This window comes from Myotis nattereri (assembly GCF_964212035.1).
Source record: "Myotis nattereri genome assembly, chromosome: 16".
NCBI lineage: Eukaryota > Metazoa > Chordata > Mammalia > Chiroptera > Vespertilionidae > Myotis > Myotis nattereri.
The window spans coordinates 54580078-54818597 of record NC_138091.1 but is presented as its reverse complement, the minus strand read 5'-3'; the positions used below and the strand labels follow the sequence as shown (position 1 = coordinate 54818597).

Here is a 238520-nt window from a genome sequence, read left to right as displayed (position 1 = left end):
CGGGCAGCCCCTGGCTCACTGCAGAGCAGGCCAGGCAGCTGTGTGGGGTGCAGAGGGGAGGGGGTTTCTTCCAACGCTATGCACCCCACCAGCCCCGGCTCTCCAAAGGCATCCGGGCCCAGGGCTGGGCTCCCAGGAGCCAGCCACACTGCCACCCCCCTGGGCTCTCCAGCTCTGGGCACTGCCACTTCAGCCCCGGGCACCGGGCCAGGCCTCCTCTGCATGGCAGCCCAGATGGTTTACCACAGCCTCGCTTCCCAGAACTGCCCGCTGCCTGTGTCTGTTCTGGGCGCAGGCAGAGGCGCCGGCGGGCACAGCACCACTGCGGGCCAATGGAGACTCCTACCCCAGCCCCGGGCAGAGCAGCGCTGGCTGGTTCAGGGTCAGGGGAGATAACGGACTGGAAGCAACTCCCTCTTTCTCTACCCCTCCACCCCCACCCCCACCCCCGGCCCAACTCACAACTTGGACCAGATGTGAATTCCTCAGAGAGCCCTAGCAATGGTGGGAAGAAACCCCCTCCCCTCTGCACCCCACACGCTTCACACCCTGCATCCTCCTGAAGTCCCCCCCCCCACCCCCAGACCTCTGTGAGTGGAAGAATGGGTCCCCCAGGACCGGCCGGGAGCTCGGGCCCAGCCCAACCCCAGCGGCCCGGGAAGCTGAGGCGGCAGTGGGTGGGCGGGGGGCGGGGGGCGCGGTGTTTTCTCTCCCCTCCCTCGGCACTTTTTCTGGGAAATGCCAGAGGCCGGGCCTGGAATGTCAAGGTTGGAAAGAACTCCCGGCTCAGCCTTCCAGCCACAAACCTTTTCATTCGCTCTGGGGCCCTCGGACAGGAACGAAGCCACCCACTTCCCTTCCCGCAGGGGCCATTGTCCCGGCCTTGCCCAACGCCCGCCCACCCGATTAGCAGGAAAGAGAGAGAATAGGGCCGCCCCGCTATGTGACCTCTACCCACAAGCCCAAAGGTCACCTCTGTCCCAGCTGCTGCGACCAGGGGCCCCCACCATCCGGCCCGGTGGGTGCAGGGGGCGGGGGGCAGGGGGCTCAGAGCAGAGGCTGAGATGCCACAGGGCCCAGCTGCCCAGGGAGCCGCCCGTGGCAGCGGGGGGCAGGGCTTCCTGGAGGTCCCCCAGCATCACCTCCTCGTGGGTCTGGAGAAAGGGGAGCTGGAGGAGGCTTCCTTGCTTCCAGTACCCCCACCCCCCAAGCACCATCCCTACACGAAAGCAGCTCCAGGCCTCACCCATGAACAGGCACAGAGTGAAGGGTGTGACATCAGGCCACCGGTGTCAGACCCAGGCTCCCTCCTGGTGCCAAAGAAAGCCCGCCTGGGGCCATGGCCTTGGCCTTGAGCAACTCTGTGTCTGAGGCCAGTGTCCCAACCCCCGTGGCCGCAAAGGCAGCCACCAAACAATGGCCACCTTAGGGCGCGCCCCGGGACTGGCTGGAGGACGGGAGAGGGTCCATGCAAATAGGGACCTTGAGTTCGCCAGGCTGTGCCCTGGCTTCCCGGGACCAGCCCGGCCCCAGGGTTCCCATCTCTGAGGTTTGGGGAAGAGCATGTCACACGCCCATGAGTAAGTGGTGCCCCACAGGCAGCTGAAACCGCTGTGGACTTCCCCTCAGCGAGAATGAATATTATCTTTATGACCAAGCACCTTTGACTGGAAATGGGATTCTGATTTCATAGAAGTCCTGCAAAGGGAGAGATTAGGAAAAGGCGGGGGCCTCCTAAATCCCTTCACCGGGAGAACACAGGGCAGGGCCAGGGCCAGCCCTGGATCGCGCTCCTCCCGCCGGGCCCCCAGCAGGCAGGGAGGGTGCGAGGCCAGGCGACCTGCTCTGGTCTGGGCACCTCTCTGCCTGGAAGCGGGTCCCTGGGAAGGTGTCTGTGTTGGAAGGCGGCTCCTCCCCCACTCTCGCGGCCACGTCGGAGGCCTCGCTGCCTTGGTCTGGGATTAGTGGGCCTACTAATCCCACCAATCCACACACCCACGTCCACCCTCGCCCACCTCCCGGCCCTCAGGGAGAAGGCTCTGGAGGAAGGGCTGGTGGCATCCGACAGCTGGAGACAAGGGAAGGCCACCACCCCTGCCTCAGAGACTCCTGGGCTCCGGGGACCACGCTCTGGGCTCACAAAGGAAACATCAGATACAGTCTGTGCGCTGGAGTTCCTGCTGGACACGGCCCCAGAGCCATTGGTCAAAGTGGAAAGAGCCCCCTGGACGGTTAGGGTCTCCGGTGCCAAGTGTTAGAGGGAACCTAGAAACCAGTTTCATTCCACCAGGAGGGAGACAAACACGCAGACCCAGGTCCAGGGGACACTCTGGAGTCAGCGGGAGCTCCCTGTAGCTGCAGCGTGAGGGGTCGGCGGGGCAGAGGCCGCTGACGGGTGGAGACGAGCACACAGCTGTGGACACACTCACTGAGCGGCCGGGGTCATCCCAAAGGCGGCGGGAACCCTGGAGCGATCAGGCAGCCGGAGGGACGCTCGGTGGCTGCTGGACACAAGAGGACAGCTGGTGGGCAAGCATGTCCCGCAGGAGACGCGTAGCTCCCCAAGCAGAGCGCCGCTCACGGCCAACCATCCCCTGGCAGCCCACCGGCTGTCTCCACGGACGCCCGGGGCTTTCGAAATAAGCATGGCCGCCGGGCACCGAGCACTTCCTATGCACAAGGCTCTCTTCTAAGCGTTTCTTTTCTCCCTTCCCTTCCCTTCCCTTCCCTTCCCTTCCCTTCCCTTCCCTTCCCTTCCCAGCATTTTGCATGCAATCGTTTATTCAGTCCTCACATCTACTGGGTGCGGTAGGTACTGCTATCAGCTCATTTTACCAGCAAGGAGAGCGAGGCACAGCTGGGGGAGTAAGTCGCCCAATGTCACCAGCTACTGGGTGGCAGAGCGGGGCCAGCAGTCCAGTCTCCTGAGTCGGCACACAGGGGGCCCAGCCCCCTTCCCCCTGCTTGTCCTGACTTCCTCCAGCCAGGACAGCCCCGTCTGGGTCCTGGCGTGCCTGCTGCCCTCCTCGCTGCTCTCCCATCAGCCCTGGCCCCTGGCCCCCGCTGAGCTCCCCGCCAGCCATGCAGCCCTTGCTGCTGGTCCTGCCTAGAGCCTGGGCTCGCCTGGGCACCGCACTGCTGTCCCAGGATCCACCGGTCCCAGAGGTCGCTCCAACTAGACGGGAATTCCCAGAGCTCTGGCTGTTGCTTTCTCTCGCTCCCCGCTTCGATCTCCTCCTCCCTCCTCTCCCCAAATGAACTACCACCTTCACATAGCATCATAATCACACCCGCAGCCCTTGGGGGGCGCGGGAGGGGGCCGGGAATCCCATGTCTCTCACCTCGCCTCTCTCTGTACAGGATTCACCCGCACGCCCGCCGCCTGTCTTCCCAGCACTCTGCCCGGGCCTGGCAGAAGCAGGCACTCCGCCGGGTCTGTGGAGGGAGAATGACCCTGACTGTGTCAGAGCAGCATAATTTACAAAGCACTCTCTCCCCCATTAACTCCAGGGCTATTCCTTGCGAGTCTCCTCGTCCCCCATGAGGTTCGCACAGAAGCGTATGCTCACGGCGCAGCCTCCTGCGGATCAATGGCTGAGAAGAAGAATGGACTCCTGGTTCCAGGGAGAAGGAGAGTCCACCCCAGCACCCACACTGCTGTCCCCCGCATCTCGAGGGCAAAGACGGGGTCTTGTTTGTCTCCACAGTTCAGGGCCCAGCACAATGCCTGCTACACCGAACCCCCTTTTTGTGAAACGTGTTGACTAAATCGGTTCCCCCCCACAGAAGGAACAAGAGGACGCCTTGCTGCTGCGCTCCGCTAGGACCGGAGGGCGAGTGGGCGGAATCGTTACCATGTCCAGCACATTCTGACCTCGTGGGGTCATCCCATCGCAGATGTCTGATGGGAAAAGGGTCACTATTCCTATTTCGCAGAAAGGAAAACAGTCCCAGAGAGCCTGCGTGCGTGTTGTCCTGCCCATATCTCAGCCAGAGGTGATGGCACAGTGGCAAAGGCTGTGAGGTCCTACTGGCTCCCCCAGAAGCAAAAGGGCCAGGTCCCGGGTTCTAGACTCCCAGGCTGCCCTGGTGCTGTCAGACGGAGGGGGGAGGGGGGGGGGAAGGTGGTGCTGTCAGTGCCGCTTAGCTGGTGCTCGGGTGGGTGTCTGCAGCGCCCACTGCCTGCTTGGGGACAGATTGCACAACCTTCCATCCTCAGACAGCGGGTGCGATGCCTGGTGAGCCCAAGCCACCCACACCCATGCCAGTGGGACCAAGCGCATGCTCACATCCATCACACCAGGCCTCCCCGCCCCCCTCGCCCCCCAGAGATCAGAGCCCCCACTCAGAGGTGTGGGGGGCGGCAATGTGCAGGCTGTGCTGGGCCATCTGCAAGTGGCCCGACTCCTGAAAACTGCTCCCCTGCCGGCCTTTTATTCCCAGGTCCGATTCCGGACGGTGATGTGAATTGTCCTGCGGGGCGTGGGGGAGGCCTGAGGTCCCCCGCCCCAGCTCTTGAGCCAGCCTTGGGGCGGCCCCTGCGGTTCCCATTCCAGGGCTTTGGGGGAGCAGCACCAAACTCCACTCTACCTCCGAGACCCCCGGGCGCCCTCTAGCGGACACGGGGTGCAGCCCTCGCTCGCCCTCGGGCCAGTCCCGCCGGGAAAGCGCACCTCGCCGACCCGCGCCGCACCACGCAGGTTTGGAGACCCGACGCTAGTAAAGCGGTCGTTCATTTGTCTGGGTCGGGGGACGCGGCACCCTGTCAGCATCCGCAGAGAAACTAGCCAAGGGCCCTGGGCCGAGGCCGGACAGCAGCGACGCAGGCTGAGTCCCCTCCAGCCCCGGGACTCGCGCTTTGCCTCGGGGACATGCCCACAGGTGGCCATTGCGCGCCCCCTCCAACTCCCAGCTCCGGCCTCCGTTTCGCGGCCGGACTTTAGGGTGTCCCCAGTTCCCTTTCGGCAGGCCGGGGCCTCACGGGGCCTCGATAGGGACCTCGGGTGGGCCCGGGTGGGGGCGAGGGGGCGTCCCCGCGAGGTCCGAGAAGGGACGGGGAGCCGGGGCCTCCCAGCCTCCTGGAACTGCCCGCGCTCCCGGCGCGGCGCCCCCGCCTCTGCCAGAAACCAGCCTTCTTAGAAGGGAAGGAGGGAGGGAGGGAAGGAGGAGGAGAGGAGGAGGGAGGGAGGGGAAAGTGTGAATGAGAAGTGGGGGGCGGAGCGCGCGGGGGGAGGGGCCGCTGCCAGGAACGCGCCGGCGAGGCTGGCGCCCAGGCCGCGAGCGTCGCGCTTTGTCTCCGCGCGCGTCTCAGCCGGCCCCGCGGCCCGGCCCGCCCTCGGCCGCGGCCCCTCCCTCCCGCGCGGCCTTTCATGGCTGCGAGTAGTGACTAAACATTACAAGAAGGCCGGCAGCGCAGTTCCAGGAACCGCGGGGGGCGGGGCCGGCGCCGAGTATATACTCACCAACGCGGCCTCCGCGGCGGCTTCGACTCGGACTCTCCGCGCCGCCGCCGCCGCCGCCACCGCGCGACTCCGCACGCCGCCCGCCCGCAGCCCGCAGCCCGCGCCACGGCCCCCACCTCTCCCCGGCCGGACCGAGCCGGCGCTGCGCGGGGAGCCAGGCGGACGCCCGGGCAGAACCCGAGGGACGCACGCACGAGGGAGGGTTCCGTTGTGGACTTCACCGCCTCCAACATCTGGGCGCAGCGCGGGCCACCGCTGGCCGCCGCCTCACCTCGGGGACCGTAGGAGGCTCAGCCCCGAGGCCGGAGACTTCAGTTTGGGATCAGGTAGGAAGGAGGGGCGCGGAGTGGAGGGGTGGCCCTGGCTGGTCCCGGGAGCCTTCCCGGTGTCCCCTCCCTTTCCCGGGTCTTTTCCCGGCAGGGAGGGGACGAGGTAGGAGGCAGAGCGGATGGGAGTCGGAGATCCCAGGTTCCCGGAATGCCCCGGCTGGGGCTCTCGGGCTTCTCGCGTCCTCCCCCCGCGCACCCTCTCCCTCCAGTGCCTCGGGTTTCTTTCTCGGTCCCGACCGCCCTGAGCCACCGGACTGAGCGGCGCCCAGAGCGTCCCGGGCCCTTTCCTGCTTCCCACCCAGCCACGCTCCCGGAGACCCAACTTCCGCGCCCGAGTGCAACTCGGGGACTCCCTGGGTGCCGCCACCCGCCGGCGGGACGAGGGCTGGGCGGGCTCCGCGGGGTACCTGGGTCGAAGCGGGGGGGACCCGGCGAGGACCTCCAGGGCAGCGGGTGCCCGGCCGCTCGGGGAGGCGCAGGCACTGGGGCGGGCCGCGCGCGCTGGAGGGTTCCGGGCACTCACGCGGCGCCCTCCTTCCTCCCCGCAGCCCCCCGGGATGCAGTAGCGGCCGCTGTTCGGAGGCCGCCGAGCAGCTGCAGCCGCCACCGCGCAGACCCACGCTGGCTCCGTGCGCCATGGTCACCCACAGCAAGTTTCCCGCCGCCGGGATGAGCCGCCCCCTGGACACCAGCCTGCGCCTCAAGACCTTCAGCTCCAAGAGCGAGTACCAGCTGGTGGTGAACGCCGTGCGCAAGCTGCAGGAGAGCGGCTTCTACTGGAGCGCCGTGACGGGCGGCGAGGCGAACGTGCTGCTCAGCGCCGAGCCCGCCGGCACCTTCCTCATCCGCGACAGCTCGGACCAGCGCCACTTCTTCACGCTCAGCGTCAAGACGCAGTCGGGGACCAAGAACCTGCGCATCCAGTGCGAGGGGGGCAGCTTCTCGCTGCAGAGCGACCCGCGCAGCACGCAGCCCGTGCCCCGCTTCGACTGCGTGCTCAAACTGGTGCATCACTACATGCCGCCGCCGCCGGGCGCCCCCGCCTTCCCCGCGCCCCCGACGGAACCCGCCTCCGAGGTGCCCGCCCAGCCGCTCCCCGGGAACCCCCCCAGGAGAGCCTATTACATCTACTCGGGAGGCGAGAAGATCCCTCTGGTCCTGAGCAGGCCGCTCTCCTCCAACGTGGCCACCCTCCAACATCTCTGTCGGAAGACCGTCAACGGCCACTTGGACACCTATGAGAAAGTCACCCAGCTGCCTGGCCCCATTCGGGAGTTCCTGGACCAGTACGATGCGCCGCTCTAAGGGGCCAAGGGCAGGGGTCGGGCGAGGGGCCTGGGTCCCCTCTCCTCCGTGGCACATGGCACAAGCACAAGAATCCAGTGGAGAGAGTCCTGCCGCCCTGGGTGAGCCCAGGGGTGGGCCGGCCCCTCCCGCGGGCCCTCCCCCTGCAGAATGGGGCAGGCGGGGCCTGGAATGTGTTGGAGGGCAGGGGAGTGCCACCTGGGCGCCCCTCCCCCGCTCCGGCCCGCTGGCCCGAAGGGACCACTTCAGCGACAGCATTGGATTGATTCTCCTCTCCTCTCCGCTTCCTTGAACTAGTGAGAACTGCCGAGGAATCTGTAAACTTTCCGAAGGAACTTGTTTGCTCTTTGATTTGGTTTTAAACATGGCTTTCATCCTGAGCGCGTCTCAGGCCTGGGAAAGGGTGGACCGGAGAGGGCGCCCCGGCCCCAGGGCTACAGGCTGGCCAAAGAAACGCCCACTCCCACCGCCAGCCCAGGTGAGGAGGGTGGCTGCGCGCTCCTCCCCCGGCTCTGGAGAGAAGGCCAAGGGGTGACCTGAAGGGTACCACGCTGCTCCCTCCCCCTTGGGACAGCCACCAGGAAACACAGATCCTAGAGTCCACGGAGGGCTCAGCAGCCCAGGGCCCTTCCCCCGTTTTAAGGGGGAAGTGGCATTTGGAGGGGGAGGGGTGGACGGGCTGGTCAGGTCTTCCCCCCACCCCCCTCACACTATACCTCCCAGCACCTGGGGGCTGGGGGGATGGAGGAGATGAGCCATCTTTGACCCCTGATCCCGGCCAGAGAAGATGGAGGATTCTGCTTTGTGCCTCCTCCTATGTCTGGCTCGGAGATTTGCCTTAAACGCTCCCTGTCCCGTGGATGGGGACTGGCACACAAGAACCACACACTCGGCCGATCCAGGCGAGGCCAAGGGATTCTCAGAGGGCAGGCTGCTGGCCACAGTGCGGGACGGGGGCGGCGCAGAGGTGGATGGCCACCCCTTCCAGCTGAGCCTGTCACAGGTGCCTCCTGGTGCCTGGGCTCTGGCCCGAGCACAGCCACCAGGCCCCCCCACAGCCCCAGGCCCTGCACAGCGCTCCCTCCTCACCTGGGGACGGGATCCTGCGTGGAGCCATCCATCGGAGGCCGGGGCACCTGCCACCCAGCGGCTGCTCCACAACAGCACTGATCGGTGAAAACTTACAGGAATGTAGCAGCGATGGAATGACCTGGAATTGTTTTTCTGGGGGGTGGGGGAGAACTAAACACAGTTTCCTGTGTTGGGTATTGGTCTGGATGGGGCAGCTGTGTGTTGGGGTGTTTTTTTTGTGTTCTGTTTTGTTTTTCCTCGTTATTTTGGTTTTGTTTTGGGTTTTTTTGATGTTTACAACCTGCCTCACTCTGTCTTTTATAAAGATTCCACCTCCAGTCCTCTCCCCTCCCCCACCCAGGCCTTCAAGGCTGTTAGGAGATGCTTGAACTCAACAAAATACCAATCCAAGTCAAACTTTGCACATATTTATATTTATATTCGAAAAGAAACATTTCAGTAATTTATAATAAAGAGCACTATTTTTTAATGAAAAACATGACTTGATCTTTTCTCCCTGCCACCCCCCCCGCCCTCCCCCTTCTCTGCCTTGCTTTCTCTTTCACACACACCCACACTCCGTGCCCAGGGGGAGGAGGGCAGGCGGGAGCGCCACCCTCCCCAGCCCTGCCCCCTTGCAGCCCTGGCGTCCTCGGCTCCTCTTCACGTCACTTACAAGCTCCGGCAGCCCCGAGACTGTACCGAGAGGGTAATTCCTGCTCGTCTGATTCAGATCTGACCAGAATATGCAAAGCAAGTTCGAAGGAAGCGCTTCAAAGCGCTTGCAGGGAGCGAGCTGAGCTGTGGTCAAAGCTTTTAGAGGCTCCAAGCTATTAGAGGCGCTTGGCTCCTTGGCAGGGAGGTTTTCCGAGAAAGCCAGACTACAGGGTCCTGGTGATGACCCCTGACCTCGGCGCAGCTGGGTTCACGGGAGGTGGGGCTCTCCCCAGGGGCTCTGCTCCCCACACCACCTCCAGCTCCCCACCTAGTTCCTTGGAGCCCGAGCCGGAGCCGTGGGTGGGGTCCCCGACCATCTCTTCCTCTAGTTCTTTGGTCACTCCCACCCCCGGGGCCCTTGGAGGCCACCCGGATTAACCTTACCGGCCACGCCCCCAGGCTGATGTTCTCACCCCACATTCCCAGGCACAGCTGTGTGTCCACGGGAGCAGGGACTTGGACCGGCCACTTCTGATGCCTAGGACGGTGCTCAGTAAATATTTGTGGACTCGTTGGGGGCAGCCACTCGGGTTCACAGAGGTGAAGCGACCTGCCAAGGACACGCCATTTGGGAAGGTGGGAAAGACACAGGGGTGACCCGAGGAGCATTCTGCCCGAAGCCCCGAGTGCACGCCCCGGGCTGCTCTTGGGGGGAGCACCAGGAGGTAGTGCCACCACCGCCAGGATGCGGGTCTCAGGACCAAGGCTCTGCAAAAAGCACACAGAAAAGACCTTCCCTGCGGCATCGCCTCCCCTGCGTCCTCCTCCCCCAAGCCCCCTAGACCCAGACCCGACAGGTGGAGGGATGACTGGCAGCCCCAAGTCAGGGGCCGAGTCCCCAGCCCGGAGCCGCAAATGCCTGAAACATGCCGGCCCCCGACAAGCTGCTCCGGGACCCAGCGTCCAAAAGGCACCCGAGAGCAAATAAACAACGTTGTGTTTCTTTCCCATTTCCTGACCTTTTGGGGAAGATAACCTACAGTGACCAGGCCCGCGTCACTCCGTCCGCTGAGTGGACAGAGTACGTAGGAACCACACGAGAGAGACCCCCGCCTGCCTCTGCGGCTGGGAACACAGGCAGGTAACGTCACCTTCCCAGAGCACCGGTCAGGGGAGCGGACCCCGTGGGCCTGGCTCCGCAGGGCCTCCCGGGAGGATGAGCGCCTGGCAGGCTCTTCCTTGCCCTGGGCCTGCCAGTCGGCCGCCATCCGCCTGCCAGGGTACCTTGAACCTGGAGCACACGAAGGCCCCCTCCCGGCTCAGGAGGCAGCTGTTAGCCGGGGAGCCCAGTGGCCACAGGACCCTAACACAACGGAGTGGCCTGGACCCCTGGCTGAAGGAAGACGCCCTGACCCCTTTCCCTTGACGACTACTCCAGCCTCTCCCCATCTCTTCTGTCTCCTCCATTTCCAGCCCACAGACTGGGCTACCCTCTGGTTTTGCACTCTGAGGCCCAGAGAAGGAAAGCAACTTGCTTCAGGTCACACAGCAAGCGAGTGGCCAAGGTAGAGCAAGAATCCCTCCCAGAGTCCCTCCTCCTCCTCCTTCTCTCCTGCGGCAAAGATCTCCCAGTTGTTTCAGGGGCAGGCACCCCCTCCTCCAAAGGACTTAAGTGGGGGGGGGCTCTCTGCCCTGGCGCTAGAGGAGGGGTGCCGCCTGGTTCCGGGATTTGCTGAGAAGCATCCTGCAGGGCGTGGGCACAGCTCCCGCTGGCTTCAGCAGGTACCAAAGCCTCCGTGGCTTTAAGAAGAGGACAGCTGGGGTGCCCTGGCCCCTGGACGGGGAGGGGGGGCGGGGGGGGGGCTCGCCACTCCCCGCCCTGTGCCCTCGCTGCCGTGGACTCTGTAAGAACCCACCCCCAAGAGGCCCCAGCCCCTGTCCCGCGGCGCAGCTAGGGGGGGGGGGGCGGGCTTGCCGCGGAGGGAGAGCCAGGAATGGGAGATGGGAGGCTGCTCTGGGGGCTGGAGGAGGGGGCCCAGCCGGGAGCGGGTGGCACGTGAGCCGCTGTGGTCCGAGCAGCGGGGTGCTTGGGAGGGGGCGCCGCGGCGGACAGGCCGAGGGACGGAGGGAGAGCCCAGAGCCCCGCGGGGACTCTAAGCGGAGACAAGCCTGCAGGGTGCGGGCCGGCGTGCACGCGAGTGGACCGGGAGCACCGGGAGCACCGGAAAGACCGAGGCCGCCGGCGGGGAGAGCCGGGTCCGGGGCGCACCTTCCCGGGCCGCGTCCCGCTCACGCCGGTGCGGGCGGCCGCCGGCGTCGCTCCCAGGCCGCCCTGTGCCGGGAAGAGGCACTTCCCGGACCCGCGGGAGCCCGGCGGAGCTATGCGAGGAATGTCCACGCCGAGCGCGCGCGGCCGCACCTCCGGGGCCCGCACGGCCGCCGCCGCCGCCGCCCAGCGCGTCTGCGCGCGGAGAGGCCCCGCCCCCCGCCCGCCCGCGGAGCGCGGTCGCCATGGCGACGGGATTGCAGGCGCGGAGTGTGTTTATTCTCAGCGCAGTGCCAGGAAATTCGGCCGGGAGGCTGCCAGGCGCACCTCCCAGGGGCGGGGGGCGGAGAGAGGAGGGGCCGGCGCGCGCGGGCTCCGCGGGGAGGGCGCCCGTCACGGGGGTCGCTGACCCCGCCGAGGGGGCGCCGCTCAGAAAGCACCGACTCTTTCCCGGAGGGGATCGGGTTCTCTGGTCCCGGGGGGCCCAGTCCCCCTCCAGGCAGCAGAGGCCTCCCGCCCCCACCCCCACTCTCTGCAGAGATCCTGTTCCGACAGCCCCCCCCCGCCCCCCCGGCCCCCAGCCCCTCCCTCCCTCATTGATTCACTCAGCAAATACTTAGTGGACACATCCTGTGCGTAAGGGAATTGCGCGTGGAACCAGACAAATCCTTGCTCGCCCCGCTCGCCTGAGTTAGTGGGAGGTAGTGGGGGCGACAGACCCTAAACTACCAGTAAACACATCAGCAGGGGCTGCAGCTGGTGCCGAAAGGGGCCCCTGAGCCGCATTTCCCGTGCGTCGCTCCTCCGCAGTTTGGTCTCACCCTCGGGTGGGATGACCGGCTTGTCCCGGTCCGCCCAGCACCGTCCCAGTTCAGACCTGCAAGTCCTGCCAGTCAGCACCGCCCATCACCCTGCCCTCAGCCAGAACCATCCGTGCCAGAGACGGAGAAACTGAGGCCTGAGACACAGGCAGGTCTCCCAGGGTTGGGGGGCTGGGGGGCGGGGGCTGGGGGGCAGTTAGAGAGCTGGAGGTCCCAGCTGAGAATCCAGGGCTCTTTCAGGCTACGGGCCCCCCTCGCGGCCAGGTCCTGGGACGCACGGACACACACACCTGCAGGCCCGGGAGGGGTGCATCGCTGCTGCCGGGTGGCGGCCCCCGCCCTTTGGAAGCAGAGACCCCAGGACCCTCCGGGAAGCTCAGCCCCCACCGGCTCCCAGGTGACTCCGAGACCCCCGCTGGCCGCCTTCCGGGAAGAGAAGCCTGGTCCTCCTCGCTTCCTCCTCGAACCTTGACTAAGCCCAGCTAGGAAGTCAGCAGGGCGGGGAGGCCCGGCTTCACCGCCCTCGCCGTGGCAAACAGGGACAAGTGCCGCCCTTCCCGCTGCCAGACAAGGGCCTGGGGAGCGGGGTGCTCCTCTCCACCCCAGAGCTGAGCGCTCCCAGCTGTGCAGTGCTGGGAACAGGCCAGGCCTTTGTGAAATCCTGGGTGAGCCTGACCCACTGTCAGGAGGCCTGCGTGTTGCCTGTGGACGCCGCGGAGGGGGGGCTGTTCCCAGAAGCAGGGAGGACTCTGGACTTCCCACTCCTGAGCCTGGGCGGCCTTAGGCAACAGCGGCCCGGAGCCGTGTGTGCGGCAGAGAGGCTGGGAGCCCCCCACCCCACCCCCCTCTTCTGAAAGGAAGCCGCTCTGAGCGCTAACATGTCCTGCAGTCCTGAATGCCATCGCGGCCTCTGCTCGCAGCGCACAGGCCCGGCTTTAGAAAGAGGCTGCGCCCTGGCCCCGGGGCTCGGGGGGTGGGAGCCGGGTTCTGTGCGCCCAAAGGTGGCGGGTTTGATTCCGGATCAGGCACATTCCCAGGTTGCAGGTTCAGTCCCCGGTCTGGGTGTGTGCGGGAGGCATATTTCTTTCTGACATTGGCTTCTCTCTCTCTCTCTCACACACACACACACACTTTGGTCTCTCTCTCTCTCTCTCTCTCTCTCTCTCTCTAAAAATCAATAAAAAGAGGCCGAACAAACACCTAGACATGAAACACACACACCCACCAGGATGCAAGGTCGTTATTTACGTTACACAAGAAAACGCATTTCCTCTCTTGGGCCTCCCTTCCCCCAAATCTCAAACCTTCTTTTCATACAGAAAAACATTGCTTAGGGCCTATGATGTACAGCAAGCGTCAAACTTGCGGCCCGCGGCCCACATGCGGCCCCACGACGAATATTTTTGCAGCCCGGCCAATATAACGGTATGTAAGAAACGTTTCAATAAAAATTTTGTGACTTAATTTTTACAATATCTGTGATACATAATTATTAAAAATGAACTACAAGGTTTGCTAATGGCTGATGGCTATAATCGTGTTGCATTCATTTCCCTTACGCACAGGCGCACCATTTCTCTCCACTGATACCAGCAGCCGATGGCCATGTCATCAGTCTTGGACTGACTTGTTTGGTGTGCGCAACGGGAAATATTTCGCTTTCGGAGAACAAGAAAAATAGGTTTAGTTGCGTTACGCTTATTAATTTGTGCAGTTATTCAGTGTCTGATAAGTTGATGTTCAAGAACAAATATTAATTTTTATTAAAATGTTCTGTTATTTTATGTTAGCGATGACTCATTTATTTCAGCCCTTTGTATTCAGCATGTCTCTACCGAAATAAACCTACGTTTCTATGAAAATTGAAGCTTTTGTTTGCAGCCACATCCACTTACACCTTGTTTATTTGGCCCGTGTCGGCCTGTGAGTCTGACACGCTTGCTGTACAGGAGAGCGAAAGTATGGACGTGAACATGAGGACCTGCCGCATGGCACAACTCCAGGGGCGCTGTTTGCAATGTGATCTCTGTGGGTGGTGCCTGTGAAGGCGTGTGGTGAGGGCTGCAGGGTCTCTGAACTTTGGGTGCAGGAGCAGCCCCTGCTGCTGGCCTGAACAGCGCCCCAGTGATGCCAAGGCAGGGAGCCCCGTGCCTGGAGATCCGTGCCCATCAGGAGACACTGAGACTTCAAGAGGCTTCCAGTCTGAAAGGGGAACCAGGCAAGAAAACCAAGAAGTATCCTAAAAAGGAGTGGGTATAAAAATAAAATGGCACGGGGCCCGGCGGGGGAGGGGGAGGAAGTGGCCCAAGGTGGCTTCCCAGAAGCTAAGACGAAACAGCAGGTGTTCCCTCCAGGCGAGGGACAGGCCCAGAAACAGGGAAATGGCCCGGAAAGGGGAAAACACTTTGGGGAACTTCGAGATGTTGGGTCCGTCCCCATAGGGCGCATCCATGCCAGACTCGTGGGCTAAAAACACTGCCTTCCTCGCACCACACACACAGCTCGCCCTGCAGGACCCGCACGGTCCCCTGGGCGCTCCCCCCCAAGTGGTTCCTCTAATGACCTGCAGGGCCTCACCCAAGCACAGAGCTGAGCTCCCTCAACGCCCCGCCCCACACCCCACGGGGGGGGGGGGCACACTTCCTCCCAGCGGGTGGTCTCACCTGCCCATCGGGCGTCACCCTGTGCTCACCTGTGAGTCCTGTGGAGCAGTGACCCTGCCTACCCAGCCAGCCCCTCCCCCTCTTTGAATTCCGCCTCTCCTTTGAGGCGTCCTCCTTTCCTTCCTGCCTCCTCCCAGAGGCTCCCCTGGACTCCCTCTTCCCTCCGCTGGCACCCCACATGCTAGTCCCTGCCACTTGGTCACATGGCGTCACTGCCGCCGGTTTCTTGCAAACGGGGCTGGGAGCTCTTGGAAGGGAGAGCTCACGCTATTCATCCCTCAGCCATGGTGCAGGGAACGCCTGCTCGGTGCCAGGCGCGGGGTCTTCTGCTTTTGTATGTTTTTCACAAAACCCAGCAGAGTGGGGGTGCCCGGCAGAAGCCCCTCACCCCCAACCACTTGGCCTGTGGCCGCACCGAAGGAGTCACTTACATACGATTTAAATCGTTCATAACTTTTTACTTTGGGAAGCGAACAGGCATCTTTTCAGCACCTTGTGTTTGCATAAATAGTGCTTCTGTTTTTCAAAAAAACGCGTCCTAAAGCATTAGCTCATCGCCTCTTCCCCATGGGCCTGGATTCCAGGGCTCCCCCCAGGGTCCAAGCGGTGGCTGAGTGCACACTTGCCTCCCCGAGAAGCCGCTCAGCCCTGGGGGGTCAGTGTCAGCAGGGCTGTCCGTCCCTCCACCCACACCTTGCAGAGGTCACGGGGCTGCCCCCTCCCAGCAGCGGGGAGCCTCAGGGCTTGGCCGGTGGTGCCAATAGACGTGGAATTCCCAGGGCTGTTCCAGCAAGACCTCTGGCCAAGCCAATGAGCAGGGTTTTGCCTGGAGCCTCTGGGAGCCCAACATGGCTCCCAAGAGCCTTTCTGGGAGCCGGGGGCGGATGCAGTGCCTCTCTGTCCCTCTCTGTTACAGGATTCTGGAAACCGAGGCTAGAGGGAGAGGAGCCACGGGTGCCAGAGGGAGGCCGGCTGGCTCTCTCCAGCTTCTCAGTCCCTTGGCACCTGGTGGACGAAGGCAAGGGGGTCTGGCAGGAAGGCCACCCAGGAAGGGACCTCAGCCACATTGCCCAGTCGGCATTGCCCAGTCGGGGTGGGGACAGTCATTGGCTATGGAATCCTGCTCTACACATTGGGGCTTCCTCATGGGGTTCCTCAGGCCCTCACTTGGGGGTTTGGCTGAGAACTCAGCAAGGACCCTGAGCAGCTGGGGCCTGAGCTCTGGAGCGAAGGGGAGGAGCCCAGAGAGCCCCGGCCGGCCCTCCCTCCCACAGGCGCCGGGCCAGGCCTGTCCCGGCTACGAGGAGCTGAGGTCAGCCAAGGGGCCGCGCTGAGGAAAGAGGCACGTGCCCACACCGGGATGAGGACCGCGCTGGTCGGTCCAGTGGGGGGACGGGGAGGACCCTCAACCTCGGCAGAGCATACAGGGCCATGGGGCCACCGGGCCACACTCTGTGGCTATTGGGAGGGACATCTGGAGAGGAACCAATTAAAAGGGCCAGATGGCCCTAGCCGGTTTGGCTCAGTGGACAGAGCGTCAGCCTGAGGGCTGAAGTCCTGGGTTCAATTCCAGTCAAGGGCACATGCCCGGGTTGCCGGCTCGATTCCCAGTAGCGGGTGTGCAGGAGGCGGCCGATCCTCTCATCATTGATGTTTCTATCTCTCCCTCCCTCTGGCTTCCTCTCTGAAATCAATAAAAATATATATTTTTAAAAAAGGGCCAGATGCCTGGTAGAGGTTTAGGTCCCCGACACAAAGATGGGGAAAGGGCCAGAGAAGGCTGGGGGACTTCCTGCGTGCAAGGGGTGGGCGCGCGCTGCACGCACGTGCCGTCCAGCACATGCTGAGCTCCTGCAGATCTGAGACAGTGCCGTCGGGATGTGCACGGGACCGTCTCTCCTGGGTGATGCGTGATGGTGAGTTACCCGGGAGGCGGCTGCCCAGGACGCAGGATGGAGGCCATGGCAGGGGTCCGAGCTTGCCTCTGGGAGAGGAAGGCCGGCCTGGACTAGGACCAAAGGTGCCCTTGGCCTCGGAGGCAAGGTTCAAGCGACTGAACCAGCCGGCCAGGGTGCAGGTGAACGCTGGCCCCGTCTCTGCAAAGTTCTATGGGAAACAGACAGAGGTGGCTCTGCCCTGGGCCTTGGTCCCCCCGAGCCTGTGGAGTGGGGGTAAGACAGGTCCGCAGCCCACAGCCCTCTCCTGGAGCAAGACCTCAGCCAGTGTGTCTTATTTATTCCAGACTTTTAGGTTATGTTTCTGATGCACCAAGGACCAGAAACATACACACCCATTTCCTTCGCCAGCAGCCCCTCAGTTAGGTCTTGTCATCCCCATTTTTTTAGTGGGGGGAACTGGGAAACGGAGATGCAGGGTGACTTGCCCGAGCTCACACAGCTAGCCAGGAACGGGCCAAGCTTCCAGGCCCAGGCAGCCAGGCCTCAGCATCCTTGCCGTGGCCAGCACCCGCGGACCCCCATCCCCCCGCCCACCGGGGCCTCAGGCTGGTAGAGGGCAGGGCGCTGGCCTGGGCTGAGTCCAAGATCAGTGCTGCTAATGAATGAGCCTGGGCGGGTATCGAACGGCCTGGCCTTGGTCCCTAACCGATACATGAGGGTCTCAACCAAACCTGCTTCTGGGTCAGAGGTGGGCAAACTTTTTGAATGGAGGGCCACAATGGGTTCTTAAACTGGACCGGAGGGCCAGAACAAAAGCATGGATGGAGTGTTTGTGTGAACTAATATAAATTCAAAGTAAACAACATTACATAAAAGGGTACGGTCTTTTTTTTTTTTTTTTTTTTTTAGTTTTATTCATTTCAAACGGGCCGAATCCGGCCCGCGGGCCGTAGTTTGCCCACGGCTGTTCTGGGTGGTTGTGAGGTTGAGACAAGAGCATGTCCGAGGTCAGTGCTCCTGGAAGAGTCTCCCTGGGACCAGCGCGATGGGAACACCTCCCGCTCACCTGCCACCAACCCCACGCGCTCCTGCGGGGACGAAGGTGGCAGCAGGCGAGACGCAGCCACGAGGTCCCCGGCTTCCTGTGCGAGGCGAGAGGAAGAGGCTGCCCCGTAGTTCGGCCAAGTCCCGGCTTTCCGCGCCTGCTGGCCTCCCTCCTTGTTCTCCTCTGCTGCCCTCTGTGTGACCTTGGGGGCAGGGGGGCGTGTAAGAGTGTCCTGGGGCTGCCATCACAAGGGACCACCAACTGGGTGGTTGAGAACAACAGACAGCGATCTCCTCACAGTCTGGGGGCCGGAAGTCCAAGGTCCAGGTGTCCGCAGAGCCGGCCCCCTCTGCAGCCTCCAGGGGAGTCCCCCGGCCTCCTCCCAGCGTGTGTGGTTGCGGCAATCCTCGGTGTCCGGGCTTCTCCGCACAGCACTCCAGCTCTGCTCCGCGCCGTGGCCGTCGTCCTGGTGTCTGTGGCCAAATCGCCCTCTTCTTGCAAAGACACCAGTCCTTGGACCAGCGCCCAAACCAACCCGGGGTGACCTCACCTTAGCTGACCACATCTGCAAAGACCTGGTTTCCAAATAAGGCCCCGTGCACGGGTTTGCACGTGGGCATGAACTCCGAGGGGCACGATTCGCCCCAGCACGGCCGGTCGGGCCTGCGGGATGTCCAGCCAGAACTTTCCCCTTTCTTGGCATCTTCCGGGAAGAGCCTGAGAACTGTGCCTCTGCCCTCAGGCGAGGGCCACACGGAAGGCCCCTGTGTGTCCTGTTAAAGGCACCCCGAGCGGAGGACGGGCTGGAAAGGCGCCCGGGGACGGAGCCCAGCGGATGGCCGAGCCCAGAGCAGGGCTAAGGGCAACGGCTCCCGGGAGGGGACGTGTGTCTGAAGCCTGCGACAGGCCCGGCCGGTCCTCCACAGACGCGGCCTCATTCGGGCGGCTTCCGGCATGACGCTGGCGGGGCGCTGCCGTCGCAGCCACCTCAGATGACCCCTCACAGGAGCAAGCCCTCGGGAAAGCTTATTCCGAGCATCCGTGGGCGAGAGAGGGAGGTGGAGCCGTGGGCTGGGCGGGGGAAACCTGGCCAGTGTCGCAGGCCCTTGGCCATGTCACCAGGGAAAAGCCCACGGGACGCCCCACAGCCCGCAGAGCCCTCGGTGTCTGATGGGGAGACGGACACGGCCTGTGGCATCGCTCACACGCACCAGGCCGGGGAGAGCTGGGGGTGAAGCCGCGGGCTTTGCCATCGCCCCCCTCAGCCCCGCGTCCTCATCCCCTCAGAGAGGCGGAGTGGTGAGGAAGGCTGCAGGTGGTCGCTGCGAGCGAGCCAGGGGGACGTCCTTAGGGCCTCCCCTCGGAGCAGGGCCTGCAGCCCTCGCTCTGCACACGCTGACCCGCACCTGCACCGGGGACTCTGGGGTGCCCAGGTCTGACTGCTAGAGCCCAGGGAAAGGCAGAGGGAGGGTGCCAAGAAGGCACGGGGCTATGCTCTTACCTGAACCACAGGAAGGGGACCGCCCTGCCCCATCCAACCCGCAGCGGCGCTTCCAGGGGCAGGAAGTCAGCTGAGTACCAGCAAGCGGCTGCCTGGGGGAGGGGCTCAGGCCCGGGGTCAGCGGGGCTGTCTGCGGCCTCTCTCCTGGGGCCACACTCGGAAGCCTGGGTGTCCACCCTGTTCCTTCCCTGGCTCACAGCTGGAGCCCGGCCGGCCTCAGCCTGCTGCCCTGTGTACCTGGGGGTGTCATGTCCCCACTTCCTAGAGCTGTTGTGATAGTTCAGTGAGCAAACACCACCCCCTCCCCCCGTGCCTAGTGCCTAGTGAGCACCCAGCCCGCGCTGACGGCTCAGATGCCCCTGGAGAGGCCTGGACCCGGGACCGACTTTATTCTCGCCAGCAGCCTGGCATTTGCCTAGTGGTGCGACCTGCTTAGGGGAGAGCGCTGAAGGCTTAGCCAGCTCCGGGCGGCCCCTGGGAATGCAGGGAGGCCCCGCTCCATGCCTCACACACGGAGCGCGAGCTCTGGCTGCAGCTCCTCGGGGGGGCCCCTCGCTGGCGGGCCTGCCCAACCACAGGACCAGCGGGCTCCGGGCCAGGCAGTTACAGTAAGCCCGGCCCGCCCTTCCTCACACGGGTACCACAGTTCCCGCTCGGGTCCGAGCCCTGGTTCCCACTGAGGAGGACAAGGGGGATCAGGGCCTCTTACCCACCCCCCCAGGATGCCCATCTCCCCAGCCACGTCCAGGGGCTGCCTCGTCCTGGCGGCCGCTGGCAGGGGAGGGCAGCTGGAGCGGCATGAGTGCAGGGGGCTGACTCACAGCAGTCGGCTGGGCCTCCAGTAATATTCTTGGGCCTCAGCCCGGGATTCCTGCAGGTTCCGACCATCCCTGTGTGAGGCGGGCGCCAAGGTAACCCGGGAGGGGGGGGGAGGGGGGGGCGGGCGCGAGGAGGGTGTTGACCACAGCAGCCCAGCCCTGGGGCACCAGCTGGGGCAGAGGCAGGCCTAGCTGCCCCCAGGCCTGGTGGAGGAGGAAGGGGGGGAGGAAGAGGGAACCCCATTTAGAGAGGGCAGGCCCCCTGACATCATTACTCTATTTTAATCGCACCAACCCTGCATGGCAGATATGACAGGTCGCTGGTTAACAGACGGGGAAACTGAGGCTGGGAGAGGCGAGAGAGGTGAGCATGTGGGGGGAAGGCCGGTGAGGGGTGGGGGCGCACAGGCAGAATGGGGGGTTAGGCGCCTCAGCCTCCGTGTCCCCCGAGGTACAGCGGGACCGCGTGGCCCAGGTCTGCCTCGAGGGCGACACTGCGGGAGCGGAGCGGGTGCGGGGCCCCGGGGCCGCTGGCCTCTCCCCACGCCTCCCCGGGGCGGGCGCCTGGCCGGGACTGGCCCGTGGACCAGGAGGCTGGAGTACCCCCCCCCCGGTGCCATGGCAACCGCTCTGTGTACAGGAGAAGGGAACACGCCGCCCGCCAGCTGCGCATTCCGCAGCCCTTCCATCAGCGCCGCCCCGCGGCCTCCTCGCCGGCGGTGAGGTCAGCGCCGCGCCCGCCGCCTGGGCTGGCCCCGCGCCCGGGATCCCGCCCCCGCCCCGCGCCGTCCTCCGCGCCGTCCGGCCCCCTCCCCGGCCCGCGCCCGCCCCGCTCCCCGCCCCGCCCCGCCCCCTCCGCCGCTCCTGGATCTCGGCCTGCGCCCCGCCCTGGTCCCGGTCCCGATGCGGGTCTCCGCCCCGTCCCTGCCGCGCGCCCAGGTCCGGCCCCCCGCGCGCCTCGCGCTGGCCGCCCGCGGGCCCCCGGGCCGAGCCCTATTTCGGGCGCTGGCGCTGCGGCCGGGGCAGCCCTGCCCGGAAGGGAGGCTATTCTGGGCCGGGCCGCGCTAGCAGCTGAGCCCGGGCTTCCCGGCAGGGTGCGCGGCCGGGCCAGAGGGCACCCTAGGGCAGGGCTCCCCTCCTCCCCTTCCTCCGAGGCCGCGCCCAGCTCCCACCCCTTTTGGGCCAGACCCAGGTCCTTCCTAGGCCTCGAACTTTCTCTGGTGCCAGGTGCCTGGCTGTCCAGAGCCAGGTAACCCCCTCCCCTCTCCCCTCCCCCGTCCCCCCTCCCCCGCTGGCTCAGCCTCCTCTCTGCTCCCACCTCTCTGTCTGGGGTCTTCCCAGCACCCCGTGCTGGTCTGGGCACAGCCTCTGTCCCCACGTGTCCCACTCACCTGCCCTCCCCGACTAACCCCTCACCCACGTGTCCAGATGGCTCCGTGTTGAACCTCCATTATCCAGCCCAGGTGGGTGCCCCCTAAATGGCCTTAAATAAAAGTTTGTCACGTTTTGTGACCCAAAACTCCAGGCTGTGTGTGTGTCTTTTTTCTTCCCCACGTCCTGCCCAGCAAACCCTTCTGATGGTCAGAGTCCAGCTGCCCCGGGCCCTCCCCCACCAGAGGGAGGACTGCCCCCCTGGGGGCCTTGGCTTGTACCTGCGCACCGACCCTGGGCCCCTGGGGTTTACTCTGTGACCTCAGGACCCACTGCTGGGCTCCTCGGGCCACATGCGTGAGCCAGGATAAGAGCATCTGCCATCGCTCCCTTGTCCACTTGTGAAAGGAGACAGAACAGCCTGGCCGGTGTGGCTCAGTGGTTGACCGTCGACCTATGAACCAGAAGATGACGGTGTGATTCCGGTCAGGGGTCAGGGGTCAGGGCACATGTCCCGGTTGCGGGCTCCCTCCCCAGTGGGGGGCGTGCAGGAGGCAGCCCATCAATGATTCTCTCTCATCATTGATGTTTCTCTCTTCCCCCCTCCCTTCCTCTCTGAAATCAATAAAAATATATTTCAATTTAAAATAAAAGGAGACAAAACAGATGCAACACCACAGGAACGCAAGGCACTACCATTATCTAACCCAACCCTCCCTCCTGGGCAAAAGGCTCCCAGGGAGAGAGTCTGAGAGGCTCTGGGAAGGCGCATCATGCACCCAGCACCTCGCCCACTTAGTCCCTGGGAAACACTTGGTTCCTGTTGAAGGCAGGCTCTCACTCCCCAGCCCGGCCCGCCCGGCCAGCACCCGCCCTGTGGGCTGGGGGAGGGAGGGAGTCCAGGGCAGCCCACCTGTGATCAGGTGAGGCTGAGAGGGCTGGGCTTGCTGAAGGAGGAGCCTCGGCTGCTGGGTCCCCCAGGGGCTCTGCCCAGACCCCAGACGCTCTCCACCCCCAGTTTACAACCTCCAGTTTCCTTTCTTTTTCTTTCAGATTATGACACGATGTCTGCACCTGGTACAACATGCGTACTAAATATATACGTGTTCTCAATTAAGATCATTAAAAATTCAGTCAGCCCCAGCCGGTTCGGCTCAGTGGATAGAGCATCAGCCTTCAGACAGAAGGGTTCCAGGTTCGATTCTGCTAGGGGCCCGTACCCCTGTTGCAGGCTCTTCCTGGCCCAGGCCCTGGTCGGGGCGTGTGCAGGAGGCAACCAATCGATGTGATGTGTTTCTCTCACATCGATGTTTCTCTCTGTCTTTCACTCTCTAAAAATCAATGGAAAAATGTCCTGGGATGAGGATAAAAAAACAACAATAATAAAAATAAACAAAAATGAAGATTGAGTTACATGTGAATAAGAAGTGAGGCAGCCCCCAGCCCCCTCCTCTCTCACTCCCCAGCAACAGCAGTGCACTCTGGGCTCACTGCCCATCTTGGTGGGCGCCCTGTTTCCTTACACCTTGGGCTGCCGGGCAGAGAGGGGAAGGTCGGGCAGAAAGCCGCCATCTGGGGTGGGAACTGGCGAGCAGGCCAGCGAGAGGAGGTGTGCTTCACATTCACCCAGACATGGGAGGAACCCACTTTCTCCCCAGGGCCCTCTCCTCCCGTCCCTGGGGCAGGGGACCAGGTGAGGGGAAGCCTGGTGCTCCAGCACCAGCTCAGCTCCTGAAGAAGTGGGCGCCCCGAGGCCTTGTCAATAGGTGGCTCACTTCCTGCCGAAGCAGCGAGCGCCTTCACACGCCCCACCCCCACCCGGTGAGTGGAAGGTGATCAATGGAGATTCATTAAAAGTGGAAGCTGCTGGGAATGCAGAGTGCTCCGTCCAAAGTCCGCTGCGAGGCAGAGCTGTGGCTGAAATACACAGAGGGGATCCTCGTTTCCGGAAGGACGGTGCCTGCCACTCGGGGGGGGGGGGGGGCTCACAGTCGGGGGGCGGGGTGGCACCCGGGCCAGATGCACAGGCACTTGGCATCCTGGTCAGATCGCACCCTCCCGGCTCTGCTCTGGTCTATTCATTGCAGGTGGAAACAGCCTGCTGGGTTCTGGGGACAGCCTTGGGCCTGGGCCTGGGACATGGCAGGCTCATAGGGTCATCCATTTCCTCCTCCTTTCCCCTGCTCCCGGGGCCACCCCAAGTGCCCCAAATCTCCTCAATCCTGGGGCGGAGAGGAGCCGTACCAGGCGAGTTTCCTTTAAGGACGGATACTTTCTCAGACTTGGGTAATGGGGGAAAGTCACAGGCCTCATTCCGGAGAGGGAAGGAGCAGGGCCCCGGGTGGGGGTGGGCGGGTGGGGGGAGGGGGCGAGGATGGGAAATCTCACCATCCTCACTTCTGCTTTGTGGGTGCTGAACCCTGGGCTGCCCACAGCCCTCTCTTCCCATAACTTCCTCTAAGCAGCCCGCGGGCCATTTGCATGTGTCTCGTTGAAATTCCGCCCGAGCATCATCCTCTCCCCACCCAGGGCCCCCTCGCTGAGGCTGGCTGGAGCATCCCCGGGGAGCCCAGGGGTGGGGCCGAGGGGCCCCAGGACGCACTGGCTGCCCCGGACCTTCCCCCACTGATTCACCCTTTATCACAGGCGGGCGGTTTTCCTAGAATGTTGCATCAGAGGGTTGTGGGTTTTTCCAGAGATTTCCACCCGCAATGACCCATCGGGAGCCCCTCAGGGAGAAGTGGAGGTGACTCCCACTGGCAAGGGCTGGGTGTTTGCCCCTGACCTTGGGGTCCCTGCATTTTATGCTTCTCGGGGCAGAGCTCGGCCTCCTGAGAACGCACTCGCGGTCCGCCCCGCTGTGCGCCCGCAGGCTCTCGGCCCGAGTTTTTCTCTGTGAACACATGTGTGTTCAACGGATGCGATGGCTGGGAATCATTTACCCCCGACGAAGAAACAGGAAGACAGCACAGTTTTAAAATTCTTCTAAAGAAAAGTCTATCCTGAGAGTTGCCCCTTCCTTCTTCTTTTTTTTTTAAATATATTTTATTGATTTTTTACAGAGAGGAAGGGAGAGAGATAGAGAGTCAGAAACATCGATGAGAGAGAAACATCGATCAGCCGCCTCCTGCACATCTCCCACTGGGGATGTGCCCGCAACCCAGGTACATGCCCTTGACCGGAATCGAACCCGGGACCTTTCAGTCCGCAGGCCGACGCTCTATCCACTGAGCCAAACCGGTTTCGGCTGCCCCTTCCTTCTTAATGTTCCTTCGCTTGGGGTTGTCAACTCTCCGATTCTCGGTTTTAAACTCTCAGCATCTGATTCTCGATTCTAAGCTCCTGGGGGCTCATCCAGCCCCTCATCCCGGTTCTGAGTCACAGAGCAGGTTTGTTATGTTCGACTGCGCTGCCTGTCTTGGCCGTTATTTATTTTTTCATAAAAATGTTATTATTAATGCTTCCAGAGAGAGGAAGGGGGAGGGAGGGAAAGACAGAAACATCATGATGAGAGTCATGGATCAGCTGCCTCCTGCACGCTCCACACCAGGGATCGAGCCCGCAACCCCGGCCTGTGCCCCAACCGGGAATGGAACCGTGACCTCCTGGTTCATAGGTCCACGCTCAGCCCCTGAGCCACGCCGGCCGGGCTCTGAGCCCCGCCCAGAGGCAGGCACAGCCCCGCCGACTGACCTTGGGCCGGCTCAGGGGTCACAGGGTGATGGGATGATGGCGCTGGTCTTTCCCGGTGAAGAGTCTGGTGTTTGAGCTCCGGGGAAGGACTTTCACTGTGGGCTCGCTTTCCACGCAGGGTAATTCCCTGTGGGTGCCTCACTGCCCAGGGAAGAGAGATTGGGAATTGTCAGCTGGGCGGCCTAGACGTTAGGGGATATTTCTTCAGAAAGTTCAGGGAACTCTGGCCAAAACAAGCTCTAGGCTCTAGGAGTGAAAAGGGTCAAAGAAAATGATAAGCTGATAAGATGGCGGGGGGAAGGGGGGCGCGTTGGGTGGTGGCGGGGAGCAGTTCAGACAACGTGATCACAAAAGATCTCTATGGGAAAGAAACATGGTGGGTGGGGGGTGCTAAATAAAGCACTGGGAGCCTTCCAGGGAGCCGAGGTCATAGTTCAAAAAGGTGAGAGAGAAGAGAGAGGAAGGCAGGCAGGAAAGGAGGCGGGCGGGAGGGCTCTCCACCACAGGCGTCAGCGCAGAGGGAAGAGAATGAACCCGCAGGAGCACGCCTGACGGAGCCTGCACGGAGCCTGCACGGAGCGCCTCCTGTGTAACAGTGCGCCCCAAAGGCTGTGCACCTCACCAGGGCCCCACGGAGACGAGACCGCTGGACCCTCCTGCCCAGGGAACCAGTGGAGGCGGCCACACCCTCGCACTGCACATGCCCCTGCAGCCCGGCCCCGAGTCCTCCCGCTCGTCTGTGGACTCAGAAAGAAAGTAGGGCGGGGGAGGATCAGGGAACCGAGGTCTGAGAGCAGGAGTGGGCCGGAGGCTCTGAGTCGATGGCGTGTCAGCACCGGTCACCGCCGCCCGGGACGGCAGGGAGCGTGCCCGCTGGCGCAGTGTCATCTTCCGTCATCCCTGAGCTGGGAGGGGGGCGGGAAGATGGGCACACCAGGCCTGTGGGGCAGAAACGGGCTGGAGAGGCTGAAACTGAGGAGTTCAGCCACCCGCAGGGCTCTGGGGTGAGTCACCAAGCAAGTTCATTTATTCATGTCCTTAGTCAACAGGCCTTGACGGCAGCGTCTCTAAGAGCAGGCTGCTGTGCGCGGATAAGGGGTGAGGTCTTCAGTGGGGCGGGGGGGGGGCAAAAGGGGGGCTGCTCCCTGCAGGATCTTAGCAGGACTGGCAGGGAGAGACGGCATATAATGATTGTCCTGGAAAATAAGTCTATCAGAGAAGTACAGAGTCCTAGGGGGAGTCAAAGGGCACTGAGAAAAGGCAGACTGTAATATGGGGACATACTTCAGGGGAGAAGCTAGGAACGTCGTCGTAGGTGTATCCTATCCTATATAATAAAAGGCTAATATGCAAATGGCCGGACGCCTTCACACCATAACGACCCATCAGCAGGAGGCTGCGTGTGCGGCAGGCACAGGTGGGCGGGGTTGTGTGTACAGCGAGGCTGGGGGACGTGAGGCTGCGTCCCCTGCCTAGTGGGGCTTGATGGGGGTGGGGCCGGCCGGGTCTGGGTCTTGCGCGACATATTATTTTCATACATGTTTTACTAATTTTCTTCCATCTCTGACACTTCTATTATAGAGAAAGGGCAAATAGCAATATTAAAATATTTCCTCTAATTAATTCCCTTTTAATGTGCACAAACTTCGTGCACTGGGCCAGTAGTGTAACAATAAAAGGCAAATAATCCCAACCCAGTCACATGGGCTGTGTGGACTAGGACGGGTCCGTACTCTGGAAGACTCCACAGCGAGTAAAACGAGTTTATGTGGCCGTCCGTTTGCTCCTATGGGAAGGCGGTCACAAAACAGTCGTCAGTGAAAACGGCAGAGACAACAACACTCTGTCGGTCCAACTGCGTTTTTCTTTAAATATATTTCCACTGATGTCAGAGCGGAAGGGAGAGGGAGAGAGAGAGAAACATCCATGGTGAGAATCATTGGCCGGCTGCCTCCGGCACACCCCCCTCTGGGGATCAAGCCCAAAACGGGGCATGTGCCCTTGACCGGAATCGAACCCAGGACCCTTCAGTCCTCAGGCCGACGCTCTATCCACCGAGCCAAGCCGAGCAGGGCTGCTCTGTCTTCTGTGAGAGGGTTATCAGGTCATAAAAATGCCTGGGATGAGGAACGCCTCGCTCGTGCTGACAGCCTAAAGGGAGGCATGGAGACGGCAGCCCAGACACCCGGCCCATCAGGTTGGGGCAGGCGGGAGTCACCGAGAAGGAAACGGAAAGCTACGGATTCGCAAGCAGCGCCCCTTCAGGCCACGCCCTCTCCCACATGCTCATCAATGACGTGAATGACAACCATGACCGCACGCGATCAGATCTTCAGATAAAACAAAACTGTGTGGGGGATCCCACTCATCTGGACTCAAAAATGACGACCGGCTAGAACAACAGGATGAAAGACATGGGTGGCCCTGCCGGCGTGGCTCAGTGGTTGATCGTCGACCTATGAACCAGGAGGTCACGGTTCGATTCCTGGTCGGGGCACAGGCCGGGGTGGCGGGCTCCATCCCCAGTGTGGGGTGTGCAGGAGGCAGCCGATCCATGACTCTCTCTAATCATGGATGTTTCTCTCTCTCTCTCTCTTCCTCTCGCTAAAATCAATAAGGATACGAGTATATTTTAAATTTTAAAAAGGAAAGACACGGATGGAGTGGAGAAGGCTCACGTCAGAGCCCCCGGGGCCCTGATGGGTTCTCGCTTGGATGCCCCGGAAGCCACGAAGCCACCACGTGCCTGGTCTGTTCAGGCGGGAGAGTGTCCGGTCCTTCATGGCCGGCAGCGGGCACAGTCCTGGCGACACATTTGAAGAGCAGTGCCAGTCGACACGGGGCATCCGCGGGAAGAGGACAGGAAGGCGGCAGACTTGCCAAGCTGGAGCGGGTGGTGAGCTTCCCCAGTCGCTGGACAGTCCCGGCGAGGGGTTCCCCAGGTCACAGAACCAGGGGCGTTTCCAGGAGGCTGATTTCAACTCAACACGATGGACGGGGCAAATGTCACTCATCTGAGTGCCAGACTCAGCCCACCCCGCTGTCCACGCAGGACCTGGGTCTGTGGGAGCTCCAGCCACGGTCAGCTGACCACAGGGGCTGCAGCCGGGGGCCCCAGGGGCCCCTCCCCACTCCCTGGCAGCACCTGCACGGGGCTGTGTTTGTGCTCAGGAAGTGGCCCAGCAAAGCCCTGACGGTGAAGGCCGGCGTGGGGGTGGCCCTGGCCACTGGCCGGGAGGAATGACCTCAGGCTGAGGGATAGCCCAGAGGAGAGGGACCCAGGCAAGGAGCGGGAGGGAGCGGAAAGGAAATCAAAAGAGAACGAGCAACAAGAGAAATGTGGGAGAGAGAACGTGGGGAGCAGCGGGGAGTCAGAGGCTGGGAGGGCACAGCGGGCCCCCAGTACGGGGCTCGGCGGTGGGTGCCAGCCTGGGCGTCCTGCGTGCGGAGGGAACAGGCCCGCTTCCCCCGACGAGGAGCGTGGGCATGAGAGGCGGCGGAGGCTGTGCGGGGCGTGGGTGGGAGCGGCGGGGTTTCTGCAGAAGTCTGCGCTCAGAGTCACCCTCGAGTCATGCCCAAGCGCCCCATTATGTCAGGGCTGCGGGTGCGGGGAGGATTCGGAAAATGAGGAAGCCGCCCTCCGCCAGCCCTCCCAGGTCTCCCTCTAGCTGGGAGACGAAGCAGAGACTCATGGGAAGTGGAGGACAAGGGGGAAAGGGAGGTGGGCTCTCTGGTCAGGAAGATCTGAGTTCACATCCAGACGGGATGCTGTGTGGCTTCAGGCAAGTTCCTTGACCTCTCTGAGCCCGGTTTCCTGTCATGGGGAGAAGTGAGACAACAGGTGTACGAGCCGTGGGTCGCCCCCCATAAATGTGAGCAGGTCTTCGCTCTGAAGGAGAGCTGGGAGGTCAGGGCCTCCTGGGCGGAGGACACGGTCTGGGCCCCCCAATGCTCCTCCACTAACGAGGTGTTGGCTCTGGACCCTCCTCTGAGAGAGCGAAGTCCCCGCACTGATCTTCAAAGCCAGCGGATCAGTGGCGCGTGAGCACACACAGGCTGGACGCGGCCTGGGCCCCAGGGACCCGGGCCGGCCATCTGCCTGCCGCTGAGTGCCGACAAGGTCCCCTGAGAAGGAAGGCGTGCAGCTGGGGGCAGCCGGCAGGGTCAGGGCTCTTGGCAGCCGCTACCCACTTTGCAGACGGTGGGGAATTCTTAAGGAGTGTCCAGTGCATGTGCCCACAGATGGCCGGAAAGCTGCAGGCTGTGGGCAGAGCAGGCAGAGCTGGCGGACGGCCGGTCAGCTGGCCCCGAGGGCAAGGCCAGGCCCCCCTAGCTGTGACCCCCAGGACCTCCCAGCTGTGCCCCCCCAGGCTCCCCTGTGGCCCCCAGGCCCTCCCAGCTGTGCCCCCAAGGCCCCCCTGTGTCCCCCAGGCCCCCCTAGCTGTGCCCCCCAGGCCCTCCCAGCTGTGCCCCCCAGGCCCTCCCAGCTGTGCCCCCCAGGCCCTCCCAGCTGTGCCCCCCCAGTCTCCCCTATGTCCTCCAGGCCCCACTTGCTCTGTCCCCCAGGCCCTCCCCACTGTGCCCCCCAGGCCCTACTAGCTGTGCCCCAGCCCCGGCCCCTGGAGCAGCACTCCCTGGCTTATCACTGTGGGTGCAGAGTCCCCTCTTTGGAGGCCGCCTCTGGCTGGGCCTCCGCCGCTATCCCAGCTCCAGGCGGAGAGCGCAGAGCCACCCGTGAGTCACTGTGCCCACTTCCTGCCACATGGAACCGGGGCTGAGTCACTGGCCCCCCAACGGGAACGACTGGCCACAAGGCCAGCGCTGGAGCCGCTGGTGGCAGGGTGGGGCTGGCACTACAGGACCTCGGCTGCCCCCTCCTCGGCCATGGGGCATCAGCGGGACCGAGCCCTTGGCGTAGCACCCAGCCCCTCAGCAGGACCCGGAGCCCCCCACAGCACCCAGCCCCCCTCAGCAGGGTCCGGAGCCCCCCCACAGCACCCAGCCCCCCTCAGCAGGACCCGGAGCCCCCCCACAGCACCCAGCCCCCCTCAGCAGGACCCGGAGCCCCCCCACAGCACCCAGCCCCCCTCAGCAGGACCCGGAGCCCCCCCACAGCACCCAGCCCCCCTCAGCAGGACCCGGAGCCCCCCCACAGCACCCAGCCCCCCTCAGCAGGACCCGGAGCCCCCCACAGCACCCAGCCCCCCTCAGCAGGGTCCGGAGCCCCCCACAGCACCCAGCCCCCCTCAGCAGGACTGGCTGGTATTCCCCTCCCGCAATAATGACCATATCATCACCTTTGAAACAAAACAAAACACAAAACCCAAACTTTTTATTCTGCAATAATTTCCGGCTTACAGAAATTTGCAAAAATGCTGTGAAGAATTCCCGTATACCCTTCACCCAGACGCCCCGAATGGTCCACTCTACCACGTCGGTTCTCGTTTTCTCTTTCTCCCCCTCTCCCCACTTTTTCCTGGGCCGTTGGGGAGTCAGTCACAGACACATGGCTTCCGCCCAGACACTCCGTGTGAGCCCAGCACCCGAGGCCCTTTCTTCCCAGCAGGGCGCAGCGGGCACAGGAAGGCCTGGCATCAGGCGCTTTCGCTGCACCATCTCCGACACCCCTGGCCTGTCCGTGGGCCGGGCCTGGGGGCTCCACCGTGCCTGGCCAGGGGCCAGCACCCACCTCTCCCCTCCCGCCCGGCCTGGTGCAGAAGGACCGCTCAGCACCCAGGAAGTCTGGGAGTTCGACTCTTGGGGGTGAACCTTCGACTGACGGACTTGGGAACCTTCGTCCCGCTCTGTCCCCAGCCCTCGTGTTCGACCTCTTGGGGGGCCCAGGAGACAGGGTCAGCCCCATCGCGCTCGGGGCTGCGCTTGGGAGGGAGCCGTGCGCTGCAGTCACCTTGAAATTCTTTTTTAAAAAAATTTATTTTTATTGATCTCAGAGTGGAAGGGAGAGGGAGAGAGAGAGAAACATCGACGATGAGCCCTAGCCAGTTCAGCTCAGTGCATAGCGCGTCAGCCTGTGGCCTAAAGGGTCCCAGGTTCGATTCCAGTCAAGAGCACGGACCCCTCGCCCAACCCAGCACCCCCCGCCCAGCCTGCCTGCTCCCCGCTGCCCCTGAGGCCACTCTCGTTGTGTGGCGCTCATGCTGCCTTGAGACCCAGGCCCTAGTGTCCGGTCTGAGGGGCCGGGGGCCAGCCTGCTGCCCTCCTGAGCCAACTGAGGGTGACGGCGGGAGTGTCCTCTTGGCTGTCCTGCAGCCCATTCCCCAGACGCGACAGCTGAGCCTCGGGCTAACGCCATCCACGCGGTCGTTTCTGAGGCCGCTCCTTCAATCGTGCGGGGACGGGGGACCGGTCTCGGCGCTGCGCTGGGGCCTGGGCCAACCTCAGAGCTGGGAGTTCGGCTGGCAAGGCCCACGGGAGGAGGCCCACGGGGAGAGACGCAGGTGCTGACGCCACGTGGGCCCGGGACGGGCTCTCAGAGGCGGCCCCGCGCCCTTCCAGCAGCCGGGGAGAGCGGGCCTGAGTCACGGCGGCCGGTCGCTGCCTCCTCACCCCACAGCACGCGGTCCGGTCCCGACTCTCTCTCGGCAAAGCCCCCCTGACTCCTTAGCTGGCCGCACCCTCGTCCCTGAAACAATTCCGTGTCCAGCTGGGGAGGACGCCATGCGATCCCAGCTCTGCAGTCCGCACGCCGAGCCCTGGGGTGCGGAGGGGGCCCGGCGGATCTGGGCTCGCATCTGGGGTGGGATCCCTGCTCCTGCTGCCCATCCCTGCCTGGCCAGGTCTATGGCGAGTCCCCTGAGGGGCTGGTCCATCGTAACTTAGGATAACAGGTCAGGAGCGCGAGATACAGAAACCTCCAACTACACGTTACTCGTGTGACCCGCATCTCATCGCCCCTCGACGCGCTGTCAGGACGGCGCTGTGAGCATCCCCACTGTCCCCAGGAGGAAGGAGAGGCTCAGAGAGGTGCAGTGACCTGTCTAAGGCAACACAGCAGCCAGCAGAGCGGAGCCGCCGCCCTCCCGCCAGGCACTGGCCCTGGAGGAGCCGCCCGCACTGGCTGCCCGCCCGGGGCCTGGGGCTCGGCTGGCGGAGCCCAAGGCTGCAGCCACCCGCTCGCTGGGCCCAGAGGAGCAAGGAAACAGGCCTCCAGATAAACAAAGCACTTCCTCCCCAGCCCTGAGCCCTTGCCCAGGCCCCGGCCCAGGAGGAGGCGCCGCCACAACTGTTTATAGAGACAGATGTTTGGGACGGAAAAGACGGACAGCCCTCCCCGGTCCCCATGGAGACGGAGGAAGTTTGCGACTTGGGCAGAGGCAGCTGAGCTGAAAAAGGAGAAGGGAAAGGAGGGCGGGGACCGGGTCTCACCCGCTGGAAACGGTTTGACATTTTCGGATGCTGGTGCCTAACAAAGGGGTGTTGCCAGGGCAACTGCGGTCAATCCCAGCTGGACCGGCCGGAGCCCCGAGGGGAAGAAGTGCCCCGGAGGGCGGGCAGTAAACCCCGAGGAAGAGCAAATAAACAGCGCACGCACCTAGGGGCCTCTGAGCCCGCGGTCCCCAGGGCCCTGCACAGCTGGGAAGCCACTCAGGCCCCCATCCCTCCCCTTTCTCTCCTTCCCTCCCTCTTTATTCTCTCCGGCCCCTCTCTCTCCCTCTCCTGTTCATCCTGCCTCCCTCTTCCCTCCGTCCCTCCTTCCCTTGCTGCCCAGGTGCTCAGCCTGGCTCCTGCCTGGCCCGGGAGCAGCGTCCCCACCTTCCTGGTGGCAGGTGCAGATGGCTCCAGGCATGGCTGGCACCAGAGGGCTGTTTGGGCACAGGGGCCCTACCCGTCGTGGGCCAGGGCAGGATGGCCACACGCTCACTCCCTTTGCCTGGAAACCCTGCACATTTGGAGCTGCAGTTACAGGAAGGAGGGACGGCATATAATGATTGTCATGGACAGCCCCAGCCTCAGGGTGGGGGCGTCACGGGCAGTGCCAGTCTGCCCGCCACGGGCTGCAGGGGACACGCTCCTCCGCGGGACACGCTCCTCCGTGGGACATGGACAGCTGGCTGCAGGCTGGTGCAGAGGCTGCGCTGCCACCAGGTCTCACTTAAAGCTGCCTCCTCCCCTTCCTGCTCCTCCACAGCTGCAGGAGCCAACCTGCACCCCAGTTCCTGGCCCCTCCCCCCCTCCGCCCCCTGGCCTGGGCTGCCTCCTTCGCAGGGCCAGGCTGCAGGCCTGGGCTCCAGCCCCTCTCCTCGGGGCACACCTGCCAGCTCCCGCCCTCCTGGGCTCCGGAGCCCGTGCTCAAGCCCCTGGATTTGCCTCACTCCACAGTCTCTTCCAGACCAGGTCCCCACCCGGGCCCTTCCCCACTTCTCCCTGCCTCCCTCCTCCCTAAAGCCCCTCCCCTGCCTGCCTGCAAGTCACCTGACTGGGCTGCAGGGAGCCCAGCCCCACCCCGATCCTTCACCCAACTCTCCCAGCTCCAAGGCCTCCTGCTCTGAACACCCCCAGACGGTCCCAGGCACACACCCAGCCTTGCCACCCTGCACCGGAGCTCCTATAACATGCACACTCCCATCCACACGCATGCACACACATGTGCACACATGCACGTGCACGCACACGTGCAAACCCGTCCACCATGCACACTCGTGTGTGTAACATGCACACAGAGATACACTCAGGCATTTGCAAGCATTCCCACCTGTGCCTGCACACACACGCACACACACACGTGCACACACACACGCACACGCGCACACACGCACACACGCACGCACACACACGTGCACTCTTGCACCGTCCAGTGGGTGTCACACCCCATGCTGCCTCCTCTCGCCTCCTGCGCTGCTCCTTCCTGTCTCTGGAACTTGGGGTCCACACGAACTCCCCCAGTCTCTTTCCTGAGTAGCACCTCACCTCATCTCTCAGGACAGAGTACTTTCCTGCTCCCAAGAACTGGCATTTAATCCTCCAATCCACTGTTTTACGGCCAAGATTTTTAAAAAGGAATCTGCTGTTGCTGCCCAATATTGGGGAATGACTGGGAGGGAGGGGGACTTTCCTCAGAAGGAACCAAGGCCTCTTGTACGATTTGGGAAGGGAAGCTCAGTCGCTCTTTACAGTAATCCGAACAACTCAATTATTCATGGAGAGTGGCAGACAGGGACAGTGGCCGGAGAGTCCGGGGACCCCGGCACAGGCCCGTGACCCGGCCTGGGGCCGCCGCCCCCTGCAGTGAGAGGGGCCTGGGAAGGAGAGGCCCTGGGGTCTCAAGGAGGGAACAGTGTGGGTTCCAGCTGGGGTGGGGTGGGGTGGGGTGGGTGGGGGCGGGGGAGACTGCATCGAGGGCCCTGGCCATGTGGGGAGCAGCCTGCAGAGGTGCCCTGGCCCCTCAGGGCCTGTCCCGGTGGAGGGGCTCAGTGCCTGGCAGGGGGTCTGAGGCCACTGCACTGTCCCAAGAGGCCGGGTCCCAGGTGTCTGGCTCCCTCTGCTCCCCTCTGCGTCTTCCTCCTGCAGCCCCAGGGCCTACCCTGGGGTTCTTGGTGGGTGGACGGGTGGCAGGGGGCGTGGCCAGAGGCCTCCCAGAGCTCACGCCAGGCCTTCTCCCACAGGAGGCTCAGGAGGGGAGGCAGGGAGCAGGTGGACCGCAGACCTGGCCCCCCACATTCCAAACACAGCCCCCCCGACCGCCCGCGGGTGGTGAGCCAGGCCCCCCAGCTCTCCCGCCCTGCCTGGTCAGCTACCCACACACCTCTCTGCCCACCAGCCCTGAGCTCTGACCAGGAGGCAGGCAGGATGGGACGTGGGATGAAGTCCCAGGCACTGTCCCTTCGCCTTTGGGTTGTGGGCCCAGCTCTGCCTGTCCCGGCCGAAGGAGTGACCAGGAAAGCAGAGGGCGGGCAGGACGGGCCCAGGGCACTGGCTGGGCTGGAGATACCCTCTCAGGCCCCCGCCCCAGAGTCTCCTTCCCCTGGAGGGTGCTCCGTGATGCCAACGGAACGGATGATGGAGGTGAACGTGGAGGAGGAAGGGCGAGCCCTGAGCGAGGGGCCTGCGTGAGGACTGGGGTGGGAGCAGAGGCCCTGGGGTGGGAGGGAAGAGGCCGGAGCGGAGGGGAAGCAGGGGTAAGAGGAGAGGAGGGAGCATTGCGGTGGAGAAGGGGCCTGGGGGGGGAGGGGGGTCAGGCCCAGGAGGGGGTGGGCGGGACGGGGAGCGGGAGGGGGGACGGGCACAGCCTTTTGGAAAGTGGCCGCCCGGGGCAGCACGTGCTGACTCACCCGCATGCCTGCGATTTTCCCTGCTTCCTGGGGATTCTCATTTTATTTTCGGGAAAGCTGCCTGTTCCGTGACTAATTTGTTCTTAAACAAACCAAACCCAGCGATGGGGAGGCATGGTGGCCTGAGTCACTCTCCGCCCAGGGGGACCACACCTCAGCTCCGGGGCCTGGCCCCAGGTGCCTCTGCAGCTCCGCAGAGAAAGCTGCGCCCTGACGGACGCCCCGGGGATCCCCGCGGCGAGGGAGCTCCCGCGCCCACTGCCCGGAACGGGCCTGGCACCCAGCCCACGGCAGCTGGTGTTTGTTGACTGACTGACTGGCCGGCTCTGCCGTCCCTCTCTCTTCTCTCCGGCCAACTCCTCCATGAACCCCTTCTCTCCGCGGCCACTCAGCTTTGTGACACGGATTTCACCAACAGTGACCCTTCCCGGAACCATAGGCTCACCAGACACAGCGGTAAAGTCGTGCCGTCTGGATCCCTGTGCCCCTCACAGAACCCTGCCTGGCCCTGGGGGTCGGCTCCCAACTGCTCTGCCCTCTGGGGTTGCTCAGGGGTGTCTATCCCACAGCCCACCTGGGCCCCCCTGGCACAGAGCCGGGCGTGAGGGGCAGCCCACAAGCCACCGGGCACCCTCAATTTGACAGAAAGGAAACTGAGGTCGCTGAGGTCAAAGAGGCCGGAGGTCACTGAGCCAGTAAGTAGCAAATGCACCCCCAGCCCCCAGCCCCCAGCCCCGCTGAGGCCGCTGAAGTAGGAGCGGGGTCGCAGGCAGGGTGGGGTGTTTCCTCCCGCTCCAGGCCCCCCCGGAGGAACCCAGGTCTCCACGTTGGGCCGTGAGCAGGACAAGCCATGGGCGTAGAGCAAGAAACACAACCCTGCTTTTTTAAAAATCTCATCCTTCAAAAATGTCAGCTCTTATACTATATAAAAATAGCAATGTGTCCATGGCGTTTAAATAAAAAATCCACAGGGCCTGGAACATTCTCCTGAGAGAAGACTACCCCGACCAGCCCGCCCTGGGATCCCACGTGGTAGGCAGACACCTGCGGCTGCACACGCCCAGCCCCCAGCCCGAGGGGGGAGGGGGAGGGAGGGGGAGGGGGGAGGAGTCCCGCAGCAGGGAAGGGGCTCGGGACCCCAGGCCCACCTGCCCACCTCCGGCCCGCCTGGCCCCGGGCCACCCTCCTGGCGAGGCCACGAGGCTGCGGGAGGGGAGCAGCTGCTCGTGTAGCTGCTGACGCCCCGCCTGCCCCGCGGCTTCCCCGGTGGGTCCGCCCCGCCCGCCAGCTCAGCTCCCTCCGTGCGGGCTCAGCAGCGGGGCACCTGGTGCCGGGCGGCGCGGGGACCAGGCAGCCGGGCTCCGTGGCGCTCGCTCGGGAGCACGTTTCCAGGAAGCGCGCGGGGAGCCACGGATTCCCGACAGCCGCCCCGGCGCGGAGCTGCCGCCCCGCGTCTCCCGTCTCCCGCAGCGGCAATCGATGCGCCCGGCGCTGCGCCCGCCTAATGGAGCGAGGGACAGGCGGCTGCGCCCCGCGGCGGCTCCCCGAGGCCCCCCTCGTGGACAGGCCGCGCCCCGCCTGCCTGGAGCAGCGCAGGGAGCAGCCACCCACCCAGAGCCCCGTCGGTGGGCGCAGTGGCGGGTGCGGGGCGCCCAGGGTCGGCCTGTGACCCCCAGAAGTCGTGGCGCTTATTGTTACACAGCAAATCCTAGCGGAGGCCCGCTGGCCTGGACTTGAACCAGCCAGCGACCCCGCTCCTGCCTAACCAGAACCGTCCTCTCCGACCCCCAGGCCCCTCCCCGCTTTCTATTATTTATTTATTTTTAAAATAGATTTTTACTGATTTCAGAGAGGAAGGGAGAGGGAGAGAGATAGAAACATCCATGATGAGAGTCATGGATCAGCTGCCTCCTGCACCCCCACACTGGGGATCGAGACTGCAACCAGGCACGTGCCCTTGGCCAGAATCGAACCCAGGACCCCTCAGTCCGCAGGCCGGTGCTCTATCCACTGAGCACACTGGCCAGGGCCTCACCTGCTTTTTAAATGGGTCCGAGAGAGCAGCAAAGAGTCCCTGGCAGAACTCCCGGGGTGCAGGGACTTGCTCTGGTCCTGGTTGGGGTGGCTGCTTGTCCCCTAAAGGGCAGGTGTTTGCTATGGGGGCGGGAGTGAGGGGCTGGGAGGGGAGGCCAGAAGGTAGATTTGAGTGGGGGGGGGGGGATAGGAGGCCTGTGTGAGGCCTCCGCCCACCGTCCCCTCGAGGACTGGGGCTGCCTCTCAGGCTCCCCCGTCCAGGCTTGGCCACCACCTGGCCTGCAGCACGTGTGCTGGAGGAGGGGACCGTCCATTCATCTGTGACCTGGGGGACAGACTTGCCCAGAATAGCGTGCATAGTAAGCTGTGGTTCGTGGGGAAAGTGGGTGTGCTTATGCGTGTGTGCGTGCGTGTGCACATCTGCCTATGCATGACGCATACCTGGAGGGGACACTCAAAACCACCTGCAAGCTTGGCTGCTCTGGATGGGGAAGCAGGCCGGGCAATGTGGGTGTATTTGTTTCCTGTAACAAATTAGTGGCTTAAAACGACACTTATCTTCCAGTCTGGAGGTCAGGAGTCTGCAGGAGCCGGGGGGGGGGGGGGGGGGGGGCGTCTCCCCTGGGGGCTCCGGAGGAATCTGCTGCCTCACTTTCCCAGCTTTTAGAGCAGCGGTTCTCAACCTTCCTCATGCCGCGGCCCTTTAATACAGCTCCTCGTGTTGTGGGGACCCCCAATTTCATTGTTACAAATTGAACATCATTAAAGCATAGTGATTCATCACAAAAACAATGTATAATTATATATGTGTTTTCCGATGGTCTTAGGCGACCCCTGTGAAAGGGTCGTTCGACCCCCAAAGGGGTCGCGACCCGCAGGTTGAGAACTGCTGTTTTAGAGGCTGCTTATAACCTGGCTCATGGCCCCTTCATCATAAACTGCATGTTTGCTCCCCAGATCAGTAAGTTGAAGCCCTAACCCCCAGTGTGTGTGGGGGGGACCTGGAGGTGGGGCCCTCATGATGGAATTGGTGTCCTTATAAGACATTATTATTATTGTTGTTATTATTATTATTATTATTATTATTGCCTTTATGAGGCAGAGCGCTCCCTCCCCCTCGCTCTCCCCCACCCCCACCATGTGGAGACACAGTGCCAGAGGCTGGCCAGCGAGAGGCCTTGGACCAGCAACGTAACTGGCTGGACGCTGGTCCGGACTTCCAGCCCCGACTGGGAGAAATCCATGTTGTTCAGGCCCCGCCCCCGGGCGATGGTGCTTTATGGCGGCACCTGACACCCTTCCTGCACCTGCAGAGCCCTCTGACCCTGCCTCCCGCTGATAAGAAGCCTTGTGATTCCATTTAGGCCTCACCCCGATGGCCCAGGATAACCTCCGCGTCAGGCCCTTAACTAGTCACACCTGCAGCGTCCCTCTGGCCAAATAAGGCAGTACAGTGCCCGGCTCTGGGGCTTGGGTGGAGGATGCGGCTGGGGTCCCCTTAGGCAGCCAGCCACAGGGAGGTGACATTTCTCAACCAGCCCTCTTCACCCCTGAGTTTCCAGCGATGGGATACACGACCTATTCAAACATGCAATGCCGGTTAAACCAGCAAGCGGGGGAGGTGAAGCCAGGGGTGCCGGGATGGGAGGAAGCTGCTCCAAGGGAGGGAAGCAGGTGTGAACCCTGGGACTGGGGCTGTGGGCAGCCCCCCAGCCTCCAGGGCCTCAGCCCTTCCTTGTTTGATGGCTACAGTGACATTTCCTTCCCTCCCAGGGCACCAAACAGAAGCCATCCTAACCCCACCCCAAACAGTAACCCAGGGACACGGAAAGGACGGTGATGGGAGCACCCCTGTCCTCTCCCAGCACGAGGGTCAGCAGTCCCTCCACCCGGACGCACTTGCCGCGGCACCTGGCCTGCCCCCTCTGGGGGAGGAGGGCTGGGAGCCAGAGCCCCCAGGGGGGACGCACCCCGGACGCACTCGCCTCTGCTCCAGTCACGCAGGAGGCAGGGAGGCAGCAGGGCCCTGAGCCAGGTGGCCCTGTCCCCACAGGGCCAGCACTGCCCTGGCCTGCCCAGCATCTGGCCTCGGAGGCTCACTGATGACCTGACCTCCCTCAACCCCTGGAGCGCGGCACGACCCAGTCAGAGCCTGCACGCCCTTGTTGGGCCGGCCATTCGGACCCGACACACGCTGGAGCTGCCGAAGCCAGGTGGGCCTGGGGCCTGGCTCCCGCTGTGAGTTCCTATCATGTGAGCCAATCACATAACCCCCGCCTGGCCAGTGTGGCTCAGGGATTGAGTGTCGATCTATGACCCAGGAGGTCACGATTCGTTTCCGGTCAGGGCACATGCCCGGGTTGTGGGCTCAATCCCCCGAAGGGGGCGTGCAGGAGGCAGCCAATGGATGTTTCTATCTCTCTATCCCTCCCCCTCCCTCTCTCTAAAATCAACAGAAATAAAGAGAAGTGGAATGCTATATTTATTTTTTCAGAAGGAAGGGATTCTGACACCTGCTGCAAGGTGGATGATGAACGTGAGGACATATGCCCAGTGGAATCAGCCGGACACAGAAACCCAAATACCGTGCGACTCCCCTTCTGGGAGGGACCCAGAAGTTCGAAGAGCCGAGAAGTGGAGAGGGGGGTGGGGTGGGAGTGTGCAAGGGGGACAGATCACGGACGATGAAGAAGTGGAGGTGGTGACCGCTGCACAACAGTGACTGCGCTTAATGCCACTGAGCTGTGCGCTTAACGCCATTGAGCTGTGCGCTTAAAATCCCCGTTATTGAACTCAAGTTTATGGGTCATGGGTCTGCCTTGAAACCGGGCTGGCTGCTCAGCCCAAACCTTGGCTTTTCACTGTCCCACAGTTGCGGGCGGGGGTGAGGATGCCAGCGCCCGGGGCCTCCCAGGCCGGCTGGACAAACTCACGGGCAGCTGCCCCGCGGGGATGACAGGGTCTAGGGTGGCAGCCAGACCCCATGGCCCCTGCCACAGTCCCGTACGGCACACTCGCCCCTCTGTCCCCCCAGGGAAGGCGGGGCACGCCCACACCTGCTGGGGTACTGAGGCCACGGCAGACCCGTGACCTCCGACCTCAATGCACCTCCACCAGCGTGCACACACACACAACACACAGGTCCTGTCACCAGGTCGCCCGCGCGCCCGGACTGCACAGGGAGAGGGGACCCTTGCCCCCGCCAGCGGCCTAACCCCTACCCGCCCATCTCGACTGCTGCCCAAACAAAGCTCAAGTTCCCCTAAACACGGGCACCCTGGCGCCCGGGCCCTGGCTCAGCCGGCCCAGCGGGGGCCCCGGCAGAGGCTGCCTGGAAATCGGAGGCTGAGGAATGCAGTGGGCAGCTTGGCAGAGAGACAGGCGTCCTCCGGGCTTCCAGGAAGGCCGCGGCCCGGCCCTCGCCCACCAGCGGGACCAGCCAATGGACGGCGGCGCCGGGCTCCGGCCCCAGCAGCGCCCAGCGCCCAGCTGCTGAGGGTCCTCCTGGCACCACCCCTGCCCCAGGGCAGCGGGCGGAACCGAATCCCTGTGCTCCGGCCCCAGCCCTGCCGGGAAGGGGTATCTTTAGCTTCCCTTCCGGGAAGCCCACTGGCGCCCAGCCCGCCATGCCCAGCAGCGCTGCCTGTGAGCCCAGCCACCTCCCCTCCTGCACCGAGTCCCCGGGAGAGGAGAGGTCACCCCAGAAAGGCCGGCTTGCCCAGCTCAAGGCCCACCTGACTCAGGCCCCGGGGCCCAGCCTGGACGTGAGACCACGGGCCTCCCTCTCCTTCCTGCCCTCCCCCGCCCCCAGGGGCTCCTCTTGCAGCCTGCTGCTTGGGGCTCTGGCCAGAATACTCCCACCCTTACTCACTGAGGCCTGAGAGAGTGTCTGTGGGCGAGGCCCCCCTGCGGGAGCAGGAGATGGAGGAGGCTCAGAGAAGGGGTGGGAGTGGGACGGGTCACAGAGCGAGTTACAAACAGGAGGCAGCCCCGGGCTGCTCCCCACAGTGTGTCCCCTGGCGCCAGGTTGAATCCTGACCTGAACAGCTGTCAGTGAAACCCGTGGGGGGGGCTGCTAGCTGAGTGACCTGCTGGGGCCAGGTAGGGGACATGAGGAGACAGACGGACCGCGTCTGACGAGGCAGAGGGGCTGCTGGGAGCAACCAGGGGAGGGCCTGTGTCCCCGGATGGGAGGACAGCTGGGGTGAGGAGGGGCAGCCACCCGTGGGACTCCTCGGGGAAGAGGGCCTGGGCCAGGACAGGTGAGAGTCAGCCCAGGGTGGGAGAGGACAGGCCCGGTGGCCCCGGGGCCTCCGAAGGGGGTGTGGGTGCAGGGAGCCCCGGACCAGGAATGAAACTGGTCGAGCCAGGTCTGACCTCAGTTCCCGCCCCGCGACGGGGCTGGGCACAGATGGTGAAGCCCGGGAGAGCCGCTGTCTGCCCCCAGGGGCTTGTAGTTTGTGGGGGCTGGGAAGGGACAAGAAGAAACCGAGCCCCCAGCTAGCTGCGCGCAGGGCAGGGCGTGGGAAAGGTGCAGAGGGAGGCGGCGCAGCTCTCGGAAGAGGCGCCTGGTAGGATGGACGCAGTGTCCGCAGCGACAGGGCGGGGGCGTCAGGGGGCCAGGGCGTCGGGGGCGGGGGTGGGGAGGTGTCAGGGGGCCGGGGTGTGGGTGCGGGGCGGGCTTGGAACAGCACAGAAACAAGGCGTGGAAAGGATGGGAATCGTGCAACTGTCAGGCCTGTGACCTCAGCAGCAGGTAACAAACAGACTGAAACCAGGAAGACACTCACGTTTATAACAAAACACCCAGAGGCGAGGGGCTCCGAGCTGGGTGGCAGCTCAGGGTGCTGGCCGCCCGAGTCCTCTCTGTCTGTCCATGCGACTGAGGTGGGTGAGCAGCCAGCCGGCTGCCCAGGACTCTCCCCGGTTTAGGGCGCCACGTCCTGGCCCGGGAAGTCAGACCCAGGCTCTTATTCGCCCTCGCACTGAGGATGTGGCTCTTCATGGGCACAAAGGAGCTGCCACAGCTCCAAGCATCACGCCTCACGTGACCGTGTACTGGGCAAGGGGACATGGGAGGCCAGCAGGACACAGTCCTCCAACCTTCAGGGACCCTCAGAGCCCTTCCCCTTCAACTTCACTGGCAGCCCTGGGCGGAGGGCCACGGCCAAACTGAAGTTGTCCCTCCTTCAGGAGCTGGGTACCAGGACCTCCCAGAGAGACCACAGAGAGGGTGCTCAGGACCCCTGTGTGCACTGGCCCAGGTCACCCTGTGTGCACTGGCCCAGGTCACCCTGTGTGCACTGGCCAGGTCACCCCTGTGTGCAGTGGCCCAGGTCACCCCTGTGTGCAGTGGCCAGGTCACCCCTGTGTGCAATGGCCCAGGTTACCCCTGTGTGCAATGGCCCAGGTCACCCCTGTGTGAAATGGCCCAGGTCACCCCTGTGTGCAATGGCCCAGGTCACCCCTGTGTGAAATGGCCCAGGTCACCCCTGTGTGCAATGGCCCAGGTCACCCCTGTGTGAAATGGCCCAGGTCACCCCTGTGTGCAATGGCCCAGGTCACCCCTGTGTGCAATGGCCCAGGTCACCCCTGTGTGCAGTGCCCAGGTCACCCCTGTGTGCAATGGCCCAGGTCACCCCTGTGTGCAATGGCCCAGGTCACCCCTGTGTGCAATGGCCCAGGTCACCCCTGTGTGCAGTGCCCAGGTCACCCCTGTGTGCAATGGCCCAGGTCACCCTGTGTGCAGTGCCCAGGTCACCCCTGAGTGCAGTGCCCAGGTCACCCCTGTGTGCAATGGCCAGGTCACCCCTGTGTGCAATGGCCCAGGTCACCCCTGTGTGCAATGGCCCAGGTCACCCCTGTGTGCAATGGCCCAGGTCACCCTGTGTGCAGTGCCCAGGTCACCCCTGAGTGCAGTGCCCAGGTCACCCCTGTGTGCAATGGCCAGGTCACCCCTGTGTGCAGTGCCCAGGTCACCCCTGTGTGCAGTGCCCAGGTCACCCCTGTGTGCAGTGCCCAGGTCACCCTGTGTGCGTGGCCCAGGTCACCCCTGTGTGCAGTGCCCAGGTCACCCTGTGTGCGTGGCCCAGGTCACCCTGTGTGCAATGGCCCAGGTCACCCCTGTGTGCAATGGCCCAGGTCACCCCTGTGTGCGTGGCCCAGGTCACCCTGTGTGCGTGGCCCAGGTCACCCTGTGTGCAATGGCCCAGGTCACCCCTGTGTGCGTGGCCCAGGTCACCCCTGTGTGCAATGGCCCAGGTCACCCCTGTGTGCGTGGCCCAGGTCACCCTGTATGCGTGGCCCAGGTCACCCTGTGTGCGTGGCCCAGGTCACCCTGTGTGCGTGGCCCAGGTCACCCCTGTGTGCAATGGCCCAGGTCACCCTGTGTGCAATGGCCCAGGTCACCCTGTGTGCGTGGCCCAGGTCACCCTGTGTGCAATGGCCCAGGTCACCCTGTGTGCAATGGCCAGGTCACCCTGTGTGCGTGGCCCAGGTCACCCTGTGTGCAATGGCCCAGGTCACCCTGTGTGCAATGGCCAGGTCACCCTGTGTGCGTGGCCCAGGTCCGTGCACGGTGAGCCCCGTGCCCCGCAGACTCCCAGCCGCCGGCGGCAGGGCAGGCATCACTGGAAACCTCGCCTAAGGCGACCCGCACCTTCTGTGGCCGAGCGTGATGTTCTTCGCACCACGTCCAGCACCGTGAGCGCGAAGACGGACGCCGCACGGGCCTCCCCTCTGTCAGTGGTTGCAAAGTGCAGTGGGAGAGGCCCACGCCACTCGTGTCTGAGAACCACCCACTCAGCTGGGACAAGCGTCGCCGCACAGGACAGCAGCACCGGCGGTTGGGGTGCAGCACCGGCAGTCGGGGTGCTGCTGGGAGCCCGCCAGGACCCACGGCTGCACTTATCCTGGGATGTCCTCCCCTTTAGCGCACCAAGCCCATTCCTGTGGCCGGACGCGGTGGCCAGGCTGCGGCCGGAGTCACGCACGTTTCACAACCGGTGCCCACAGGCCCCAGTGACGGTGACGCCCCAGAGGTCGGGCTTTTGGCTGTGTCTCGGGCGTCCCCACGTTCCCAGCGGTGTCTCACTCCGGACTGAGCTCCCCACTCCCCAGGCTTCCAGGGGAATCTGCCTCCTGTACTACTATTAACGGTCGCTCGCCCACCCCTCGGAGGCCTCCAGCCCTCGGGCACCTCCCCGGGGACCCCACCGCCATCCAGAGACACCTCAGGTTGCGTGTTGGTCTGGGTGAGGGCCGGGGGAGGGTCACGCAGCACCAGCTGGAGTGGGTGTGAGACGCTTGGGAAGAGAGATGCAGGAGGTACAAAGGGGCAGAGAATTCTGGGGTTCAGGACTGGGTATGTCAAGCTAGAGACAAAGGTAGAACGGTCAGGAAAGCAAGATGGCAGATCGGAGCTAATATTAGTCATACTCTCTGAGACAGAATGTTCCAGAAGTCAAGTGGGCTACCTCACCCAGTGGTGGGTCCCGGGGGCACGCAGGCAGGGACTGAACTGGGAGCGGAGAGCTGTCTGCTGGGACGCTCTGGATGGCGAGTGAACGACAACCAAGGTCAGCCCGGGGCATCGATGGGCGTGGGTCCCGGGCTGGGCGGGGGCCGGACAGGTGCCCGCGCCCAGGGGAGCAGCCGGCGGAGGGGCTGGCTCTCCCACGTGCTCACACATACTGCTAGGCCCACGGAACCGAGAAAGAACGTGTCTCCCAGTGACGGCAAGCCCAGGGTGACCTCTCCCGGGCCCCTGTGGCCCGAGTGGGGGATATAGGACCAGGGGCTGAGATGCTCAGACGGGCTCAAACCAGCCCCGGCTCATGCCCATCGCTGGAGTTGGGTCAGTGGGGAAAGTGAATTGTGGGGTGGGGGGTGGGGAAGAACAGATGCCTCGGGCGGGGGGGGGGGCGGTCCCCGGTCCCCGGTCCCCGGAGGACAGCAGCCGCGTGGTGTGTCCACATAAGAGGTGCTGGATGATCGACGGGTGTCCTGGCTGGTGGCCCACACACTGAATGGTCTCGGGTTCAGTTCCCTGTCAAAGGCACGTACCTGGGTTAAGGGTTCGCGCCTCAGCTTGGGACGCAACCAGTCCATGTGTCTCTCTCACATCGATGTTTCTCTCTCTCTCTCTCTCCTCCTCCCTTCCACTCCCTCTGAAAAGCAATGGGGGAAAATCCTCAGTTGAGGATTAACAATAATAATAATAATTTGATTGCTGAGTGGATGCATGAAAGAGAGGGAGGAGGGAGGGAGGAAGAGGGAGGAGGGAGGAAGGGAGGACAGGGCATGAAGGCAGGAGACGGCTGAGACACCTGAGACGGGGGGGGGGGGCGGGGGGGGGGGCCGGGGGGGGGGCTGGTATGCAGCAGCCGCCCCGCTGGCCGGGACTCCGCCTCTTCCCAGAACACCACCTGCCCCTCAGGACATTCACCCGGGCCGGGGAGGCTGGCCAGAGGGCAGACTGGCACCCGCGAGCCGGGGTGAAGGCTGCGAGATGCCAGCTGACAGGCCCGTGTCCCCGCTGGACCCGCTGGACCTGCCGAGGCCGTGGCGGGGGCGCGGAGGGAGCTCTGCGAAGCCGGGGTGAGGGTGGGCACGTCTGAGGGGCTGGGACAGGGGCTCCCTAAATGGTGGGACGTAGGCTGAGCACTGCATGCTGACCGTGGAGCTCCGCCTCCCAGGGGAACTGGGCGCAGAGAGAACCGATCCCCTATTGCACCCCCTCCTCTACAGCACAGGATCCGAGGGGCGGGCCTGCTCTGCATCTGGCCCAGGAATGTGTCCTGTGACTCGGGAGGCCTGTGGCGAGGGGAGAAGGGCGCTACGGGCTCCTAGCGCACTCGCCACATGCAGAGGCCCGTGGCCCCGGGCAAGGCCCCGCCAAGAGCCCAGAAGCCTGACTCCCTTACAACCGGCGACCCAGATAAACCTCTGAAGGTGCCAGCGGTCCCAGTTCGCAGAGGAAGTGAGGCTGCGAGCGAAGGGACTGGCCCGAGGACGCTCAGCTGGCAGCGGCGGAGCTGGGCTCAAAAGCCAGGCCCACAGGACCCCAAAGGGCTGTCAGAGCCACCGGGCTGTGCCTCCTCCGGCTGCGGGGGCCAAGCGCTGGCTCCCCTCCGTGCCTTCCACTCCCAGGCCTGGCAAGTGACTCAGCCTCTCTGGGCCCCAGTTTCTTTATCTGTAAAATGGGTATTGCTTGAATAGCCCCCCCACCCCCCGTAGGGTTCTCTCTCATCACACACACAGGATGTGTAGGACGGCACCGGGCACCGTGCTCCATGGTGCCCCGCGGTTCTATTTGCTGTCCTCCCTGCCAGCGGCCAAGCCTCCACCCAGCTTCTGTCTCCCACCTTCGGCCAGCGGAGCTTCCCCGCCTGCAGGGCAGTGTGTAGGCTCGGGCCGCTGCCCACCGAGCCACTGCCCAGGTGAGGGTGCGCGCGCGCGCGCGCACACACACACACACACACACACACACACACACACACACACACTTCCTCTCTCACCCAGACTGTGCCATGCGCTGCACCCGGCGGCCCTGGCTAAGTGTGAGGCTGGGCTGAAGGTCTCCCTCTAGCGGCCCCACAAGCAGCGTTCATCTGAGCGGCGGGAACCGAGCCCTTGCCAGCAGCAGCCCAAGTCAGAGGCTGGAATCCCAGAGCAGAAGACAGGGTTGGGGTCCTGGCGGGGTGGGGGCGGGGGCTTGGCGGGGCGGGGGCGGGGCCAGGCGGGGTGGGGGCGGGGCCTGGCGGGGTGGGGGCTGGGGGCCTGGCGGGGTGGAGGCGGGGGCCTGGCGGGGTGGGGGCGGGGCCAGGTGGGGTGGGGGCGGGGCCAGGTGGGGTGGGGGCGGGGCCAGGTGGGGTGGGGGCTGGGGGCCTGGCGGGGTGGGGGCGGGGCCTGGCGGGGTGGGGCGGGGGCAGGCGGGGTGGGGGCGGGGCCTGGCGGGGTGGGGGCGGGGCCAGGCTGGGGAAGTAGAATGGTCACCAGCGAGAGCCGCCTCGCCGCTGAGACCCGTGTCTGCACAGCCCCGGGGCCCGGAGAGGCCTGGGTTCCCTGTGAGTTCTCTTTCCTTTCTTTAAAAAAATGTGGTAAAATACACGTGACATAAAACTTGCCATTTTAACCATTTTTAGGTGTTTTAGTTCCGTGGCTTCAGGCACACTCACGTTGTTGTGCAGGCATCACCCATCCTCTCCAGAGCTTTCGCATCTCCCTAAACGAAATCTCCGTCCCCCTGACCAACCCCTGTCCCCGCCCGTCCTGGGCAACCTCCCTTCCACTTTCTGTCCGGGACTCCACGGCTCCAGGTGCCGGATCTAAGTGGGACCACACATCTGTCCTTCCCCAGTCACGGAGCACATGGCCTCAAGGGCCGGCCACGTGCAGCGGGTGCCCGGAGCCCTTCCTTCTGAGGCTGAGCAACAGTCCGGTGTCCGATGGACCACGGGTCCCCCAGGGCCATTTCCTACTTGACCCCATCCCTGGGGCTGGCGCTTCTCAACTTTTCTTTCCTTTTTAAAAAAAATAGATTGTGTATTGATTTCAGAGAGGAAGGGAGAGGGAGAGAGAGAGAGAGTAGCATCAATGATGAGAGAGAATCACTGATCGGCTGCCTCCTGCCCGCCCCCTGCACGCCGGGGATCAAGCCCGCAACCCAGGCCTGTACCCTGAGTGGGAACAGAACCGTGACCTCCTGGTTCATAGGCCACTCAACCACTGAGCCACACCGGCCGGGCTCAACTTTTCCATCTTACCCCCCAGCTGGCAATAACAATAATGATGTTATTACCATAATGGGTTGAATTGACTCTCCCCCAGACATATGTCCACCCCGTTCCTCTGAATGTGGCCTCATTTGGAAAAGGGTCTTTGAGTGACTTCTAGCCGGTTTGGCTCAGTGGGTAGAGCGTCAGCCTGCGGACTGAAGGGTCCTGTGTTCGATTCTGGTCAAGGGCACGTACCTCGGTTACAGGCTTCTTCCCGCCCCAGGGCCTGGTCGGGGCTCGTGCAGGGGGCAACCACTCGATGTGTTTCTCTCACATGGATATTTCTCTGTCTTTCCTTCTCTCTCTCTCACTCTCTCTAACATCAATGGAAAGTTACCCTCGGGTGAGGATTTAAAAAATAAAATAAACCTTGAGTGAGATCCTCTTGGATTAGGGTGCATGCTAAATCCAGTGCCGTGTCCTCAGCAGAGACAGAAGCGAGGACAGGCTCAGAGAAACCAGACCCAAGACCAGGGGGCAGAGCCTGGGGTGCAGCCGCCAGGAGCCAGCAGCGCGCTGGTCCCCAGAGCTGGCAGAGGCCAGGGAGCGGGCCCTGCCACCCCGACGTAAGACTTCTGGCCTCCAAACCCGTGAGAAAACCAATTTCTGTTGCTGTCAGCCCCCCACGGCGGCAGCCTCGGGAGACCAACGCAGGGACAGGGACGGGACCGGGTGGGAGCGTCCGTGCCTCATAGCCAACCCTGCGAAGTGGGTCTTTTGTTCCCATTTCACTGGCTATTGAGGCTCTAAAATGTTAAGTAACTCGCTCCCCAGGCGGCTGCGAAATCCTTGCTTCGTCCTTTTGAAGTCCGCCCAGGAACCCTAACGGCTGAGCGGGCCCCTCACCCCGACACTCCCATCTGGATGGACATGGGACAGCCCCTGGCATTCTGCTATTATCTTTATTATTTATGGTCGGTTTTAGGGACATCAAACTGTGGCAGTAAAGTTTATTTCCCTGGCCTTAACACGCAAACAAACAAGACCAGTCACAATCCTGCAGAAGAGAAATTTTACGGCAGCAATCACCACAGAGCACAAGGACCGGCTGCAGAAGGTGGTTGGGAATCGCCGTGACTTCCGGCCCCGAGGGACTGATCCCACCCCGGCTGCCATGGGGCCTCCTCTCGGGAGCATCACTGTGCTGGGCGCCCACTGCACACGCCACACGCGCCAGGTCCCGGCCCGCGGCAGCGGTGCTCCGGGCTCCCGTCCATGCCCCGCCGCTGACCGGACACAAATGAAACGAATGATTCCCTTTGAAGTTAAGTTTCAGTCATCCTGCTGACAAGAACTTTTACTGCTGCAAATGTACAGCCATAAAATGGAAAAAGAAGAAGAAAAAGGAGGAGGAGGGGGAGGAGGAGGGGGAGGAGGGGGAGGGGGAGGGGGAGGGGGAAGAGGAGGGGTCTCAGCCGGTTTAAGGGTGTCCCCGAGCTTGAGTGAGGAGGGTGAGGGTGCCCTGAGGGACCCCGGGGGGGCGTTTCTAGATTAGCCGGCAGAGCTTGGCAGGAGGTCTCCGCGCCGCCCTGAGAAATCCCCGCGGGACCCTGAGAGCGAGGGCGGGTTTTGGACCAAGAGCTGCAGGATCCAGTATTGATCAGCCACTCCTTGGCCAAACCTCGCAGCCCATGATGCGGCTGCTGCCCAAATCCACCGCAGAGGCGGGCGGCGTGGCCCCTTCCTTCCAACAGGAGGAAGTTAGGAGGGGTGCACCCCAGGGATCCCCGAACAGACTCCACACCAAGGGGGCTCCACGGATGAGTCCGTCCTGGTCCCACTTGGGTTTTGCTTGGTTCAGGTGGTGGTCAGGGGTGGACATGGATAGTGGGTCTCCCCCCTCCCGTTTCAGGAGCACCCCGAGATGCTCACCTAATACACCTGTAAACACCCTGCTTCCAAACAAGGTGTGGAGGCGTCTTTTGGGGGGCTGTCATTCACAGGGGTTTTAAGTGGACAGAGGAGCCCTTCCCCCGACTGGGAGCACCCACCTGGGCGGCCATGAGGAGAAGTAAGTGTGTGCACAGCCACAGTCACCACGCGGGCCTCCTGGTACAGCTGCTAAGCCCAGCCCAACTAGCACCGGTTACAAGAAACAGAAACCTATCGCAAACCAGGCGAAGTCATAAGGAGATTGAAATGCAAATCAAAACCGATGGGAGGTACTGCTCCGCACTCATTGAGATAGCTACTATACAATAGCACCCCCAAACCAGAAAGCAACACGTGTTGGTGAGGACGTGGATTGCTGGTGCATCGCTGGTGGGAATGCAAAGCCACAGAGATGGGAGCAAAAAAAAATGAATGCTTACTGTTGAATGCCAATAGTGAGAGACTATTTGTTACACAGCCTATTAGGGTGATAGCTGACTGATACAGGGACAAATGTCCGCCACCCACAGGAATGCAGGGAAAGGCTAAAGGCAGGCCTGGATTCTCAGCCCTGCCTCTGCCGGAGCTAGCACAGCCCTCCCCGACTGTGGTCCCAGCCCAGGCCCTGGCCTGGCTCATTTGGACCAGATTTCCACCCAGCTCCCCAGCCCACATGCCAGGGCTGGGCTGTCTAAGCCAGGTCTCCAGTGCCCACACCAGTGCCTGCTGCCACACTCACGGATGCCCAGAGCCAGGGGTGGGGATGGCCCTGGCATGGTGCTCACAGCCCCTGCTTTGTTCCCGGAGCTGGCAACACATGGAGCAGGGTCCTCAGTCAGACAAGGAGGGGTGTGAGCCTGGCTGTGACCTTCAGTTTCCGCACATCCATCCCTCCAGCCGGCCAGCCGGCCCTTGCCTGTGTGAAGCTTTGCACTGAGGCTCTGCAGACACCTGGGGAGCAAGCCCCTGCCCCCCCCCCACCTTTGTGGGGTCTACACGGGGCTGTCAGGGATTAAATGAGCCCATGTCATGTGCTCGGAACAGGGCCTGGCCTGGAGGAAAAGCCACAGAACTGCTTGCCATCATGATGAACTCCTGGTCCCCGTATAGCAGGCCAGCCTGTCCCAGCGCACAGGGTGCGCCTCCTGGGCCCCCGCACCCTGGGGTGTGTACATGGCTGAGCTCTGTCCGGCCGGGAGCACAGCCAGGCCGCCTTTTTCCCTGGTGTGCACTGGGGCTGGGGGATAAGGTGTCGGACCCAACAGAGACCCACGGAGCCCAGAGCAGCCCCACTGACCCGGTGGGGTGCCCCGAGGGTCCAGCATGCAGTGGGACATGCCCTGTCCCCACTCCTTGTTGGGGGAGGGGGGCCTCCCTCTTGGAAGAGAAAAGGGCAGAGCTGTGGTTGAGGGGCAGGATCCTGCCGCGAGGAGCCAGGAGGTTGGGGCTCAAGGAGAAGGGGGACCCAGGCTAAGGCTGAGCCCCGGCCACGCAGAGGGAACCCTGGTGCAAAGGGAAGTCCGGCTGCCACCCTGGCAGGCAGGCGCCGCACGGGCAGCGCGCCCTCCCTTTATCATCTGCGCGGAGCATTTACAGTCAATAAACGGGCTAATTAATTCTCTTCAAAGACCTCTCAATTATTCATCCGGCTGGAAGGAGCGATTAGAGCGCCTCGCTCCCAGCCTGGAAGTGGGAGCGGGGCTGGGGCCGGCCTGCACAGCCTCGGGGTCCCCAGGGCCCTCCCCACAGGAGACCCGGCAGAACCCCTCTTCTTCCTCCCACTGCAGGCAGCCCAGGTCACCCCCACAGCCAGGGCAGGCCGTCCAGACCCCGAGCGGTCAGTGACTTTTGTCCAACAGCCCACGGGGGCCTGAGCCACAAAGCCAGACCCTGGGCGGGCAGCCTGGCTCGGGGCTTGGGGGACAGGGTCGCTGATCCGGGGCTGAGCGAGGGGGCCTCTAGGAGTGAGGCTGAGCTGGGAGGAGGGCGGGGGCTGCAGGCCGCTAAGTCCATGTGACCCCAACAACTGCAGCCGGGACCCCTTGGAGAGCTGGGCCCTAGCGAGGGCTCTGGGGCCACACCAGGGGCAGCCGGTGTCCCGAGCTAGCTCCCCGGGTCCCCTCCGACTTCCTCCAGCTGCTCAAGTCCTCGCCCAGGGTCTGGGGGACAGGGCGGCAGGCCGATCCCCGCCCACCTTCTCTCCGGCCCACGCCCCCACTGTCCACTCTCGCTCCCCGACTCCCCCAAACAGCATGTGCCGGGGATCGGGGAGCGGAGGGTTAACTCCCAGCTGCTCCCAGACCGCGGGAGTGGGGGGCGGGGGGCCGGGGGCGTGCCTGTCGGGAAGTATGGATTTCTGCAGTGGTTTTACTGGAAAAGCCGTCGCTGAAGGTGGGAGGGGGTCACCATGGCAACTTCTGGCTATGGGCGCAGGTTGGCGGTGGGAACCAATTCTCCCAGGGGCCCAAGGGGACGGGCTGGCGCTTGGAACCCAGGGCCCCGCAGCTGCCTCCGGGAGTCCTCGCCCGCTGCGGGGAGCACAGAGACCCGCCCCCAGCAACTGCTCCCCCGGGGGCCCCTGCCTCCCCGCCCCCCCCCCCCACTCCGCCCCTGGTAATCGATGCGCCCCTGGCCCGGCGGGCTCTCCCTCCTGCGGGAGCCCGGGCTGCAATGTGGGGGCCCGTCTGGGATTCCAGGGGCTCAGAGCTCACCCCACGCGGCCCACCGGGAGGGGTCCGCCCCCCCCCACCCCCCCACCCCCGCGCCAGTTCAGGGAAGTCCTGCCCATCCCCAGCGCGGACACCACCCCCCGGGCGAGGGGCCTCCAGAAGCCCCGAGATGGGGAGACACAGCTCCCAGGCACGGGAGGCCCGGGTGCACCTCCCAATCCCGATGCTCCCAGCCAACTCGCCACCCCGAGGAATTCCGGGAGTTGGGGGGCTCCCGCCCAGCGCCCACCCCGTCGGGACCCGCCGCTTGGCCCAGCCTGGGCGCGAATGCAGCCCAACGCCGCCGAGGGACGGGCTGGCCGGGCGTCCCGGGCTCTGCGGGTGGGAGGGAGCGGGGCTCAGGGTCCTGGGGCGCCGCTGGGGGGAGGTCGGAGCCCCGGCAAGTCCTGCAGCGCAGGGCGGGGTGGGCGTGGGGCGGGGAGGGGAGGGGGGCGGGCGAGCGCGGGGTGGGGCGGGCGGGGTGTGCGCCCCGGGAGGCGCTTCCAGGAACCTGCAGGGCGCTCGGGCGCCAGGAAGAGAGGGCACACGGAGGGCAGTGCCGCTGGGGGACGGGCGGGCGGGCGGGGTTGTGGGGGGAGACGTCCCCTGCCCTCCACCTGCCGGGGAAACACCCCCACTTTGCCCGCTCCAGTCCTCCGCACCCCCACTTCTGTCCTGTAAGGGGCGAGTAAGACCACTGGCTGGGGGGGCGGGGAGGGCGGAGCTGAGCGTTAATAGCTGGTGCGGGAGGCGGGTCCCCCTCTTCTCGCTGCTCCCGCTCCGCTCCCACCCCGGGCCCTGGTCAGGCCTCGGGTTGCTGCTGAGAGATGCGCCCCCCCCCCATCTCCTCTCCCCTCCCCACTCCCGAGCGGCGTTCCCCAGGGCGGGGCGCACCCAGCCGCGGGGTCCCAAAGCCCATCAGCACCTGAAAGAGTTACCCCGACCCTGGGTGGGGACCCTAGATCAGCCCCCGCTCCCACTGCTCCCCCAAAGTCCCCTGCCCGCCCTCGCGCCGCCTGGGGCATCCATTTAGCGCCCTGGACCTGCCGAATCCCGATAAAACATTTGGGGGCCATAAGTGCTGCACATAAATAATTAAGGCCAATTGCATATTCGCCAGCAAAAAACAGTCCAAAACCCCCATTCCCGGAACCGAGGCCGGTCGGGCGGGCGGGGCCACTGAGCCCGCCCCTCGCCCCGCCCCCAGGGCCAGGGGCTGCTTCCTCCACCAGATGCGCGGGAAGAAGGCAGCGGAGGGGCTCTGAGCCCAGGTGGGGAGGGGACACTAGCCCCACCATGGGGGGGGGCCCTCAGGCACCCCTAGAGGCCCAGCCCCTAGGCGGGGTCTCCCAGCCCCAATGCCTGGCGGGTCTCTGGGCCCAGTTGGTGCCCAACAAACATTTACTGAAAAAAATGCATGAAGGAGCCAACCACCTGACTGACTGCAGGTTCCAGGGGGGGCAGTCCTGAGCTCTGGCAGGCACCCCGCCCTCCCCCGCGGCTGACAGACACCTTCTCCAGGGGCAGCTTGCGGCCTCGGGTGAGAAGGCGGGAAGGGTTTCTGCAGGAGGGTCGCTGGGCTTGCCCTGCCCTGCCCCTGATCAAGGACCTGCCAGGGCTCCCTACTGACAATGGCGTCTAGTCCCCACCCGCGGGGGGCCTTCAAGGTCCTCTGTCCCACTGGGCCCTCCGCATGACCAGGCAGGCTCTGGCACGCGCCCTGCTCCGGGCCCCAGGTGGCCTGCCCCTCCCTGCCTGTTGTATAAATGCTGCTCCTCTCTGGCCCATTCCCCATCTTGGGAGGGACGCCCCTCACACCCCTCTCCTCTCCCCATTCTCATCCACGCCTATTCAGGTCTTTTATATCTATACTAGGGGCCTGGTGCACGAACTCGTGCACGAGTAGGGTCCCTGGGCCTGACGGCGATCAGGGCTGATCAGGGCCTTGTGGCTGCCTGCCAGGGCCTTCCTTCATTCCGCGCCGCCCCCTGGTGGTCAGGGCACATCATAGCCAGCGATCGAACTCCCAAGGGGCCACTTTACATGTTAGCCTTTTACATATACATACACACATATATATATACATATATATACATACACACACATATATACATATATATATACATACATATATAATTGATTTCAGAGAGGAAGGGAGAGGGAGAGAGAGAGAAACATCAATGATGAGAATCATTGATCAGCTGCCTCCTGCACGCCCCACACTGGGGATCAAGCCTGCAACCTCAGCATCTGCCTGACTGGGAATCAAACCCAGGACCTCCTGATTCATAGGTCGATGTTCAACCACTGAGCCACACTGGCAGGGCTATTCAGGTTTCTTAATGCCCATCAGGTTCCAAGCTTGTGCAAGGACCCTGAGAACAAAAGACGCAGGGCCTGCCCCCTAGGAGCCCTCAGCCCAGTGAGGGGCACTGGCAAGTGACGGGGGAAGGCAAGGTGGCGACACAGGGAGGAGAGGGTGTGTCTCTTGGCGGAGGGTTATGGGCTCCCAGGGACCACCCCCGGCAGAGGGGACGCCTGAGAGTGCAGGCAGCACCTCAGGCCCTCCCAGCGCGGCCCTGCCGGCCCCGCACACACCTGTGGTCCTCACGGCCGGACCTGGTTCCGATCCCGCCTCTGCTCAGCACCAAGTTACTCTAACTCCCAGGCCTCGGTGCCCTCATCTGCAAAATGGGCATCCTGGCGCCGGCCATGCAGAGCTCCTGGCTGTGCCCCCTCAGGCCCCTGCCAGCTACCCCCACGCAGGCTGGCAGACCTCACCGGTGCCCAGGAGCGATTGCCCGGTGGGTGGACTGAGACCTGGGCGTTTCCTTCCTGAGCCCCCTTCCTCGGTGACCACAGGCCCAGCTGCTGCACCAGCCTCTGCTCGCCCGGGACTCTGGGGATGTGCCTGGCACTCGGGGTCCCTGGCATCGTGTGCAGCTACCCACCCGCCCGCCCAGGAACACGTGACGCCAGAGCTGAGCCCTGCCCTGCCCGGGCCCTGCAGGAGCGTGGCAGATATTTGTGTGTGGACGGAATCTCTCCAGGGACGAGCTCCTCCCAGGGACCAGGCTGGGGAGACACATGGGGCGCCCTGCAGTGCAGACCTGAGCTGCCCCTCCCGAGGAGGGGCTCCCTGATTCCAGAGGGGTCCAGACATGGCTGCCTCTCCCACACCCAGGGGTACCAAGCTCAGCCTTGTCTCTGCTCCTGATGGGAGAGGCCCAAGTCCCAAACCTGCCCACAGCACCCCTGCTCCTCAGACCCCCGGTGCCCCCTCCAGCCAGCTCGAGGCAGTTCCTGGCAGCCAGGCCTCCTAGTCCTTGACCGTGGACCTGCCCCCATCCTGCCCCCGGACTTGGGCTCGGCGCGCGGGCAGGTGCACAGGAAGAGAAGTGATAAGACTTGAGCGACAGTGACCTTCAAACTCGCCCGCTGCAGGCCAGGTGCTCTGCAGCGAGGAATGTGTGCGCTCCTTCCTCTGCTTGTGCAGGTCTGTATAGGCCACAGGTTTCCACCACTAGAACCCGCTGCCCGCGTTACAAAACATGCACCACAGACAGGCGTTTCGAAAGGATGAAATCAGACACGAAGCATAAACTCCTCTCCCCACCCCGTGGCCATGCTGGGAGGCTCCCTTTGGAGACCTAAGTCAGGGGGTGACCCCTGGGACTCCCCAGCAGGACGGGGTCCCCAACCTCAAGCTCCAACCTTCCTTCTTCCCATCCTGCCACACCCGGGGTAGCCCAACAAGGCCACCCCCCCCCCCCAGAGCTGCCCCGGGAGAGATGGGATTTGTCTGTGGCGCAGGGGACAGACGCCGGCCAGGCAGGGCCAAGGTAACAGGAGAATTGGGGGTCCAGACAAGACAAGCTTCCCACAGTGCGGGAACAGAGGAGGAGCTCTTTGGCGCTGGGTAACGGGTTTGGGGCCTGTCTCCGGAGCACACAGAAGGTGCGCAACACACGACGACGACGTCTTCGGAAATGTTTGCGAGCGTAGGGCCTGCGCCAGGGCCCCCCGACATCGGCCCTGACCTCAGGGCAGGCTGAGGAGGCTGGGCAGCCATCCCCCCCGCCCCCCCGCAGCAGGAGCCTCTGGGCACCTGGGGAGACCACCGAGCATGGGCACGGCGGGCAAGCCTGGCATTGCGCGCACGAGCCTTTCTCGCCTCTGCCCCTGGGATGAGGGCTCAGGGGTCTCTAGGGCAGCGGACCCCAAAGCCCTGACTCCTTCTGTTCACATGACTTCCATCCAGGTCTGCTTTCCAGAACCTTCTTTGACCTTCCTTTCCACAGAGGCTCTGGCCCTGGTGGCTGCAGGCGTGGGAGGCAGGGGGGCACAGGAGGGCCTGAGGGAAGGCCACCCTCTGGGGGTGCTCTGCCCAGTGGGCAACGGGAAGAGCCCATCTCCCACTTTGCAGGACGGGGAGCCCCAGGCTCAGAGCCGTGGCCCCTCGCCCTGGGGCCCTCAGTGCCCAGCGTCTGTGGAAGTGACAGGCCCTGTGCCCAGCCTCCTGCCTGGCCCTCCGTCCTCCCACCTGGTGGGCCGAGGGGCCAGCGCGCAGCTGACCGGGCGCTTCGGCCGGCGGCCGGCGAGTAACAGGAAGCAGGCGGGGCCTGTGCGCAGCAGATTCGGGGGTTAGTCTGGGGCGATCGGGAGGCGCCTGCAGCCGAGCAAGAGTTACCGGCAGGAGGAGGAAGCTGCCGCAGTGAATACTGCCAGGCCCCAGCATGGTCTCCTGCGTGCTCGGTGGCCCAGTTGGGACGGGCTGGGCCCCTGGGAGGGGCGTGGGGGGAGGGGCGTGGGGAAGGGGGAGGTGGTGAGGCTGTGCTCTGCTTGAAGCCAGAGGGGAGGGGGGCTGGGAAATGGGGGTCCAGCCGGCCGGGCCTGACACGCCGAGGGTCCCCAAACCTCTGCAGAGGGTCCCTGGGCCCGCTCCCCATGCCTCTATGCACCCCTCAACCCCCAGCCCCCAAGGGGGCCCCTGAGGTGGGGACCCAGCCTGGGCTCGCTGGGCTCCCCCACATTCCTCCCTGCCCCCACCTCGGAGCGGATTCCTGGAAGGCTGGCTGCTTCCCAGCAGAGCGAGGGAGCCCTGGGCGGCTGTTCCCAGGATCCCGGCTGCTCTGGCCCTGGGCGGCCAGGCCCTGGCACTGGGATGTCTGCCCCGCAGGCCCCCTGAGGCCTGAGAAGCCCTGGAGCTCCCTGCAGCCCCTCCCCACTGGGCCCTAAGTGTGGGTGCCTCCGGGAAAGGGTCAGACCCCCAGCACCTCCCATCCCCAAAGGCTGGGCCTCCAGCCTCGGGCTCCAGGCCCGCCCACGGCCACCTGTATTCCCTCCGGCAGCCACCGTGGCACTGGCCTCCCGTCCTCCCCTCCTTCTGCTTCTGACCAAGACCCAGTTCCCTCAACTGCTCCTGCCCCGAGGCAGGACTCTGAATGCCACCCTGACCCCGCTGCCAGCCCGCCAGGGCACAATGGCCACGTGGGAGCAGCCCTGGCAGAGAGCAGAGAGAAGTCGGCGGGTGGAGGGGACGCAGCCCAGGTCCACGCACCGCCCCCCCAGCTCTGGGGTGAGCCCCTGGCTGCAGGGAAATCGCCCTCAACAGCGTGAGCTTCCCGGACAGAGAGGCCTTCCGAGCTCAGAGGTCACCAGGGGGACACGGTGACCTTGAGGAGAGGAAGGCACTCTTGGACGGGGGGGGGGGGGGGTGGGGGGGGGCGGGGGGGGGGAATTAAACTCCATAAAGGGAAGACCTGGTCATCTGTCAGGAATCCCGTAAAAGTGGACGACGGCCATGGGAAGGGGCCCGTTCCGCCACGCCGGTCACCACAGGGAGCCGAGCGCAGCAGCGCAGGAACCCGCGACAGTTCCCAAAAAGGCTCCGGGCCACACGGAGGAGACGTCACCATGACGGACCGTGCAAGGTGCTCACTTCCCCAGCTGTGCGAAGGCAGATGGAACCCAGAGATAACGGCCACAGGCCCAGACGCTCAGCCCTGAGTCTGATGGGGCTCAGCCCTGAGTCTGATGACGCTCAGCCCTGGAGTCTGATGGGGCTCAGCCCTGAGTCTGATGGGGCTCAGCCCTGGAGTCTGATGGGGCTCAGCCCTGAGTCTGATGGGGCTCAGCCCTGAGTCTGATGACGCTCAGCCCTGAGTCTGATGAGGCTCAGCCCTGGAGTCTGATGACGCTCAGCCCTGAGTCTGATGGGGCTCAGCCCTGGAGTCTGATGGGGCTCAGCCCTGAGTCTGATAAGGCCCAGCCCTGAGTTTGATGGGGCTCAGCCCTGAGTCTGATGACGCTCAGCCCTGGAGTCTGACAAGGCTCAGTCCTGAGTCTGATAAGGCTCAGTCTGATGAGGCTGTGACGGGACACAGGGACAGGCAGGGGGCAGGAGGGGTCCTGGCAGCCCCAGCCGGGCGGGTCCAGGAACGAGATGGTATCTGGGCCTCGCGGTTCCGCCCCGGGCGCCTGCCCGCCAGCGCGCACAGGTGCCGGCAGCAGCGTGTTCCTGGCGCGATGGGGAAGCACCCCGTGCCCAGCAGGTGGAACGGAGACACCCACGTGGCCCGGCGCACGGGGAGACGCGCGCAGCCGCAGAGACGGAGCTCGATGGGCACGCAGGAACCTCACGGGCGCGAGGCCCACCCCCAGGAGCCAGGCATCCGAGGCTGCACCCCAGGTCCCTTCACACCAGTTCAAAGCCTAGCGGCTGTTACTCAGGCATCCAGCCTTGGTGGCCAAACCGTTAACGAAAAGCAAGTCATCATCATCACAGTCAGGCAGCAGCAGTAACTGGGCGGGGGCGGGGGCGGGGTGTGTGAATGGCAGAGAACCTTCTAGAATCCTGGCCGGGGTCCTTTTCTGGATCCCAGTGGCAACGACAAGGGAGTTCATTTTATTTTTATTTTCTTAAATATATTTTTATTGATTTCAGAGAGGAAGGGAGAGGGAGACAGAGATAGAAGCGTCAATGATGAGGGAGTCATCCATCGGCCGCCTCCTGCACGCCCCACGCTGGGGATCGAGTTCACAGCCTGGGCCTGTGCCCCGACCGGGAATCGAGCTGTGCCTTGGTTCGTAGGTCAATGCTCAACCCCTGAGCCTCACCGGGGGCTGGGAGGTCGTGTTATATTTCTTTCTAACACTAAAACCATGCTTCTGTGCTCTTCTGTATGTGTGTGCTACCTCAAAACCTACACACCCCCCAGTGCACCTGACTGCGCACCCCGCGCCAGCCCTTTGCCTCCCGCCACCTGCCAGGCGCCGCCCGGAGCTCGGAGCTCACGGAGGGAGCAGGAAGCCCCGGCTCTCCCTCTGCTGAAACAGCACAGGGTCTCCGGCGACATGACCTCACGGCCGCCCGCTGTCCGAGAGCAGAGCCAGCTGCAGAGCCAGCTGCTGAGCCAGCTGCTGAGCAGGGTACAGCCCCTCGTGCCCTCACTGCCCCTTCTCGGGGTCTCCCACTGCTTGGCTTTGCCTAGACGGCTGCGAAGGTGACCCTCTGATGCGCTGTCATGCTCGTCACCACTGAGGGGGCACAGGGCTCCAGGAAGCCTCCCTCCTCCCAACAGCACACGTGGCCTTGACATGGGGCAGCCCCCCCGCCCCAGGGGCCAAGTGCGTGCCCACCGCTGTGCCCAGCCAGGCCCCGGACCAGCTCTCTCTCCCCGCCACCCCCAGTCTGGGGAGATGATGGTGCAAACAGCTCGCTGGACTCCCGGGCTGTGGGGCCTGGCCCCGGGCCAGCGCCCTATAGATCTGCGGGCTCCGGGCCAGGAGCCGGTTGGGAAAGACATTAACCCCCACCCTGTTTACCAGGCCCCGGGCGCTATCTGCAGCTCCAATCTGCTGCCTCGCTTTATCTCCTCGGCCGCACAGGTTCCCAGCAGCGGCCTCCCGCCGCTCACTTCCTGCCAGAGGCCGGCGTTACAGGAATACGCGCTGAACTCCGCTCGCTGTGCGTGCGAGCCCACGCCCAGAGCCTGCGCCTGGAGGGGTGCCAGCGAGGCTGGGTGGGGGACCGTGCGAGGCGGCCCCGGGAGTCATGGGTCGCTCCCCCACAAGCCTGCCCAGGGAGCGGCAAGGAGATGTCTCAGAAAGGCCAGGAAGGGGCCATGGTGGGGACCCCAGACCTCCTCCCGGAAAAGCTGAGGCAGGCCCAGCATCTGTTCCTCATCTACTCCTGGCCGCCCGCTCAGGGACACGACCCCCCACATAGTCCCTTCCTCCTGCAGTGGCGTCCATGCTGCCCGGGTCCCTGAGTCCCCACCTCGCCAGTCACTCGCTGGCATCACCCGGTCCTGTGGGCTGGGCACACATCACCCCCAAGGCCCAGAGCCTCGGCGCCGCCCGGACCCCGCGGGCAGTGAGCGGCTCAGTGTCCAGAGGAGGCCACCTCCGTCCCCTGCTGGGCTGCGTTCCGGGGCCTCCGGAAAAGGGGCGTCTCGGCTGAGAGCAGGGACACCTGCCGTGGGTGGGAGCTCTGCGGGCAGGAGGCGGCAGGTGCACAGATCTGGGGGTGCGAGAGGCCAGAGCTGGGGAAGCTGCCTCGCTGGGCCCCAGTGTGGTGTGAGCATGGGGATGCGGGCGGGATGGGAGGTAGAAGGAGCCGCACCCTGGCCTGGGGGCAGGAGCCCACGGCGGCCTGGCCCAGGGTGGTGGCCGTGGGTGAGGAGGGGGCAGCTGATGCGTGGGCTGGAGGTGACCCCATGACCTGCGGGGTGGGGTCTAGCGAGGGAGCTGGACTCTGCTTTTTGAGAAGAGGAGGGAAGGGGTCAGCTCAGTGACCTGTGCAAACAAGGGACTTCCGGCTTCTCATCCCCGCCTGGGAGCTGTGGACCGTCCCCAGCTACCACAGGACGACTCACACGCGGGGACACACACACACACACACCCCCAGCCCATATACCCACCCTACAGCACATGTACTAGTACACAGCAACCCTCGCACATGCTTGTATAGACAGCTGCACATGTGTGCGCACAGGTAAACAAGTTATATGCATATGTGCACACAAATGCGCTGACCTGCATGCACGCACACACACACACAATACACGTGTACACACATACACATATTCACATACATACAAATACACACATATACACACGCACAAGCCTTGGTCAGAGGGTCTCGCTCATGACAAGGTCTTGGAAACACGGCTCATAGCTGCGGGGAGCACCCCGCCTTTCTCCACCCTCCTGCTCCCTCCTCACCGACACTGGCCTGGCCCAGTGTCCTGGGACTGGGTAGAAGGTGACCAGTGGTCACGGACAGAAGGGATCTCTGTGGGCCCCCTTCGCCACCCCCGCCCCCCGCTCCCCCCAGGAGGGCTCAGCTCTCTGGGGAGACAGCTTGGTTGTGGGAGGAGAAAGGCCTGGTTTGGGGACTGGCTGTGTCACCTTGGTGGCATTCTCAGATGCCCTAAACGCCCTGCCCAGCCCCCTCCCCCAGGCTGCCGTGAGGAGTAACAGGGAGGCTGTGCAAACTGGGACGGGCCTGGTTCTGCCGCGGCTGAGAGGTGCCAGTGGGCCCAGCTGTCATCCCCGTCTCCCCACGCCCCTGAGAGCCCCCACCCCTCCCTTCCTTCCCACAAAGGCTCTGCTCCCCGCCCCCCACTTCCCAGCAGAAGGGCTGGAGCCAGACTGAGATAAGGGGCTTGTTTTCTACGGGCCTGGACTCTGTGGAGGGTTCCGGTCAGGGCAGAGGGCACAGAGAGCCCCTGGTTTAGACGGGGGTCCTCGGGGTCACAGGTCCTGCCGGGCCTGGGATTTCCGCCCTTTCAGAATGACCCTGCCAGGAATGGGCGAGAGGCTGGGAGCTCCGGGAGGCCGCCAGGCCCTGCTCGCTCCTCCAGCCCGGCTGGCCTTTTGGGCCTCCTACCCCAAGCCTTTGCCCATGCTGTTCCCTCCGCCTGTAGCTGTTCCCTATGCCTTCGTGCGATTAACCGGCTCTGCCTGCCACACTCAGCCCAGGGAGCCTGCCCGGAGGCCTCGGCCCTGGCGGTCAGCTTCCCCAGGGACACCCTCCGTCCTGATCCCACCCCAGGGCTGCGCTCCGAGGGCAGGTGCTGGCTCTCCTGTCCCCAGGCTGACCCGGAGCTCTGATGAAGGTCAGGGCCCAATGAGGGATGGGGGTCTGCCTTGTTGAGGGGTGCCCTGCCCGGGACTGCACCCTCTGGGACTGACTTCCTCCCGTGGGGACATCTATGGCTCAAACTCCAGGAAAAGGAGCCGGCGGGTGGGCCTGGGCTTTCAGAGGAGGCCTGTCCCCCCCGCGTGGGTCGGTGCCCTTCACCCACCTGACTCTACCCCCCTTATGCCCGTGAGGCCAGACGCGCAGCCTGGCTGCACCATCGCTGTGTCCCTCCGCCTGGCACCTGGACAGAGGCAGGCGCGCAACAAGTCTGTACCGAAAACATAACGGTGCGAAGCTGCTTTTCAGACAACGTGACACGGTGGCTCAGAGCTGGACTCTGAAGACGGCCAGATGGGCCGCTTCCGCAGCAAGTGGCCTCAGGCTCGGTCCTCGGCTCCCGCGTGTCCCAGCGTCCCCACCTGCAAGGCCAGGACGGCGGTCCTTGTCTCCCAGGGCTGGGGGGGCCTCACTGCGCTCCGGGAGCGGCAGGAGCCGCAGGGCGTCCGCATTAGGAAAGTCCGCCTTGCCTTGGGCTCCCGGAGCAAACCTTCCCTCCGCCGCATCCCAGGGTCCCCCACCCCCACCCCGCAGCGACCAATCCCAAACTACAACTCCCAGCACGCCGCGCGGCCCTCCACTCAGGCTCGCGCGATGCCTGCAGCGAGGGAGTCCGAACTACAACTCCCGGCGTGCCGTGGTGTCCGCCTTTGGCCCAGGTCAGCGGCATCGGAAATCTGTGAAGTCCTCGGCGCTGCCCCGAAGTTCCCGGTCGCCCTGGCCCAGGAAGGTCGGGGAGGGGTCGGGCGCTGCCCCCGCCAGGCTTCGTGGACTGACTCGGGCCACGGCCCATTGACGAGGGGCCTGCGGGTTGCGGGGATCCGGGAGCCGGGCAGGGGTCCGCGCACGTGGTGGACCTGCAGAGCCACACGGTGACCACACCCAGGCCGGGTGGGAGGCGCAATGAGGTCGAGGCGCTCGTATGGGGCGACGACTATGGCAAGGCCCCCACCGTCCCTGGTGAGCCTGGCCCGAGGCCAGGACCGGTGGGGTCGTCAGAGCGACCCCCATGCGCTATCCGTGGTGCTGGCGGGAGAGGCGGCCTGGGCGCACAGGGTGGCGACCCAGCTGCAGGCCAGGCTTTGCGCTCTCGTCCCTGCTGCTCAGCCGGGCCCTTCACCGGCAGGTGTGGTAGAAACTCGGCTTCTCGGGCCCACACCGGACCTGCTGAGCCAGAATCTGCACTTTAGCAGCGTCCCCAGGTGATCTGTGTGCACACGGTGTCCCCACGCACCCAATGAGGTGGGCATTACCCCGTTTTGCTGAGGGGCTCTGAGACGCTAAGTGAGGGCCTCAAGGTCCCATCCCTCGTAAGTGGCAAAGTAGGATTTGAACCCAGGTCTTCTCACTCTAAAGCCTATAGCTCTTGTCCTGTACCCACCGCCTTCCCCATGAAGACAAACAGAAAACTAAGAGCAAAGAGGGTTCTGCAGGCTGCACCCCGAGGAAAAGGTTCTAATCACCTCAGCTGCTGCCACAGGGAACCACTGCTGCGGCCAGGTGTGTGCCACCCTCAGCTGTGCCTGCAACAAGCCACAGAGCTGCCACTTGAGCCCCGGGGACCTGCCTGTGGGGTCAGGTGGTGACTGGGCTGATCATGCACCCAGCCGACACCACTGCTGCCTGGAACTTCAAAGATGCTGAGCCCACTGCTCAGCAGGCAGCCTCATGCGTAAACAGTCGCTGCCAGCCATCCGCGGGGGAGGTGCTGGGCTCGCCGGCGTCCACAGGCGCCTTGGGACCTGGGGGGGGGGGGGGGCGGCTGGGACAGCGGGAAGGAAATGCTGGCTCACCGGGCGGGAAACTGCAGAAGCATAAGCATGGTGGTGAGAAAGGAGTTCAGGATACGGTGGGGAATGTGGCTGGATGGGGGGGGGGGCACCCTAGCACAGAGGACAAAGCAGAGGCCAGGTCCCACCAGCTTTGAATGCTATGCTCACGGCTTCAGACTCAATGCCACAGGAGAGAGGAGCCAGGAGCTCCGTCCCCAGCCCCCCAGTCTCCCCTTCTGTGCCTCCAGCCCTTCTGTTCTGGGAGAGGAAGTCAGCAGAGAAACCGCAGGGCCCCACCTGCAGGGGCTGATGGGAAAGGAAGTGAGACAGGTGTGAGGTCTGGGTGGGTCAGGGGGGTTCAAACCACAGAGTTTCAATGGGGGGGGCATGGCCCAGGAGGTGGGAAGCAGAGGGTAGATGGGGGCCTGGACCTGGGAGCCTGGTCACTAAGACCACAGGCTGTGTAGCTGGCAGACTGGGCCCAGCCCAGCTCCGCCACTCGGCACGGCCCAGGGCATGGCGTTCTGCTCTGGGCACCGGGGCTCAGGGTTGTACCCCAAGAGGAGCACTTAGCAGAGTGGCTCTGTGCGAGAGCCATTGTTGGTGGCGCCTCCTTGCCCGCCCCACCCCCTCCCCGCCCCCCGCCATTCCTTCCCTCCGAGCTGCAGAAAAAGGCTGCCAGCTGCTGGGGTGAGCAGACCTCCATGGAGCCCACCCAACCAAGGCCAGCCGCAGACTGTCCCCTTTTAAACTCTCCGGTTCTCCAGTGCCCCCGTGCCCTCTGTTTCCTGCTGGGGCCCAGCTGATGCCTGTGCCCCAGCTGCTGGTCCCCCTGGGTGCAGGAGATGCCCTGCAGGCAGGTCTCAGGCAAAGGGGTGCAAGCTATGCAAGGCCCGGCGATTCGCGGGATGGCTGTCCTGGGCATGCCTCCCGGCACAGGACAGTGCGGTATCTTGAGGGACGCTGTGCCCTAATTGGCAGAAGGCACTTGGGAGTCAGCTGTGGCCTGGGGCTCAGCCTGGCCCAGCTGGGCGGGGCAGAGGGTCCCCTTGGACGCTAGGCCAACACTGTCCCCACCTGCGTCTCTCAGGGATGTGTCCCTGGGACAGGAGTGTCACCTCCACACCTGTGAGCGGCCGGGCCCGCGCAGGGCGCTCAGCGCTCCGGTGGGAACCGGCCTCCCAGGCACGGGGCTGGGACCTGCGCCGGGCTCTCCGGCAGCGAGGAGAGCCGTTCCCAGGTTGACCACACGGGGGCAGCCGAGGCTCAGGCCAGCCGCTCAGACACGCGGAGCTCGGCGCCCTGCTGCACCCTAGTGGGCGCTCGGAGCACTGGGTGCGCAGCAAGCACTGTCTCAGAAGGGGGGCGGGGGGCGGGGCAGAGGGAGTCCTTTCCTCCGCCTCCTTAGCTGGGATGTCTGTGCCCATGTCCACAGCACGGGAAAGGCTCCACAGCTGGAGCAGGGGAGGAGCATTCAGGGCCAAGTAAGGAGGTCCCGGACCTGCCTGTCCATGCCCCGCCCACACCCCTGCAGATGGCGGGCACACGCTTCCACCCCCTCCCGGACCTACCCCTGGACCTGCCTGTCCATGCCCCACACACACCCCTGCAGATGGCGGGCACACGCTTCCACCCCCTCCCTGACCTGCCCCTGGACCTGCCTGTCCATGCCCCACACACACCCCTGCAGATGGCGGGCACACACTTGCACCCCCTCCCGGACCTACCCCTGGACCTGCCTGTCCATGCCCCACACACACCCCTGCAGATGGCGGGCACACACTTGCACCCCTCCCGGACCTGCCCCTGGACCTGGCCGAGCTGGAGAGGGTGGTCAGTCACACGGGGCCTCGGGAGCCCCTGCCACTGGAGTGGGAGCTCATTGGCCTGGAGAACACCCACAGCAGCGGGGCCGAGGGGAGGCAGAAGTGAGGCCTCAGAAGCGAGAGACCTGCCCCAAAGCCAGGCCCTGGATCTGACAGGGGGACACTCCCCTGGGTCCGTCCCCCCCTCTCCCCACCCGTAGCCCGCCTGTGCCCACCTGGAATAAGGAGCTTGTGTCTGCAGAAGACGTCTCTGGATGGATGGACACGCACGCACACACGCACGCACACGGCTGTGACGGTGCGGCCCTTGTGCTGCTTGTGAGCCACAGGTGCTCATTATCGATTCTGAAAACTTTTTTGTTTTTAGGTGAATCCTCACCTGAGGATATTTTTCCATTGATTTTTAGAGAGTGGAAGGGAGGGGGAGAGACAGAGAAACATGACCAGGACCGGGAATCAAGCCTGCAATGAGGTACGTGCCCTTGACCGGAATCAAACCCAGGACCCTGTAGTCTGAAGGCCAGCGCTCTAACCACTGAGCACACCACTAGGGCCTGGGAACTTGAGAGAGAAAAGGCAATTTGCGCCCGCGCAAGCTGACTCATCCAGGACGACGGCAGGGCTGCTACAGGGAGGGTAATGCTAACTCAGCGACAGGACGGAGCCCCTCAGCCCCCCATTTGGCCCAGCCCCGTGCCCCGGAACTTCCTGTAACCTCTAAAGCAACAGGGGAGACGGGGAGGGGAGACCAAAGCAAGAGAGGCCGCCGTCGCTCCAGCACACACCCGGCTCAGGTAGCCCTGGAACGGGGCGGCTGGGGGCTTCTCCTACCGCAGTCCCTGGGACCCTTCTCCTCGGTCACCCCGACTTCTCCACCTCCAGGAAAGTGAGCGTCTCAGTCCTCTGACCGTCCAGCCCTCCGAGCGGCCTCTTCTGCGCCTGCGGCCCGGGAACCAATGCGCCCCACAGCCTCCACTCAATACACCTGCGGCCCAACCCGGCCCCTGCGTGCTAAGCAGCCCCTTCGCCTTCCCCTGCCGCTTCCACACCTGCTGTGCGGGTGCCCACCGGGCCCTGGACATTGCAGACACGCCCAGGGAGCCGCCACACGAGGACAGGACAGGGAGGAGCCCGCGTGCACCTCGCCCAGTGCCAGCCTGCACCGCGGACCCAGGCCCTCAGGCCCTCCGGCCCCACCAAGGCCTGGGGGCCCACGAGTCCCGCCAGCTGCGAGGGCCTCTGGCCCTGCCATTTGCTCTGCGGGGAGCTGGGCCTTAGTCTCGCCGTCTGTGAAATGGGTGGGTGGTTAGTATTGTTAAGGCGCCTGGCGGATGGGATAAACAGCCGCACCTGCCTCTCTCCAACTCCCCCCTCCCCCAAACGGGCAGCTGCTCCACCTGACCCAGGCCCCTAGGACTGGGCAGTGGTGGCCACTAGGATCGATGGCAGAGGGGCCGCTGAGCACCCCTCCCCACTCCACCACACTCCCCCCTCGGGTGCCTGCTTCCTTTGGGGCTCACTTTCTCGTCTCCGTCTCCGCAGGAGGCAACCAGTTAGCGCTGACAGACGGCCTACACAGGGCAGGGGAGCCCCACGTCTCCTTGGCCCAGACGGACGGCCTACACAGGGCAGGGGAGCCCCAAGTCTCCTTGGCCCAGCAAGAGCAGCCTGATTCCTGTCCCATCCCTGCCCGACCAGGACCCCTCCCAGCCAGGACCCAGCCCCAGGATGGGGTGGGAAACCCAGCCCCTCCCCTGCCGGTGGGACTCAGATGACCACAGAGTGCAGGCCACCAGCTCAGGCTGAGGGCCCGGGCGGCCGCGAGCAGGAGGACCCCGCTGAGCCCCAGGCCCGGGCAAGGGGCCAGCCGGAGCGGATGCCCACGTCCCGCACGTGCCGGGCGCCGTACTGGCGGGCCGCCGCCATGAAGGCCAGGTGTGAGCAGCTGAGGCAGCTGACAGCCTGCCAGCGTCACGGTGCCTGGGTAGGGGCAGGTGACCACTCATGTCTGCCAGGCGCTGTCCCTTCCTGCAGGAGGCGTGGCTCAGTCCTCCAACCCCAGGACCTCATCCCACAGAGCCCTGAGCAAACAGCACCCCATACCCGCCCCCCCCCGCCCCCCGTGCATGTCCCCTCACATCCCTGCCCCACATCAGCACCCTCCAATATCCCTGCCAGGGTGGGGGACCGGGCCTGCCTCGGAGCCCTGTCTGCCTGGAGGCCACCTTCACAGGACACCGGCCGCCTTGGCCGGGGCTGGAGGAGCTGGACCACCTGCCTCCCTCTGATGCCTGTCCCCATGGTAACCACCCGGTCCTCCCAGTGGCTACTTGTCTGGCGAAGGCTTCCTGACGCCCAGGCGAGGGGCTCCCCCAGCACTGTCCCAACCTCCCAGGCTGCTCTGGGGCAGTAGACACGTGCCCCCAGGTGGCCCATTGGAGACACAAAGGCGAACCCAAAGGGCACCAGGTAGGCTGGGCGCTGGGTCCCTCGCTCAGGAGCCACCAGAGAGCAGGGGCCATGGCTGGTTTTCATATACGTGTGGGCCCAGTGGGTCAGCTGGTGAGTTCCGGGGACTGAAGGAGGGGTGACTGCGCCCAGGACTCACACAGGAGGTCCCACTCCGAGGCGGAGGCGTCCAGATTCGACGGCAAAGGGGCTGACCAGGGGATGCGCTGTTCCGCAGCAGGACACAGTGGGCGGGCCTGCCAGGGCCAGAGGGCTGACCACCCCGAGGCCGCCAGATCCTCTCCGGCTCTCGGAGCTGGGGCTGCCTGGCCTTGGGCCCTCGGGCCCTTTACTCATGTGACGTACAGGGCGCCCTCAGGACACTCACAGGCTGGGACCCAAAAAGTGTGCGCGTGATGTGGGCGCTCTGACTCCCCCCACATGTGCACGCCCACCCATGTGCGCACACACACACGTGCGCACACACACACGTGCGCACACATGCATACACACATGCACAAGTCCGTCAGGTGGACGAAGAGCTGGGTCCTTCCTCCCCAGGCGCTTGGAGGAAGCCACCGCTCTCTCACACTCATTCACAGCCACAGGCACGAGGGAGGGGGAGGAGGAGGGGGAAGGGAGGGGGAGAGGGAGGGCAGGGCCCAGCTGTCTGTCCTCAAGGGGCTGGGGCTGAAGGAGCAGGTGGGGGTGGGAGGCCCCGATGTGGGGAGGCTCACACACTTCTCACAGACACACACACACCTCACTCACCTCTGCACTCATATTGTCACCTGCACACTCACACACGGACGCGTGCTGTCTTAGTCACATACTCACACTGACAGGTGCACGTACACACACTCAGGCCCAGGCTGGCCCCATGTGTGGAGGGCGGCAGTGGGCAGCCCTCCCGCCTGCTGCCTGGGCCGTAGCCACTGCGTGTGGGACCCAGGTGGCCGTCTTACTGCCCGCCTGTGTGTCAGGCCCTTGCCCCCAGCCCTGGCTGTGCCTGATGGGGTGCAGGGGTGGGAGGCCCGCCTGACCCCACTGAGAGAAACCACTTGTGGGCCTCAGCTCCCCACAGCTGCCTCCCACCTCCACCTGCTCCCACCTCACCCCCAGCCCCTTCTTGAAGACAGACAGCGGCCTGAGCACCGTGCAGTTGCGGGCGGCTGCCACCTCTGGAAGTACCAGTAGTCGCTGCCCACCACGGCCGCCAGCAGTGCACCCGGGGAGGCGGCCAGCCAGGTCATGGAAGGGTGTCAGTGATTAACTCCTGGCTCCCTCTACTCCCTGACACCCCCTCTCCACCTCACCCCCCATCGCTGCTGCTGGCTTTGCAGCGGCCAGGGCCTGGAGAGGGGGCGCTTGCCAGGTGGCCCACTGGGGGCTCGGGCTCTGGGCAACAGGGGCATGAGCAGTGAGAAGAGGGGTCATTCCCACAGCGGCGAGGGTGTGATGCGGGTCCCTCTCAAGGGAAGGGGACAGCGGACCAGGCCAGGAGCTGCTCCGTGGGTCTCCTCCCGCCCCGGCCGTGGGTGGAGCCGCGCAGGGCAGGGACAGCCCACTGCACTCCTCCGGCTGGAGAGGGTCGGGCACTGGGCGGCCCTGGAAATGCTGTGTCGGGCACCGAGGACCTTTTCCTTGTCTGTTTTGGGGAAATGTTGTAATCTTGTCATGTGCCCATCGGAGGGGGAGGACCTTCAACCGACCTCAAAGCAAGAGGCTGGCTTTACCCAAGATGCCAGTCCTCGCGTCCCTCCCAGCCCCTCGGGGCTCCACTACAGCCCCTCTGCAGCCTTGAAGGTCCTGATGACCAGGTGGGGAGACCAAACACACACAGCACAGCCAGGCCTGGCAGGTGAGGGGTCACAGGACTCGCGAAGGGAGAGAATAGAGCACTGGGACACGGAAATGCACGCCATAGCTTATAATGCAAAAGCATGTGAATCCTCTACTCGTCCAGCAGCAAAGACCTATGATGCGCTCGTATAAATCTCAGGCTGTGAGCCGGAAACCCACGTGCCCACACCTGCCCCCCCCCACCCCCCACCCCGCCGCCCCTCCAGGATCCATAAGCCGTGGCAACCAAAGAAAGAGAATCAGCGCGGCCCTCAGCAACGCCCGGCGCAGACAGGACGCCGTGGCCCCGCTTTCACGAGAAAACACGGCGGCTTCAGTTCTCTCCACATGGCCAGTGGCTCCTTCCCAAGTCACTGCCCCGGCCCACAGGCAGCGGCGACACTGGGGGCCGAGCCTCGGCGACGACGCCCTCCGCGGGACCAGGAGCGCGTGGGGCCTCACTCCATGGCTGCCAGCTGCTCGATGGCGCTGCGGACTTTCTTTGCGATTTCTTCAAACTCTTTCTGCTTGTGGTTGGCTTCCTTTGCCTGGAAATGAAGGACAGACTCAGGAGAGCGAAACAGCAGCTTCCAAATCGCACCGTGCGGCTGAGGTCAGCGAGCCTGGGGTCCGAGCAGCACCGGCCGGGCTGCCTCCTCTCGAACACTAGCTTCCCCCGAACACAGCACCTCCGCCTCCCGCCGCCCAGGGCTAGCTTCCAGCCTTCCGCCTGCTCAGCGCTCCCTCCGGAGAGCAAGTGACAACCACATTAGCCCCACCTTAACTTTTTTTTTTTTTAATATATTTTATTGATTTTTTACAGAGAGGAAGGGAGGGAGAGAGAGAGTTAGAAACATCCATGAGAGAGAAACATCGATCAGCTGCCTCCTGCACATCCTCCACTGGGGATGTGCCCGCAACCCAAGTACATGCCCTTGACCGGAATCGAACCTGGGACCCCTCAGTCCGCAGGCCGACGCTCTATCCACTGAGCCAAACCGGTTTCGGCATCCCACCTTAATTTTTAAAAAATGTTTTTATTGATTTCAGAGAGGAAGGGAGGGAGAGGGAGAGAAGCATCAATGATGAAAGAGAATCATTGACTGGCTGCCTCCTGCACGCCCCCTACTGGGGACCAAGCCCACAACCCAGAATTGAACCCGGGACCTTTCAGTCCGCAGGCCCACGCTTTATCCACTGAGCCAAACCAGCTAGGGCTGCCCTACCTTAATTTTTATTCTCCTTGATTTGTCACATTAAAAAACAAACTCTAACATTTAGAAATTACTTTCTATATGTACTTTTTAAAAAAATGAACTTTAGAGAGGAAGGGAGAGAGGGAGAGAAAGAGAGAAACACATCAATTGGCTGCCTCCCGAACTCAAACCCAAAGCCTGAGCATGTGCCCTGACCAGGAACTGAACTGCTCATCTGCTGTACAGGACGAGGCCCCAACTAACTGAGCCATACCAGCCGTGTGGCTTACTTACTTTAAAATTAAAAGAAAGTTTAATTTTGCCCTGGCCTATGTGGCTCAGTTGGTTGGAGTGCCATCTGTCCTTGCACCAAAAGGTCGCAGGTTTGATTCCCAGTGGGGATATACCCTGGTTTCAGGTTCAAACCCCGATCTGGGTGTGTTCAGGAGGCAACCCATCAATGTTTCTCTCTCCCTCTCCCTTCTTTTCTCTCTCTGAAATCAGTGAAAACATATCCTTGAGTAAAGATTAAAAAATAGTAATAATAAACATTCTTTTTAAAGAAAATTTGATTTTAACAATAATACATTGACAAGAACAAGAGAAAAGGGCCCATGGTGAGCCTGGTAAGGGACCCGCGCCTGAGCCCTTGCAGACCCTGTGCACACAGGCTGCCATGTCAGCACCACCACACGGAGACCAGCGCCGTCCGCACACGCTTCCTACCAAAGGGGCTGAAGAAACAACAAGAACCTCCTGTGAGAAACAGTGAAACTGGCCGAGCAACCTGTGCGGCAGCTCCTGCCTGTCCCCCCAAACCCCCCGCCCCCCCCCCGGGTTTAGGGACCCGAGTCCGCAGAGAAGCAGTTGCTCCGATGCTCCCGCCTGAAGTTCACCCTCCACGGGCTTGTTCACACTGGCTCCCCTCACGCCACTTCCCCCAAACGGCGGGGGCAGCGATGCACACGCAGGGCTGTGGGCTGGCCTCGCAGTGACCTGTCCGCCCACCGGCAGCGGCACCTCGTTTAACCGGGTCTCAGACGCACAGCACCACCAGCACCCGCCCCGCCGCCCGCATCGGTGCAGCGCAGCACAGCGTGTCCTCTGGTTCTCAATAAAACGTCTGATAAGCGACTGCCCTGCACTGTGTGGTGCGCTCACATAACAGGCTTCACACCTGGGTCGAAACAGCCTACAAGACAGATGAGCCTTAGGGAGCCAGCCCACGTGCGGGCGCACGTACAGCGCGATTCAAACTTCGTGGCCCACGCGCAGAAGTCGGTATTTTGTGGAAGAGCCACACTCAAGGGGCCAAAGAACTGCATGTGGCTCGCGAGCCACGGTTTGCCGACCACGGGCCTAGGACATCACAGACTTGGGGGCCGCGGCTTAGCTTAAACTTTCCATCCCTCTTTAAAATATGTAAATTTTAAATGACCCGGAAAGGAACACACCGGGTGGCAGTGACCACCCCTTATAGAAGCTCATACCGTTTATGACTGAACAGACAAAAAACCTCCTGCAGCACGGGAAGTGTTCTGTATGACTCGGGAGAACAAACACCCGATGCCCAATAAATGCCGCCCACCCCGCCGGTGCCGACAGCGCCCCCTGGTGGCTTCCTGCTGGGCAGTGCTGTCACCTCCACAACAGGCCCCAGCTCTGCCTTTCTCCCCCTATGGTCCCTTCAGCCTCACTGGCCGCCCCAGTCTTCCTCCCGTCTGCTCAGCCACAGCTTTCTCTCGCCTGTCCCCTAACGACTGTCCCCTAACGACTGTCCCCTAACGATAAACAAGGCTGGTCTGTCACCTAGAGCCGCCGGCCACCTTCAGCCGCCGGCCACCCACCTGCCTGTGCCTGTGTCTGTGCAGCCACCGGGCTAGTGGGCTTTACATCTGTAAACGGGTGTGGAAACAAGAACGACAGAGACGCCATCTCACAGACGCGCTGCCGAGAGGGTGTGGGGCTGGAGGGCTCGGCGTTGCAGACGCCCAGCAGCCGCTCGGGGCTCTCACCCATCACACGTACCACTTTGTTCTTGGCTCTTTCCTTGTCCAGTTTCAGGAATTCACCGAGGGTCAGCTCCTCGAACTGCTTCCTGACAGAAAGGAAGGCACAGCCCGACGAATGCTTCTTGTGTTCCTCCCTGGGGAGCGACACAGGAGCGGGTCACCGAGGAGGCAGAGGCCGCAGCTTGTCGCCGCCTCCCACCCCTCCGTCTGCAGACGCCCCGCTCGCTGGAGAGCAGTGACGTCCCAAGTAGACGGAACCAGGACTAGGTCCCCGGCCACTTCCCCACGCGGCTCAGCGCAGCGCCTTCCCTCTGTGGACGCCCCCTCCCCTCCTCCCCCTTCCCTGATGGAGTCACCCGGAGCCCGGAGCAGTGAGTAGGAAGTGCTACGTGAGTCCAGAGCTGTTACAGTCAGATCCCCGAAAACCCTCAAGGTGTTTTTTGTTTTGTTAATCCTCCCCCGAGACTGCAACGGAGGGATGAGCCTCTGACCGGAATGGAACCTGTGGCCCTGCAGTCTGGGCTGGTGCCCGCTATCCACTGAGCCAAACGGGCCCAGGGCCTCTAGGGATGCTGTGAAGCAGCCTCATACCCCGGGAACTGTCACATAATCTACTGGTTTGGAATAAGGCCCGCGGGCCAGGCTTCTCCAGGGAAGCGCTGGGCCGCGCACCATCACGTCTGCGTGGGGAGCAGGCGGGCGGAGCGCCCAGCCCCGAGCCAGAGCCCTGCGGACGAACACACGGCCACAGGAAGTCCAGAGGGTCAGCCCACACTGACGAGGACATGAAACATCGCCGCGCGTAGGAGACCCACTCCCAGAGCACGCTGGCATTTCCCAGGGCTCCCGGTGTGCCCGCCACACCACCGCGTCAACACTGGGCCCCGGCCACAAACACAGTCCCCGGCTCGTCTCCACGGGAAAGGAAAGTGGTGGAAACCGGCGACTCTGCGGGGAAGGTGAGCGCGTGCACTGGCCGGCAGGAGACACTGCGGTCCCCTGAATGCAGACACGGGGTCCCGTCCCCTGCAGAGTGAGCCCCAGCGGCCCGGAGCCCCTCGGAAAGGCTGGTTGGTGGTGTGGGGACCGTAGCACAGTAAGGCTTGAGATTTAAAACTGAAACAAGCCCTAGCTGGTTTGGCTCAGTGGACAGAGCGTGGGCCTGTGGATTGAAGGGCTCTGGGTTCGACTCCAGTCAAGGGCACATGCCTGGGTTGCAGGCTTGATTCTCTCTCATCATTGATGCTTCTCTCTCTCTCTCTCTCTCTCTCTCTCTCCCTCTCCCTTCCTCTCTAAAATCAATAAAAACATATTTAAAAAAAAAAAAAAAAAAAAAGCTCTTGCCCTGACCAGTTTGGCTCAGTGGCTAGAGCCTGTGGACTGAAGAGTCCCAGGTTCCATTCCGGTCAAGGGTACATCGCCAGCAGGGGGCGTGCAGGAGGCAGCTGATCCATGTTTCTCTCTCACGGATGTTTCTAACTCTCTATCCCTCTCCCTTCCTCTCTGTAAAAAAAAAAATCAATAAAATATATATATTTTTAAAAAAACTCTGAAACCAGAAAGGCACCTGGGCACCCTGGTCACAACAGGGGCTGCTCCCGGGTCTGTCCAACCTCCAAGGCCTCGGGACCGGCGGGAAGGGACCTCTTCAACACGCACCGAGGGCACTGGCCCCATGAGGCTGCGAGGCGGGCAGGAGGCGCGCAGAGGCTGGACTCACAGAGGTTCGTCCACTGGCAACAGCTGCTTGGGCGCAGAATGCGGCCGGAAGCGCCCCCGCCCCAAGCGTCCTTCCCGGAAATGCGGTTTCCCGGAGGGGCGGGCCGCCGGCACTCACAGCGGGTCGTCGTCCGGCTCCCAGCCTTCCAGCTCCTTGAAGCAGAAGAAGCACTGGGCCAGGTCGGGCTCGTTCTCCGTGGGGCAGTGGATGAAGCCGGCCGCGGCCATCTGCAAGGGAAGGCCGGCTCGGACCCGCGGCGCGTGCCCTCCGGGAGCCCAGGGGGGCCGAGCCCGCGGGGGGACACCCCGGGTCCCGGGAGCCCAGAGGGGGGCCGAGCCCGCGGGGGGGACGACACCCCGGGCCCCGGGAGCCCAGACGGGGGGCCGAGCCCGCGGGGGGGACACTCCGGGTCCCGGGAGCCCAGGGGGGGGCCGAGCCCGCGGGGGGGACACCCCGGGTCCCGGGAGCCCAGGGGGGGGCCGAGCCCGCGGGGGGGACACTCCGGGTCCTGGGAGCCCAGAGGGGGGCCGAGCCCGCGGGGGGGACGACACCCCGGGCCCCGGGAGCCCAGACGGGGGGCCGAGCCCGCGGGAGGGACACCCCGGGCCCCGGGAGCCCAGACAGGGGCCGAGCCCGCGGGAGGGGACGGGCCTGGGACCCCGGGCCCCTCCCGTCTCACCCGTTCCGGGGTGCAGGCGCAGCCCTCCAGGAAGGGCCAGTTCCTGAACGTGGAGACGCGGTGGTCCTTGAGGTAGAGCTGCCAGGCCGCGGGCAACGACGGGGCACCCATCCCACCGCCACCCCGAGCGGTGCCGCGATTCAAATCGAGCGGTTGACGGTCGCCGCGAGGCCTGTCGGGAACGCCCAGCTCGGGAGCGGCCCTCGCGGCCTTCTGGGAGTGCGCGGGGCATGCTGGGAGTTGTAGTCCTCCCTCTGCGTGGCTCGGCTTCTGCGCCCCGTGCACCTAGCGACCTCGGTCCCGCGTTTGCCGCTTCCCACGCTTAGCAGAGTGGTGAGAGCGGAGCTACAGTGGGCTGCAGTCCTCCTAATGGATTTAAGGAGGCGCCGGTCGAGTACATCTGTATGAAGCCCTTTCAGCCTGCAAACTCTGGTTGTCCTTGTGGGCGCCCCACTCCTGGGGCCCCCTAGTGCCAGCTCCCCCTGACCCCGAGCCAGCTGAGTTGGAATGTGTGCTGACACCGAGCATCCTCCAGGGAAAAGATGTCCCAGGTGAAATCCAGGGCTCCGCCTCCGCCCTGGCTCAGGGAGCTATGAATTCGGCTCTTACCACGTCTTTTCACTGAGGCTTCTTGGAAGTCTCAAAATGGACCCTTGGAACTGGGTTCCTGCCTTCCCATCAGAAACCCTCCGGAACCAGACATCCCTCCAGGTCCATAGCGGTCCATGCTGCAGCAGAGATACTTATTCAGTCAGGCCCCTATGGACGGGCCCTCAGGTTGCTAATTCTGTACCATTGTATATAACTAGAGGCTCGGTGCACGAAATTCGTGCACGGGTAGGGTCCTTAGGTCTGGCTGGTGATCAGGGCTGATTGGGGCCTTCCTTCCCCAGCTGCCGGCTGTGGGCCGGGGCCTTCCTTTGTTCTGTGCTGCCCCCTGGTGGTCAGCGCTCTTTATAGTGAGCAGTCGAACTCCCAAGGGGACAATTTGCATATTAGCCTTTTATTATATAGGATACTGCAGTAAACACTTTGTATGAATATCCCTGTGTTCTGGTACTTTTGCTTCCAGGGGCTAGATTTCTAAAAGTGGATTTTTAGGTCAAATGTGAATTTAAATTTTTAACAAACTCATTGAGCACCACCGGCCAGAGCTAATCAATCATTCTTGAACTGCGAGCTATTCAGAGTGGGGCAGAGAGGTGGTGGGGTGCAGTGGGGGACAGCTGGCTCCCAGGGGACTGCACACTCTCCTGGGGTGGGAGGGTGGGGAGGCAGCAGAAGCTTGTCCACCTGTGGGTGTCACTGTCCTGTCATGGTCAAGGGGTTATCCCGAGGCTAACATTCCAGGGTTTTCAGGGCAGACCCAAATGTCCGGTGGAGCCCAGGACAGAGTGGACAAAGAGTGAAGCAAAAGGCAGACCTGGTGTGGGAATCGCTTGCAAAAGATCCAGATGGTAATCAGTTTAGCTCTGGGGCCATCCAGTCTCTGACCCCACCCAGCTCTGCTCTTGTAGCTCAGACACCACCACGGACAACTCGTAGATGAATGAACGTATGAATGTACTTATGGATACGGACATTTGAATTTTATATCACTGTTACATGTGACGAAAGACTATTCTTTTCTGATTTGTTTTGAAAGGTGTGTGTCCGGGCATGCAGGTTCGGAGCTGTCGTTTCTGTCTCCTTTCTCAGCAGGCGGTGGGCTCAGACTTGGCATCACGCAGCGTTGCCCCGGGCTGGCCTGTCCCTGCAGCGACTTGATTCCGACCAGGGCGCGGCCACGGAGATGGGGATCCTGCTCAGAGCAGGGGGAAGACGGGGCTCTTGCCAGGGCAGGTGGACACATGGAGGCTACAGGGCTCCCGGGAAGCGGAGGCTGGTTGGGGGGAGCGGTCCGGCCCTTTGCAGAAGACTCACAGGTCGGGTGCACGCGGCTGGGGCTTGGGGCCCATCAGGACTCTTGGAAGATTGTTTTCAAAATAATCTGCAGCAGGAGGCAAAGACAAAGCCCTCGCACGGGAGAGGCTCGGGAGGCGCTCTCGGGAGGATGTGATGCGGGAGAGGGCTGCTCAGTGAGTTCCCCGCCTCCCGTTGGAAATGTGCTAATGAGGCTCACGCCTCAGGCCGACTTACCCCCAGGTGTGACCCAGGGGCCAAGAAAGGCTTTGTTTGTAAACCATTGAAAAGAAATCCATAAACATTATTTCGGGATATGTAAAAATTATAAAATTTAACAGGGGGATCACTTTATAAAGTATATTCTTGTCTAACCACTATGCTGTACACCTGACACTAATATAAAGTAATATTGAATGCACCTCTAACTGGAAAATAAAATTAAGCCCAGCTGGTGTGGCTCAGTGGTTGAGCGTTGACCTATGAACTAGGAGGTCACGGTTCGATTCTGGTCACGACATGTGCCTGGGTTGTAGCCTCAATGCCCAGTAGCGGGCGTGCAGGAGGCAGCCGATCCATAATTCTCTCTCAATCACTGATGTTTCTCTCTCCCTCTCCCTTCCTCTCGGAAATCAATTAAAAATTAAAAAAAGAAAGAAAAGAAAATTAAGTGAAGGAGGCAAGTGTGGCACGTGATTCCTATCGCCAGGCCTCCCAGCCTCCTGGGCGACAACCAGCCAGCAGCTGCTCTGCGCTCCCCGCTCCGCTCACGCGTAGGGGCTACGGCAGGGGCAGGGGCCACGCACCCCTCCCCCGCCCTCCACCCGTGAAGGGACACGCCCCACCTGGGTGAGCGCGTAGTCCTGCTGGGTCAGCTTCCAGACCATCTCAAAGTGATCCACGTCCTGGAGGTCTTCAAAGGAGGCTCGCCACCCGGCTCGGCACAGGGTCTGGTGGGAGGAGGGAGCAGGGGAGCGTGTGGCGCGGGAGAGGAGAGGGGGGCTCTCACCCCGTGCCTGGCACAGAGCAGGTGCTCACCACGCATCTGCCGAATCGGCGAATTGGCGATGGATGGCTTGGGGCCATTGGGGTGAAATACAGGGCAGGACAGGAGACCGCATGGCCCCGACCTCCAGCCCACGGCAGGCTGCTGGGGTACCTGGTAAAACTCCCTGGACTGCCTGTGGAACTCGGGGCTGTCGTTTTGGCCCACGATCACCAGCATGGGGCAGGCTGGACCCCTGGGCTTCGCGGAGGCCGCCTCCAGGTGCCACTGTGGGCTGTTCCTCAGAGCATCCTCCCTGTGCGGGAGGTGGTGGGGGGGGGGGGTCAGGAGAGGAACCTCACACTCACCTCACACCCTCCCTGCCTCACCCTGCACCCCTCCTGGGCTCCAGCCAGCGGGGAGGGGACTCACGGGGTCAGGCGCAGAGGGGCATTCACAGAGGTGTGCACCATGGGCTCCAGGTCGTAGATCCCACTCAGCAGGAAGCAGGCTGGGAGGGAGGAACCACCAGAGGGCCCGTGGCAGCGGGGCCACCCACCCAGACCAGGTCTTGTGCAGGCGCAGCGTGGGCCGGCCCAGGATGGGGGGGCGGGGGGTAGAGATAGAGGGGGAGGGACCAGAATAGGAAACCAAGAAGCAGCAAGCAGGCCCGCTCACAGACTCAAAGCCCCCGGGTCAGCAGCCAGTGCAGGCCCCCAGCTCAGGCCCCGTGGGGGAGGGGAGGGGGAGGCTGCGGGCCAGGCTGCAGGCCCCACGGAAACCTTTGAGGTTGGGCGTGACTCCCCGCTCGGTCCAGTTCACCAGGAGCATCATGGCGGCCAGGTGGGCCCCGGCCGAGTGTCCGCACAGGTACATCCCCCTGGGAGGGCCAGAGCGGAGGCCGCGTCGCTGCTTGTCCTCCGCTCCACGGGCCAGAGGGCAGCTGGGCTGCACGAAGGGGCTGAATGGCTGGACCCAGTGCCCCCCCAGCCCTTCCAGCCCCCCAGCATCATCAGCCAAAGGACACCTGCGGCGACACCCACTTGTTGCACGGAAACCGCTTCTGCACGAAGGCGAGGCTCCGGGCCACCTGCTCCACCATCTGGTCCAGGGTCCCTGTGGGAGACGCGCAGGGCAGGTGCTGTGAGGGCTCGCTCCCCACAAAGCCCCCCGGCCCCCACCCCTGCAGGGCCACCGCCTTACCTTTGGGGGCCAAGGTGTAACCCACTACCACCACCGCCGCTCCCCGCACGGTCAGGGGGCCCGCCATGTAGGCGGACTCGTCTTTACTGCAGAGAGACCAAGAGTGACCCGGGAGCTCGGCCACCACGGCCCCTGTCCCTCTGAGCCGTGTGGCAGGAGGAGGCAGGCTCTGGGCCTCCGTCCCTACAGCGCGACGTAACGCGATTTTCGCCGTAAGTCAGAACCCACCTACGTAAGCACCTACGTCACTCACGTGGAGCACAGACACCGCAGTGATGAAGTGAAACAGGAAAAAAAATTTCAAAGAATGAGAACAATTCCTGACCTTTACTTGTGGTAAATAAATAATAAAAAAACATAAAGCACATATGTGCATATGTTGAAATGACGGAACTTTTTTTTTTTATAAATAAACTAGAGGCCCGGTGCATGAAAATTCATGCACTGGAGGGGAGTCCCTCAGCCCAGCCTGCCCCCTCTCACAGTCTGGGAGCCCTCAGGGGTGGGAGGCAACCCAGCGATCAGGGGAAGGCGACGCCCCATCACACCTCTGCTGCTGCCCCTGCCGGCAGCGCAAGCCTCAGCCGGCCCTGGTTACCTGAGCCTTGGGCAGCCCTGGGCGGCTAGGGGGCTGAGGGGACTGGGCACCACCATCTTTGAGGGTGGGGCAGTCAATTAGCATATTCCCTCCTTATTGGCTGTGGGCACCACCATCTTTGTGACGGCACGAGGGTCAATTAGCATATTCCCTCTTATTAGATAGGATGGGAGATAGTGACGTAGTCCGAAGCGATGTACACTGAGTCCGACGTAACCCGAGGACTGTCTATGTATATATACTAGAGGCCTGATGCATGGAACTCGTGCAAGAGCAGGCCCTCCTTCCCCCGGCTGCCCGCACCGGCTTCCCTCTGGCACCTGGGACCCGGGCTTCCCTCACAGCCCCAGCTCCGTCTGGTCTCATTGGCATATTACTCCTTTATTATTGTAGTTTTTTTAAAGGTGCCTCTCCCTTTGCCTCTGCTCCTCCCACTCTGCAGACCCACCTTCCGCTCTGCCAGTATCCGCCGTGAAGGAACACGAAGAGCGGCAGGGCTGTAAGACAAAGCACGGCGGCTGAGGCCGGCTCCCACGGCCCCGCGAGACGCCCGGCCCCCGGCCCTGCTCACCTTCGGACGCCGCCGCGGGAAAGTAGACGCCCGGCCCTGCTCACCTTCGGACGCCGCCGCGGGAAAGTAGACGCCCGCCCCTGCTCACCTTCGGACGCCCCTGCTCACCTTCGGACGCCGCCTCGGGGAAGTAGACGTCCAACGTCTCCCCTTCGCCGGCTCCGTAGGGGACATCCAGCAGGCTCCTCCGCGTGGCCCGGGCCCTCCTGGTGGCTGTCCCGGGAGACGGACAGGGCTGTCAGCGCAGCTCGGGCAGCAGCCGCTCCTATCTGATTTCAGGTGGAAACCTTTTTGCTAAAAGCCTCTTTGCTGCCCGGCCAGTGTGGCTCAGTGGTTGAGCGTCACCCTATGAACCAGGAGGTCACAGTTCAATTCCCAGTCCGGGCACATGACCGGGTTGCGGGCTGGATCCCCAGTAGGGGGCGTGCAGAAGGCAGTCAATCAATGATTCTCTCATCATTGATGTTTCTCTCTTTCTCCCTCTCCTTTCCTCTCTGAAATCAATAAAAATATATTTTAATAAAATAAAGCTTCAAGCAACCATTGCTCAGAGAGCCTGCAAGGATCTAACCACTAGAACCAAACCGGCTCCCGGATGTCCACGCGCAGCAGGACATGCCGAGCAGAATGGATCTATTGGGAATGAAGCGCATTTTAATGGATTAGAACCAGGAGGCTTTGTTGAGTGAAGCAATTAGGCTGCACCGAGGCTAAGCTGACCCCTGAGAATGTCAGCACACTCTGCACACGGTTTACATCTGAGAGGGTTTAATGTGTGACGTTCTGCACTGACTGGGCGTCCGTTTCCAAGATCAGTGGATGCCGTCATTTTTTCCTATGAAGAAATAACAGCCCTTAGCCGGTGTGGCTCAGTGGATAGAGCGTCGGCCTGCGGACTCAAGGGTCCCAGGTTCGATTCCGGTCAAGGGCATGTACCTTGGTTGCAGGCACATCCTCAGTGGGGTGTGCAGGAGGCAGCTGATCGATGTTTTTCTCTCATCTATGTTTCTAACTATCCCTCTCCCTTCCACTCTGTAAAAAAATATATATTAAAAAAATAATAATAGTAAATAATAAAAAAAAAACAGAGTTTAAAAAGAAAAAGAAATAACAGTGATACCATTAAAAAGCACACAAAGGGCTTTTGAGGGAAATGTCCCCGCCCGCCGCCAGGGTGACCATGGTATGAACACAGATATAGGATCTCACTGCCCTTAATCCAAATGGCAGTGTATTAAGTATGCGCTGCCCTGCCTGTTTCACTTAAGATTCCTTGGAGAGCCTGCCCAGTCAGTACACAGAGAGCTTCCTCATTCTTTTCTTTATAAAACACACACACACAGTTAGTGTCTCGTCCTATGGCTGCCCATTAATTTACTTGCACAAGTCACGCCAGCTGCTGGACAAAAACCACATCCTGGTCCATCCTCCTGGCTCCTCCTCCCCCAGCTCATCCTGAACCCCGAGCTGAGCCTCCTCCCCACCCCACTGAGAGCCGCTGGGTCCCCCAGAGCGTGAATACCCGAGGGCAGGAACACGGGAGGGCTTCGAGCAAAGGCTTATTACAAACTTCCTCTTGTGAAAAAGCAAAAATGGGGCTTCTGTTAGTCACACCCAAAGCTGTCTTACAGACAAGCTCCAGGGCCTGGAATCAGGGTCTGTTTGCTGCTGGTCCATGAGTCGGCTTCAGCGTAAGGCGAGAGCCAGCATTTAGAGTAAATGCGTTTTGCTAGAATGGCTTTACCTAGTGAGAGAAAGTAGGGCTTTCAAGCTAAACCTTGCACAGGAATGTTCATAGCAGCACGATTCACAACAGCCAAACGGCGGAACCAGCCCAAACGTCCATCCGTGGCTAAACACATGCGGTTTGTCCACACATGCAAAGGGAATGCTCCCGTATGGGGGGACTCCGAAACACCAGACCCAGAATTCCACCTTGTCACTCGATTTGTAAGAACTGCCCGGAACAGGCAAACCCGTAGGGACAGGAAGCAGTTAGTGGTTGCCAGGGGCGAGGGGGGGGAGGGAGTAGTGGGGGGAAGAGATTGGGGAGTAACTGTTTGACGGGTAGGGTTTTTCTTTCCAGAATGATGAAAATGTTTTGGAACTAGAAGTGACTATACTAAGTACTGCTTAAGTGTTAAAATGGTTAAATAGTAAACATTTAAAAAAATATATTTTTATTGACTTCAAAGAGGAAAGGAGAGGGAGAGAGAAACATCAATGATGAGAGAGAATCATCGATCGGCTGCCTCCTGCACGCCCCTGACTGGGGATGGAGCCCACAAGCCAGGCGTATGCTCTGGCCGGGAATCCAAGCGTGACCTCCTGGTCGCAGGTCAACGGCAGCCTGGCTAGAAGAGTCAGTTTTATCTGATACGTATTTTACCACAATAAACACGACATTAGGGCTTGTGTTGTGCATTCCTTTGTTTCCTTCCCTTCATTTTTCTGGTGCAGAGTAACAAGCCCAGTCTTGTAGCCAGTGAAGGCAGGAGGGTCTGGGAAAACCCGTCAGTCGTGGAGGCTGTCAATCACAAGGCCCCTCCCACCTCGCTGGTGATTGGTCCTCCTGTGGGAGGCATGGTCTTGGAAGCAGAAGTTTGGAATTCCCATAAGTAGGTGGAGCTTGCTGGAGGAGACAGAGCAGCAGGAATCAGTTCTAACATATGTATATCATACACACACACACACACACACACACACACACACACACACACACACATACACTAGAGGCCCGGTGCATGAAATTCATGCGGGGAGAGGGTTGTCCCTCAGCCTGGCCTGTACCCTCTTGCAATCTGGGGAAACATCCCCTTGGGGGATGTTCGGCCGCTGGTTTAGGCCCAATCCCGCAGGCATCGGGCCTAAACCAGCAGTTGGACATCCCTCTCACAATCTGGGACCACTGGCTCCTAACTGCTTTGCCTGCCTGCCTGCCTGCCTGATGCCCCTAACCACTCTGCCTGCCTGCCTGATCACCCTTAACCACTCTGCCTACCTGCCTGATGCCCCTAACCACTCTGCCTGCCTGGTTGCCCCTAACTACTTGCCTGCCTGCCTGATCACCCCTAACCACTCTGCCTGCCTGCCTGATCGCCCCTAACTGCTCACCTGCCTGCCTGATCGCCCCTGACCACTTGCGTGCCTGCCTGCCTGATCACCCCTAACTGCTCACCTGCCTGCCTGATCGCCCCTGACCACCTCTGCCTCAGCCCCCACTGCCGTGGCTTCGTCCGGAAGGATGTCTGAAATGACGTTCAGAAGGTCATTAGGCTGTCCGGTCTAATTAGCATATTATGCTTTTATTATTATAGACTAGAGGCCTGGTGCACAAAATTGTGCACGGGTGGGGTCCCTCGGCCTGGCCTGCGATTGGGACCAATCGGAGCCAGCCAGCGGAGGGGAGGGACCACAAGAGGTTGGCCAGCTGCAGGAGGTTGGCTGTGGGAGCACACTGACCACCAGGGGGCAGCTCCTGTGTTGAGCATCTGCCCTTTGGTGGTCAGTGTGCATCATAACTACCGGCTGGTCATCTGGTCGTAACAGTTGCTTAGGCTTTTATATATATAGATTACATGTGTATGGCAGTCTCGGTAAAAGAAGTTTAAGATAAATAGTTCTTGCTGAAACCGGTTTGGCTCAGTGGATAGAGCGTCAGCCTGCGGACTGAAAGGTCCCAGGTTCGATTCCGGTCAAGGGCATGTGCCTGGGTTGTGGGCACATCCCCAGTGGAGGATGTGCAGGAGGCAGCTGATCGATGTTTCTCTCTCATCGATGTTTCTAACTCTCTATCTCTCTCCCTTCCTCTCTGTAGAATATCAATAAAATATATTAAAAAAATAAAGATAAATAGTTCTTAAAACCTCCCTCTGCTCTCTGCCCAGGTTCACCCGGCCCCAGCGTGGGGGCAGCCAGCCTTTGATGGGGAATGAGGTGACCTACTCATTAGAAGAAACCACCCCTCACTGCAAGCTAATAGGGCGACGCCCTCAGGGTGAATACAGATCAAAAATAAGAAAAAATGAATGAATTCTCCCGGCTGAAAAGAGGAAAACAGAGTTCACCTCCCTCCCTGTCCTTAGAGCGTTACTTCAGGAACCTTCCGCGGAATTGTTCTCTACCCCTTTGAGATGTATGGCAGTATTTTAAAAGCTAAACCAGTCTCCAGCCGGTTTTACAATCTGGGAAACTGTTTCTCAAAGACCCGGAGGCGTCCCTTTGAAATATCATCACCGGGAAGGACAGCGCCCCAGCCTGTGGGTCGCCTGGGGGCAGGAGCCTACCTTCTGCGGGTGCCTGGCTCCAGGTTGCAAAACTACCTCTGGTCATAACGTCACTGGGTAAAGGCAATGCCGGTGCTTCCTTTATCACAGGTGGGTTTTGGCGGGACCAGCGTGCCCTCCGGCTTGAGCACGCCCCTCCCTCCACCTTGAGCACAGGTATGTATGCTCCGGGCGCGGCTGCCTGGCTGTACCTAAGGGTGAGGTTTCCTTTGGCTTTGCAATCCCCAGCGCTTGCCTGTGATGGGCATCTGTACCCAGCAAAGCGTGCTTTCCTTCTCTTTGTGGGAGGTTTTTCCGGCCCGGCAGGACATTTTCCCTGCTTTACATCCTTTTGCTATGTTTTGCTGTCTCCCGTCAGTTTGATTCCAATGAGGCAATCTCCAAGGTTACAGGCGGCACTGATGAGTGTTGGGCACGAAGGCCAGCTGGTGGGCACTCACGGTGCCTTCTGACTGTCATCACGACCGCCCCCCACACACCACCTGCTCCACTCTGACCCGGAAGCTGTGTTCAGGGGTCACACACCACCTGCTCTGAGCCTGGGGACCTTTTTTAACCTTGTCATTCAGGGCCTGGCCTGGGGAGGCTTCTCTCTTGGGGCACAGTATTGGGAGGTGGCACCAAAACACTCAGCAATGGCCCTGGCCGGTGTTGCTCAGTGGGTAGAGCGTCAGCCTGCAGACTGAAGGGTCCCGGGTTCGATTCCCGGTCAAGGGCACATGCCCAGGTTGCGGGATCGATCCCCTGTAGGAGGCGTGCAGGAGGCAGCTGGTCCATGATTCTTTCCCATCATGGATGTTTCTCTCTCTCCTTCTCCCTTCCTCTCTGAAATCCATAAAAATATATTAAAAAAACAAAAACAAAAAAACACTCAGCAATGAAGACTGTTATGGGCTGAATGTGGGTGCCTCCCCCAAAGCCCCCAAATTCATGTTGAAGCCTACCCCCTAATGTGAGGGTGTTTGGAGGCGGCCCCTTTGGGAGGTGGTTAGGGTTCGATGAGGGCATGAGGGTGGAGGCCCTGTGATGGGATAAGAGGCCTTATAAGAAGAGAAAGAAAGACGGGAAGTCTCTCTCTCTCTCTCTCTCTCTCTCTCTCTCTCTCTCCCATGTGAGGACACATAGCAGGAGGCTGCCTGCAAGCCAGGAAGAGGCCCCTCCCCAGGGAACCAAATTGTCTGGCCCCTGATCGGGACTTGTCAGCGTCCAGAGCTGCGAGAAATCGATTTCTGCTGTTTAAGCCTCACCAGCCGATGGCACTGTGTTATGGCAGCTTGAGCTGACCAATCATAAGACAAATGATATTTAAATGCAAGATATTTTTTAAATTAAAATTATTTTTTTTAAAAAATATATTTTATTGATTTTTTTTGATTCAAAAAATCAATATAAATCAATATATTTTATTGATTTATTGAGCGGAAGGGAGAGAGATAGAGTCAGAAACATCGATGAAAGAGAAACCTCCTGCACATCCCCCACTGGGGATGTGCCCGCAACCCAGGTACATGCCCTTGACCGGAATCGAACCTGGGACCCTTCAGTCCGCAGACCGACGCTCTATCCACTGAGCCAAACCAGTTTCGGCTTAAATTAAAATTAATACCCAAAGTCCACGATGAACAAAATGTCAGCATTTTAAACAGCAACAGGTTCCACCCCACTCGCCTGGCCTGGCCCTAAGGGAGCGCTCCCCATCTTGTGGCACCTCCAGGCCGGCTGGTGCGTGGGAGCGGGAGGGAGAGGGACACGGGCTGCAAGCTGACCCGGGGCCACGGATCACGGGGACTAAGGACAGTGTCTGCGGCCACGGCAGCACCGTCGTCTCAGCTCTGCTACTTATGAGACGACCCCTCTCCCGCTCCGGACGAGAAGATAGACAAACAGGTTTTCTCCAAACTCAGGCAGGTGGCACTGCGCCCTCAAATATTTACTGAGCAAATAGGAGTATTTGGCTCCCAGCTGGGCTCAGCAGGCAGCTCTGAAGAGCCCAGGACTCAGCTCCACCCGGCTCTGTGGGGACGGAACCAGCCCCCAGCCTGCGCCTCCAGCTGGCACCTCAGGTGGGACAGCCACCACCCAGCTTGGAGGAGTCTGTGCCAACAGCCCATTTTCCCGAGGAGGGAGGTGCTGCCCTTTGCTCACGCTTCCCGCGAAGCCCGCCTCCCAGGGGCGTTGAAACCACAGCCAGCGCTCCGCAAGCCCAGGCAGCGCTCCGCAAGCCCAGGCAGCGCTCCGCAAGCCCAGGCCGAGGGGGGACCCAGCTTGGCGTTCACTAGCTTGCAGGTCCCCAAGCCCCGATGTCTTTGACGAAAAAGAGGCCTTCCTTTGTTCACTCCGTCGCCCTGTGCCACCGGGCGTGTGGCCTTAAGGCCTGGCATGGCTGGCAGGGCAGAGGGGCAAGGGGCATGGTTGACTGGGCCTCCCGCGCTCCCCTGGCACCGGGCCTGGGCGCACCAGGAGGCTTAGGCAGTGCCGGGGCCTTGGGAACTGCCCTGAGCGCTGGCTGGGCAGCGGCTCCACCCCCAGCCCCAGGTTCTGAGCCGCTGCCACACGCTAAAGTCCACCCAAGCGGCCGAGAAGCGGTGCCCTGTACCCTCGCTTCCTATCTGTGAGTAGGTCCTCAGGGCTTCCTCTGCTCCGCGGCGGACAGTCCATCTGCTGGGGCTGTACTGCTTCTCCAGCTCCTACGGGGCACGACGGGTTCCATTAGACCTCCGGCCGCCACCGTGTGCCCGCCTCCCTCCCGCCTGGGGGCTCCTCTGCCCCAGAACCCCTCCCCCCATCCCCCCCCCCCCCACATCTCAGGCTCCCACAGCTGCCCTCCGCTGCCTGGCTAGCCCTGCCCACCCTACCTCCCCCATCCACCCACCAAATAATCAGGAGCTTCAGATACAGCAAACAGCCATAAAGGGAAGATGAGGCCCCATAAATGTCACCCGATTAACCCCAGCGGCTCAGACCCAGGGAGGCCGGGGAGCTGGGGTGGCCGCCGCAGAGAAAGGGACGCGGAGTTGACCTCCCCCGAGGGTGGGATCTGACGCAGGAGGACACTGCACAGCCGCAAGCACGGAGGTGACAAGGGAGGAAGGAACTGAAGGTCAGCTCTGAGCCGCTGACCGGCCAGCCCGCTAAACGCAGAGGGAGGCCGGGAGCGTGGGGCTGAGGGCCGCGGGCCTTGAACGCCAGGCGAAGATGTTCGGGCTCAATCCAGAAAGTAGGAGGAACAGGGGTTTGGGACAAAGGCACAAAGGCACAGGGGGACGGGGAAAGGCCGGGCTGGGAAATTCATGGCGAGGCCGTGGGCTCTGGAGTCGGCTGGGCCGGGTGCCCTCCACGCTCCATCACTGACAGGCCGTCTTCCCCTGGACAGTCCTCTGGGGTAAGACTTCACAGGCTCTGGGCCTCAGTTCCCTCATCCCGGTAACGGGCATAACAACAGCAGCCTCACACGGTCAGAAGTCGTAAGGCGTGTGAACCAATAAAGGCGACCACTCAGATGCGGTGACCGCCTCTTGCTGCTGACAGGGCTGCTGGCCAGGGGCCTTGGGGTCTGAGCCCTCTCACCTGCACATGCTATTGTCGAGGGGTGTCTGCAGCCATGCGGGGCACAGCCTGTGACTGCCGCCAGCATCCTCATGGCTATCTTCACGATGGTGACAGTGCAATGGGTTTCTGATGGGCCTCTGATAGTGTAGGTGTGTGTGTGTGTGTGTGACAGAGAGACAGGCACACAGTGGGATTTTGTAGGGGCAGGATCCACATTTAGTAACTCATCAGATTCTCAGAGGCCTACCTGGCCAGAAAAAGGGACACTGCCTACCTCACACACGGGAAAGCCAGTTAGGAAATCACAGTCGAATGGTGACCTGACAAGGCCCTGCGCACTGGTAGGTGGTTCTGGCCCGCGCGCACCGCCGTGCCCACGGCCTCTCGCATCCTCGGGCGCCTGGCACATCCTTCACTCGCGTTGCATAACCTCACACTCGGGCGGGACTTCGGCCCGGACTCCGGGGGCCCATGGCTATTCGCGTAGCCAGGGCTTCAGCGATCCCTACCCTTGAAGCGAGGCTCCGGGCTCACAGAGGCCTGCGGGGGGCGGGGGCGGGAGCCCGGTGCCGGCGCACAGTAGGCCCTCAATGGCACCCCGGGATGGCCTCGAGGGCTTCTCAGCTCCTGCTGAGAACCTCCACCTGACCATCCTCAGCCCTCAGCCCCGGCCTCTCCTGCCACCCGCCTACCTCTCCCGACATCTTCCTCCAGGGAGCCTCGCCCTTGCGCTCCTCCTGCGGCGCATCCATCCCGTCTCCGCTCGCACCCGCTAGTGCCAGGCGCACCCGGGCGGACGGGGCGGGCGAGGTCAGAACAGGCCACGCCCACACCCCGCCCCGCCCCGCCCCCCACCCCCTCCACCCCATCCCCGCCCCCTCCACCCCCCACCCCGGGACCCGAGCCCCGCGGCGCGGCCGGACCGCCCTGGGGAAGTCTGGCTGCGGATAAATCTCCCGCCAGCTCCGGCCGCGGTGATTGGCCCGGGCGCCGGCGGTAAAGGCGGGAGCGCGGCCCGGCGCGAGTTTCTGCAGCGGCGGCCGGGGCTTCCCTCCCGCGAGCTCCCGCGGCGCCATGAGCTTCAACCTGCCCACCGTGCTGCCCGGCGCCCCCAGCCAGGCCCGCGGGCAGATCCAGGTGCGGGCGCGCGGGGGCGGGGGCGCGGGCGGGTCGGGGTCGGTGCCCCAGCGCCCGTGCGCGGCGGCCCCGAGCTCACCTCTCCTCCTCTCCTCTCCTAGGTGATTCTCGGACCCATGTTCTCAGGGAAAAGGTAATGGCATCGCGGGGTGGGGGGTGGTCAGGACCTCCTCCTCCTCTCCCTCCTTCCTCCTCCCCCACCCGGAACACGCCCTCCTCCCCTCCACCCTCCCGGGCCGGTCGCCCTGGCAGGCCCCACCACCGCCAGACCCCGCGTGCCCGCCGGGATGCCTGCCCCTCCCATGCCTGCCCGCCCCATGCCTTCCCCCACCCCCCCCAGATGCCTGCCCGCCCCATGCCTTCCCCCAGCCCCCCATGCCACTCCCTAAAATGTAGTCCTGGAGGAGGCCCTCCTCCCCTGCCCGCCAGGCCACCCCTCCTCCCTGAGCCCCGCACTCAGAAGGGGGCGCCAAGTCTTAACAGCTGCGCCTCTGGGCCTCCTTCCAGGGAGATTTCCTTGGACGCCGAGCGCACTGAGCCTGAGCTGCAAGCGGGCGTCTGCCCCCCAGGACCCGCTGTGATAGGACCGGAGGAGGTGGGGCTCCTGAGCCCCTCAAAACTCCCTGGCTCTTTTTTTTAAAAATGATTTTATTGGTTTTTAGGTAGAGGAAGGCAGAGGGAGAGGTAGAAGCATCGATCAGCTGCCTCCTGCACGCCCCCTACTGGGGATCTAGCCAAAACCGGGCGTGTGCCCTGACAGACACAGTGGGTGTCTGTGAGCCCCGGGAGGTGGTGGTGGGGGGGGGCGCCTGGCCTGGCTGGCGGGTCCTCCCCACTGCCCCCTGCCCGCGGGCCTCACTGCCCCCTGCCCGCGGGCCTCACTGCCCCTGCCCGCGGGCCTCACTGCCCCTGCCCGCGGGCCTCACTGCCCCCTGCCCGCGGGCCTCACTGCCCCTGCCCGCGGGCCTCACTGCCCCCTTCCCGCGGGCCTCACTGCCCCCTTGCCTGCGGGCCTCACTGCCCCTGCCCGCGGGCCTCACTGCCCCTGCCCGCGGGCCTCACTGCCCCCTTGCCTGCGGGCCTCACTGCCCCCTTGCCTGCGGGCCTCACTGCCCCCTTGCCTGCGGGCCTCACTGCCCCCCTGCCCGCGGGCCTCACTGCCCCCCTGCCCGCGGGCCTCACTGCCCCTGCCCGCGGGCCTCACTGCCCCCCTGCCCGCGGGCCTCACTGCCCCCCTGCCCGCGGGCCTCACTGCCCCCCTGCCCGCGGGCCTCACTGCCCCCCTGCCCGCGGGCCTCACTGCCCCCCTGCCCGCGGGCCTCACTGCCCCTGCCTTTGCAGCACTGAGCTGATGCGGCGAGTCCAGCGCTTCCAGATCGCCCAGTACAAGTGCTTGGTGATCAAATACGCCAAGGACACGCGGTACAGCAGCCAGTTCTCCACGCACGACCGGTCAGTCCGCCCCTCCTGACACCTCACCTGAGAAGCCCCGTGAAGTTTCACGGCACAGAACATGCCTTCGGTGGGCGATGGAGAAGGCTGACGCCTGGCATGGAGTGTTCCAGTCGGCAAACTTACCAGGTTGCCTGGCACGGGAGCCTGGGACGAGGCCTTTCCGGGGCTCTAGCCCCGTGGTTCTCCACCGGGGGCGATTCTGCCCCCGAGTCCATTCAGCAACGCCTGGGAATGGGTTTGGTTTTCACAACTGGAGGGGGGTGCGTGCCTCTGGCATCTGGAGGGCAGAGGGCAGGGGTGCTGCTGGGCATCCTGCAATGCTCAGGGCATAGGGCGGCCCCCACGCCACAAGGACCCGCCACTGTCGCCCGTAGCGCCTGCCAAGGTTGAGAGCCCTGCAGAGGCTGCCAGCTGGTTTTGTTTGGCCTACGTTTGGTTTTTGTTGTTGTTTTTCATTTATTTTTAAGTTAGAGGCCCCGTGCATGAATTTGTCTCTCGCCCAGTCCCTGTCCTGGCCGATTGGGGCTGGCCACGGGGGAGGGACTGGGGGAGGTTGGCTGTGGGAGTGCACTGACCACCAGGGGGCAGCGCCTGCATTGAGCTACATCATAGTGACCGTTCGATAGGCCGTTTAGTTGACCAGCTGTAACGGTCGCTTAGGCTTTTATATACATATACATATACATATATTTTTATTGATTTTTAGAGAGGAAGGGAGAGAGAGATAGAAACAACATCAATGAGAGAGAATCATTGACCGGCTGCCTCCTACACAGCCCACCCTGGGGATGGAGCCCGAAACCCCGGGCATGTGCCCTGAACAGGAATCAAACTGTGACCTCCTGGTTCATAGATTGGTGCTCAACCACTGAGCCACACTGGCCGGGCCACACATCGGGCTTTATTTTAACTTCAGTGGGCTGTCCTCGGCCACTCCCTGTGGTCTTGCCCCTTTACGATCCCCGGCTTATGTTTCTCTGCCTGCGCTCCATGCACAGTTCAGGCTGCAACCTGAGGTTGGGCTTACCTTCAGTTCCCCTCCTGCCCCCTCCTGGGCAGCAAATCGGGGTCTGGTTTTGAGCCTGAGATACACCTGTTTGTCCTCGGGACTTGCCCACCGGAGCCCCAGCAGCAAAACGGGGCGGTGTGAGCGCGGGGTCCTGAAGGCCGGCGGGGCAGGGTGGGGCGAGAGTGTGGGGACTTGGAGGTAAGTGTCCGGGATTTGAGGGCCACTCCCAGCCATGCCGACGGGTGCAGGCCCACTTACCTCCCAGTGTGCGTCCTCATCCCGCTGCACAGGACGGGGCGTCCCCGGGAAGGACCGTAAAAGCAGAGGAGGCGACGCAGCGGGGATTGGAGCCGGTCAGATGGGGTGAAATCCCAGCCCTGGCTGTGTCACCGTCCGGGCTGACATGGGCTGTCAGGGCGGCGACTGTGATGCGACTGACTGAGTGCTTGGCGGCGTGACAACGCTCCCATGCTGCCCTCCCTGAAGCTGGGAAGCTGGGAAGCTGGGACCGGCTTGCGCCCCCGCCCGCCTTCCTCTGCTTTTCTCCATTTTGGACGGGAGGGGGCATTGAAAAGGCAGGAAGTAGAAGGTGACGGCAAGGTAATCACTGGATTGTGAGGGGCTTTGTTTTTTATAAACACAAGTGCAAACTGCTGAGCCTCTGGAATGGCCAGCCCCTCGAAGGCTGGCGCAGGAGGCGGATATGGCAACAGAAGAAAAGAACCTCGTAGGAAAAACAAACTCTTTAAAAAGGCGGAGGACACAGCACAGCACGGCTCTCCCAGGCGGGGGGCGCGCGCGGGTCCCAGTGCCATTGACCGCAGTGGAACTTGCCCACCCGCCGCCCACACTGCTGGTAGGACTGCCCCGGGACCAGGCGGCAGGCGGCAGGCGGCCCTGGAGGAGTCCCTCCGCTGCGAGGGGCCGGTGCAGGAGCCCTAGGTCATCGCACTGCTGCTGAGCTCTGCCCGGGCACGCAGCACTCAGCCAGAGTTGGTGCCAGTGGTCTGCCCGGGCACGCCACCGCCTTCCTGGGCACTCGGCCTTCGTGAGTCTCTCCATCCAAAGAAAAAAGTACATTATATTTTATGACTACATTGATGTGGAGACAGATGTAATGCAAGGCTGAGATATACATAAATGTATTTAATATTTTTATTGATTTCAGAGAGGAAGGGAGAGGGAGAGAGAAACATCAATGATGAGAGAGAATCATAGATCAGCTGCCTCCTGCACGCCCCCCAACTGGGGATGGAGCCCCCAACCCAGGCGTGTGCCCTGACTGGGAGCCAAGCTGTGACCTCCTGGTTCATAGGTTGGAGCTCAACCACTGAGTCACACTGGCCGGGCTGAGTTATATTTTTCTTTTGATTTTTAAATGAAATGAAAACATTTTGTTTGCCCCTAATGGCACCGTGCGGCCCAGACACTGCCTGAGAGTCATCATGTGCCCCCCGGGGAGAAGCAGAGAAGCGCTTTACGTGGTTGGCATCGCTAATTTCTAGTCCTGAGCGTGCGGTGAAATGGCGTGTGTAGAATAACCGGTTTTCCGCACACGGGCCTTTCCTCTCCCCAGAGGCCTTTGCGTGGGTGCGGACGTCGCCAAGCTGTAGGCAAACATGGCAGCCTGCCCTGCCAGCAGAGCTGGTGCCAGCGCCGGCCCCTGGTCCTGCCTCTGGTTTGGGTCTCCGGGTCCCCCTGGCCTGCTCACCTGCCTCTCTCCCCAGGAACACCATGGAGGCCCTGCCGGCCGGCCTGCTGCGGGACGTGGCCCAGGAGGCCATGGGCGTGGCTGTCATCGGCATCGACGAGGGGCAGTTTGTAAGTTGGCTCGTCCGGGCTCAGCCTTCCTGGGACCCCCTGACCGCCCCCCTTTCTCATCTTTATCTCGTTCTCTGGGTTCAGCTGGGCAGCGAGTGGTAGGCTGACCCCTTCGCCTTGCTCCTTTGGAGACGCGCCTGCAGGCCTGTAGCCGCTGGGAGGGTCGCGGCCGCCCTGCCTGCAGCGCCCTCTCCCGCCGGCCAGCGGCTGCCCTCCGCACAGCCTGCCGCAGGGCTTCCGTGTCCATTCCTCCTGGTTTGTTTGGTGTGTCTGACTGTGAGCGCTCGCGGCGTGGTTTCTGGCCGGGAGCCGTCTGCCTGTGAGGTTCTCCGGGCACTGCGTCCCCATGTGCTGGGTTTGAAGACTATTTTCCATTTCTGGGATTTCTGGTCAGCTCCTCTTTAATTTTTATTTATTTTTTAAAATATGTTTTTGTTGATTTCAGAGGGAGAGAGAGAATCACTGAGCATTGATTGGCTGCCTCCTGCACGCCCCCCACTGGGGATGGAGCCCGCAACCCGCACATGTGCCCTGACAAGGAATTGAACCGTGACTTCTTGGTTCATAGGTCGACCTCAACCCCTGAGCCACGCCGGCTGGGCCAGCTCCCCTTTTATATCTGCTGTGCGTCTGCCTGTAAGAACCTGCATTTCTTTCTAATCGGTGCTGTGCGTGCATCCTGTCCTGGCTGCGTTTCTCTTTCATTCGAGTCTCCGTTTAAGGCCTGCCCCATTTTTCTCTCGGTTTGTCCTACATCTAGCAGATGTGACATACCTGGTGCTGCTCGGTCATGTGCTGTAAATATTTCTTTTTTGTTTAATTTTCACCTGAGGATATTTTCCCATTGGTTTTTAGAGAGAGTGGAAGGAAGGAGGGAGGGGGGGAGAGAGAGAGAGAAACATCGATGTGAGAGAGACACATCAATGATGACAGAGAATCATTGCCTGCAACCAAGGTACGTGCCCTTGACCGGCATCGAACTGGGGACCCTTCAGTCTGAGGACCGACGCTCTATCCACTGAGCCACACCGGCCAGGGCTGTCACATCCTTCATTCCTGCCCCTGGTGGCCTTCGTGCCTCGGTGCCAGCATGAGGACCAGGACGCGGAGCCAGAGGTCGTCAGCTGCCACCTGAGCCAGCCGGCTCTGGGCAAGCTGATGACGGGGTGCACACCTACCTCCTGGCGTCCTGGTTTCCCCTTTGGGTTCTCCCCCATTGGACCTTGCTCAGGAGGCAGCTCGCTGCAGGTGGGGGCGGGGGCGGAACCGTACCGGGAACCCCAGTGGGCAAACCGCCACCATCCTCCTTTCCTACCTTGTCCCTGTACTGCAATTACTTTACAACGAAGCCCCAAATTTACTCAGTACTTTGAAATCCCATTTGAAATGTAACCTGTAGCCTGGCCGGTGTTGAGTGTCCACCTGTGAACCAAGAGGTCACCGGTTTAATTCCCCGGCGAGGGCACAGGCCCGGTTGCAGACTCGATCCCCAGAAGGGGGCGTGCAGGAGGCAGCCGGTCAATGAGTCCCTTATTGATGTTTCTATCTCTCCCTCTCCTTTCCTCTCTGAAATAAAAAAAAATATATATATTTTTTAAAATGTAAATCCTTAAAAAAAAATCAATGGACAAAATATGCTCGCTCCTCGAGTGACGATTAGTTAAAATCCAAACAAAACTAACGGCCATAAGTGTCGGCAGCGAGGTTCCCGGCGGGGGAATGCAACCGACACCTGGGTCTCCGTCCTTACCTTGGCCAGTGGGGAAGTCTTTCCTGGGGCCCAGGGGCGGCGTGTGAGCGGGACAGAGCTTCAGGCAGAAGCACCTGCTCTTCGTGGGCACCAGTGTCGCGAGTGGGGGGCCGAGGTCCCTCTGAGCGTCCTCGGGTGAGGAAGGGCTGCCCTGACGTGTCGGTGTGGACGGCGATGCTGGCCTTCCCCGTGGCTCCCGGCAGCTGCTGCTCAGGTAGCATCACTGGGCGCTCACTCCTCCGCCCGCGCTTTCCAGTTCCCGGACATCGTGGAGTTCAGCGAGACCATGGCCAACGCCGGGAAGACGGTCATCGTGGCTGCGCTGGACGGGACCTTCCAGAGGAAGGTAGGGCCCAGGTCTGGGTCCTGGGGTGGGACCCGGAGGGAGGACGAGGCCTGGCAGGCACAGGTGTGCACGGAGAACGGCAGCCCCGCGAGCCTCCCCGTCTCAGCGGGCGCTCCCTGGATGCCCGGCCTCGCCCGAGCCCAGGCCCTCAGATGAGCCAGCCCAGCTCCCTGGTGTGCCCGGGCGTGAGTCCGCCCCAGACTGGGTGCCCTCGCGGCAGGGGCTGGCATGGGGGGGTGGGGGGGAGGTTCAGGCAGCTTCCTGGCTCCAGGGCTTGTGAGTCAGAGGATCTGAAAGCCAAGCCCGGCCAGGTGAGCACCCCTGCCGCCCCGGCCAGGCCTTCGGGACCGTCCTGCACCTGGTGCCGCTGGCCGAGAGCGTGGTGAAGCTGAACGCCGTGTGCATGGAGTGCTTCCGTGAGGCCGCCTACACCAAGAGGCTGGGCCTGGAGAAGGAGGTAGCTGCCCGCTGCGCCCAGGGGTGGGGGCCCGGGGTGCTGTGCCCGCTCAGGCCAGGCCCCTTGGTGTCCCCAGGTCGAGGTGATTGGAGGAGCCGACAAATACCACGCCGTGTGCCGCCTCTGCTACTTCCGGAAGGCGCCGGGTCCGCCCGCCGCGCTGGACGGGGAGGACAAGGAGAACTGCCCGGCGCCGGGGAAGCCGGGGGAGGCTGTGGGCGCCAGGAAGCCCCTGGCCCCTCATCAGACCCTGCAGTGCAGCCCCGCCAACTGAGCCCGGGGTGGCGCCCCCTCGCGGACACCTGCCCCGCGTGAGCCGCCTGTCGGAGGGGGAAGCGGGCGGGAGGCTCACGGGCTGGGGAAGCTGCCTGCAGGCCCTTGCCCGCGGTGGTCCGCAGCCCGTTTCCCCCTTTGCCTGCCCACCGGCCTTTCTCAGTTCCCTCCCGGCGGCTGGAGCCGGCCCGGCCCTGCGGCTCTGGCTCTGGCTTGGCAGCCGCGGCTCCTTCTCCTTTGGGTGCGGAGCAGGCCACAGGCTGTGGTGACATCGGCGGCGCTGGCTTCTTCCCTCTCTGTGGCTTTCGCTGTTGAGTTTCTGTTCTCACCGGCAAGTCCCGGGGCAGCAGCGCCGAGTCTCGCTCCCCACGAAGGCGCCATCCCTGTGCCGGGACCGGGGACGCCCGGCTGTGCCTTCTCGCTTCTCCCCGGGCCCGAGCCCTCCCTATTCTGGGATCACTTTCTCAGAAGTACAGCAACCGTCACGTGGGTGGCGCTCGCCCGGCTGGGGCTCGGGCCCAGGGCTTTGCTGTCTTTTCGGTGGGGGGTGGGGGGGCCAGAGGCAGGCCCCTGGGTCTGCTGTTGCCGTGTGTGAAGTTAATGACTAACATTAAAATGTGCTGGTTGCTGCGAGCGCATTTCTCTCGAACCACCTGGAATTCCCCGGGTGCACAGCAGACACTGATGTGATCTGTTGGGGATTTCTTTCCAGATCTTTCTCTAGTTCTGCTGCTCTCAGCCGCAGCCTTTCCTGACAGACATGGTGGTGGAGCAGGTCCTACGAGGAACGTTCCCTGTTCTCCTCTCCAGATGGGGTTCGGGACAGAATGGGGTTCGGGACAGAATGGGGTTCGGGACAGAATGGTGAACAGAGGCGCCCGGGCCCGAGTTAAGAGGAGGCGGCTGCTCAGTGCTGCCAGCTGGGGCTGTGGGGTCAGGTTTTGTTTGTGAAACAGACACTTGGCAATTCAGGAGCCAAGAAAACGAGCTCAGCTGCGCCTGGCGCGCGCCCGTGGGTGGGGTGGGGCGGGGCGGGCCTGGCTGCAGGGCTGCCCAGGCACATAGGCTGGGGTCCCGGTTACACTGAGGAGTTGCACACAGCGAGGCTGTAACTCAGAACCCTATATGTTGTTACTCGGGTTTTGAAATGACTGGGGCCCACTCTGACAGCTGCCTCTGTCATTGCTCAAGGGGAGCTGCTGCAGGCCCTGGCCTCCCAGGGGCGGGGTGCTGGGTGCCAAGCCTGCCTCTGCCACCTCCTGCCTGGGAAGGGCCTGGAGGGGCTGAGTGCTGTCTGCTGGAGTGGAGGACCCCGGACCCAACCAGGGCGCCCCCCCCAACACACACACACACACACACACACACACACAGGGGAAGGGGCACTGGGAGGGCCAGCTCCTGTGCCTCCACCACAGCTAGCAAGGGCGCAGGCAGCCTGGCCGGGTCCTGTTTGCCAGCTGAGCGCAGCCGCTATTTTAAGGTGCTGATGGAAGGCTGTGTGAGGAATGTGACCCCAGATGGGGAGAGGGCAGGCGCTGGGCGCGCTGGAGGGGCCGCTGGCCACAACCTTGTTCAAAATGCAGGTTCCAACCCCCCCCTCCCCCCCCCCCCCCCCCCCCGCAGTGGAACTTCTCCCCCTACTGAGGCCAGCCAATGACAGTGGAGATTATGAATGAGAAAAACATTTATTCCATCTCAGAACCAGCCTATCAATCTGGTGGGGGAGGGGGGATGTCTTCCCCAAAAGCTTTCTAATACCTTCAGCACAGCCTGGGGCTGTGGGGACACCCACACCTCCTACCTAAGGCAGAATATTTACATAAAGCTGGGTGTTGTCAGGCAAAGCCCCTCCCTGCTGTGGGGAGGGGCAGGGGGGGTGGTAGGAGCAGGGGCAGGAAGTGCTGCCCAGTGGCCCCTGGGTGGGCACCAGCCCTGCCCCGTGGCTGGCAGGAGGAAGGCCCAGAGGCACTGGCACAGGGGAGTGACCCCAGCCAAGCAAGCAGACCCCGTAGCAGCCAGAGGGCTGCCGCCTCAGGGCAGGCCGGGGAGGGCACCAGCGAGGGACAGTTCCCAGAAGCCTCTGGGAGCGGAGAGGGCACTGAGGTGGGCACTGAGGCAGAGGCGGGCAGACCTGAGTGAGGAGGAAGGGAGAGCCAGCCCCACACCAGCACCAGCAAGTGGGAGCTCCCCGGCCTCATCTTTGGCAGAGAACCCCAACTCCCTGGGGCCCGGCTCCCTGTGGGCTTGGGGAAAATGAAGGCACTTATCAGAACAGCATGGCGGCACTTCTAGCTGCCGGGCGGGGCTGGGGACCATTAGAAGCAGTGACGAGTGTCTAGCTAAAAACTCTTCTTTAAAAATGCCCTGAGGAGGTGGGTGCTGCCTGGGGCCTGGGCACCCTGGCACGGGAGGCAGGGGCTGTCCAGCTTTGCCTGGGCTCCCACAGGCCCAGTGGGACCAGGGGGGCCAGCAGCCCCTGGAGGCATGCCTTGCGGGCGAGAGGAGTCCAGGACCCAGGGTGGCCCTCCAGGCACCCTCCCTGCCCCGTTACCATCCCCTGCGGCGGCTCAGTACACAACGGGAGGCTGGTAACCCTCCGTGGCCTCGGCGTTCTGAGTGAAAGGAGGCTGCTGGTAGCTGTCCACCGGCGGGCCCGGGTAGGAGGCGTAGGCTGTGCTGGGGTCAGGGGTGGGGTCCGCGTAGTTCTGCATAAAGTCGTCCACCCCGGCCTTGTAGCGCTGGTAGGCCAGGGCGGCCAGCAGGCCCTGCAGGGAGGCTGAGGTTGGCTCCTCCACGCCCTCCCCAAGCCCTCCCCCGTCCTTCCCCGAAGACCCCAGGAGCCCGGCCCACCTACCCAGGAGAAGATGGAAAAGAAGCTGAAGGTGATGGCCGCTCGGGCTGAGTCCGCTCCCAGCAGCACATCCTTCGGGTTGGTGGCTGCCCACTGGTTGGTAAGGAAGCAGAAACCCACGAACCACAGGAAGGTCCAGAGAGCTGGGGAGGGGCGGGAGGCAAGGTCAGCTCCACAGACCGGGCAGGCAGCTCCCAGAAGCCTCCGGGAGTGGAAAGGGCGCTGAGGCAGACACCGGGTGAGCACTGGGTGCCATCTCAGGAGGCCTGGCTCCAAGGCCCCATACTCATCACAGCACCAGCGGGCTTCCGACAGTTAGAGATCTGTGCACGAGCCTGTCTGCTCCAGGGGGACCTCGCGCCTCTCCATGCTCCTCCTGCAGCTCCGAGCCGCCCCCCCCCCCCCCCCCCCCCGCAATCAGAGACCCCTAGAGCGCCTGGGAACACGGCCGCTTCCATCCACCTCCCGGGAGATACCTGAGAAGAGCAGGTCGCCGATGACCAGGTACTTGCGGTCCACGGCGTTGCTGATCTGGGGGAAGTAGACGTCGACCACGAAGAAGAAGGCGCAGGCCAGGAAGGCCAGCACGCCGATGGCGCTGCCGTAGCGGCAGGCATCTTCGTTGCGGTTGAAGACGCAGTACCTCTGGTGCGACTCGTGCGTGTTGCTGTAGCCCTCGCCGAAGATGCAGGAGAACACTATCAGGGCGAAGACCTGGGGGCAGGGCGGAGGGGCTGAGCGGCGGGCCAGCCCCCAGGGCCACGTGGGGTGGGGGGCCCTGGCCTCGCTCCTTAAGGGGGTCAGCATCCAAGCCCCTCTGAACATGGGGGTGAGCTGGTGAGCCAGTTGCCTCCTGAGGCGCGGCCTTCATTCTCACTTCTCCCTTCTCCCCGCCTCTCCAGACCAGAGGACAACACTGCTGCCACCTGAGGGCATGGCGGGTGGCTCCTGGCGGGGGATTCCTGGACCGTGGGCGCAGAAAGGACGGGGAACTCCTGGGAGGGGACCACCCTGCCCCGCTGCCTGTGGGATGGGGATTAGGGGCCATCTGGCCACTTCCACATTCAATGAGTGTTAAACACGACAGGCCACACAACCACAGAAGCTCAGGCCTGGAGTCTCACCCCCTGATCACCTGCCTGTCACCCCCCCAGCGCCCACCCGCTGTCTGATGCCCTGAAGGAAGACTCCCCACCTCTCAGCAAAGCCAGGCCACCCCGGCCCCTCCCACTCCCCTCCGCAGGCCGAACTCCCCGGTGTGTCCAGCTTTCTCTCTACAAGAACTTCCTGCCTCTGGCGTCCTGGCCACGCCCCTCCAAGAAAACCCCAGTCCGCCCCCGCCCCCCCAAGAGTGGGTGCTGATCACAGGGTGCTCCAGGCTGGTCTGCACTCAGAGCCCGGAGGTCCTGGGTCCTGGGTGAGCTCCCCAAGGGGTTCCAGTGGGAACAGCCTCCTGTCACCTGGTCTCCTCCCCAAACTTCAAGGCCACCCACCGCCCATCTCGGCAGACGCAGGGCTGTGTGGACACCTGGCTCCCTCTGGGCCGGGCCTGGCCTCCCGCCCCGCCGGCCTGCCTGCCTGCACCGGCCTCTCCGGCTGGTGTCACAAGCCCCGCCCAGGCTGGAGATGAAGCCGGAACTCCGGGATGCTGGGAGCGGGCTGCCAGGCCCGACTCCTGGCACTGCCCTCCGGACCCGCGGGCACCTGCTCCTGGGCTCAGACCCTACCGCCAGGCAGGGAGGGGGCCCGGGCGCCACCAGGGCACCCCAGAAGGTTCCAGTGCCAGGCAGATGTGAGCAGGGAGGGCCCGGCCTGCTGCCCGCCCACCTGGCTTCGGGTGCCGGGTGCCCGGGAACAGGGACCCACCCCCACCTTCCACCCCCACCTTCCTGGTGCTGGGGGCTCGCCCGTCTCGGGGGGGGGGGGGGAGGAGGCACCTGAAGTCACCCGACCGCGGGTGGGGACACAGACCCGCAGGCTCTCCGGCGTGGAAAGGAGATCCTGTTTCGGGGCACCGGGCGCCCCCCCCCCGCCCCACGTGACTCGGGAAAGCCCCTTCCAGGTGAATCCCAGGCGGGAGCCGCGCGGCCCGCCGGCCACCTGTCCTGGAGCTGCCCAGGCTCCTCCCGCCGCCAGCGGGGCACCGCCTGCTCCCCAGGCCTCCGGGGAGGGCGCCCGGGCCCCGGGCTGCGGTTGGGGCGGCCGAGCCCGGGGATCGGGGGGGTGGGGGGTGGTGGCGGGTCCCGGTCCCCGCGCGCCGCCCTCCGCGCGCCGCCTCCCACCCCGCGGCTCCGGGCCGCTGCCACCTGTCGCGCCGGGGCTCGCGGGCGCCGGGCCGGGCGGAGGGGGCCCCGGTCCCCGGTCCCCGGCCCCGACTCACCAGGCTCACGGCGCGCGCCACCACCTGCGGCTGCGCCAGGAAGCGCCGCAGGTCGAAGGAGCCGCCCGCCTTGGCCGCGCCGTAGGCCCCGCTCTCCATGTCGCCGCTGCTGTCGCCGTCGCCGTCGCCCGCGGACGCCGAGGAGCCAGCGGGGCCCCGCCCCGCCCCGCGTTCGCCCCGCCCCGTCGTTCGCCCCGCCCCGCCCCGCCGTTCGCCCCGCCCCGGGGCGTGGCCAGCGCGGCTCAGGGACCGGGCGCAAAGTGCAGGCGGCGGCGGGACGCCCGGCTGCCGGGCCGTGGGCCGCGGCGACACCGTCTAGCCCCCGCGCTCGGCCCGGCGGGGTCTCGTCCCCGCTACGCTGGCCCGCGGCGCGACCCGAGGGGGGCAGGGGGTCCCCAGGAGCAGAGGGACTCGCGGGGGGCCCCGCCTTCCTTGGCGCCTTCTCTCCCACCGCCTCCTCCAGGAAGCCCGACCGGACGCCTCTGGGCTGCACCTGCGGGGCCCAGGTCGCCGTGCACACCCACCCCCGCTTCCACCTCCCCCCGAACCCCAGGCCACCGCCTGGACCCGCCCTGCCTGGCCGGTCCTTCCCCCTCCTCTCCGGAGGGAGACTGGGGTGGGGTGGAGACACCCCAGTTCTTCCCCTGCTGCGCCCCCGAACCCCCTCCCCATGGTGAAAGCGGCGGGACTTCAGACGGCCAGGCTCCAGGATGGGGTGCGGACAGAAACGGGGTTCCAGAGCGACAGGGGGGGCAGAGTTTAATCCAGTTCTTTCCTGAGCTGGTTCAGAGCAATGAACAGGGAAGGCGGTGAGGGGAGGGGTGCAGGCTGAGGACGGGGACCCAGACAGCCCGCCTTTGCCGGTCAGGTCAATGAGGGGGTGCTGGCCAGGTGGGCCAGAGGACTGGCCACCAGAAGATGGGGTGCCCTCGGGGAAGAGGGGAGCCGGTGGGGGGAAGAGGCCCTGGGTGGGGGTGCAGCTGGGCCTTTTCAGTCCCCCCACCTCCTTCCTGGACCTGCATGGATGGTGACAGGCAGCCTCCCGGGACCTCTTCTTCCCGCCACCCCCCCACCCCCATCTTGACATCCTCGCTGCAGAGCAGCAGGGCCGGGGCTGGCAGCTGTTCTTCATTCCCAGGGGCTCCTCCTGTCCGGCCGGGATGGGCTCGTGGGGGCTCTGCTGAGCCTGCACCTGCTGGTCACAACCTGGACACAAAGGAGGTGAGACTCCAGGTGAGGGAGCCCCCCTCCCAGCCCCCCTCCCAGGCCTCTGGGAGTTTTATGGCGCCAGGGGCATCAGTGCCTGGGGGGGGGTGCGGGGGCGGGAGGCTTTGTCACCCCACTAAGTGAAGGGGCACCGAATCACCCTGGGGGGAGTGCTGGCCCAGGTCACATGGCGAGTGGGGGTCTGGTCTCTACACCCCATTTTGTAGAAGGAAAACAGGCTCAGAGAGGTGACATGGGTCTGGCCTCTGGGGAGGAGGAAGGGACCCCGAGAGGAGACAAGGGGCCGAGGATAGACCCCTGGGGCAACAGGGGGGGCGAGGCGGGGCCAGGAGACCAGTGTCAGGAAGCAGGGGAGGCGGGAGCTGATGGGGCCTGTGGTCGCACAACACAGAGGCTTAGGTCCAGGGGTTCCCCACCTTTTCTTGCCCATGCCCCCCTAAGCATCTCTAACATCCTGATGCCCCCCTGCCGCTCCCTGTGACATAGAATTCTTCAAACAGTGACTCCTTGTCACGGGGAGGAAGCCCGAAAGGCCATTCACTTGGTCTAAACAAGCTTCCCAAGAACATGGCATCCACGAAAGAGGAAAACAAAAGAACGGAAGGACAGTTGAAGTCCTGAGGAGGAAGTCACTGAGAAATTGTTAATAATAATAATATGAAGTGACAGGGAAAAATAGCAAATAAAATTTCAAAACATAATAGAGACCTGAAATGCCTAAATACGTCACAATATGTATTTCTATACTGTCTATGAGGCCCCTCAAACCAAAAGAAATGCAAAAAATTCACTGTTAATAACTCATTCTCAAATTGCCCCCCTTAAAAATCAAATTGCCCCCCTGTGGGGCATGTGCCCCACACCGCTGGGAACCACTGCCCTGGTCACTTTACAAGTCATTGAAAGGATGACCTGGGAGAGGGGACCCCAGGAGGCCCCATCCCTGACTCCGAGGTTCCCATGGAGGTCAGAAGCCCCTGGTCCCAGGAGGCATGTCCCCCATCCCAACATCCCTCCTCAGACCTGTAGGACCACAGGGCAGTGTGCCACCCAGAGGCGAGCTGACTGCATTGCAGGGCGGGCAGCGGGACCAGTGGTCATGGTCCCATAAAGCCACGAAGCAGCAAGCCCTCAGCAGGCACGTGGCGCCCAGTAGGTTCTCGTCAACTCCTGCAAGCACCCACTGCGATACGGATACGGTCCTTTCCTTGCCCTGGTGGCGGCCCTGCCCTAAAGCCCAGCACCCTCTGCTCTCCAGCGGGTCCTCTGCTGGGCCACACAGCCCACCAGCTCTTCTCACTCCTCCCGCATCCAGCACCTGCCTCCTACCTGCTCCGCGCGGTCCAGCCCAGCATCCCGGAGGTGATGGCTGCGATGGAGGTGAGGCTGGCAGCCAGCACGAAGGTGGCGGCCTTAGGCAGCTGGCCTGGGAGGGAGGCAGGTAGGGCCAGGGTTGGCATGGCTGCTTCCGGATGCCCTGCCCTGCCCGTGGCACCTCCCACCCACCTACCCAGCAGTGCCAGCTGCCCTCTGGAAACCAGGGGCCCTCTCACCTGGGGGCACCAGCGTGAGGGGGCTGCTCTGGACCCCGACGCCATTTTGGGCCTGGCACTGCAGCCAGGCCGGTGTCTGGGTCAGCGGGACGGAGAAGTTGGCGGGCTGCCCGTACGGCGGCGTCTGCCGCATGTGGACGTGCCCGTCCTTCCCGACCAGGCTGTAGGTGATGGGTGGGCTGCCCGAGGCCGCCTGGCAGGACATCTCCAACCTTGGCCCTGCCCCTCTGTCCAGCAGGGTGAGGCCAGTTTGCAGCTGGGACACAGGCTCTGGGGGGCGGGTGGGGGGCGGACAGGAAGCACAGGCATGACTGGGAGACTCCAACACCCTCTCCCCAGCAAGTTCCCCTGTTCGCAAAATAATCAGCTGGAGGCCTGACTGTGATTGCGCCTCCTCCAGGCAGCCGTCTGGATTACTCCCTCCGCCTCATGTCTGGGCTTCTACCCTACTTGCAGTGTGTACCTCACAATTTCTCATTCGGTGTTAGTTCATGTAGTATATTCTGGGTTGCCAGGCTTAGCAAACAGAAATGCAGGACGCCCAGTTAAATTTGAATTTCATGGAAACGATGAATAATTTTTTTTTTTAAATCTTCATCTGAGGATCCTTTTTCCATTGATTTTTAGAGAGAGTGTAAGCGGTAGAGACAGAGAGAAAAACATTGATGTCTGAGAGACACATCGATCAGCTGCCTCCTGCACACTCCCTACTGGGGATTGAGCCCACAATCTGGGCAGGTGCCCTGACCGGGAATCGAACTGGTGACCTCTCTGTGCACGGGACAATGTCCAACCCACTGAGCCATACTGGCCAGGGCAACAACAAATCATTTGTTAGTATGAGCATGTCCTATGCAAAATCTATCTGGCAACCCTGCTTCTAATCTTCCAGTCTTGACTCTTCTGCTGAAATACAAGCTCCTTCAGGACAAGAACTGCTACTTAGAAGAGTCTAGATTCTAGAATCCCCAGGCCTTCCGCCTGATGCTCTGAACAGCCCCATGCCTGGTCCGATCCTGACCACTGACTGAGAGCCCCCACTGCCCCCTCGGTACCCCTGGAGTAGGTGCTGCCATCTTTGTTTTGTAGATGAAGCAGCCGAGGCTCAGAGAGGTTGAGTGACTTGCCCAAGAACCCACAGCCTGGAAGTGTGGGGGTTTGAACCCTCCACCTAAAGTGCTCCAGTCACAGGGCTCTCCTCCCCAGGCCGCCTCCAGGTTCGGGCCACAGGGTCACTGTCCCAGCCCCGGTCCGCAACACTTCCGGCTGCCACCCCATGCCCCCCACCAGGAAGGACCCCTGGGGGAAGCTCAGGGTAGCACGGGAAGGATGCAGGACTTGGAGCTCCGTGCAGTGGGGTTGAGAACCACACATTGCCACTTGCAGACCAGGGCCTGGGACAACCGTCTTAATCTCCAAGAGCTTGAGCTTCCTCCCGTGCCTGCGGCTGCTGAGAAGATGAAACCTGATAAAACCCCACATGCGCCCTTTAGCAGCTTGAGGTCGGAGGTCGGGGCTGTTTCACTCTCCCTTCAGCCCCCTGGGGGCCCAGCCAGGATCTAAACCTGGTGCTGTTTCACTCTCCCTTCAGCCCCTTGGGGGCCCAGCCAGGATCTATACCCCGCCTGTGACGCCTGTGACCAGGCCCCAAGGGACTGGGAGAGGCCCTGGAAGGTGGACAACCCTTGCCCAGCCCCCAGCCCCCAGCCCCCCAGGCTTCCACTCCCAGCCCCTGCTCCCCGCACCGCCCGCCCGCCCCCACTCCCCCTGCACTCACTGGCCCACAGCTCCCAGTACATCTGCAGCGTGGTGCTGGCCTGGCGCAGGCCCCAGGAGGTGCTGGCCTGGCAGGTGTAGGTGAGCAGGTCTGGCCTGGACTTGAGCGTGACGTTGATGTGGAAGGAGACGGGGTGGCGGGTGCTCACCACCTTCTTGGAAACTTCAATGTCCCGGCTCCCCCAGAGGGAGTAGGTGACGGGCGGGGGCATCTGCGAGTGGCAGGTGACGACCACGCGGCGGCCTAGGGGGAAGACCTCCAGGACGCGGTAGGCGATGGAGACCTCCGGGGTGAGTGCTGGAAGGTGAACGCAGGAGGAGGAAGGAAGCCAACATTTATCAGCGCGGGAAGAAAATGCTGGTTTGCCGGCGCTTCAAAAAGTTACACCGCGAATCACCATCTGACCCAGCAATGCTGCTCGTAGATATGCACCGAAAGGGCTGGCAACAACCCGGCCGGCAGGGCGCAGGGGCTGAGCATCGACCTAGGAACCAGGAGGTCACGGTTCGATTCCCGGTCAGGGCACAGGCCCGGGTGGTGGGCTCCATCCCCAGTGGTGGGGTGTGCAGGGGGCAGCCGGTCCATGATTCTCTCTCATCATTGATGTTTCTCTCTCCCTTCCTCTCTGAAATCAATAAAAAGATTTAATAAAACGATCAAGCTTTAATATTAAGAAAACATACAACCCCCCTCCCCCCAAACCCCTCACTCAGCCGCTCCCAGAGGGCGCCTCCGTCCAGACCTCCTCTCTGCTTGGAGGTGACTTTCTGTTTTGTCGGCAGGGCCTGGACCGGACTGGGACGCACACGACATCTCCAAGACCTTCCTATGGAGCCTCTGGGGCTGCCCATTGAGAATTTTCCAAGCCACGATCGATTGATCGTTCGGATCAAACAACGCTGCCTTCTGAGTGCGGTTTGGGGGAGAGGGGTGTGTTCTTATTGGTGCATTTTCAAGACTAGTGTATAGGGGCAGTGCAGAGGGAAGCGTCTATGAGACCCAGATGTCAGCCCGCGGGCATCCTCCATGCCCTGCTGGGCACGATGCCCTGGACACTGCTGTGGTCAGCACACCACTCGCTGAGCAGAGACTTAGAACAAACGGGGGGGGGGGGAGGGGGGGGCGGGGGTCTCCGGAGACGCTTCCCAGGAGCCCGAGTCTCTGAGCACGAAGCCTCCTTCTCTCTAGACCAGGGGTCCTCAGCCAGGGCCCATCTCTCCAGGGGACCTTTGTGTGTCCGTGGGCGTTTCTGGTTGTCACCAGTGGGGGGCGCTCTCTCGGTGCCTCTTGCTGGACTTCAGGAGAGCCCCCGTTTTTATGGCTTGTTTTCCCACAGGGTCCCCGCAGGCTCTTCCACCTGAAGTCCGTTAAGCTGTATGTGGAGGAGCTCGCTCTGGGGCACCGCTTTGCAAATCACTGCTAATAATTTCACCAGCGCGAGCCTGGGGCCAGAGCCCACCTCAGGCCAGCCTCCTAGGCCAGCCTCCTCCTCCCGGGGAGGGAGCGGGGAGGGAGGGAGGGGGGAGGGGTGCAGGGCAGCGGCACCCACACCTCTCGCTGCTCCTTCACCATGAATCAAAGCGACAGGAGAGCGGCCCACCTTCACTTCCTGGACGGCTATTAGTGGAGCCTGGTTTACATACGTTTCCTCCCCGCTCACCTGCTCCCCGCCCGGGACGCCCACCCGTGGCGGCCTCCTGGGATGATTTGGCCTCTGCACCAGCCCGTTAACGAGTGGCCGCGCATGTAATTTACATCGCACCACGGGCGTCAGAACCACGGAACGACGGGGTGGCACACTCAGGATCACGGGGTGACCACGGGGCCCCCAGGACCGGGAGCGGAGCCCGCGGGGGCTGGGCTGGTGTTGCTGTGGCAGCAGCCCCGTCCCTCTCGCGTTTACCGCGTGTCCTGATGGCCTCACTCTCGCCTGCGCTTGACTCGGTCTCGGGCGTTGTGCGCAGGGACGTGCGGTCCAGGCCCAGCGCCCGGAGCGGTGCGCGCCGCCTGCGGCCCAGGTGGAGCAGTGGCCGCCCCATCCCCGTCCCGCGCGCACTGCGCCTCCCTCGGCGGGATGGCCTCGCCTAGGCGCACAGCTCTCCGCGTCTCCCCAGCACCTAGGCGCACAGCTCTCCGCGTCTCCCCAGCACCTAGGCGCACGGCTCTCCGCGTCTCCCCAGCACCTAGGCGCAGTCTCCCCGGACCACACTTGCCCTGGTTCTTGGGGATTTCGAAACACAGAGATCACCTTCCAGGGCCCGGCGCTCAGCTCCTCCGCATGCGGTTCCTTTGCCCGCTTCTCGCTCCCGAGGCCGGCCCAGCGGCGCCTCACCGATCCCGGCAGGTGCTCAAGCCAACACCTTGGGGTCGTCCTCAGGGCTCTGCCGGGCCCCATCCGCAGCAGGTCGGCTGGCCTGGCCTTCAGCCTAACCCCTCCGCTTCCGTGTTATCACCAGCTCTGGACCCGGGAGCAGCCCGGTGCCCTTGCGGTTGCACCCTGGATCCCTCCCTGCCCCCCCGCCCATCTCTCCTCAACACAGCATCAAAGGCCCCAGATCCAACCTCTCACAGCTGCGCCCACAGGCCTCCCTGCCCCCACCCCCCACCCCACCCCCACCCCTTGTCCTCTGACCTCCCCAGCGGCCCTCCCCTCTTGCTTCCTGTGCTCTGGCTACCAGGCCCTTCTCCAGGCACGGCCTGCTCTACATGTCTTTGCTTGGAAGGCTGGGGGGTCCCCTTCTCAGTGCCAACTTCCCAGAAGGTGCGCCCCCTTCCCTCCCATCACTTGCTTTCCTCTGGGAGAAGCACAATGAGCACACCTGTCCCCCAGCCGGCGGGCGTGCGAGCCCCCGAGGCAGGGCTCTGTCATTTCTGCACCTCGGGCATCCCTTCTGGGCCTAAAGCAGGCCCGGCACCAAGCGGGGGTACAGCCAGCATTTGCTGAGTGAACAATGAATGAATGAATGAATGAATGATTTTCCTGTGGGTCTCTTAGCAGCTCCGTGAGCAGACTTGTGGGGACTGAGCGAGGGACCCGCCCTGCCAGGTACTCCCCAGGGGCCGGGCCCACAGAGCTCTGCTCTCCTTTTAGCGAAAACACCACAAAGTGTTTGTTTTTAAAGCAAATGAGGAAATGGCCTTTCAGCCTGTGCTGGGGCGGGACCAGGGACCTGCCCTGCATGACCCCAGGCGGATGCCTGCTCAGTGACCCCGTGACCTGATGGAAGAGCAGCTCCCTGCCATGGGAACCGGCAGGGGAGGTGACCCACCACCTTCACCTTGACCTGAAGGGTCACAGGGCTAGACATGAGCCAGGAGAGAGGGGCGGGGAGGGAGGAGAGTGGAAAAGTGGAGGCAAAGCCTTACAGCGGTTCTCAACCTGTGGGTCGCGAACAATGAAAACACATCCTGCATACCAGATATTTACATGACGATTCATAACAGTAGCAAAGTTACAGTGATGAAGTAGCAACGAAAATAATTTTATGGTTGGGGGTCACCACAACATGAGGGACTGTATTAAAAGGTCGCGTTATCAGGAAGGTTGAGAACCACTGGAGGTGTCTGGACCAGGGTCTGCCCTCCCCCTGCTCTGTGCCCACCCCCTTAGAGCACAGAGACCAGGTCCCCAGCCCGCCCACTGCGTCTCAGAGGAGGCAGCCTCCCATTGGTGCACCTGGGAACGGGGGCTGGCCTTCCCCTTCGCTCCCTGCCTCCCCCCTACCCGCCCAACCCATCCCGCGCCCTCTCTGGGGTCACGCCCACCCCACAGAGCTGTGAGGCTTCTGGAGTGGCTTCTGCTCCATACATGGCACCCCGGGGCAGAGTAATGGGGCTACACCTGCCCAGGGATCCCCCCAACACACACACAGCCCCTAGTCCTTTGGAGGCCCCCTTCCTAGCCTCCTCCTCTCTCCCCCTCCCCCCAGAGCTCTGCAGGGGTTGGGGCCAGGTTTTAGGATTGTCTGATTGTCCATCAGCAGGCACCCTCTCACCCAGCCGCACCCTCCCCGCAGCCAAGTCCCTTCCTGGGTGGGGCCCTTGTCCCGTCTGCCTGCTGGGCTGCTCACCTGTCTCTGGCTCCGTGGAGAAGCTGCTGGTGGCTGTGAGAGAGGGAGGTGCGGAGGGGTGAGAGGGAGGGTTGGGGGAGGCTGCAGGCCACCAGGGAGGCCCAGGGAGGCCCAGGGGTATCAAGTGTCCTCACTCAGGAAGCTGCTCTGAGCCCACGGTGAGCTCATCAGCCGTTTCGCGGGTGTGCGAACAGTGGGCTGGAGAAGCGGATGGAGAAGCAGCGACTGGGCCACACCTGCTGTGCGGGCTGGTCTGAGGCTCAAGCCCATGTCTCTGCCTCTGCGTCCTGTGCTTCCGGGGTGTCCATGCCCGCGGTCCCACCTCCTCTGTGCCCCCCGCACCCACCTCAGTGCAGGGGCCCCTCCCAACATGTCCCCGGGGGCTCACCCAGCGCGGCCAAGCCGAACAGCAGCGGGAGCCTCATGCCTGTCGGTGTGGGCCTCTGCCCAGCTCAGAGAGCCTCCCCCGGTGGGGCCTCCTCCCGCCTGGACTCCCAGGATGCTCCCTGGGAGGGACCTGCATTGGGGAGATAACCCGAGGCCCTGGGGGCCCTGGGTCCCCAGCACCAGGGCTGGGCCCCCCACAGCAGCCTCCACCACACCCCACAGGGAACTCGCCGCCTCTGCTGGGCTGTGGCCCTGCGCTTGCTGGGCGGGTGGGTGTCCAGTCCTGAGCCCTGGAGTCCGCCGGTTCCTAGGATGAGGCTCGAGTTGGTTAATCTGGTGACTTCGGGGCGGGGGATTACCCTGGATGACTGGGGAGGACCTGGTGTGACCCTGGGGCCCCGCCCAGGCCCCACAGGGGGTCTGACACAGGCTGCAGAGCCCGTGGGCTGGACCCATCAGAGAAGCAGGCAGGAGGGGCAACTTCCGGCATCCCACCCTGGTTCATTCGTGACCACCTTCGGGCGCCTGTTAGGTGCCAATGCTGGGCTCAGCCCTGAGTAACCTCAGGCTGGGTTAGGCCGGGCAGGTGCTGGGCTGGAGCCCGCCCTGAGCGCGGACGGGGGAGGGACCGCACTCCTCAGAAGGCAAGGCACCCGGGACCGGGACACTGTGTAACCGCTATTTAACCCTCACAGTCACTCCAAGGGCGGCTGAGGCCCAGGCTACGGACTCCCCCACGGCTCCCAGCTCCGGGAGGCTGCCTGGCGCCTGGCCGGCTCTCAGGAAGTGCTCCCTGGAGGGACAGAGGTGGTAGTAAAGGACCTCCGTGGCGCTGTGCTGCGGTTCTCACGTGAGCGCCACCCTCACCCAGGGGCTCACCCACTGGGCCCCACCCTTACAGCTCGCTCTCTTTTTTAATTTATTGATTTTAGAGAGAAAGGTAGAGGGAGAGATAGGAACATCAATGATGAGAGAGAATCATGGATAGGCTGCCTCCTGCAGGTGCCCCGCTGGGGTTTAAGCCTGCAGCCCGGGCCTGTGCCCTGACCGGGAATCCAACCATGGCCTCCTGGCTCACAGGTCAGCGCTCCACCCCTGAGCCCCGCGGCCGGGCGCCTTCAGAGCCCTCCTGAGTCAGGAGCCGCGTGGGCCTGAGAGTTTGCATTTCTAGCAAGTTCTCAGGCGACGCGGAGGCTGCTGGCCGGGAAGCACAGGTTGGCCCCGAGATGTTCGTGAGCACGCGTCACTTGGCGTGGGCCGGGCTGGGGCCGCCCTGAGCCGGGCTGTTCCCTGCAGGCTCTCTGCCAGCCTGGAAGGCCCAGCGCGTGCCCACAGCCGATGGTCTTGTGACGCTGGGTGAGTGAGAGGACGGGGCAGCCAGCCAGACGCGCCTTAGTGACCGCAGGAAGCCTGTGGCCTGAGGGCACCGGGTCAGAGCTGCCCAGACGCTGCCCAGGCCTGGAACCCAGCCAGGCGGGGCCCCTGGTGGAGGCGGGGGCTTTGCAAGCAGGTCCTGGGTTTCTCCTGACCTTCGCTCCTGGGGGTCTGTGGACCAGGCGTTGTCACCCTGTGGGTAAGTGGCCCTGGTGGGGTGCGTCACCGGGGCGTTAGGCCGCTGGGCCCAGCGCATGTCGCTGCGCGCTGAGCCGTGGACTTGCAGCCTCCGGCAGCCTCCGTGCAGCCTCCGGCTTTGGAAAGGAACCTTCGACAGGCTCGGGAATCACAAACCCAGCCTCAGGCAGATCCTAACGCCTGAGCCCTGGGGGGGCCTCTTCACCCCACCATTCCCGGAGGTCAGCTCCCTGGGGGATGCAGAGAGGGTGGGCAACCAGGTGCTGCCGATGGCAGGCAGGGTCCTGAGGAACCCCCTTCATGGAGGGGGGGCACCCACTTAGAATGCAGGGGTGAGAAACCGCTAGGGAGAGGCCGCCTTCAGACCCTGTTCTGACGCGGGTGAGCCCTGGAGGCCTGGGGTCAGGGGGGCAATGACCACTGGGCCCCTCGCTGGGGGGGTCTGGCTCAGGAACCGGGTGTCGGGGTTCTGGGCGTGTGCCCTGTGGGTTTGCTCCAACTGTGCCAGGTTGACCCTCCCCACGGGCGGAGAGCCTCAAATTTTATGATGGTGCTTCCCGCGGTAGACAGTTTCTGAGCACTGCCAGTGGGTGTGTATTTATAAACTACTCATGGGTTATTATACTAACATATTATGTAATCATACAACAATCAAAAAAACACAAAATTTAAAGAAATAAGATAAAAATACCAACTATAATACTTCAAGAAATAAAAATTATTTAAAAAAGAAAAAAAAAATACCAACTATACAAAGAAATAAAAAAAAGAAAAAATACAGACTATAAACACAAGTTTCCATGTTTTCTTCCTGCTGCCTGGGTGTGTGAACCCCGCTTTGGGGCATCACCGGGGAGCAGGAGCGTGGGGCAAGGGGGACTCTGGGGTGGCGGTGGGCTGCAGGGCGGCCAGGAGGCTCCAGACGGAGTGGGGTCGGAGTGGGGGTCCGTGCTATAGCTCCGCGCCGCTGGGGAAGCGGAATCTACAGGCGGGATCCACGTGGGAGGGGGAGGGTCTGGGGGACCTGAGGGCCTTGGGGGACCTGGGCCCCGGGGAGCCTGGGCAAGGGAATCCAGGGCAGAAGGACCGCGGGCGCGAAGATGGAGAATGAGGTGATTGGGGCCCCGGCGAGTCACCGAGGCCCAATTCTGGCAGCAGCCGGGACAGGTCCTCCACCAGGTGCCACTTCTCCTGGACTTGCTGCGGGGGAGCAACCAGCCGGTTGGTTACAAAGGCACCGCCCCCCAGGAGCAGCCCAGGTCCCCCAGGAGCAGCCCAGGCCCCGCAGGAGCAGCCCAGGCCCCCCAGGAGCAGCCCAGGCCCCCCAGGAGCAGCACAGGCCCCCCAGGAGCAGCCCAGGCCCCCCAGGAGCAGCACAGGCCCCCCAGGAGCAGCCCAGGCCCCCCAGGAGCAGCACAGGCCCCCCAGGAGCAGCCCAGGTCCCCCAGGAGCAGCCCAGGCCCTGCAGGAGCAGCCCAGGCCCCCCAGGAGCAGCCCAGGCCCCGCAGGAGCAGCCCAGGCCCCCCAGGAGCAGCCCAGGTCCCCCAGGAGCAGCCCAGGCCCCGCAGGAGCAGCCCAGGCCCCCCAGGAGCAGCCCAGGTCCCACAGGAGCAGCACAGGCCCCCCAGGAGCAGCCCAGGCCCCGCAGGAGCAGCCCAGGCCCCCCAGGAGCAGCCCAGGCCCCGCAGGAGCAGCACAGGTCCCCCAGGAGCAGCCCAGGCCCCCCAGGAGCAGCCCAGGCCCCGCAGGAGCAGCCCAGGTCCCCCAGGAGCAGCCCAGGCACCCCAGGAGCAGCCCAGGCCCACAGGAGGAGCCCAGGCCCAGAGCAATCAGCCAGTCTCCCAGCTGCGGATCCGCAGGCCACTGCCCGCCCCGGAGGCCCCGCCCCCACAAGCCCCGCCCCCGGCCCGCCTCCCCGAGCGAGGCCACGCCTCCTAAGGCTCCGTTCCCGCCCAAGAAAGCCCTTCAGGGTCCCGCCTTAGTCCGGTCCGAGACCACGCCCCCAGCAGCGTCCCGGCCCCGCCCTCAGCCGCACTCCCAGACACTGGTCTCCAAGGCTAACCGGCTCCTGGCACCGCCTGGCCCTTTCCCCGCCTCCATTCCCAGCCCGAGACCACCCTGCTCGGATGGGGTCTCGCCCGCTCTCACCCACACCAGCTGCTTCCGGAGCCCCTGGATGGCCCTGGCGTTGGCCTGGGACTGGGAGACGCACACGGTCAGGACGAGGCTTTGGATAGAGGGGGATCCAAGGTGAGTCACCCCCACACTTCCGCCCCACCTCCTGGGGTCTTCTCTCTGCCTGGGTTTGCAGACCCGGCTTCCTCTCACCTCTGCTTCCTCCCACCGTGCTCAGCCCTCGCCCCAAATGACAAATGACCCCGAATGACAAATGACCAAATGACGGCAATAACCGGGCTTTCAGCGCTAAGTCAGGCACTTGCTCCTCCCAGGGGTCAGGTGAGGTGCCTGGGTACAGGCGAGGCTCCAGGGGTCTGCCCAGGGGCACAGGAGGAACCCCCGGGCCACCTGCCTCCCTGGGCTCTCCCTGTCCTGCTCCCGGATCCCATGAGACTGGCTGGAGGTGCCCATGGAAGGACCCCCCTCCCAGGGGCCCCTCCCTTGACCCCTGCTGCCCTAGAGGTACCTGAGCAGGATGAGGAGGGGAAAGCTGAATGCCTGGGAGCCCAGGTAGTGGAGGGCCTGCTGGACAGGGGGTGGCAGCCGGAGAGCCACCAGCTCAGGGACCACCTGCCAGGGGGCTGAGTAGTTGGCGAAGAGGCCGCAACCCCGAGAGGAGTGGATGCTGCGGAGAGACCGGCGTCAGGGCCCAGTGAGGAGCTGCCGGCCCCTCCCTCCGCCTCCCGCCCTCGCCCTCTCCTCCCCGCACCTGCTGACCGGCCATCCCTCTGCCTCCCGCCCTCTCCTCCCCGCACCTGCTGACCTGACCGGCCATCCCTCTGCCTCCCGCCCTCTCCTCCCCGCACCTGCTGACCGGCCAGCCCTCCGCCTCCCGCCCTCTCCTCCCCGTACCTGCTGACCACGTAGCCCAGCGGCATGGTGGCCAGGAGCAGGCCCAGGATGAGCACCAGCTGGAAGAAGAAGGTGGAGCTCGAGGCTCGGAACCGCCGCAGGGACGCCCTGGAGTTCCTCAGGAGGGTGTACTGGGGGGCGAGCGGCAACGGGGGGCTGTCAGCTCCCATGTGCAGACACCCAGGAGCCTGGGCCCCGGGAAGTGAGGCCGGGGGGCGGGGGTGAGGGCAGAGGCAGGACAGGAGCCCCACTCAAGGTGCCCACCAGGGCACCCTGCTCCCTCCCGCCCCACCTGCGAGCCGCACCTTCTTGATGTAGAAGGTGAGGAATATGAAGACGCTGTGGAGCAGGGGCAGCAGGGGGCAGTAGAAGAGGCCCATCCAGATGACCGTCTGCCCCGCCACGATGTCCAGCACGTTCGTGGGCACGAGGAACTCCTCCCGGCCCAGCCAGGTCCAGAACCGGCCTGAGAACCGCTCCACCAGCATCCTGGGCACAGGGCGTGCCCAGCATCACCATGTCCGTCATGGTCACGGCCATGGACCATCCCACACTCAGTCACAGGGACACACACATGTAGAACTGCTCACCCCTGGCTGCAGCCACCGGCCACCCTCAGACATGCCCAGGTCCCCCCACCACTGCCCCATGGTGTCCCCACGTGGCTGACCTCCTAGGCAGGCTGACCAGGAAGGCGAAGGCCACGGTGAGCAGGAAGTTGAAGGTGCTCAGCTTGTACAGCTCCTCCCCCACCGAGTTCTCCCAGCACTGGGCAGAATGGTTCCGGTCACCACCCACGGGCCCAGCCACCACTCACCCACCCGTGGGGGGGTATCTCCGTGGACAGGAGCCTTGCCTGGAGCCTGATACGATTGCTAAGGTAAAGCCCCGGCCCCAAGGATACGATTCACGCAGGGAAAACCGCCCGCCCGGGCTGCCACCCTGCACTGTGCTGTGTGGTGCAAACAGCACCCCCTGGAGGTGTGCCCAGGTGTGGGAAGCTCTACCCCCACCCTCTCGCAAAGGTGAGACCTGGAGAGGAACCAGGAGATGAAAGGGGCAGGGAGGTCAGAGGTGGGGAGACGCCCAAAGGGACAGGCCCCGCCGGAGCCCCAGCCACCTGGTAGTCACAGGCGTTGTAGCCGTGGGACTCACAGCTGGTCTTGTTGCGGCCGAGGCACAGCATGGTCTGGCCCAGCGAGAAGGAGAACATGCCCAGGCTGGCCAGCTTCAGCACCACGCACCTGCGGGCCGGGATGTGGGTGAGGCTGCTACCTGCAGAGCCCCGCCTCCTTCCCACCTGCCCCCGTGTGGCCACGGTCCCCAACGTGTGTTCCCCAGCACTTGGGTCCCCGGATGATTCACGGGAGAAGGGTTCCGTTTGTCAATCAGGTTGGGAAACTGCACAGCCCGGCCGTCCTTCCCCGACCCCCAGCTTGGAGAGGCACAGGCCCCGATGGGCCGTCACCATCCTTATTTATTGCAGGTGAGAGCGTCCCTCCGCCTGCCGCCGGTTCATACCCGCCCACTCCACTGCCTGTGTACCCACACACGTGCGTGCACCCGCCTGAGCCGTTGCACACGGGGCCTCACAGGGAGACGGCCAGCCCCAGCCACCCCCGGTGCGTTAGAGCTAAGTGAGGGCTCTGCAGGCTGACCGTGGCAGGCTGGGGACAGCGGTTCTTCTGCTGGGGGGTGGGGGGTGGGGTGGAGATGGGGCTCAGGTGGGGAGGTTCACAGAAGGGCTGTGGGTCCACGCAGGACCCCAGCCTGGAGCGGGCAGAGGGGCTTGTGTCTGAGCCTGCACCAGGCCAGCATGCGAGCTTGACCGTGGCCAGCACGCTCGGTCCCTGTGAACCAGTTTCCCCATCTGTTCAAAGGGGTGATGGGGGGCTCTGACTTCACGGGTCACGTGAGGGTTGTCGAGGGAAGGGTGTAAGCCCCCGGGCGCGTGGGAACCGTGAGTCCCATGTCCCTGGTTTCCCTACGTGTGTGACGCTGGTTCCCAACACCCTCTGGCAAACCAGCCGCGGGCCCCTTGGCGTGGGTTGGTCCAGGCTGCGGTCTGGTCTGGGCAGAGGGGATGGGAACGCCTCCCACCAGGGCTCCCTGGGACGGAGCGTTCTGGAAGCATCTTCCTGCCTTCCCTGCTTGGGACTCTGGTGCCAGGAGACCACCAGGACGGGCAGCAGCGCCCAGCCGCTCCCGTGCCTCAGCGCCCCGCCTTCCCTTGGTCCCGCCTGGCACCGGGGCCTCGCTCACCAGACGAGGATGAGGTTGACCTCGGTGTTGGGAGGGTAGCTCTCCAGCTGCACCAGGAAGACGAACAGCAGGGGGCCCAGGAAGTTGACCAGGGCGATGACCCCAGGGGGCAGGTACTGCAGCAGCACAAACAGGGTCTCCTGCCGGGAAAGCAGGGAGGGGGTGCCATGGACCGGGGTGCCCGGTAGCTCCCCTCCCCTACACCCCCTCCAGGGTAACTCTGGGGCAGGCCCCCCCGTGCCTGGAAGGCCCCGGGCGATGGCAACCTGGCAGCCTAGGACTGTCCACAGGGTGTGCCAGTCGGATGGGGCCCTGACTGGGCGCGTCGCTTTAACCACTCTGAACTCAGCTTCCTCAGCTACCACCCGCCTCCTCCCGCAGTCTGGCCAGGAATAAACCAACATGTCAGCTGCCTGGCACCTCCTTGTTGTCCTGCGAGTACTTGGTGGCCCAGAAGATGGCGCTGATGGCCCCGACCACCAGGAGCCCGATTAGGAAGTTGACCCGCAGGTAGGAGAGCAGATGGCAGGCTCTCTGGGCCCGCGTCTGCTGCTGCGCCAGCTGGAACCGATGCCCCTCCTCCAGCTCCACCTGCGAGGGGTGGGTGGGGGGTGGAAGCAGAGGCAGGTGGGGCGGCCAGGGTCTAGGCAGGGTTGGGGTGACACTGGGGCAGGGACAGGCCCAGGAGCGGCAGCTGCTTTTACCTCCCCTCCTTGTACTGTGCAGGTGAGCAGGTGAGCGCTCACACCTACACCCGCACAGCCTCTGCCTCCAGGTGTAACATCTGTGTGCACGCATGTACACACTCACACACATACACTCTCATATACATTCCACATGCTCCATCTCTCTCTCTCTCTCTCTCTCTCTCTCTCTCTCTCTCTCTCTCACACACACACACACACACACACTCACCCGCACACACGCTCACACTCGCACGCCCTCACTCACCTTGAACTCGTTGCTGATCTCATGCTGTTTGATGGTGGCTGCCTCCCGGCCGCGGATACAGAAGTCCCAGGAGGAGAAGACCTTGGCGCTGAGCGGCGACCGGTAGTCCTGGCCCAGGAACAGCTTCTGGGGCAGCCCCTTCACCATCCTGGGGGGGCAGGAGGCAGGGCCTGTGGGAGGGCGCCTCCAGGCTGCCAGCCTGGGCTGTGGCTCTGGGTCTGGGAAGCCCTGGCAGCCCCGGGGCCAGGCATTGGCCTTGGCCTGGGTCGGGGAGGGGACACAGAGGCAGTGGCCTGGGGCCCTGAGGGCTGCAGCCGGGGACCCAGAGATGGTACCCAGGAGGCACCTATGAGCTGACTGGATGAGCCAGGACCGTCCTGCCAGCTGGGGGCGGGACTATGCCAAGGGAGGGTGAGTGGGGATGGGTGGGGGGTACCCCGGCCCGTGAGGCGGTGAGGGCAGGACGCTCACCGTCGCAGGGTCCCGCAGAAGCAGAGCAGGAGGCAGGCCAGCGGGCTCAGGAGGTAGGCCAGGCGGATGCTGTAGGCGGAGCTGCCCTCGGGCCCCGCCCGGTAGGCGCCATAGAAGATGTAGGTGTTGTTGAAGGCCTGGGACGCGGTGAGGACGAGGGTGAGGACCCCTGAGCTTCAGTCCCTGCCGGGCTGGGTGCTAAGTGCTCGTTGACTCTCACAATAACCCCGTCACTTCACAGAGGCTCCCAGGGGCCAGGCGCCTGCCCGAGGCGGCACAGTGTTGAGGAAGAGAAAGGCCCAAGTGGCTTTCAGGGCCCGGGTGCGGTGGTGCTGATCTCAGAGGCCTGCACACGTGTCCCCCGCACTGTCCCCCGCGCTCCAGGCCCCCTTGGCCCCGAGGGCTGTGGGTGCTTCTCCCAAGCCCGGCTGGGGCCCAGTGGCCTCCGCTCTCTCTGACCCCATCACTGGCCTGGCCAGGCTGTCTATGTAAGACCATCCCCCTAAGAGCCAAAATGTCTCACAGCCAGTGTGGCTCAGCGGTTGAGCGTGGGCCTCTGAACCAGGAGGTCAGGGTTCGATTCCCGGTCAGGGCACAGGCCCGGGTTGCGGGCTCGATCCCCAGGAGGGGGAGTGCAAGAGGCAGCCAATCAGTGATTCTCATCATTGATGTTTCTCTCTCCCTCTTCCTTCCTCTCTGAAATCAATGAGCAAATAAATAAGTCAGTGCCAAAACGTGCTTAGAGAGGTGAGTGTCCACTCGACTGGGGTCCCCTGAGGCCAGCTCCCTCCGGAGCCATCGCTGGGATGGGCCACTTACCCGGCCAGTGAGCACATTCCAAAGTCGGGAGTGGAGACCGGGGGCAGCAGCCGCGGGCTGGGGGTCACCAGGGCACTGGAGGGCTGCTGAGGAGGGAGAGGGCCAACAGGAAAGGGTCCCCAAGGCATAAGGGAGGATGTGCCCCCACCCACCCCATAGCCCTCAGCCCCGGAGGCCTTGCCGTGCAACAGGCTGGTCAGGTTGAGTCCCTGGCTGGACCCCAGCGAGGATGCCCAGAGGCCCAGAGGGTGGGGCTGCCCAGGCACTCACTGAGGTTAAGGGCGGGGCCTGGGTCCGGTGGGCGGAGCCAGACCAGGGGCAGCAGCACGAAGCTGGAGGTCAGAAGCACGGTCAGCAGGTTGAGCATCAGCAGGAAGCGGAGGAAGGTGAAGTAGGACTGGATTCCGGTGCCAAAGAGGCCTATGGGAGAACAGCGGGTGGGGCACGGGGCCCCGAGCCAGGCTCAGCGGGGATCCCAGGGCCCTGCCATCCAGCGGTGTGGGCTCGGCCTCGCGGGACCTCTGGTGAGTGGTCCCCCAACTGGAGGCCCCTCGCAGTACCTCTGACATCCACCAGGGGGTGCTGCCGCCCAGCAAGGTTCGGGCCCACTCAGGTGTGGAGGGGTGTGAGGACAGGGGGCTGGTTGGTGGGGCCGAGGGGAGCGATGGCAAGCCCGGGGCCCTCCTCCTGTTTCTAAACTGGACATTCAGACTCCAGACCGGGGAGGCGGGTGCAGGCCTTACCCCCGATCTCGTACAGGGGCCCCTCCCAGAGCCCGAAGCCCTGGGCCAGCCGCTGCGCTGCCTCCCTCAGGCGCCGTCCCGTGGTCCCCCGCCTTCGCTGCCACCGCTGCCAGCACGAGGCCTTGGCCCCCTCGGGCTCCCACAGTTGCCTGGGATGGGGGGGGTGATGGGAGCACCCGGAGTCACCCACCGTGCCCTCCCGGGCCAGGCAGAGCTGCTAAACAGGTGATTCCCACCCCCATTCTCTACTCCCACGTCGGGCCTGGCTGTGTCCTGACCACCCACTCCCACGTCGGGCCTGGCTGTGTCCTGGCCCCCACTCCCACCTCCGGCCTGGCTGTGTCCTGGCCCCCACTCCCACGTCGGGCCTGGCAGTGTCCTGGCCCCCCACTCCCACGTCGGGCCTGGCAGTGTCCTGGCCCCCACTCCCACCTCGGGCCTGGCTGTGTCCTGGCCCCCATTCCCACCTCAGGCCTGGCTGTATCCTGACCCCCCACTCCCACCTCGGGCCTGGCTGTGTCCTGACCCTGGACCCACCGAGCACCCACCGGAGGAAGCGCTTGTCCGCCATGGCGTAGGGCAGCGTCCGCACGGGCGCCCAGGAGGACCACAGCCGCTCCATCTCCTGCTCCCACAGCTCCTCGCCTTGGGGCTCGGGCTCCGGCTGGTGGGGCCCCGGCCGCCGCATCTGGGCTGGGGGGTGGCTGAGGTAGGGGCGCGGGGCTGCAACTCCGTCCCAGGAGGGAGGTGGGCGCCTGTTGCCCGAGCCTCAAGGTCTGGGCCTTGACCGCGCAGAAGGGAAGGGAAAGACCTGCTGGAAGAGGCCAGCCTGGTCCCCCCCACCTCCCACGGCAACACCGGCCAGGGCCTCGCCCGCGGCCAAATGGGGGGAGAAAGGTCGAAAGGAAGACGGACCCTCAGGGCCCAGGCCCCTCTCCTCCCGCGGCTGCCGGCCTTGCCGGTCGCCCGCCACCCGGTCTCCACGTGCTGACTTCCCACGGGAAGCCGTCCCTGTCCCCGGGACCTGGTGCCCTGCAGCACCCCGGATCTGAGCTGTGGGGACCCCCTCTGTCTTCTATCTGTGGCTACTGCCCCCAAAGGAGGAGGCGTGGCTACCGCCCCAGCCACAGAGGGGCCAAAGGGACCCCCACCCAGCACCCCTGGGCCCCGATCTCTCCCCCCACCCCCTGTGCCCTCCCTCCCCCGGCGCCCCGCGCACCTGGGGGCAGGAGCAGTGACCCTGGAGACCTCTGGGCCCGGCTCCTTTCACTCCAGGCGGGACTGTGAGAGCAGAAAGGAGGGTCACATGACAGGAACCCCAGCTCCCGCCGCGGTCTCCCCGCCCCCACCTCCCGCAGTTTCCTCCCTCTCCACCGGGGCGGGCGGCCCTTCCTGCGGGCGGGCGAGGGGCGCAGGCGGCAGGTGAGGCGCGCGGCTCAGCCTCCCCAGCGCGGGTGCGTGCGGGCAGGGTGGGCGCTCCCCTCCCGCGTGGTACCCCAGCAGGCCCCCCCCCCCCCCGACTCCAGGGACCCCAGTCCCCAGGGGCGCACGGGGCAGATCAGAGCCCGCTCACTCCGCCCGCTCCCTTCCTGGGGAGCCGGAGTCTGACCCCGCTGCGGGCTGCAGGCTGGGGGCTGGGGGGAGGGGGGTGGTGGTGGTGGGGGGAGGGCCGTCCCGGTGTAGCCGGTGAGGTGGCCCCGGCCGCCCTCAGAGGGCGCGATAGAGTCTTAGCGGTGGCCCCATCCCAGACGCCAGTTGTTTGGTAACTTCCCGCCTCGGTGGCTGCCACTCCGCGCAGGCCTGGGCCTGGGCTACAGATGGCTCCATCGTGCCCGCTGCCTGCCCGTAAGGGTGTAAGAGGCACCCTGGCCGTTTCTCTCTCCTGGGACCTGGGAGGCCTCGAGGTGCTGCCCTCCCTCCCTGCTCCCTCCCCACACCTTTAGGGCCCAGTCATCTCAGCGAGCACTGCCAGTGGCTCCCCCGCCTCCTGACCTGGCCCTCCAGTCCCGCCTGGAGCGAAAGGCCCTCCTCTGTGCCAGTCCCCGGTGGGGCCGGTGCTGGGCACACAGTGGGATGGCGAGTGGGGAGAGTGGAGACGGACGGGCAAGTGTGCATGGCAAGTGCTCCACTGGGCTCAACCCAGGGAGGCTCCCCAGAGGAGGTGACCTTCAAGATGGGCCTGAGGTCATGCACGAACCAGAGGCTGGGGCTTGGGTGTGCAGGGAGGAGGAGAGGCGGGGGCTGCATGCTGAGCTGCCTGGTGCCTAGATCCTGCCTGAGACCACCCACCGAGGACCACACTGCCGGCTGCATGACAGCCCGGACCGCCCTCGTCTGCCCCACCTCAGTCCCAGGACGCCTTTCCCATCGAGTGTTTTCATTGTGGGTCCTGGCCTTGCCCACCTGTTCTTCTCTCCTGGGGGCCTCCTTCCGTGTCTCCCTCCAGCTCACTTTCTCCCTGCCCGCCTCCCAAGGCTTCTCGGACCAAATCCCCCCCACCCCCCGCCCCCTGTCCCCATCCCCCCCCCACCCCCCCCCGTCCGCTGTCCAGATCCGCTCACTTTCTCAGACACCCGGGAGCCTGTCCTCTGGCCTCCTGTCCGGCTGCCTAAGGCCAGGCTGCTCGGGAGAGCTCGCGGACAAGACCCAGGCCTGGTGGGGGACACCTGGAGGCCTGTGAACCCCTCGGCCTCAGTTTCCTCATCTGCGAACTGGGGACGGCAGTGCTGACGGGCCTGGCTTGTGCGGAACGGCCGGAAGCTATGGGGACTGGCCCCCTCCTCCCCAGGCAGCACACAGGAAGCGCCACCGGCTCTAGCCTGATCCCCAGTGGAGCCACGCCCACGCCCAGATGGGGCGAGGGAGATAACGGGTCTGCCAGCCGCCGCCTGGGGCTGTTTGTCAAAAGGAAGGACTTACCCAACCTGGTGTCGCAAGGCGCTGGGTGCTGGGTGCGGCTCTGGGCACCCAGTTGTTTTGATAACGCCCTGGGAAGGGGACGGGTTTGCAGTTACTGTCCCCAAATGAGACTTGGGGACACGGAATTCCATAGAAAGTGAGGACTTTAGCCAGAGATGGGTGCAGACAAGACACTCGGACCTCAGGGTAGGGTGTGAGGAGGGGCCGAGGCTGGCAGGGAGGGGGCACCGTTGCTGGACGAGCGCGTATAGTAGGGTGGGGTGCACCCCGGGGCCACGCCGGGTTCTGTGATGCCGGAGGCCGGCCACCACGTGCGCTGGCGGGCGGGAGGGCGGTGCAGCGGCCCCAGGTCCGCCCCTGGGCCTTCGTCACTCCCTCCCCTGAGCCGAGGTCCCTCCCCCAGGTGGCGGAGCCCCAACCACCGCACCCAGCGGACAGGCCCCTCCTCCGGCCGCCTCCCAGGTAAGAGCGAGGTCTGGGGCTTGGGGTTGGTGGCCGTGCCCCCCAGCCCTAGCGTCCGGTTCTGGGGCTGGGCAGCTCCACCCCTTCCCAATTCCTTTGGGCCCCTGGGCGCTGGGCCGAGAGTTCCTCCCCCGTCCTCCCGTCCTCCCGGGTGTGGGGGCCGGGGACTGCAGCTCCCAGCCCACCCCAGGCACCCGCAGCCCCAGGAGGGTGTGATGGGCTGGGCGAGAGGTGGGTCACGAAGGATGGCACCGCTGACCTCCAGCAGGGAGTGGGGAGTGGCAGGTGGGCAGCTGCTCAGGCCCCTGGGCAAAGAGGCCGGCTGTGGCTGGTCCTGGGCACTGGGCGCTGCGCTCAGCAGACTGGCTGCCTGAAAGGCCGCACCCTGCCCCTCCCTGGCCTGGCTCAGGGCTCAGGAATGGTGCACCCGGAAACTCACCGGACCTGCCCCGCCTGAAGTAGGGTGCCAGGGTGCCGCGTGCCCGCCAAAGTCAGTCCTGGCCAGTGCCCAGGTGAGCCCCCTCCCCCGGGGGAAGGCTGCTGGGCCCAGGCCTTAGCTTCTCGCTTCTCCCACCTCCCACCTCCCTGCTCCTCCCATCCCACTCCCACGGCTGTCCTGTCTGGAGAAGGGGTGTGGGGAGGCCCGTGGCGCTGGGCGTGGGAGGGTCTGGCTGAAGGACCATCTGTGCCCTCCACCCCTTTCCAGGCTGAGGGTGGAACCCCTCCCACCCTGTGCTGTGAGGGGGAAGGGGCTGGGATTGCGTGGGGGCCTGGACACCCCCAGGGAGGACCCTGTCTGGGCACAGTCCCCGGCGGACCTGCTCTGCCTGGGCACCGCCCCCCTCACCCCAGGAAGCTCCTGAGCTGAGTTCCCCCGGGAGGAGAGGGGGCGGGGACAGGGCAGAGTCCTGCAGGGAGTGTGCTGTCCCCGCCCCACGCCCACGGGGGCAGAGCCCGGACAAGGCCACCCTGGTTCGTTGTCCTGGGTGACAGCAGAGCCCTCTGCCCGCACACAGGCTGGACAAAGGCAGCCTGTTTAACGCCTGGCACCCTCCCCCGCCGGCTGCCCGGCCTGCCTGCTCCTGGGGCAGACTGTGGGGTCGCCTCCTGAGAGCTGTGCCTCGCCGCTGTGTGTGTGTGTGTTGGGGGGATGCTGGCTCGGTGGGTGGGGACCCAGCTGGAGGAGGTAGCTCACACTGTTTTGCCTGGGCTGAGGCGGGGTGGGGGCGGGGTGGGGCGGGAGGATTTCCTGTGAGAGGAAGCACGCTGTGGGGGTGCAGGGGTTACAGGGCGGGCACAGCGAAGGCCTCAGAGCTGCCCTGAACTTCTCACCCCGGGACTGGGACGGAGAACTGTGCCCGCAGCACCCTCCCTCCCGTTCCCAGGGACTGGCGCCGGGACTCCCTTCTGTCCGCCCCTCCTCCTTTCCGGGCACTGGGAGGGTGTCCCTCAGTCCACTCTGGGCTTATTTGGGGCCACTCACCTGACCACGTGCTTGGCGGTGGGTGGGGCCGGGGCAGGGGTGCCGCCCACCGTCGCCAGGGCCCGGCTGGGAGGCCGAGTGGGGACCGCTCCCTCTGCAGCAGATGGACAGCGGGCGGCTCCGGCGGCTCTGAGCGGCTCCAGGGCCGCAGCTGGGCAGCGCGTGGGCGGCAGCCATGGCCTCCGTCCTCGATGTCCCCGAGACCCCCGAGGACCAGGGGTAAGTGCTCTGGGCTGGACGGAGCACCCCAGGGAGAGGCAGGCTGCGGGGTGAGACCTGGTCAGCCCAGCCTGGGCCCCCCCCCCTCCCCCAGCAGCCGGGAGCCCAGCCCCTACGACGAGAGCGAGATGCACCAGTCCTTCCACCTGCTCATCCAGGAGCAGAGCCAGGGGGCCGCGGCGGAGGGGCTGGAGCTGCAGCCCCAGGGGCCGGGGGCCGGAGCCGCGGGGGCCTCAGGTGAGCCCGCCTGGCCCAGGCCCGGGAGGGGATGGGGCTGGGGGTTTGGTGGGGAGGTGGCCGTCGTCTGGACCAGGCTCTCTGCTCCTCAGCCGGCAACCAGCAGGCCCTGCTGGGGCCCGAGGGCGCCACTGCGCACAGCATGGCCACGCTCCGCATCCTGGCCAGCATGCCCAGCCGCACCATCGGTGAGTGGGGCCCTCGGCCCTCCACCCTGGCATGGACCGCAGCCCCTGGGACGGGTGGGGCCGTCGGGGCATCTGTGACCCGCAGGGCCGGCCCTTTCAGCCCCCCTCCGCCCCCCAGTCCGCTGCCCCGAGCCCAGCCAGACCCGCAGCCTCCTGGGTTGTCCCAGGGATAAAAATAGGCTCCCGGGGGGCCAGCAGCTGAGGTCTCCCGGGAAGGGGCAGCGGGGGTCCGGCCTGGCCGCCTGACCGCCCGGTGCCCGCAGGCCGCAGCCGCGGCGCCATCATCTCGCAGTACTACAACCGCACGGTGCGGCTGCGGCGCAGGGCCAGCCGGCCGCAGCTCCGGGGCCTGGGGCGCTCGGCGCGGCCCAGCCTCCGCCTGTACGACCTGGAGCTGGACTCCACGGCCCTCGCCGAGGAGGGTGAGTGGGGCCGGGGCTGGGGGGGTGGGGGGGCAGGTCTGGCCGGCCAGGGTGAGGGGTGGGTGGGGCCCAGGTCACCGGGGATCAGAGCGAGCCGGGTGGGGGCCGGGAGGAGAGGGGGGTCCAGGAGAGGGGCAGTGGAGGAGGCGGAGAACTTAGGGAGGGACTCGGGGTGTGTGGGGGGGACAGGCGGGTCTCTTCATGGCCGTGACAGAGAGCCGTCCAGGCCTGAGTCTGTGGGCAGGGGCCTAGGGTGGGCAGCAGGCAGGCCTGTCCAGGGGCAAGGCCACAGCAGTGGGAGGGCAGGAGGGCGGGTGGGCGGGAGGGGTGCTCAGGGACCCACGGGCGCCCCGGTTCTTTCCTGCAGAAAAGCGGGTGCTCCTGGTGAAGGAGCTGCAGGGCCTGCCGGTGGCCCAGCGGGACCACGTGCTCCGGGGGATGCCCCTCAGCCTGGCCGAGAAGCGCTGCCTGCGGTCAGTGCCCGCCCGGGCCGAGGGTGGTCCCGGGAGGGCGTGGGGCCCCACCCTGGTCCGGCCCTGACCCGCCGCCTCTGCCGCAGGGAGGAGATGCGGTCCCCGAGCAGGAGGCCGCGGGGCCGCCCCGGGCTCCTGGGCTGCGGCAGCCGCCTCCGATACGCCTGCGCGCTGGTAGGGGCCTCCGTGGGGCTCCCCTGAGGGAGGGGCCCTGGGCAGCGGGGCTGGGGGGCCACCTGCCTGTCCTGGGCTGTCCTGCTCGTGGGGAACCGCCTGCAGGACCTCCCGGTGTTGTCCCCACAGGCCTCGCACGACCTGGGGCTGGGGCTGCTGTCGGGGCTGCAGGCCCTGGTGCCCTGGCACTACGCCCTGAAGCGCATCGGCGGCCAGTTCGGCTCCAGCGTGCTGTCCTACTTCCTGTTCCTCAAGACCCTGCTGGCCTTCAACGCGCTGCTGCTGCTCCCCCTGCTGGCCTTCCTCGTGGGCGTGCAGACCGCCTTCCCGCCCGCCCCCCAGGGCCCCGTCCCCACCTTCACTGGCCTGGAGCTCCTCACCGGAGGGGTGAGGGTTAGGGGCATTGGGCCAGAGGGGAGACCCCCCCCCCCCGCCCTCCACTGTGACTCCAGGGCGGCCGTAGACAGCTCTCCTTGTTGTCCCGACATCTGTGGGGCCTGGGAAGCCCCGGATGGCCGAGGCCTGTTGTCTACCTCCGTGCCGTCCTTGTGGCCCTGCCCTGGCCTCCCTGATGGGTGCCCTCCCTCTGCCCCTGGAAGCCATGGGCGGGTCAGGCGTGGGGAGGGGAGTCCCTGACGCGGCTGGGCCTCCAACGCAGGGCCGCTTCACGGACACCGTCATGTACTACGGCTACTACAGCAACGCCACCCTGAACCAGCCGTGTGCCGACCCACCCGACGGCGGCCAGTGCGCCCCCGAGGCAGCCAGCCTGCCCTACAACATGCCCCTGGCCTACCTCTTCACCATCGGCGCAGCCTTCTTCATCACCTGCTTCACCCTGGTCTACAGGTAACGGCCTCCACCACATGACCCTGGCTCTGAGCATCATTGATCCAGCCACCCATCCAACCACCCACCCATCCACCCACCCATCCATTCATCCATCCATCCTTCCACCCATCCACCCACCCATCCATTCATCCATCCATCCATCCATCCATCCACCCACCCACCCACCCATCCACCCACCCATCCATCCACCCACTCATCCACCCATCCATCCACCCACACATCCACCCACCCATCCATTCATCCATCCATCCTTCCACCCACCCACCCATCCACCCACCCATCCATTCATCCATCCATCCTTCCACCCATCCACCCATCCATCCATCCATCCATCCATCCACCCACCCACCCATCCATTCATCCATCCATCCTTCCTTCCATCCATCCATCCATCCATCCATCCATCCACCCACTCATCCACCCATCCACTCATCCATCCATCCATTAACCCATCAACCCATCCATCTATCCACTAATCCATTCATTATCCACCCATCACTCCATCCACCCAACACTTACTGTGCTTGGGGCAGGAAGATAAGTGAGGAGCTTGCTGTCCAGGGGAGGAGGCAGACCAATGAGAGGCTGGGTGTGTGCCCAGGAGTCATGGAGCACTGGGGGAGGAGTCAGGCTGGCTTCCTAGGGGAGATGGCACTGGCCTCAGGGCAGGCTCAGGGAAGGGAGGAAGGTGTTTTGGTTTTGGGAGCCAGTGCAAAGCCCTGGGGGTGAGCCCACAGCTACTGCCCTGCCCCGGCAGGAGCAGCGGCCCTGTCTGGGGTCGAGTCCGACCCTTCTAGCCTCGAGGCGCTGGTGGGCACCGGGTTTGCACAGGGCTGGCCTAGAGTGGCCACAGGCCCACACCAGGCGCCGAGAGCTGGGCGGGAGGAGGGGGCTCCTCTCCGAGGGGTGGGCTTTGGCTGTAGGGAGTGTCCTGTTGCCTTCTGGCCTCCGCTCCCCGCCCTCACCCTCCCCACCCCGTCCTCACAGCATGTCCCACTCTTTCGGGGAGAGCTACCGGGTGGGCAGCGCCTTGGGGGCCCATGCCATCACTGTCTTCTGCTCCTGGGACCACAAGGTGACTCAGAAACGGGCCTCCCGCCTCCAGTGTGACAACATCCGGACCCAGCTGAAGGTGCGCCACCCGGGCCGGGGCTGCGCCACCCGGGCCGGGGCCACCCCACCCTGAGCCCTGCAACCCCGTCCCAGCCACTCAGCTCTCCTAGACCTGGACGTGGGTGGGGGTGGGGGTCCTCGTCTTGCCCTCAGTGCCCGGCAGTGCCTCCCCGGCCGAGGCTGGTCAGTACTCCCCCCCCGGCCGGTCTCCTGTGCGCGGCGGCATTGGGGGTGGGCGCCCCTCGGTCCGGCTCAGCCTCCCTGGTGCCCCGCGTGCCCCGTGTGCCCCGCGTGCCGCGCGGCTGTGCCGTGGGACTGAGGCCCCGCCGCCCGCAGGAGCTGCTGGCCGAGTGGCAGCTGCGGCGTGGCCACCGGAGCGCGTGCGGGAGGCTGCGCCGGGCGGCCGTGCTGGCGCTCGTGTGGCTGCTGTGTCTGGGCATCACGCTGGGCTGCACCGTGGCCGTCTACACCTTCTCCGAGCACATGATCGAGGTGAGGGGCGGCTGGGCAGCCTCAGGGGCAGACCTCCCTGCGCTGGGAAGGGTCCCCGTGACCCGCACCCGCCCGGCCAGGCGTCAGCGGGCCCCGCCCCCTGGACACCGGATGCCGGGAGCCAGAACCCCTCCCTCAGGGCCCACCCTCAGGGCCCCCCTGTCTCACACTCTCCCCTTTCCTCCTTCCTTTTCTCTTTTCCTTCCTCTTCTCTTTTTCTCACAGCTGGGCCCAGCCCCTCCCTGGGTGGTTTGAACATGAGGCCTGGGGTGGATGTATCTTGGGGGCGGGGTGCTCCCTGCCAGTTCCTCCCCCTCCTGCTGTAGAACCCAGCCCCCCAGGCCCACAGGTGGACCTGCCACCCGCAGTGGCCGAGGCACTTGTGGTGACCACTGCCCCTCCGCCCAGCAGAGCCCTGTGCCTGCTGACCGGGAGGGGGCGCTGCTGGCCCTGCCCCTGGTGGTCTGCCTCCTCAACCTGGGGGCCCCCTACCTGTACCGCGGTCTGGCCGCCCTGGAGCGGCACGACTCCCCGGTGCTGGAGGTGTATGTGGCGGTTTGCAGGTAGGCGGCCGGGGGTCAGGCGGGGCTTCCTGGGGGGCGACCTCTCCCGCCAGGCGCCCCTCCCTCAGCCTCCGTGCCCCTTGCCTCGCAGGAACCTCATCCTCAAGATGGTCACCTTGGGGATCCTCTGCTACCACTGGCTGGGCCGCAGGGTGGCCGCGCTGCAGGACCAGGTGCGGGGGGCGGGTGGGGGGGTAGGAGGTGCTGGTCTGCGGGCGGCTGGAGGCCCGGGGGGCTGGGCCAGGGGGGCAGGCGGGCCGGCTGACCCTGTCCCCCGTGTCAGTGCTGGGAGAACTTCGTGGGCCAGGAGCTGTACCGCCTCATGGTGCTGGACTTCATCTTCACGCTGCTGGACACGCTCTGCGGGGAGCTGGTGTGGAGGTGAGTTCCCGGCGTGGCCCTGCGCTGCCTCCGGCTCCCCCTCCGGCTCCCCCTCCGGCTCCCCCTCCGGAGAGCTGAGCATCTTCACCTGCACCAGCGGGCGGGCTCTCGGGCCGCAGACCTCCCCCTGGCTCTCAGGCAGCAGACCTCCCCCTGGCTCTCGGGCCGCCGGCCTCCCCCTGGCTCTCGGGCCGCAGGGCCCCCCCTGGCTCTCAGGCGGCACACCTCCCCCTGGCTCTCGGGCCGCCAGCCTCCCCCTGGCTCTCAGGCGGCACACCTCCCCCTGGCTCTCGGGCCGCAGACCTCCCCCTGGCTCTCAGGCAGCACACCTCCCCCTGGCTCTCGGGCCGCAGACCTCCCAGAGAGGGACACGTCTCCACCCACAGCAGCTTTCGTGAGAGACGTTAAATGTGGGAAACATGAGCAGGATGGGACCTATTTTTAGGTCGGAAAGGAAAGGGGTTTCGCCCTGATCTGGACAGTCTAACCCAGCGGTTCTCAGCCTGTGGGTCGCGGCCCATTTGGCGGTCGAACGACCCTTTCACAGGGGTCGCCTAAGACCATCCTGCATATCAGATATTTACATGACGCTGCGTAACAGCGGCAACATGACAGTTATGAAGTAGCAACGAAAATAATGTTATGGCTGGGCTGCAACATGAGGAACCGTATTTAAAGGGCCAGAAGGTGGAGAACCGCTGGCCTACCCGCAGTCTGGCGCAGAGACAGACAGGGTGGGAGAGAGACAGGAAGGACATTTCCAAGTGCCCAGGGCCGTGTGGGCAGGTCCCAGCTCTCCTTCCTGTGTTTCCTTCGAGCACCCAGGGCCTCGTAGCCACGCAGCTTCAAGGGCTGGGCCCACGCCTGGGTGCGGGTTAGAAAAAGGCTGAGGCAGGGACCCCGGTGCCCTCCCCTCGGCACCGGCACCGGCTGGGCCCGCGGTGGGCGGGCAGGGACGGAGCCGCGCGGGCGGGTGCCCCTGGGGCGGGTGGAGCGGTGTCCGGGGCAGGCCCCATGTGTGACCGCCTCCTCTGCCAGGCTCATCTCTGAGAGGAGGCTGGGACGGGGCAAGCCCGAGTTCGACATCGCCCGGAACGTGCTGGAGCTGATTTACGGGCAGACCCTGACCTGGTGAGCAGCGGCCAGCGCCCTCCCGGCCTGGGGACCCCCAGCTCCTTTCCCTGGGACCACAGCGAGGCCGCCCCCCAGGCACCTAGTCGTGCAGCGTCCTTCCTGGCCTTGGGGGGAGAGGGGCGGGAGCCAGGCGGGCGGCAGCTCTGGCGCTGGGGTAGCAGGGGCTCAGGACCGCCCCCAGCCTCCGGTCTGCACCCCACCGCTCCCCAGGCTGGGCGTCCTCTTCTCGCCCCTCCTGCCGGCCGTGCAGATCATCAAGCTGCTGCTGCTCTTCTACGTGAAGAAGGTAGAGGCGATGGCGGGCCCCGGGAGGCGGGGGGCACGTGGGTAGCCCGGGCGGACCGCTCAGCTGGCAGACAGGCGCCCGGGACGTGGGAACATTCCCTGACCCAAGTGGCAGGCTGGCAGCCAGGGCCACGCCCCCCCCCGCCCCCCCGCATCGCCGCCTTAGGCAGGCTGGGAGCACCCGCTGCCATGGCCATTGCTGGGGACTGTGCCAGGCTCAGGGAAGGCTCTGGGCAGGGCGCTAGGATCCGCTCTCAGCCTCAGGCCACGGCCGTGGGAAGCGACCTTGGTCCTGTATCCTCAGGAGGGCTGCTCGGTGGCGAGGACCAGCCCTGGCCCTCCCTGGGCCGCCTTCTCATCTGTGCACTGGGCACTGCCCAGGGGACAGCCGGGGACCGGGAGGCAGCGGAGGTGGATGGTGGCAGCAGCCCTTCTGTATACAGTGACCTGGCAAGCCAGTGCCCCCCTCCCCCCTCCAAGCCTGGGATCCCTCTGCACCAGGGTCCGGTGGTCGCTGCCTCCCCCTTGGGCTCAGGCCCTGAGTGCCTGCCTCTCGGCCGCCTGTCCTGTCCTGGGGCCTCACTCAGGCCCCACCGGCCCCGCCTCTCCTCCCCCATGAAGGCCTAGGGGGTTGGAGGGTGGCAGGGCAGTGGACGAGAGCAGCCTTTGTCCCCAGGCCAGCCTGCTGGCCAACTGCCAGGCGCCCCGCAGGCCCTGGCTGGCCTCCCACATGCGCACCGTCTTCATCTCGCTGCTCTGCTTCCCCTGCTTCCTGGGCGCTGCCATCTTCCTCTGCTACGCTGTCTGGCAGTGAGTGGGCACAGCCTTGGCCGGGCGGGTAACCCCAGGGTTTGGGAGGTGCTGCTGGGGCCACAGCGTGGGGTGGAGGTGGCCTGGGCCCAGCCAGGGCTCTGGCCACCCTGCCCTCCCCCTCACCTCCTCCCCTTCTCCCCTTCCCCTCCTCCTCCCCTCCCCCTCCCTTCCCCCCCTCCCTCCCCCTCTCCCACAGGGTGAAGCCCTCAAGCCTCTGTGGGCCCTTCCGGAGCCTGGACAGCATGTACGAGGCGGGCAAGGTGTGGGTGCGCCGCCTGGAGAGGGCCGGCCCCCGGGTCTCCTGGCTGCCCTGGGTGCACCGCTACCTGGTGGAGAACACCTTCCCCGTCTACCTGCTGTCAGCCCTGCTGCTGTGAGTGCCCGGGCCCTGCCCTCCCCCCTCCCCCCTCCCCCCTCCCCCTCCTGCAGGCCCAGCCTGACCCCTGCCCTCCCACAGGGCCATCATCTACCTCAACATCCAGGTGGTGAAGGGCCAGCGGAAGGTCATCCGCCTCCTCAAGGAGCAGATCAGCAATGTGGGTGCCCCCTCCGGCCCCCCTGCCCCCCTCCTGCCCCCTGCCCCCTGCCTCCTGCCCCCTGGGGGTGGGTGCTTCAGGGCCTGGGGCCAGGTAGGGGGTGGAGCGTGGGGGGTGCAGAGCAGCCAGGAAGAGAGCCCAGCTCCGCCCCCATTGCTCTGGGAGCTGGGGACCCTGGGCCAGGCCAGGCCCTGCTGCCGGTTCGCGAGGCCGAGCCCTGCCCGGGTCCCAGCCTTGGGGGCTGCAGGTCTGAGCCCCACCTTCCTGGTGGGGCCGCGGCTCACTCAGCGAGGCCGTGCTGCCTTCTGCTCTCCAGACTGAGGTGGTGGGTTGCGTGGTGTAAGCCACTGGCTCTGTGGTGATTGGTTAGAGCAACAGGGGGACCGGACACCAGCCCCATGACAGGCGTTCTTACCCCTTTCACATGGTGACGGGCGGCGAGGAGGTTTGCCGGCAGCTCCTCAGTGGGGGGGCCTGGGCCCTTCCCCTCCCCTGGGCCACTGGGGGCGCAGGCCTGTGAGCACCCCGCTGCCCGGCTCTGGGGGCGCAGGCCTGTGAGCACCCGCTGCCCGGCTCTGGGGGCGCAGGCCTGTGAGCACCCCGCTGCCCGGCTCTGGGGGTACAGGCCTGTGAGCACCCCGCTGCCCGGCTCTGGGTTGGTCATCCTCCTTGTCATGGAGCCTCTTTCCCCTTCTTTGCCCTTTTCTCATCTGCGAGATTCCTTGGGGCTGTCTGGACGGGGCGGTTCTGGACGGACAGACGGACATGTCTGCTCTCTCGCCTTCACGTTCCGGCGTTTCTAGGAGGGGGAAGACAAAATCTTCTTGATCAACAAGCTTCACTCCGTCTACGAGAGGAAGGAGAGGAGCGGGTGAGGGCTTCGGGGGCGGCTCCGGTGGGCGTGAGTGGGAAGGACGGCCGGGTGCCTTCCCCAGGGGCAGCGCGTGGTGGGTGGGAGGGAGGTGGCTGCTGGCTGCCGGTGGGGCATTTGGGGGAGGGGCAAGGTGGTTACATTGTGAGAAAGTGAAGGCGCGGCCTGCAGGGGGCGGGGTGGAGCTGGGCCTCTCAGCCCTTTCCCTCCTTCCTCCCGCCACGCCCTCTCTGGGTAAGTTGGGGGCAGCCTTACTGGCCGTTCTCCCCGTGGGGTCAGCACAGATTCAGCCTCGTTGCCCTGGCCCCGCAGGAAGCAGCCCGCCTCACCCCTCAGCACAGTTACTTGTGGTTAAGCCCAGGGAGAGGGAGATGAGGTCAGACAGACAGACAGACAGATGCCTTGGGCGGGGGGGATGCAGGCTGAGCTCCGTGGGCCGAGGTCCCTGGCTCCTCCCGGCCTCCTCCAGCCCCTGTCTCTCCGGAGCCTCTTGATTCTCTGGGCGGCCAGGCGGCCAGGCGCTGCCTCCGCGGGTGCAGAGCCCCTCACTCCCCCCCCGCCCCCCCGCAGGGCTGGCAGAACCCAGGAGGGAGCGGCGCCCCCGGCCTGGCCTGCAGACCATCGGGCAGCCTAGCAGGACCAGGACGGGCCTGGCAGCCCTGTGCCTGCTCACCCACTGGGCTCAGTTCCCACGGCTCTGCAGACCCTGACGCACCCGAGACTGTGTGGCCCCTCAGGCGGCCCTGCTGGAACCCCGGGAAGGTGACGGGACTCACAGCCCATCCAGGGCTGGAGCTGGAGGGTGGCCGAGGGGCTGCGGCGCCCCCAGAGGACCCTGCCTGCCTGGGCTTCTATTTATTCTGATTAAATATGTTTTGCAAAACGGGCTCGTCTTGTGGGAGTCTGTGCTCAAGCCCTGCTGCCCAGGTGTGTGGGGCCTGCCCCCCCTTCCTCCCCCCTGCCCCGGGGTCACCTATAGGCCTCCCGCCCCCCCGCCCCCAGCCCTCCAGCCCTGGCGATGACCTGCAGGCCTCCTGCACGTGCCCCTTCAGCTCCTCCTCCTGGCTCTCTCCTTGCCACACCGGGTCCCCACTGCCTCACCAAGTGCCCGGGTGCTGCATGGGCATCTCAAAGTGCCCAGGCTGTTTCAATACCGACAAACTGGGCTCCAGGGATCAGCGGGGGCGCCCTCTGGTGGCCAAGCTCCAGATGGCAGGACTGGTGCGGCCCAGCTTGAGGGATCCTAGGATCAGCCTGAGCCAGGGGTGCACCAGGCAGGCGGGGACAAGGGGGCGGTGGGGGGGCGAGCCAGGGTGACAAGGCCAGCAGCAGGGGTGCTTTCGTGGCGATGGGGTGGGGGCGAATTTAGGAAGGGGCTGGGGTGACATTTCACTTGTGAATGAGCCATGGGGAGAGGAGCCGGCCAGGCCGAGGGGCAGCGGGCGCCCAGGCCCGAGGCAGGAGGGAGTGACGGGATCCTGCCAGGCTGTTTGCAGAGCCTGTGGGAAGCCCTGTGCCGAGGCTGTCACAGACGCAGCGTCCCGGGACTGCAGGAGCTGGGCAGGGCCCTGGGAGGGGAGCCGGCCGATTGGCACTGGGGCCCACCGTCCCGCATCTCGGGGACCTGAAGAGCCATGCTCGGGCCTGGGAGAGGCGGGAGCCGGTCAGACCCATAGTGATGGCACCCCACATCAGGAGGGCCGGGCTGGTCCCTCCCTAGCGCGTCCCTGGGGGAGCTCCGGGTTTGCAGATGTCCAGGGGCAGAGGCTGTCTGTCGAGGGGGCCCCGAGGCCTACCCAGCGTCACCCCGACCTCTGAGGGTGGGGACAGCACCGGGCGTCCCTGGCACAGCTGGATCCTGGCTTGTGGCCGCTGCCAGCCAGAGGGTCCCCTGCTAGTAGCTGGCACTGATCCCGGGTGGCAGCTCTGGGCGGGCGGGCGGTCCAGAAGGGCCGCGACTGGCCTGGGGTCTCCGGGCCCGGCCCCCAGATGCCTTCCCGCCGGGCGCACTGTTGGTGGGTGGACCTAAGTGACCACGGCCAGCTTCTCGTGCGTCAGCACCGGGCAGACCGACGCCGAGCCACCTCCCTGCCTCGCATCCGCTCCCGCCGGACAAGGGCGCGAGCACGGCAGCTCCTGAGGCCGGCGGGAGGCTCCCGGGCACTTCCTAGAGCGACCGCGTGAGGCCGCTGTTTCCCGGCGCATCCAGGGGCCTCGGGGACGGTCCTTTCTAAGCCATCACGCGGCCACCACCCAGCACCCCGCCTGCCTCTCCACGGTGATGCCAGTTAGGAGGTGCAGCTCTGGCCGTTTCGGCTCCAGACAGCAAGCGGCCCTGTCATGGTGGCTACCAGGCCCCTCCGGTCACGAGGCTGGCACTTCGGACCTCAGCTTTGTCCATGTCCCCCCAACCCCTTGCCCAGCCTTTCCCAATCCCTTCCGGCCTCCCAGGCCCGCGGCGAATGCCTCCTCCTCCGTGAAGCCTGCCGTGTGCGTTGGACGTTCCCTTGGCAGCGACTGTTCTCCCAGAGCCGGGCACTGGCTGTTTGCTCCGTGGGAACCGTGCACGCGCTTGCGGAGGGCGGGCTGGTGGCGCTGGAGTGGCCGCCCCAGGCTCATCCCCGGCGAGTAGGTCAAGTGCACTGTCCGGCTGTGTTCCTTCTTCCTCTGGTCTTTCCTCTCCTGATGGCGCCCCTCAGTGCTTCCTCCTCAGCTTTCTCGAGCCAGGAGTTCGCCACCTCCCCTCAGGGGCAACCGGCCGGGCTCCTGCTAGAACCAGGACTGACCCCTGGAGTGGACAGAAGGGGTGCTCCGCCTCTGGCCTCTGAGCGAGGCCCCAGAGGACCTGGGTTGTGGTCGTGTGTCCAGGGCCGTGCATTCTGGGCCGACAGGCGCTGCGTGGAGTAAGACGTGGGAAACGCAGAAGGCCGTCCTCATGCTCTTCTCCCCAACATTTCTGATGCCCATCGGGGTCCCAGGTAATGTGGGCGGTGGCCCTCGGCGGCCTGTGCCCCTCTGTAGACACAGGCGGGTGTGGAGCTGCTTCCGGTCCTCAGGGCGCCTGGAGCCGGACTGGAGGCCAGGCCTGCTGCACGTGGTCAGGGCCTGGCGGACGATGGCGGGCGCGGGGCTCGAGCACTGCTGCACCCCCGCGGGTCCTGCCTGGGGCTCAGCGCTGACGGCAGAGCCACAGAGCCAGCGGGAAGGTGACAGTCAGGCCACCGGGCCCCGCTGTGCCGCTCGCCCCGGTGCAGTCAGAGTGAAACCGCTGACATCCGTCTTTGAGAAAGAAAACACACACTGATTTCAACAGCCAAGAAAGAAATTGCCATTTATTAAGATTCAACAAAGCGTACTTTTGAAAGCAACTTTCGGTGCGTATTCTTCAACAATCACATTCTATGAGGAAAAACATTAAAAGCCACAAACTTGTTTCTTAATCTGTTACAAACATCTTCAAAATAAAAGGTCAAAACAACCCCCCCCCCCCCCAACGGAAAACAGAAACAGACAGATTCTTTACTTCCATCCGCGCTGCTCAAACCTCGGCGTTTTCTACAACTCGGCTTGCTGGACGCGGGCGGGCTGTCGGCGCACGTATGTTTGATATACATATGCGGGGACACATACGTCAAATACCGAGGGCGCGGGGCGGCGCCCCGAGGAAGGCTGTTTCGCCGACACTCCTGGGCCAACAGGCCTGGCCCCAGTCTGTGCATAGTTCGTGATCCGCTAGGAAACCAGCTCTGTGGGCCTGCGACTTCGCAGGACCTGCTTCTTCCTTTTTTTTTTTTTTCTTTTGTTGTTTTGTTTTGATAAAACCATTAAAAAGCGAATTAAAAAAAATGTAATGCACGTTTCCTGACCGAGCAGGCAGGGAGCACAATGTTCGTATGTTTTAAACATACTTGAGGGTATGTTACTCCATTGTCTTTCTTTCTTGCAAAACAATGAAAACATTGATCATTTTTAAAACATAAAGCGATTTTTAATATATAAAGCACTCTTCAAACACCTATGTCTTCTGAGTCCGTTATTTGGTAAATATGTAACTGCTACACATTAGAGATTAAGTATTTTTCTTCTTTGAGTTTTTTTCCTCTTTTTTCTTTTTTTCTTATTTTTTTGTTTTTTATAACATCTTCAGTGCTAGGAGTTGGGTTACAAAATACATGGAACGGTGTGGAGCTGCCCCTCGGAACCCTGGCTTCCTGAGAGCGCTTCCGCATGTGCAAGACAGTGAGCACAGCGCCCCGTCCCGGGAGGGGCGCGACAGAGTCCGCGACGATGCCGGAGGGAGAACACTGCCAATCCCAGAGCTCTGAAGTAGCGTGTCCGCATCGGAAAATAGGCGTCTTACGACGGAAGTCTTTTTTTTTCTTTTTTTTTTTTTTAAATTCCTTTTTAAAATTTTTTTACTTTAAAGTCTGAAGGAGAAAAAAGGTCTGTAAACAGGTGGGAGCCCCCGCCACGGGCTCCTCCGAAGCAGTCGCCACCCAGTCCAAGTGCTTGTCTCCGTTCCTGCGCGGAACCCACCCTCACAAGTATCTATGGCCACATCCCCACGTTTGCTCGTTCACGTTCTATTCCCAATGGAAAACGGTGCAGTGCTCTGGTAACAGTTCTCTCGCAGCCTTAGTCCACAACAACAGCTGCTAAAGGTAGGTGTACATATTATTTCTCCAGAGATACACACTGTAGCTTTCAACGCGGTAACAGAGTCCTTGAGTAAACATTTACACGTGAATTGTCGCCGGCCCTGTCCCACGAGTTCTCGTTAACGTGTAGGATGAGCTGAGGAAGGGCGGGGACACTCAGTGCAAAGTTAGAAGCTAATAGTAACGAACATTTGACCAATGCGCCAACAAAAGCATATACTGAATAAAAGGAAACCCACAGTGAAGTCCCTCACGCGCGGCACGCCAACACAGGAAGCGCGCACACACGCTGGTTCCGACGCGCCGGCCGTGGCCGTGACCGTGGCAGCTCCGGAGCCGGTGCGCCCGCCGCCGACCTGGGTGTGGGTTACACGGAGTGTTCACATTGCGTATTGGCCTGCTGGATTCAAGTATTTGCATGTTTGATATGTCTTTTTTTTTCAACTTTTAAAAAATATTTTTTGGGATAAAAAAAATGACATGAAAAAGTAATGGAACAAGGGTAATGTGCATAGGCGGATCCGTGGGGACAGAGGACTTCGCAGACCGGCCTGCCGCTCGGCTCGCCGTGGGGCCGCCCGGAGGCCGCAGCCGCTCGCCCGTGAACGCCAGCTCCCCTGATTACGGGGTCCGCCTCTGGTAATGTGCATAATCGTCACAGGCTCGTTAAATAGGCTTTCTCGTCTCCCTCCCTCCCGCCCCCCTTGATAAAATAACCCTTTCCAGCCCACAATCTGAAAAGTGCCCTTCATGATAGAACTATTCTAAGCAGCTTTTATACTTAAAAAATCAAAATGACAACACACCGTACAAATATAAGACAACACAAAATAAAAAGCTATGAGAACATCCTGTCATTAGCATGTGACACGGGGCGCAGCCCGCACTGTCTCGGGAACAGTTCGCAAGGGCTGCGAGGGCTCGTCTTCAGTTCTGGGCAGAGGTACATGGAAGGGCCGCGGGCTGCGGGGCCAGCTTTGCCTCCTAGTGCTGATGACTGGTGCCCACGGTCCTCGGGCCTAGATGGACTCCCCACTAAGGAGGTCGCCGGGGAGCAGAGTGTTCAGCGGGGTGGGGCTCCCGATCACCCTGCCGTCGTCGCTGCTGGGCGGGCCCCACAGGCTGCTGGAGTACTGGGGAACCCCGCCCCACAGCAGGTCGCTGCTCCCCTTGCTGGCCAGGCACGGGGCGGTCCAGTGGCCGGCGTCGCTCCGCACCAGGCCGTGGGCGCTGCCCGAGGCCCCCAGCCGCGCCTGGCTGGTCCCGCTGCTGGACTGCCAGCTGGAGGTGGGCGGCAGCGCCTGGCCTTGCGCTAGGAAACGGTTCACTTCTTCTTCGCCAGCGAACTCGGCCAAGATGGTAGTGTTTCCCAGAACACACCTGAGAGAGAGAACAGCAACAAAACTGAGATCCAGAGTTCTGAAAAGATAAACAAAACCAACAAACCTTGCAGGAGACTAACTAAGAAAAAAAGAGCGAAGACTCAAATAAATACAATCAGAAACGAAAGAGGAGGCATTACAGCTGACACCACAGAAATACAGGATCTGCGAGACGGCTGTGGACAACCATATGCCAACCAATTGATGACCTGGAAGAAATGGATAAATGCCGAGAAACACACGACCTACCAGGGCTGAATCATGAAGAAACAGGAAACCTAAACAGACCAATAACCAGAACTGGCACCGAAAAGCCCAGGACCAGCTGGTGTCATTGGTAAGTTAAGGAGAATTAACGCCCATCCTCTTCAAGCTCCTCCAGAACTGAAGAGGACGTAATGCTCCCAAACTCATTTTATGAGGCCAGAATATCCTGATACCAAAGGCAGACAGACACCAGAAGAAAACTACCCCTGGTTACGGAACGTGGATGCAAAATTCTTCATCAAGTATGAGCACACCCCACCCAACAGCACATTGGAGGGTCAAACCCCATGACCCCGTGCGCCTCCTCCCCGGGGTGCAAGGACGGTTCTCCATCTGCAAGTCAATAAACGTGACATCACAACAGAATGAAAGGTCAACATCACACCATCATCTGAGTAGATTTAGAAATGGCATTTGACAAAACACACCATTCTTTCATGATAAATGTCCTCAACACACAGGGTATAGAAGGACATCACCAAGGCCACAGGACACAACGAGCAGAGGTGGACAACTTTCCTCCAAGATCAGGAACAAGACAAGGGTGCCCACTCTCACCACTTCTATTCAACAAGCACTGGAAGTCTTAGAGCAATCAGGCAAGAGAAAGAAATAAAAGGCATCCAAATTGGAAAGGCAGAAGTAAGACTATCATTGTTTGCGGATGACATGATCTTATACATAGAAAATCCTAAAGACTCAACCAAAAGACTATTGGAACCAACCAATGAATTTATTAAAGTTGCAGGATATAAAATCAATAAACAGAAAACAGTTGCGTTTCTATGTCCTAACAATGAAATTCTGATAAAAAACAAAAACCAAACAAAAAACCCCACCCCATTTACAATCGCTAAAAACAATAAAAACATTTAGGAATAAATTTAACCAAGGAAGTAATAGATCTGTACAATGAAAACGGCAAGACTTTGATGAATAAAATCGAAGAAGATACAAATGGAAAGATATCCCATGTTCATGGATCAGAAGAATTAAAAGAGTTAAAATGTTTATACAATCCACAGCCATCTATGGATTCAATGAAATCTCCATCAAAGTACCAATGGCATTCTGCACAGAAATAGTAAAAACAATCCTAACGCTTGTATGGAACTACCAAAGACGCTGAATAGCCAAAGCGATACTGATAAAGAAAAACCAACCTGGAGGCGTCACATTTCCTGATTTCAAATACACTCCAAAGCTCTAGCCAGAAAAACAGCATGCTCCCGGCACAGAAATGGACGGACCAATGGAGCAGGACAGAAAGCCAGAGACAGACCCCACATCTGCATCAACTAATACGCGCCAAGGGCGCCAAGGGTGCTCTGGAGAAGCCAGTCTCTTCAGTGAGCGGTGCTGGGGAACTGAAGCACCGCAGGTAGAAAGATGGAGCTGGATCTCTCGTTCAGATCACCCATAAAAATTAACTCTAAATGAGTTAAAGGCTTAACACTAAGACCTGAAGCCATAAACTCCTAAGAGAAAACATAGGAAAAAGCTCCTTGACATTGACCTTGGCAGTGATTTGTTTTGTACGTGACAACCAAAACACTAGCAACAAAGGCAAAAATCAACAAGTCAGACTATGTAAAACTAAAATCTTCTCAAAGCAAAGGAAACCACCAAGAAAGTGAAAGGACAACACATGGAATGAGGAAAAGGACTTGCAAACCATCTGATAAGGGCTGCCGGGCTGTACACACTCTCCGGGGGCCTTTCCCGAGTGGAGGGCGTGGCCACAGCAACTCGGCAGGCGACACGGACACAGCGCAAGACACCTGCTCAGGGTGGATTGTCTCCTCAAAGCACATGCTGAAGACCTAACCTCCAGGACCTGCAGGTGTCCCTGTATTCGGAGAAAGGTCTTTGAAGGACAATGAAGGTGGAATGAGGACATCAGGGTGGCCCTTGCCCACTGTGGCTGCTGTCTTTGTAAGAGGAGGTATTTAGGACACGGACATCCTCAGACAACCCCGTGGGGACACAGGGAGAGGGTGGCCATCTGCTCGCCAAGGAGAGTGTCTCAGAAGGAACCAGCCCTGCTGATGCCTTGACCTGACTTCCAGCCTCCAGACCATAAGACCGTCAACGTCTGCGCCTGTGGTGCTGACACGGGGCGGCGAGGGCGGGAGGACGTACATGTGCAGGGACTTCTGGGCCTTGGCGGCTTCCTCCTTGGAGCTGTACCGGACCACGGCGTTGCCTTGCGTCAGGTTCAGGTGGAATGTGATGAGCGGCCCGTGCTGCAGGCACAGCGTCCGGAGGGTGGAGCCATCGATCTGAGGGGGAGCAGAGGGGACGGTAACGAGCTTCCCGTGACTTCTCCCATTACGTTCTCCACAGAAAACGTGCATGAATCCTGGCCACTGAGTGCCGGGAACATGCTGTTCTTCACGGGGCTTACTACCCTTCTGCTGCCCTGGGGCTGTGGAATGTAAATCCCTGGGGCCTTTCGGTTGTTTGATGGCACCACCCAGAAGGAGCAAGCCGTTATGGCTCTGGTCCCTAAGCAGAGCGCACCACACAGGCCCGCGGTTCCCAGGAGCCTGTGGCCGGAGACCCGGGAGGGCACAGGCCAAGTCCCTCGTGGGTGGGTACACGTGAAGGCGAGCATCTCTGTTTACAGAGGTACAGTTTCCAAGCCTCCAAAGAATAAAAAGTGAACACCTTCCCAGGAACACGGCCACAGGGCTCCGGGCACGCCCCCTCCTTGCTGCCCACGTCCCCTCTGGGCCTGAGGGCGGGCGCCCAGCACCGAGACTGTGCCACGGGACACCATGCCCCGCACGATACCTGGGGCGTGAGGTTGCGGAGAACGAGCCAGCTGCTGGTCCTTCCTGAGGTGTCGGTGCTCCAAGCAGAACCTGCACAGACCGGGGCAGAATCGGTCAACTCCTCCCCAGCCGTTTCTCACCCCGCGGCGGCGGCAGAGGGCACCTGCTGGAGCCACAGCGCGCGGCTGGGGGGTGCTCACACTGCGCCTGTCTTTGGCCAGAGCCGGGGCTCCGGGGCAGTGTGGTGGGGCAGCACGTGTCAGGGTGGAACGGAGACCCTGTGCTGGTTGACAGACATGCCCGGGACCCTGTGTGGCCCTGGATGTGCTGTGACGCCCACCTCCCACGCCCTGTGGGTGACCCCCAGGGCCACGCTGACAGCACTGGCAGCTGGAGCCGGGCCCGGGCTCCTCAAAGCTGCAGGCTGTTCCCTGGAGGGCGAGCAGAGCAGGAGGGAGGCCCCCCCCCCTTCCCGGCCCCCCTGCATGGGAACCCATGCGTACCCGAGGAGTAAGAGCTGGTCCAGCCGAGGGGGCTGGCTCCCCAGGTGGAGGAAGGCTTGGGATTGGTCAGCCCCGGAGGTGGCCTTGTGGGTGCAGTAGTGTTTCTGGGCACCTTCCACAGCTCGTGAGACAGAGAGGCTTGCGTGTGGGAGGCGGGGCCGGAGGACCACGTCGATTTCATGTCTGATAGTTTACCTAGAAGGACAGCAGGACAGGCACCTTGAGAGAGGTCAGTGCAGCGCGTGGGACTCTCGTAAGGGGCTCTGGCGTCGCCAACCGTGGGGAAGAGAAGCACCGAGGAGAGCCCACGCGAACCCCGGCGCTGCTCTCTCCACGCCCTGCCTGGACGCAGGGTGCCTCCGACCAGCGCTCCTGAGACTTAACCAGTTTGCTAAATGTGCTCTCCAGCCGCCTTGCCTCGTCACAGCATGCGCGTGCACATGCAGAGGCCACCCACAATGCCCCAGGGCTCCGGCGACCAGGCAGCACCAGACGGTCCTGCAAGCACCTGGCAGGAAGCTCTGCTCTGCACCCAGCAATCCCGCTTCTTTCCGACGTCTTTTATCTCAGGACGGGCAGTCGTCCACTTCTCCACAGCCCTCCAAACCCCTGGCACAACCCTGCTGCCACACCGACGAGATGGGCAGCGAGGGCCGGGTCCTGTCTCCACTGTGCCTCCCCCGCGCACCCCTCCCCTCCCCTCCAGCCCCGCCCCGCCCCCACCAGAAGCCGCTGCATGGAGCCGGAGGAGGGCGGGGCACTGCACAGGGAGGGTGGCTGTATCCACACCGGCACTCTCCCAACCCAGACACACTCAGAGGCCATCCCGGTAAAGAACAGGCCGCATCTCTCCCGCGTGTCACAGTGGAAGTGGGAGACCTAACCCCATGTGTTGGGGACGGTCCGAGTGTTCGTGTGAGTGACGAGCACCCGGGGGAACCTGGCTGTCCTTCACTTGGAGTGTGAGTGTGAGCATCAGCCTCCACCAGCAACGACCCCTGTGGCCAGCAGGGAGCCGTCTGCGCTGCCCCCCCTCCCTTCCCCCCCGCCCCCCGCTGCACTGGAAAGCCACACGGATGTTCCGTAATCACAGCCCTGCCCACTGCCTTCCACGGGAGCCCAAGTCTGACAGGTGGGCCCAAACCTGGGATCAGGGTTTGCCCAGGAAAGAGGTGCTGGGACGGAAAGCCAGACTGAGACGAATGAGTGAAGGGTTGGTTGTTCATTTTAACTTAAAAATATTTCAAGTGCCGAAACCGGTTTGGTTCAGTGGATAGAGCGTCGGCCTGCGGACTGAAAGGTCCCAGGTTCGATTCCGGTCAAGGGCATGTACCTGGGTTGCGGGCACATCCCCAGTGGGAGATGTGCAGGAGGCGGCTGATCGATGTTTCTCTCTCATTGATGTTTCTAACTCTCTATCTCTCTCCCTTCCTCTCTGTAAAAAATCAATGAAATATATTTAAAAAAAAATATTTCAAGTGGAAATCTTTTCACTAAAAAGCTTACTGGTTAACATTGTGATTTTATGACACCACGCTTATAGAGCACGCGTGTTCATAACCCAGCGAAACATCCAGCTCCAGGCCCCTGATGCTTCACTGGAAGCACGACCTGACTGTGCTGCCCCCTGGCTGGAGAAGCGGCTGCCACGCCTGCCCGGAGCCACGCTGCCCGCCCCACAGCGCAGGCCCTCACCGCCCGCCCCACAGCGCAGGCCCTCAGGCCCTCACCGCCGCTCTTGAGGAGGTAGCGGTTGACGTCCTGAATGGTGGTGTTGATGGTCGGCCCAGTGGGGACACTTCCAGGTGTGACGTCAGGGTCATTCTCGGGATCTATGTTCTGAAGTCCTTTCCACGGAACTCCAGGATGAAATTCTGGAAAGTTTCAAGCAAAATGAAGATCAAAACATGAGTATTAGGTATCTTCACACTGCTTCACGGTAATTTATGGGAATTTTAATAGTTTGCTAATTAAATCAAAGGGACCATTTTAGACTTCCCTTCAGTAACTCATCAATCCCCTGAATAGGCGGGAAGCAGCGGGACAGTCCACATTAACCTGCTCAGCTGTGAGCTAGCCCGATGATGGCCGGATGGAATCCAGGGCCACAGCCGTCGCTCTCACTGAACTAAGGGGCCACTGGGCCACTGACCCAGGCGCCACACCGCCTACCCCCCGCGCTGACCTGACCCAGGCTTTCCGGAGAACAAGGCCAGGCTACGGGCCACGTGCTCTCCTGGGCGGAGCGCAGGCTGACCTGCTGCTACAGGATGTCGCCCGCTCTTACCTGGGGGCCAGTTGATGCTGGAGCCATTTGAGATTTTGTCACTGTCGGATTTGGCACGTGACCAGCTATGGGGGACAGCTACTGGAGGACTGGCTGGTGACTCGCTGTTCTGGATTAAATCGTACCGGCCATAGGAGTCGTCAATGGAGGACTTAGCTGGAGGCCCAATGCTCAGACCTCCAGGGATAGCACCTGCGGGCACAGCAGGAGAGAGTGAACAGGGAGCCCGGCCTCCCGCCAGGCACCTGTCTTGTCCTCCCAGGGGTGTGAGCTGCCCGGCGGGGCTGGCCCCTTCTCTGCGAGGGAGTGACCTCGTCCTTGGAAGACAAACTCCTCAGGAACTGCACCCGTCTGCCTAGTGCAGTGGTTCTCAACCTTCCTCACGCCGCGGCCCTTTAACACAGCTCCTCATGTGGTGGTGACCCCCAACCATAACATTATTTTCGTTGCTACTTCATAACTGTAATGTTGCTACTGTTATGAATCGTCATGTAAATATCTGATATGCAGGATGTATTTTCATTGTTGCAAATTGAACATAATTAAAGCATAGTGATTAATTACAAAAACAGTATGTAATTATATATGTGTTTTCCGATGGTCTTAGGCGACCCCTGTGAAAGGGTCGTTCGACTCCCAAAGGGGTCGCGACCCACAGCCTGAGAACCGCTGGTCTAGCTGGACAGCTTGGTAAAACGCACCCCGTACCCCAGGAAGCTGGCCCAGCGAGACTTTCCAGGGACCAAGTCCAAGTGTCTGTCCTCGGCTCCCTCCAGATGCTGCCCTCACCGCAGAAGGACAAACTGACGTGTAAACTCAGAGCCCTAAGCACACACACTCACCCACCTCGCCACGGCCACTGAGCTCCCTCGTGCCAAGGGCAGTGGCAGAGAGCGTGATGCTTTTCTTGGAGCGTTAACATTATAAAGCATTTTCTTCTCTGTAGGATGCTTCCTATCGAGAGGGCATTACACACCCGATGACATTTTCTTTGCCGTCTATGCTTCCAGGATGTTTAGAGCTAAGTTCAAAGCTACTAGTGCGACCCTCTCGGACGGGTATTAGCATGTGTGCTCCTCCCCTTCCTAAGCACCGGGTCCTCGTGTCCTATCCTTTCCTTGGAAACAACGTGTGGTCAGGACACTCGAACACTGTGCTGAGGAACAGACGTAACTAGGGCAGCGCTGGGACCTGGCGTTGCTGCCCTGGGGTTTCCAGTTCCTTCTAGGGTTGCAGCTAAGACCTGGGGCTTGAGGCATCAGGCAGTCTGACCCCTGACTGGCGGGGCCGTGCGCTCTGCGAGGGCGCGGGGGATCCTGACTCAGCTCTCAGCACTGAGCCCTCAGACTGGGTGCGGGCGAGGGCGTGGCCTACCGTGCTTGCCGGGGTTCTGGTCGAGAGGAGAAGCAGCACCGGAGACGTTGTCCATCGGGTTGGGGTGTGTCCACTGCGGGAGGCGCGACTGGGACTGAGACGGGTCCTTCACCGCCAGGCCGCCCGCCACGTCCACGCTGCTGACATTCACGTTTGGGGGCAGTCCGGCTGGGAGGGAAACACCGTGAGGGGCCCGCTGGCCTCAAAATGGCCGCCTTCCCCGGCTCTCCAGACAGCGGCTCAGAGGACAGGCCGCTGCCAGGACGCTGAAGTCAGGGCATCCTAGGGCCATGATGGAACTGAATTTGTTCCTAAAACAACTATTCTTAAAAAAAAAGTGCTGCCACGAACAGCTAGCACTTCACACAGGACTCGTTCCGTGCTGGGCGCTATCCTTGGAACGTTCCATATTAACTCATAAAGAACTCTCGGAGGGAAGCATTCCCACTTAACAGATGGGGAAACGGAGGCAAAGAGCTGCCAAGGAAGTTGCACAAGTAAGTGGTGAGCCCCTCGGTAGTGGAGGTGGGACTCAACTGCTAGACTCTTCCGCTTCCTGAACAGAGGGCCGCGATGGGCTTGCGCGGTGCTGCCTTGAAAGATTCCAGGCTGGAAGTGTTTATAGCAAAGCTCCCGTCCCTCAGAGGGAAGAAGCCGAGGCAGCCGCTCTCAGGCTGCTGGGAACGGTGTGTCCCCCGCGACCCCTCCGTGGTGACCCCAGGCACCTGAGCCGGGTGGTGGCTGACGTGGAGACTCACCGAGAGGGTAAGGAGCAAAGGTGTTGGGCGAAGACTGCTGCTCTTTGGTCTGCAGGTCGGGCAGGCCGGGGGCCTGGGGGTGCGGGGGGAAGCTGTCCATGGCCGATTTGCCTGCAGAGGGGTGCAGAGACAGGTGCGGCGGGGGCGGTGGGGGCTTCACGAGCAGGGCCTGGGCCAGCTGGCGCTGCTGCTGCTGGATCTGCTGCTGCAGGTTAGTGATTGTACGCGCGACCTGGCGGCAGACACATGCATGTTAGGGGGGGAGTGACGCCGCCCGTCACCTGTGTGTCAGTCTCCACTGCATTTACGCCTGGGCCGACCTCCTCCCAAATCTAGGTGACCCCGAGATTATAAAAGGGAGGCTTAACCCATCAATTAGTGCCCCTGGAGCAGGGGGACTAGAGCTCAGGGACCCACAAGCCGGCGACACCCACTTGCTGCTCCTGCTGTCTCATGGGTCCGGACACATTCCGCTGGGCCTGTAGCATCTGCTGCTGGATTTGTAAACGTTGGTATGCCTGCAACAGAGGTCAGAGCACCGTGAGGAAGCCGAGGGTCCCGAGCGGCCCAGTCTGTCCCTCACACTCATGTTTCTCTCTATTCCTCTCTGAAACGAATGGAAACGTGTCCCGGTGAGGATAGAAAAACAATTATGAGGCTCCCCCAGCCTCCCTCCGCAGGGACTCTGAGAGATCTGAGTCCTCATTACTCTGTAATAAAGTAGCTGTAACTTCTCTCTCGCTTCTGGGATATGTGTGTATCCCATCCTTAGAACGGCCACTGCAGTGCCTCTTCTGTGTCTGTGGCTGAGACGGGGAAGGGGTTGAAAGCTCAGGCTTCTACATGCCTGAGAGATCAGGGAGGTGCTGTGCGCAGGCAGGAGCCAGAGTTGGCTATTTATACAACACCTGTAAGTGAAAACCTTTCTGATTCTCCTCACAGCTCATAATGGAGCTGCCTCAATGATCAAGCAGCGCCTGCTGACGGCTTCTCAGGCAGGCGCACGCTGCGCCGCTCCCCGCGCTGCCATCTGGTGAGCACCAGGGGGCGCGCTTCCTCGTCCCCGAGCATGGCCGAGGCGGGGTTGTCACTCACCAGCTGCAGCTGATAGAGCTGGTTCAACATCGTCATATGCTGAGGGTTAATTGGCGAGGTTAATAGTGCAGGGTTGAGACCAATGTTTTTTGCTGCAAACTGCAAAAGCTGTGCTTGAACCTGTGCAAACAAACACACCGCGAGGCATCGTGTCACTTTTAAAACGTTTCCGTGTCTGTGTAGTTCCCAGATTCAACCCGATTAATTAAATGACAATTATATTTGTCTCTCGAGTGAACTTCAAAAGCCACTGAAACATTTGAGGACCTTTCAATATTAGTTAACAGGCGTTTGTGAAGAATAAGGAAGGAGGGAAGGAGAGAAGGGAGGGAAAGAAAGAGGGAAAGAGAGCTCTCCCTTCAAGTACGTATTCTAGTCATGAGCTAATGTCCTAATTTCTTCCCTAGGAGTGACTCTAGGTCGTCCACCGAGTGAGTCTATGGGCCAATGGAGGGCGCAGGGGAGGCGCAGGGAGGAGGGCGGCTTCCCTCCCCGCCGCACCACGCCCCCCCGAGAGGGTCTCGTCCCAGGGCGGGCAGCAGCCCCTTCTCAAGTGGGCGTCCTTGGGAAGTGGTGCCCCTGCTCACGGGAGCAGACACCCCTCGGTGGGCACATGTCCCTCGGCCTCCCCTGTGCACCTGCACCTGTGTGACTCTGCCAGCCTGACCTTGTCTGTCAAGGGCGCCTCTGCGCCTGTAATTTGACAGATCAGGGCTGGGCAGTGGCTGCTGCCCTGCTGCCCACGGCATGCCCTGCCCACAGGGCACGGGTGCAGGACGGTTTTAGGCACGTGGCGAGTGGTTTTTACGTTACGAGTTGCTGAATGTGCACGAGAAACATGGCTTTCTCTATTAATGGTAGGGAGGTAACGTTTACTTGAAGAATAAATCTACTGAAAGGAAGAGGCAAGTTGACTGACGGGAAACATTCGGAGTGGGGTGGTGGGCAGCCGTGTCTGGGTGTGGAGGAGTCTGCTGCCCGTCCCCGGACCCTCCCTCCCCTGCAGGCTGGAGTGGCCATGTCACCAGACCGGGGTTGTCCCAGCATGCTGCTTGGCAGGGGCCTGGCCTGCCCGGCAGCGGAGGCACCCCGAGGTGGCTCTGAGACCCTCGGGGTGCGGGAAACCGGCTGTGGAGGAACAGGGCAGGGCCTGCTCTCCCTGCAGTGCTGCCTCCATAGCGCAGGACCCCGCGGGGCTCCCCGAGACCGCACTCGGGCCTGACCTGAGGGGATAGAAACTGAGGCACTTGCGCACGGAGACTGGGCTGGGAGGGGTTCAGCGGCGGCCCGGGCGGCGGCGGCGGCTGCAGGGTCCTGGCTTGTGCTGCTCCGCTGCTGCCAAACACGCCCAGATTGCCACTCGGTATCTGCGGGGACGAGGGACGAGGGAGGGGTCAGAGCCGCCGCGCAGCAGCACGTGAGCGAGTGACCTGTTTCCTACGCAGAACGCCACGCGGCGTCGCTTCCTGGCAGCGTGCAGACGTGGCTGTGTTAGCGCTGCTCCCACGGTCACGGGTGGTGGGGAACCAGCCCGGGAAGCGGGCCTGTGTTTAACCACAGAAGCACCGAGACGAGACTATCACGGGAGAAGCAGCGGGTAATCCAGGGCTCGGGGTGAGGCTTGCGCACACGGCCCGCTCCCAAGGGCAGCGGACAGGGAGCATGAGGGAGGCGCCTGTGTTCACAGCGAATGGAACTACGATTCCACAACAAGTGGTGAACGGGCACCGCCAGGCGGTTCACGTGGACACTGCACTTCCCGCTGCGACAGGCGCTGGGCAGGACTCCCCACCCCCCTGCGGGCATCCCACTGAGCCACGGTCGGCTATGTCAGACCCCGAGGGTCAGGCAGACAATGGGAGACACACTGCTGATCATCAGCCCGACAACAGGCAGGCGGGGGGCTGCTCGCCCCCCCTAAATGTCACAGCATCTACTGAAGAGAAGTCGTGAAGGTGTGTGTGTGGCAGCCTCATCAGGAGGACAGGCACAAGAGGGACGCCCTCCAGACGGGACAGGTCCGCCCTCCAGTGACGGTGACAGCGATTCACCTCCCGAGGCTGTCACCTCTGGTTCTGGGACAAGGGGAGGTGGTGGTCCCGGGACCAGCGTAGCGAAGGCTCGGTGCGCGCCCAGGTCTGGCCGCGGAGGCTGCTTGGCAACGTGCTCCATTGGAAGAGCAGCGAGCGAGCCCCGAGGGCTGAGCTCTGGTGCATCTCAGTTCCGGGAAAAACATACAGGCGTGCAGCACCCCCACACGGCCACCGAGGCCTGATCCCCAAAGGCACTCCTCCCAGCACTCCGACCTGCACGCTCACCGCCTCAGAGCACGGAGCGGTGCTAGTTAAAGTAAGAGGGACAGCCCCCCCCCCCCCTTACCTGTCGAGAAGAATTCAAGTTTTGCATGCCCAGCCCTGAGGCAATCCCGCCCAGGGCCTGATTGGGGAGTGCACTGTTTGAAAGGGGGGGCTTCAGGCTTGGCGAAGGCAAAAATGGTGAAGTCGTGGGCTCTTCCACGAGGCCGCCGTCCTGGTTGGAGAGAAAGGGTGAGCTGTGCAGTGCCCGTCGCACGGAGCGCAAAGCCGTTTCCCAAGGACACACAGGCACGCGGGTGAGAAAGAATTCAAAGAGAAGGAAAGCGGACAACGGAGTGTGGGCAAGAGGAGGGAAGAGCAGAGAAAACCAGGACCAAGATGCTGTTTTCACGCCCACAATTATTTTACAAACACATACGTTAGCGCCTCCCCCGCACCCGCTCTGAGCCTGCCCAGGGAGTCAGGAGACAGAGCAGAAACAGGTTTGGAAACCCTTTGCAACCATTTCCACTGGGCAGCTCCTTCCGAAGGCGCTGCCCGGGCTCTGGGTGGGCTCGGGGCGTTCTGCTGACAGCCCGCGGCTTTAGACCGACACACACAGCACCTCGTGCGGGCCAATCTAATAAACGGTGAGCTAGACAACAGACAGGATCCTATAGGGTTTTTACAGTCACTGAGGTGATGCTGTGTCAGACCCTTTGCAAATTTAACTCATCTAATCTCCCAACAAGCTTGCAGTATTACCCACCAGTTAAAGGTAAGGAAACCAGACAGGCTCCCACATTCAGCAAATGAAAATACAGAATGCTGAGCTAACTTGGAATTTCAGACAAGAACAAACAACATTTTAGAATACAGCACGCTCCAAAAATTGTCTATCTGAAATTCCAGCATCACTGGGCACTGTGGCGCGGAGCCCCGGCCACTGATGCAGGGCCGGGCCACGGGCATCACCCCACTCTCCACGGGGGCGCGTGGGGCCAAGGACCCCGCTTCTTTGAGAACAGAGAGGAGCCCCCTCTCCTCCTGTGAGCCTTTCCTTCTTTCCTCATGTGTCCTTTCTGCCTTCCAGCTTCTCTCCCAGGCTCCGCACTGGACTGAACCAAAGGGGAGGCCTGTGGTCACACCCTCGCAGGGGGGACGTCGCTCAAAGGACTGACCAGGGAAGACCGCACAGACCCCAGCACGCGGTCTGACGTGGCCGAGCCAAGCCAGGGCCAGCGGCCTGAGCCCCCTCTGCCCCTTTCTCAGGTTCACATGCAGCACGGCACCTCCGCTCGGAAGGAGTGTGCACGCCCATGGACGGGACGCTAGGAGGGGACGCCCCTTGTCTGCTGGACAAGTGGAGGCAAGTAACCCAGCAAGTTCACCCAACACACTGGCCATCAGTTGTCAAATTTAGTACTTCTTACTCCTCGTCCCATCACAGAACACGCAGCGCTCCCTCCCTTGGGCTAAACATTTCTATCTACTAGGGAGACGGGAAAAGTCACCGACACATCACTGTCCAGCCAGCGCCTCATCTGGCTTCCCTTAAGGACACAGATTAAATGAAAAATGCCTCTTCTCACACAGACAGACGAAAGCCCGCCTTCCTACCTTGTCAAGAAAGGCGGGGCGGTCCACGGAAGACTCTTTGGAGATTGGTGGGCGGCAGCCAAGGGGCTTGGTGACCATCCCATTGTAGTCGGTCACCCCCAGTCCACGCTTGTCCATGTCCACCTTCTTTTCCAGCAGAGCACCTGCAGCGCACACACAGCCTGAGGCACCGCCCCCGGTCCGCAAACAGGCGCTGCTCCCAGCCCTCGCTCCCATGGTGCACCCGCTCCGTCTGGCCACAGTCCCTCAGGGCTCAGCCGTCCTCCCCCCTGGGACCGACCCCTTTGGTGGCCACTTCTCCGAGGGGCCTTCCCTTGTCCCACCCACAGCCACCGATGTCCACGGGCAGGGCCTCCTGGTTGCCAGGACTCTTCTAGCTGCTGGGGACACACCACCACGCAGGAGCGCACTGAACCACGTGCTTCCTGAGGGGCACATCACACACTTCCTCCTCCGCAGGGCCCGCCCTGTCCACCCAACACGTACCCAACCCTCATCCACGACTACACGCACGCTCTGGAAATCAGAACCCCACGCCCGGCGCCTTTCAGCAGCGACTGTCCGTGTGTGACTTACTCATGGCCTGGTCAAGGTTCATGTGATTACTCTTCAAGGCCTCTTCAGCTGGCTCTCTCTGCGGGAAGACGGCTGTCATTAGAGTGGGCGCTGGCACAGGAACGCTTACCAAGAGCTCTAGCAGCCACTCGGGCAGGCCCGCTGCTACCCAGCATGACCGGCTTGGCACGGACGCACCTTTCTTGCCTGTTGACGTTAGAGTTAAATGTCTCACAATAAGACACCTGCCTGAGAAAATGCCCCGTGAAAGGGACTTGCGAGAGCAAAGACTGTGTTGACACTGGAGCCGCACGCGGCTCAGGGCCAGGACTGCGACTGCTCCTGGGCGCCGGCCATCCACAGCCACCGAAAGGGAAGCGCCGCCTGACTACAGACGTGGAGACAGCTGGCGGGACTGCTGGGCGGACGCAGGGGTACCCCTCGCTCTCTGAGCTCCCACCCTTCGATCTGAGCCACCGAACAGATTGTGACACGTTTTCAGAGGAATAGCCAGCAACCTTGAACTCTCCCTACACATCGCGGGGAACGAAACGGGTTTGGTTAGGGTTCTTTTCCTGCAGTTTCCCTTTATACTAAGTTCTCTCTTGGGGTCTCTGTCAATCTATTGTGTACATTAATAAAAACTCACTTTTAATTGTAAATGAAAATATAAAAGTGTATAAACCACTGAAAATTAAAAACCACAGGACTTTTAATTCTAGAGAAAGGCTCTCGCGCCCTTTCTCATAGAAAGGACACGGCTCTTCACTGTGGCTCAGAGCACTGCTCCCTAAACAGGGCCCGGGAAGGGGCTTTCCCAGGCAGGTCATGCCAACCATCTCATCCCTTCCTGTTACACGACAAGTGTGGGCAGGGCAGAGGCCATGCAGGGGGCCCCCCGGAGAGGGGTGGGCAGAACAAGACGCAGTCACCGGGAAGCCCATGTCGGTGAGTTGTTTGATGAGCCGGTTCATGATCCAGGCCTCGTCCTGTTTGCCAGATGTCTTCATGCCCTGGAACGAAGCGAGGGCGAGGGGGTCTGTGAGTCACGTTTCCAGGACTTTCTTCTAGACATGGGGAGACCTACACTCGGGGCCTCTAAAGCCACAGAAGCCTTTTGTATTAACGTTGAGCTTTGGGGTGCATTTGAGGTGGGCATGTGTGAAGTTCATGGACTTAAAAAAGCATGATCATCTCTTCCCCGAGGATGGATTCAGTTCAGCATAAGTGCATGTCACTTCCACTACAAGTATCGCAGCGAATGCTCCCTGGGAGCCTGCCCTCTGCTAGCACTGCACCCACTGCCAAGTTTACTAAAGCCACAGGCTTTGCCCTTTTATAAGCTTTACCCTAAAAGGCAGCAGAACTCAGGGGGCTCCTTCCAACAGAACAAAACACCTCTTAATTCTATTAACTATTCACTGCTTACAGCCCCAAGGGGAGGGAAAACAGTGGAGGAAGGAGGGAGGCAGATGCGGGGCAGAGGGGTTCCCTCCCTCTGGGACTGCAGGCTCACCCCACACGCCACCTAACCACGGAGGCTGCTCTGCCCTCGCAATGCCCCGGCTCGCCGGGGCCCAGTCTCAGGGACCAGGGTGGCATTCCTGGGGCCCCGGAACTGGATGATTTGCCAGCCTGCTCGTGAAAGGACTGCTGTGCGATGCCTGCAGTCCCATCTACTCCTTGTCTTGCTGACCACTGAATGCTCTTTCAAACTTTTGGCAACAGTCACTACATTGATATGCTTTGAAAGTAGAAAAAAGGGACACACGAAAGCACCTTCTTGCACCCCGTCCCACCCGTTCTCGTTCTCTCCGAGGACAAGCCACTCTGAGCAGTGTCTTACCTACCCCCGTGGAGACCTTCCAATTCCACAGAAGCTGCAAGTGTGCACGCATGCGCGCACACACACACACACACATGCACGCGTGCGCGCGCACACACACACACCCCTTTCTCTTCTCTTCCCCTCCCCACCCTAAAGTGATATGAGCCTATAGTACTATACACAAAGGTATTATACTCGCTTTCCTGTATCTTACCTTTTTTATTTAACAATATATATTGGTGATCTTTTCATATCAATATATATAGAATTTCTTTTAAAGTATCTGTTTAACTTTCTATAATACGGATGTGGCATAATTTAACTAGTTACCCCATCAATGTACATCTAAGTTATGTTTTTTCTTTTTTAAGCAAAAAAACGCCACAACAGAAGACTGTGTACAAATGCCATTCGCTAGCCCCATGACCACGGGAAGCGCTGCGCCCGGCCTGTCGAGTGGACACAGTACCCCTGGCCTCCGCTGGGCGGCGCTAGTCCACACCCACCGGCCGGCAGAGACAGCTCTGAGGGCTCTGCAGGCAGAGCGTTTATTCCCTTCCGCATCTCCGCGGGTTGGAGATGAACAGTGGCACCTCTCACGCTGTTTTAAACTGAACTTCCCGCAGGTCAGGCTGCTGTCCTCCCCTCTGTTTAAGGGCTATTTGTATCCTTTTCTAGAAATTACCTATTCACATTCTTTTCATTTTTCTACTGGGTTACTGGTTGACTTAAAAAAATCAGCCCTAGCCGGCTTGGCTCAGTGGATAGTATCAGCCTGTGGACTGAAGGGTCCCAGGTTTAATTCTGGTCAAGGGCACACGCCTGGGTTGCAGGCTCGATCCCCAGTAGGGGGTGTGCAGGAGGCAGCTGATCAATGATTCTCTCTCATCACTGATGTTTCCATCTCTCTCTTCCTGTCTGAAATCAATAAAACATATACATATATTACAAAACCAGTGTCTAGGGCCCCTTTTACACTTGATCTTAGTCAAAAGGCCGAGAAGCGACAGGACCCTTTTTGAGAGACTAGGGCCATGGTCGGCAAACCGCGGCTTGTGAGCCACATGCGGCTCTTTGGTCCCTTGAGTGTGGCTCTTCCACAAAATACCACGTGCGGGCGAGCACATACAGTGTGATTGAAACTTCGTGGCCCATGCACAGAAGTCGGTATTTTGCGGAAGAGCCGGTAGTTTGTGGAAGAGCCACACCGAAGGGGCCAAAGAGCCGCATGTGGCTTGCGAGCCGCGGTTTGCCGACCACTGGACTAGGGCGATCCCAGCTCTGTGACGTGAGTCACAGATAACTTTCCCAGTGGCTGTTTCCTGCTTTGAAGGTGGTGTATGTCACGCAGCTCTATCTTTACCGACCCCGGTTTGCCAGCTTCCCCTTCTGGCTTTAGAAAGGCCTCCCTCTCCGAGACTGTCCTACGCCTCCTTCCGGTCTTCCCTTCCCGCCTTAGACTGAGATCTACTTGGCAGTCTCCTGTGCACACATGGCTTCGGCTTTTCCAGAGGCTGCCTGCTTGGGGCAGCCCCGGGCCCACTGCCCTCTCTCTTAAAGAGGAAGGAGCCTAACAGGTCAGCGCACCGCACCCGCCTCTGCTCCGCGGGGAGAGCAGCTCCAGGCTCAGGAGAGGCTGGGAAGGGTCTCAGGACTTGGCGGGGCTCGGGCCCACCCCCCTTCGCTGCAGTGACGCTGCTGGATTGCTGGATGGGAGTGTGTTAGGCGACTGTTAGACCCTCTTTGGGGTGCGCACACCTTTTGGAGTCCTTTTTTGGGGGCGTTCCCCCAGGAGCTGCAGGAGGAGGAGCTTTCCTGGGAGGCAGCACTGTTCCACATGCCCCCTTCTTCGTCGTCCCACTGACTGGGGCCGAGGCTCATGTCGTCCCCACCACTGCCCCAGCCTTCTTGCATAGATTTTGAAGCTAGAAAGAGAGTGAACAGGAACTTGTCAAATTCACCATTCCCGTGGCAGACAATGCTCGCTGCAGCGCCGCCTCCCCTCCCCACACCTGAGCGCGGAGCCCCCACGGGCCGTGTCCTCTCCAGGCCGGCTCTGAGCAGCATGTGCGTCTAGCTCCCGGGACTGACCACAGACCACGCTGGAGCCTGAGCTTCTACACTGGACCCTGCGGCCCAGGGGAAGGCGGCGGCCTCCACACGGCAGGAATGGCCACTGACAGGCAGAGTCTTCCAACGCCACTGCCCTCCGGGGGGCTAGCCCCCGCCTGCCCCCACCGCAGCAGGCCGCTGTGTGGACGGCCAGTGCCCCCCACGTGCCCACCGCGCCGTGGGACCCTGAGGCCTGCGGAGGCCCAGTAGCGCCTGGTGCGGACCGGCTCCCGGAGTAACCGGGAGGAGGCAGCCAGGCCTCAGGCAGGTGGCCCAGGCTGAGCGCCGCCCCCACTTCAGGGTCTATGTCTTCTCCTCGCTTAAAATACAAAGTGACTTTTGTATAAAATTTACGTAACATTCTCACTTCCTGGGAAAGCTGGAAGCCACAGGTGAGGCGGCCCACCGCACAGTCCTGGAGACTGTCAGTCAGGCCATGAGATGTGAGGCTTACCAGGCAGACAGGCACCTGACAAGTGTGCCGCCTGCCACTGGTCTGTGACCCTGAACCCCGGAAGCTGCCTGCTCCCTCAGGTTCGGAACAAGGAGGAACATGGGTGCAGTGAAGAGCCCAGCAGGGTCTGTGCCGGCGAAGGAACAAACTCAAAGCTAGTCAAGCTGTATTTTTTTTAGTCAAATTGCAATGTAAGAGCTAAGACACGTAATGATGTCCAAGGAAAATGTGCAGCCTCTGCAGCCATGTGGACAATTTTACCATCAGGCTTCAGCCAGCAATCACACCAGTGGTAGAAACCCCATTGCCACACCCGCCCTGAGAGAGGCCCTGGTTAAGCTGCTCTGAGCATCTGTAACCTGTGTACTTTATAGGGGCACTTCTTACAGTGCCCTATAAAAATGCAGGACATTTTTTCTTCCCTTTAAAAAACACACCACAAAACAAAAACCACACACACACACACACACACACACACACTCACATTCACACACACACTCTCACACACACCCTCACACACACACTCACACTCACACACACACTCTCACATACACACTCACACACACTCACACACACACTCTCACACACACACATACACACACACACACTCACATACACTCACACACTCTCACACATTCACACACACACACACTCACTCACACACACACATACACTCACACACTCACACATACACACACACTCACATACACTCACACACTCTCACACTCACATTCACACACACACACACACTCACACTCTCACACACACTCTCACACACATACACACACACACTCACACACACACTCTCACACTCACATACACACACACACACTCACACACATACACACACACTCTCACACTCACATACACACACACTCTCACACACTCACTCACACTCACACACACACACACACACACACACACACTCTCACACTCACACTCTCACAAAGAACAAAAAGAGAAAGATAAAAAGCACGGGCCTGGAGCGCCCACAGAATTTGTTGCAGGACCAGGGCCAGGCAGTGAGGTGGCGCAGCGCCGTGCGCTTCAGAGCCGGGCTGAGCGGGGAGGGCAGCCCGCTTTCCCGCTCGAGCTCGGGACGAGGCCGCGTCCACCGCTCAGGCAGCAGCTGCAGAAGCCAGCTGAGGGGTGGCTGCCACGAGCCGTGTGCCGGGCACACCGCCGATATTGTTCTGGTTCTTTCATGGATTTATTTTTTTAAAAGGAAAGCTGGGCTTCTGTTAAAGCTCCATGGTGCTCACGTATCGGACATGGCAAGTATTTCTTTCCAGTCTGATGTGTACATAATGTTGGAGTGTAAATAAAATGAGGAAAGTGGCCTGAAAGTTAATTCTTAAAATTCAATGGAAAGCACCCCTCTAAATAAAACACTCGGTACCTGGTTTGCACAGGGCTGGGGCGGCGGCAGGCACCCCGGCTCTCCCGAACGGCACGGCCGGCTCGGCGGGCTGGTCTCCCCATCCGCTGCCGCTGCTGGGCGGCTTGCCCCACGCTGCGGTGCCGTTATCCACCAGGGTGGACGGGGAGGCAGGCTCTCCCCAGGAGTTCTCAGCCTTGGAGTGAATGTTGGGCATCTCTCCCCAGCCCGAGGAAACTGAAAGGACGCCATGGGGGAGAGAAAAAGAATGAAAGTGAAACAGAGGCCGGAAACACGGTCATTTCAAATCCAAAACAGTGTGAGACCATCTGTCTTAAAGAGCTTTTAGAAACGAAAAGGAGACATTACGTCTACTCAGGTTTGTTTAGCTCCTTAAAGCTGCAGTTGCCTCACTCCCGATCCTATCCACTTAGAACTCTACGTCCATACTTTCAACAATAAAGATAAATAAAAAATAAAAAACAAAACTGCAAGTCCATTAAACATTAAAGACCATTACATTCACAGTATTTGCAACACAACAGGATTTGAAAGAACCGTTTAAAACAAATAGTTCAGAAGTCGCTTGTTTACTTCTGGTATTCTATGTAACAACCTAAAAGAAATTTTGCTACATTATTTTCTTATAAGAAAAGTTTACAAGTTGCAAACTCATACTGAAAGTTATTTTTGCTTATCTTTTGACCAACCCTCAGACACAGATCCAGGCAAAAAAATGGGAAGATGGCAGATTCAACAGGCTCAGGTGAGGCAGGAACTGAGTACACAGATCATCCCCAGGGGCCGCCTGGCCTGCTGGCTGAGAGCCCGGCACTTGTCTGACAGACGGGAACGAGTGGAGGACTGGGGGCCAGGGTGGCTCCGGAGGCACATGGATCGCCGGGGTTTCCCGGGAATTCTCCCTCGTTCCCCTGCTCAGTGCTGTGGCCGAGCATTCTGTTACAACCTCACTCTTCCCAAGCAACACAACTTCTGGCCACTGTGCTCCTGCCCGAGCTCCCGAGCTCCCGAGAGAGACACTGTGGCTAGTTCCGCTTTCAGACAGGGAGTCTCAGGTGGAATGAGAATGTTTTAACTACTAACTGAATAGAAGAACAGAAGGCATGACATGCAAGCAGTTAACCACAGATTTTCAATCATTTGGTTGCAACATGGATATTACCATCTCAATTAGCAAACATTAATTCTCTGACTAAAATAGCATGGAATCACTCCCCGTGCCACTCTTTATTCTAATAAAATACAGTAATATAGATTAATGACCAAAGGACATGCAACTATGAGTCATTTTAAATTACAAGCTCTATGTTGAGCAATATATTATGTAAATTATCACCAATAACAGGGAAGTTAGCTCTAATCAGTTATTGTCGGCAACTGTCAACTAGAATATTACCTGTAATTACACAGAAAACAATAGTGTATGTATATTTGGAAAAGCAGTTTTACAAATTGAAGGGACAAAATTAAATCAGGAAAATTAACACAGCTGATAAAATGATGTGTGCTGTGGAATGATAAGATAACTTAGGGGTTGCTAATGGCCAATCAGTTGTAAGAATACTGATTTATCATAGGTAATTAAATGAAGAATTCACCTAAAACTTGTCATCCTCTACTTCCGTATCTTTGAAAGGCAATACTACAACTCCAAACTACATGTAAACATTTAAGACAATGGTAATTGTAGTTAGTTAATTTTTGCAGAGTTTTTAATTCCTATTAAAGCAGCAGAAATGTCTACAGAGTATTTTTATATAGAAGGCAAATGGTTTGCAAAAGCAGCATGTTTCAAAATCTTAAAAATAAATGGAAAACTAATTGCCTACTAAAAAGTAAAACTCCCAGCATTTCCATCTGACGTTGATGTCCGGAAAGAACAGAATTTACCTACAGCGCCAAACTAACACCGTCAGAATGTGTGCATCGCCAAGCGTGCCGAAGGCTCTGGAAGAAATGCTAAAAGCAGCAGACTAGATAATTTTGATGCAAAGCAACTATTTCCAGTAGACAGAACATTACCCTAAATACATGCTGCTAAAATAAGAGAATAAATGTAATCTCCACTGCTCAGTGTTGGCCGCTGGGGTGCCTTGGTGCCCTTGTTAATGATTTTATAGAGGTTGTTTAAAGTTGGGCTTAATGATGTGGGACAAATTACTACTTTATACTTAAATTTTTAGAACATGGGTATTAAAATTTAAAAATGGTCCTTCAAATACAGTTGTTCACATGAAAAGACAATTAATAAACAATACAAGGATGAACGGTGTTTGCATCCTCTGCCCCACCCTGTCCTACTGCTCTGGGCAAAACTTTTCTGCACCGAGTCGTTGCCTCCCTTCTCCAACTGGACAAATACAGTGCTGGGAATAAAACAATAGCAACGAGATGCCCCGTGCATGCCATTGTATTCCATCTAAAATCTACATTTTCACCCTCCTATGAGCACAGGGAAAACGAGAACCTAAGAGGACGGCACCCAGCAGACCGACATGAAACAGAGCACCAGGCAGCCAGGAGGCCGGGAGCCAGAGCCGGGCGGTCCCCGACTCAGGCTATCATCTCAGGCAAACAGCTAAGTCGGTAGATGGCATTCTTTCTCCGGGGAAAGAAAAAAATCAATTCTAGTTTGTTCCACAGATGGGATGCTACTTACATCATTTTATAAGTGTGGCAGGCAGTCCTTTTTGGGAAGATGGTTCAGTTAAAAAGTGGCCAATTATAATTAAGGGGAGGAAGGATAAAGGCCTAATTCAATTGATGAAGCATCTGAGCGCCTGCTACGTGCTTGGCATTGCAGGGACTTAAATATTAATGAGGCGGGGTTCTGCTCACAGCCAGGGCCTTTAAGTGCAATGTGGGTTTATTATAGTGCTTGGCTGGCTACTGGCCTGTGCAGACAGAGCAGAGCTGGTAGCTGCAGAACTCTCTCATGTCTGACATCAAGATGGGTGTAGAGTGGAGCTCGATACAGAGGGGTCTGCTCAGTCAGGCGGCGAAGGGCGCTGCTTTTCGGACGCCTGGTTTTGTGCCATTCGTTTGACCCTCTGTCCCACTCTAGTTGAAGGCTGCCGATACGGATCTTTTCCAAAGGCCGGCCACGTGGCCTTGAGCGGCACACGCCTCTCACAAGAGCTTCTGTCTGCCTTACTGTGTCATCAGAAACAAAATTCTTTAGATTTTATTTTAGTGCATTAATGCGGGTTTGGATGTGCTAAGTCTGTCACACTGACACCTGGGGGCCACACTGTATTTTTAACTGTTATGGGTCCATCATTTTGAACTGAGTGTGTGTCCCAGGACTTGCACGGAGGGGAACCTCCCCCTCCTTTAGCCTAGTCCCTGTTCCTGCTCGCACCTACCAAGTCCCCAAAACACAGAAAGGTAGAAACACCCTAACCAAACCCACCCCAAGAAAACCCCGTGGCCACAAAAACACAGCCCGCTGAGCGCATTCCTCGATGGCAACGACTGCATGTGCTTAAAATAGCGTCTTCTGGTGGGGGGGCAGCGGGACCTATTTCTGCAGCACAGCGCGAACACAGCTGAGCTCGAACAGCACCCTGCTGATCAGCCCACCTGCGGCGGCTCTTGTCTGTCTGACACCGAGGATGAAGGAGTGGCGAGCGTGTAGGACAACTTTCCCGGCTTCTTCAGGGAAACGACATACCGTTTACCCACCTCGGTACGCAAAACCCCGTTCCTTCCTAGCTTTAGTTTAGGATATGGCTGACCTGCCTCTTCCGTGATTACTGCGCATGTCCTCTGCCTGTGGTTACGCTATCTGTGCCAGAACACCAAGTGGTAAGCAAACAGAATGTCACTAGGTTAAGTACCCCAATGCAAAGGCACGTCTCACGCTGCCTGGAGCACAGAGCTCCCGTGAGGATCACAGCTGAAGTGCCTGGACGGCCAGCTGACACTCCTAGGACTGAGCAAGGAAGGGAACCGGATGGAAAAGGCCCCGAGCAGGGGCAACGAGCAGTGAGCATGGACTTCGGCTTTTCTGATCGGCACACGCACTAATACTTCACTCCCACCCGCTGCTGCAAGAGGCAACCCCAGGCGAGAGCTCATGCCCTCACTCCACTGTCCCTGGGGTCGCTCAGATCAAGTCCATAATGGCCTCCTATTCCATTCTACTCCACCCCCCAATCCCTTTCACATTAAGTACATGTTTTGGTGAAACCCGAGTTCAGGGATAAAAGCATCCATTTCTGGAGACGCTCCCTCAACCTCATTGCTAGACCGAGCCTCTACTACGAGGATTTGTTATTCACCAAAAATGTCCTTAGTTAGCATTCAGTGTTCTCCCTTGTCTGCAAGTGGATTTCAAGTGTCCAGAATGTTCCTTCCTAAGGGCACTGGATAATGACCTGCTCAGGCCTTCAGGGGCTTTATTTCAGTGCTGACCACACAACAGAACCCCCGTGGAAATCTGCAGTGACCAGTGAACGGGCTTCCCTCCACACTAAGGCACTAGAAATCTGGGGTGGGCTCCCCAGCTCCCCGCTGCCAGGAGCTTCTACTGAGCGGGGGTGGAGGCGGTGTGTACAGAGGACACGGTGGCCAGCTCTCCCGAGAGGACGCGTTCCCTCCGTGCTCCCGCCACCGGCAGTGCCGCAGGGACTCCTCTCGGACAGAAAGCTGCCCGAGCCCCGCTGTAGGTATCGTCTTTGGATGCCACTTAAACACAACGCTAGTTGCAGGGCATCCATGCCACTGGCTGTAAAAACACGGTTGGAGGACGCATGCCTATGTGGTGAGAATGAGCGTGTTTTACTCTTAAAGAACGCAAGTCCCTTCCATACCTGGGCCGAGCAGCGGCGATCGGGTCAGCGGGGCGCTGGCGGGGTGCGGCGCTGGCATGTCGCCCACGTTGGCACTGCTGCTGGCGGCGGTGCTGGCGGCCGTGGCGCTGCCCTGGAGGCCCGGGTTGTTTCTGTCCCACATGTTGACAGCTTTGTTGTTGTAGCTGCTCGGGTCTCCCCAAGCTGAGGTACCATCATCAATCTCCATTTTGCGTCGAATGGACGGGGGAGAAGGTTCTTCCCAGCCCGTGGCCTCGCTGCCGTCCTTCTGTCTGACAGGGACGGGCCCCCCGATCCACCCCGTCCCTGTCTGTTTCACGGAAGCGGCCCCTCCCCAGTTACTCATGCTGCTGTCCTGGGGCTTGCTTGCCCAGTTCTGTTGGGGGCCGGGTTTCAAAGACTCTCCCCAGTTTGCCCCTGGATTCGCCTTTGTATTCGTGCCGTTGCCCCAGCCCCCGGTCCCAGGCCGGGGAGCATCACTCCAGCCGGACCCTGACCGGCTCCCGTCAGCATCCCACCCAGAGCCAGTTTTCTTCCCATCCCCCAGGTGCCCAAGGACGGAAGACGGGTCGGCCCAGTCCCCGCCTCCTGTGCTCCAGGCTGGACTGGGCTTCTGTCCGTCCCCCCAGTTCTGAGACTTGGGCTTGAGGGGCTCACCCCAGGTGGGTGACTTGTCCTCCTGCCTCGCGGTCCCACTCCAAGCGTGGCCACTCTTGGCAGCAGCAGCGTTAGGAACAGCAGCAGAGCTGATGGAGTCCCCCCAAACCCCGGGGCCATTTGGCGCTCTGGCGCTGCTGTCCCCCCAGCCTGTGTTTGCTGGCCCAGCAGCAGGCGGCGAGCTGACCCACCCCGATACTGAAGAGGTATTTGTACTGTTCATGATGGACCCATCGTTCTTCCCCCCTGAGTGTGGAGGCTGAGGAGCCGCACAGCCCCAGGCCTCCGTGCCGTTGTCATTCTTTCGCTCCGACCTCGGGGACTCTTCAAATTCCCAGGCAGTGTTTTGCTTCACAGGAGTCTGTCCCCAGCCAGTATTGGACAGCACTCTCGGGTCAAGGTCGTTCCTTGGCAACTGGATGTGCCCTTGGTCTAGAACCCCTTTCTCTCGCCTCCGGCCTTCGGCCCCTTCCCTCCCGGCACCTCCTTCACTGTGGCCGCCAGAGCCCTCGCTGCTGCCTTCGCTCGCCGGGGCTCCGGAAGGGGCGGCCTTGGCCCACGAGCTCCCGTGCTCACCACCAGGCTGCAGGGCCGGGTTCTGGCTGCCGACACCGGGACTGTCCCACCCTGTTGATGCTTTCCCACTGACGTCACCACTGGAATGCTGGTTTGGGGGCTTTCCCCACTCCCCATTCACACCGTTGGCGGTGCTGCGGCTGGGGTGGCCCCACGCTCCTGAATGGATACCCCCCACGCTGTTATTGCCACGGCCCCTCCCCCAGGCGAGGATCCCAGGGCCAGCGGGAGGCCCCGAGTCCCAGGCGGTCCCCCCATTCCCTTCCTTTTGCACAGCACTGCTGGATCCATTCTGTTTAGCACTTAATGCTGAGTTCACAGTGTCTGCATTCCCCTGACTGAACCCAGAATTGCTATTTCCGGTGGCAGGGCTGCCTGGGGACAGTCCCCACACAGAACTGCCGATTCCTTCACCGCCCCCACCGACTTGAGAGACTGACGACCCGTTAGCACCAGGAAGGCCTTGCAGGTGGGGCGGGATGACGGCCCCCATGCCGACGGCCAGGCCCCAGGTGGGCAGCCCGTTGGTCTGCATTGCATTGGCAGGGTTTGGCGAGGGGCTCGCGGGGTTAGTGTTGTTTGGTCCATCAGTGGTAAGGTTCTGAGGCTGTGCGCTCAAAGATACATTCTGCGAAGTGGGCGTTTGTGGCTCTGAGCTCTCCGGCGGCAGCAAGCTCCCCCACGCACCCAGCGTGCCCGGCGGGTTCCCGTTCTGGTTGCCCACGCCGTGACCTATGGCACTGACTGGACTGCAAATACTGGAAGGGGTGCCTGTGGCCACCGTTCCTTCATGTCCGAGCACAGGCCAGGCAGCTGGGTTGGCGCTCGGGTTGAGGTTGAGGTTCATGCCAGCGTTGGGGCTGGAAGCGCCCCAGCAGTTCTGACTTCTCCCCTCGGCAAGCACGCTGTCCATTTTCCCTTCCGCGGCGCCCAGCGCGCAGTGGGCGAGGCCGGAGCTGGAGCCCGCGGCTACGCCCCACACTCTGGCCGCACTGCTGCTGCCGTTGCTGCCCCCTGCGCCCAGGGCACTGGGGTTCGGAGGGCTCTGGACCAGTGCGCCGTTGGTGCTGTTATTGCCATTGGTCTTCTTGGCGTGCCCGGTGAAGCTGCCTGGGGCGCTCCCTGTCGCCATGCTGCTGTTCTCCGAGCCGCCGTGGGGGGCGTGGGGGGCAGCGTCAGCGTCCACAGTGCATTCTGAGGCCGCCTCCGGCTCGGCCCCGGGGATGGAAGGCCACGCCTCCTGGTCAGTCCTGTCTATGATCACTTGATCCCAGGGGCAGCTGGCTTCACTCCGGAAAGCGGGCTGCGGTGCCCAGTGCGGACTTTCATAATGCTCTGCCAACCCGCCGCGGCTGAGATCTGCAGAGGATGAAACAAACCCCAGGTTAGATTTTCCTCCCGTTTGTCAACGAGTCAACTGTCAGCTAGTCTTTGGGGGAAGCTCGTTATTTCAAGTTTTCAGATCTGAATGACAAACGCTAAAAATATGACTTAAAGAAAAAAGTTGTTTGTCTTCTTAATAGCTCCCGTTTAAAAATGAGTTCGTGTTACTACAATTATATTAGTTCCTACCACTGCACCATCCTCTCCTTCCTCTTGAGAAGGCGCCCTGTGCCCGCATGCACACAGGCATCTCGGAGAGCATTTGTATGAAAGGAAGCTGCTTCGCTTAAGTCTAGCAACTTGGAAAGGCGTGTCACTCGGCAACACCAGAGCCAGCCCTCGGGGAGACGGCATCAGCAAGGGTTCCTGCATCTGGGTGCGCTCTGCTGTTTTCCGGGAGACGCTAGGGTTACAGTATCATCCAGAGGCTGGCAGCTCATTTAGTAGAAAAGAATTGTAAGTGCCTGGCCAGTGTGGCTCAGTGGTTGAGCACTGACCTATGAACCAGGAGGTCACGGTTAAATTCTCGGTCAGGGCACATGCCTGGGTTGTGGGCTTCATCCCCAGTGGGGGGCATGTAGGAGGCAGCTGATCAATGATTCTCCCTCATCACTGATATCTCTATCTCTCTCTCCTTCTCCCTTCCTCTCTGGAGCCCTATCTCACATCATACACAGAAATAAACTCTAGATGGACTAAAGACCGAATCAGGAAAAGCAAAACTTTTAAAGTTTAATGAGGAAACATAGGAGGCCATCTCCGTGGCCTTGGACACTCCCTGTGTCTTCCTACGGGAGACACAAAGATCCAACTGTAACATCAGAACACGAGGGTGACAGGCATCACCACGTAGAGGAAGCTGAAAGCAAGCCGCAGACAGGAAGGAGGGAGCAGACGGAAGATGACAACCAGAACAAAGAACCAAACCAAGAGCAAGGCCAAGAGTCCAGCGAAAGTAGGAAACGGACAGGAAACCCATAGGAAACAATCACCAGCCATCGCTGCGAGAGATGCACTTTAACCAGAGGCGACGCCGCACCGCGCTTACGTGGCCACTGCCACATGGACCCGAGTGAGGATCGCGGTGCCTTCTGGGGGACAGGAAAGGGGTTGAGGGCGCTATCTGTAACATCTCTGAAACAGAGATCTGAACGAAATAGGGCAAAATATTAGGCCAAATCTGTATTGTGAGTGTAGTTTTATTTACTGTGTACTTTCTTCTATTTTAAAAACATTTAAAAAAATTGAAAACGCTTAAATATGATACCAAATGAGTTAACAGATAGAATCCCAAACGGTACCCAAGGTGAGTGCCCAATGCTCCGAGGTGGTGGGAATGTAATTCAAAGCGCACATCTTTATTGTTAGAAAAACGTGATGACTTGACAAGAATGAAGAGATTAGTGTGATTATAAAAACCTGATCCCTGCACGAAGAGCCTAATTTTTGAAGGTGAGTTTCTTAAGGACACGGATGGGATCTTTTTAGTTTTATATCCATAATGCTTGCCACATATCAGGAACCAATAAATGTGCCTGCGCAAACAAAAGAATAAACATGTGGAACCGAATCGGAGTTCCAGCTGAAGCAACCAGTGAGCGACCTGGCCATTCCTCAGCTCTAAAAAGGTGACGAGGAACTAACGGTACAATCCCGAAGGCTCTTGGCTCTAAACTTATGATTCCTAGAGCCTCCCTCTACTGCACATTACCATGAGAATCAACACAAACACCAAGCAACCTTTCTGGCATACTGAATCTCAACCACACTATTCAAGCAAATGTATTTTTATTGCAGTAAAATATACAAAATATAAACTTCCCATTTTAACCATTTTTGAGTGACTCCAAGTACATTCATACTGTGCAACTATCGCCACTATCCATCACCCTAAACTGGAACTCTCTACCCTTAAACACTAACTCTCTGCGCCGCCGCCTCCTCCCCGACGCTGGTCCCCACCACTCTCCGTCCTTTCTCCAGGCTCTGACTACTCCAGGGCCCTTCTACAAATGGAATCCACAATATCTGTCCTTTTGTGACGGGCTGATTTCACTTAGCATGTTCTAGCATGTGTCAGAATTCCCTTCCTTTTCAATGCCGAATACCATGCCATTGTGTGCCTAGACCACGGTGGTTTATTTCTGCACCTGCCCATGGGCCATCGGGTGGTTTCCACACGTTGGCTATTGTGGCTAATGCTGCATAACCTGAGGACAGGCACATCTGCTCCAGCCCCTCTTTCAGTTCTTTTGGGTCCATGGCCGGAAGTGGCGGTACTGGGTCACATGGCAGTCCTATGTGTAAGCTCCTGAGGAACCACACCATTTTACTTTATTTTTTAAATTATTATTATTTTTTGTTAATCCTCACCCGAGGATATTTTTCCATTGATTTTTAAAAAATAATAGTTTAGCCTGACCGGTTTGGCTCAGTGGATAGAGCGTCGGCCTGCGGACTGAAAGGTCCCAGGTTCGATTCCAGTTGGGGGCATGTACCTTGGTTGCGGGCACATCCCCAATAGAAGGTGTGCAGGAGGCAGCTGATCGATGTTTCTCTCTCATCGATGTTACTAACTCTCTCTCTCCCTTCCTCTCTGTGAAAAAATCAATAAAATATATTTTAAAAAATAGTTTAAACATAAAATGTATTTATTTAAAAGCTGGAAAGATCTTAAAAACCAGAAAGCCAAAGTTATGATTTTAACGCAGTATCTATGGTTCTCACAGACTCCATTTGATTTGCAAATACCACTCCCCACTGTCTGCTCAGCACAGCGACAAAAGCAAAGTCAGCCACAGGAGCAAACAGGAGGACCTACATCCCGACACCGGACAGAGGGATTCCCATTTTAAACTTCTTGAGATGGAGAAATGATAAAGTGACAAAGTGAGAGGAGGAAAACAAAAGCCAGGCGTGGTGCCTACGAGGACACGCCCGTGTCTCCGCAGCGTGGACCGTCCTCTGACAGGCCTGGTTCATCTGTGAGCTCAGCAGGTCTCAGTTCCGAGCCAGAGCCCACGTCCGTGAGACTCCGACCACAGCACACACGGCGGACGGCCTGGACCTCTCCCATTACGTCTCCTTACGGGCGGCAAGCAGGGTCAGAGAGGCAGGCTTGGGAGAGGGGTGATGACTAATAACCAGCAGGACTGAACCAAAGCTGGCATTTTCAGAGTAAAATTCTTATTCCTTAAAGAATTTTAAAAATACAGCCTCAAAGAGAAAAAAGTAATGAAGTTTGTGTATAATATTGTCCTTTCCTCTGCTGTTTAAAATGGTTCACATGTTCTAAAAATAGGTGTCTATAAAAATCTAAGTAACATAACTGCCTTAAGTGATTAAATTAAAAAGGATTACATGATCGCATCGTTTAAAGAGAAAAGCTTTTTTTTTTACTTCCAAATTCTAAAATGTTAATGACATAAAGATCAATTTTTTCAAGGAAAAGTATTTAACAAAGAGCTTCCAAAAGCTACAGTAAGCAAAACCTTAATTAGGTATCGGATTAATCAGATAGGGAGCGTGCACAAGATTCACTCAGAAGTGTGCAGAATGCTTAATTAGTCGTAACACTGACAAATAGGACATAATTCATTCTTTATCACCACAGCCTTCCAACGGAAATGACAAAATAATAAACTATATATTATAAGACATAATTCCGAAGGCTTCCTTCCATAGCTGTGAACACGTTTACTAAGGCGTAGTGGTAACAGATTCCTTGCCACAGATTCCTGTTTGGAGCTTTTGAGAACCCCAAACACCTTACCCTCGACAGCATTTACTGTGTAAAAATCTCAGGGAGGCCCTAGCCGGTTTGGCTCAGTGGGGAGAGCATTGGCCTGCGGACTGAAGGGTCCCAGGTTCAATTCCGGTCAAGGGCACATACCTTGGCTGCAGACTCAATCCCCGACCCTGGTCAGGTCGCGTGTGGGAGGCAGCCAATCGACGCCTCTCTCTCACATTGATGTTTTCCTTTCTCTATCTCTCCCCTCCCTTCCACTCTCTCTAAAAAAAGAGTCCATGGGAAAATATCCTCGGGTGAGGATTAACAGCAGCAACAACCAAGTCTTAGGGAGGATCTGAATTCAGAATTCCGCTGCTGGACAGAGTCCGGGACACCTGATCCAATCTCCCTAGCCAAGATCCAGGCATGCTGACCCAAGTACCGGTTGGAGCAAAAGGTTTACAGAAACAACAATGGGAGCTCACTGCCTGGTCTTACTTCAAACGAGCAGTGAAGGGAGTTTGCTGCCTCCAGGTTGACAGCCTGTCAGACGCCAATGAACGTGGGGGCACAACAAGCCGCATCCTCCTCTGGGAGGCCGGCCAGCACCGAGGGCGCGGGGGAGGCCGGCGGGAAGGCCCTGCCGCCACCCTGGGCCAGCAGCTGCCTGAGACGCCATCTTATCAGTGTGACCGGCACGGGAGCCGGGGCTCCGGGCTGCTCTCTGGATGGCAGGTCACAGGCTGACGTGGGACAAGCACACGCTCTGCTCGTGTGCGTTCGTCTCTCCTCCTCGGCCAGGGCCGCTGGGGGCAGACATGCCTGCAGCAGAAATACCTGCAGAAAGGGGCCTCCACCCCCGAGACGCTACCTTGCAAGCCAGCTGCTGGTTCGCCTGCATCTGGGGTCACCTGGGCTGACTCCGCCATGTCGGCTGTGCACAGCGACAGCCTCATCCTGTCGCGCTGCCAGGAAAGTCCCCGGCACTGGCGGGTGCCCTGGGCAGCCAGCGGGCAGGGTTGGCAGCCCTGCCCCTCCGGGAGGCCCCGCTCCACCCCTGCAGCGGGGGGAGGCGCCCACGGCGGGGACTGGAAAGCTTTGATTATCTAATTGCAGCTGACACTAAACCCATCTTCCCTCCTCTTTCAATTCTCTCAATTGTCACAACATTTTTATTCAGGCCCCAGTCACAGGAGCGCCGCTGCCGGTTTGCTTGTTTGTTGAAAGTCAGCCAAGAGAATAACGGCGCCCCGCCTGCCGGCTGCGCAGATAAACCGCCTCTCGCTCTCGCTGCCTTTGTTTCCACTCCCGCTTCTTTCTCACTCCTCCTCACCCCCAAACATTTGGCATACCAACACTAGCTCCAACATCCCAAACGAGCGCCATATGCAAACTGGCAAGTGTCCAACTTCTTAATTACTTTCTTCCTCCATCTAAAACCCATCTAAGTGGCAAACACAGCCGCGCAGCCACCAAAGCCTGTTTATACCCGTACAAAGCAGCCCCCGAAACAATCCATTGTTCCGCCTTTAGCACAATAGAAAGGAGGTTCTTAAACCCTGATGAAAGCTCTCAAGTGCTGGGAGCTGGGGTTCTGCTTCAGACACAGTCTGAAGAGAAAACAACAGGATAAAATGACACTCCTACCCCATGTACAGGCTAACACTGACCTTACAGCAGCGGTTCTCAACCTGTGGGTCGCAGCCCCTTTGGCGGTCGAAGGACCCTTTCACAGGGGTCGCCTAAGGCCATCCTGCATATCAGATATTTACATGACGATTCATAACAGTAGCAACATGACAGTTATGAAGTAGCAACGAAAATAATTTTATGGTTAGGTCACAACATGAGGAACTGTATTTAAAGGGCCAGAAGGTTGAGAACCACTGCCTTACGGGTAAAGCATCTGCCAACTCAGCACATGAATAGAAGACCCCCGTTTCTCTGCATGGCTTTATCAGAGGCCATGTTTTACGTCAGGACAAATGGTTATCATTTAAAGGGAGAGCCTGGAACCGGGGCTGGCAGGAACCCTGGCCTCCACACAGCGCAGGAGTCCTTCCACGTCTGACGACACGTGACTGCGTGTCTGGATCCCACCAGTCGGAGAAAGGACGCAGGTCCTCCCAGGGCTCACGCTGCCCAGCTCAGCCCTCTGCCCCACTAGCTCTGCCTCTACCCTGAGCTGGGCTGGCCAGCTGGTTGCCTCCTGGCTCTTAGCTGTTGAGGCTGGACTCCAGTTTGGATGTCTGCCGGGGGGTGGCACCCTCATGGAAATCGCAGGCCCTTGAGCAGGACCCTGGAGCAGCCGGGGAGAAAGGCCTAGGAACGCCTGCGAGGACCGCAGGGAACCGAGGGAGCCTGAGAACGTGGGGGCTCTGCCCTCCGCCGACAAGCCAGACAAGCTCTTTGTGGGAAGGGACTTAGAGAGGAGGTCGTGAGGGGCTCAGGCCTGCCATTTCCTGTGGAGGAGGTTCGGACACCTCAGCCAGCAAGCACCACAGGTTGCACCGCAGAGTGCGAACTTACATGCTGCACTGAGCAGTGAGGGCGACACTGAGGGGGTCCTGGGGGCGGGGAGGCAGTGATGCGGAGAAGGGTGGGCGGCCACCATGTGCACGCGCTGGGAAGACACGCTGAGCGGCCCGTGCGAGGGGAAAGCAGCGCGGGAGCAGCAGGCAGCGCCGGCCAGACAGGCTGCGCAGGGGGAGCCCAGAGACCCCTCCGGCAGAGGGACCTTGAGCCGATGCAAGGGGGCGAGTTCAAGGGTTTGTCTGGCTCTGACCCCAGAGGCTGCTGGGAACGATGAAATTGGTATAAAACCAAGACTTTTGTTTGCGAGCTGAAAATTAATCATTTATTTTATTAATATCATGTAGATTAATGGCATTTTCTGAGATGTTTAGACATAAAATGATCTAGTCATTATATACGAGTATATATATATATATATATATATATATATATATAAAATAAACTAGGAATAACTTTCTAGAAATATACTCACAGAGACAAATGTTTTATTAAAAAATTTTTTCATAAAAAATTTTACTGAAAAAATTTATTTTATTCTTATTTGAGTAGATACCAGCAAAATTTTGTACCAACAGCAGTTGATGAAAACACCGATGCAATCGAATCATATAACGAGACAAGCCCAGGAAAAAGCAGGCTGGCACATTTCTTTTTCTGTTTTTTTAAAAATGCGCACCCTATTTCGGTGTGACTGCACAGCTTCTGTCTCTGTGAGGCTGTCCTGAGAACCGTATTCCAATCAGAAAGTAACCATATGCTTTTGAAAAAGTATGTTCTTATTGATTTGAGAGAGAGAGGAAGGGAGAGGGAGAGAAATACCCATCAGCTGCCTCCTTCGTGCCCCCCTGCTGGGGATCAAGCCTGCAACCTGGGCATGTGCCCTGATCGGGAACTGAACCAGTGACCTTTCCGTGCACATGAGGACGCTCAACCAACTGAGCCACACCACCAGGAGTGACCATCTGTCTGATTACCAACTGCTTGCAGTGAAGTAGGGGAGTTATATTCTTGTTAAATGAGTATGTTTGGCCATTTCTTTTCTCTTTTGACCTACATCCCCTTGACCAGGAACTTAGCAAGGAGAGTCAAGATTATCTGAAGAGACATGGCAAGGCTGTCTAAAAATATTTGTTCCGAATATAACACAAAGTCTCGGTTTTGAGAAATACACTGTAAATACTTTTGTGTCATGTTGCAGTTATTCCCCATATGAAGTCAGTGTATGAAAGAGAAACATATTAATATGATCTGTGACATGTTTCTTTTAAATTCCAGTCTGATACGAGAAGCCTCCTTGCTTCTCCAATTACAGACCTGAATTTCACTGCCATCGGCAAGCCTGGTTCCCATGCCAGGACTGTGCCAGCTGTTAAAGCGAAGAGACTTAAGGGCGCCACAGAAATGTGGCGGTTCCCGCAGGGACTCTGCTCTCCCCAAACCTTCTCTACAACTCCAGGAAAGCATTTTTAAATCTAAATCCCTGAGGTCAAGAAGCCAGGTACAGGTGACAGAGATGTCACCTCTGGAAGCTGGAAAGCGAGGGGGCAAGCGGCAGTTCTCCTGGAGCCAAGAGCCGCTGGAGGGGGCTGCAGGCAGAGACGCCAGCAGAAGCAGGTGGGTCAGAACCCGAGACACTGCACGCCAAGCTGTCGGCAGGTTTGGCTTTAAGGTTAGACATTACAGTTAGAAGCACCCACTTCCCATTCAATGCCATCACCTCCCTGCAAAGAACGTGTGCGGCCCTGCGCCCGCCTAGTGACCCAGCGAGGGCCTCGCTGCGAAGTCTCCTGCGGGGCTCTGCCCACTGCCGACCGTCACTGGTCTGCTGACAGACCTTTGCTTCTGTGAGCAACAGAGTCGCTAATGCCTCTGACAACAGGAGAAAGAACTCATATGAATAAGGAGGGGCAAGCAGAATTAAACTTCAAAATCCAACTGAAATGAATTCTATCTATCTTCTACTTATTGTCTATCAATTAGCTACCTAGCTATTATCTATCTATCATCTACCTATGTATCTATCATCTAGCTAGCTAGCTCTATCATATGTATATACTGACTATGGACCCAAAGTTGTCCATTTCTATTCCTGGGCCGCCGAGTGGGAAGCAGCACACGAGCCCCAGATGAGAAGCCGCCCCCCGTGGCTCACCTGGCTGGAGCTTGCTGGGCTGCTGCTGTGCTCCGGCTCCAGGGAGGGGAGGAGGGCTCACCCCGGCAGGCCCAGCGCCCTGGGTGGGGCTCGCACTGGTCAGAGCCCCCGTGGGCAATGGCTGGCCTCTCTTCAGTAGCTGCTTCTGTTCCTGCTGGCGGAAGCGTGGAGGCACCTCACGAGGCAGGTAGCGGGACACAGCTGGCTGCTGGCCGCCGGCAGGTGCGCGCTTGCCATTGCTGCTGCTGGAGAGAGTGCTGGTGGGAGTACTGGTCCCGGTACCGGCAGGCTGGGGCTGGCTGGAACAGGTCTTGGTAGGTTCTGGCACTGTAAGGACAAAATGAAAAGACCCCAACACTTTAGTAACACCTCCTAAACCCAACCCAAACCGAAGAAAACAAAACAAAAAACAAAACAACTGAGAGAGATGGCAATGAGGCGCTTTGGGAAGAGAACTGGACTGAAGTCAGACTCCGGGTTGAGAGCCAGTTTCTATCAAGTAACCATAATCTTGGCTGTGGCTCCTGAACCAGTTTCCTCATCTGGGAGATGAGTGCTTCGTCGGAGAGCAGTTCTCATGTGCCCTTGACTGGAATTGAACCCAGGACCTTTCAGTTCGCAGGCCGATGCTCTATCCACTGAGCCAAATTGGCCAGGGCCCTCTAGTGATTTTATAAGCACCCAAGTTTCTGTACTTAAACTCATTTCTGTGTAAAGTAGCTAGAGTGGTTTCTATACTCATTGGCTGAACTGTGGTGAGGAACACAGGGTTTTTTTTTAGCAACTAGTCCATTTAAATCTTTCATCCACCAGATCACCCACATCAGGGTATGTGGCATGAGCCAGGGTATTCCACTGTGTTTTCCTCCTAATGGCATTAACAATACTGGGACACCCCTCAATTAGAATGTCAGAGGCCACCACTGTTAGCCTCACGTATGCTGGCAGGAAGGCCTGCAATGGGTTAGAGCAGTGGTTTTCAACCTTATGGCACTTTAAATACAGTTCCTCATGTTGTGACCCAACCATAAAATTATTTTCGTTGCTACTTCATAACTGTTATGTTGCTACTGTTATGAATTGTAATGTACATATCTGATATGCAGGATGGTCTTAGGTGACCCCTGTGAAAGGGTCGTTTGACCACCAAAGGGGTCGCGACCCACAGGTTGAGAACTGCTGGGCTAGAGGGACACTCTAAAAGTAGCTGTTTATTGGTGAACTAGAGGCCCAGTGCACAAAAATTTGTGCACTGGGGGTAGGGGGGGTCCCTCAGCCCGGCCTATGACCTCTTGCAGTCTGGGACCCCTCGGAGGATGTCCACCTGCTGGCTTAGGCCCGCTCCCTGGGGGATCGGGCCCCTGGCAGTCAGACATCCCTCTGGCAGCCCGGCCGCCCTCGGGGGATGTCCACTTGCCAGCAGGGAGCAGGCCTAAGCTGCAGTCGGACATCCTTAGCACTGCTGAGGAGGTGGGAGAGGCTCCTACCACCACTGCTGTACTGGCAGCCATCAGCCTGGCTTGTGGTTGAGCAGAGCTCCCCCTATGGGAGCGCACTGACCACCAGGGGGCAGCTCCTGCATTGAGCGTCTGCTCCCTGGTGGTCAGTGTGTGTCATAGTGACCAGTCTTTCCCAGTTGTTCTGCTGTTAGGGTCAGTTTGCATATTACCCTTTTATTATATAGGATAGAGGCCTGGTGCATGGGGGGGTCTGGCTGGTTTGCCCCGGATCAGGGTGGGGGTCCCGGTGGGGTGCCTGGCCAGCCTGGGTGAGGGGCTGATGGGTGTTTGCAGGCTGGTCACACCCCCTTCAGGGTGGGGGTCCCGGTGGGGTGCCTGGCCAGCCTGGGTGAGGGGCTGATGGCTGTTTGCAGGCTGGTCAAGCCCCCTACCCCCAGTGGGGACCCTAACCCCATGGAGGTTTGGCCAGCCTGGGTGAGGGGCTGATTGCTATTTTCAGGCTGGCCACACCCGCTTTAGGGTGGGGGGTCCCCACTGGGGTGCCTGGCCAGTCTGGGTGAGGGGCCTAGGGCCGTTTTCAGGCTGGCCAAGCCCCTTAGCAACAGAAGCTCCCAGCCTCTCCTTTTTTTCTTTTTTTCTTTTTTATTCTGGGATTTATTTACCTTCTATAATTGAAACTTTGTAGCCTGGAGAGGAGCCCAGAGCCGGCCAGGGCAGGAGGGAAGGAAGCTTCGTTTCCTCCATCGCCAGGGGCAACCCACTCCTGCTCACTCCAGCTCTGTGGCCATGGCCGGCTGAAAGCAGGTATCTGTGGTTTATTTATCTTCTATAATTGAAACTTTGTTGCTTTGAGTGGAGCTTAGAGCCACTGCAGTAGGCAGGAAGGGCAACCAAGCCTCCTGCTGGCTTCAGCACTGTGGCTGCCGGCCGCCATCTTGGTTGGGTTAATTTGCATATAGTCACTGATTGGCTGGTGGGTGTGCCTTAAGGCATAGCAAAGGTATGGTCAATTTGCATGTCTGTCTTTTATTAGTGTAGATGTTACCCTAGAGGGACATTTTGGCCCACACATCTTCACAAGTCTTATTTCTGAAATTTGGATACATCTTACAATTGGTACATGAATTTAATATAGTTTCCTCATTCACCTTCAAACTCTATCAATAGAACATTACTAAATCAATGGATGTCCTATAATCGATGGCATCTTAGAACTTAAGAAGTTTTGTATGTAAAGCATGGAATTTCTCTTATGCAGGTACAACACAAGACAATAAAAGAAAAAATGTTTAAAAATCTTGCATTAATTTCATCCATTTCAGAATATATACTCAAAGATACGGAGTTTCTTAAAATTGTAAATTTACATGTAATCAGACATATACGACTGACTGCGAATGTGACCACCAGAGAGAACTGCTCTCCTGCTAAAGCAGCCAGGGATCCCGAGGCATATCCCCTCCCCTCCACTGTCTCCGCAACCTGCCGCAATGCTGGACGGAGAAATCTCCTTAGAACGAGACGCAGGCAGGACAACTCTGAGCGACGTGCTTCTCGGCAGTCCCAGAGGGTACAGCAGTGGCCTTCTGTTTGTTCTGCCGACAACTTCTGGCTGATCTGTCACCATGGCAACTTCTGGAGCACAACTCAAAACGAGCAGGAACTCATTCACTACTAACTACATTAACTTAGTGTCTGTTGCTAATGGGAAACGCTGTTTAGAGACATTTCCTATCTACTGTATTACAGTTACTTCTCCAAAAGGTATTACAACGTGCCGACCATCACATGAGCAACGTTTCTGAACAACAGCCGCTGACTGAGAAGATTAAAACAGAAAACTCTGGTAACAGCCTATGTTAAAGCCACGGGGCCAACAGAGCATTAGTGTGGGCTTCCCATGACCTTTCAGTCTGTGACGTCACCTGGGATGCCTGTGACGAGAGCACAGGGACAGTCATGAGGGGAAGTCCGCTGAGCGACAGCTGCAGTCCCCCCGCCGCAGGCTCCTGAACCGACAAGCTCTGCAAACAGCAAACCCAGCTCTCAAGAAACAAGGACGCTGATGGGGAATTAAGCGCCCAGGGCTTGTCCTCTCGGGACGCGTGCACCGCCCCTGCAGAAGGATCGTGTGTGTTCCTTAAGAAAATGTGAATAGCAATAATCCTGGGATGCTGTCCCCCCAAAAGTGTGGACTCCAGCCACCTGCCAAAAGAGGGAGCCGAGTTTGCCGACTGCAACACTGAGGAGAGAAGGCTGGGGATGGGGGGAAAGCGGACAAGCCCTCGTCCTGCTCTTAGGAAAAGGCGCCTTCCCCTGCCCAGGCTGTCCCAGCCCCCCAGCCTCTGACACCGCTCACGCTGTGCCGGCTGCAGTGGTCTTGGCCTGAAATGCCCCCTCCAGCCAGCCGGCCTTGTCCAGTGCTGCTCCCTGTGTGGGGAGCCGCAACCCTCCCCTCTCCCAGGCCACTGTGTTTTCCTCATCCCTCAGACCCTCAAGCATCACTCAGGACGCCTGCGCACATGTGGCCTCGCTCAGGTCCCCTCCTCCACGGCAGCATCTCGGGCTGTGACAGGCGCTGTGGCCATTCCCGTCAGTCGCTAGGTTCCATGAGCGTGGGGCGCACGTCCCCTTTCCTGCATCTTCCCCCCCCCCAGCTCGAGCAGCACAGGGCCGGGCAAACAGCAGGTGTTCCGCAGGCACCTGCAGATGAAACGATTAGCCCAGTCTCTTCCATCTACCGACCTGACCTTCCTGTCACCCGGCCCCGCGGCTTAAGCATCTGGGTCTGAGCTGGGCTCCGCGAGCCAGGGCTCTCTCCAACCGTCACTCCCATTCAGCCTGGCGCTCAGCGGCCTGAGATGTAGCCTTGTGCTGTCCCTCGCCCGCTGGGAGCTCTCCTGGCCCCCTGGTCTAAAAGGTCAACTCTCAAGTCCTCAAGGGGCTCTAAGGACTCCAGGCGCTGGCCTCCCTGCCCTCGCCTCTCCATTTCAGCCTCTCCTTTCGGTAGGACAGGTGGTCTGAGTGCTCAATTCCAGTGGCCTCGCGGGCAGGCAGGCCTGAACGAGTGTCCTCTGGCCTGTTCCCACAGGAGGACAGCCCCAGCAGGCACTGTCTGTCCTCACAGCCATCGCCTCCGATTCATCAGAGGAAACGAGCACGCACCCAGAGATCGCCCACGGCCAGGCGGGTGGCACCGCAAACGGTGATGTATCCAGACAGCGGGCTATTGCTCAGCGATAGAAGCAATGACTTCCTCACACACAACAGGGATTACTCTCCAAAGTGCCAGTGCTGAAGGGAGCCCAGGCCATGTTGTGTGACACTGTCTATGCGACAGTCTAGGAAAGAAGCTTCCACAGTGCGGGAAGATCAGGGTTGGCACACCTGTGGGGGGGAGGGGCCTTCACCCTGGGGGAGGAAGGGGAGGAGCCTGCATACAGATGGGGAAGGGAGGGGTGTGTGGAAACTTCCAGGGCTTATGGGTATTGTCTTGATTGCTAGGATGTTTCACAGGTGTGCACAGGCCAAAATGTATAAATTGTTCTCTTTAAGTTTAATGTTCAGTTTACTGCAAGCATGTCAAACTCGCAGCCCACAAAGAATATTTTTGCGGCTCAGCAAAAATACAATATAACGGTATGTAAAAAACATTTCAATAAAAATTTTGTGACTTAATTTTTACAATATCCTGTTATACATAATTATTAATAACGAACTACAACGTTCGCTAATGACTGATTACTATAATCGTGCTGCATTCATTTCCCTTATGCGTATTATGCACCTTACGCGCAGGCGCACCATTTCTCTCCACTAATACTAGCAGTGAATGTTTCAGCAGCCGATGGCCACACCATTAGTTCTGGACTGACCTGTTTGGCTTGCGCAACAGGAAATATTTCGCTTTCGGAGAACAAGAAAAATAGGTTTATTTGCGTTACACTTAATTTGTGCAGTTATTCAGTGTCTGGTCAGTGAATGTTTAAGAAAAAATATTCATTTTTATTAAAATGTTCTATTATTTTATGTTAATGATGACTCATTTATTTCAGCCCTTTGTATTCAGCATGTCTCTACTGAAATAAACCTACGTTTCTAAGAAAATTGACGCTTTTGTTTTTTTTGCGGCCCACATAAAGTTAAACCTTGTTTATTTGGCCCGTGTTAGCCTTTGAGTTTGACATGCTTGGTTTACTGTATGTCAATTATAACTCAATAAGCTATTAAAAAGAAAGCAGGTAATCTGATCCATTTTTTCTCAGAAAGGTCAGCTTCCTTTAGAGCAGTGGTTCTCAACCCGTGGGTCGCGACCCCTTTGGGGGTCGAACGACCCTTTCACAGGGGTCGCCTAAGACCATCGGAAAACACATATATAATTACATATTGTTTTTGTGATTAGTCACTATGCTTTCATTATGTTCCATTTGCAACAATGAAATTGGGGGTCACCACAACATGAGGAGCTGTGTTAAAGGGTCGCGGCATGAGGAAGGTTGAGAACCGCTGCTGTAGAGCCATAAACTATAACTTTCTCTAATGGGAAACTGCCTTTATGTGAACAAACAATAATGTCACAAACGAGGAGGCTCGAGTGGCGCTTCCAACTGGCTCATTGTGAGCGAACCACAGGGACGGGGCCACTGCGAGCATGAGCACCGCGCTGCCAGGACCCACCGAGACAGTGATGAGCACATTCCGGACTCGGAGAATAAAAAGAAATCTTACACATTCATAAGCAAAGAGGGAACACATAAAAAGCATCTCTCTCTTTGTTATAAATAGCTGGCAAAGACAAATTAGAAGCTTTAGAAGAGTTCAGTATCCCTTAGTTGTTCTTAAATGGAAGCAATTGATCAGTTTAATCCTGTTTGGGGGAAATTAAACCAAAGGAAAATTAGAAAGCAATGCTTACAAAGCTAACATGACATTCTTTAGGCATTTAGGTTAAACAAATGCCAATGAGATGTAGATGTAAACCCAGTGATAAAGGAAGAATTTCACGGTGAATAATGTAAAGTAGATTCAAAGGCAAGGTTGGAGTCTTTGTTTTTAACCATCAATTAAAGAAAAAGTCATCTTCATCATAAAAAGTTTGGTACTGCCATAAAATTGCCACCCCCCCCCCCGCCCCCCGCAAATAAAATAAACTTACCTTTGGTTTTTTGATCAGCAGCCTGGAAAAAAAAAATCAGAAACTCTTTAGGAATAACGTGTAGGATGTACACTTCTATGAAAGTTTATAAACAGACTTTAATACTGGGAATTTTAAAAAACAGTATTTTCCCAGTTCATTTATTAAAAGTATCTAGTTGTTGACTATATGCCAATATTGGTTGAAAGGCAACCACATCTGTCTGGGAGCTCATTGGAGCTCGGTGTTTTAATACAATCTATAGGCATACAGTTTAAACTATAAGCTAGGCAAAAACAAAAATGAATGGCATCACTTGGTATATTAAATGCCATAAATTCAAGCATGACTCAGGGCTTTTAATTTTTAACGTTTACTAATAGGGTTTGTAAAAGAACATTTACCAAAGCTGCAAAAATTATTTCTAACTTTTCTAAAAAAATCGGTTGAATGGCCCTTTTCTCATCTCTTAGGCTTGTTCTGGACAGTTTATTCCGAGGAGAATAGTATGAACATTCTTTACTTCCAATAACTGAAATCAAACTTCTTTGAAACACAGCTCTTATACTTCTAGGTCCTTAAGACAGACATGCTATGGCTGTCACTCTATACTTATTCCATAGCACAATAACTATTTTTTGCTAATTACAGATTTAGCACCTGACTCTACAAGAGAATGCAATTCTGTAACGTGATGGCCATGACAATGCAAATGCGACATGGGATGATCATAAAGACAAGGAGGCAGCGACTCCAGCCAAACCTTTTTCTGAGCACCTTCCTTCTTTTTCTTTTCTTCCTGCTTTTTCTTTTTCTTTTCTTCCATCAAACGTTCCTCTTTTTGTGTTTCTGGTTCTTTCTCCCTATTAAGTAGAAAGAAAAGTGGCATCAGCACAATGTCCATCTTAAATCTATCTATATAAAACCCTAATATGCAAATAGACCGAATGGCGGAACTGAACAACTGGTCGCTATGAGGTTTGCTGACCACCAGGGGGTGCGCGCGGAACATGGCGGGCATCGGCCACAGCGGGATAGTGGAGCAGGTGAGTGGGGGCGCCAGACCAAGGTGGGACATTGGTCGCTGTCATCAGGGGGAGCCTCTGGTGGTTACTGAAAATTCTTTGCTCCCGTGTGCCAGTCCCACCCAGTGCTCACACCTGCTGCTGGTGTGGCACCAGCCTCGATCGCCCCTCAGGGCTTCTCCACCTCCCCCTGCTCCTGAGGGGTGATTGGGGCAGCAGCCGCTGCTCGCACCTGCTGCTGGCGCTGGCTCCAATTGCTCCGTGCCGTCAGCAGGTATGAGTGGGGCCGGCGCTGTCAGCACATGGGAGTGGCGGTGGCAGGAGTGGGGCTGCTGGTAGAGGGGACCGGGGCCATGGCAGGAGGGGCCGGGCGAGGGCATGGAGGATGGGCCGAGACCTGCCTCTGTGCCCACTGCAGCCTCACAGCCCACAGTTCCTTTCAAGGTGCACGAATTCATGCACTGGCCCCTAGTCAAAGAATAAACACACATTATCTTCGGAGAGTTGGAGCCAGACAGTGTTTTGCATGTCTAAGGGCCTTGGAGAAGAGGTGGCATGCCTCCATACTGCTGCAAGGCCCTCTGCTTTGGCGGCTCAGCAGCTCATTCACTCAGCCCACACCTGAACACCAGCCTTTTCTTAGGCTAAGGGTACGAAGTGGAGTAAGACACAGTTCCAAACAGTCCAGCCCAGGCCACCACTCCTTCAAGTGTTGTCTCAGGGACCAGTCATCAGAATCCTGGGGTACCTATTAAACACAGATTCCTGGGCTCCACCCAGCCCAACCAAACCAGAATCTTTGGCAGTGGGACCTTCTCAGCACAGACTCTGCACTCCGGCCTCCTGCTGCTGGTCCCACCCTGACGCGTGTCTCTCATGGTCCTCTCAAATGACCCTCCCAACCAGGACACCCTGTAGTCCATGTCTGCTGCATTCATGCTCCCACTTCCTCTGCACACCGCGTGCTGAGCCATGCAGGGGCAGCCGGCCACAAGGAGGGTTGCACCAGGGCCCCCAGTTCCTGTGAGCCAAGCCACTGGTGAACTGGGCCTGTGCTCCCAGCAGTGCTTCCTGCGGCGGCGACTGCAGACCAGCTCTGGCCTGGGCAAACCAGGGGCTGCTGTCATCCAGTGCGCTGCAGTGTGCCTTCTTCAGGGAGAGGGACCCCCAGCCTTGGGGGAGGGTGGGGAACGCCCAGCCGAGGGCATGGAAGGCCGCCAAAAAAATTTCGTTCCTCCCTGCCAAGGCTCAGGGGTGAGCTAATTCAATGTTTGACCAAATCGAGCAGGCTAGTTTTTAAGTTGATAATTTTGTATGGCCCTCAAATGTTATAAATATCCAAATGGCCTTAGGCAGAAAAAAAGGTTCCCCACCCATCTTAGATGATACTTTCCAGGAATATTTTCAAGTTAAAAGGTGTGGAGACACTAAGAAATCTGAATTCACAACACTAAAAAAAAAAAAAAAAAAAATCCTTACCCAAGGATATGTTTTTATTCATTTTAGAGAGAGGACGGGAGAGAGAAACATTGATTGGCTGCCCCCATATGCAATCTTCTGATGTGCGGGACGACGCTCCAAACAAGCCACGCAGCCAGGGCGACATTTACAACATTCTTAGGAGGCCCAGGCAGGCCCCTGAGTGACGGCTGGTCCTATAGCCAGCAAGCTGCACCACACAGCTCTGGAAAAGTAAACAAATAAAACCCAGGCATGTGGCGGTCACCCACTCCTATTGCTTCTTTTTTTGTTTTGTTTTATTAATCTTTACCAGCGGATATTTTCTTCCATTGATTTTTTGAGAGAGTAGAAGGGTGAAGAGATAGAGAGACACATCAACTGGTTGCCTGCCACACGCACCCCGACCAGGGTGGGAATGGAACCTGTAATCCAGGTACATGCTCTTGACTGGAATTAAATCTGCGACCCTTCAGTGCTAGGGCCGACGCTCTAACCACTTAGCAACACCGGCCAGGGTCCCATTGCTATATTGTCTTAATCTGCATACAGCACAATGAAAGCCTTAAATTATCTCCAGGTATTCAACTTACAGTAGGCAAGTATAACTACATTATTAAAAGGTACTCAATAGAAAATGGAAAATTGTTTTTGCTTAATTCTATTACTCTGAAAATTAAATTAATTAAAGCCAGCTATTCCCCCAGCAGTACAGTTAAGGTTTTACTGTAACAGTGAAATAAAATGCTGCAAATAAAGCGTTCATGGCTCATGCAGTGGGAGGTATCTTACACTTTCCCGCCTGAGCTCGTGTTTATATGACAAAGCACAATTCAAGGTATGCTCTTCAAAACGCTGCATCTAATTCCCCCCAGCGAGCAGTAATTCCTCTTACTTCTAACTCTCAGTGTACAATTCTGCCACTTTTCATTAATAACTGAAAAACCAACATCGGATCACAGTTTCCTCTGTAAAGTAATACCTGCTCATGGGAAAACCAACACAACATAAGAGATACACAGCAAGACAGACCCCTTGCCAGCGCCCACAGGCCCTCCTCGGGCTCCTTACCGCTCTGCCTGTGGCCACACACTGACCCGTCTTGTAAAAAGAACAGTGGGAGCAGGCGGTTCCTCTCTTCTGCCTTCCTTCCTCACTTAACCCCACGTCCACCACGAAGGGGACACGCCCCTCCACAGCTCCAAATCCTGGCTTGGGTTTGCTCTCTCTTGACTTAACGACTGGAGACATTAGCAACGTAACCCCCATAGTGATGGATATGGATGTGGTCCTTACAATAAACCCATCTCCCACCCCATCACAACCTTCAGTAAAACCCATAAATGTCGTTTGCTTCCTAAAGAATATATAAATGAGCCCTACAGCGCTGGGGAGCATACTGTCATTACATTTTACTTCTTGTGTAGCTGTTCCTTCTAGAGTTCCTACTGTTTTCCTTCTCCTCTTGTACTAATTTCCTGACAAAATTCTTGTTTTTTACCCCCCACCTTCCTCCAGTTAAGAACATGGGCCCCTTCTCCCACTGCGTTCCCGAGTTCTTCCCGCCCTCACTCAGCCTGCTCACTCTAGACTGGGAGCACCCTGCCAGAGTGCTCTAATATCCTCTGCTTCGTTTATATTTTAAAGTTTTTAATTGCGATCAAATGCACATAAAGTTTACCATCTCAACCATCCGTAAGCGAGCAGTTCAGGAATGCACACTCACACCATTACACAGCCCAGAACGCGTTTCATCTTGCAAAACGGTCCCACACTGCCTGTTGCCCTCTCCCCAGCCCCTGGCAACCACCGTTCTATTCTCATTAATTTGATGACTTATTGTGGGGTTGCTTTGCATTTCCCTAATGACTAGTGATGTTGAGTGTCTTTTCCCATGCTTGTTGGGCATTTGTGGAGCTTTCTGGAGCCGGATTGCTCTTTTATCTTTAAATAAAACTTGTTTGTGTCACTGCACCATTTCTATCAACCCAGACTGTTACCGTGGGAAGGAGGACTTGCAGACTGAGCAGAAGGAACCACACATGCAAACTCCTCAGCCAAACGTCACGCCCACCCAGTGATGCCGGCTGCAACCTATCAGCTTGGGCGCCCAGGACGCCCTGGTCCTCCTCCTTGAGTTATGCCCTCGATTTGCTGTCAACCCTCAAGTCCCTTGTCTGGAAGGCGTGTCTGGGAGGGTGAGTTTTGGTTTCACAAATGACTTGGCTGAAGAGAGTTCTCGGCTGAAAGGAGCCTGGAAGGCGCCATGCCGCGCATCCTGACACCTGGCACCTACTGGGGGGAAGTCTGGGCCACTGCGCTTTCCGGTCCTTTCTAGGTGACTTTCTAACCCTCTAACCCTAGAATTCTGAAATGTCATGATGTGCGTGGTGGTATCTTTCCGCTCCAGTATTCGGGCTTAGCATTTGGCTGATGCTTTCACTACAGCATTTTTTCACTTTTTGCACCAGAGACAAAAAGAGGGTTGGTTCTTAACAACTATTTCCTGAACAAGGGCATTATAAGTGCTCTGGGATTTCAGGAGTGAACGTGGCAGAGTTCATATGCTTTCAAGGATAATCATATAAATGAGTCAAACAAATGAGCGCTATTACAACGGCGAGATGCACGAGACGCAGTCAGAGTGCGGCGAGGACATCGTGGCCTGCGTGGGCGAGGCCTCCTGCTGCGTCATCCCCGTTAGTCAGGGCTGCCCCTGTTAGTCAGGGCTGCCCCTCGGGCTGGAACCAGCAGCGCGCTCTGTCCTCTGTGCTGCGACCACCTTGGCGGAGATGCCTTCTGCCTCCGTGGCACAGAGAAGCCTGTCATCACCCAGATGTTGCTGGTGCCGATTCCTGGCCCACAAGCTCAGCTGGAAGTTATCCTGGAAACATGCTGTCAGTGCACTTTCTTTCTAGGGAAACACTATTTGTCTGAAATGATCAGTGATATTTAATAAGTTTCTCTCTGTCTTTTCAGGGCTGGCAAAAAGATTATCAACTTAGATTTGGAAACGTTCTTGCCCCATTGAAAGAGGAAAAAACTAATAGGTATTAACTATATAGTCAAGTGGTACTTTTCTATGTGGAGAAATTGTGAGATGGGCTTCTAGTCAGACTGCAAGCGGAATAAAGAAAAGCAATGATCAGGTTGGGATAATTTCATTTTTAAATTTTAATTTCAACTTTTAAAAATTACATTTAGATACACAAGATTTTATATACATTTATATTTAACTTTTCTTCTTTCTCATTTACTTGGCATCCCCTTACCCACCTCCTCCCCCACATCCACATCGAAGGTCCACTTTTTGCACCTCCCTTCTAGAGGACCCATGTGAACCACTACTCCACAGCCTTTCTCCACGCTCACTATCAATGTGTGAACACACATACCCATATACCTTTACAATGCATTTTATTTGATCACTAGAGGCCCGGTGCATGAAATTTGTGCATGGGTAGGGTCCCTAGGCCTGGCTGGCGATCAGGACTAATCAGGGCCTTCCTTCCCCGGGTGGCTGGCCGGGGCCTTCCTTTGTTCTGCACCGCCCCCGCACCCCCCTCCCCCCTTGTGGACAGCGCATGTCATAGCAGGTCGATCGAACTCCTGAGGGGACAATTTGTATATTAGCCTTTTATTATATAGGATTGTTTTGTAAAACTGGGATCATGTTATAAACATTTTTGCATCTTGCTTTACTCATTTGGGGGGCGGGGGCGGGTGGGAATCTCTTTCCGCATCCCTTCCCAATCAATAGATTTAATCTATGATTTCTAATAGCGCCACAGTGTACTGCGGTGTGAATGCCATATTCTATTCATACACTCCTCTGTCCGTGCACATGCAATCCTCCCCAGTTAGCACGCCCAGCAGCTCCTGCTGGAGAGAACAGCATTGCTCTGACTGGTGTCTGTTTCAGAAGCAGTGGAAACGGAGGAAGTAGAAAACCTGGTATGGGGTTCAACTCTGGACCCAGAGATCCCTGATAAATACAGCTTCTCAACTATCTATCTATTTAATTTAGGCGTATTCAGCAAGTGCTGACTGGATTTAGCACTATTTTCTCAAAATCAATCAGCTTCAGTAGACAATTTTAACCACTATAACAATTGCTTTAGTATCACTTTATTAAAATGTCAACTACAAGCATAGGGGTTATAAGTAATATTTTTTGAAACCTCTTCTTTATTTCATTTCTGAGTTTAACACCACCTCAAATTAAGTCAGAAAATGACACTGTACTTCTTAATGTTGCTCCATTTTCAGTCCGTTTATAGAATGATGCTTGAATATGTGCATTGTAAATATGCTTAAAGCAAGAGAAGTATCTCTCCACACAGTCTCACATACAGCAGTCCCTGCTGGCCTGCCCTGGGGTGCAAGCTAGAGGTTATAAAAAATGAAGATTTCATTGTTTGCTAGAAACATTTAAACCAATGAAATGATAAGCATGCTTTCCCCAAGTGTCTACTTCCAAGTGCTAAGGAACTTGGAGGTGGGGAAGGGTGCTGTTTATTAATTTCCTGCTTCTCAGCTCCCCACTCAGCTTTTTGGCTGCTCTGTGAAAGCAGATCTGGGCCCCTGAAGCACTTTTTTCTTTGCCAGCTGGCACGATGCTAAGCTTTTCCAGTAGAGGGCGCTACAGAGCCAGTGGGAGCAGAGGCCTGCAGCCCCACCCCCTCCTGGCCTGGCAATCCAACCACTTCCCTGCCACCCCTGCTCAGTGACTTCTCTGCCACCTGGGGGGTCCCAGCTGTGTCCTCCATCCAATAAGCTCTGGACTCAGCCTGGGGCAGTGGTTCCTCCTTCTGCCTGCTGTTCCACATTCTTAAAGCTTTCTTTACTTCAGCCATTTGCCTGAATTTGGCTAATGTCACTTTTTTCAACTCCACAGTATTTCTGTGTCTAAAACTCAGGTGCACTTGGGTAAATTTGGAAAAGGCTCTCCTTCGTGACTACAAGAGAAAGGACCAGTCCCAGGCCGTACAACCGCAGGCGCGCCACTGAGGCGATGAAACGCCGCCCGGGCATAGCAGTGAGGTCTGGACTGCCGATGAGCGCAGGCAGCTTTTTATGAAAAACTTCTCTAATTCTGTGAACTACGAGGATTGTTAACTGTAATTCCGTTTCAGGAGCCATTAAATTACCTCATGCTCCAAGTTCGATTTTGATTTGCAAGGGCAGGCACGTGCACAGGCGGGCAGAGCGACGCTACCACCTTTCCCCCAGGCCCCACATCTGGAAACGCCCGCCAAGTCCAGCGCTGGCCTGTGAGGCTGTTAGAAAGACGGTCTCAAGGGTATGTGCCAGAGTCAAATGCCTGCCTGAACAGTTTCTATACTGAAACCGAAGAAAAAAATACTACTGTTCTATTTTATTTTTAAACACACAACAGGTTAATATGGATAAAAAACAAAGTGTGGCCAGAGCTCCTAGGGCCGTGGCTGGCAAACCGCGGCTCGCGAGCCACATGCGGCTCTTTGGCCCCTTGAGTGTGGCTCTTCCACAAAATACCATGTGCGACGCGCACGCAGTGCGATTGAAACTTCGTGGGCCGTGCGCAAAAGTCGGTATTTTGTGGAAGAGCCACACTCAAGGGGCCAAAGAGCCGCATGTGGCTCGCGAGCCGCGGTTTGCTGACCACTGTGGGAACTAGCTACCTAATTAAGAAAAACAAGTGCTCTGTAATTTGCAGTTCTGTTCTTACATAACCAGGTTTAGCCTTCAGTCATCATTTCAACAAACACAAAGCAGTGAAGTGCTGGATAGCTGGAGACCCTGGCCCGCTTAGTCACATACTCTGTAACCAGTAAGTGCTTACTAGCCATAGATTATTGTGTCTGCATCTTAAACTACTGCCTGGGAATCGCCGTCTCACATCAACTCTAATACTCAAAGTACGTAAAGTTGTAGAACGGCGTATCCAATATTATATTCATAAAGCAGCTTTAAAAAAACAAATGTTTCCCATTACTTCCCCAACATCAACCTACTGCTAGTTGCCACCATTCTGGCTTTCTGATTAAAAAAAAAAAAAAGTCTAGAAAGGACTTTAACGGGACTGCACCTAGGAACAGGTCAACAACTCAGAGCTAACTACAGTCTGCCCCATGATGAAAGCAATTAACAGATATTTGTTACTACTTTATGTTACTATTTACAGTTCAGTTCCTCTGTCCTAACGGCTTCCCTCGAGAGTTCTCCCTAGCAGGCAGGTCCAGCGCGGGTTTGTACAGGTCTGTCCCCTCACATAGGGACAGAGCCAAGTGCTGGGAGAATGCAAAAGGCGAGGCTTATCAAACCTCCTTCCAGGCAAAAGCACGACAGGAAAACTCAGGGAGCTCTCAAAATCTCCGTGATTCTGGGGAGCCACGGCAACTATCCTCCAGGGGTAACAAGTCCAACGGAAAAACCACCAGGGCCACGGACAGTGTGAGGTGCAGCCTCAGAGAAACTAATAATAGCAACGGCTGACATTTACGCAGCACGGGGCTAGCAAGTCTTAAACAGATGACCTCATTCTCTCCTCAAAACAATCTGGTGCCATGGCCATCACCTGCACGTTAGAGGGGGGGCTCTGAAGCTCAGAGGATCCACTGAGCAGCCACTGTGACAGTCCCTGGCAGAGCTGTCGACCAAGCTGAGGTCTGCACTCTCACACCATACTGCCTCCCTCACTGGAGTGAAAGAGCGAGAGTGTCTGCTCCGGATGGAAGGTGGTAAGAATGACTCCTAATTTGGAAACTAAGCCAAATCAAGACAATCTCTGAGACGATGCATTAGCTACAGTACAGGCAGAGCTGCTGTAACAAAGAGGCCCCAGCCCTACTTGGTTTGGCTCTTGGCCTGCGGATCGAAGGATCCCAGGTTTGATTCTGGTCAAGGGCACGTACCTCGGTTGCAGGCTCCTCCCTGGCCCAGACCCTGGTCAGAGCATGTGCAGGAGGCAACCAATCGATGTGTTTCTCTCACATATGTTTCTGTCTCTCCCTCTCTCTAAAAATCAGTGGAAAATATCCTCAGGTGGATTATAAACAAACGAACGAACAGACCCCGGTCCAGAGGCCGGCCGGGTATCTTTGTTCCACGAGGCCATCCCCACAGCCTCTTCATTCACTAAGAGGAAAAAGAGGAACTGGAGAGTAAATCTTTCTTTGAGATTAGGCCCTGGGCGGTCAGCTATTTCTGCTCACATCCAATTCGCCAGAGCTTTTCACATGCGCATGGCTAGACACGAGGAAGGCTGCGGGAAGGGTCTCTGCATGTGCCCTTCAGCTTCCTCCAAACGGAAGAAGGGGAGATGCATTCAGGGAAAACTAAGCCTGTGGAGCCCACGCATGGCCCGCCCCCTGCACAGGGAGAAGCAGCCTTAGAAATGCTTCGTGGAGTGACTGAGCACCACCAGGCCCCCAGTACATCTCCCAGACTGAATTGGTTACAAAAACCAAATTTTATCTAATCTAAGATGCCTTCAAACATAAGACGCACCATCGTTTTATGCACCACAAGAAAGAAAGCTGCTGCCCATAACTCCATGCTATGCCAATGTCTGCAGAGGCACACCCATTTCAGACACGTTAAAGGTGGGACATGTGTTTCTTAGAACAAATAAAACACAGTGTGCCCTTGAAATAACAAACCAAAGCTTATCTACCTTGTGAAATCACTGGGTAAAAACCAATTAAATTTTAGAAGACAAATTTTATAGTTCTTATTAAGCCATTCTTTATGATGACAGAAATAATATATCGAGGCCATACCTAGACTTCACCAAGTTAAAGACCGAACTGGATTCTATGGGAAGGACAGACAGCGCCTTCACGTGTGACAGGGCAGGGGCTGGCCTGCGCAGGAGCACTCGGAAGGTTCCAGGGAAGCGAGCTTAGTGCTGAAGGGTACTGGGCTGACCGGCAGGGGCACAACAGCACAGCGGCGGGAGTGTGGCCTGCGGGAGGGAGAGCCGGTGAGCAGGGGGCCTAAGCATGGGAGTGGGGAAGAAATAAATGCCAGAGCAAGTCTAATCAGGGAGACTTCGGTTCAAGTTTTGTTTTTTATCCTCAGAACAATGAGAAGCCCCTGAAGAATTTTAAGCAAGAGAATAATAATCATATTGTGCTTCTATCTGACCATTCCATGCAGAGAACGGACTATGAGGGGTGCATGGACCAGTGACTAGCTCCTGTTGTCAATCTAAGAGAGTGTAGACTTGGCAGTTTAGATCTGGGGAGCAGCAGTGGATTTGGGGACAGAAAGTGGGGTTTAAATAGTTAGGAGCTAGAAGGAACTGACCTTGGTGGGTACCTGGCTATGAGCATAAGGGAGAGGGAGGCATCAAGAAGCACCCAGGTTTCTCCCCGGTGGGACTAGGTGGGACGGCATCACTCACGGAGATAACTACCGGAGCAGGACGAGTTGAGTCTGAGACGCTGAGCATTAAACTGGGCAGGGAGCTGGCAGCTAGACACTTCCTTCTGGCTTAGAGGAAACCAATCAGCTGGAGGAAACCCTCAGAGATGTCAACGTAGAGATAGAAATCAAAGCCACAGTCACAGGGGAAAACTGGCAGGGAAGGCGTGAGAATTGACAGAAAAGTGGCTTCAGGAACATCAGCACTTAAAGGTCAGGCTCAGAGGATGAGGCAGCCATTCAAACGTCCATCCGTCACTTCTGCATCAATTATTTATTAACGCCTGGCCACAGTGTGCCAGGTCTCTCTGGCTTAGGAGTCAGGACCTGCAGCGAACCCATTCTGGTTAGAGATATGCCCATGCGGTGGTAATTCACTCTTCATGCGATGTGTGCGTACTGAGGGTTCACGGAGCTTACATATTAGGAAACTGAAGTAAGCACACAATTACCTTACACCCTTGCCTCTCTCAAGTAAAAGTACAAAAGTTTCCTTGAGAACTTAATGTTGCTTCTCCCACTAATGGTTATTCATCTGGAGGCTCATGTACCATAGGAGATGTAAACATTCAGCTCAAAGAAGAGCGCCCAACACTGAAAAATCATCCGTGTCATTTCAAATCCCTGGAAGCAGCCTGTGAAGTCTGAGACAGACAGTAGCCCCGACTGGGAAAGGTGCTGGTTATCACCAAGCCCTGTGGAGTCCAAAGATCCAAAGATGCTCAGACAAAAGAGAAAGGGGGAGCTGCAAGTTTCTAACCGGGAGTCACTGGAGTGCAGGAGCGGCCTCCTGTGAGAGAGAGCAGACGGCAGCTGGGCCCTGCAGAGGAGAAGCCGGTTTGGGAAGGAGACGCAGGGGAGGCGGAGAGCGGGAAGCGCTGCTGACTGCACAGCACGGCTGGGGGCAGGTGACCACCGTCTAACTTACACCTCGATGCGGCTTGGCTCAGTTCAGGGCATTTGCTAAACTTAGAGATGGTTGAAATAATTCTTTATACAAAACTTCACATTCTGCTTTTTTCATTTATAACAAGGTATTCTCACACTAAACAAATATATTTTCATCAATGTAACTTTTAATGACAACACAATACTGTCATTGTGTGGATAGATAATAATTTTCTTAATAATTCCCATGTTGTTTCTTTGGGGATTCCCATTTTACACTATTTCCGTCACAAATCCCCTTTCGTGTAGTTTGTTCTGTACTTGCGACTATTGTCGTGAGCAATTTCCAGCAGCACAGTAGCCTTAATGAAACAAAAGGATGTAATTAAGGGTTTCAGTACTTATAACCAAACTGTTATCCAAAAGCATTTTAATAATCTATATTTTTATTAGCTGAGTACAAGAGTGCTTATTTCAAAATACCCTCCCAAGCACTAAGATTACAATTTGTAATCTTGGTTAATCAGATAGAAAAAGTATCTCACTGGCTTTAATTGGCAATTCTTTGATTATTAATAAACATATTTCCCCATATTTGTTACCCTGAATGAATTTTCTGTGAATTGACTGTTTATATCTCCTGGCCTATCCACTGGGTTCTTAGGGGATTTTTTAAAATCAATTTATAAGAGTTTATATGTTAAATGTTAACCATGTTGTTTATATTTTTTCCCATTTTTAATTTGCTTTAATTATTTGTGGCATTCAGATGTTTTCATTTCTCATAAATCCCACGAAAAACTTTTATAAAATACTTAGTGCAGAAATATTCCCTAAATTTATTTATTTTTATTTCCTAGGTTTCCTTTTTTTTTATATACAGATGATGCTTTATTTAAAATTCATTCAGGTGTACGGTAGACACTGGATTTACTCTGGTTTCTTTTGAAATAAACAGTGAACAGAGTGCCTGGGTGCCGCTTGTACCTAGGACTAAGCGACCCCTCCTTTCTCCACTCATTTGTGACACTGACTCTTCATATGTCAAAGTCACATACAACAGATGGGCCTGAAGGCCACTCTGCTCCATTAATAACTGTGCGCTTCTGCCAGGGCCACACGATTCTAATTCTTCCCATTTTTAAAATTTGTGGTTATTTGTTACCACTCGTTTCTCTCGTTACTCTTTTTAAAAATTATTTAAGTACTAGTGTCCCGGTGCACAGATTCGTGCACATTGAAAGGAAATTAATTAGAAGAAATATTTTAATATCACTATTTTCCCTTTCTTTATAATAGAAGTATCAACCAAATTCACGATTGACAATGACAAATCGAAACACACACGTGCAACTGGCACCAGCAAGAGCTTTATATGCATCGCGAATGCGCGAGTCAACTTAGCCTTTTATAAATATGGCCCTCAACCCCCCTGGGAAAGGGGCCACGTCTGCTGCTACCCACCCCTGGCTCCCCGTCCCAGCCCGAGGGCCTGGCCCTAATCAGGCAATTGGGGCCTGCCGGCCAGGGGCAGTGACCAGGAGGCTGGCTGGCAGGCCCCATCAGCAATCAGGGCCTGCAGGCTGGGGGCAGCTCATGCGTTGAGCGTCTGCCCCCAGTTGTTCCATCCTAACGGTCACTTAGGCTTTTATATATATAGATAATAAATTTGCTTAATTAGACCTGCTTTCTGATTGAGCTAAACTTTTTCCAGCCCAGTGAAGCACCCCAACTTCACTTTCAGGTAATTGTCAGCAACACAGCAGTAAATATCAACACGAAGCACATTATTATTGTAGATCACACAGGGAGAACAAAGGGTGAAATATTTAACTGTATCAGTGTTTGACTATATTCTGCACAGTGAGAACACCTGAAGTCATTTTCAAGGTCCACCATTTCTTACTTCTTTTCAGTCGGGTCAAGTTTCTAAACTTTCTAAATCTCATTTTCTGGCTAATGCAAAGAAAATAGGATTCCACCGAGTCTCCTATGCACCTACTCCAGGACTTCTGTGAGGATCAAATGAGATGAGGCATGAGAAAATGCTTCACAGATATCTGGCTAAAGTGTAAAATGTTTGCACCTGGCCATAGAGCAAGTCGTGTTCCTGGGCTGAAGAAACTCCAAGGAGGCTAGTCACTAGGGAGAGGAAGCCGGGCGTTGCTACGTGACGTCATTGCCCGGCGACCACAGCGACCCTTTCCAGGCTGGGCTGGGTTGTGGGCCACATTTTGTGCCATAGGGTCTTGGCAGCGTTGGTTGTGATTTGGTAGGGTGTCGCTCTGGGGTGGTGGCGGGGCCTGTGTCCCACTTGGGGGAAGCTGAGTATTGGTTTGTCGGCGCCAGGTCCATGGTGCCATTTATTTTTAAATGGCCAGTGCGTGTCATGGAAGCTCCTACGTTGAGCGTCTGCCCCCTGGTGGTCAGTGCGCATCACAGCTACCAGTTAGACAGACACTTAGCCTTTTATATATATAGATATATATTTTTATCCTTCCAGATGAAATTTACAACCATTTTGTCATGTTCCAAAAGAAAAATATGTATTTTTTTAAAAATTAGAACTGCTTTAAACCTGCAAATTATTTGAACTGAGAACTGTAGGATTTGATTTTCCTGCTTGAGAAAAATCTGTTTCTTTCTCTCTTCTCAGTGACACTGTCCTTTTCTTCATATTCATTTCCTATATATATTAAGCTCATTTCTAGGGATTTTATACTTTCTTGTTACTATGTATAGCAGTGGTTCTCAACCTTCTGGCCCTTTAAATACAGTTCCTCATGTTGTGACCCAACCATAAAATTACTTTCGTTGCTACTTAATAACTGTAATGTTGCTACTGTTATGAATTATAATGTAAACATCTGATATGCAGGATCGTCTTAGGTGACCCCTGTGAAAGGGTTGTTCGACCGCCAAAGGGGTTGCGACACACAGGTTGAGAACCGCTGATGTATAGTAACAATATTTCATGCATCACCTAACTGGTTACTGCTGGTAGGTACCTGGCCAGGTTACTGAGTGATCTATATTGCATCAAGTAACTCTTTAGCTCATCATCTTGAGTTTTCTGGGTATACAATCTATAAACAAAGCCATCTTCTCACCTTTTATTCCTTATTTCTATTTCATATTGTGGTAGGCAGAATGTTGAGAGTTCCTCTCCACCCCGAGATTCCTGGCCCCTGGCGTACACCCCAAACCCCAGCTCCAGTATCACAAGGCTGGGCTAAGACCAGCCGTGGGCAAACTACGGCCCGTTCGGCTGTTCTATCCGGCCCGCGGAGCCGAAAGAGCGGAGGGTTCTCTTGCTCTCCCCTCCGCTCCTTCACCAGCAGCAGTATTAACGTGTATTAGTTCACACAAACACTCCATCCATGCTTTTGTTCCGGCCCTCCGGTCCAGTTTAAGAACCCATTGTGGCACTCGAGTCAAAAAGTTTGCCCACCCCTGGCTTAGACGGACTGGAATTTACACAGATTGGGAATGAGGCACTGGCACAGTCCGTTGCTTTGGCACTCAGCTTCCACAGACGCTGTCCCCACACTGAACTACACAGAGCATCAAGACAACAGTTTGCACCCAACAGCATGTACCCATCTTCCCGTAAATGACGATGCTCTGCTTCTCCCCAAAGTGAGGAGCCACAGTCCTAAGAGCCATCGTAACCATCACTGCTACACTCCTTGCTCTTTACCTTCAGTACAGCCCCACAAAATATTCTGTTCTCAAAGGCTAAACTGTCAAATTAACTCCCAATAATTTGGATGTAAAATAAGGGGAAGAAGGAAAAAGTTAAACATCCAGATGTAACAAGCAAAGAAAAAACATGCTAAATTACTCCAGTTCTCACTTCTGTACCTGGTCCTGAGGCCATGATGGTGTCCATGACTTTCTTTTCCACTGTCCATCCCAGATTTTTTTTTTCCTCAGTCAGAACCTTAGCCAGGCAGGGTTCTCAGCATGACAGGACCACCCAAACCTTCAATCCTGAAGAATCGGACTCAGCAGCTCTGCCTTGTGGGGCCGGGGGGAGAGGGTCTTACAGATTGTCATTATTCTTTAATGTTGAGCGTAGCAGTCCTTCCTAAGATGCACTTCAGAGAATCCTGCCACAGACATTTACAGCTATGAATTTCCCTCTGAGTACAGTTTAGCTGTATCACATAAATTCTGATACGTTGTGTTTCCTTTTTTAATTCAGTTGAAAATATTTCTAACTTTCCTTGTGAGCTCTCCTCTTTTTTGGGGGGTTATTTAAAAGCCTCCTGTCTAAGTTCCTATGGATTATGCATGGAGAGAAAGGAGGAGGAAGAGGACTCCCAAGGTTTGACTGGAGTGACTAGAACAGGGGTGGGCAAACTTTTTGACTCGAGGGCCACAATGGGTTCTTAAACTGGACCGGAGGGCCGGAACAAAAGCATGGACGGAGTGTTTGTGTGAGCTAATATAAATTCAAAGTAAACATCATTACATAAAAGGGTACGGTCTTTTTTTTTTTTTTTTTTTTTAGTTTTATTCATTTCAAACGGGCTGGATCTGGCCCGCGGGCCGTAGTTTGCCCATGGCTGGCCTAGAAGCATGTGGTGCTCTCAGGTAAACGGGGGAGTTGTGCGCCAGAAAGACGTGGGGCCAGAGCAGGCCTGGCGTCCTGGGCCTGTGAGGGGGGCATGCTCTTTAAGCGGCATGTAGAGGAGGCAAGTGGAGATGCAAATGCTCCATCTGGGAGCAGTCCAGGCGGGTGACATAGAACTTAGGAGTCTTCAGGTATGTGTGGCATTTAAAGTCACGGGACTGAATGAGGTCACCAAAGGTGTGAGTGTCAATGGTGAAGAGAAAGTTCACATGAGTAAAGGTGGAGAAGGTTCCATGAAGGAGTCTGGTGCTATGCTAGGAATGCTGGGACAGTTAGAATTTGACCTGGCAAGGACAGAAGCCAATTTAAGCCCCTTAACCATGGATGTGAAGTAAATGTTATCACAGGATAGCATGTCATACCTGTGACTAATGGAGGTGTTAAAAATTACCAGATAATGATATCAAGAGACCTAGGTGTCCAGAGACATTTAAAAATACGAATATATTAATATTAGGCTTACTGCACATATGTTTACTAAAATGCTAACATCCTTACATTGTCCGAACCCCTAAACAAGATCCGTACCCCCACACCTATTTTTTTCTGTACCCACAAGTCTCTCTAACCAATCGTGCACTTAACATCTCTCTCTTCTGGAAGCTGTGAAATCTAAGTGAGGAAGCAGAGCTGCTAGCCCTCCACCCGAGTCAGAGAATGAAAGGAAGAGCGCGCTCACTCCAAAGGCGGAGCCTGAGTCCCCCGCCTCCTGAGCCTGCAGGTTTGCAGCTGCATTCTTTCCCATTTTGTGTTGAGGAACCAGAAGAAGATATAATGCGGAAGGAAAATGGGTCAAGTGAGGGAAATTGCTTTCCAACAGAGGTTTTCGATGGAATAGGAAGCGGCTGAATTAGATGGAAGAAAGGCAGCCATCACCCATTCATATGCTGCTCTTCTTTATCAAAGGCAGCACGCTTCCAGCCTTCCCCAGGAGCTAAAAGGTGACACAGATTTCCAGACATGTCTTCCCACTTGATATCATGTGGCTCAGAACTAGAGCCCCTTTAAGTAGCTTTATTTGTCTCAGTAACATTAATTGTCAAATGATGCTTCAAGAAGACCCTGCTGCTGGGGAAAAACCTATGAGCGCTCCGTGCGTCTGACCCGCGCCTGCCCAGGCTGTTTAGACGCAGAGCGACAGTCAGGGAGAAGAGGGAATTTCACATTTAAATAATGCTTCTTATAAACACATCAAAGTCAGTGTTGCCTTTAGAGTTTTAAAGCCCAAAATTACTCTATTTGGGGCTGTGAACCCATTAGACGCAGGAGATTTATGTAACATTTGATAACTTTTTAATTAAAGCAGATCAGGTCTGGGCCCCAGAGAGCTCTTAGATCCCACACAGTGGGACGGCTCCTCTGTCTGAATGAGCTGATGACAGAGCTCCGGTGCATCGGCTTCCTCACCGACCGATGAGAATAAGTGAGGTAACACGTGAAGTCCGTACTCGGCACACGGTAAGAACAAAGGCGACAGCTATGATGAAGTTCAGAGCCCTTTCCCCAGCTGTGAATCTGTACCTTCAGAGCAAACAGGCTCTAGAACACAATACATGGGGATGAAAGAAAGCAGACCAGATCGTCTCAAACCAGGCCTTAACGCCCACCTATGGAGTTCAAAGCTTCAGGAAAGAAAATGCAAACAAACAAACAAAAAACCTCCCAAAACAAATGAGAAAAGAAACCCCTGAAAAGGTGAAAAGAGCAAATTTTAAAAAGGGGAGGGGAAGGTTATGGGAAATGCAAATAAAAGGCTTGAAAACTTTTGAGCAATACTGAAGTCTGAAATTGATGTCCACTATTTTCAGACTTAGTTGGGAAATCACAAATTAATAAGAAATAGCCATTTTTGTAGGCTGCAGGATTTATGTAATCAAAATTCTGCCACTAAAGGGTATTAAATCGGCAGTGTAGTAAATTAATCACATTTAATAATTTTGCTAAAGGAGTACTTAAATTATGAGTGCACATAAATTGATTTCAAGAAAAAGAATGCTGACAATACCCTTTTAAAATCTGATCTGATTTCCACAGAGTCCTCCCTCGAGGAGACTAGCGCAGTAAGTTTAACACTTGCTAAGTGGACATTCTGGGCTGGCCAGAATGACCGCAGTGGTCGTACCTGAAGACAGGCACCAGATCTGTGAAAGGCAACCAGGCGTTATTTTGTACAATTTTATCACACCTGAAATTCAAATATCCCTAAAATTCAAATGTCCCTAAGAAACGTCACATTATTTCTTCACAGTTTGGTTGGTGGCACTTACCAGGGGCTTCAGGGAAAGAGAACTGCCCATTCCTATGGGCACCCCCAGAAGACAGTGCCAGGTGCCCCCTGAGGATATTAAGACCATCACCCACACCCCTCTCCTCACACCTGACGGGAACCCCCACAGGGAGGCTGCCTCTTGGGAATTATGGTTGGCCACCACCCTAGAGAAGGTCTCAGCTTCCTCCCTCCCCCTCCATCCCAGGTGGAAGCAAAATCTCTGAAGGAACAGGTGACTCAAAATACAAGTGAAAACTTTAATCTTAGCCTCCACAATATACTGTACAGATACAAAAATGTTCTCTCTGCTATCAGCAACTCAAAATCTAACAGAAATGAGCGACAATGAAGGCTTTCTGCAAAGCAGCAATCTGCAGGCTCTGCTCAGGTTTAAAGTCTAAAACGAACGGAGAGAACCAATCATGCTCACCCACTAAATATAAAACCATAACATATACGCAGGTATAATGGTGACCACGGTTCTTGTTCATCACCCAACTGTGAAATAAATATTTTTGTCTGCTTTAAAGCTTCCTCACTCCACTCTGCAGGACGGTTAAAAAAGTCCTTTTTTTAGTTTTATTTTCTTTGTTAAAAAAGAATCTATTATCACTTAAGTTTAAGGAATCTATTAAGTTTATCTAACCTTTAACAAACTCTAATAACTTCAACACAGACATTACTCATACTGGTATATATTTATGTTATAATCTGATCTTGTTTCCCAGAAATATATTGATGATTTTTTTTTCTATTTTCTGTCAATATTGTGCAAATACCCACAACATTTGCAATATATTTGGGACTGTTTTATAAAGTCTGAGTGAAGATTTTTTTATGGGTATGGTACTCAGAAAATTCAATTTCACTGAGAATCTTCACCATAATTTACAGCAGAGCCCCATTATTACATGGCTCATTACACGCTTGGATTAATGCTGAGTCAGATCTCTACCCCAGACCCTCACACAGTACACTCCTCTGAAATGCTCTCTCCTGTTCCCGTCTCCACCAGCCTGAGCGAGGACTCGCTGTGAGACACTGGAAGGAGCAGTGTTTGGTGTCTACACGGCAGTAACAGACGGTGCTGGGAGGCTGTGGCTCTGGGACATGCTTATAAAAACATTCTAGACACATGCTACATGCTACATATCTTCTTATGTATTTTCCTATAGGGCAATGTTAGAATGGCTATCTCATTACATAAAGCACTATACACTTTAAAATGTAAGCATGCCAACAATAATAATGGGAGAAGTGTTGAGAGGGAGGAGGGAATGGGACTAGAAACTCTCTGTGGTTCCCACCAAAAGGGATGCAAATAAATAATAAGGACCCACTGCCGTAGAGAAGCAAGCATGTCAGACGGCTCCCATCCGCACTGGCCTCCTGCACACCCAGGAGCCGGCCTGTGTGCCTGGCCTCTGAGCACTCAGCCCCCCCACAGCTCTCGCCAAGCACGCTGGCCTGTCGCGTCTGCCGACTCCTCCCTGCCCCTGCGCATGTGCAAGCCGGCATCACCTTAGAGGCGCCGCAACAGCCATGGCTTTCCTGCTTCCGATTCCACCTCCATCGACTACTCCTTGGCTCAGGGGAAGTTCCTCATCTACCACTGAGTTTACATCATGCCCATCAATAGTTCCCACGAAGCCCCTTTAACCCTCACTGCCAACACCAGCCTCCACTTACAGACTTGTCATTTTTTCAATAAAAATACTGAGTCCAAGGTGCTATGTCAGTCACTTTCCAAAATGTTCCCCAAACATGGCTTGTCCGTTCGTCTCCTTGTAGAATATCCCTTCTAACCAGCTAAATTCTGCCCACCTTCCAGGACCCTGCAAGCGAAGTCTTGCCTGACCCCTGCGTCTCTTCCCTCTCTCCACACTCCCCAAGTCTGTCCCACTGAGCCAGAAGATGGCTTGGGGGGGAAGCAATGTTTGGTAGTCACAAAAGTTTGGGCAAGACGAGGCTAATAAAGGTGAACGTACTTCTTTGGCTGCTGAACTCCTTCCTCCGAGCACCTAAGCCCTTCATCCGCATCTTCCAGAGGGGGACAGGCACATGGCTCCCTAGCTGTCCTACCACAGGCTGCTTGGCTTTGCTCCCCTGCTGGGCCTGTCTCCCTCCGCGGCGCCCCAGGAGGGCGATGTGCAGGAGAGGAAGGGTGAAGTGTCGGGCGGCTGCAGAGGCCGTGGGGGTGAGAGAGCCAGCAGAGGAGCCACACACTCACGACGGCTCTGCCTCCGGGCGGATGAGCCCGCCCACCAGCCTCGGCTCCCTTCCCGACCTCAGGAACAGAGCCCCTTACAGGTGCTGCTGAAACTCAGACGACCCCGAGCTGTCCAGCAGGCACCCCGCTAACGTTTCCGCACGCGAGGCCGAGGCGCAGAGGCTCATTAAAAGCCATCCAAGCCTCCACGCTGCTTATCCCGGGCAGGGCTGTGAGGGGCCGTGAGTTTACACTCCGCCTCACCTCCCACAAGCCGTAGGATCTTGCGGAAGTTCCTTTCCTTGTCTGCCCCCCCTCTCCTCATCTATAAAACGAAATCAGTAAGACCAGCCATTGGCCGGAGTGCTGTGAGGACGACGCGCGTGCCCCTGGCAACTGCCCGGAGTAGATGCTCGCATATTAGCTGTGCCCGGCGGCTGGCTGTTTTTAAGGGAACATCTGGGTCACCTGAGAAGGTGCTTTCTAATGACCCCCCCCCCCACGGGCTCCTCAGTGTCCCCATGACTCCAATCTACTTGCTTCCACACAGCCCCCACCTTCCTCCCTCCCTCTCCCCCCCCCCAGGAAAGCCTCCTTTAAAACACCAGCCTCCTGGAGAACAAAGCCTATGAATGCCCTTCCCACACGTTCCCTCCCCGTCGTATTTCATATTCCATCCAGTGTAAGAGACACAATGCAGTCAGAGTGGCAGCCCTGTGCCCCCCCCCCCCCCCCCCCCTGGCCAGCAGCTCTGCTCTGAGCACCGCTCACACACGGACGGGAGAAGTGAGCTGTGCCCACGCCGCCATTTCCCAATGTCAGGCTTTACTTCATTCCCCATGGCTACTTGAGCTTCAGTTTCCCCGCTTATTAAAAGAGTAATTAAAAAGAAATGATCTTTGGGAATAAAAAGTAAACAATACCTTTGCCAGGCTCAACCCAAGCAATTGATTTCAGTTGTGAGACCTCTTAATAAGCGAGGCTGTGCACATAAGATGAACCCAGCAAAGCGCACCTCCCAGTCACCACCTTGGCATGCAGCTGCGTCTGGCACGAGCCTGGCTGCCCATCGACAGGACGCAGCCTGAGGGGCCAGCTGCTGGGAGGCCTCTGACTTGATACTGTGTATTGCAGGCCTGCAGCTCAGGCCTTCAGAGGAAGGACATTATGGAGATATCACACAGCATTAATTTCTAAAATGTTCTGAAGAAGGAAAGCAGAGTCTCTAAACCAGCGGTTCTCAACCTGTGGGTCGCGACCCCTTTGGTGGTCGAACGACCCTTTCACAGGGGTCGTCTAAGACCATCCTGCATATCATATATTTACATTATGATTCATAACAGTAGCAACATTACAGTTATGAAGTAGCAATGAGAATAGTTTTATGGTTGGGTCACAACATGAGGAACTGTATTTAAAGGGCCAGAAGGTTGAGAACCACTGCTCTAAACAAAAAAGGAGGGGTTCAGCCCTGACCAGTTGTTCAGTGGTTAGAGCGCTGGCCCGCTCACCGAAGGGTCATGGGTTCAATGCCTGGTCATGTACCTGGGTTGCAGGTTCAATCTCCGGTCCCAGGTAGGGTGCATCTGCAACCAACCCTTGTCTCACATCTCTCTCCCCCTCTTCCACTCTCCAAAAAGTCAATGGAAAAAAATATCCTCAGGTGAGGATTAACAACAACAACAAATAGATTACTATTCGGTGTTAGTATTCTAGAGGCTCACCGGGATCATCTCAATTTATACAGATATTGATTAGTCACAGAAAATGCTGTACAGTGATGATGAGCTGACATATTTGCGCTCTTTCATTTTCTTATTTTGTATAAAAAAATTGAAGTTTTTGGTGTCAGAAAAGGTTTACGAGGAAGTAAGGTGGGAACCAGCCACGCTGGATCCGCTCACCGGGGAGCGATGCCCGGCGACTCTGGGGGCCTGTGCTGTGGCCCAGCGCCCAGGCATGTCCCTCTCCCACAGAAAGAAGCGTCTCCACAAAGAGGCCAATGTGGAGGGAGGCCCTGTGAAGGGCAACGCACCACTAGAGCAAGTATCTCACCCGTCGGCCCCTCATCGGTACTGAATCAGAACGCCAGTGCCCAGTGCACAGCGGGACTGAGCCAGCACAGAACGCTGGAGTTCACAGCAGCAGGGCCGCCGCTCCCGAGGCCTCCCTCCTGCCGCCGCAGGGCTGGGGTTCGCTGGGGTGCGCGCTGTCTGCCACAGCAGCGATGCTCCGTGGCGGGGGGGCCCAGACTGCGTGTCTGCGTGCTGCCGAGGAAGGAGGCACTCTTAGCACCAGCTCTCCATCCCCGCAAGAGCCTCGGCCCCTGACAGCATCTGTGGCCAAGAAAGGAGTTTTTAGTAAAACTCCAAAGATGGCACAAAGGGTAGGAATTTTTCACCATGTTTTTAACATGCAAAAGCTTGTCACATCCCAGTTGGAGAATTTAAAAAATACACATTTTACTTTTCATTAAATAAGTTACAGCTCAAATGCATGATTTACGCAACAGAAAACGTACAGGATCATGTTAATCAATTTGTTCAAACAAGTTCAGAGGGCGAGGGTTAGGTGTTTCTTGGTTTCAATGTCAGGCACACAATTTCTATACAAGGTTAGATTGTTATTTCTGACAACAAGTAACCTTTATATCTTTAAATAATTGCACTCCTGAAAAGCTGTACATAAGCTGAATGTTTATAATTGAGAACATCTTTACTATACTAAAGTCTACTTAAAGAAAGCTCATTGTATATTATTTTGCAGTGACTGAACAATTATTTAAATGTGTAAATTTTAGATCATCATACTTAGACTGGCTTAAAGAAACGCTGAAACCTACCTTAAAAAGAGGCTAGCTCGCCCTGGCCGGTTTGGCTCAGTGGATAGAGCGTCAGCCTGCGGACTGAAGGGTCCCAGGTTCGATTCCGGCCAAGGGCATGTACCTTGGTTGCGGGCACATCCCCAGTAGGAGGTGTGCAAGAGGCAGCTGCTCGATGTTTCTCTCCCATCGATGTTTCTGACTCTCTATCCCTCCCCCTTCCTCCCTGTAATAAAATATATTAAAAAAAAAAAAAGGCTAGCTCTCATGTGATAGTCTGCTCTCCTACTTTAATCTATGACATCTTCAAACAAAAATAAGATATTATGTGTCTTAATTGAGCAACTAAAATCCAGTCCCCTTCATGTGAAATCAGTCATCATGAAACTAGAACACAGCACCAGTACTCTCTCACAAGATTTCTATAACTTAAGAAGGCCCTCTAAAATAAAGCTAGAATAAAAGGTAAAAACCCATTTGATTGTTTCAAAATCATGAGGTGAGAAGCCAAGACAATTTCAAGGAAAGGCAACAAACCAAAATAAAAGTTACCTGGCTCCTCCCCACCATGAAGACTCGTCCATGCCCATCTGCGCAGGCCCCTGCCCCTGCATCCTGGCCTCCTCTGGGTCCCGAGCTTCTGTTACTGCCGCTGGTTTCTCCCTTTCTCCTGCTTTCCCACAGGCGTCAGCTACTCTGGCTAACCGATCTTTGCTGCTCCATCTCCAAATCTTAATGATTTCATATGCGACGCTGATGTGCGAGCAGCAGTCTCAGACTCCACAGCCATCTACTGTCCGTCTTTAACATCTTCTCGATGCCACCTTTGCACAATAAGCCCTGAGTGGTGAGCAGTCATCAGAGACGTAAGCCTGCAACCCATGGAGGCAATTCCTACTGGGGAAGGCATAAAAGGTCGTCTCAAAATGGCTCTTTAGCCTTAAAATGCTAAGTTGTCTGGGAAGTTATAGGATGCCAACGACATTCTATATTCTTCAATCAAATAATGGACAAATAGACTAATTTCCACTAGTCATCTTTTTCTTTTTTTTTAATTTAAAATTAGCATCGCTTTCTCGAGTCCAGCAAGAATAAGTTTACACTCAGGGCCTCCCTGCCCTCACTGGGAGGTGGGGTAGTAATGCAAGCTCCCCATTCTCAGCCGATGCTGTTGGGATTTATCTTCCATTTCTCTCCAATGGAAAGGTGTCCTCACTGAGAAGCTGCCCTCCAGCCCTCTCCTGCTCGGCAGCTTGGTTTTGGAAGTGAGCCAGGTGACAGCACTTGGAAAAGCACAACTGTATCTCAGGAAAGCTGGCTGCTTAACAAAAAGGTGTGATAGTGAGAAATGCTGTAATTTAAAGTTTCCTATATTCCTCCATGGTATGTATTAATCACTGAGGGTCAAATGGAACAGTTCGCCCCAGTTTCCCTCACAATCAGCACTATAATGCAACTATTTGCTCCAAAATTCCTGAGCCAACTAAGTATAAATATAAACCTGTTACAAAATAATCTTTGTGAAAGTGGTTAAAATATATGCCACTTGAAAAAGAACAATAATAAACACTGTAAGGAGTGAAATCTGAAATCAACATTTACATATACCCTAGGTTACTACTAAAATATTTCAATGCCAGAACCCAAATGAAATAGGATTGAGCCTATGACAGCCTGGTGTCCCCTATTTAATTTCGGTCGTTAATAATAAACAGGGGGTTCTGATCAGTAAGGCCTTTGACTGGGACAAGAAGCATGGAAGACTCAGAATCAGGTCTCTAAGGGAGACCCTCATGTACTAATATCTGGGGCTGTGGACACACTCTGCTGGTTAAGGAAGTGCCAAGTAAAAGAAATTATTGTGTCACCATAAGTATGATTTAACTAATAATTTTACTATTACCATTTTCTAGGCTATCAATTTCTCATGACCCAACCTGTGAAAAATAAAAAACACACAACAGATTCCAAGAACCTCTATTCTTATGGAAATACAAATATTAAGAACTTTCTGTAGAAAACAAACTTTCAGTATAGGCAAACAAAGTAACCGTTATTCAGGCTATTGTCTTCTGTAAACAGCAACAATGAAATAAATGTGGATAACATAACTGGGTTGGTCATTTTTGAAACCTCATTTTACATCATTTTCCCCAACAAAGCATCCTCGGGGTGCCAGGCTGAAAGGTGTCCGAAGACCTCACTACCTCCGTGGTTCGGAAATGATGTGAATTCTTCAAGGTGCCCTCTGCCAACCGAGTTCATCTGCCTGGGGCTAGCTTTTACCCTTGATCCTTTCACATGGGACCGAAGGAAGTCTGGAATCTAAGCACTCAGTTGTCAGCATCCCCTCCGTATTTCCAACCGGCCACTAGCGTCCTCTGAGATCATTCAAGCCACAATGTCCAGTGTCTCCGCTCATCGCCATGGCTACTCCATTCTAAACGTAGGAAGTAACTTGCCTACAATAAGCCCTGTGCAGAGTCAGCCACGTTCAGGGCCCTAGCAACCTCCTGACAGGGGTCACCCTAAACTGATCCCGACCCCGGCCGCAGCATGAGGACCTGAACACCGGGCACAGGAGAGAGCCCGGACCTCGGCAGCACGATGGGCTCAACCATCCAGGCGCCTCCAGCTTGCAACTCCTTGAGACGCCCGGGGTGGACATCGACAGAGCACCATTTTGAGTTCAGAATCCGCCGTTCATGCCTAGAAATAACCGAGCGCACCAAATGGTGGTTCCCTCTGACAGGGGAGGCAGAGGTCCCAGGCACGAGGCTCCGCCGGTGCAGAATCCCCGACGCCGCCGGGCGCCCGAAGCTGCAGTAGGTGCAGCAGGACCTGCGGCTGCTCCTCCCCCGCCCGCCCGCCCGCCCGCCCCATCCAGGCGGCGATGCTGCATCCCCGGCGAGGGCCCCCCCCCCCCCAGCTCCGCGGAGCCTGCCAGCCAACGGTTCCCCAGTCGGGCTCCCGCGCAGGGAGCCCCTCCACGCGCATCTGCACGTCTTAGTAGCTGCGAATCCAGCCATTAAATCTCATCCGCAAGGTAAAGGGGCGGAGGTGGCGCCCAGGCGCTCGGGTTACGCGATCCGATCTCAGGGCCGCTGGGAGGTGGCGCGGCTCCCCTTCCTCCCGCGCCTCGCCCCGCAGCCCGCGCCGCTGCAGCCCACCTGACTGCAGGCCGCCTCCCCCGGAGCACGCCCGGTGCTCTGCCCCCGAACCACGCACGGAGGCCCTACCCCGAGCCCCCTCGGGCGGCGGCATGCCATCCGAAACGCCAGCTCCCTGGGCGCCGTTCCGGGAGAGCCCGCCGCCGCCACCCGCATCCGTTCAAAAACGCCGCAACTGATGTGTCACCGCACCACCCGCGGCGCCCCCGCGCACCGGGCAAAGCGAACCGCTCTCGCCGCGCGCGCGCGCACCCGGCCCCGCGAGGCGGGCAGCGACTCCCGTCGCCCCGCGCCGCGCACCCCTTCCCGCCGGGACCCGCGACCCCTCGCGCTCCGGGCCCGGCCGAACAAAGGCGACGCCGCCAGCTCGGCCAGCGGCGGCGCCTCGGAGCCCGGCCCGCGCTCACCTGGGCTCCGTCCCCGGCGGCGGCGGCGGCGGCTCCTCGGCGGGGCTCCGGCGGCGCGGGCCTGGAGGCGGCGGCGACGACAACAACCCGGGCGGCCGCCCTGGGGCCTGCGGGGCGCTCGGGCGGCGGGGGCTCGTTCAGCGCCGGCGCCGCAGGCTCAGGTCCCGGCGCGGGCGGCGGCGGTGGCGCGGGCGGGTGGGCGGCGGCGCGTCCCGGCAGGTCCAGGTCCGGCCCCGGCGACGTCGCGAAGCGCCCTCCTCTTCGCGCCCGCGGGCGGGACGGCAGCTCCGGCCCGACCCGGGATCCCGGGCGGCGGCGGGGCTTGGCGCTCGGCGCTCGGCCGGCTGCGCTCCGTCCGCCTCCGGCTCGGGCGGGCCCGCGGCGGCGGCGGCAGGAGCGCGGCGGGGGCGCGGACGGCCCTGTCAGGGGCGGCGGGGGCGGCCGAGGCGGTGCTCAGGGCTGCGGCGCGGCGGGGCCGGCGGCGGCGGCTGCGGCTCCCCGGGCCGTCGCGCTGAGGTGCGGAGCTGCCACCGCGGCCATCTTGTTGCTCTAACTGACAAGAACCCCCCTCCCCCCGCTCCAGCCAGACGGGGCGCTCGCGCCCCCTTCCCCGCCCCACGTTGGCCTCCAACAGGAAGTCGTCCCGGCCTCTGGCACGTGACTCCACCGCATCTGCATACCGGAGGCCACTGGCCAATAGGCGCTCTGCCTCAGCTCCGCCCCCCGCGCCCCTCCTCTGCCCATTGGTTGGCCTGGGCTGGGCCACGCCCCCTCCTTCCCCCTTAATTCCTGCCCGGGCTGTGGTTCCCCAGATCGCTCGGGGAGCGCGCCAGGGTGCGAGCGAGTGGGCGCGCGCTCTGCTTGCTCGAGCGCGAGGAGGTTCCGGGGGCCAGCGCCCGCCCGGGGTCCGCGGACAACCGCGCAGCTTCCTTCCCCGTCTTGTGGTGCAGCGGCTCGGTGTTAGCGCGCTGAACCGCCGGGCGGAGATATGGCCCTGCGCGTCCGCTGGGTTCTCCGGGCCTGGGTTTTGTGCGTTTTTTTTCACTCGGCGGCGCCGGCTCTGGCGCGCGTCCCGCCCGTGCCGTGCACACGCCCTGCTTCTCCCCGCCGTGCGCACACACGGACACGCGCCTGCCCGGGCCCGGGAGCATCCTGCTGGCCGCGCGCCTTCCAGCTCACCCTTGCGCGCCGCGCATCCCAGGGGAGCGCCCTGCTGCGAGCCAAACAAGTCTCGCCATGAAACAGCTCCCCGGGGACACATCCCTCTCCCGGGAGCACGAGCACCCGCCTCACCGCGCAAACGGGCGTCCGGCCTGAACCCCGGCGCTCTGCCTCCCACGCCGCACGGCTGCTTCCCAGCTCTCGGTCCCCGGCCGTGGTCCTCCATTCCGCCGCTCCTCCTCCACCCAACCGGTCATTAACCGCGGGTCTGGAGCGATGTGCAATTTCCAAGTCCCTTTTTAACTTTCGGTTCAAGTCACGGGAATTGTCTCCGTGTTCACGAAGGGCCGTGGCAGGGGGCCAGCTTTCCCCGTGGTGCGGAGGCGGCTCAGCGGCGCTGCTTGAAGCCCGGGGTTGGAGGAAGCCATTCCTGTCTACGTGTCCCTATGGTGAAGAGAGCAGTGACACACTGCTTGCACGCTGCAATTTTGTTACCGCAAGTGTCATGCTTTGAAACGTCTGCGATGACAGAGACACAGCAGGGCCCTCACTCTGGTTTCCCTTCGGGGGCGCCAGGAGCCTGGTGCTCTCTGTTCCTCCCCGGCCCGATCGTAAGGCCTCCTCTAGGCAGATCCGCAGCCCACTCTCCAGCACCGTCTTCCCATGTCTCTTGTAACAGGCCCACGGCTGGCTGAAGCAGAAGGACACTCGAGGGATCACCCCCCTGTCCGCATGGATATCGCAGAATGCCAGGTTTATTGCATTGCATACAAGGGGTGCATTAGCTCAGCGGTTCTCAAAGTGTGTTCCCGGGACCAGCAGCTCAGCCTCACCCGGGAGCTTGTTAGGAATACAGCTTCTTGGGGCCCGCGGGCCGGATCTGCTGAAGCAGAAACTCGGGGTGGGGCCCAGGTATGTGCCTCTTCCCGAGCCCCCCAGGTGATTGCGGCGCACCTTTCCTTAGGGTTCTGTCACTGACACTTGCCTCCCCCCCCTCCCGTCCCGGCCACTTCCTACACACACAGGCTGCTTTGCTTCCTCTGGGTCCCCAACCTCCAGAAGCTGGGGAAGGACAAGGACAGATGCTCCTCGCAGCCTCGGAAGGAGCCGACCTGCCCGCCCCTGGGTCTCAGATTCTGACCTCGGGACTGGACTGCGAGACAGGGAATTTCTGCTGTTTCAGCGCCGAGTGTGTGGCACTTGGTTGCTGCAGCCACAGGAAACCGGCACAGCCGCGAAAGGAGGGGGCTCGGCTGGAGAGAAACGTGAGGCCAAGAAAGTGGTTTTTCGTTGTTTGGTTTTGCTTTTCTAGCGGGGGAGACGTGAGCATGTTCCTATGCTGAGAAGAAAGAGCCAGTCACAGCAAAGAGGGAGGAGTCTGTTGGTTTGAAAGGGTTGAATATGGAGTAAAACAGGACTTTAGAGGATGAGGTGGGGACCGTATTCTGTGTTCAGGGGCTATGAGGGGTCACTTCTGTTACAGAGGGAGGCATGGACATAGTTGCAGAGGCAGTGAGTCTGTGCATGCGTGGTGTGTGTGTGTGTGTGTGTGCATGCGTGTGGTGTGCATGTGTGTGTTCGCGTGTGAGAGAAATGGGTGGGGGTGGGAAGAGAGGTTTGCAAAAAATGGAGGCCATTACCCCCCTTTTTAAAAAAATTTATATTCTTTTTTTTTTAAATATGTATTTTATTGATTTTTACAGAGAGGAAGGGAGAGGGATAGTTAGAAACATCGACCAGCTGTCTCCTGCACACCCCCTACTGGGGAATGACTTGCCGAGGTACATGCCCTTGACCAGAATTGAACCTGGGACCCTTGTCTGAGGGCCGTCGCTCTATCCACTGAGCCAAACTGGTTAGGGCCTCACCTTTTTTTTTTTATGGTGTTGTGTCCTAAGATTCCCTGAAAGGCTAAAATTCTGTTTCTAGGCCTTTGGGAACTCAATAGCTATTTGAATACCAATTATTGTTTTATTCTATATTAGTAGTGTTGCATTTAAATTTATTGTCTGAGGCGTATTAAACTGAATAGGAAAACGCACTCCTTGTATCTCCGCCCGCTATTGAAACACGTGCCAACCCCCACACCATGCAGGACCACATACCTAAACCACGGGAGGCATATTTCTCTCGGCCTGGATCACAAGTAACATTTCGGATAGCTTGGAGGTGAGCCTTGCTCAGCACATGTGAGCACTTCATAGCGCTCTCTTTATTTTTATTTATTTGTTTTGTTTTATTGATTTCAGAGAGGAAGGGAGAGAGAGATAGAATCATCAATGATGAGAGAGAATCATCGATCGGCTGCCTCCTGCACCCTTCCCTACCCCCTCCACCCCCGCACCACCACTGGGGATCCAGCCCGAAACCGGGGCATGTGCCCTGATTGGGAATTGAGCTGTGATCGCGTGGTTCACAGGTCAACGTTCAGCCACTGAGCCACACCGGCCAGGCAACGCTCTCTTTCTACGGGGCACCCGCCGTGAGATGACGGATGAAGTCCTGATGAGGATGTCACCTGTCTGGGGGGCTCCGCTGTTTCAAACGGCCTCGTGCCGCGGGGTCCTGTGATACGGGCAGACAGCTTTGGGGCACTGCTTCCTTGATCCAGTTCTACAAAACTGGCACTCTGGTGGGGATAGGTGACTCGGGTGCAGAGTGCCACTGGGGGCGAAGGAAGAGGGATCCTTCCGAGGCTGCGTCCCAGCGGGGCCTCTCTGGGGCCCACGTCTGCTCACGGATCTGGCAATCAGTGACTCCAGGGCTTGCCATCTGAATGAACTCCTGTGTGCGACCAGCTCCTTCTTTCTTGCATGAATTCAGCACGTATTTGCAGGCCTCGAGCCATACAGAGCGTGCCCAGGCTCCCGGCCACGCTGAGCTCTTGCCGGAGGAGCCCTGAGAGAGAGAGAAGCGATGTTACCTCTCTGGTCTGCTTTGTCTTTTTTCTACAGCATTGCTCACCCTTTGTGATGCATAATTTGTGTGTTTTTTTTAAAATATATTTTTATTGATTTCAGAGAGGAAGGGAGAGGGAGAGGGAGATGGAAACATCAACGATGAGAGAGAATCACTGATCGGCTGCCTCCTGCACGCCCCACACTGGGATTGAGCCTACAACCCCGGGCCTGTGCCCTGACCGAGAATCGAACCGTGAGCCCCTGGTTCATAGGTCACTGCTCAGCCACTGAACCACACCGGCTGGCTCTTTCTCTCTTTCTTAGTGGTGTCCCCTTATTTGAGGACTTGGGACTACGCTCAGAAGAAATGCCGGAATGTTTGACATTTATAACAGGCATTTCCTGAGACCTCTATAGACCCAAACATATATTAAAAAACATGAAACAAAACCTTTAGTAGATCATTTTCAATGGACTCCCCAGCCCAAGTAAACCAAACACACGCTAGACTGCAAGTAAAAAACAAACGTGTGTGTTAATGGAGTGTTGCCGAGGAACAGATTATCGCTAAACGTAGCAGCTCGCAGCAGCAGACGTGTTACACACACGGTTTCCGAGCGTGAGGACCCGGGAGCAGCCGGGCGGGCAGGCGGGAGGTGCTGGCTCAGGATTGTCCATGAGGTTGGGGTCAAGCTGCTGCTGGGGTCTGTGGTGGCTGGGGCTGGGGCATCGCCAAGCCCTCTCACGCTGTGGGCAGGAGGCTCCCGTGTCCTGCCATGCACGGGGACCTCTCCACAGCGCTGCTCACGACATGGCGCCCCCCAAAGCGAGCGATCCAAGAGCGAGGACACCGTGATGGAAGCCCAAGTACTCTCTAATGCTACCAGGAGCCGCATTCCATCTCCTCTGCTATACGGGCCAGCCCTGGCCCAGGGTGGGAGGGGACCGTGCGGCCGGGGCGCCCACGGGGCCACCCTGGAGGCCGGCTCCCTCGCCCACCAAGCCACACAGAGACGCAGGTTCCCAGAGGCCAGTGAGGCCCATTCCCAGTGCACACGGTTCGAATTTATGACTCAGCCAACTCCAGGTCATGCCCTGTCATGGCCTTGGAGGGTCCTGCTGGACTGCTGCTACGAAGGCGAAACATCTGCAGATGCCACGACTCCCTGAGCCTATGGGGGCCTCGGCTCCCTTCTCGTCTATCAATGGAAGGGACCGTACTGGGAAGGTCCCATCCAACGCTCAAACTCTATGGCTCAGAGGTTGCTTCAGTGGCTCAGTCAGTAGAAACGAAAAAGTCTCCAAAGAGAAGACAGAATGTGCACTTGAAAATGCCACTGCATTGAGGTGGCTGGGCTGTGCCCCGTGGACTGTGCAGAACCCAGCGGGAGGGACAGTGGCAAGGTCTGGGGGCTGGGACTCCGGAAGGTTCCTGTTGGGCAGCAGGGACACAGGGTTTGCATAAATAAGTGAGCCATTGGGCTAAGCTAAGGGTTTGGATGTGGGTCCATAGGCTGTGAATGTGGCAGAGCTGCCTCCCCCCAAATCCATACCGCCCTTCCACATTGCTGGTTTTCAGGGAGCAGTCCAGCCCGGGACTACATTTCCCAGCACCCCCTTCTCATCTGAGAGCTGCATGACTGGCTTTGGCCAATGGAATGTGAGCCGGGGTGATGGGCTACACTCAGGTACCTAGGCAACTGAGAAGCCTTTGTGCCTTCTCCTCTCCCTCCTTCCTCCTCCAGCCTGGATGCAGAGGACTTCGGGGCCCCAGGGGAGGGTAGAGCCTCCAGTGAAAAGGGCCTATATTCCTGAAACGTCAGGAGGAGAAAAATCTCCTGCATGCCAGGAATGCCAGATGAGCGGACATGTATTAGGTGAAGCCCTTAACAGCGGTTCTCAACCTGTGGGTCGCGACCCCTTTGGCGGTCGGACGACCCTTTCACAGGGGTCGCCTAAGACCACCCTGCATATCAGATATGTACATGACGATTCATTACAGTAGCAACATGACAGTGGTGAAGTAGCAACGAAAATAATGTGATGGCTGGGTCACAACATGAGGAACGGTATTTGAAGGGCCAGAAGGTGGAGAACCACTGCAAGAGTTTGGGAGCTGTTTGTTCCAGCAGGACCACTGCCCTAACACGCATTCGGAAACCTCTGCAAAGCCTTCAACAGGGACTTGGAGAAAAATGCTCTTGGGAAGATAGCTATGCCATGGGTCAGCCAGGGAACGGCGGGAGACGGCATTGGAACGAAGGCGCAGGGGAGGGACAGGCCTAGGCTCAGGGTTCCATGTCCCTGAAGGTGGGGAAGCCGGTTTGGGGAACAGGGCAGATTCCTTGGTAACGGAAACAATTCTGACCTCAGACTCCGGGCTACGATTCTCAGTTCTCGCTAAGATCAACAGGGTGAATAATCAGAGGAGCGCGGCCAGCGAGACATTCACACGCTTTCTGCAGCGGCTGCGACCACAGATCGCAAGCAGTTGACGCGGTGGGAGCCGGGCAGGTCTCCCCGGGGCCTGTCACAGTGTGTCCGATCTGCTGGGACACGAGTGTGCTCCCTCCTCCCGGGACCGGTCCTGCCCTTCGAGCCGGGGGCCGAGCTGGGGGAGGTGCCCTGTGTTGACTCTCAAAGTCACCTCGTAGGTTGGACAGCGTGTCTCTGGGAATGACCACGGTCTGTCTCGTCCCCAGCGAGGCCTCCAGGGTCAGCGTCCCTTGGAGAAGAACAGGATTAGGGATCCAACACCAACAAGAGGAGTCCGCCTCCTGCAAAGAGACGGTGCCAGGTACCTGGGACCTGCTTCTCACAGGGGGTCCAACCCTATTGAACCTCACGAACCAAAATGCACAGATTCTGGTGTGTGTGCGTGCGTGTGCGTGTGTGTGTGCGTGTGTGTGCGTGTGTGCGTGTGTGCGTGTGCGTGTGTGTGCGTAGCCAGAACTGATTAAAACAAAAACAAAAGCCAAACCTGGTGAGGTCCAGAGGTTGCCAAACCTCTAAATTTGGCATCTGCTGTGACCTGGAGTCGGACAAGAGGTCCTGGGCGTCCTCTCGCGCGGCCCGGGCAGGGGGCCAGCCGCCGGTTGTCGGAGGGAGCGAGTGCGGGGAGAAGGTGATGCCGGGACGGGGAGAAGCGAGATAATGAGTTCCCACCCTAGTCTCATCCTAGCAACCGCCTGTTTGTTTATTTTAGCCTTTCCAACGATAAAATAACACCCACTCTTTTTTTTTAAATATATTTTATTGATTTTTTACAGAGAGAAAGGGAGAGAGATAGTCAGAAACATCGATGAGAGAGAAACACCAATCAGCCGCCTCCTGCACATCTCCCACTGGGGATGTGCCCGCAACCCAGGTACATGCCCTTGACCGGAATCGAACCCGGGACCTTTCTGTCCGCAGGCCGACGCTCTATCCACTGAGCCAAACCGGTTTCGGCACATCCACTCTTTATGGAAAAAAAACACGTTGAAACTATAGAAAGACGAAAAGAAGAAAAACCTCACACGGTCCCAGGCCTCGAAGACGCCGATGTCAATATTAAAAGTGCTTCCTCCCAGCCTCGCAGCCTCATCTGAAAACCCACAGACAAGCCCCGCGGATTGCTCCTGAGCCTGCTCAGCCCCCCGAGCAGGAAACTTTCTCACGTTACAACTTCTCATGTGAGCACCATCAACTCTTCAAAACCATCTGAGTAGCAGACACACTGTCTTAGCAATAACGACTCTCGGAGCTGCAGAGGAGGCCAGAGGTCTCCGGCCACACCCTCCTGGCCGGCCTGGGCCCGTCATGTCATGACGCCAGGATGCGCTTGGAGGGGGCAGCGCTGTTTTGCTGCCAATATGTTTTGTTGTTGTTATTTTTGTGACTCTTCACCCAAGGATATTTTTCCATTGATTTTTTGAGAGTGGGAGGGAGAGAGAGAGACAGGGAGGAGAAACGTTGATGTGAGAGAGACACATCGATGGGTTGCCTCCCGCATGAGCCCTGACCAGGGCCAGAGATTGAGTCTGCAACCGAGGTACATGCCCTTGACCGGGATCAAACCCGGGACCCTTCAGTCCGCAGCTGCCAATATGTTTTGGAAAAGGCATCTCCCTTGCTTTCCTCCGCCTGTTTGAAGATGGACAGCCACCCCCGAAGGACGGGCGTCAGTGGGGCTGATTCATGCAGAGAATCTCTGTGCCGTTCGTCCCATGTCTGGAGCAGAGGAGGGAGGTGGGCTGGCCTCGAAAGGAGTCGAGCTGAGTGGTTTGGGGGCCCGGGCTCAGTTCTGTCACCGGGCAGAGCTTCCTGAGCTCACGGACCCCGCACCCTGGCTCACGATGGCCCCGTGGCGGCAGAAGATTCCCATTGGTCCGGAGCATTACCCACCCCTCTGAGCCAGCAAGCCTCTGGCTGCCTCGGTTTCCCTGCTGCCCCTTCACAATCCAACTCCCTCCTCCAGCTGTGCAGGGAGGAGATGCTGCATGACTGACGGACAGCGGCTGCCCCAGGGTGACACGTGCCGCTGTCAGCGGAGCCCAGCCCTGTGACCAGCCGTGGCTGCTCTCCCTGGTCCCACTGCACGGCCAGCCGGCTGAGCAAGAGAAAATGGCTCCCCGGGCCCCACAGCCAACGAGCCCAGGCTTCTCTGCCCACAGACCCGAGGACAGACCCCAGACACGTCGGGCACAAGCCGGCCTTTGTGTGGGGGTCACTCGGGCTCCTAAGTGGCTGTGTCAACAATGGGCCCCTGTGTCTGTTCCCAGAAGACAGCGAATGGCACGCGTTTCAGTGTCAGAAAAAGGAGCGGAGCTGGACATTCCAGCAAAAACCACTTGTCACCAAAAGACCTTGTTACACACCCTCCCAGTGGCTGCCCACCTCCCACCCGGCCCTGAGGTTGAGGGTGAGAGTGGGAGGGGGCGGTGCGAAGTGCCTACAGCGCTGTGCGGAGCAGCGGAGGTCTCCCTGGGCTTGGTTTAGGGCCTGATGTGCCGCAGAGTCCCTCCATCCGGGTCTGACTCCGGCCAAACGCAGTAGCCACCGGGAAGAAAGCGCGCCTCTCCCCCCGCAGACGCCCGCCGAGCGCGGAGGACGTGCCAGGGGCCGTGGGCAGGGCTTTCGAGCCACAGGGTCCTTGAAAGAGGGAGAGGAGAAGGCACCGGGGCCAGACCACTGGCACAGGTAGCGTGCCTGGCCTGGCTGTTTGCTGAAGAAGCTTCGAGGAGGGGGCTCCTCCCTCGCTTTGCATCCTGGTGCAGCAGCGAGTGAGGCTGCGAGCAGGGAGGAAGCAGAGCCAGCAGCCAGGCCTCGTGCATGCTGTCAGGCAGGGTTCTGGGAGGAATGGAACTATGGGAGGAAAAGAGATAGATACATGCCTACATACACGGGTAGATACATAGATGGATACATAGATACACAGATAGATACATAGATACACAGATAGATACATAGATAGATACATAGATACACAGATAGATACATAGATAGATACATAGATACACGGATAGATACATAGATTGATACATAAATACACAGATAGATACATAGATACACAGATAGATACGTAGATAGATACATAGATACATGGATATATAGATACATAGATAGACACATAGATACATGGATAGATACATAGATACATGGATAAATATATATACACATGGATAGATACATAGATACATGGATAGATAAATATATATACACATGGATAGATACATATGTATATAGATATATAGATATAGATACATGGATATATGGACAGATACATAGATACATAGATACATGGACAGATAAATATATACATGGATAGATACATATGTATATAGATAGAGATATAGAAATAGATACATATGGATATAGATAGAGATATAGATACATGGATAGATACATAGATACGTGGATAGATACATAGATATATAGATAGATACAAAGATGATGGAGAGAATGAGAGAGAGAGAGAGAGATGGGGGAGAGATGATAGGTAGATAGATTTTAAGGCACTGGCTCAGGGGATTGCCGGGGCTGGCAGGTTTGAAGTTTGCAGGGCCGGCCGGCAGGCTGGCGACCTGGGAAGAGTGGGTGTTGCGATCCTGAGTGGAAGGCTGCCTGGAGGAAGGATTCTTCTCCCCCAGGAAGAACCTCCGTTTCCTTTCTCTCAAGGCCTTCAGCTGACTGGATGAAGCCTCTCTGTGATGGAGGGTAATCTGCTTTATTCACACCTACTGATTTAAATGTCAACCGCATGCAAAAACAAAAATCAAAAACATTCCTTCCCAGTAACATCTAGCCTGGCATTTGACTAAACAACTAGATGCCACTGTCCAGCCAAGTTGACGAGTAAAATTAACCGTCACAACCGCCCAGGTGCCTGAGGTGGTGGCCCATGGCGGGTGGGCACTCGGATCGCCCTCGCCTGTCCCCCGTGTCCGCCCCTCCCGGGCACGCTCTCCCACCTGCCATCCTGTCTGACAGCTCTTCGCCTGGCCTGGCCTGGATCGTGTCTGTCTGGTTCCCCGGGCCTGGCACATAGTCGGCACTGACTAAACCTTCGCAGAATGAATGAACTTGAAGAACATTAAACCCAGGGTGGGGCCCACGCCCACGAAGCCGGCGCTGCCAGCTCACGGCGCTCGGGCAGCATTGGCGCCACGCGGTCACTGTGGGACGGCGGTGTCCCCCCCCCCCGCCCCCCCCCCCACCCCCCCGCACGGAGGCTGCGAGGCTCCGGAGGCCAGACGAAGCCACTTACCTCCGTTTCCCAGTGCCCGGCGCAGAGCCCGGCCCAGAGCAACGGGCTCCACAAAGTGCGGAATGACTGCGCGACTCCACCGACAACGTCACGGTTCATCCTCACAGCCCCGTGCTCCTGGCAGCCTCCAAACTGCCATGCCTGCCTTTGCTCCATATCCCTTCCCACAGGAGTAAGTGCAGCCTGACGCTGGCTCCTCGGGCTCCTCGCCCCGCTGCGGCCGACGGGAGGGCGGGCTTCTCTCGCCTGTCCGGGCCTCCTCAACCAAGTGGAGGGACCCCTGGTGACGCGGCGGGATTTATAGACACCGACCTGCCATTCGCGGGCTTTCACGGCAACACGGACCCATTAGACAGCGATTCCGGGGGAGATTAAAATAATGAAGGTGAGAATAAAGCGAGGACCTTGTCCTGTTGGAACTCCATCCATCATCATTTGTGGCTTCGAGAAAGAATGATCGTCCCAACCCATTAGAGAGAGTTATCAATTAGGCCCCGCACGAGGCCTCAGAAAATTGTTCCCCGAAGAGGACGTGAGGGGGGCAGGCGCGGCCCGGAGATGAATTTCTCGCCAGGGAGCCCGGGGTGGTTCCCTGGGAGAAGCGGAGGGGACTGGGGGAACCAGACCAAGTGTTCTCCACTCACCCCCGGTCTAGGGAGAAGCCGGGGACCCCGAGGCAGGGGCTTGGGACAGCGGGACCACCAGGTGGTTTCTCACGGTCGGCGCACCGCCTGCTGTTGAAAGAATCACTTCTAATACCCATTTTGAAATTTCAAAACGGCTTCAGGGTGTATTCTGATAATAGCACATGTTTAAAAAGACAGCCCACTAGAACGTGAACGGGCTGCGACGCTAATAGCACGTGAGGGGAGGCTGTCTGGGAAGGAGGCCCGTGGACCACAGCCCAGAGAGGGACGGCAGCTCGGCCTGCTCATGCCGTCTGAGCGCCTGCATCAAGCCGCACCTGAAGCCGTCCTTCCTGCAGCCTCTGGAGCAGTGCGCGTCCGTGTGCTCGAACCCACTGGGCTGCTTTTCTGTCGTTTGCAGCAGCAGGAGCACTTTCCAATATACTCCCTTTGGAGAGCCGCTGTCTTGTTGGGGACACAGACAGACCATTTCAGGTATGGGGGTGTCCGGCCCAGGGGCCTACAGAAGGGCCAGGGCTGAGGCTGGGCTCTTGGAGTTTTCCTGGAGGAACGATGCCTGAGCGAAGTTCCGCAGGAGCCGAGGGAGTCAGATGTGGGCCAGCAGTCTGGCCTCAGATCCCTGACATGCTCCCAGGGCCCCAGGCCCGGCAACCCCAGAGGCCCTGGGGAGAAATGCGGGCAGAGCAGCCCGCCGGGGGGATCCCCAGCGAGCACCCCCATTTCCTGGTGCCAGAGTGGAAGAATTTATGCTCCACTGAAGGCATCCTGCCTGGAGGTCCCGGACTGCCAGGTCACACTCGGGGAGGGGAATGGGGGGACAAAACACAAAGCCAGTGCTCACACACCCAGCGAGGCGGTGTTACAGAGGCCCTGGGTGATTTCGGATTCACAAGGGTCTATGCCGCCCATCAGAGTTGGGCTGGGAGGGGAGGTGGGAGGGAGAAGCTGGAGTATATTTCTCTTTCGACGTCTGGTAAAAATGTGTTTGCAATAGAAATACCGTTCACTAAGTAAACAGGCCCATAATGAATAAACCATCAAACACGGCGGCTTTGGGTTCCCCTGACAACCGGAGAGTCGAGTTCAAGCAGATCCTCGACACCGCGATCAGAGGGAGCGGCCAGCAAAGGAGGAAGGACGGGGCCCTGCTGCCGCTGCCGGAGGGCCTGGAGGCGGCCAGGGACCCCCCTCCCGGCGAGCGCCGAGCAGAAGCAGAGCGGAAGCCGGGCTCGGGTCGGATGCAAACAGCGCAGGAGGGAGGCCTGGGACGGAATGAGCCGGGAGGCCCGGGGATTATGGGCTCTGAGTGATTTCCTCGGGGACGGCGCTGGAGTGCCTGGTTTTATTGAAAATTGGACCGTGTGAAGCGGGGTCAAATGAAGGAGCCTTCCCGGCAGTCACCTGAGGCCTCTTCTCTCTAATTACCAGGATCCCCGCCTTGAAACCACCCATTGTTCAGCCGCGGAGAGCAGCTCCTGGCACAAGGAGCCGGGTGCAAACCAAAGCACAGGCTCCTCTGCGTCCGCGCAGCGGCTGATGCCCTCGGCGGGCTGTTAGGTGAATCGTTACTGTAAAAAGCAAACACACACACGCACACACACACACACACATGCACACGCACACGCACACACACACACACACACACCCCTCCAATGCCGGGAACACACATGGGAGAGCAGCTCCATGAGACGGTGCAAATAACCATGTGACTGTGGCCTCCACGTTTCCTTCCCGGTAGATGGGCATGGAGGGGCGTGTGGTAACCGTCCCCATGACAACCGGAAAAGCTGCCCGAGCTGTCTGTCCACATGAGCTGCACAAGGGGTCCTGACCGCCCGGTGACAGGCACCCGTGAGCTCGGGGGCAGCCTGGTGCCATGCTGTCTCCCTCTATTCCTGTTCACCGCCACGAAGACGTGCGCTAGCGACCTGGGCAGGCCCTGGCTGGGTTGGAGGCGGGCACCCCAACGTGAGCCCCAGAGCTCGGCTCCTCCCGCAGCAGCGAGGACACGTGGGGGTGGGCTCTCCGGGAAGGACAGGGCGGCCAGGGTGGTGCTGGGAGGGTGGGGCGGGTTGGCCCAGAGAACCTGGGAGATCCACACACACACACACCCCGCCACTGCTGCAGACTCACCGGCCTGCCCCTTCTCGCTCCCAGGAACCCCGCACAAGCCGCAGACCCCGGGCCCCATGTGTTTCGGGTGCAGGCGGGGAGGGGCGGGAATAGGTGTTTGGCCCGGGAGACCTTTCAACGCCTCTCTAAGCACCTCTGTCCTCTGCCTGGCCTGACCCGCCTCCTCCGCGCTCCCTGAAACCGGAGGACTGTGCCCAAGGGAAAGGGCATTCCCGGGAGCCAAGGGCGAGTCTGACGCCAACGGGGGATGCATCTGTCCCCCACGTATTTCATGCGAGGGGGGGGGGGGGTTGAGGCCGTGGTGATCAGAGCAGAAGGCTCCCCTGCACCCTCTGTGCTGCCCACCGAGACCCCCTGCCCCGAGGCTCTGCCACGGCCCCTGCACAATGGGACCCTCTTTCCCCTGCCAGCCCGGACCACGCGGGACAGCCACCGAGCGTGTGTGCAGCCCACGTGAGGGGGCAGAGAGAATGGGAGGGGCGTGTGTGTGTGTGCACATGGGAGACAGAGAGCATGGGAGGTGTGTGTGTGCGTGTGTGTGTGTGCACATGGGAGACAGAGAGCATGGGAGGGGCGTGTGTGTGTGTGTGTGTGTGCACATGGGAGACACAGAGCATGGGAGGTGTGTGTGTGTGTGCACATGAGAGAGACAGAGCATGGGAGGTGTGTGTGTGTGTGTGCACATGAGACACAGAGAGCATGGGAGGTGTGTGTGTGTGTGTGTGCACATGGGAGACAGAGAGCATGGGAGGTGTGTGTGTGTGCACATGGGAGACACAGAGCATGGGAGGTGTGTGTGTGTGTGCACATGGGAGACAGAGAGAGGATGGGAGGTGTGTGTGTGTGTGTGTGTGCACATGGGAGACAGAGAGAGGATGGGAGGTGTGTGTGTGTGTGTGTGTGCACATGAGAAACACAGAGAGCATGGGAGGTGTGTGTGTGTGTGTGCACATGGGAGACAGAGCATGGGAGGTGTGTGTGTGTGTGTGTGTGTACATGGGAGACACAGAGAGGATGGGAGGTGTGTGTGTGCGTGCACATGGGAGACACAGAGAGCATGGGAGGTGTGTGTGTGTGTGTGCACATGGGAGACACAGAGAGCATGGGAGGTGTGTGTGTGTGTGCACATGGGAGACAGAGAGCATGGGAGGTGTGTGTGTGTGTGCACATGGGAGACACAGAGAGCATGGGAGGTGTGTGTGTGTGTGCACATGGGAGACAGAGAGAGCATGGGAGGTGTGTGTGTGTGTGCACATGGGAGACACAGAGCATGGGAGGTGTGTGTGTGTGTGTGTGTGCACATGGGAGACACAGAGAGCATGGGAGGTGTGTGTGTGTGTGCACATGGGAGACAGAGAGCATGGGAGGTGTGTGTGTGTGTGCACATGGGAGACACAGAGAGCATGGGAGGTGTGTGTGTGTGTGCACATGGGAGACAGAGAGAGCATGGGAGGTGTGTGTGTGTGTGCACATGGGAGACACAGAGCATGGGAGGTGTGTGTGTGTGTGTGTGTGCACATGGGAGACACAGAGAGCATGGGAGGTGTGTGTGTGTGTGCACATGGGAGACAGAGAGCATGGGAGGTGTGTGTGTGTGTGCACATGGGAGACACAGAGAGCATGGGAGGTGTGTGTGTGTGTGCACATGGGAGACAGAGAGAGCATGGGAGGTGTGTGTGTGTGTGCACATGGGAGACACAGAGAGCATGGGAGGTGTGTGTGTGCGTGCACATGGGAGACAGAGAGAGCATGGGAGGTGTGTGTGTGTGTGTGCACATGAGACACAGAGAGCATGGGAGGTGTGTGTGTGTGTGTGTACATGGGAGACACAGAGAGGATGGGAGGTGTGTGTGTGTGTGTGCACATGGGAGACACAGAGAGAATGGGAGGTGTGTGTGTGTGTGTGTACATGGGAGACACAGAGAGCATGGGAGGTGTGTGTGTGTGTGCACATGGGAGACACAGAGAGGATGGGAGGTGTGTGTGTGTGTGCACATGGGAGACAGAGAGCATGGGAGGTGTGTGTGTGTGTGTGTGTGTGCACATGGGAGACACAGAGCATGGGAGGTGTGTGTGTGTGTGTGTGTGCACATGGGAGACACAGAGAGGATGGGAGGTGTGTGTGTGTGTGTGCACATGGGAGACACAGAGCATGGGAGGTGTGTGTGTGTGTGTGCACATGGGAGACACAGAGCATGGGAGGTGTGTGTGTGTGTGTGTGCACATGGGAGACAGAGAGCATGGGAGGTGTGTGTGTGCGTGCACATGGGAGACACAGAGCATGGGAGGTGTGTGTGTGTGTGTGTGTGCACATGGGAGACACAGAGCATGGGAGGTGTGTGTGTGTGTGTGTACATGGGAGACACAGAGAGGATGGGAGGTGTGTGTGTGTGTGCACATGGGAGACACAGAGAGCATGGGAGGTGTGTGTGTGTGTGTGTACATGGGAGACACAGAGAGGATGGGAGGTGTGTGTGTGTGCACATGGGAGACAGAGAGCATGGGAGGTGTGTGTGTGTGTGCACATGAGACACACAGAGAGCATGGGAGGTATGTGTGTGTGTGCACATGAGACACACAGAGAGCATGGGAGGTATGTGTGTGTGTGCACATGAGACACACAGAGAGCATGGGAGGTATGTGTGTGTGTGTGCACATGAGACACAGAGCAGGGGAGGAGAGTGGGGGTGTGCACGCGCTTTCCAGGCCACAGCCAGCAGGAAGTGGGGCGAACAGCTCAGTGTCACGCTCTCCTGTGACCCTTTTAAATAAATGACACCGTGAAAACAAAGCCCATTAGCTTCTATGCCTGTGACTCGTGGTGTCCATTCCAGTTAATTACAGTGATTTAAAAACATCTGCATTTAATAAAGAACCTTCCTCTCCCTGTTCTCAATCTGCCCCTCCCCACCCCCACCTTTCTTCAGGCCACGGGGCTAACGCAGTCATCACAGTCCCCAGCAGGCCCCCACGTGTGCAAGGAGAGGGGACCCGGGAGGCCCCCACGTGTGCAAGGAGAGGGGACCCGGGAGGCCCAGGGGCAAGGAGAGGGGACCCGGGAGGCCCAGGGGCGAGGAGAGGGGACCCGGGAGACCCAGGGGCGAGGAGAGGGGACCCGGGAGGCCCAGGGGCGAGGAGAGGGGACCCGGGACGCCCAGGGGTGAGGAGAGGGGACCCGGGACGCCCAGGGGTGAGGAGAGGGGACCCGGGAGGCCCAGGGGCGAGGAGAGGGGACCCGGGAGGCCCAGGGGCGAGGAGAGGGGACCCGGGAGGCCCAGGGGCGAGGAGAGGGGACCCGGGAGGCCCAGGGGCGAGGCTGGGCTGGAGGAGGGGAAGGGCCGGCCTCCACTGAGGCTCAGGGGCTGGGAAAGGCCAAGCCAAGGGACTAGAGAACGGATAGAGTCCAAGCTCTTCACTCTGGGCCTTAGGGCTGTTTATTTGACAAAAGGGGAGACCAAGGCAAGGCAGGGTCTTCCCTCTTCCTCTGGGGTCTCCCTTTGACCGGGAAGGGGCCGGGGAAGGAGGGAGAGGGCAGGATCTGAGAACAGTGGGGTGGAGAGCCTCGCACTGGGCCCCTGGCCCTGGGCCTGGAGCCTCCTTTTCTCAAACATGACGTCCGGGCACTGCCCCTCCTGCTGCCCTGGCGGTGTGCCTGCGGCCCCTGCTCGGGGTCAGGCCCGACTGTGGCTCTTCAGTGGACGCCAGGAGGCCCCGTGATCCTCCAACACATCGGCCGTGGGCGAATTTTCCAGGCTCTAGCCAGTGGCCAGCAAGCAGCAAGTCTCTGGGCTGGGCTGGGCTGCCCCCCTGGCCGGCCCCCACCCAGGAATCGGCTGAGCACGGCCGGGGCTCCCCCAGGCCCCGTCTTCTACACAGAGGAAGGCCGGCGACCCCCGCGGGCCGCCCGGCCACTGCTGCCACCTGATTTCAGTGGAGGAGGCGAACCACCCCACTCCGCCGCAGCCCTGTGCTCTGCTCCCAGGAGATGTGGGGCCCTGGCAGGGCCAGGAGTGGGCACAGAGGGGAGGGGAGGGGAAGCCAGCTTTGGGGTGCTAGGAAGTGACAGGTGCCCAAGTTCCCAGTGAGAGACCCAGGGCTCCCAAGAGGGGTTTAGGGGAAGGAGCAGGACCAGGAAGGGGGGGAGGGGGCCTGGGCTTCACCAGGGCTCATGTCCACCCTCCTGGTTTCTGCTTCCGCCCAGCCTCCCTGTGCCTGTCCCCATTTCCTAAGACCAGGCGCAGGGACTCCTGGTCCTGGCGGACAGACCGTCACCCCCAAAGCTGCTGTCTGCGAGGGAGGCGGCAGGAGAGGCCTGTCCCTGGGCTCAGGGGCGGGCGGACCCAGGGCAGGGGGAGGTGCCATGGTTGATGCCAACCTGAAGGCGGTCAGCTGGGCTGTGTGGGCGGTAGCTGTGTGGCCCTGGGCGGGCTGCTTACCTCTCGGGGCTGCACAAGCCCGGCCTGGAGGATGGCGGCCTGGAGGATGGCGGCTCCTGCTCGCTGGAAAGGCCCTCCCTGCTGGCCCTCCCTCTGACCCAGCCTCCTCGGGGGCGGGGGGCGGGGGGAGGGCGCGGAAGAGCCATGACTGCAACCTCTTCCCACGTGGAGCCCCTTGCATGAGCCCTGCTTCCCAGGTGACTCTAATCCACAGCTGTGAGGGCCGGAGGCGGGCGCTTCGTGGGATTCAGGTGGCTGCCCGCCCCTCTGCCACCTGCTGGGCCAGCTCAGCTAACCAGGGGGTCAGACCCTCAGCTGGGTGTGGGGGAGGGACGAGGAGACCCCACCAGGGTCCCTGAGTGGCAGCCAGACCGAATAGCCCCGGTGGGCAATGGGTCCCCCCCCCCCGGGTCTAAGGAAGCCTGGATCCCCCCACAGCCCTGGGTCCCCTCCCCGGCTCCTCACCTACTGAGCCTGCTTCCTCCTGCCTCCTCTCTGCCCCGCTCCTTCTCCATCTGACCACAGCACAGCTGGGCCTCACTGTCCCTAGGAAATGGCTGCCTTCCTCCTCTCGCCTTCCTCACACATTGCTCAGCTGTGCCCCCCACGACCTCCCTTCTTGCCGGTGCAGTCACACTCGCGGACATGAGCGCCCTTTCCTTCCCGTGCCCCCGTGGCCCCTGCCCGGCCTGCCCTTGGTCAGTGCAGCCACCGGGGCCACAGCAGCTAAGCTCCGTTCAGGGTTCAGGTCCCCGGGATGATGAGAGAGCGTCATCGATCGGCGGCCTCCTGCACGCCCCCCACCGGGGATCGAGCCCGCAACCCGGGCCTGTGCCCTGACCGGGGACCAAACTGGGACCTCCTGGTTCATAGTTCGACGTTCAGCCCCTGAGCCGCGCCGGCGGGCAAGGCCATCCACATGTGCCGGGGTCCAACCCCAGCAGGTCCAGGGGTCCCCAAAGGTGTGGACGGAGTCGGCGAAGAAGGAATGACAAGGAGACAGCATTCAGTTGATCAGCAGCCTAGCCAGGATCTCCAGCCAAGTTCTGGTCTCGATCTCCAGAGAGGTTCTGCTTAGGATCTCCAGCCAGGTTCTGTGTCCATGGTCTCTTGCTAGGTTTTCCAGCCAGGTTCTCCAGGTTCTCCAGCCAGGTTCAGTCACCAGGTTCTAGCCAGGTTCTCTTGCCAATTTCTGTAGTCAGGTTCAGTCCAGGATCTTTTGCCATGTTCTCTCCAGCGAAGTTCTTCTGTCTCTAGTGAATGTTCTGTGTAGGTTCTGTGCCTAGGTTCTCTCTCTCTCTCTCTCTCTCTCTCTCTCTCTCTCTCTCTCTTTCTCTGTCTCCTAAGTTCTGTCTGCTGTTGTCTTGTTTCAACTGTATTTATACCAGTTGATTCCAATCCTATCAATCTCTATTCCAAAGGTTAGGGCGTTTCTTATCTCCATTCCAGGGAGTAAAGATTATGTAGCTTAAGCATGATTGTTTGTAGTTGAAGTGATTAACTACCCGCCTGGCACTTAGTTAAGGAGTTTCATCCCCTCCCTGACTTCAGGGAAAAATTCCTACCTGGGGAAACAACCTTTCTTGGAGAGGTGACCTTGGTTAAAACACACAGCGCTAAGGGGAGCAAACATATTAAGAACAGTATGCCATATATGCCAGGTCCTTTGAAACAGCAAGCATGGACCGGCTCCCGGCACACATGCTTTTCACACAAAGGCTGTGGGTTTCACCCCGAAGAGCGTCTCTCTTTGCAGAATGAAGTCTGTGCTGTGGGTCCAGGAGGGGCTTCCTCCGTCCGCTTCTGAATTCATTCGGCAAGTGTTTCCCGAGCCCCACGCGGACAGGCTCTGAGCTCGGGGAAGGGGTGCGACGCAGCAGCCAGCCCATCGCTGGGAGGCAGGAGGAGAGGGTCTCCGGCCCCGGGAGCCTGTCCACCGACGGGGCAGGGGCAGCCCTGGGCGTGGCGTTGCGTACGCCCGTGCTCCCGCCAGCAGGCGAGCGTTGCCCGGTGCGATGCGCGCCATCCTTCGCTCTCAAGACAAGGAGTCCGAATAGGAAAGGGTGGGAGGCCTCGGGGTGAGCTTCTGGCAAATTCACAGTCGCCAGGAGCGACCGCTCCACCCCTCCCTCCTCGCCGGTCATGCACCGGCCACGGGCCGCGCGTTTCGCAAATTCCCGCTGGGACAGAACCGGGCCCACACTCCCTCCGCCCCGTGCCCACCCGCCGGGCGAGCCTCACGTAGTGCTGGGCTCTGCCAGCGTCACGGAAAACCTTAGCCGCTCAAGCACAGGACGTGCCTTGTCAACGAGCTGAGAGCGGCTCCCCAGAGAAAGGCCTGCGGCTTCACGCTGTCCTTCAAGGAGACAAAGGGCCCTCTTCCCAGGTGGTTCCCACGCCCAGGGCGCACCCCAAGTCCAAAGGCTGTGGGAGGCGGGCCCGCGCCTGTCCAGACGCAGGAGATGGAGCCGGGGAGGCCTCCATGTGCCCAGCACCTGTGCCCAGTGAGCTGCCTGGGTGGGAGGGAGGGATGGGAGCTGGGGGGGGGGAGGGGGGAGGGGGGTGGCTCACTCCTGGGGAGTAGGAATGACAAATGGCTCCCGCTGGGAACCCTGCCTGCCTTCCTTCCAGATCATTCATCTCTGCGGGTGATTTGCATACTGACGGGTGGAAACCACCTCCCCGCTTCCCTCCTCCCCCCTCCCCCCTTCCCAAGTCAGGGACGTGTTGTGTGCGTGGCGATGTGTGCGGGCCTCTCTCGGGCTTGATTGGTGTGTGGAGTCGCTGGGGCTCCCTCCAGGGCCAAGGGTGTTTCACTCGGCCCTGCAGGACCTTGTGCTTCCCCTTAGGAGGTGCTCCTCGCGGCGGCCTGTCACTCATTCCCTCCGGACAGACGGACGGGCCGTCTAGAGCCTCCCACCCGCACTCGTGGGCCCGCGTGCAGGGGCCTCCGGGACACCGAGAGCGGCAGTGGACACGCGGACAGTCCCTGTGCCGTGGGGTCGGTGTCACCGTCACCTCCGTGTGGGCTTGGTCCCTGTCCCCGTCACAGAACGCGGCCCCTGGGGGCAGGCCTCTTCCTGTCGTTAGCCGCTCCCCGGGCGTGCCTGGCACCCGCCGCCTCGGTGGGCATTTATCCGGCAAGTTAACGGCCTGCTGGGTCCATCTCTGAGAGGTAGGAATTTTTTTCCCCATTGATTTCTATTATTTATTTTTTTAACTATATTTTTATTGATTTCAGAGAGGAAGGGAGTGGGAGAAAGAAGTAGAAACATCAATGATGAGAGAAAATCATTGATGGGCTGCCTCCTGCACGCCCCCTACTGGGAATCGAGCCCACAACCTGGGCCTGTGCCCTTCAGCAGAATCTAACCTGGGACCCTTCAGTCCGCAGGCCGACGCTCTATCCACTGAGCAGAACCAGCCAGGGCTTCCATTGATTTTTAGAGAGAGGGAGAGAGGGAGGGAGGGAGGAGGTTGGGGGCGAGCGAGACACAGCCATCGGTTGTCTCCCGCACACACCCTGACTGGGGCGGCGACCAAACCTACAACCCAGGTACGCGCCCTTGACCGGGAGTGGAACCCGTGACCCTTTGGTTCTCAAGAGCCGGTGCTCTAACCAATGGGCAACACCAGCCAGGCCAGGAGAAGCAGGCGTTTGGAGTTACGGGTCTCCAAGTAAGAGACACACACAGATTGTCTCGTTTCCACATTGTTTGTCGTGGCCGCTGGCTGTTTCCTTTTAACTCTGTTTCCTCAGAGTCTTGGCTTCAGTGGACTCCAGTTCAGTCCACTGAGGATCCGAGTTGAAGTCTGAACAGCTGGACGGGAAAGGTTTGCGGGGGGTCCTTCGATGGTCCCTTCGCCGCTGGGCTGAGGCCTGTGTTGGGTGCCCTGAATCGAACAGGCCAAAGCATGGAAGAAATTTCCCCCCAATCACTGGGTCTAAAACACCCCCCACTTGGCCCTCAGTCTTTGCACGTTTCCCTAATGCTCCTCTGATGCTAAACAAGGCAGGCAGCCCCCAAACCCTGGCTGCCCCCACCCCTGCTCTCCGCCCCAAAGGGACAGGCGTCTCCATTCTCCGGCGGCCGTCTGTCTGTCTGTCTGCAGGTGGTCAGCCCGCGCTCCAGGTGCTCTTGGTCCTGCAGGAAGGGTCAGGCTCGGGCTCCGCCCCAACTGTCCTTCCTCAGCTCAGAATCTTTCAAACGGAGGGGGAAGCCCGGCTGGTGTGGCTCATAGTTGAACATCGACCAATAAACCTGAGGTCGAGGTTCGATTCCCGGGCAGGGCACAGGCCCGGGTTGTGGGCTTGATCACCAGAGGGGGCCGTGCAGGAGGCAGCCGATCCATGATCCTCTCTCATCATTGATGTTTCTACTTCTCTCTCCCCCTCCTTTCCTCTGAAATCAATACAAATATATTTTAAAACACACACACACACACACACACACACACACACCCAGCGGGAAAAACAGAAACTGGCAGGCGGCAGAGGCCAGACACCGGGAAGCTTTCGCTCCTCCAGGTCTGCGTCTGGTGCCCTCTGCCCCGGGTGGAGGGTGTGGGGGCCCGAGGCCCGAGGGACCGAAAGACGAGCCCAAGGCGAGAGCCAGAGGGAAGAGGAGGAGGCTGAGGCCCAGACCCTCCCCAACGGACATAAATTCCGGCCGAGCTCCCAGCCCGCTGCTCGGATGACGTGCGCAGAACAAAGCGGGGAGCTTCGGGGATGTCATCACCAGGCTCCTGGCGAGATGACAGCTTCGTTATTTATCACGCCCGCCAGGAGCCTGTGATTCCTCTCTCCGCTCGGCCGTCCTGCTGGCTCCGGCCGCGTCGCTGTCAGGCGAGCGGCGCTCCCAGAGCTTCTGTAAGTGGAAGGGTTGTTTTTTATGGATGCCGTCGGGGGTCATGCCAGACGGGAAGACAGCGGCAAGCAAAGGGGACCGGGCCGTGTCGGCCTCTGCCTGCGAAGGGCCGGGACTCGGGAGGGATGGCGTGTCCACAAGTGCTCCCTCTGGCGGGGGTGGGGTGGGGGGATGGCACCCTGTGGACTATAAAAGCCCACATACGTGTGGCCCGTTGGCCGAGGCCCCAGGCTCTGGCTGCCTCCTGTGGTTCCGAAGCCCGAGCCCCGCGTCCGGAGCTCCAGCCGCCCCTCCGAGTCCTTCGGGGAGAGACGCGTGCACGCCGGTGGCCAGGCCGGCGGCCGCAGCGAGGCCAGCTTTCACCTTTAGGCCCGCGGAGCTTCCTTCTGCTTTCAGAATGAGGACCTGCAGCCTCCCGTCCGAGCTTTCCAAGAAGTTTCAGTTCCACATCTTTAGCCTGAGAGGAGGCCCCTGACAGATGTCACTCACAGGACGATGTGTAGGGACCGGCCAAAGCAGGGCCTTCAGCAGGCGGGAGGGTCCAGCCAGGGGCTCGGGGCTGCGCTGGGGGCTCTGTTTCCCCAGAGAACTCACTCTTCTCCTTTCAGATACGACCTTTTATTTACTTATCTATTTTTATTCTTTTAAAATATATTTTTATTGATTTCAGAGGGGAAGGGAGAGGGAGAGAGAGAGAAACATCCATGATGAGAGAGAATCATGGATCAGCTGCCTCCTGCACACTCCACACTGGGCATCAAGCCCACCACCCAGGCCTGTGCCCCAACCGGGAATCGAAACGTGATCTCCTGGTTCATAGGTCAACGCTCAACCACTGAGCCACGCCAGCCAAACCAGACACGACCTTTAAAATTTGTTGTTGTTGTTATTAATCCTCACCTGAGGATATATTTCCATTGATATATACTCTGAGTGGCCAGGTTATTATGGCCACCCCATCAGTACTTCGTTGGGCCACCTTTTGCCTTCCATACTGCGGCGATTCTTCTTGGCATTGGCTCCACAAGATGTTGAAAGGTGATGCGAGGGAATCTGACACCGTGCCTGATGGATAGCACTGTCCAGTTCTGTGAGGTTTGATGGCTGTGGAACCAGCTGCCTGATGGCTCTTTTAACTTCGTCCCACAAATGCTCCATTGGATTGAGATCTGGTGATGGTGGGGGCCACCTAAGCAAGGTAAATCTCCCTCATGTTCTTGAAACCACTCCTGCACACTACAAGCACCTTGGCATGGCACATTGTCTTGTTGGAAGAAGCCATCTCCATTGGGATACGCCACCAACATGATAGGATGAACTTGATCAGCAACGATACTTAGGTATGTTGTGCTATTCAGACTTTGTTCCACACGAATTAAAGGTCCAAATCATGCCAAGAAAACATGCCCCAAACCATAACACTGCCCCCACCAGCTTGAAGGGTTGTACACATGCATGTGGGGGTACATGCTTTCATGCTGTTTCCGCCAAATTCTCACTCTGCCATCTGCATGATGCAACTGGAATCGTGATTCATTGGACCACATGACTTTTTTCCAATGCTCGACTGTCCAATTCTTGTGTTCCTGTACGAATTGGAGACGTTTTATCTTGGTAACTGCAGACAGCAAAGGTGTTCAAACAGGCCTTTGGCTGTTTTGCTGATATTCGCTCCATGGCTCTGAGAGCCAACAATCATCCCACCTTCAAAGGCTGTTAAATTGCGTTGTTTACCCATATCTTCAGAAAAAAATCACTTCTACTGTCGTGGTAAACAACCTGCTTCCCTATTTATAATGGTCTGGCCCTCTAGCAACTTCAGCACGAAATTATAGTTAATTTGCCTGCAAACATCAGGTGGTCATAAAAATCTGGCCACTCAGTGTGTGTGTGTGTGTGTGTGTGTGTGTGTGTATTTTTTAGAGAGAGTGGAAGGGAGGAGAGAGACAGAGAGAAGCATCAATGTGAGAGAGACACATCGCTTGGCTGCCTCCCGCACGTGCCCTGACCAGGGCTGCGGATTGAGCCTGTAACCAAAGTAGGTGCCCTTGACCAGAATCGAACCCAGGACCCTTCAGTCCGAGGGCCAATGCTCTATCCACTGAGCCACGCCGGCCGGGCCTGATACGACCTTTTAGATGAGGCTCTGGCCCTGGGTCACTTATAAGGCAGCCCTGGGAGAGAAACCACAGGAAAAATCTGAGACCGCACACCCAGGACAACGGCCATGCGAGCTCAAGTCGGTAAAAAATATTCCGCGCCATTGATTTTTCTAAGAAAAAATCGGTTCTGTTTCCGCGGGCCTGCCTATTGATCCGCAGCCCGCAGAAGTAATGAAGAAGCACCGCCATCGATCAGGCCAAAGGGCGCGCTCCTCCCCGAGACCGTGCAGCGCAGCCGCAGCCGCAGCCGCCCGCCAGGGACGCGGGGCCTCCCCAGACGCCCTCGGAGCGTGAGCAACCTTCTCCTTCCCGAGATTTATCTCTATCGGCATAAACATAACAAATGGAGCCCCGGTGACGCCTCCTGCTCCAAAGGCCCGAATACATCACATCAGTCACCGGAGCACACGGAGACCCAATTTGCAAAAAGGAAAAAAAAAAGCAAAAGAGAAACTGCATTTTTTAACCCGAGTGCATTAGCTCCCCCCTCTTGCTTAATTAGGATAATATTTTACTCCTCGGCGCTCACCTTGTACGTTCTCTGTCCTCCCCCCCCCCCCCCCCCCGCCCAGCGGATCCGGGTCAGGCGTCTGCGAAGGTGTTTCTGCTTCTGCGGTGCAGACCGAGGACAGGCAGCTGGAACGGCAGGCTGAGAATTCCGAGTGGAGTTAGCATCGCGACCTCATCCTTCAAGGATCACACCTGGGAGGAGATGCGCACCTGCAGGGAGAGAGGCTGCCAACCCCTGGGCGGCATTTGCTTTGCCAAGAAGAGCTCCCCGCCCCCGAGTCCCCATCTGAGCTGCTGCTAATTTCAGACGCGTTTACACCCGAGGACACTGCCCAGGGCCCGCTCTGAGCAGAGGCGGTGCGCGCCCATCCCACCGCTTTGAACGAATTTAGGAGGCAGCAGTCTCCGGGGCTGACCCGTCTGCACCCTCCCGGGGAAGCTGGCTGCTGCGGCTGGCGGAGTGGGGGTGCCTGGTGCAGGATGAGGTTGTCAAGGAAGTGGGGACCGGATGCAAAGAGATTGCCTGGGGGCACTGGGGAGCCAGGGAGAGTTTTTTTCGAGGGGAGGGAAGTGACCAGATGTGTGGCTTTACAGCCATCGCTGGCCACAGTGCAGAATTGCAGTCCTCAGCCCCCTTGTTAGTGCAGAGGATGGTGATGATAGCAACACAATGGCCCAAGCTGTGCTCCAAGTTGTATTCGGAGCAACTCATTGACTACACCAACCCTACAAGGGAGGCACTGCTATGCTCCCATTTTACAGATGGGGAAACTGAGGCACGCGCGGAAAGCTCTCACCTTTACATGAACCAGACGCCGCCGCCAGTCAAGTGTGGAGTCCCCTCCTTTCAAGTCCCAGAGATGCGTGTGATGCCTGTGACAGAGGAACCGTAACCTGGGCTGGGTGCCGATTTGAATTCTGGAAAGCAAAGCATTCTGGGGAAATGCAGCCACTGGTGAACGTCGGCGTGTGCGCCCCTTCCCGGGTTAAGAGGAACCGGCGTATCACGGGTTCAGCGCCCAGTGTGGAGCGTGGCATGGGGCGCGCAGGCGGCAGCTGATCGATGTTTCTCTCTCGTCCATGTTTCTAACTCTCTATCCCTCTCCCTTTCTCTCTGTAAAAAAACAATAAAATATATTTTTTAAAAAAAGACTCCAGTTCCGCGTTCAGCCTCAGTGCAGCCCCATCCACGTGCGGCTGCCAGCTCTGGGTTCGGCTTTTCTTCCTGGTCAGGGCCCGTAGCACCTCCTTTCCCGGCCTCAGCCTCTGCCCCTTTGGCTCTGACCGTGCCCCCCTCCCCCTAGCCCACCTCCGCCCCTCCTGGCCCGGCCCTGTGCCCACTGCCCTGCCCCGCAGGTGGGCTGTGCTCCTGGCCCCCGGCCGCGGTCTGAGGCTGGTTGGAGGACATGGATGGAGTGCGTTTTCGCAGAGCCCGGCGCTCTCTGTCCTGTGTTACATCCTGGGGCGGGGACACGGCTGCCCTGGGGGCCTCTGGTGGGAGGGGAGTGGTGGCCATCAGGCACTTTTTCCGTGGGGAATGTGGACGGAGCCCCTTTCTGGAGCGCACGCCTGTGCGGCACCCTCTCCGCGCCGCTGTCTGAGCCGCTGCCCACTTCCTGCTCTTCCAACGCACGGAGCTCTTCGCGGCTCTGGACTGTCTCACACATACATGCACACGCACGCGCACACACGCGTGCACACACTCTTTTGCTTTTCTTTTCTTGGCTGGAACGTGCAGGTTTTCCTTCCTCCCCGGGAGCAGCGCCATTACGACGACTGGAGGCTCAGTTCTCTGTGGAGAGAAACCAGCTTGGCTCCCGCCGGGGAGAGGGGGCCTGTCGTCTGGCGGCTCCGAGGGCCCCCCCCCCTTCCCGGCAGCCCCAGCTCATCCCCCCTTCCTCCTCCAAGAAGCCAGGCGAGCCCGATCTCTGACAGGACAAACCAGCCCCTCGCCCTGCGCCTCCGGGGAAGGCAGAGCCTGCCAGCGCCTACGAGGCTTAAAACTGGGGCCAGCCCGCCGCCGGCTGAGGCCGCCCGCCCGCACCTCGGTCCCAACCCCACGGGAGGAAGACGCTGAAGGGCCTCTTCGGACTCCCCGAAACGCGGACAGCGTCCTAATGGAGAGCATGGCGACCCAGCCTCCTGCGTCCAGGCCCAAGAACCACTGTCCTGAACCGCTGTCCTTTGGGGGTCGAACGACCCTTTCACAGGGGTCGCCTAAGACCATCAGAAAACACATCTATAATTACATATTGTTTTTGTGATTAATCACTATGCTTTCATTATGTTCAATTTGCAACAATGAAAATGCATCCTGTATATCAGATATTTACATGACGATTCATCACAGTAGCAACATTACAGTGATGAAGTAGCAACGAAAATAATTTTATGGTTGGGGGTCACCACATGAGGAACCGTATTAAAGGGTCGCGGCGTGAGGAAGGTTGAGAACCACTGCATTAGGGGCTTAGTGTGTGAGTGAGAAAACATGATTGCTCGGATCGCAAAGACTGAAACC

General features: G+C 59.5%; 9 protein-coding genes across 11 annotated transcripts; 3 read left to right on the top strand and 6 right to left on the bottom strand.

The window, feature by feature from the left end:
* The first annotated feature begins 5480 nt into the window (after positions 1-5480).
* SOCS3 (suppressor of cytokine signaling 3) lies at positions 5481-8654 on the top strand. The gene is made up of 2 exons (XM_081110335.1): positions 5481-5788; positions 6340-8654. Exon 2 carries the CDS (start codon positions 6428-6430, stop codon positions 7094-7096), a length of 669 nt encoding a protein of 222 aa, XP_080966461.1. The 5' UTR covers positions 5481-5788; positions 6340-6427; the 3' UTR covers positions 7097-8654.
* Positions 8655-70750: 62096 nt separating this feature from the next.
* BIRC5 (baculoviral IAP repeat containing 5) lies at positions 70751-76424 on the bottom strand. Its single transcript, XM_081110595.1, has 4 exons — positions 76284-76424; positions 75722-75831; positions 73901-74018; positions 70751-71224 (listed from the first exon to the last, which is right to left on the bottom strand). Exons 1-4 carry the CDS (start codon positions 76392-76394, stop codon positions 71135-71137), a joined length of 429 nt encoding a protein of 142 aa, XP_080966721.1. The 5' UTR covers positions 76395-76424; the 3' UTR covers positions 70751-71134.
* Positions 76425-77858: 1434 nt separating this feature from the next.
* Positions 77859-90152, bottom strand: AFMID (arylformamidase). The gene is made up of 11 exons (XM_081110563.1): positions 90070-90152; positions 88425-88515; positions 81651-81755; positions 81420-81468; positions 80374-80459; positions 80214-80286; positions 79953-80050; positions 79603-79681; positions 79345-79486; positions 79031-79135; positions 77859-78273 (listed from the first exon to the last, which is right to left on the bottom strand). The coding sequence occupies exons 1-11, from the start codon at positions 90127-90129 to the stop codon at positions 78241-78243; spliced, it is 921 nt and encodes a 306-aa protein (XP_080966689.1). The 5' UTR covers positions 90130-90152; the 3' UTR covers positions 77859-78240.
* A 243-nt stretch (positions 90153-90395) lies between these two features.
* TK1 (thymidine kinase 1) lies at positions 90396-98261 on the top strand. Its single transcript, XM_081110562.1, has 7 exons — positions 90396-90514; positions 90616-90647; positions 91856-91966; positions 94706-94799; positions 96806-96895; positions 97233-97352; positions 97429-98261. Exons 1-7 carry the CDS (start codon positions 90452-90454, stop codon positions 97624-97626), a joined length of 708 nt encoding a protein of 235 aa, XP_080966688.1. The 5' UTR covers positions 90396-90451; the 3' UTR covers positions 97627-98261.
* Positions 98262-99289: 1028 nt separating this feature from the next.
* SYNGR2 (synaptogyrin 2) lies at positions 99290-103046 on the bottom strand. 2 transcript variants are annotated; one of them, XM_081110523.1, is made up of 4 exons: positions 102857-103046; positions 100953-101190; positions 100480-100619; positions 99290-100390 (listed from the first exon to the last, which is right to left on the bottom strand). In XM_081110523.1, the coding sequence occupies exons 1-4, from the start codon at positions 102953-102955 to the stop codon at positions 100193-100195; spliced, it is 675 nt and encodes a 224-aa protein (XP_080966649.1). In that variant the 5' UTR covers positions 102956-103046; the 3' UTR covers positions 99290-100192. The 2 variants fall into 2 exon arrangements, with proteins under 2 accessions (XP_080966649.1, XP_080966650.1); XM_081110524.1 differs by lacking the exon at positions 100480-100619 and having other exon boundaries at positions 99300-100390; positions 102857-102989.
* Positions 103047-103598: 552 nt separating this feature from the next.
* On the bottom strand, positions 103599-107811 carry LOC308532700 (protein IL-40). Its single transcript, XM_081110239.1, has 4 exons — positions 107414-107811; positions 105637-105906; positions 105413-105509; positions 103599-104062 (listed from the first exon to the last, which is right to left on the bottom strand). The coding sequence occupies exons 1-4, from the start codon at positions 107622-107624 to the stop codon at positions 104056-104058; spliced, it is 585 nt and encodes a 194-aa protein (XP_080966365.1). The 5' UTR covers positions 107625-107811; the 3' UTR covers positions 103599-104055.
* Positions 107812-114015: 6204 nt separating this feature from the next.
* Positions 114016-122406, bottom strand: TMC8 (transmembrane channel like 8; the record flags this gene model as incomplete). Its single annotated transcript, XM_081108992.1, has 15 exons — positions 114016-114642; positions 115591-115669; positions 116087-116245; positions 116473-116603; positions 116778-116961; positions 117143-117240; positions 117593-117716; positions 118735-118874; positions 119155-119325; positions 119686-119833; positions 120157-120293; positions 120976-121061; positions 121246-121395; positions 121719-121867; positions 122267-122406. The coding sequence occupies 15 exons, from the start codon at positions 122404-122406 to the stop codon at positions 114394-114396; spliced, it is 2145 nt and encodes a 714-aa protein (XP_080965118.1). The 3' UTR covers positions 114016-114393.
* Positions 122407-126570: 4164 nt separating this feature from the next.
* On the top strand, positions 126571-136223 carry TMC6 (transmembrane channel like 6). Of its 2 annotated transcripts, XM_081109769.1 has the most exons (20): positions 126571-126801; positions 126899-127038; positions 127131-127226; positions 127490-127648; positions 128016-128121; positions 128208-128295; positions 128425-128682; positions 128954-129144; positions 130135-130279; positions 130597-130752; positions 131164-131315; positions 131407-131488; positions 131599-131696; positions 132735-132827; positions 133041-133116; positions 133792-133925; positions 134125-134301; positions 134386-134464; positions 135268-135335; positions 135906-136223. In XM_081109769.1, the coding sequence occupies exons 1-20, from the start codon at positions 126758-126760 to the stop codon at positions 135967-135969; spliced, it is 2406 nt and encodes an 801-aa protein (XP_080965895.1). In that variant the 5' UTR covers positions 126571-126757; the 3' UTR covers positions 135970-136223. The 2 variants fall into 2 exon arrangements, with proteins under 2 accessions (XP_080965895.1, XP_080965896.1); XM_081109770.1 differs by lacking the exon at positions 126571-126801 and having other exon boundaries at positions 126924-127038; positions 128551-128682.
* Positions 136224-138647: 2424 nt separating this feature from the next.
* On the bottom strand, positions 138648-184023 carry TNRC6C (trinucleotide repeat containing adaptor 6C). The gene is made up of 21 exons (XM_081110170.1): positions 183903-184023; positions 183161-183182; positions 176546-176872; positions 165513-168104; positions 160699-160914; positions 158492-158658; positions 155838-155918; positions 154927-154984; positions 154351-154493; positions 152816-152965; positions 151660-151803; positions 150437-150556; positions 149776-149859; positions 149342-149573; positions 148584-148751; positions 147210-147401; positions 146653-146796; positions 144923-145117; positions 144439-144509; positions 143785-143924; positions 138648-141373 (listed from the first exon to the last, which is right to left on the bottom strand). Exons 1-21 carry the CDS (start codon positions 183963-183965, stop codon positions 141013-141015), a joined length of 5670 nt encoding a protein of 1889 aa, XP_080966296.1. The 5' UTR covers positions 183966-184023; the 3' UTR covers positions 138648-141012.
* Between the last annotated feature and the right edge of the window lie 54497 nt (positions 184024-238520).

Bases quoted from the DNA above. Each gene is read 5' to 3' on its own strand.
- TNRC6C (XM_081110170.1), bottom strand. From the start codon at position 183,965: ATGGAAGAAAAGAAAAAGAAAAAGCAGGAAGAAAAGAAAAAGAAGGAA. The intron at 151,804-152,815 runs GTAAGGGGGGGG...TCGTCCCCGCAG, and splicing joins ACTTGAATTCTTCTCGACAG to ATACCGAGTGGCAATCTGGG. The intron at 145,118-146,652 runs GTGAGGGCCTGA...CTGTCCTTCTAG, and splicing joins CTACCTCCTCAAGAGCGGCG to GTAAACTATCAGACATGAAA.
- SOCS3 (XM_081110335.1), top strand. From the start codon at position 6,428: ATGGTCACCCACAGCAAGTTTCCCGCCGCCGGGATGAGCCGCCCCCTG.
- LOC308532700 (XM_081110239.1), bottom strand. From the start codon at position 107,624: ATGCCCCCGCCCGTCACCTACTCCCTCTGGGGGAGCCGGGACATTGAA. The intron at 105,907-107,413 runs GTGAGTGCAGGG...CCCGCCCCCCAG, and splicing joins GTACTGGGAGCTGTGGGCCA to AGCCTGTGTCCCAGCTGCAA. The intron at 105,510-105,636 runs GTGAGAGGGCCC...CCTCCCTCCCAG, and splicing joins CCTCACGCTGGTGCCCCCAG to GCCAGCTGCCTAAGGCCGCC.
- TMC6 (XM_081109769.1), top strand. From the start codon at position 126,758: ATGGCCTCCGTCCTCGATGTCCCCGAGACCCCCGAGGACCAGGG. The intron at 133,926-134,124 runs GTGAGTGGGCAC...CCTCTCCCACAG, and splicing joins CTCTGCTACGCTGTCTGGCA to GGTGAAGCCCTCAAGCCTCT. The intron at 135,336-135,905 runs GTGAGGGCTTCG...GCCCCCCCGCAG, and splicing joins GAGAGGAAGGAGAGGAGCGG to GGCTGGCAGAACCCAGGAGG.
- TK1 (XM_081110562.1), top strand. From the start codon at position 90,452: ATGAGCTTCAACCTGCCCACCGTGCTGCCCGGCGCCCCCAGCCAGGCC. The intron at 96,896-97,232 runs GTAGGGCCCAGG...CGCCCCGGCCAG, and splicing joins ACGGGACCTTCCAGAGGAAG to GCCTTCGGGACCGTCCTGCA. The intron at 97,353-97,428 runs GTAGCTGCCCGC...TGGTGTCCCCAG, and splicing joins GGCTGGGCCTGGAGAAGGAG to GTCGAGGTGATTGGAGGAGC.
- SYNGR2 (XM_081110523.1), bottom strand. From the start codon at position 102,955: ATGGAGAGCGGGGCCTACGGCGCGGCCAAGGCGGGCGGCTCCTTCGAC. The intron at 101,191-102,856 runs GTGAGTCGGGGC...CCCTGCCCCCAG, and splicing joins TGGCGCGCGCCGTGAGCCTG to GTCTTCGCCCTGATAGTGTT. The intron at 100,391-100,479 runs GTAGGTGGGCCG...GCCTCCCTGCAG, and splicing joins TCTTTTCCATCTTCTCCTGG to GGCCTGCTGGCCGCCCTGGC.
- BIRC5 (XM_081110595.1), bottom strand. From the start codon at position 76,394: ATGGGTGCCCCGTCGTTGCCCGCGGCCTGGCAGCTCTACCTCAAGGAC. The intron at 75,832-76,283 runs GTGAGACGGGAG...CTTCCCTTGCAG, and splicing joins GCGCCTGCACCCCGGAACGG to ATGGCCGCGGCCGGCTTCAT. The intron at 74,019-75,721 runs GTGAGTGCCGGC...GTCGCTCCCCAG, and splicing joins GAGCCGGACGACGACCCGCT to GGAGGAACACAAGAAGCATT.
- AFMID (XM_081110563.1), bottom strand. From the start codon at position 90,129: ATGGATGCGCCGCAGGAGGAGCGCAAGGGCGAGGCTCCCTGGAGGAAG. The intron at 81,469-81,650 runs GTGAGCAGGGGC...TTTGTCTTACAG, and splicing joins CCCCGAGGCGGCGTCCGAAG to CCCTGCCGCTCTTCGTGTTC. The intron at 80,460-81,419 runs GTGGGTCTGCAG...GTCTCTCTGCAG, and splicing joins GGATACTGGCAGAGCGGAAG to TAAAGACGAGTCCGCCTACA.